Here is a 260,900-nt window from a genome sequence, read left to right on the forward strand (position 1 = left end):
CAGTACAAAAATATATTCAAGTTAACAGTACATTACACAGAAGTCTAGCGGAGAAGAGGGTAAGTACATTTAAAAAAAAAAACCAAACCCCAAAAAAACAATAAACAAAACAAACCAAGAGGAAGAAAATACATAGTCATGCCGAAACACAATAAAGATATTGCTTCCTTAACTGCAATTACGTGTTGAAGTAGAAATAAGGGGAAAATGCAGATACTCATGATAATCTACCCAGTAAAAATTTCCTGCATTGAATGTGTATAGCAGCATGTATTTATCAGTCTGTTGAGTTATTTGTAAAAATCAGAGGTAGTATTGAATAGTGGGGTAATATTGCATCTGGTGCTAAAAGTGCTGCTTTGAATGAAAAGATGGAGAAATGCCACTGGCACAGAGGGGCTCAGTGAACCATCCTATGTCAAAATATATCACTTAAAGTAATGCACGAGCTTAGCTGAGGTACGTGGTGCTGGTTCTTACATCATAACTGATGAGTAATGAGGAGAGATTCAATTCTTTTGAAGTACTGGTATGGGGCGAGTGGAATTGGTCGAAACTAAGCAAAACGTCTGGATTATTTTTGTTCTGATAAATTCATGATTAATTTTGAGGTACCTTTCTGTATGTTTTAAAACCGTTTTCTCTACAAAGAGTCATTAATGGCAATAAGTGTGTTTGAAGTCGGTCATTTTTGTTTCCATAGAAAACACCTGGCTCAACAGAAAGCCGACTCTCTGCCTGGCTTCCTGTTGTCCAGAAGATGTGGGCTGTTCATTTTGCTTACTACTACTTTGCTGATATGTTTGTATCTGTAACTATGCAACGTATCTTTGTCTTTCTTCCCTTTTGCAAATGAAAGTACCTTTTTCGTGTTGATTTCTTTCTTCCGATTACCAGCTGAATGAAGTGAAAAATCAGCTTTTTTTTTCCTGAAATAACAGTATGTCTTTAAAAAAAAAAATTAAAAAAAAATCAAGTACAAGTCTACAAGAAGGTTACAAAAAAAAAGAGTAGTATCTATCCCTTATCTTTGGTGTTCTAAAACAGGGAGTTCACTAAGTAGGGAGTGGGTTGTTGGAAGTGTTGCAAGGCTTTAGTGTTACACACCTAGCCTTTCCTATTTCAATGCCCATTATAATGACTATGTTACAAGTTCCTTGTTTATATGCAGTGCAGAGAATGACATAAACCTGATTTGGTGCTCTTCTTCACCCATTCCCCCTTACTTAGCAGCTCAAACAAACTATTAGTAGGTTAAGAAAAAAGAAAACAGTAATTAAAAGTTGCATCCTTAAATCTGTGTCCCCTTGTGTTACAGCAGTTTTTCACTAAACCTGGGACTGTGAAGGGATTACAAAGAAGATGATTAGTCAAAATCCTTTTTAAGGTTATGTGATTTTTTTTTTCCCCCAGGCAAAAGTGGAAAGACCATGGCAATAGAAAATAAGTGGTCAAGGCAGTGTCTTCTCCCTTCAAAAGACCCAACTGCTGATGAGGTAGAAATTGCATGGTGCGGTCTCCTAGTCTTCCTCTGCAGACTCTTGTGAGGATGTTTCTTCAGTCTCTTCCTAGAATACACAAACAGAAAAAATAAATACTGTGGCAACCATGTGTCTTAGATGCCAGTTCACTCTCACGCAGCTGACAGTTACCTCCTGAGCTAGCAAAATGCTCTTGACAGCTGCTGTGATGTCTCAAGAAGCCACTTTGGGGAGGAGGGGAGGGTCCCCTACTCTCTGATGCCCCCCCACTTTGCCTTGCCAGGCTTTCCTGGCAAAAAAAGTGCCAAGAAAAAGTAATCTGAGCCCTACTCCATCATGGGCCTATTATGGCCAGCAGCCAGGGGCGGCCAGAAAGCAGAAAGCATTTTCAGCAGGTATCAAACATTAAGCGGGTGCTCTGGGAAGCCTTCTACCACCTCATCAGCTGTTCTCCGCCCTGGTACTGCCTTCTTTGCCTTCAGAGCCTGGCCAAACATGATGCTCTTACGCTGCTTATTTACCAAACATGCAGAACCTTTCAGGACACGGGTGGTAAATCGGGGGCAATAAACATTTCTGATAAAAGGGGCTGTCAGTGAAAAGTTGTGTTTTTTTGTATGACGCTGCACATCATTGCCTAAGACAGCACGTGAAAAAGATCTAGGAAGATGAGGAATTTACCCCCTCAGCCAACAGAGACCTTTTAAGAATGACCAGCTTAAAACAGCTTATAACAGTCTTCATACTTTAATAGATTTGATTTTCCACATGGCTTCATTTTGTCTGGGTGGCTAACTGACACAATTTATAACTCTCTTCCTTTCCCAGGCCGCTACAGTACGCCATTCAGCAGAGCACGCCTGAAAGCTTGCCCGCACTAGGCCACCAAACCTCCATTCATTAGTGTTTGAAACACCTCAGCTGTGAAGGGCTCCTAAATGCTACCATGTGTGACACTGCTGTGGGAGGAGGAGGAGGAGCAGCAGCGGAGTCAGGGAGGAGAAACACTGGGCTTTAATCATAGGCCACTGCTCCCTGCAACCCCCTTTCAAAAGGTTTCAACCTCCCCCCACAGATCTCCCTGCAAGAAAAGGCTGGGGGGGGGCAAAAAAAAAAGCTGTAAATCCAGGGGATAAACATGAGTATAAATGAATGGATGACAGCTTAAAAAATACAACCGTAGCAGCATCAAGCCATGAGATTTCACACTGGTTTTGTTTAGTCTGCTTTGGGTTATGTGGGAAATGTGAAAAGCATGAAGTAAAGGCTCCTCCCCCCCCCCTTCATACCCCCGCCCCCTGCTAAAGCTCGGGCCTCAGATATTTAAGCCAGTAGGTTTATACCTCTTGACTAGGAAACAGGCCATGACCCCAGGGTACTCTCTCGAGCACCAGGCACAAAGAAAGATGTAGCATGATCAAAGCCGTGGACGGAGGAAAGAGAGCAAAGTCAAGTGTCAGCTGCCCCCTGACCTTGAATTTTCAATTAATATTTAAATTCCAGAGGACACCAATCTATCATGCAGATGAACAACTTCTTCCTCCCAACAACTCGTGTCCACTCGTAGCAGGGTTATATTCATGGTGCTGCTAAAAATATGATCCCCGGCACACAAAACGATTAAGCAAATTTTCATTCGTCCCTTGGCAGCACTGGGGGACCTGAGCTCAAGCTCCCATCGAGTCCCATTAACACATAATGCATTTTCCTTGCTTATCTTCCCTGCGGAACAGGACTGGGGCTGTTACAACGTTTCAGTCAAGAAGAAAAATGGCCAGTACAGATGCCTAACGAAGGGCTAAACTGTGCTGCATGTGGAGACAGGGTGCAAATTATGTCGGTGTGGTGATTCCGAACTCTGGATGATACTTGCAGATACCGGCTTTGCCTTCAAGCCCAGTATTTCAGTTAAAAATTGTGACTGTGGGTTCCATGCTCTTAGCGTAATACAGGTGGACATGTTTTGGTATTTGATGATGATCATTTGATGATGATTCCTTACAGCACTGCGGTCAGCCCTGAGCCTCACACCATCATTTCTCAGAAGACGGGAGCACAGGTCTCTTTGTTTTATGCTTGGCTTGTCAGGACACTACTTAAATCTCATGGCCTCATTTTCAATGAAGGTATAGACTTCCAATCACCGCATAAGAAGGATGGAAGAGATGCAAAATATGTGGAAGGACACCTTTCAGGGCCAAGCCAGGGTGGCCACAGGGAGATAAGCTATTTTTCGTTTAAGAGTTGCCCACCCTAGTGATTTTTCCTGTGAATCTATGGGGTTTTTTTCCATGCAGCCCCTGCTTGCAATGACCAAGAAAATCAATGAGAAGTTCTTCTTTCATGTGTATATATTTATGTTCATGTAACAAAGGAAGAGTTTCTCTCATCTGCAGACGTACATGCAAATATGTGTACCTACAGCACCCAGAAGGATGAAAAAACAAAAACCAAGCTAACACCCCACCCCCTCTCCAAATTCAAATTATTATTTCTTTTAAATGTGACACTTGCCAACTCCAAGTTCACATCAACCTTGGGAAATACTTTTATTTTCATTAAGCTGGCAAAGGGATCAGATTGCTGTGCAGCAAAAAGAAAACTTTCCTTCACACAAGTTCTTCCCTTGCAAAAGCCTATGGTAGCTCAGTTACAGATGGGTGGTTTTAAGCCAACCTATCATGCAAGTCTCTTGTCACGACACAGATAGAGACATGACTGCTGCTCTGAAGTGCTTACAAGTCCAACAAAGGGATAATACAAATCAGACCTATATGCATGGAGGGACCCAAAGGCAGAAGCGAGCAGAGGTTCTGAAAGAGAAAATTCAGATGTGTATGACGGACAGAGAGGGACTTTTCTGCACTTGTGAAAAACCAATTGCAAATATCAGATGGTTGGCTGTGATCAGCAATCCACCCTTTGCCTCTACAACACCCCCATAAACCCCTTGCCTCTACAGCACCCCACATGAATGCCATATTCTACCTAAAAATGGAGGGGTGCAGGAGTTCTGAAAACTGTGCCAACCATGAAGCTGAAAACTGGCTGTGTGCTGAGTAGTTTTAGCCGTTCACTGGAGCACACTGCTTGGCATCATGTCAGGGTAGTAGGCACCTCAGGGAAGGACAATTTGCCATCAGCACCCTCCAGGCTCTTACAAGGCCTCACAGACCCACCAACATTGATGACATGGTACCATAGGCTCAGTCCCCAAGTCCAAAGTCGAGAGAGGAGCGCAATACTTTGTGAACCCACATGTACTTCCAATCAAGTTGAAGAGAAGGGCAAAAATTATGAAGGAAAGCACAGTTGTTAGAGCAGGCATTAGAAATCCAAGTCACTCAGTCACAGCATGATAGCCATGCAGAGCATAAATTCAGCAACACCACCACAGGAAGCGCTCAGTCAGGAGCCAAGGGTTTCGAGTTACGTGGCAGCAACCTTAATTCAGGTCGTTCTCACTTTTTTGGTGGGTTCACTGTAGTTGCAGAGGCAGAATGGTGACATGTGTTAATTGAGCGTAAATGTTCATTCACCCCCTTTTGCCTTGAACAGCTTCCCTGGTTATTTGCTGATGCAGCAAGCTGGCAACAGGCTGTGCTACCAGCCTGCAAAGGGAAACACGAGAGAGCTTCAAACTAACCCAGTCGGATCCAAAGAACAGGGAAGCCACAGTCACACACAACTGAAGGGCAGGGTAAATACAGGCATAGCTCAGGCTTTCCTCCTTGCTGCTAAGACAATATCCCAGGTGGCTCCCCACGCAACTGTGTGCCCACAGGCATGTATCCTCAGAGGAGGATTGACACGGGGACGTGCCACAGAGGCAGTTTCACACAGCATGTCCTGTCCCTGGTTATCCCATGTATGGGTATGTCAATTCTGAGTTAGTAGAGGCCACAGCATGATATTGTAAGACAAACTTCAAGCCAGTACCCTGAGCTGCTTCAACCCCTAATTGCTCTAACTGCCCCACCAAGCTGGGAGTAATGTGGAGAAGCTGCCTCACCCAAGAAAGAACAGCAAGAGGGCTTTCTCCAAATCTCCCATGTGCACAGATGTTTAACAGGCCTTTTCTTCAGAGGTATCACCAGCAAAAGGCTGGTGGACTGGAACCTATCGGTGCAGCCCTCTCACCTCTCACTGGCACTGCGGAACAGCAGAAGCAAAAGGACAGATGTTTCCCAATGACTGACAGCAGGTATCTGCCCTGAGAAAAACTACTGTGTGGGGGGTTGACAGGGTTGTTGTTAGCCCTGATTTAACAGTGGTGAACGCAGTGAAAAGAACTAGGAGGCAGGACAGCAGGCTTCAGTTAGAAGTGCTATCTGCAGCCAGTATGCCTATCTCCTGTAAAGACAGGCCGAGAGAGTTGGGCTTGATCAGCCTGGAGAAGAGAAGGATCTGGGGAGACCTTACAGCAGCCTTCCAGTACCTGAAGAGGCCTACAGGAAAGATGGGGAGGGGCTGGTTACAAGGGCATGTAGTGATAGGACATGAGATGATGGCTTTATACTAAAAGGGGACATTTAACTTAGGTATTAGGAAAAAAATCATCACTGTGAGTGTGGTGAGGCCCTGGCACAAGCTGTCCAGAGAAGCTCTGGCTGCCCCATCCCTGGCAGTGTTCAAGGTCAGGTTGGATAGGGCTTGGGCAACCTGGTCTAGTGGAGGGTGTCCCTGTCCACAGCAGGTTTTTGGGACTAGATGATCTTTGAGGTCCCTTCCAACCTGTCCTGGTTTTGGTCAGGATGGAGTTAATTTCATTTGTAACAGCAGATGAATGCTGTGTTTGAGAGTAAAATGGGAGTAGTGCTGATAACACCCTGATATTAATTGCTGTCAGACAGTCAAGGACTTTCTCAGCTCTTCATGAGAAAGGAGGGGCGAAGCCAGGACAGGTGACCCAGCTGACCAAAGAGAGTATTCCACGCCAGTTATGTCCTGCCCGGGATATCGGGGGGCTGATGGGAGGAAGAGCAGGGGCGGCTCCGGGACGCGCGGTTCTTGGGGGACGGTCGGGTTCTGGGACGGCTCTGGGTGGCACGGCCTGAGCTGTGTGGTTTGGTGAGAAACTGCATTGTGTATCAACAGCTTCATATATTTTTGCTTTGAAGTCCTGTTAGCATTGCTATATTGTATCTTTCTGTTATCTTAGTAAACTATCCTTATCCCAACCCACGGGCCTCTTAATTTCTTGATTTTGGGGTTATTTGCCCCTTTCTCTTCCTTTTCCCTTCCCTTACTTCTCCCCCCCCCCCCCCTCCCCTTCCCTTTAACCTGCTCTTTTCCTTTAAGGAGCAGGCAGCTGCGTGGATCTTGGCCCTCAGCCGGGGTGAAACCACGACACAACCCAAACCAGTCTGTAATTCTATGATTTGGACTTGCCCAATGCGCTGTTTCAAAATATGATTTCCTTAGTGGGATCTGGTTGCCTGAAGAGACGAGCCCAGAGTTGTTCTAGATGTCTTGGGTATCTCATCTGGTATCTAACAGCCAGACCAGCAGGGTACAGGTCTGCTCTGTCATGCCTGTCTGCTCTGTGTGGATGTTTGTGATCCCCTGCAATACCTAAAAGGGCACATAGAAGTGTTGAGGTGCACGGACCCACTAACTCTCCAGAGCCACGCATCTCTGCCTTTGAAAGTTCTCCACTGCGGTAAAACAAACTGGTGTGTGCTGCAGGAATACACAGAGCGATACCCATTAGCATGTGCATGTCATTCCTAAAGCTCAGAGGTGGCACCATCCAGAATTTAAACCACAGTGTCTTTTCAGGTCAGAGTCATGCCGTGTTCCCAAGAGACTTGTTATCCACAACACTGTGCATGGGTGACATGTAGCTCTACCTGCTGCCCAAGACCTCCCTTTGGTGATCCACGATCGGTCGGTGTGGGCTATTTTCTTCTGTCAGTTTAAGCAGCTAGTGGCATCCTGGTGTCCTCAAAACCAGACAAGCTTAATTGGGTCATTTTATGTCCTCTGCGTTCTTTTTTTTGCTGGTCTCCCACAAAGTGGTCACAATAAAACCCAATCATGAGACAACTTTTGGAGTTTGAGAGGAGCTTTCCCCCTACTCGCAGAAGGGCAACTGTTTGGCATTTTTGTAAAAAGGTTTGTTCTGTTCTGATACCCTGGAGCAAAGCTCCTTTACAGCTACCTGTCTTTACCTCAAGGAACTCACTGGCAATTCTGCTGGCAATTCATTTTTCTCACCTTCCACTCACGAGTTTCTGAACCATGGATTAAAAAAACCTAGAACCAATTTTGAGAGATGAACTGCAGGATCACTGTAATGCTACACATGCAGCCTCTGAATTTGTCAGAGCTTTTATTTTATAACAAAGTATTAGCTATTGGCACAGATTTTGCTGGCTGCTTTCTAAGCCCAAGAGGCTATGCTTGAATAGATATGTCAAAAAGAACTGCTGACAAGAGCAACTTGCAAACTGTGGGCCATTGTCTGCTGTTAACTTGTCTGAAATCCCCTGGCATGCAAGCTAATATTTTCAGAGGAGTCCCTGAAGCCAGTGGCTCCTATTGCAGACGCAGGGGCACGGGCTGTGTCCAGCTAAGGCACACAGTGCCACCACGATGGCTCCACAACCAACGCACCAAACCACTTCAGCAACTCTTACAGCACTAACAGACACTCTGAGCAGGTTTGCTTTGCTTGATGTTAAAGGTGGGATCCGAGGCTCTGAGCAACTTCACCCCCTGAAAAGCACACAGGCGAGCTCAGCGACAGCTGTCATTCAACAGTAAGGTAAGGTTTAATTCCAGAAGCTGGATTCAGAGCTCAAATTGTTGCAGGTATTTACTTCACACATCACAACAAAAAGATTTATTAGGGCAGAAGAGATCACCACGACCATATACAGAAGGGCCACACAACTCTTCCTAGTGCTGGATTGAAGGCTGTTTTTAAGCAGGGCACCTAAGGAAATTGTTTCAGTACAGATACTCTGTATCCAAATACACTTAAGTTAATCAGACCACAAGCAAACAATTGCTGTGCAGTGTCACCCATAGCATGCAAGGAGTGCTATTTCTCTAGCCTGTTGGGTAAAAGCACAGCTAAAACCTCTGCTCACAGAGCAGTCCTGAGCACATGCCCCCAACACACACACCTTCTCCTGTTTCTGCAGTCATGGACTAAAGCATGGGCCAGCCCTGTGGGTAGTGAGCTGGCATGTCCCCCCAAGGCTCAAGGAAGCAAAACTCTCAGTGCTTAAATGACATTAAAGATAAACAGAGAGACAACCAGGTGGAAGCTGATAGGGTAATTCTGGGTTGAGATTTAAGGACTGAAAAACCAACATTCTTGCTTTAAATCTCTAAGTCCCTTTGGACTTAGCCTCCTGGTCACCCAAGGATCTTGGCCTTCAAAAGATTACAGATTTGGCCATAGTGTGAGTCCAATCTTTGGATACCAGCAATCAGCCTTGCTGAGCTACTGCTGAACTTTCCCAATGCCAAAGTTCATGCAGGCAGGCATATACAGAGCTGCCTACCGCTCTTGGGAGCAGTCTAAGGGCCCGGAGGCGTCTTAAAGATAATTTTGACTGTGATCCTGTGACTTGGAGGTGTCCTCAAAGATTTTTACGCTCAAGACAGCAAGGCAAAACAGCAAGAGTAAGACTTAATCCTTTGAGTGTGCAGTAACACTGATCTGGAAACTCACATGCAGCTTGTTTTGAAATACCCATGTTCTCTGGTGTGAAGCAGATACTCCAAGTTGGGTTTTCCACCCTCTTGGAAGGAGCCTGCCCACTAAGCTGTTGTGTTTGGAGGATCCATCATTCTTCTGTGGAAGTGACTCTGCTTTTATATAAAGAACCAAATATTCTGTGGGGGATTGAAAGGGAGCAGGGAATATAAAACGAAACACTGCTGCTGTCCTGCAGGTGACCAGCCTGTGGCTTTTGAGCTGCATAGTTAGTAAGCAAGTTAAGGGTGTCCTCTCACTGCTGGAACAACACTGATGACTAGCTAAAAGGCTGCTCATGGACATTACTGGATTATCCACATCCCCAGCTGCTGGAGGAAGGGAACTAGCCAAGGCAGCCAGAGGTAAGTGGCTGGGGCTGTGCTGGGACTTAGCTGCTACCACAACAGTGGTAGAAATCAGAGGGGAACTACCATCCTTGCACACCCATGAGCCACTCCTACAGATCCCCTTCCTTTGCAGCAGGATGTGCCTTGCAAGGCTTGGTAAAGTTCTGGTCCTTGAGTAACAGGTTCAGGTAACTAGAGGAGATCAGGATTAGTTCAGGAGGATCTCAGCAGGACAAGACAGGAGAGGACTGGACAAGACATTCCTCTTTGAATTAGAACAGCCTTCTTCAAATACAGATTCAAGTCTCTTCTTCCTTTTAGATTAAGGGGGATTCAAAAACATTTCTCCATCTCCTAGCTTACTTCCCACTTGGAGAACTGTTTGATATAATGAAGCAATAATTAGTCTCTCTGGTTACTTTGAGAGAAAGGGCTTCTCTGACACAGGATTTTTAAATCCAAGAGAGCTCACACTCACAACTTCCACAGAGAGGAATTAGGCTGGCCTATGTTTTGATACCCTAAAAAGTACTTGCCCTAGGCTTTGCCTCTGAACATCCCCTATAGTTGGGCTTAAACCAACCTCAGCTTCAGGTGACCAGACTTTGCCATGGATTTTAAAGCAGCCCCAAAGTTAACTCAGCAACAAGGTTTCTGCAAGGCAGCAGGTCGCTCAGAGCTGAAGCCTGCACTGCTGAAGCCTTTTGAAATTGAGATTCAGCTGTCTAAATTACGTCAGGCCAGATTTCTGAAACGCGTTTTGGCATCTGAGTATAGCAAGTGCCTTTTTGATCTAAGCAGGTCAAAACACTTTTGAAAAAAATCTGTTCCCCATGTGATTAAAAAGAGAGTGAAAATCTTCAGCAAAATCTCGGTACCAGTCAGAAGAATTTTAAGTCTGCATAGCACAGACCTAAAGCAAAAATGGTGCTTGAAGGAATAGTGGGTGCTGTGCTAACACGGAGGTGCATTTTGTTTTGGGAGAGCTTCAGCCTCACAGATGTAAACAGTTCTGGTGGGAAGGAAATGAAATATTAACAAAAAGAAGGCAGTGGTGCTGTTAGAAACATATATAACCACGCCAGACTAACCCAAACTCTGAGATGCTGCTCTTACAAACCTCTTGTGGAGGCTGTAAACTGTTGGATGGCAAACTGCTCTGCATTGACACAACACACCACACTCCAGAACCAAAATCCAGCCTGTAGCATAAGGCAAGCAGAGCCTCTAATAATAGACTCTAATCACTAATGTGGATGTCTATAATTAGAAGAAAGAGAAAAAAGAAAAATCCTTAGGCTTGTATAGTTCACTGAAAGGCTGGGAGTCACTGCATTAGCTCTGCTCTCGTGGCAGTAGAGATGGCAAAGCCCCAAAGGATACTTAAACCTGAGGGAGTCTGCCTTCCTCCTGAGCCCCTCTGGTACTCAAAACAGTGCTGACGTCTGTGCATATTTAATGCTGAGCGACAGAGGAAGGACTGCGGTGAAAGTTCTCCCAGAATGGAGTGGGGAAAGGAATGCTAGGACAGGCTTTGAAATGGAGGTCAAACCCATCGTTTACCTTTTGCCCCCCTCCTTAAAACATGAAAAGGAGAATAAAGTAAGTTCTGTTAGATTTTTATTCTCCTCCGACTCAAAAAAAGGACTGCTTGTTAGCAGACAGGAAGCAACTGCCAGAAGTTATTCACCTCCAATCCTTTATCACTTAAAAAAGTATTATGGCTTGGTCCACGGAGCCACTGGCAACAGCTATCTATCTGTAATGATAAATAATAAAATAAAGCGTCTTCCCTTCTGAATCCCAGCTGAGAGATTCTGCCAAGTGATCAAACTTGTCTGAACCTCGGAGCAGCGGCTTTGAAGTAGTAAGAAAGAAGTTGAAAACCTGCAGCCAAGAGCCGCACACACCTCATTAGGGCCCAGCCATGCGGGAAGGCCGAGCGGCAGCCGCCAGTCCCGGTCCCGCGTACCCGCTGGAAGGGGGCTGCGGGAAGGGGAGATAAAAGAGCCTTTCACAGTGGAAGTGCACTGGTGACATTTTTATGAGCGCCAGCCCCAAGGCCAAGCGGCTCGTGGCCGTGCACGAAGCCCGCACCATACTGCGCCGTGCAGGCACAGGAAGACAGGGGTGCAGGGGGCTCTGCTGCTGACACCCCTCTTCCTCAGCCTCTCTTGGATTTCCTCTTCCTTTATTTTTTTTGTTTCTGAAGGAGAGAGTTTAAAGTACAGGGCTCTACCTTCCCCAGGTTGTGCACAGAAAAGTCACCTCCTCCCAAAATGAGAAACATATTTCTGAGAGATAGCGGGCTGGGTTCTCTGATCTGGTTCAGCAGAGTTCATGTGGGATGTTGTGGTATAATTAAACTAAATTATTTTTTAGTTAAAAAAAGAAAAAACCCAAACGAAACAAAAACACTAAAGCTTAACAGACTTGTAAAACGCTTTTAAAAACGTCTGAAGAGTTTAATCATAGATCTTACCACACAGACACTGGTGAGGGCTGTGTGCTGGCAGTAAAGCAGAGTATTTAACTTTGAGAGCTGAGTTCTGGGTTTAATTTTCAGTTTCAGACTAAACAGCAGGTCTGCAGTGAAAGGCAGGGCAATGACTCCAGAGCAAAGCGGGGTAATGGAAATGCTTTTCTTGCAAACTTCACTGATTGTGTAACCATGGAGCACCTCTTTGTGCAGGCAAAAGCGCAAAATCATAGAAGTTTGTGTTGGTTTTAATAAGCTCCCCTCCCCATCCCCTCATTTATTTTTTTTTTAGTGCAAAGAATTCTGCTGCTATTTTATTATGTAATGCTGCAGGCTAAAAATATATCCCTAATTTAAGCCATCTTGCCAATAAATCTACAAATACCAGGTAATCCAAAAAAGGTAGTTACGGTTTAATGACATACTCTTCTTGTCATCTTAATATGTTCAACTCCTAAAGGATTTAGAGCGATGCATTCAAAGATTTTTTTCAACTTTTTTACTATCTATCTCCACATAATCTAGTGGAAATGGCGATAAAGTGTGGTCACAGAGCAGCAACCCAATTTTTCAGGCTCCATCTGCACTGTGATCCACACTACTACAGGGCCAAGGTTGTTTTTTTTTCTTCTCTAAGCAAGATAGTCTGATTCACAGTGAGTGGGGCTGTCCAACTTAATAGATAGTGATTACTTCCTTTTGATTATAGAACCTTTTATGGGAGTTTCTTTTCCAGTTGAACACAGCTATACTCTATAATCAAACCAGAAGAGGTATTCTGGTGGAAACGTGTGTTCGAAACATGTTTTCTTTTAGGACTGGACAGATTTACTGCAATTTATACCTCAATGTTAATCTATTCTCCTCTTCCTAAACATAAAAAATACTAATATAAATGACAGTTAATGCCTTCACAATATAACACAGTTCTCAGGAGACTATAAAAGCCATGGGCAAGCCGCCTAACGTACTGTAACTGTCTTTTTGCTGTTATGATTTCAGTTTCCAGATTTTGCGTCAAAATAAGCCTGAGAATCAGGGAATGGGAGGGGGTGGAAGCCATTCACTACCCCGAATCTGATATCTCTCGGGTCCTAGAGCTCACATGTCCCTTCCTTCCAGACTCAAGTCTGGTTTCAATGGAGCTCTCATTTTTCTTCCCACTAATCCTGCCGTGAGATCAACCATTGGTAACTTTGTGAGAAATTAAATACCAGGATGTGGGAAATCTGAGATCTGAATTCGGGCAGAATGTGGGTGATTCATTTTTTTATTTCTCTCCTCCTCTTTTCCCATGGTTGTTGTGTGGCAAATAACTCCCCAAACCTGAGATCTGAGATTGGTCCTGAACAATGTGACTACATTGAAGGAGGAGAGGCAAACTAAGAAGTACACTGGCAGTATTATATCCCTTTCTAATGTAAGCAACAATCATTTCTAAAGTGAGATTTCAGCCAGCACCTTCTGAAAACATTCTGGCATTTCCAGAAATGCCTTACCATGGATCAACAGCAGAACTTCATCATGGTGTTGCTCACCATCTGCTGGAGCAGACTTCATAAAAAAAATAACCTTTGTTGCATAGGGCTTCCAGTGAAACAAGATCCATGAGTGTTTGCTGTGTTGATGTGAGTGCTACAATGCCCACCAGTCAGGCAGTCATTCTGAATGGCTATTTTCCTTTCCTGGTGTGAAAAAGTACACTTATTTATTGCAGGACCTGTAAGGATGAACTCAAGATGTTTACAAACACTGGACTGCCCTGAGGTGCGGGTCCTTCATGCACTGCTCGGCAGTGTGTTCATGTCTGAAAACCATCAATGTACTCCTGCAGCTGTCAACACAAAGTACCCAGGAGTGTAACACTCACCACAGTCTACTGAGAGGTTGTGATGCTCCCAAACTCTCTGTCTATACACACAGCAGTACCATGCTCACAATATCCAATGAGCAATCAATGACCATGGGCTCTGAAAGGCCACCCAACATTAGCCTGCCTGTCACAGCCAGTGCTTGCAGGTTGGGTTGTTTCCCACCATCACAGCACTAAGGGACAGTGCAGCGAGAGCACCAACAGAAGTGATACAGGATGGAAGCTCCACTGGAGAAACTGGCTTTAGAGAGTCTATCATGATTTTATGTTCTGCTCGTTTTTATAAACCCTTTGCCTGAGTTGTCCTTTCTGAGCTGCAAGGGAGGAGGCACGTTCATAGGTCCAGCATATCCATCCCAGCCTTAATGTTTGGCACAGGAGTCACAAGCTGACAGGCTATCCAGGGAGGCCAGATTTCACCCCAGGGTAGTGTGGTGGCACTGGTTTCAAGGAACTAAATTCACTGAATTCCACAAATGCCCCATAGTGACTGACAGAGTAGCTGTGAAATGCTCCTTCTTCTGTTCCAAGATTGTTATTTTGGGCAACAAGAGGACCCTACAAAATTCCCCACATGTCATGGAAACCCCAGAATAAAATACTATATTGGCTTCTTATTGCTTCCTTCTGGAAGTTTAAAGATGTGTATCAGTTAATAAGGTCTGAGCATACTGCTCTTTTCCCTAGCCAAATCTCTTTTAATAGCGCTGGTAAGCAAATACTATAAGTGACCATCCTAGCAAATTATTTAAGAGATTAAAAATGTATTTTCATTTTTGATTTTCCTTTGATTTTCCTTGTGTTTACCTTATTACACATCCATTGCGGCATTTTTAACATACAATTTGCAACAGAATTTATATGGTCCTGAACTGGCATGGCGAAGCTGCAGCAATTTGTGGAAGTGGCTACATAGAAGGTGTATGTCCTGTGATCTCTGGCACAGCAGATGAGCTGGATTACAGCCCTGGAGTATATATTAGTAATATTTATGTCAGGAAATAGGGTATCTTTCAGTGACTTGAGCCAGGTGTGGAGGACTGTGAAAGATTGCAGAGCCTTTATGATCAACTCAGGAACCAAGCTCTCAGTGAAGAACTCTTTCTTCCTGTACAGCCTTCTGACACAGCTCATATTTGCTAATAAACATTTTGTTTGTTGCAATAAGTCCAGAGGTTGATAATTCTGGTAGTCTCAACTTTCTGGATATCATTCTGGAAGCATCTTTTAAAAAGTCCAAATTTTCAGGGGATAGCCAAGTACTGCCTAGAAACCTGTAAGTGAAGTAAGATACCCAAGTGTTGGCAGCACAGACTCCTGTTACTGTTGGAAATCTTGGCCAAAACACATAGCATGTGTATGCAAAGTAGCACTGTTTAATTTACTCTTGACTGACATTTTATTTAAACAGGGTTTCCTGCCCAGCCATCTTCCCTGATGGTGTTTCCCAAGCACACGTCACAGCTCCTTCTCTTCTGGCTACCATTAAAGAGATTTTGGTTCGTGTCAAGTTCTGAAGTGCATGGAGTACCTCCCTACAGATCTCTGCCCACAGCCATGGGGTCAAACACAAAGCCACCCTGGCCATGGGCATTGCCTGCCTGCCTTGGGCTTCTTCCCCCAGTAGGGAGGGAGAGGGAGGAGGTGTGGAGAGGGTGAAGAGGACCATTTCTCACTTAGGGAAATGTTTTAGTTTACTCCTTTGGCTTCCAGCCTTTGACCACCAACTGCTGATGTTTCTCAGAGTGCTATGCATGGAGCAGCTCAACAGCTGTAGTCCCTGTATGTGCCATTAGGGACAGGTCTTGCCCAGCACACGGAAAAAACAGCGACCTGAGTGCATGTCTGTACCGAATGGGCAAATGTGCGACCAGTGCTACAGTCACAAAGCTGCCTCCTGCTCCAGGGCTTATCTCATTTGAACAGTTATCTTCTTTTGGTCTTGTTCAGAGCTGAAGTCTCCTCCTGTGTTGGGCTATGCCATGGCACTCCTGCTCTTCCACTGACTCAGAAACCATCTGACAAGGACATGTCATATCCAAGTGGCACGCTGCAGCAGGCAAGACTCTGAATCCCCCATAGAGTTCCTGACAAGCCAGGAAGCAAAAATATCTTGCTAAATCATATTCCTTTTTAGTCACATCAAACATCAGCACCTCAGTTTTAGCAGAAGAGGAATCAAGGCACTGGGAGACTTGCCTAAAACAGGACTTGCATGCTGCACTGCTCAACACTAATGGCTTCAAGGGAAGCAAGAGGCTTACCTGGCACAATGCTGACAGGGGCACCTCTGCTCGTGCGGTGGCATAGGGGGACATGGGCCAGAGACCTCCGTCTGCCTTGTGGGTCCCTGGCATGCTAAGCAAGGGGATGCATAATTCAATCAGCATTTCCTGACTGAACTATGCACCTGAATTTAACAGACAGGACCCTCCAAAACCCTGTTTCTTCTTGTTTCTTTTCTGCACTGAGGCTGGTGATGCTGTGAAGCTGGGACTCCACCAAACTACCTTTCTCCTGGCTGTGTGCTCAGTGGCTCTTTCACCTCTGAATCATTAGCTGCACCGAGTCCCGGGTTCAGCGAGCAGCACAAAGAACACTTCTCCCTTGGCAGGCTGGAGTGCTGCTGGGACAAGAAATGGGGCCACTGCCCAGGTGACCTACCTCCACAGCAGCTCCTGTGGCCGCCATGGTCTTCCTAGAAGCAGGAACCTTCCTACTAGAAGCACCACCCCGAAATACTGGATCCAAGTGGAAGCCATTCAGGGTTCGTAACTCCCAAATAACATGAGAGAGGACCCTGCAGTAGGCAGCACTTTATGGCAGTGCAGCCCCAGGGCAAGTGCCCCTCGCTCCTGCGGGGAAGGCTCCAGTGCAAGGGAGCGCAAGGGGGAGAGGGCATCTTGTCTTTTTCTCTGTTAAACATTCCAAATGCTGCTGCAGGGAAACGGGGCTGTCTGTACACCCCAGGGTAGATCAGAAAGATTGAAGGCTGGATTACAAAGCGTATTTGCCTATCTGAAGTGAAGCAGGGCTGTAGGATGCACACTTAAACATTTAACTCCCTTTGTAAAAACCCCATGTCCTCTGCATTCCTCAGCGAAAACGCTGGGTGAGATCTTCCTGTACTTTCATTACTGGTGGGAAGGGTTCAGTTGAAGAAAATACTGAACAAGCTGTGAGCAAAAGCAGTTTTTATAAAAGTCATTTTTATAAAATTGATCTGCGGCAAGGACCCTGTGACTCCAGTGTCAGGTGTGTGGAACTGCCATCCCAGCACGGAGAGGCCAGTGTGAACCTACCATCCTTTAATAAAAGAAATTACAAAAATGTAAAAAAAAAAGAAAGAAAAAAAAGCACCTCACAGACCAGAAACCTCTTCAGATCCCTGTATGCATTTCTGATTTTTGACTTTCTGGAAGTAGCCACATCAAAAAAGTCACGTTATCACAGCTATCTATTAAATGACAATCATAAATGCCTAAAACCTCAGAAACCTGAATCTTACACTGACTTGGCTATTTAGGTGTACCCTCATCAGAAGGTATTATTTAGAGTCCATTCAGAAGTGATGTCATATAAATAACAATGTATTTCCTGTCAACTGTTACAGAACTGTTTTATCTGCTTCATTGGTTTGTAGAGCTAATAATTGCAACTTCTGTATTTTTTCCCCAGCTTTTTTATTTATTAAAAAAAAACTGTGGGATTTTTTTTGGTTTTTTAGTCATCACACAAACTGTTCAGTCTCCCTGTCACAATAAACCAATTATATATGATGGAAGAAGACTGAGTATGTCTCCTCTTAGAAACCGTTTTACCTTGGAAGGAGAAAGAAAGTGAGCCCAGTATCCTCCATGAAATTCCATCTCCTGCATCCAGCAAGAAAGTAAGATTTTCCTGATTTCCTTAAAATCAAATGTAAACCTTTCCCAGAGCAATGATAGGTCCATTCCTGCAGTTCAGGTATCCACCTAATTTCCTAATAATTTTGGCTCTAATCCATAAACCTGTTATTATTCTAATTTTGTTTTTTTCATTTTACATCAAGCAACCCTTGCATGTTGCTTGAAATAAAAACAGCAGAACTGGTAACAATGAAACATAATTTTCAAATTGGAGCCATTTTTCATAAGACTTCCCATGACAGTTTTATCCATTTGTTAAAATGATGTTTTCAAATCAGAAAAATGTTTCCAGAACACTCAGAAGCAAAATCTGGAAGGATTTTGCAGAGCAAAAGTGTTCAAAAACCAAAATCCAATCTTATTTTGATTTTAAAAAATTAGTCCCCAAGCAATCATAATATTGTCAAGCTTTGGAAAAACAAAAATTCCAAGGACATCTATGGGGAAAAGAGTCAATAAAAGCAGGTTATTTCACCATGAAGCTATTTGTGCAGAACCTCTGAGCAGTTCCAACAAGCATCACTCCCTGGTGGGAGGCAGGGCATCGAGCTGGAGGGCCCCACAGCAGGTCTGGTGCTCAGCGCCACTGAGAAAGCTTTGGGCAGCTCCACCAGGGCCATGCTCCACAAGGGGAGGTGGTGTGAGCCTGGGCTGATGGAGCTGTGATGTACACTTGCTCGGCATGTGTGCACATGGTACCAACAGCCCCAGCACATACACAGTGTCCCCTGCTGCTGTCTGTGGGAGAACATTTGGTTATTTGCTTTAAAAATAACTGTAATGAAAGAATGGCAGCTCAGCCTTTCAGAAGATGTTCTGGAGTGGTGTGTGTAACACACCAGCAGTTACCCTGCTCTGATCCCCCTCTGGCATCTGAAAACTTGCTGACTCTTCACACTAGGAAATACAAAAAAATACATAAGATGCAACAACAGCTTTTACATTGAGTGTGGTGGGGCCCTGGCACAGGCTGCACAGAGAGGCTGTGGCTGCCCCCTCCCTGGCAGTGTTCAAGGCCAGGTTGGATGGGGCTTTGGGAAACCTGGTTTAGTGGAAGGTGTCCTTGCCCATGGCAGGGGGTTGGAACTAGATGACCTTTGAGGTCACTTCCAACCCAAACCAGTCTGTGATTCTGTGACTCTAATATTCCTGGCCTGGTAGGACTCAGGGTAGGCTTGGACAGTGGCACACACTCTCTCAGATGTGTATGTCCACAAAGGAAGTCTGCTCAAGTGGATCTCTAGGGCACTTCTACCACATTTCCCTCTGGGATTGCCCAGAAGGGAAAAAGAAATAAATCTGTATGTGGTGGCTAGCACATACACAGAAAGCCTGAAGCTTGTGAAAGTGCAGATTTATTGCATGGCACAGAGAGGTGATGCAGCACATGCCCCATGGGCCCACTAGCCTGGGTTTCTCAGTGCATCAGAGGTGCCACAGAATAACCATTGATCCCAGGCTGAGCTCTGCTCACAAAGCCTGCTGCTTCTGGGCTGCATGTGAACGTGTGATTCATCGATGTAGCTCCTGGGCTGCAGAGCCTGTCTGATGCTTTTGGCATTTGCTGTGTGCTATGCTGAGTAGGCATATGTGATGGATGCTGCTGGGGAGCACATATAATATGAGGTTGTGAAGTGTGTGTATATATATTATGACCAATTAACATGTGTAACTTTATTGAAACCAAGACTAAGAACTGAGTAATGGGAAAAACACAGCGAATCTCCATTTTCTTTCCTATACAAAGTAATGCTTTTGGTTTTAGCTTTTATTCTTGAGGGGATTTGATTATATTTTTTTGATGTTGGTTTAAAAGCATCTAATGCACTTAGTTGTTAGTCAGAGACATATATTTTACGTGTACTTCTGGTATACTTCTATATGCCTTTTTGTGTACACTTGTCTATGTACACTTTACATGTACTTTTCCAATACACTGTCTTTCTGACTGATATGAGTCTTTCAGACTCATATGTCTTTCAGACTCATATACAAAGGATTAGCAAGGATTGCAATAGACCTCACAAAGAGATCATACGAAGATATTTCAAAAGGCTGTTCTACATTCATAGTGTTTCTTCTTTCCAGAAATGTTAAAAATAAAACATGTCCTGTTTCCAGAAAACTTTGAGAGCTTTCATGATGTTTTCCTAAAAATATCTATTTCCTTTGTATTACTTAAGAGTGTGACTCCCCCATATGGCTGAGCCTACAGCTGCTACAAATAGCTTAAAAATGAGGAAATAGAGAAATTTCCCTTTATATTCAGACTTCTTATTTGCATACCTTGGTAAGAAAATTACAATGTCATGATAGTAAGATCTAGCTGTCCACCATTCACTGGAGACAGTGGATTTCAAAGGATCACTTTGTTTTGGGGGTTCAGGCACATATTTACGTGAAGGCGCTAAACTTAGTGCTGTGTCACAATTTGAGGTGGGCCATCCTTCCCTCATTTTCCCAAGGAACTGTGAGAGTATGCATCTGGGTATGTAGGTTTCCAGTTGATTTTACTGCTGCATTTATCATCTGCAGGATGAGAAATCTCCAGAGCTCTGGAGATGTTTGAAGATATTACATAAGTTTGTACAGGCATCTGCGTGGCTCTTAGCTGGAGAGCAGATATTCACAGAGAGAACTAGAGCATGGTCCAGCCCGGTACGATGCTTAAAACCTGGGAAACTGTGATGGGAACAGAGCTGTCACTCATAAAATGATACAAACCCAAGAGGCGTGGCTACTAGCAGCAGGAACAAGAGTAACAGTGATGTAAACTAATGGTCGTGTAAATCTTTGACCGTACACCAAAATTCAAGGCACGGCCCTCAGGGTGAAACCTGACCAAGAGTTTCTGCCACTTTTACCAAGGCAGGCTGGGGGAACACGCTCACCATCACACAGCAGTTCTCGACTCTAACCTCTTACAGTCCCCACTGATGAAGAAAGGATACATTTCTAACTTAATCCAGACTGCCACATGGTAAAGCCATCTGGGAGGATATTTTGAAGGAAACAGATGGAAAAGGAAGAGATTCCTCTGAATGTAGTGTAAGATTTACATTATCCTCCATGAACTTCCATGTAGTCCCCATGTTTATATAATTTATCACTATTTCCTTAGACAGCTCAGATTAGGCAGCCTGCATGAGCTCATGTTCTTGTTGTTAATTCTGAGTCTGAACCTTCCTCCTTTAAAGGGAAATTCAGTAGTGTAAAAAGAAAACAGAGAAAGGCAACCGGACTCAAGTAAAACCCAGCAGCATAAAGTTCTTGATCATCCCAGGAATTACACCTCCTCCTTTCAGCCTCAGGAGCACACTGTTATGAGCACTTGCTCACAGAGATCACTTTTGTTCTCTGCCATACACCCACACCCAGCAAAACCACAATGTTGTGCTATCGTTAAGCATGGAAGCAGGGCCCATTAAAACCAGGAAGGGTTAAAAACAAGCCAGTGATTTCACTGAACATCCCTCAGGCCAAGGATTAAGAAAAAAAGAAATGTTCTCTGAGTGAAGACATGGCACACAAATAATTTAGAGAGTGTAATTTCACTAGTCGTTTTGTGATGACTGGGGATTTCGAAAAAGCCCTCTCTCTCCTTTCATGCATTCTTCCAGGCCTCCTCATTTTCTATACAAACATTTCCATTACTAATGGGAGTGTCAAAGGGCCTCCTTTTCTCTCTCTCTGACCACAGAGATGCTGTCGAAGCACCGTGCAGCAGCGGCTGCATCCGGCTGCTGAAACACCCTCTGGCATCCCCACCAGAGCCACTGCTTTGGGAAAGAAGGGACAGGAAGATCTATACAGGGAACCCTGGTGCTTCATTTCAAAAGCCTGCATCATTTCACCATCAGTTAAATCTGTTGTTACTTTGTTCCACTACCAAAAGATGGAGACCTGGGTCCCCTCTTTGCCCTCCCACACTCCAGCCATTTCCTCTCCTCTCGCACTAGGGCTGATACAAACAAACCACTTGCAGGAGTAAGTGTCCAGGGAGATCAGAGAGCTATAGCAGCACCACATGTGCCATCAGCAGCTACATCTTCTGCCAGGCCAGGCCATGGGCAGCCCCCAGCTCTAGGCCCTTTTCTCCCACTGATCCCATGGGGATGAGCTCAACGAGCAGCGTCCTGGCGTCTCTGACTCCCGGATTTGGCCTCCTCTGCTCAGCAGGGCTTAAGCCTCCCTGCCTCTCAAGTGCCACAGAGGAGATGGCTGGCTTTGTGCCCACTGGCAGATTTACTACCACGATATTGTAGGGACAGCCCTAATGCGGCTGTAACAGTTGAAGGATGTAAGCGAGACCAGGGAGAGGAATATCTTTTATTAGAGCAGCTTGGTGTGTTTTGAATTGTGTGGTGTAGTTAGAAGGTTATAGATGGTAAGTCCTTGGGGACTGATGTTGTGTTTCTTGCATAAGCTGACCTAATGAAAGACACTACTTCTCCTTGCAAAGTTTACCTCACCTGAAAATACCTCTATATTCATCCTCTATGTTTTATCCACCATTCAGAGGCATTAATATTATTGCCAGTGCCAGAGATTCACCATTGCTATGACTGTATTGATTCCTTTCATAGAAACCCAATTCCTGCACATACTTTTGAGAGTTACATCATTTCACCCCTTCAACTCACAGCTAGGATGTCTTCTGTTGCTTATGTAACAACTCCTAATTCAGATTACAGCAGACATCACAATAAGGTACACTGTGCAATGACATATTAAAACCAGAAGGTGGAAAAAGGAGTATTCCCTTCCAAAAGCAGGCCTCTTTCCAGAAAAGCAATGCTTTATGCTCTTGATTCAGCAATCATTTGTACTGACCGAGGTACAGCAGCACAGCCCGTGGACTCTGACGGGCAGGGCTGGACCTGCTCCCACTCCCACAGGCTCTTCTCTGTTGGTGTGTATCTAACAAAGTGGGAGTTTGGGTGTCTGGGTTTTTTTTACCCTGGGGTAGGCTGGGGAAAGAACATGGAGGTGATCATAAAAGCATCGTTTGTCCAGTTTCATGACACTTCAGCTTTGTCCAAGTTATTAAAGAATAATACTACTATCTGACAGAAGTAGTTTGGAGGTGTTAGTCTAGTTGCCAAATCCAGCCTCTCTTTTTCTTTTTTTCCCATTTTTTTTCATTTTCTTCCATGTATGTAGAGACTTTTTTAGACCAGAGGGGAGGAGGGTTCTATACCTTCCTTGCTCTAAGCAGTCCCCAGTTGCCCACGTTCAGGACACACAATCACATGCTGGACTTGGACCAGATGTACATGTACGTGTGCCTGCACTATCATCGCAAGGCGGCCGCGGCAGAAAGAGGACATTCCTGAGCAAGCCCCATCCACTGCTTCCTCCTCTCATTCGCAAGGGCCATGGTGCGAATTGTTCTGGTGGCTGTGCCTAGCAAGACAACAGCTGTCCCCCAGCTCATACAATCAATGTCCTTCCCTTCACTCTTTACAGCAAAGGAGACCAGTTTAAAGACTGAAGAATTATTTAATTTGAAGCAGTTTAGAGAGTTTAAATTTTCTTACCTGAGCAGGCTTCTTTTGAACCACTTGTTGAGGCTGAAAAGTAGAACAAAAGCACAGTGAGAAACAAAATTTGCTGAGGTCACGTAACAATGATTTCAGAGATGCCGAGTAAAAGGTTTTCAGCAACAGCAATAAAACAGGGGCAAAGCCTGCACTCAGGAACGGAGTGATGAACATACCCAGCTCTGACACCCAACCTCTCCTACACTTACCTAGGCGACCTAGCTTTGAAGTACTTTGGATTGCTGTGGATGCAGAGGGATATGTTACATTTGTGTAATTAAAACCAAGGTTAATTCTAATTTAGCATGTTACGTCTGGCCTAATTTTATAACTAGATTTTATTGGGTCCCCTAATGCTGTACAGTCTCTTTCCATGCCCCTTTCAACCATGAGTAGAGTGTCCTGCTGTGGGGAAGCCCAGCTCAGGCAGAGAGGTGAAGGACACACAACCCCATTCCCAAGCCAGGGATTCCCAACTGACCAAAGCCATCCATGCTGAAGCCAGGAGGTTGGGATGGGCAGCAGCTGCAGCCCTGGAAAGCTCTGGTTTGGGACCTCCAGCTGAAAGAAGGTGAAGCTGTGCTGACGGTCATGAGCCAGATGACATTATTTCACATCTACCCAACACCAGGCTCATTTGGCATGGGGCAGGCAGAACTGGAGGTCATGTTGACCTGACTTCACAGGACCTAATGACACAGCTTCTTAGCAGGTTGCCTTCCTGACTGCTCCCTCCTGGGAATGGCAAACAGTTACCACATGAGTCAGGAAACCCACCAAGATGCCAGTGCCCTTCACCCCCCACAGGGATGAGGAAGAGTACCAATTCAGGAACACAGGAGCACTTAAAACATACCAGCGCATCACCCAGGTGATGCGACGACCCTTGTGGGTGCTAGGACCAGTACAGAACAATAAAGCTACAGATAAATGATTAAATCCTGACACCGAGAGCACAAAAGGGCTTTTCTTACTTCACTGGGGCAAAGCTGCTGCCTTTCCCCCTTCAGGACTTGCTGTTTTCAAAGTATATGAATTGGACCCAATGATTTTCTTCCTGCCCTTCCTTCCTGTCTGTTCCTAATCCCAGCCATGATTTCAGTGCCTCGCTTGGGCAGAAGCCAACATGCTGTCCCTCTGCACGGCCAAAAACCTAATTTTCATGACAGTGTAGTAGGAAATAACTGGAATATTTCTGAATAAACAGTTTAGTGTAACTGGCCTTTCAGAGCAATATTTCAGTGGGAAGGATCAATGAAAATGTAAATTAAATGTAACTGATTCAATTCAGACTGCCCACCACAAGCGTCCCGGTTTAACAAGAGATGCTTTGTTTATTTTCAGTCTTTTTTCTAATTCAGCGGGATCCTGTTGCTGTTATATTTTTGTATCTGTGCCTCAGGCTCCAAGTTCTGCTCTCAAATAAATATGAGGGGGGAAAAAAAAAGTGATGACTGAGTCTACCTTTAAACTTCAGGGTGGACCCTTTTCTTTTCCATTCAATTCCCCCACAATGGAGAAGCTATTACCAAGGCACACATTTTACTGATGCCTTCTCCAGGTGGACTGCAAGCCCTGAACTCGTTAATGGACATTTTCTGCCCTAGGACAAAGGAATGATTTGTTTCAAAGGAATCCCTCGTAATTACAGAACTTATTGAGCTCTTCAGTAATCTGCCAGTAATGCTTTTCCACGGGGTTTTTTTTTGCCTGCTGATTACACCTGTACACGTGTTTACTCCCAAACCACATGAAACCCGCAGACATTCTTAGAGGCTGACTGGTTTCTCCTGCTCAGAAATCCCCATATATTTTTGGCCGCGCGCTCTGCATTCATGTGACTCTCACACACTGTAGCTCAATGAAATCTTCTGAAAGAGCTGCCAACTCACCAAATTTTCCATGAATTAGGTCCTGACACTTCAATGAGAGGAAAGACAATGTCTGAAACAAGGCCAGCCCTGGCTTTCTGCCTAGTATGTGTCACAGTAATTCTACCAGCTGCCCTTCTACACAGCACTTCATACTTTTCAGACCACCAAAAAGCCCCTTGAATACTTTCAGTGATAGCTGGGGCTCGAGCTGCCAGCATGTTTTCCCAGCCTCTGGCACCCAGTGGCTCCGGACTGGACCTGGAAAGTTTTGTGTGTGTGTGTTTGTTTTGGTTTGTTGTTATTTTTATGAATGGCTTTCACAGGGGACTGACTCCAGCACAATCCTATCCAGCCATTCATAAAAAGCAGAGGGAAAATATTGTACTTTGCCCAGTTGGAAACCGTCTCTGATACTGACCAAGGCTTTCAAGAATCTTAGTCATTCAGGACCTTTGCTATCGTAGTGCTTCATGTCGAGAGCTCCCTGGCAGTGCTTGCTTACTGCTGGCTAGGTTTCCACTGGATTTGGGAGCTGGAGTTCAGCATGTGTTATGCTTTCTCCCTTAAATGGAAGAAGCACAGCTATGAAAGCTCTAAAGCAGAGCTCAGCCCCTCAGCCGGTATTAATGGCACACACCACTAACACGCTGGGAGGCATGCCCACTCACGTCACACCAAGGGCTCCAGCGTGTGGTGGCTGAATCACTGCAAAGTGCTGGTTTTCAGGGGCACTGCTTTTCCAGATCCAGCCTGGCTGAATGGGAGAGCTGTCTGGATGCATGCGGGATGGATTGATCGAGGAAGGTCCAGTCCTGCGAGGACTGCAGTGTCCACTCACTTAGGTCCCCCCAGACCAGAAGAACTGAGACATACAGGAACAATGAGAAATTTTACCAAGCATCCCTTTTCATTCCAGTTTCCCAAGTGCCCCGTTTCATTCCTTTCACCGTGGTGGATGTGATGCCTTTGGAAACTTCTTGACACACAATACATACAAACACCTCAACTCGCTAAGCTTTGTGTTCGCCAAGAGATCTTTTCAAGGCCTCAAAGGAGACACCAAGCAGCTTCTTTGCCTTCTTCCCGAGAACAAAAAAGCAGCCTCATGTGACGAGTCCATATTCATCTTGCACCAGCGGGCAAAAGTTGCATCAAATTCAATTCGTCACACTTCTCATTTGTGGGAGTGCTTCTTACCCTGTGACTTTTCATAGGGTTATAAAAGTAAGGAAGGATAAGGGTAAGTCTATGTCAGCCAGTACAAGCAGTGCTGGAACACATTCTTAATGTTCAGCGATAAAAGCACTGGTTTGAATGCAAATCATTCCCTGATTGCTGTGCCTGAAGCTCCATGGGCAAGCTGCACGCTTGCATTGCTCCTGGCTTTTGTGTTCGTGTCTTCTTCTTCGAACTGAGTATTATGAAGATGTTTGACTGATGCTTCTTGGCAACAGTGACTCTCTGTTTTATTCCCACAGCTTGACACAGACAAGACATTCGCATGGAGGTAGCTCTGCTGGTGAGATTAAATGACCATGATGGAAACTAATACCCAGTTAGGATGACATTTATAGTGCTGACAGCTCAGTGTTGTGCGGAGATCATTAAAATAATTTCATAGGTCACCCAAACACTTGTAGTTCTAAATTAAAAGATGAGTAAAACCATATTTAGTCTTTTTGTCTACATATCCTCGAAAAATCAGGAAGTTCATATTATACCAGTTGAAACCAATATAATCCAAAATAAATCATGTCTTCCAAGCAGTTCCATATGACAGCAGAGTAACTACTGTTCTGCCCTACAGCTTTAATTGGTTCGAGTCCAGCCTTTCCCTCCCTCTCCCAGCACAGAGCGATACAAGGCTGGGACCGGGGGCCCACGCAGCCTGCCAGAGAGCCCTCGCCTTTGGGCAAAAGCTACTTCCAGCTTCGCAACCATCAGCAGGGATCCACCCCAGACTGCCCGGGACGGTGCGCCCACTACTCACTCCTCTGATCCAGGTATGCTCCCGGCTCGCCTCAGAAATTATCCTCCTTTCCAAGGGTTAGCAGAAATGCTTTCTGAAGTCATCAGTAGGGAGGGGGGATGCCCCCTCTGCCCAGGCGGGAAAGGGTCATGTTTTGGAAGCACAGGTGATGAATTCTCCTGCCTCCGTGGCATGTTTGCAGTCAACTGGCAACTGTGGTGTCCGTGTACGCACTCTGCTGTGGGTCATTAGGATCTAACAGCAAAACCATCTGGTCCTTAGAGTTCAAAGGAGATTTCACAGTCCTCTGTGCAGTCTCATAAAGGAGGCTAATAGTAATCTGTGGAGAATTTTGGCAAAATCTGTGGAACTTTTATTCTTTATTTTCTATCCTACTTGGCGCTCCTCTAAGTTTTTAGTACGAAATACAAAGTCGGGTCATTCAAAAAATATTTATTAGCTTATTAAACTGACCTCCCCTGACTGCTGCTGGAAAACCCTGCAACATCTCAGGAGCTGCACCAATAACTTTAGCTGACGACAAAGTAAATAGTGCTTCTACTCCACTTTAACAGAGCAGGGAGCATCAGAGTTTTCCAAGCACACAAAATTACTTTTAGTAGTTGTTTGACTGGCAACAAAATTTTATATTTTAATTGGCAAATCCAAAAAACACGGCTTCAAGTTACTCTTTTGGTATCCTGAAAGTTCAGGCACTGGCACATATATTCAGTCAGGTATGTATATATCCAATGGAAGTCAAAACAACTGACTTCAGTAGGGTGAGGATTTCACACATCTTGTTTAAAGAAAGCTACTTTCACTATAAAACCTCTGTAAGCTGCTACACTCGCAACGGTTTTACCTTCTGAGAAGACAAGAACCGTGAAAGAAATGTATTAAAAGTCAAATTATATTTTCTTTTACAGTCATAAAGCCCATTATTTTTCAGTTGCTTTGATCCACCCTTCCTCTCAATGGTAAGATTTCCCACCGTTACAGATCTTGGTAAGTACAAATTTAACGATTACAATGGGAAGGTAAAGCCCACAGTTTTTCTCCATCTGCTAACTGAACTGTTAGTTCAAGCACAATACCCCATCGAGTTTATCAAGGATATAATCAAAATGCAAAGCACAGCAGCTGTTAGTTCAGTGCTCCTGATAGATTCTATTAATTTTTATGTTTCAGCCAGTACTGGTTACATTTCCATAAAATACTTAGGGCAGTGCAGTGTATGAAATACCTATTAAATGGGCCTTGTATCTGTGGTTCAATACTATAAGCAAAGTTTAAATTGGTGCACTCAGGTGAAATCAATAGAGTCTGTCAGCAGGAGGATCTGCTGGTGCTGACTGCTCTTCCTTAGTCACAGTGGCTCTGTTGGGTTCCCCTGTTACTTCGTCATCATCCATCACGTATTTGGGAAGCTTTCCTGATGCATTCTGCTCAGGTTTAGGTCAGCACCCTGTGCATTTTTCTGCTAAAATATTAGGAAGCAATTTCTGCCTTTCAGAATAATTCCAGTACACAGGTCAGCATTGAGCCTTTCTTGATATGCACCTAAGGAAACATGAGCTGGCTCTTTTGTCTGGCAAACATCGTATGTGTCTGTTTATTTATAACTCCCTACACAGACAATCGGTAAAGCCAAATGGGAGGTTCCAGTTATTCTTAGTTATAGTGTAAGGAAAAAAAAAAAAACTCTACACTTTGGCAGACAGAAATAAATTACAAGGTATTTGCAAAGAAACCAAGCCCTCATGATTCAAGGATATAAACTGTTCAGAAACTACTTAACTTTATACCTTGCAGACTTCTCCAGACAAACAACTATTGTGCAACATTTTATCTCCAGACTATCTTGTCTGTTTGGATACAGCAACTCCTGTGTTCACCGTGAGTTTCTCTTGGCCCATGTGGAAATGATTTTTGGTCACTACTAAACAGGCTAAATTTGAATTGATGACCTAGAGGTGAAAAGCACTGTATCACATTACCATCCGGTTCTAGCTTTTGCTTGAGAGTCTTCCCTCTCTTGCTCAGGCACCTCCTGCCACACAGACCCACAGGGGCAGTTCCTATTGTCAGGCAATGCTTCTCTTTCTGGCCTTCTGCATTCGTTCTCCTCCTTTTAAGGTCACAAGACCTCAACTCATTCAGTAAGGCTGTCCTTAGGTTATTTAGAGGCTGGAAAACATGCACAGACCATTTTCTGCAATGTAGTACAACCAACCAAATTAATTTCTAGGCCTATGAAAGCTTCCTAACAATGGGCCAAGCCTAGAGGCAGGGATGGAGAAATTGCTGAGGTGACAGTGACAGAAAACAAGCTGCAAACTGCTCTGCAGGGCAGCCCAGGGACTCAGCAGTGTCCCAGCAATGTCTGGAGGCAGCTCTGGCCTGTATCTCCTCCACCAGACTGGTCCTGCAATGGCCACACCACAGCCCTGAGCTGCACATCTTCACAACAGCCTCTGACAGAGGATACTACTGAAAATACAGTAGGCACTTCCCTCAGTCCTTGGACATCTTCCCTACCCTGGGAAGGTAATCAAATTATCTTGAAGGTAATGATTTAAGCCAAGGAGTCTCAGCATCATCTCTTGGGTATTTCCCAGTGGCAGCCTGTCATGTATTTCTTCAATTTAGGGGCATGCCAGAAGTGCTGCTGCCCCCAGATATCAGAAAATTGTGGTTCAGCAAGGCACATCTCAAACAGAAAGCATGACAAATGGGCACTGTGTTAAGGCAGGTGCAAGAGACCATGAAACCTCGGAAACCTGCAGACTTCATGTACAGAAGAAAACAACCCAGACTGGGTCCACAGCCTGGTTTGCATCCATACCACCCTTCCTCCTCCCATACAGGGCCATCTTTTCCACACTGCCTAGAGAGAAGAGCCCTGGTCTGTGCTATGCCCTTACCACACTTGGGCACCATGTTAGGTGGCAGATGACAAGATGGCAAAGGACAGAAGGCTCCCAGACACAGAGCAGTGCTAGAGGCTGTACCCAGCCACTGTTCAGCTCTCTGAGCATGGGCACAACTCTAGATCCCACCAGGATGAGCTCTCTGTCCTGCCGTCTGCACACACTGAGGTAAGGATACGTGGGATCCAGACAGCTTCTTTTACACTGCCACTTCTGCCCCTTTAGAGATGTAAAGCATCTTGTACAGAGCTTATGTGGGCATCCCCAGGCCCGGCCCTAATCTCCTGCGGGAGCTTTCCCTTCCCATCCATCCCACTGCCTCCGTGACCTCCCGTTGCCCTGTGACGGCTGGGCAGGGTTTTCCTCAGAAGAAAAAGGCACAGAGCACAAGGAAGGGCTGGCTGATTTTCTGCAGCTGAGGATCTGGCCTGAGGCACTTCTCTTGAAATTCTTTGTCTGAGCAGACCCATTGGTAGCCACATGGTTGGCTGGGGATGTTTTTGTACGTCTGGGATATACAGATGTCTGATAGCTGTCTGTCTATCGAATAGATCTGACAATTATTACTGCCTCCAGGAAACTGATGCTGCTAAGAGCATCTGTCAGAGTCCGACCAGAGCCTGCTGACATCCTGGCACAGTTTCATAAAGAAGTCAGTGTCCAAAATAGAAATACATCTTCTACGTACTTGAACTTCACCAGGGGCTTGGTAGCAAGTGTTGTAATTAATCTACTTCCTGGCTTGATATATTTGGGGATTATTATGGTGCATGGTATGTTAACTACTGAACTCAGTTCACACTGCTATTTTTTTAAATGGAAATTACATCCATTATGTCCAAAGGCATGATTTGTAGGCTCTCCCCGCGAAGCAGAAAAAAGCCGCTGTGTTGTGTTTCTGGTGTGCTTTTACCAGTCACTCACTAACAGCGATTTCATCCTCTGCATCATTGTGAAATCCGTGTGACACAGTAACCATCTTCTAAAAGGCAGCAGCAAAACCATTTTCTCTTTTAAGCAGCTAGAACCCGTCTGCTAAAAGACTGCAAAGTCAAAGCCTACAATATCCTATCATCAGCCTCTCTACAGCAGCAGAAATATGAATAGTGTCTGTGTACACATACCTCCCCTGGTCTGAAAGAAGGGGAAAGATGGGGACGGAGAGAGAGATTCTGCTTTTGATAATCCTGGTGTAATTTTGGAGTTGTTCTATTTATGTCCCTGGACAGACTCTGAATTTAGCCCAGCCTGGGAAGAGAAGAATTTGCCTGTATTTTTTACAGCACAATTACCTGACTGTCTAGCTACAGTTATTCAATAGCCTTTTGGAAGCTACATCTGACCTGAAGATCCTATTTGTTGCTTGGAATTAAAAACGTGAACATCAAAGGTATGTGTGTTAGGTATGCACGCAAATCCCCTGCGGCTCTTTTCATAATAGTACTGAAACCCAATACCACATCAAGAATGCAGTGCCTGGAGCACCCTACTACAGCCCCACTCCCTCACACAGCTTAAAGTGGTTTCCTCACACCATCCACCACTTGGAAAGGAGCCTGCTTTTAAATATTAGGGCTGCTAGGGAGTGCTCATGAGCATTTCACCAAACGCAGGTCACTTCAGAGAACAGGACTGCCTGATACTTACTTTCAGTTCCTGAGAACTCTTCCATCTTTTGTTGTTTCTGTTGCTTAAGTGACAAAAACTAACCATCCATGCCACAAAAAACACAGCTATACCCTGTCCATGGCTAAATTTTGCCCTTGGTTCAAGCCAGTCAGAGAGTCTACCCAAAGAGGTAAATGCTTCAATTTCCCAACTAGTTATGTTTTATTGTGCTTGGAACCTATGAGGTTTGGGACATGCCAAGGCTGTTACCAGTAGGTAGAATCTGTGGCTGGGTGGTCCTGGCAGCAGAAGTGGAAGCAGCCTGCTGGGTGAAGGAGCAGGTTAGCTGGCCTCCAAATTCCATAGCTGACACAGAGATACATCCTTTCTGGGAAATGGGTACACTGGGCGGACAGAAGCTTGATTTGCAGTTGAACATAATCCACCTCTGTGAGATCAGGTGTTGTATCAGCACCAGGTTGCTTAACAGCAGCTGCAAGATCATTTCAGCATTGGCAGCAATGTGGCCAAGGACACGCTGATGCTCAGCATGGTAACAGGTATGATGGGATCTACTGATGGTGTGGAGCAAGGTCCTTCTGCTGGTGGTCAGTAGGTTGCTCCTAAGCACCTACGTGTCAGCACAAGCCATGCCTGTGATTAGCCCACCACCAAGCAAGACTTTTATCTTGAGGACAGCACCACAGACACCAGAGGTTGCTGAGAGCCCACTGCTCTTCCAGGCAAATGCTATGGCCAACAAAGAGGTCACCATCGAAAGAAGGACAACATTTGGTGGGAGGATGAGGAAACAAGGGTACAGCTATGGATAGCTCATGTACACCTAGGAACTTCTGGAAATATTTGCTGGTAGGGAACTCTGCTGGAAATTTTTGGTTGGGTTGCACAGTAGAAATGATCCAAAGGGATGGGGTGGAAGAATGAAAGTGACAAAGAGATGGTGGGGAAGATGGGGACCAAACGCATGCTACCTTCCCTGCTTGCACACAAATGGGAAGATCTCTGTGCTGCCCATTATGGGCAAGAAACTGAGAGGAAACACACAGAAATACCTTATTCACATTTCTTTCTGTTCACCAACACACACAAGATGTCTGTATTGCTGTCAGATTCTTGGCTTCTTTTACGGTCTTAGAAATGTGCGCGTTACTGACATATTTTGGGGTTTTTGTGGTGTTTTTAAAGGGAGCAATTGGGAAGCTTTGTTAGAAAGACTGTTTTTAGATACCAGTGGGTTTTTCAGATTTTAGGATCAGAAACATTTTGTAGGCTTTATGGGAGAGCCTCATCTTCTCAGATCCTAAAATGGACTTGGGACTGTACTGCCTTGGGGAGTGATGATTACACCCCTACCCGCAAGCAGAGAAACAACCTGCCATTCGAGGCTGATGACAGCAGGATCCGCACGGGCTCACGCTCTTCCTGAGGAAGAACTCAAGCCATCTCCCAGCACGGCAATCTGTGCAGAAGCAGGTCTGCTTCAGCTTTGTGGTGAGATGACGCTGGCAGTGGGACAGCCAGGACGTTCACTAACTTCTAAAGTTAGTTCAGCACTTCTAAAGGGTAGAGGACACTGATGGGATAAGGAGCTGCCCATGCCTCTTTGCTTTTCGTTACCTCCCAGGAATGTCTGCCTTTGGGACTAATTTACAAGCATTTATGTTAATATATGTGCGGCCTTTTCAGCCACGTTTTTTCACTTTAATTCCTGTCTGCCCTTGCTGGCACACACCCGGCAATTTGTGGTTATTTTGCTCATTTAGCATTGTATAATAATCTTCTATTATTGAATATAGGTTGGGGGTTTTTTTTGGTTAAGCGAATACGGAGCTCATGGAAGTGATGTAGTCTAGCTCCAGTTTACTTAGCAAATCTGGGCTTTTTTATTTTTCTTGATTTTTTCTTTTTCTCAGACAAGACGACAACATTTTGCTAACTCTAAGATGGCTCACCAGCCCAAAACTCATGATTTAGTGAGTTTTCCAGATGCATCATCACAGTTCCATAAAGATTCCTGACTGACAAGACAGCCAGGACTTCTGTGAGACCTCCGCATCAGGATATTATTAATAAACATTCTGTACCTCAGAGGGACCCGCCCCTCAACATCACGTAAGCTCCATATGGCTCCCTGCTCAGCACTGTGGATGTGTCCTTCCTCTCCTCCCTCCTAAAGTGTGATGGGGCCCCACCTTTTGGGCTGGGGTCAGTTGAGCGGTCCCTTACAGAGGTACTCAAGGTCTCTGTGCTCAGCTCCAATTGTGACTTAATACCTGAAGACGCTTCTTTTGCATCCACACTGGATACCACCTGGATACCAAAGATGTTTGTCTGTCTCCTCATTAGTATCACTTGATGTGGATTTTTTTTTTTCCTTCAAGTAAATTTTTCTTAACCCTAACTGAACCTTCAGAAATCAAAATCCAGGTCATTACTGGATGTCCTGGGGGAGGCCTGTAATGTTGTGTGATGGGTCATACCTGTACTACTCTGTTCAACACAGACTTTCTTACAAAAAGCTTAAGAATATACACCAGATAACTAAAACCAATCACAGTATCTAAATGCATAATTCCATCTCTGAATATCCTTTTCATCTCTGCAGATCCCTAAGTGATTTATACTCTGGAAGTGACATGGGGACCTTATAAAGGGATGTGTTTCACTCTCTACCTAGCTGCATTCATCTCTAGGATGTAGTCTGGCAGCTGTTTTAATGGCACAAGACAATGATACATACAGTTGAGGCATGAGGTGAAGAATAGCACATCCAGCATATACATGGGAAGGAAGGATGTTATTATTCAAATTGGAATTTGGCCAGGACATCAGGGTCAAAACCCCAACTCTTTTGAAAAGTGCCATGTGAACTCCTGATCATGAATGATCAGGGCCTTGATTTTACCTCTCATCTGAAAAATGCCACCACCAATGATAGTTTTTTTTGAGTACCACGCAAAGACATTCATTCTAAGTGAACCAGAAGGAACAGTGCATTCTAGCACAGCAACCATGTCTCCTTGGAGGTATTAATTTTATTTCCCAGTTAGCCTATAAAATGTGATAGCCCAAGGCACATACACAAACACCATTTTTTCAGCACTGGCACACAAAGAGAACAGGGTGCTGCTTGTGTCAGTTGGATTTATGAGAAACTCAGATCACAACCCCACTCTTTTCAAAATGGCAATACTCCTCCCATGACCACCTTGTGACCAGAATTCTGTTGTCTAAAATGGGAATCACACCGTGTATTTAATGTATGAACAGCTACTAACCAGCTACTACTAAGCAGCTCATGAGCTGTACCATGCTGGACTACATACCACAGTCAGCAGTGGGACCAGAAGGAATCAAACCCTGGGCTACAAGAGATAGGAAAACCCACCAAAGATGACATTTCCAGGCTTCACAGCAAATGCTCACCAAGCTCCTTGCTCCATCCCTGTCTTCCCATGGCACTGCACAACTCTGAGGCAACAAGCAATGAACCCAGCAAGTGAGACATAAAGACTCTTGGCAACAAGATTTCCATATACCACTGGGAGAGTCAGGGTAATTTACTGCCTGTGAATAAAAGGCCCAGAGAGACGCAACAGTTCTTCACAGAACATCTCAGTGTCAAAAATGTCACTGAATGCAGGTTTCTTGGAACTGGCCCAGACCTCTGTCATAGTCCCCATTTCTAAAATACAACTCAAAAGATTATGAAAGTTGGTCACCCACATTCAAATGCCATCCACAGTAAGGAATTCCAAAGCAATAATCCTAAGCAATCTATAGTATATCTTCACTTGTGATGGATTCTTAAAGCCCATCCTGCCCAGGAGGTCACATCAGATTATCACGTGGTCCCGCGTGGCTTTAGCATCTGTGAATCAGCGGTCGGATACTAACGTCACTATTCTAACCAGGGAGAGCTAGTCTGTCTCACTGAACTACTGCCACGATGGCTTATTTTTCACAAGCATTTTCCTTACATAGCGGGAGCATGCGGCCAGGTGCTGCAGAGAAATTAATGAATTAAGATCAAGGGAAATTAAAGTAGTCCACACAAAACCCACTAAGACCATAATTAGAAATCTCGAGTTTGTTTGAACAACTTCACAGAAGTGAACCCAACTCAAACCCATCGGGTTGGCTGCACGACTCACTGCCCACGGCAGAGCACAGGACTGCAGCACCGGAAGAAACAAATCCTGGAGGTTCTACAGGGTGAGCCAAGGTATTATATAGGACTTTCAGCTATGAAGTTATATATAATGTAGGAATATACAGCAATGCCTCTTCAGAAGAAATTTAAAATCAGTTACCAGGTTTTTGCTCTAGGTAGGTACTGGTTTTGAATACACTCGAGGAAACAGCGTTATATGCCTAAGATTACACTAGACAGCTTTCACTCAAGCGGCATCCAAGTGACACTACCTGAAGTGTAGACCAGTAAACCTAATAGTTCATCTCCTGTTTATGAAGTCAGAACTAAAATCGAGATTTCTTTTGCCCAGAGTAACCAAGCACAGATTGTCCTGTTTTCTGAGTACAGTCTAGTTAACAGAAACACAGGCATGCTTGCTCCTGATCTCAGGGTTAGATACTCCAGTGAATGTGCATCTGCTTTGCTGGACATACACAATTATTAATTAACCTTAATAAATTAATTAATTATACTAACACTACTTATTATTCCATGTTTTTTCCTTGTGGCCTTAAATGCAACTAGACCGAGTCTTAAACATGTTCTCTCATTCCCTTTCCACCACAGTCTTTTCTGTAAAGAAAATGTTGCATCTTAACCCCAGCGCTTGCAGCATTATTAAAAACCCCCAACAACAAACATACAAAACCCAAGCCTTCTCTTGCTTGTTGCTTTACTCAGCTTACTCTTCTTTCATTGTTTTACTTTAATTGCTGGAGCTTGATACCGTACTTATTTTCCTCAGTCGGTCCATAATATCAATTTCCCTGAAGGTCAAAAACAATACTGCAGGAAATACCACCTGCTATTCAGGGAGATCACAGGAAATTTGCATTTCCACTTTGTAAAGTGTTATTATTTTGGAATGACAACCTACATTTACTTCATTATCCCAAAGTGTTGCGTGCCCTGAAAGCTAGACAGAGAGAGAATGGGTGTCCTGGCTGGTCTCCCGCTAGTATGTCATGGTCATTAACAATCACAAGTGAGAAGACAAACAACTTGCCCCTGAAAGATGTGCGAGCTTCACATGCAGCTCTCCCTGCCACTTCCACACGAGGGATTCAGCCTCTTTGCTCATCTCCCCCCAGCTCGGCCAGCCCTCCTTTGGGGCTGAGTTGCTGCCCGATGGCGTTCTTCCACCCTCTGCAAACAGCACTGAGCAATGAGGTGGTGGATGCAAACAGAGCGTTTACTCCCCTGCAGTAATGCGAGAGGCTCGAGTGCGGTTTCCGCAGAGTTGGACAGATTACTTCCAGCCTTTTATTCATTGGGTGTGAGAACACAGAGATGTGGGACCATTGGCCAGGGAAGGAAACTTGCCCCCAGTTAGGTGCTCACAAGCCTTGCAACCTTCACAACAGCTGCAGCAAATATCCCAAAACCAAACTTCAGCCCTTCAGTGCTTTGTCCCTGGAGGGGCATTTTGAGGTGCTCACCGATATAGACTGCAGCAGCTTTAGTCCCTTGGCATTCCCAGCACAGCCCTGAGGGGGTGGGCAGGAAGAAGGAGACCTCTTAGAGGGATGCTGCAGCCATGCACATTTCTGATGCATTTTCTACACAACATGGAGTACGTTAAGCTTTAGTAGCCTTCTTCACAGCTCTTCAAGCTCAAACTTCTTTGTCTGTTTCGTTTTCTCTTCCCAAGCTTATGCTGGTGGGAAAGAGGCATGCCCTGCAGCACAGAGCAGAGCACTTGCTTTGAGCAGATGCAGCCAGGGCATGCGCTGCATGAAATGTTGGGAGGCAGAGGGCTATTTACAACGCCATATTACTTCTCCCAGCAAGTCTGCCCTGCAGCCCACAAACATTCCTGTTGATGAGCACGAGGCAACTCGACTGAAGGCAGAAACGTACATAAGAATGGTTTTATTTGTGGAGGTCTGTCGAATCCAGCTCAGGAGGAAGCGTGACTGTGGGAACTTTCTTGCACAGTTTCTTCTTGGCTGACTGAACACATCCCAGAGATTTCACTTCTGGGAGGAATGCCTTGAAGCAATTTTTCTTTATGATGAGGGTGTTTCAAGACGTATCCCTATTTCAGGCAGCGGCACTGGAGATTGCTTTGGGAGAGCCGCAAGCCTTACTGGCTGAATTAAAGGAAGCTTTCTTTCTGGCTGGCTGTGCGAAAGGGCACAACGGAGGTGGCCGTGGAGGAGCACACTGCATTCACTGACAGCTTCCCTGAATCATGCTCAGGGCAACGCAGGCTGTGCAGTTATGCCAACAGATCCAAGCTGCAGATGTGACACGGGCACAAGTGGCTCCAAAGCTGCCCAAAGTTATTTAAGTTCCATTTGCTCTTCTTGCCCAGGAAGAGGAAATGCAAAGAGGTAGGAAGTCGCCATGCCCTTTCCATTGTGGGGACTGATGCAAACCCCACCTTGGGGAGTCCTGCTGAGGAGTTAGGGTTTAGCAGTCCATGTTGATGGTCAAAGGAGAGGTCTTGCTGGCAGAAGAGAGTTTGAGCTGGCACTGGCTCAGGGGCTCTTTGCACAAGGGCTGTCTTTTAAAACATCAGACTGATAAAATTAATGACTGTGCTGAGAGATGTTCATAAAGCACTGAGTCAATTAAGGAAACTGTCACTGATCTTTCAAGGAGGCCTGAAAGGCTTATTCCCCCTCTATGCTGTCCTGAACTCAGCAATATCAATCTACATGACATTTTGGATGACCTGGGCTGGCAGTCAGAAAGTTCAAAAGGTGATGAACACTTCGCAACAGGAAGGAACAGCAATGCACGTTTGGAAATAACCCCTGTACTTACAATTAGCCATTTGGTATTCTCTCCTGCCTGGAAGCTTTTGTGCCACTAAAAAGTTACCTAGGAAGGATGGCAAGAAACAACTGTAAACCAGCCCCAGCCTCCTCCGGGGCCGATTTAAAAATCAGGAGGAGGAGGAGAAATGCCAATGTTTAATATTTAAACAAAAAAATGTTTAATTTTTAAACATTTATGTTCCTTTTATGATTGCTAAATCAATATTAATATAGAATGTAAACCATTTTATAGCCTCCACACAGGACTCTCCTGTCACTCCCTTCCCAAGAAGTCTGGCTTTTAGGCAGATGAGCAGTACCAGCGGGACGTTCAGAAACACAGGTCCTAATAAATAATTCCAGAGCGAGACCTGCCGCCCTGTTTCAGACACACTGCCTTCAGTGAGAGTTCTGCCTGAGTAAAAATACCGAGTTTTGGCCCATTACCTTCAAATGAACAGAATAGTTTATTTGTGGTTTGAGGTTCTTCCTCCTGTCTTTCAGTTTTCCAGGCTGAGCCAAAGAGGTACAAAAGGGGTTTCCTGCGATCCCCTGGGTTGTACGTGCACTCAAAAGGACCCCCAAATTACTCTCTTGAGTTTTGTGACTGCAACCCCTGCCTTCACAGAAGCAGCGGGTAGAGACGGGATGTCTTGACAATGAGCTTTGACTAAGTTGAAAAGTAGTATTTCTCCAGTGCTGGCCTCCAAAGACAAAAATCTTTCTCTAGCATTCCTCAGCTTTCAACCCCCCTACAAACTATACACGCTAAGACGTGCTGTGTTTATAAAAAGCTCTTACAACCTACAGATGAAAACCAGGGCGATGCAGAAAAGCCAGAGTAGAAACAACAGCCAACAGTCAAGCTTCCACCATTTATTTCCATGAGTTTGCTGTAACAAGGCGTCCAAAAAGCAATCAGTAAACACTCGTGGGCAAACCTCACACCAGTCCAGTGTCCTGCTAACGTCACGCAGCTGCTGGCCCCTTCCACTCACTTCCTCACATGTTTGAACTTCATTCATTCATTCATTCATTCATTCATTCATTCATTCATTCATTCATTCATTCGAAGGTGCTGTGGTCCTGCTCCCCCAGGCCGTTTCCTTTCCAGAGAGCACCCCAGCGCCAAAGGCTGCAAAGCAGCCTCCTGGCTCCCCTCCTTAACATCCCCCCACCATGGTCCTCGGGAAGTGTCTCTGACTTGTATTTTGCTGATGTTTTAATGCATGTGGTCTGACTGCCGTGGAAGATTACTGTCACATGTCCTAACCCACTGCCTATCTGTTGACACAGTATCACCTTTCATAAATTGCTGGATACCATTTTCCCATCAGCATTGCTCTAAATACAGGAATTACAGGCAGGACACAAATCCAAACAACCCTTATATGCCTAATAAAATAAATAACAATCAGCCCCTTAAACACCTCTCCTTTAAAGGAATTTTCCTTATTTTAGATCAAACATTCCTTGGGATTCATGCTAATTTGACGTTTCCAGTGCCATAAATAAGTAAAACAAAGGAAAAAAAAAAAAAAGACCCATTCAAAACCAACCTAATTTATATTATTAAATTCTAAAATATGTGCTCATGTCATGCTTTGGGTACTGGCAAGATTGCTGAATGAATGTAAACAAAGCAAGATCTGCTTGAATGCATCAGACCCCCTAATGCATACTTAGCATAGCTGCAGGTCAATGGAGCCAGAACAATTTACTCCAGCTCAACAGTTGGCCCACAAGGTTCACACAAGCCCTGTACATCTGTAAGTACCTCCTCCCTTCCCTCCTTCTCAAAGGTGTGAACGGGTTAATGCTGCATATCTTGGTAGGCCTCTGAACTCTACCAACTGTTTGGATTCGGTTCAGGTCACGCGAAAGCAGGCTGGAGAACGCACACACACCTCTGCCGCCTCCCCTGCTCTACAGACACTTCCGTATGCTGATGGAAGGGCAGCCTCTGCTTTTTGTAGGGAAACTCATTACTGATGAGCTGCTGCAGTGTGGGCTATAAAATGTTACATTTTCAATTTTCCCCAATCTTCTGAAGTGAGCGGGTACTTTCAATTCCAGATTTTGTTTTCACCCAAAATGCGATTTTCCAATTAAAATCCTTCAACAGAAAGCCTGGTCAGTAGCTAGCAAAGCTTTATATGCTGCTCTAACAGGGCACCGCTGTGTGCTTTTGCTCCCAAAACCTGTATCCTTCTCCATCCCTACACATTTCTGCTTTCAATATGGCCTGCAGATCCATGGATGAAGACTTCACTGCCCCGAGAGCCCTGTTTCTATCCATTTACCACCTACATGGAGAGGAGGCCAGGATATATCAAACCACTGGATCTCTCTGCTCCAAATGTACAAGTAAAGAATAGCGAACTGTTTGAGAGCCAAATGTTAAGCCATTTGGAGATGCACTGGACAAAATCAACACCTGGCAGCTTGCCATCAGCCAGGGTTCGCTCCAGGGATGCAGTACCGGTGAGAACTGGCTCGTGCCTTGCAAGGAGATGCACGAGAGGCACACAAGCACAGGGTCCCTCTGAGCAATCCACTCAGCATGGTAGAGTACTGGGATCTCCCTGGCTTGCAGTACCATAGGAGGCTTGTGTGAAGTACCAGACAATTTCCCATACACTAAAAGATATACATAAATAATGACGCTTTTCCCCTTTCCTGTTGGCTTATAGAAACAGCTTAATCACTGCATTAGGCTTCTCTCATGTTACAAGATGTTGTCATGCACCAAGTTCCAGCGTATCTGTGCAGCCAAGCTTACGCAACATAAAACTACTTCTGCCACTGAACCTTCCAAGATCTCCTTTGCTCAGTTCCTGTTCCCAAAGTCTGTGAGGTGCATATATATGCACTCTAATCCTTCTATCACATCTGCATGAGCCTGTCACATCTGACACAATAGCAGTCTGGGAATTGAAATGTTAAGCTGGCAGCCAATGTTTAACACAGGGACTTTCATTTAAAAAAACCCCAACAAACAAAACAAACTTGTGGAAAATGCCATGTCTGCCAAGTCATACTGTGTAGACCATAGGGCCATTAACCCCTTCCCTATGGGCTTAGAATCACAGAATGCGTTAGGTCGGAAGAGACCTTTAAAGGTCATCTACTCCATCCCCCCTGCAGTAAGCAGGGACACCGTTGATCAGGTTGCTCAGAGCTTCATCAAGCCTGACCTCAAATATCTCCAGGGATGGGGCCTCCACCACCTCTCAGCAACCTGTCCCAGTGTCTCACCACCCTCATGGTGAAGAACTTTTTCCTAATGTCTCAACTAAACATACCCTGCTCTAGTTTAAAGCCACTGCTCCTTGTCCTTCCCCAGCTTTCCTGTAGGCCCTTCAGGTACTGGAAGGCCGCTATAACTAGGTGTCCCTGGAGCCTTCTCTTCTCCAGGCTGAACAACCCCAACTCTCTCAGCCTGTCTTCATAGAACAGGTGCTCCAGTCCTCTGATCACCCCTGTGGCCCTCCTCTGCAGTGGCAGCACCATCACAGCTGCCAGCACTCCATGCAGCACTGGCCAGCGGGACAAACAGTGACACAGGCTCCAGGAGCACAGGAGCTCAGGCTTTGCCTTGTGTGCGTGATTACTGTACCAGTCAACGACACCACAGTCCTAGTGGTTCCTTTTGCGTGACGAGAGGCTTTTCCTAGCTTCTAACACAAAAGTTTAAAACCTGAATACAAGATACTGCATGTGTCACCCAAATTTGCAGCAAGTTTCTTGGTGCAAAGCATGGTGGTGGTGTCCTAGTCCCGTTGCAGCAACCACTCGCTCCATATGCAAGGATGCTGCTCCATATGCAAGGTTACTGCTCCTTAGAGCTCTCATTAGCAGTCACAGACCAAGGGCAAGCAACCACGCTTAAGACTCTTTCTTTGTTCCTCCCAATGAGGATTTCAACACATAACTGTTCACTGAAATTATGGGGCCGGTACCTTTTCCAGTCAGCTTCCACAGTAGTGATAGTAGTGTAAGAATGTAAGCTAGTTGAGGGATTATCAGATTATTTCCAGGACTATGTCCTGGTTTCAGCAGGGATAGAGTTAATTTTCTTCCTAGCACCTGGTACAGTTCTGTGATTTGGATTTCAGATGACAGCCATGTTGATAGCACATTGATGTTTTAGCTGTTGCTGAGCAGTCAAGGACTTTTCAGTTTCTCATACTGTCCTGACAATGAGAAGGGGGGTTGGGGGGGTGCATGCCCGAGAAGCTGGGAGGGGACAGAGCCAGGGCAGCTGACCCAGACTGGCCAAAGGGATATTCCATACTACATGATGTCATGCTCCCTATATAACTGGGTGCTGGCTAGGAGACAGTGTGGCTCAGAAACTAGCTAGGCACTGGCTTCAAGTGGTAAGCAATTGTGCCGTGCATCACTTGTTTTGCATTCTTACTAATACTACCACTACCCTCTATTACAATTACTACCTCCCTTTTCAATCCTATTAAACTGTATTTCTCTCAAGCCATGAATTCCATCTTTTCCTTTTCGATTCTCTCCCCCCCCATCCTACTGAGGAGGTGGGGCAGCGAGCAAATGGCTGTGTGGGTGTTTTAGCTACCTGCCATGTTAAACCACAACAACTGTCAGACTAACACCTTTATAGTTTTCAAAAGAAAGACCATATGTAGTGCTAGCTTCTGCAAAATAAGGTGGGAAGTACTGACAGGCATTACAGACTAACAATACCTACAAAAGCAGCACCTAAAAAGCTTTTCTCTCTCCTGCTTTCAAATATATCCCCCTGGAAACAGCAAGAAATGGGAGGAGTCCAACTCTGAGAAGATGGAGTTCTCTTCAGGTATCTTCCCTCTGGCACTGTGCCAAGCCTTGGGCCACTAGTTTTGGGGATGGCCTCCCTTTGGCGAGTGGGAGCAGCAAGGCAGATGGTGGTGAGCTGGGTGTCACCCAGCGCAACTGCGGGTGATCAGATGGCAGCTGATGGGAGCTGGGATCAGAGAGTGAATGACCCTTCTCCAGCATACCAGCCTGCAGACACAAAATGTCTGGGTACAAGAACATGGCTGCGCTCCCAGCGTTTAGACCATGACACCTCTGCAGTCCCCAAACTGCCCACAGCTAGAGTGCTCTGTAGGGGCTGCAGGAGGTGTCTGTGGGGCCAGCATCCTGCTTGTGGGTCACTCATTTACAACGAATTATCAAAAGTAGCTGTAGGAACTCCAGGAGAATGGAAAGAAATGAAAAAGGTGGATTAGTGCCATTTGGTATCTACATCCTCGTGTTTCAGGGCATCTAACAACCATTACAGGCCCCCTAAGCCAGACTGAATCTTCCCTCATGGGCTTCTTTCATTAACAACTGCCTACTAGGAGACTGTCTCTATCCAGTTCTGGTGCTGACTACAGAGTAGTGAACCCACGACCTAATCCTTTATTGTGGATGTATCTTGTTTAAAAGGAGGTGCCTACATGGCATGTGCAGAGCGTAACAACCCCTATTCCCTCACTGCCGACCTTAAAAGAGAATGCCCTTGCTGAGGAGATGGGGAATTATGCCATATTTTCAACATGTGGATAGCCAGTTAAATTGTATGCAAAATCTTTTTACTGTCTGGTTCCTTAATTTTGTTATATATAAAAACAGTAAAGAAAATTATTGCCTATAAAATGTTTATTTCTGTTTTAGTGAAAGAAATGTAAAGTATGTCCAAACGCAGCCAAAATCCTATTTTCGTCTTATTCTAACTAAACCATGGCCAAACCAATTTCCTTCGAATTTTAAGGAAAAAAAAAAATGTTCTTGGATCTCTGCTGAGAACTTGCGCACTACATTTCAATCTGGAGAGATTTTTTATGGCTGTGTTATTACTAATAAACAAAGTTTATAATGGAAACATTGACAGGACCTCCACCGAAGCGATACCAGCATGGGCCACTGTAATAAATTCAATTAACATCTAACAGAAACTCTGATCTCATCACCAGCCAACTAACATTATGCTCGGAATAAAATAAAACTAGCATGGACTGGCTGCTGTCTGTTCCTGAAGACTGCCTTCCTCAAATTCCTCCTACAGAGCAGCAGGTTTTAAAAACTGAGGCACCTTCTTCACATCAGCAGAAACTACCTATGTAAGACTAGATTTCCTCTTCGTTTGACTAGATTATGCACATTTAAATCTAGAATATCACTGCTGGATACACAAGCCCTCAGCCTCCTTGCTGAGGTTATGACTCCAGCGGACTTTGGCTCGGTAGCTGTTTAAAAGATTAAACAAAAATTAGCAGTTCCTGTATGACAAAATATTTGGATATTAACCAGAGTTAAAAATCAAGCCCCAGTTTGCTTCCTGCCTGTCGGACATGCTACACTGAACATCCTTTTTAAATTCCACAGGTAATAAAACTTGCACTAAATGAGGCCGGTCTCAGCACAAGTTTGTACTGATGCCAGGCACAGCAATCTCTTTCATGTGTGTAGCTTTGCAAGCACGGAGGCTGCAAGGCACAGGGGGTTCATGAAAAGATGCTGCTTTATAGGTTTGCTGATAACTTGATAGAGCTGATAATGCAATTATTGCTTGCCGGGAGCTGACAAGTTAAACAGATTTTCGCAGCAGCAGCAGAGCAGTGCCAGAAATGAGCAGGAAAAACAAGGCCAGTGCAACTCACAGGATATGAACTTCTGTTTCCTAGACGAGTAAATAAAACAAAGCCTTTTCGAAAGGATGTGCCTGTAAGCCGGACTTCTTTGAGGTGTAGCATGGCGGAGGTGTAGTCATGGTAGTTACAGTTGAATTCAGGTGGGGTTTGATCGCGTGCAAATATGGCAACAAAAAGCCTCACTCCACTGAATAATTAGGTAAGACAGTCTCCAAGGTGGGAACTGGGCAGTGGAGAGGGTCAGGGAAGGGAGAGCCAGCTCTGAACCTGAGGCCAGGAGAAGCCGGCACTGCTGCCAGTTGCTGCTCTGCCACTGGCACGTGCTGCGGCATGGCTTCCCATCCTCCTCAGACAAAATTGGCCAGGTTCGCTCAGATCAACCATTTAAATTGACTGAACTAATCTGGCTGATTTTCCTTGGAGCGGATTAGGAAGCACTTACAGACAGTGCTCAGCTGCAGCTGGGCAAGGTCAGCAACCTCTGCCCAGGAAGCTGTGACAAGCAGCCGAGGGCAGTGACCTTTTCCACCGCATCCTGAAGGGGACATCTTTCTACAGCTTAACTACGTGGAGTCCTCCACGGACAACAGGCAGCCAGGATAACCTGTCCTATTTCCCAGGGAAATTCCTTAACCAAGGAATAGTTCCCTGCTCACCAGCACGCAGCACTGGAAAGGATGAAATTTTGCTTTCAGATAATTTTTACTGCTACAGTAACATGAATAATCTTCACGGTAACAGCAAACCGAATAAAACACTGAACTGAGGCATGGTGTAGGGGTCACAGTCATTAATAAATCCCCAAACACCCCTAACAGACACCAAGAAGGTCAGAAGGTGCCACTGCTATTACCTACTCTAACGTCCTGTACACCACAAGTCACACATTTGCCCCGGCAAAGATGTATCAACATCTTAATTCCAGGTTTGAAGTCCTACATATCTTTTAGAAAAAACATCCAATTGTGATTTAAAGACTGCAAGTTTTGAAGAGTTCACCACATCCCCTAAGCAAGCTGTTGCCGGGATCAATTGCCTTCATTCTTCAAAATGTGTACCTCATGTGCATGTGGGAGCTGAAAATGCAAAGGGTGAGCAAGCCAAGTTCTGGTGATCTGGCACAACTGAACAATCAACCCTGTATCAGTTTTAAGAGGTTATTATAATTCCACATAAGAGACTATACTGTCTTTCTGGAAGATCTTGTGCAGAATTTAGCACCGACCAGGAAATATTTTCCCCACTTTTGTGAGATCTTTTCAGACTGTGCTTTCAGACTGTGCTTCCTTCTCAAAACTAAACCAGACTTCAAGTTGCCACTACAATGGCAATGGTACCATGGGTCTTCTCTGGCCCACACATTGGCTTGTTTGCTAAGCAGCTGGTGCTGAAAAGCTGGCTTCTAAAGTTAAAAGAGACCATGGTGCTATCAATTAAACAGCACAATTTTCTTTCCAGCTACAGCTCTGGTTCCTCCATATGAACCATGACAGAGGACGCGCGGCCGACATGCAACCGAGGGGGAGTGATGTTGCCTTGCAATCTGACAAATCCTGTGCTACCGGCAGAGAACTGAAGTTGCGTCACCTAGCAGATGGTTTTTCAAGGACTGAGGAAGAGAAGCCATTAAAAGCCCTTTAAAAATAAAACTATCAAAAATGGTAAATTAAAACACCAACAGAATGAATCAACTTCTCATTTCAGATATTTGTAGTCAGTTCTGAGCACTCATGTTTGTTTTATTCATAGACTGATTTATATTTCAAATGGAAAAGCTGACCTGTCCACTTAGAAAATGCCAGAAGAGGACAGGTAACCTTTTGTTTTTGTTGTTGTTTTAATTGAAATGGGAAATTTGCTGAAACGGGCCTTGCCTCTTAGGAATCTCTGATTAAACAATTTAGTGTTTCTGGATGGAAAAAAAAAAAATAGATAATCCTCCAAAAATTCCAAAGCAGTTCCAATCAACTTTACCTGGGCTAAATCACACGCCAGTGCGTCTCAAATTCTGCTGCAGTTGTATTCACAAGCCCTGCACGTAACAGAGAGAGACTGGATCTCCTCCCATTCAATTCGTATTGCGACAAGAACTACACCTCTGCAGCGGAGAGGGAGAAGAGAGCTGATGCTGTGAACTCACGGCAACGGTGGCACGTGGCAGCCCACAGCCCATCTGTGGGGCAGGAGGGAAGCAACACGCAGTAAGGGACATCTTTTTGGGGGAGTCAAGTGCTGTGTGTCTTTTGTTTTCTTAACTTAAATAAAGTCCATAACAAGCACTGATGTATTCTGTCATCTGTTCTTCTCTTGCAGACGTCAACCTGTTAGCATCACTGGGAATTCAACTGAGACTTTAATGGTCTCATATTGAGACTCCAATGGTGTCACATTGTGTCAGAGGAGCTTTAGATTGTGTATTAGGAAAAATTTCTTCACTGAAGGAGTGGTCAGGCATCGGAACAGGCTGCCCAGAGAGGTGATAAGAGTCACCGTCCCTGGAGGTGTTCAAAAAACATGTAGATGTGGCACTCCAGGAGATGGTTTAGTTGACATGGTGGTGTTAGACTTGTTCTTAGAGGTCTCTGACAACCTTAAAAGATTCTATGCTTTTATGAAGTAAGAAGACATTTGTCATCATGCTTTCTGTAATGCCAGAGGGTTTTCTCCAATGTAAATCTTATCTCCCACACAGAGCACGTATTCTCCTTCAAGTGGTTTTTCACCTGAAGGATTCAGATCACCCAAAAAGTATGTCTATGGAGAAGACCCTCAGCAGACCCTCATCTTCTGGCTGATTCCATCCAGCAGAGGCAGAGGTCTAATGTCCTTTTTCAGCAAGCTGGAAGAGGCCAATAGGCATGTGGAAGGACAGCCTTCTCCCTTCTCGTGTCAGCATTTCCTATTTGATGGGAAAGGCAGCATTCTGATTGAGTCCCCCAAATTTTCAAATGGTTATCTTACCCTTTTTCTGTCAAATACATAGGAAACAGTTCTGCAGAAAATCTGAGCTTGTGGCTGGAGACTGACCCTTGGGGTGACCCCTTCATGACTCGACTCCAGTCTCCAAGTGAACACCAGAACGACTTCACCTTCAATCACTGTTAAATGTGACCTCATGACTAGATTTTCCTGCATCAGTTTAGCTGCAGGCCTGTGTCTTAAAAGTTCAGCACTATAAAAAATGAGATTATTAGACACAATCAAGAATTAAGACTTCAAAGACATCTACTCTGTCATGTGTAATTAACATACTCAATCACAATTAAACTGTGATTGGCATTTTATAACGCCAGCTCTTTGAAGACAGCAAAGCTCATTTTTACCAACAGTCTTTGAGAAAAAGGCTCCATTATTCAAAGGTACCTCTGATTTCTATACCATTCCAGATATTCTCGAGAGGTATGAAAAATATGATTTTGAACACAGCGTTGCTTTCACATTATTTCCCTATCCCTGTGGTATTTTTGGCAATGAGTGTTTTGGAAGGTGGATTTAAAAAAAGAAGAAATACAAAATAATGCTGTCAGTGCACTGATTGGAGTTATGACTAGTCAACCTTTAATCATGTCTCCTACTCAAACCATGCAACTCTGAGTTCACATGGCCCAGGGCTGAATCTCCCACCGTGGGCATTAAATGCCGTAATATGTTTAATTAATTCACTAAAATGCACACAGGTCCTTGGACACCACTGTGATTGCTGCCAAGTAAGTGTTATAGCAATTGTTAATAACACATTGTGCACTCTGGGTTTGGAAGTTGATATGGAAGAGCTAAGGGGCTCTGGGGCCTTGAGGTCATTCATATCTTGTGTCTTCTTACAGTTAAGGATACTGACATTTTTGTCAAGCCAATGCCATGACTCCTTTCTGTACTCTCCTGACTCTCAGTAGCTGGCAAATTTCCACAAGCACACCCTATCAGGCATAGTTTCCTTGGAAGCAGAGCACTTGGAAGCTGGTGAAATATACCAAACAGGTCCTGGCCATGGCATGACCAAGGCAGGTGCCCCACCAGGGCATCCATTACATCCAGGCCAGCCAGCCTGGTTAGGTTACAGAGCACAGCAGCCATTCTCATCCCATTTTTCCGTTAATTTGTCAAGAGATACAACCTCTTACTCTCACTTGTTCACACTCATTTTACCCTCAGAGCTGGCAGCTGGATCTCTGAGGGCTTTCTGTTCCTGTGCTCAGGCAGCCTTTTCCATCCCCTGAGTACGTCAGAAAAGCCCTGCCTTCTCCAACAGCTTTGCAATGAGATGTAGATGTGTAGGTGTGTGGACACATCAGAAAGGAAGAAAGGAAGGTTAAACTGTATGGTATTTCAAGCCCTTATCATCTTTCCCCAAACAAGCTACAACTAAGCCAAATTACAGGAGATCTTATGTTTCTTCCAACCTAAACAACCCCATCAGGTGCTTAAGGTGAAGGGCTAGAAGGGTTCTCCAGGGCACCAAAAAAAGGAGCTATGGACTGCATTGCTTTCACATGTAGCCCGTTGATCTACTGTTTATGAATCTAAGAAGAGCTCTCTAACATACTAAAAGTGCATCCAACTTCCTCCTCGACAGTTTCCAAACGCAGTGTTGTTCAACAGAATGGAAGTGTGAGAAGTTACGACACATGGAAGACAATGTGCTTATCTCCCTTCTGTGTGATTCCTCCCTTGTAATTTTGTTTTTCCAACAAAAAGTCTTCGTGTTAAAAATAGCTGGCTTGTGGAAATTCTGAAATAAAAATGTCTGGTTTATCTTTATTTAATGGATTTATTATGACCTTTGAAAGCAGCTGAATGAACACTTTTAAGCGGTGAATGTGAAAATTAATCAGTTTCATAGAATCACAGAATCATAAGGTTGGAAAAGACCTTTAAGATCATTGAGTCCAACCATCCCTGTTCTATGCTAAATCATATCCCTAAGTACCTCATCTACCTTTCTTTTAAACACATCCAGGATTGGTGACTGAACCAGGTTTGAATCTGCTTCTTGGAAATGTAGTGGGTTTTGAGTGCAGAATTTTAAAATGAAGAGGTCTTTTTAGAGGAAACTCTTGCTTCTTTTTATTTTTAAAAGGAGCTGTACGGCTCACCCGAGCCATCGGTGTGATGTTTCATCAGAAGATGTGCATGGTGTTTAAATGAAAAGAGGGGTAGGTCTCATGGCTGGTGGTTTCTGCAGGGAACAGCCTGCTCCCTGGGATCCTGATGGAATTTGGATGCTCTGGGCTCTCTAGGACTTTAGCTGGGCCAGGGAGCTTTGGAGGCTAAGGTCCAGTTATGCTGTATACAAGAAGCCTGGCAGCTCAGCTGAAAATTTCCCTCAGACTGAGAAAAAGCTTCTGCATGTTAACCAACCTTGGGCTTATAGTGTTTATATGCGAATGGATCCCATCACCCCACAAAGAAACAGCTTCAAAGAAAAGATGTAGTTCTATTTTATCGCTGGTTGCTGAGCTTACTTGTTATAAATACAATTACTTTTCTATTACCTCTGTGATCTCAGAATATTACTTTTCAGGACATACCCATTACAGGGGCAGTATACCACTTCTTAAAAAGTACTGGAGAAAAAACAAAACTGCAAATGTGTTGTCTAAAACGCTACAAAGTTACATTACTAATGAAGTTCAAAAGCAGCAGCAGATTTGTCTTTTTATTTTGATATCAAGGTGAGTCCTTCCCTAACTTCTTTTCCTTCCCCTCCTTGCTTGAATGCCAGTTTTTGATGGGAATGAAACCCATGGGAAGGGAGACAGGAATCAGGATCTGTTTATGTCTCTGCTCTGATGGTGCCTGAGATGTCTGGGAGAAACCACTGAGCTACTAAAGCTGGGCAGTTTGTATGGGCTTACTGCATCTCCTGGGGCTGAGCATGGGCGATGAGCTAGTCATCTGCCTCTGGAGGTGAGCAGAGATCTGCCACTCAGAATGGTCCCACCCATGGACAAAAAAAAAAGTATGTTCATAAAAGCAAAAGAAGGTTGAGGAAAAAAATGAGCAGAAAATGGAGAAGGGAGGGAAACAGAGAGAGAATGGAGGGAGAAATAACAGCACTGCTCTACAAGAGCAGCTTTGTGATTCCTCCAGTAATGTTACTCTGTTTTGTTTATCGTGAAAAGATCCCATTAATGCTTCAGCCCCATCAAACAGCAGACCAAGTTCATGAATGGCACCTATCAGATCCCAGGGTAAATCCAATGATTAGAGGGAATTTGCCAAAGGGCCTTTGTAGCTGAGAAAAATGCCTACTCCAGAGAGGAATGCAGAAAATTCCTGGGAGGACAGGCCCTCCTTTGTTGGCAGTCCCGCGGCATTCTGGAGCAAATAAAGGCACACAAAAAATGGGATCTTAGATGCAATGAACATTTGAAGAAAACCTTCAAAGACCTCCTTGAAACATTCACACACACATATCCCCCTTTCCCAACTGTACTGATTCTGTTTAGGATGACTGAACGGGCTATACTCAAAACACTACAATTTTGGGATTACATAATAGAAACGTCTCCCAACAGCAACAGCTTTACTTACTTAGGTTTTTTCCTACTGCTTTTTCCCCAGTTAAAACTTCTTGTTGACACAAGCTTTTAGGGGCCAAATTCTCCGCCAGTGCAAATTGCTACAGATCCACTGAAGTAAAAGGATCTCCGCCGGCTTACAGCAGTACAGAATTTGACCTCACATTCAGCACAGAGAATAGAAGAAATGCACCCAAACACCAGCATGGACCTGCAACCGGTGGAGAATGAACATTGATGCCCCATCTCTGACTCACCCCACCTTGTAAATGTCTGTGCCGAATGAATATGCATCACCTCTGAGCTACACAGCAGCTAAGACTGCAGACTGCGCTGCAGACCCAAGGATTTGCCTGGATAAATTCATCTTGAGAGCATAAACACATCCAGCCAGGAATTAAATTTACAAGATCAGACGAGACAAGCTGTCACTTAGCAACTGAAAGGGACATGACATGTGGATGTTGATTCGTTTCAGACTCACATGATAGATGCTCTTTTGCTTCTTCAAAATTAAGAACTCATTCATAAGAAACACATTTAAACTACCAAATTATATGGAGACCCAAAGAACTCAGCCAACTATCTGCAAAATTGTATTAAATCTGCAAATTGTTCTATGAGGTTTGTCTGTATTTGCATACCACGACCTTGTCAACTACAGTACGGAAATATCAATGTATTTAAAATAGTTTCTGTATTAAAATAGCCCCAAACCACACTGAAGGTACAGAGGCGATGTTCTGCCTGCCACAGGCAAGGCTCTAATCTCGCTTACATCAGTGTAAATCCAGCGTATTTCCAACAATTTCACCAAACACCAGCAAAAGTGAGATCAGAATTTGGCCCTATGCCTCTTTCCCTCTGTTTTCCTCCAGAGAAAACAAAACCATTTTTTGTTATTTTTTTGGTGTGAAAAATCAGATACAGATTTTATGGCTGATTTAGAAGATCTTATCTGCTTCTGAAATCTTGAATTGCATAAACTGCGTGTAATCCTCACATAAACACATTCGACAAACACGATTTCCTCCTCCCCTCCTCACTTCCTATGCCCTGAACAATCTTAATGCCTTTTTTCCTTCACAATGTGTACTTAAACACAATATGCTTCCTCATAAACATTGTTAATGACTTCTATTTTATGTCCCGCATGAAAGACTTCGCTGTGATGATGAAGGAGTGAAGTAACAACCACACAGCTGGAAGCATCTCTGGGTGTGTCCTGCCTCTGTTTGTATGCGTGCACCCGGAACCCAATAAAACTATTATTTGCAACTTTGGAGACTGACACTCTAACATTTCATCGAAATGGGGGTGAATCATTTGCAAAGGTGTTTCATATATTGCTCTGCAAATTATGTTAATTTTATTATTTGCTTTAAATCCTCTGTCACCAGTCCGAGTGGATATACCTCCATACAGCAGCACAGCAGCAGAGAAGGAATAAAGAGCCAGGTCTACGAACAAAGCTGGGCTGTGAGGTGCATCGTGTTTTGCACTGATGTGTAAAAAGGCAGTACTGTTAAAAAACCTCTTTTCTTCTTTTTTGGTTTTGGTTGGGTTTTTAAGGAACAAAAGCAACCAAAGGTTTCTACTAACAACTAGATTCTGATTTCTCCTAAATATTCCCAGATGAGCAGGTTAGGGGATGCCCTAGATGCTGCTGTAATTGACTGCAAAACTTGGGACAGAATCTTCCTTCGGTAGGAAAGGGAGACCTGGGGTCTCTCACCTTAATTCATTTCGGTTCATTTTCTTCAATGGGATTCCTTTGAGGGTAAAGACAGAACTGCTCTGACAGGTGAGAGGCCCTGAGAATGGGGCCCTGAGAAAATAAAAAGAAAACAACTTTAAGGCAGGCAGGCTGGAAGGGTTGTGATCACGCTTCATGCGTATGCTCGGCTAAACAACAGGTCTCAAGAGGCATCATCTCTCCAGCAAAGGTACACAGCACCTATGGTGCCACTTACATACAAAGGGAAGCGCAGACACTCAGCAAGTTCCAAGGTCCGACAATCAAAGCAGTGTAGCTACAGTAAAAAAGCAATAGACTGAGAGATCAGAATTTAATTCCCTCCAAACGGGGCACCCTTCTCCCCAGCACAGTTCTCTAATTGCCATCAGCTGCATAGATCCTAGGAGCATCTTCTGCAAAATATGTAGCAACTCAGAAAGCAGGTCATTGCAGACGCACACAAAGCCTGCGAAACACACGCACACACGTGTGCACTAACCTTCTCCTGCGACCTTGATTTACTGGAGCCTCTGCCTGGCAGATGTTTGACATTTTAAAACAGGCTCCTAAAACTACAGATCTGTTTGTTTGTTTGCTTGTTTTCCACCAAACAGACCGTAACAACTCCAGCCATAACCCATTAAAATCCAGGCAAGCAGGGTAAATGACTGTCCCTGGAAGCCTGACTTGTCATGCTGCCACAGAGCAGTGTGAAAGCCCGGGCTCTCCCCCCGCCAAGCTGGGGTTACGTCATCCCACACATGCTCTTTTTACTAGCTGGTGTTTTGAGCTCCCTTCAAAAATGTCCACGAACAACGTACTGATTTACTCGCTATTCTGCACTGTCAGGGTCCCTCCCTCAGGGACAAGTTCCTGCTCTACCACAGATTTCCTCTGTGTCTTTGAGAAGACGTGTACACCCAGGCATTTAAAGATATTTTAGGAACCTAAAGGCACAGACAGATGTTTGCAATAATATGTCAGACCAAAAAAAACCCTGTGTTAATCCAGCAGCAGACACCTTGGCCAGCACAACCTCCCGCACGAGGGGTGACACAGAGGCTCAAGGCAGGAACAGCATGAAACCACCCTGCATGAGGTGGCCGGGTGGGTGAATCATTGCAAGTGCAGACAGGAACACCCCAGTGATTTCTGCTCTACAGGAAAAAATAAAGACTGGGTGTTTAAAGAGGGGATTCGGTTCAGAAGATTTTGAACTCTTCTTTCAATCAAAGGCAGAGTTATCTACCACTGCAAACAACCATTAAGCTAAGCCATTAAATCCTGTAGTGAAACAAGGATTGGAGCAAGATATGACTGACTGGCTTAGATTCAGACATGAAAAGTGGAAAGGCAGCTTGGAGGCATTGTTGCATCCTGTGATTTCTGGGGTTAGTTTGGTTTCTTTGATAGTTAGGTACTGCTTGTGTTCATAGTTCTGCTTCTCCTCTAGCCTCCTAACAAAATGACCAGACCCCACAACAGCAAGCTAAACAAAAATGATGTTTCTCCAACAAACATACAAAGACAGAACATTTACAGAGAACACAGGCTCTTTCTGTTTACCACTTCGTATTGCCTCTTCTCAATCTAGACTTACAATCAAGAAAGAATTATTCCACTTAAAACAGAGGTGCCAGATCAGTATGAGACCAGAGCAGCTTTGGGGGTTCTTCAAAGTCCCGAAGACCCTAGCACCACCCCTGACACATGCCAGGAACCTCTAAGGCCCTTACTGTAAACATCAGATTCTCCTTCATCTGCTGTCACAACGAAACAGAGAGAAAGTGTCTGGAAGGAGGATGGGATGAAGGAGTATCTGGCCCTAGAATACTCTGGTAGAGCTAAAGTAGACATTTGCTCAGCTTTCAGAGCTGTGGGCAGTGTTCACACCCCGGTTCAGCTGCTCATTCCCAGCGCAGGAGGGCAGGAGGAAGCAGTCACCGTCAAGGTCAGACGGAGGATGTGGTGACTGCCCCTCCGAGCCTCCCTGGAGTTCATCCGGATATGAATGTGTCTGTGCGGGAGTAGGCACTGCTTCCAAAATGAAATCTGGACCGTGTTAATTTATCATGTCTAAGCCTGAGGCCTGAAATAACAGTTACCAGCATTTGTGTTTTTGTATACACTTTGAAAGTTCTGGGTAGCTGAAAGTGGCTGTTTTTTTTCAAGAATGAAAGCACTTCTGACCTTCTTTTCAAATACCCTCTGTAAACATAACAAGAGATATAGGCACACATTTACTGGCTTTTCAGGGGGGAAAGTGAACTTAACATAAAGCAAACTGGTGAAGGGAGGGCAGAGGTAGTTCTGAACACAAAAGGTCTCGCTCTGTTTCTTAAAGGTTCTCCTGTACTAACAGCAATTAGAAAGTTCAGCTGTAATTTCACCCCTCATTCATATAGGACCTTCTCTCACCTTCAACAGGAAATAGGGACTGAGTTAGGAGGGCCTGAATATAATAGAAGTCTGTGGCTGTGGCGCACTGCTGCCATCAATATAAATCTGTCATAAACACACTCAGCAAGGAAGAGGAACTTCCATACACTATAGCCTCTACATTTTTGGATGCAGACACAGATTTATGGTGCATGGGAAGCAATAAGCCTTTGAGCTAACGTGGGCCTTGGGAGAGCGCAGGGCTGTGCAGACCAGTGTTCCTCGACTGAGCTGCACTTCCACAATTGCATCTGTGACCACCTCCTGCCAGACAAAAGAGCTGGGTGGAAATAAGGCTAAGGAGATGGTGTCATTACAGAACATTTTTGTGATCTTCCAGTTGCCACCCTGCAACTTCCATGCATATGAAATGCCATCTGCTTCCTTCACTCCTACGTGGGGTGGGACACACGTGCAACCCAGGGCTATGGGTTCCTCTACGAGGGAAGGTGGAAGAATCAGGCCCACAAAGCTATCATAATCCCAGCACAACTTTTTTCACCTTTCCAGCAAACTTCTAACCCCTGCTAAAAAAAAGAGTTCTATCTAGAAGGCAGTTACATCAAGTGACCGGATTAAGGTGTTTCTCAATTCAGAAGAGTCATGGTATCTTAAGAGTGTTTTTATGTAAAGGAACTACAAATGAAAACAGCTTTGAGCAAATTGAGAAACAGCTCAGTGTCACTATTAAATAATTAAAACCAATTTTTCCAAGTTGGCCTAATAGAAGGCTTCCTACATGCAACCAGTAACTGATTAAGTGAGTGACTCAAGCAGTAAAATCACAGTTGGGCCTATTTTCTTCATCCTGGAAGGCCAAGTTCAATATTTTCCCTATGAGGCATGCCTTACTATAAAAAGAATGTGATGTTTGAACGTGAGTGTCTCTGCTCTCATTGCTGGCACCCGAAGCCCTTCCTAGCCCTCCTGCCACATTTCAAGAGCGCAGGATGAATCACAATCATGTGGCTCACCTCCCTGCCAAATTCTTTTCTTCTGCTACCACTGCAAGTTCCTCCCAGACCGCTGCCAGCAGCAGCTGCTCCCCGGCCAAGACCATGGGGGTGAGTGTCAGCGGGGAGACGGGACTCCCTCCTCCCTCCTCCTCCTCCCAGGAAACAAGCAGGCACAGCTTTAAGAGGCCTGTAATCACAGGGCTAACCAAATAGGTGGTGGAGTAGGTTGAGAAGAGCAAAAAGGAGTAAGTAGGAGGCTGAAATGGAGGGAGGAGAAGGGGGATGCATGGGCTGGCTGGTCCCTGCAGCCTGCACAGCACTGTGAGAGCATTGCATCTTCTCTCCCACCCACCCATAGATACACTTTTCATCTTCACTCTTCCTGTCTGTCCCGTAGCGGCTGATCAGTACAATGCTGCTTTCAATCCAGCATGCTTCTTCAGCAACAGAGACCCATATACAGGAGAGCTGTGAGGCTGCCCAACTCTTATCATAAGCCATTTGAGTGCCAGTGTCTCTGTCTACAGTGGCCCAGAGATTGGGAAAAGAGGTATTAACTGAAAGAAGCTTGGGGAACATGAGTGCATGCTCAGTCTCTCTGATCATCCTCATGTCCCTCCTCTGGACCCACTCCAAGAGGTCCATGTCCTTCTTGTATTAAGGGCTCCCAAATTGGACACAGTACTCCAGGTGGGGTCTCACCAGAGTGAAGTAGAGAGGGAGAATCATCTCTCTCGATCTGCTGGCCACACTTCTTTTGATGCAGCCTATGATATGGTTGGCCTTCTGGGCTGTGAGTGCATGTTGGTGCTCTTTACCCATCAATACCACCAAGTCTTTTGCTGCAGGGCTGCTGTCTATCACATCACCCCCCAGCCTGTATTGATAACGAGGACTGTTCCTACCAAATTGCAGGACCTTGCACTTGTCCTTGTTGAACTTCATGAGGTTTGCATGGACCCACCTCTCTAGCATGTCCAGGTCCCTTTGGATGTCATCCCGTCCCTTTAGCATATTGACTACACCACTCAGCTTGGTGTCATCTGCAAACTTCCTGAGGGTGCACTTGATCCCACCGTCAGATATTAAGTAACATTGGTCCCAGTACTGATCCCTGAGGGACACCACCAGTCACCTCTCTGTGTGGACATCAAACCATTGACCACTACCCTCTGGATGCAACCATTCAGTCAAGTCACAGCATTTCTCTTTGCAAGCGAAGGCAATAAATGAGGATATCATGCATAATACTGTTCTGTGTGTCAAGTTCATGCTTGCAGCTGAGGCAAGAATAAATGCAATTTACGTGAGAATGCTGTAATTAAAGCACTGGATGTTTCAACAAGCAGTGGACACATACAAAAACATACAGAGCCACAAATGAGAGTTTTCCCTTTGTTTCTACAAGCTGCCCACCCTGTCCCTGAGGGCTGAGGTGAGGGCTGGAGGGATCTGACGGGACCAGCAGGCACCCTCACAGTCTCACTGCTGAGATGCCCGGCCAATAGCCCTCCTGCCAGCCAAGCTCACAAGCCCTGCCTCTGACGAAGAGGTTTTACTTCAGCCACAGGGAAGAACAAGACGCTCTGTGCCCTTCTCCAGAGTCTTTGCCACTGGTGTTGATTTTGTGCCAAAGGCACCCAGGAACTGTAGTAAGGAATGACAATATAAAATCCTGAAATAGGGCTTTAAGCAAAGGCTGGGGGGAGGGGAGTGCATAGCACATGCAAGTCCTCATCAACTGAATCCACCTGCTAGATGCTACCAAGTTACTACGGCATGAAGAATACAGTGACTGCCCCTGGTAAAAACAAACTAATGGAAAATCCATGAACTCTTTCATGTAGAGGTTTCAGACAAAAGAATCCTGCATTTCAAATGCTTTTCAAATAATGTGCTGATACTACTCACCTGTGCAAAAACCACTGCCTATTTAAAAGAGAGTATTTCCTTTTTCATAAGAAGAATAGCTGTGACAGCCCAGAACGCTAGACAAAAGAGCAAAATTGGAGATTCAGGATTGTAAAGGGTTCATTCTTTAAGGCGTAACTAAAAGCATCCCTACCTGGCCTTACAGATTACTGGTCCACTTCTAAATGATTGAAAAATGATCAAGATGAACGTTGGGCCACTGAAAAAGTTTTACTATTCCTGGACGTTTTTACTTTCTTCAGGGTGGTGACATGGTTTGAGCTGAATAATACAGAACTAGGCTTTTTTTTTTTTTCCAAATCATGCCCTGATTTTTATACACAAGCACTGTCCCAAACTCTTTGATGGCTCTACACTGATTTATACAGAGCTGAAACCTTTTACAGCTTACCTTGTGCCATAAAGAATATGAGACTTAAAACCCATACAGTAAATCTATACGTACATTATTCTCTCAGGTTTATTCATTGTCCATAAAGGCAAGGAAGGAAAAGCACCCCAAAGGATACTAAACTCTGGAATCTCAGAGCTCTGGTGCTTTGTTCTGTGAATACAAGGTTCCCATGTCCAGAGAGCCCAGGCTCAGGGACATCCCAGAAGTGAATGCCCTCCTTCCTGAGGCACTGCAGCTATGCTGAGAGTACCCCTGCTAATGCTAGGATGAAAAGTTTGGACTGACTTCTCCCAATTTACATTGAATTAATCCCCTTTGTACTCAGCCTATCCCCACATTGGTTATGTCTTAAACTTCCCCAGCAAAATGTCTCTCAGGTAGACTTTTACCAGTAACCGACTGCCTCTGGGTCACTTCCAAATAGGAATCACAGGCACACAGTCAACTTACTGACCACAGGCTCCCTCTCCGAGTTCAGTTTAAGTGATAGTTTTTACCTTCTATTTGCAGCGGGCTAATGACACACACGTGGCTGGCTACCACACATCAGCAAACAGGCAAAATGGATCCTGGGTTCCACTCCTTTTGTGAGCTTTCTCTACGACGTAACACACCATGGCTATCCCAGCTCTGACGGGCTTTGCGGGGAAGAGACACTGCGTATGAACACGTGAAACGCCCGGGGTCAATCCTTGCTCCTTTTCTGTAATGTGAGCAGCTCATTGACTAGATTTTCCATTTTCAGAGTATTCCTTTAGCAGGGAGCTGAGGCAGAAACTGCTGGCACGTTTCCATGTTAAGAGAAAATTCTAAAAAAAAGGTGCTGTCGGTTTCTGAAACACTTTCACAATACTCTTTTCTCCCAGCTGAAGGACAAAACTTTTCAAAATACATTAATTTTTCTTGCAACCAACAGAAAAATGTATTATGTACCTTATAAGTTAAACTCCTGAAACCTACTTATGGGTAACAGAAGCAGCAGAGTCTATCAGGCAGGGAATGAAGAGCTGAAAAAAGCCATCAATTCACTTTCTGCTGCCTCATTTCCTAAATAGGACAATGGCATTCTCCTTTATAGAATGCCCAAGAGATCTACATATCAGAAATGCAGTATATATAGAAGATAGTAAATTTTTCACTCTTTGTATAAATTACTTCCCCAATCAGAGGTCCAGAGGACTGAGAACAAAAATGCCAGTTAATTCAGAAGAAAAAGAGTCTGTTTACAATGTGGGTCACTCCATTTAAAATAAATTATTATTAACTTTCCCTAACTACATTATATTCTCTTAGTCTTGAATTTTCAGAAAGCTGAGTAAATCATTGTTACCTCCATCTTAATGGGAGCAAGCAGTATTTGTAGGCACCAATATATTCTAGCAAATAGAAGCATCTGACTACAAGACCATACTATTCATGTTAGAAATATTCCCATCATTCTTGACAGCAAGTTGCTTTAGAAAACAAGCTGATGTGAGTCTTTGAGCTAAAGCTAGCCAGTGGTTCCACTATGGTTAACACAGGACGCAGCCCTGGCTCCCATGGTAATCTCCTATGTAGGTGGTTCTGACAGAAAAGATTACTTTTCAGCAAGACACCAATAACAGAATTCAACCCCAGCATCAGTAGGTACTGTTCCCATGGGGGAAGGCTAGGAACTGCCTAGCAGATCTGTCTCTAGCAGAACATATCTTTTCAAATTAAGCAGTCCCAAAATGATGACTACCTCAACAAACAGCTTTTCATAAAAATGTATTCATATTGCCAGTTCACATTCAGAAACCCGAATGTCATTTGTGGGCTACTTCTCTGGAGGATGTTTTCAATTACTTGGCTGTTTTTCTTGCTTCCCTATCCCCTCTGTTTCCCCCAGCTATTATTCAGCCCCTTTAGAAGTACTGTTGTGGCTATGAGACATGTAACTGTATGCCCCATCTGCACATGCAAGTTAATGACTCGGATTCTCTCGTTATGGTCTGTGTTTATAAGCAGCTTTTACCACTTTCTGGTCAGAATAGATTTCTACTTTTCTGCTATACCAGAGCTCAATTAAACCATCTAATCAACTTGACCAATTCACAATAAGTTAATTCACCTCCACGTACGTCTGAGTAGTGAATGACCCAGGGTTTTCCTTCCTGTGTTTTTTTGTCACCACAGCTATTCAAGTTTGCAGAAACATATGCCCATTTCTGCTTTTGATATTCACTAAGCCTAATGCCTTTATTGCAACTGAAGCGGACGGAGGATGGGAAGCTCCGGGACGCTGCGCCACTACTATTCAGCGGGCCTATTCGTTCGCAAACACAGCTGATCTGATGGGGTTGTTTTTGTTTTGTTTGCTGGATCCACTACAAACACAAGGAATTGGCAGCTCAGCTCGCAACATATGAGAAGGGGCTTCCTCTCCTGCTGTAGTGTTCCTGGCTGCTTGAGCATGAACAGAAAAGGTGGATGGATGCCAACTGGCAAAATGGATAGAAATAGCAGCGCATGATTCTAATACAAGCAGCAAAAAGACCAATCACAAAACATCTCTCACTCTCCCATTGACTAAAGTTGCTTTTGGCAAACTTTTGCATGCTTATTTCCCTCTGGTCAGGCAAGATAGCTTTAATTACATAGCCATGCGAGGTAGTGCTGTATGGTCTCTGGCACTGTTGACACACTAGGGTAGTAAATAGAGGGCAAAAGGACCGATCCGTTAAGCAGCTCAGAGATACTCCCCACCTTGGCTTTCTAATGACATTCCACACCAGGGGCGTAGCTGGAAGACTCCTCAGACCAATTCACATGCGCTGCAGGAACGCATGGGAAAGGGTGTGCACCTACAGGGAAGGGAAATGTGTCAGCAGCAATGACGCCGCAATCCTGGCACATTTATGAAAGGCAGGTTCACTGGGATTCACATGCTTCCTTCATCAACAGATCTCTGTCAACAACTGCACGGAGCCTGCGCACGTTTTGGCGTGCACAGAGCGTGGCAGTGGGTGGATGATATTACAGCTTGCTTTCTTCCACTTTCTCAGTTTCCAGCAGGCCAAGGCTGATCTTTCTACCACTTTGCGATGAGTATGAGGACTTGCAGGGGAATTTTTTTCATAAACTGCTATGACTATGATTGTTATTATGAATATGACTAAGTATTACTGTTTTGCTTTTAAGGATTTCTCCCCCACCCAATCGACATTTACACTGTGACCAACCAAAGCAAGAAGGTTAGTTCAGGGACTCCACAGAACAAGGAAATATAATGCAAGATGGTTCACAGATCAGAGGTGACTTTTCTGCCATTTCTTTCTTTTTTCATAGAATCACAGAATGTGTGAGGTTGGAAGGGGCCTTTAAAGGTCATCTAGTCCAACTCCCTGCAGTGAGCTTCTGCCATTTTCCATTTCTTTTACAGACTCATTTGGTAAAAATCACAGTTGCTATTTCTTTGTAAAAAACTCTGGCAGATGTTTTCTTGCAGGAGAGATTGAACAGAAAGGGATGGTGATCAGTGAAGTGTTTCACACTGGGTAGTGACACCTAATACAGATCTTCTAGGAAGACATACACCCTCCTGAAGTACTAAATTTGGTGACTGCACATTGGGAGACCACTAAACATGTGAGGGCAGCACCAAAGGCTTGATCTAATCCTCAGTAAAGCCAGCTTTCCACTGACTTTGGTGGGCTCAGCATCAGCCTGATAAATGCACTTAAACTCAAGCCAGGATAAATGTGCTCAAGAGGAGTATGAGCTTATAATATGACACCTATTTTGATAGACAAACAGAAACAATTTGACGGTTAGATTCACTGAAGATATGACTATGGTCTCTGATGTTATCAAAAGATGGCAACTGTGAGGTGCATTTGAAGACGACAAGGTCAGCACTTAGCTCATGAGGATCCTTACCAAAGGATTTAAGACTGTCCTAGGATCGGTCCCCTATCCAGATTTCCAATGGAGTCCACATGGCACTTAAGATTGAGCCTTTAGTACCCTGTCATTGGAGGCTGATCCTGTATGGTGTCCATATAAGATGAACATAGAGAAAAGAATGTTCAACATAAGGTGTTCAGCATCTTCAAAAATTCATTCTTGCCTCAATTACTATTGTTAAGAGAGAAGGCAAGAGAAGCTACGTGCACTTAGAAGATGCCTCCACCATCAACCTCATGCTACATATACAGGAATGGTCCTACTAGGACAAAACAAATGTTGATCTATCCCAGTATTTTCTGTAAGCAGGTGCCTAGAAAAAGGATATGCAGAAAAAGGATAATCCCCTGATACTCTTCAAGCTCTTAGGAATTTTAAGTTGTGGGGGCATCTCAGTTAGATGTGGTCTGTGTGTGTTTAGTTACCTTCAAAGGATCTCCCCTCCACGAATTTCTCCAGCCTTCCCTTGAACCCTCATAAATTGTTAGCATCCAGCATGCTGTGGCAAGGAATTCTGCTGATCTACAATCTGCAGTGCAAAGAACCATCTCTCCTTGTTCTGAAATATGCTACTGCTTGTTTTAGTTGATTCCATCCACTACTGACTTAGAAAAGCTAGTCAACAAGCAATCTCTACCAAGCCTCTCCATGCCTCTCATGACTCAGTAGACTCTTCTTCTTTCCCAAGCTGACGAGTCCCAGCTTAGTCACTCATTCATCACGGGGTAGTCACTCATATTGCAGCCTCCCAGATCACCCTTTGAGCTGCCTTCTCTTCTGCTACCTTCTTTCTAGGATGAGCAGACCAGAACCTCATGCCGTATCTCCAAGATGTTGACAAACAGACCCCAACTGACCTTCAATTTGCATGGAACTATTTTGGTGGGGAGCTCAATATAAAGGGATCCTCATAGAGGAAACGGTACCCCTATAAAACCACAAATGGTACCACCTTAGTAAAAGTTTTCCCTGAAAGACAAGTCAAATTTAAATACACAGCCCTACAAGTTACACCTTGTCATAGCGGAAAACAGTTCAAAGAGACAGCTGGTTGAGTAGGTCTCACTACACATACAGAAATCCTGCACCTTTTGCTTGGCTATGTGGGTAGGTGAGGAAGAAGGATCAGGGTGAAGTGAGGGAGGAGAGAACAGCGTGTTTTGTTTATAACTAGAGTGATTGGGAGTGTGTGTATTTTCCTGTGGGAAGTGCCTAGCTCCATCTCTGTGATCTAAAGTCAGTGTCAAAGGTTTGTGAATGGGTTACAGAACGAGCAATGGCACCTCCCATCGTTAGCTGTCTACATTTTTTTATAACCACTTGCATACTTTTGGTCAACCACTGTAAAATAAACAGTCCTTCCCAAATGTTTTTGTTTTCTTTGACAGCACAGCAATAATTCACTTGGAATGCTGCAGAATATAATAGCACTTTAAAGCTGTTGTAAAGCTGCCTTTTTATGATTTATGTTTGTTTTCAAGCAAAAAAGATGCCAGAGCTACAAAAATATATGAAATTAGAAGATGTATCATGTGTGCATGTACATGTTATGTGTGTGTGTGGGGGGATCAAGTGGGAGAGACTATTTTAAATAATTTTCATTTTTCAGGCCAGATCTAATCATTGGCCTGTATCTCTGAAAAATTACTCAATGCAACAGCCAGATCGACTTCTGCAACTACCAAAATCCAATCGAGATCACCAGAACGAATCTCTTTTAACACGAAATCTTAGGCCCTCATGCTTGCTGCACCCCTTGAGTAGACAAACAGTATACTCACAACTGGACACGGTACCTAACGAGAAGAAACATTCTACAGATGCAACATTTGGTATGATCACAAATGCAACCAGGAAATCATACTCCAGGCTAGAGCAGAAACCTGTGACAATTACTCCAGTGTCTGTCATCCTGTGCTACCAGGATAACATGTGACCACAGATGTTTATGTACAGCCAGCATCACTGTATATATCTCTCTCATCTTATTTCTGATGATTCTTGTCTTCAGCCTGCACAACGACAACCCTAAATTGGGCCATATAGGGAACAGGAATAAACTAAGTTAAGTTTGCTCTTGAAGGCTCAGGGGTTATCGGTTTGGCCATCACACCTGCATTCCTGACAAACAGCTGGAGACACAGAGAGGCCTGGCCCAGCTCAGTGCTTCTCCAGCAGAGAGCAGTGATACACTGTCAGTGAGCTCAGCCCTGGAAAGCAGGGCAGCTTCCAAGCCTAAGAGGCAAAGCTCAAAGCTGGCAAGCTCACCCATGTGAATGTCAGAGGAACTGGAGTTGGAGAAACAGCTGACACTGTAGGGTCATCTGAAAAGAAAACCATTAAAAGTACCTGCAGAGGCAATGCCTGAGCCAGCAGCCTTCATTCAGGAGGAATACTTGTGAGCAAGAGCTCTCAGATCAGGTATCTGATCCTTGCAGCATTTTGCATTGTAAACCAAGAAGTGCAGGGGGCGTTTGTACCATAAACTCCACCTGCCTCCAAATGAGTCCTAATATTCTCTGGCAGCCTTTGCTAAAGATGCTTATACCAGGTTCAGGTGCTATCAGGGAGAAGATTCAGTGCTGTCAAGAGAAGAGCATCTTACAAACTGTGTTTGAAATAACACAGGCACTGTAAATGGGACCAGCTCAGGCTGTGAGCAAGGCAGGGTCTGCAGGTAGGCAGAGACTCCTTTATTAGACCAGCTAACACTGATTGAAAAAAGAATGACAAACTTGTCTCAAGCTTTGCCCTGCATATAAGCTGCTTCACTTATTGCAAAGATAAGCTTACTTGTATACACGTACACATCTACACACAGCTACTTCACCCTTATGTTCCTTGTACGTATTTTATCCAAGTACATATTCTCAGTAGCCACTATTAGTAGTAACACAGCCAAAATGTGAATCATCCTTAGGCAATAAAAGGTATTGAACCTGAATCTGTTAAACTACAAATTTCATCACCGTGGTCTAAGCAGCAGGTAGAGGCTTTACCTGTCCCGATCCCAAAGGAACTGATCTGAACCCTCAGAAGCAAGCCTTCCCAAGTGAAAATGACTGGGTTTTATCTAAAGATCTCAAAATGTTTCCCAAAGTGAAGTGTCAGGATTAATGTTCTATTTTACACATGATGAAAACTGAAGCACACAAAATACACTGACCAGACCGAGGACATGAAGCCAGGCAGGCAGGTTTTGTGTCATACACTGATGCTTCCCAACCTGCCTGTAGCTGGGACACCTTACCACCGGTTTTTTTGCCTGCCACATTGCCTCAGCTCTCTGCCACTAACTCCTCAACACCCCTCACCACTTCACTCATTCCCCTCTGTCCTGCTGACATCAGCCTGCTCTCTCCTCCCTGGCTGCTGCTTCACCCTCTCACTCACCCTCCTGTGACAGCAATCTGTGGGGATGCTCACACTCCCTGCAGAGCTTTAAAGCCTGTACTCCTCACAGCACCCTGGCTCAGTAAACGACCTGGTCTACTGAGAGCCACCTCCTTTGGTGACAGCAGCTGATTTACACTGTAACTGTCTTCCAGCTTCATTTCCCAAATGGAGACACAAGTCTGCTCTTACAGTAGAAAAAGACAGAGAGCATCCGTTATACCACACAAATTGTATTTTATGAAAAGCACTGTTAGACCAGCCTCAATATTTGAGCTATAAGGATATTTTGCACCTGCTACCACCAAAAGAAGGTTGCAATGTCAGCAGGCAGCTTCATGAATCAAGATTATGCATGCGTACACACACCCTCCACCACTCACCCTGGCCACTTCACCTTGCCTAGAGCAGCAAGAGTCTTTCTTGTCTTAATGAAACCCAGGCAGGAACTGCTCTTTACGCAATGACGGTTCAGTCAGAGCTGGCTCTGGGTTATATAGAGCTGAGAAACCTGGCCAGCCAGGCTCCCTTTCCACCCATGTGCAAGATGAAGAAACCTTGTGAAACCTGCTACACCTCCTGTTGCAGGAGATGGCTGGGGTGTAGGAGAAACAGTGGTGGTGAGAAACTTCCTGGTGCTGGTAGGAAGCAGACTGGATCCCCTTTTGCTGGAGCCTGCTTGGGTGGTGGCAGGGCTAGGGAGTTCAGGCAAGCTTGTGTCCTCTGCCGCAGCAACCCAGAGAGAGCCTGGCCACCGGCTTCAAATGAGGAGCTCATCATGATTCTTTCTACTTTCCTCCTCCTTGTTCCTAACTTGGTAGCCTCAAGATATTTTCATGTCAGCATCTACTATAAAACTTATCTGTAAAACTGTTGAGGCAACAGAAACATGCATGAATTATATCAGAACAGAACTTCACAGTCATAAACATGGGATTCTGCTGTTTTCTCTGCTCATTTCACCATATCCTGCCTGAAGTAACCCTACACTTCTTCGTCTCAAGTATGCAAGTATGGGCCCTATTCCTTTTTTCCTCAAATAGCCACATACTCTTTCTGCATCTTGCGGGCACATGACCCTGCAGGATAGAGCATGGATGAAAAGGGTCTGAGAGTGAGCTCTGTCTTCTGTAATGGTCCCCAGCCTTCCCCATGACTGGGCAATAGCAGTAAGGAGAGGGTAACCCTTGCTTTCTCTGTCAGCCTTGGCTGCAACACCCAGCAGCATTTTGTATCTATGGATCATGCTACATGGTCCTCTAGACACCTTTAATAGACCAGTAGCCTAAGGGGTAAGAAAAATAATAATGAAAACAGAAAGGAAAGACTCTTTTTGATCAGATCCTTTGCCGTACCCTGACCTTACACCCTTCCCTTGCAGCCAACATCCCCATTTCTGTTTGAATTTGAAAATGATACAAGCCTACGTATTTGTCATCAGCATTTTGGAACTGAAGCCTGAAATCACACGGAAAGGTAAAGAGCTGCTTTCTTTTAATTATTATTACTGCTAAGAGAGCTTATGTTGTTTTAAGGACAGCCTCTGTTAGGGCTTTCTGACATCCTCTAAATCAGAGAGGTTGCGGAAGCAGTGACCTCCTTTCTCCAGATACCTGGAAGGCATAAAAAGAGCAAAACATTCCCTCTGTGCACACAGCAGGTGCAAAACTTTGGAGCAGATGGTTGTCTTTCATATTCTCAGAGCAAAACTTCTGGCTTTAATTGGTATTTTTTTGTAGCTCTCTGCTCATCAGTATCAATATGGTTGATACTGGCACATCTTTGTAAGCCTCAAGCCCCTGTGGTGACATTTTGTACTTTCAGGAGGAGCAAGTAAACACACTTTTTTTGTAATGTTGATGAAATGTAGGAAAAAAACAGCTAGTTTTCATCCAGGATATCAACCCCTGAGATAACAATGAGATATCCAGTCTGCAACAGGGCTTGCTACCAAGCCTGTAAGGCAAAGCGATACTCTCAATATCCATTACACAATCCAGGATTCGGGTCTGGGCAGCCTGGTCTCATAGAGCGTGTCCCTGTTCATGGCAGGGAGGTTGGAACTAGATGGGCTTTGAGGTCCCTTCTAACCCAAGCCAGTCTGTGATCCACCTTTGAAGATGGATCATGTGTCAGCTGGAACCATGAGCTTTAGGCTGCGTTCCTGACTGGAGCATTCAAGGATGCAGCAAAGAAAGAAGGATCAGTATGGGACCTTTCCTAAAACACATGCAGTGAAATGAATTTTGAAGGGCTTCTTCAAATCAAAGCAACCCTCTGCGCCTCACATTCCTCTTGGTGATTGCAATCTCCTGCCACTATGTGAGACTGCCTTCCAAGCCATCCTAAACTGAGCCCCAAAAGCATCTGTCGCCCTGTTCCCTCCTTGCTCTGCCACCACCCTGCACCGTGCTTGCGGGTAGCAGCCAGTAAAGTGATGCTCAGCACACCTCAAGCCCAGGCTCCCCAGCTAGGGAAGAATGCGGGTTGCTGTGCCGGCTGAAAGGCTTGGGAAAGTGCAGCCCTGCTGTTTCATGTCAACATTCCTCCCCCTCTGCCTTTCCCAAGGTCTCCGGCAGAAAATCCTTTTTTGTTCTTATCAGTTCAAACAAGAACAATGAATTCCTCAAGCCCGCAAGAATGTGACAAGGTGCCAACAAAGCCAACCAGGAAGGTGATGTATGGTCTATAGGCTGCAGCTCAAATAAATCACTTCACAAACCAGTGCTGCAAGGAGGGAATTCAAACAGCTTAGAGCCTCTATTTCCAGTTCTCCCCTTCAGATTTTCACCTGCCAAGTATCCCGAATAAAAGCAGTATGTGTGATGCTAAAATGCTGCATACCCTTTGCTTTTGTTACCAGGAATAAGTGTGCAGAGTCTAATTAAATCAATATTACCAGGCTGTGCCTGCACAGCCTCGGTGAAGGCAGAGTTGCAGTTTCCATTATAAACCCCTAAATTCAAGAGTTTACAACTGGTTGTAAAACTGGTTCATGGAGCAGAACTTGGCAGAGACAGCTATCAGCCAGGGAGCACATGATTTTTACCGTATTTCAAAAATAACTGGTTTCATGCTTTTAAAATCATACTGATGGTTTTTTGTGAGTTTTTTTTTTAAATGAGGTTACCACGTCTGAATGCTTTTTAGTATCTCTCTTCCATTTCTACAAAGAAACGCTGATCTCCCAGTCAGCTAGTCTGATTGGGAAAATAAAAGAATAATGACCAACATATTCAGTCGTAAAAAGGCAGCTTAGCAGGTACACATGCAATGATTCAGACATCTCACTCTCTGCTTAGACAACACGCCTTCTAGACAGAATTCCTATGATGCTCGTTACTGAAGAAATTAGAAGAACTGTTTCCTGCTAAATTACAGACAGGATGATGAACATTCACAGGCCAGACAGAATGGCAAGCAGGTGTCTGAGATGCTCAGCCCACACATGGGCTCTTCACCCACCAGTGACTGAAATGGAGCACACCTAACTCTGCCACAGGTTAGGGGCTCCTTGATTTGGTTTTGCCCGTGCATCCCTCCCGGAGCAGCAGCAGCGCCCAGCCCCGTGCAGGCACACTGCACAGGGAGGAGGTGCTGGGCTGCGTGGGCAGGAACTGGGCAGCCCTCTGGAAGAGCCTGTATGCTGTTACTGGTACTCAGAGCACAGATCTGGCACTAGGGAACAAACTTTCCTGAACAACCATCTGTGACTCGCCAACAAACTTTCTCATCTATTGCTGATGCTGCCTCACTGAACTGGCCATTTGAAAAATGGCAGGTGTTTAAAATGGTTTACACTGGGGACCTTTTCCTTGGCCAGAGACTACATGGGCTTTGATGGGCCAGCTCTGTGTGGAATGAGCACAGAATGGCTGCAGAGGGGGAATCTGCTGGCCGGAGCCAAGGTGCTCCATGGCCCACAGCCCTGCGCTGCTGTTCTCATCCAAAGCAAGGAGCTGTAGGAAATAATGGCTTACAGCTCACCAGCATAGATTTGTCATACCTTCCCCAACCCTGTCCCTGTATTAGGGACAACGTATATTAGAATGAAAAACATTGTTGGCGCTACACCTGGGGCATCTAGTGCTCTGCCTGCAGCTCCTCAGCATAACCCTGATATGGTGCTTTGTTGGTGCAGAAAGTATCTTCGCCACAGATTAATTTTTCCTATTTTACACCAATTCAGCTCAGCTCAGGAGATGCACTACTCAGCAGGTGCCCGAGCACTGCTTCTTCATCATCTATCCTATCTACACCCTGCCCCACTGGTATACATACCACTGGGATGCCAGTTGCAACAGGTACACTACATCGTACATCCCCATATCGCCTACGGATCCTAAGAAAACACCACTGTATCTCCTGCTCTCAACCTGTGGCAACCATTGGCTCTATTTGCCATCTAGTGAGTAAGAAGCACAGCAAGATGAAGAAACAACACTCTTGACTGCTGGCACATGGTGCTTTTCAGGTCAACTTTTATTGCTTGTGTTAGTAACTGATAATGCACCAGCAAATGTGCTCCAGAGTACTGGAGAAAAAAAAAAAAAAACAACTATGACATCTCTGTAATGAGAAATCTTAGTATGGCTCTGGATTGCTACCTTCTTCCTAACAAATGGGAAGAGACAGAGTTGGTGGGGTTTGAGACCCCAGCCTACTGGCCAGCTGTTCAAATGGTTTTGCCTGAAGCAGGACTTGATTCTCTGTCTTTAACAGACAGACTTGAAGAAGCAGTTTTAACTACACACAGATACATTTCCATTAAAAAAAATTAATCCCTGCCTTAAATACATATTTTATACAACATACCAAGGCAAAGTTAAGTAATTCATATATTGGGTCGAAATGGGTTGTTGGAAACTGCTACAGTCTGCCGAGCATGTTGTACAGGTCAGGAAAAGCCCTCCTAAGAGATCCTATGTAAAAGTTACTCTAGCAAAACAGGAAGAGTTCCCTTCTAAGAGTCACCTTTCCACTTGTACTGACTGGAGAAGTACTTGTGGGATCTAAGCCTGGAAATACTCATGGACATGAGTACTCCTGTATTATGCCAGTCAAAACCATCATTCCAGAAATGCCGCATTCCTGATGGGTGAGGTGTGGCAACAACAAGGTGAGATATGGCATGGAGCCTAAGCTTATTCCCTGAGACAGCATCATCGGGCTGAGCTCTGTGCCACTTTGGTGGGACTGGGGGAGGGGCAGGAAACAGGAAGAAGAGAGGACAGCTGGGCTACTGGGGCAGCAAGGCAGGTTACAGAAGCAGCAGTCCAGACTGGGAGAGGACGGGATGCCAATGAGGTGAGAAGATGGCAATGAAGGCTGGCAGAACAGTCAGGAGCTACCACCTTGAAAGACTGGCACACTAAGTTCCATGATGTGTCCTGTGGTACTGGGTGTGCTGCTTAAACTCTCAGATGCTGGTGCCAAATGCATATATAAAAACATTAAAATACATCACCATTAAACTATTTTAAAAGTAAAAGCTCAAACATGAAAGCAGCTTCTCTTTTAAGTCTCTTATGATTCTCAGCCCATCTCATGAAGGCTGGTGTGCGTGGTCTCTTTTAGAAAACCTTCAGTATAGCTGCAGAAATTACATACAGAAGGCACTGAGGCACTTCTCAAAATCACACATACAGGTTTTTATCTGTAGAGCTTTTGATATTTTAAGAGGAATGACATCTAAGAGGCAAAGAAGAGGAACACCAAGGAACAGAAACTATTTTTACATTATCACTATACATTTATATTTAATGTTATTTATAAAGTGTTGGCTATGTCTATCTGCTCTACAGTCTGCTGGCCCAGCCAAGTAGAAACTACAAAAATATAAAGTACTTTCAACTAAAACATATTACTTTGTTGTACTCTTAGTTCACTTTTGCTTTTTAGTCGTAATTCAGACCTTACTAAATTATTCACCTGCACCACATAAAGATAAAAAAGCCTAAAAACCCCTGAAATCAGCTCCATTCTTCTATTAAGTATTTTTTTTATCAAGCTTGAAGAACACCAAGGGAATTTTAGCTAACAGAGATGGTACTTTAATCCATTTCACCTCAACGGCACAAGGTCTTAGCACATATGACAAGCAGAAATGCTCTTTAGCATCCTCTTACTCTCACCTCGTAAAACAAACAAGTGAACATGCAGTTTGGCACAAAACTCTGAGCTCCAGGAAGGCCCTGGATGACATAAAAGCAGATGCCACAGGCTGGGGCTGAGTTGCAATAAACAGCCTCCCATCATGAGTGAGATCTCCAGTGCCTAACACAATATATCCTGCTGCAGCATCTTACTCAAATAAATACATGTCTGCATAGCAAATGAATGGACATTTTTAATATAAACAAATGATGAAGTGTAATTAATTGCCGATTTCCACCTCTGAAATAGCGTCAAAAGTCAACTGACCACCTAGCAAAATTACATCTCAAAAGTAATTATTTAACAAAATCCTGCTTGAGGTTTGTCATGCACTAATTTTGTGGTGTCTGTTAAAGGAGAAACTCATTTTCCATGTGACCTAAATAAGTACTTTTCATCTGAGGGGGAAGAGGGATAAATGACCTAATCCTGCTTGTTGCCAATTTGAATTCAGCACGCTCTCTGAAGAACTCCACCGACAACCAACAGTACTCAGCACCTGGAGCTTGCAGACCTCACAGGCTTTCCAGTTAGAGCACGACTGCAAAGGTCTCTCCTAATGAAAATGAGTGACTGGTAATATGGTATGCTCGATCCTCCAGTGTTAATTACATTAATAGCTTCTTTGGTTACTAGTATCATGCTATTAGTAAAATCTCTGCATCGTTACTTGGATCACAGATGCTATCTTTTCTCCATTACCTCCTTCCTGAAAAGATGAGAACACGCATTCCAGTTAAGACTGTTGAGGCCAGGATCCTTTCTGAAATGGTTGCCAAAGCAGAACACTTAGGGAGGAGTGTGTGAGTCCAACAAGCACATAGGGGTTTCAATATGCCTTGTGTGAAAAAGCATCTTTTTTTGTTTTCATCAGACTTACTGCCATGGTTTAGGCTTGGGCAGCCATTAAGCACCGTGCAGCTGCTCACTCAGAGGGTCTTCCCCAACGTATTCTTCATCACACTATGGGGACTCGAGCTCCTTCTACAGTGTGAGGAAGTTTTGACTGGGCAGGGCCAGCTTGATAGGTAAACCCCTCCAGAGTTAACTAATGCAGTGGCCTTCATTAAACGTGTAGCCCAACATTTGGAGGTCCCAACTGAGTTACCAGTTTCATTTAATGACTCTTGGTTCTGCTACCAGTGAACATTTCCCCTCCTGTGTAGCACAACCGACTTTCAAGACACCCTGAACACAGTCACCTTCCCTCCTAGCCAAAAAGCTCTGTCACCTGAACTTCATTCTTCACCTCTAATTATCCATTTTACCTCTCCTGTGTGTCTTTTCCAGTCCTACTCTCCTTTTAATTCCTCCTCTACGCTCTCATTTTTGGCTGGCAGAGGAGAGCCTCCAGAACGGATGAGGAATGCTCAGCAGAGTCTGGAGGAGGCCTGAAGTTTCCTTTGGCTGTGTCTAGACTGAGTGGCGGCTGAATGCTCTGGTATGGCAGTTGTCCGAATCAGAGATGTGGCTCGAACATGCCATGGCTCCCTTCTGGCCTGTGCGTCCTGGTTTCCTTTGCAGAGAAAAGTGTGTGTGTTTTGGGGGAGGGAAGAATGAGAGGCTGGTTTGCTCCTGCGTCTTGCCTGGACACGGATTTGGATCATGATTGGGATGCACATCTGGAGTTAGGAGCTCACAAGCACTCTCAAGCCCGCTAATTTGCATGTAACCTTTTTATTCTTATAAAGCTGCTAATGACAGGCCTAGCTACTTGGGTAAGCAACAATTTCAGTTGCTCTGAGGATCAAGCAACACATGTGAAGTCACCCTGAGTTTGCCCTTTACAACTCCATGTAGAGTGGTGATGCTTTTCTGATGATAGCATGAACTCAGGCATCCTAAAAATCCCTCACGTCCTTTTAGCACACAGCTTGAAGAAGCAGACTGATGCTATCTCTTCGTCCCAGCATTAGCCACAGAACTTTACCCCAAATCCAGGGGATGAATTACTATACAGCAGTGTCTTCAAACACAGTGCCAGCTCATCCCTTTTGTCCCTTTCCTCCTCTGGCTTGTTGACAGCAAGCCTTTCCTGTGACTGTACAGACCATAGAACATTTTGGAAATACCAGCGCTGGAATCACCATACACCAAGTATCTGTCCCTCCCTGTGAAACATCAGCTCAGCTGCAATCTTTCCTCGGGACCTCTGGCTTCCTCAAAGGGTCATTCTGCAAAAGGCAGAGGAGATAAAAGTAAAACTGGGGACCGTCACACAGGTTTTACCTTGTTCTCTTTGTAGATACACAGAGATTAACCAGAAACAAAAATACAGCCTGTGGCTGGTTCCCCTAGTTCTCCAGGGTTTATTTTTGTTTACCATTTGTTTGCTTTTTTAAACTAAGCTGCTTAAATTCCCACTGAGGAATCACACATACCCAGGCCCAACTACATTAGTTTTGCAGCAACCCACCTCTGCCCTGAGCTGCTCTAAATTGCCCTCTGATGACATTCCAGCTGTTTCAGGAAACCCAGGATCTGTCAGGTGGTAACATGGTCTTCTTGCTGTTAAACTGTCCCCTTCAGCCAAGGAGACAGGAGCTCAAAGGATCTGGTTTCTCTTCTGATAGCTTCAGTAACTGGACCCAAATTGGAAGTGGAGCAGATTTTCATGGTGAAAACAGACACACTGTCATCACATTGTTTCTGCATTGAGTCCCAGACAGATTTGCACACTCAGTAGATTTTTATGTCCACTGTAACACCTGCTGCTCTCCAGAGAGTTAAAAAAAATGGGGAAATTAAAAGTACCATTGACCTACATTAACAGGAGTGAGGCAGGCACTGCACTATTCAGCAATGCTTTCATGGCTTGAATTAACCCGACCATAAACATATTTTTTAAAATGTGTAACTAGTCCCCCATCTTTGACTGGAATCTCCGTAAAATATTATATAAATCTACTTTAACATGTGTACAATTTCACAAATCACTGTTTAAAGGCTTTATGTCTAAAATGCAGTAGTTGATGGAGAAGGAACAGCCCTGTAGGGAACAAGACTGGTGTATGTCGATGCTGTTCCTGGTTATGCTGAAGACTTTCTACACTTCTCTGAGCAAGACAATGTCCCAAATTTTTCCTGACTGCAAAGGGGGATATTATTGCCTTGTATCTATTCCAGCTTAGGTCACACACCTTTATGCAAGTGTCTAGACATTGCTGCAGTAAATAAAACTGTGATTCAAATGTTATAGGGGCTAAAGAGTCCATTCTGGTTCAATGTATTAGAAAAAAATATTCATGCAATCTTCCACTGGCATAAACCAGAGAAAAGGAAAGAAAAAAAACTTCAAAAAAGGTGGAAACAGTAACTGTGCAGAACTGCAGAACATGCTTTAAGCCAACACTTCCCCACCATCCCTGATGCCAGCAGGACTTACCCTGTGCAAGGCAAAGCCACTGCTGCCCTCACTGTAAGCACTGTTGGGAGAGCTGTGACAGAGGCACCTCTGCTACCCCATCCGCTTGGAAATCTGCTTCCTTGCCTGGCAGCCCAGCAGAGCGGTGAAATTCACCTCCCAGCACCCACTGGGACTTTCATGTCGGAACCACATAATTTTGTGAACGACATAATTTTGTGCATGGTGTTCCTGCAAAACCACCTGTGCAGTAAGTTAAGTGACCCAACAGATTGCTACCACAGGCATATCTAACATGTTGCTTTGAAAGGATGCTTTTAAACAGTATCTTTGCCTTTTTGTTGTTGCTTTGGGGTTGGCTGGTTTAGTTCGTTGGGGTTTTTTTGGGGGGGGGAGGTGTCCTTGGTTGGTTGGCTTTTTTTAAGGAGGATGAATAGAGTCATATAGTTGTTTAAATTGTAAAAGACCTTTATGAACAACAAGTCCAATGATAAAGAAAAGCAGTGTGGCAGGCATTATTTCCTTGTTCTGCCTGGATTCATTATGTCTCATCTTATGATACTGGGTTGAAATCCAGTGAACCCAAATGTTATGTCTACCACAACACTACCTGAAATTCAGCACATTCGCAATCCTCACCTGACTACTAAGTATATTTAATTCTGTATAACTAACCTGAACATTTATAAATGTTTGTGTATTAATATGAAAATCTACAGAACTTAAGTGCAATGTGCTAAGGATTATTCTCTCCACAGACAAATATATATGGTTATGTGTATGTGCTGTAATGGAAATGGAGAGCTTGATATGGTGCTACAGAATTGGAGTTCTGTTACAAGAAAAATTGTCCTACACCCTTATTGATTAACAATGTATTTCTATTCAGTGTTCATAAAAGTTCTCCCATAGCATACTACCCACCCTATACTGGCATATCTGAAGCAGACAAAGAAGTGACAGAAAGCACACAGGAACAACTGCAACTTCTCTACACATAAGGTAAGTTACTATCTTGATTCGTGTCATGTAGAAGATAATTGAAGTGGGATAGACACTTCCAGTCCAGGGGTCCCAGATATTTTACATCCATCAAAATACACATTCCTTACTTGCAGGATATATTGGAACTGTTATTTCAGCTGAAGAGTCTTACTGTCAAAATAGTACCTATGATACAGAACCATACTGCACTAGAAATTAGGACCTGAAGAGCACTTGCACAGAGTCAGAACAAAAATCTGTATCTAGAGTAGTGCCAGATCAGACAGTGGCTAACAATGGATGCTGAGGAAAAACACACATGGCAGATATGGAATGGCACTTCCTGCGTTTCTGAAGCAGGAGATGGCATTCAGTCCACTGAGTTCAACATATCTTCTGTATAAGCTGCTTCTTGTTACCTTGACCAGAGCAACACAACGTCTTGCCTGCCACTGCACTGCTGAGCCACTCAGCACCATGTGCTCCTTCTTCCTGCTAATCACAATCCATTTGGGTATTAACTACCTGAATAAATTTTTATCACCACCAAACTGTAACTTCATTCAATTACAGAATGATGAATTTTGAGCAGCACAGGTCCCAGCACAACCTGTCCCCTCCACTGTCAAAGCAGCCTGGCAGAAGACCTTCTCTCATACCCCGACTGCTTAATTCCTTTAAATGCACTCAATGAATAACATGCCAGACACATCACATCGTTTGAACCATCCCTAGTCACACACTCAGCAGTTTTCTTTCAGAGAATTCCAACAGGTTTGTGATACACAAATCCTTTCTAAAATGCTTACTGCTTTTCTAACTCAATTTTCTTATCAATAATATACGTACTCATGTCTCTACAATTTTCTTCTTTTTCATACTTACATCTATTTGGCTGGTATGGTGATCAGACCTACTAGCCTGTAGTTCCAGGAGCTTTCTTGATGTCTGCTGCCTTCTTCTCCGGCCATGAACAATCTAGTCTGTGCCCTACAACTAGGGCTTTGCTGTAGGACATTTGGAAATTTCGTGTATCAGTTTGATCCGACCTCTTCAGAGAACAGTATTTGGTCCTGACAATTTGTTGCCACTAATTTATTGACCTGTTTGAGAACTCCTTCACCTGCATTTCAACATCAAGACAATTAACCAGAATCACTAACCATAAAGAAAGGTTCTGGTGTGGGAATCTTCTTAAATTCTTCTAAGGTACCTAGAATTTGTCTCTCTCTACTGCTGTGGCCTTGCCTTACTCGAGCTCTCCTTTTACTTGTTAAAGATTCACAGCCTTTACAGACGCTTCAACGTCTTTCTCTTTCCAGCACCTCTGAAAGGGGTTTTATCAGTGCTTCCAAGCCTTTAACAGGCACCTTTTTAGGTTTGCTTCATCAATGCTTCTTATTTAACACAAACACATCTTCCCTTTTCCTTCATTTGGACATGACTTCTACTTCTTGAAGACTATTTATTTAAAATTGTCTCTCTACTCATCTCCCTATAAATGGCAGCCTTTTCATAATCCTCCTAAAGTAATTTTGATAGCTGGTATATGCATACCTTGAACACTTAACACGCCTGTAAGTAGTCTTCTTGCCGAATGAAAGTCACTTCACCCTGTTGACTCTTCCTTTTAATTTCCTTTTAACCTCAGTGTTATGTTGTTCCTCCTTACGAGCTCTGACTGTGGAGAAATTACAGTGAAGTGGAAGAACAAGGATGATTCAGCAGGACTGAATGCCCTGTATGACTGTGTGGATTTTGTACACGCTATTGTTATGTAGGATGATCCAAGGTTCCTTTTCCCAAGGATTGATAAAAGACTTTTAGCTCTGGGGTGGCACATTCACGTACAGACCCAATGACAAGTGACTGGGTACTGCTGTGCTTTAAATGCTGGTTCCTTGGCTTAAATCAGATGAGTCTGTGGTATTTGCTTCACCTCCTCATGAGTCTTATTTCTTGCTTCAAATCTGCATCTGTATACTTGTATACATACATACAGGCTTTCAGAGTCTGTATTTAAATATAACCTTCAACTGCTTTAGGCAAGCTGGTGGAGCACTGTGAGGCAACCTGCAATTCTTCTGGCTACGATAGAATTTTTATTTGCATGCAGGATTCTATTTCAGAGGCCATTTATCCAACACCTCTAATTAATACCTTTAGTTTCATTAAGATATTTATATTCTACATATGTGTTGCTTTTGTCAATACTGTTAATCAACCCTTAGGTCATTGCTTTTCCAGATCAATCAAATACTTGTATCATCACTCACCTAACAAAAACTGTGGCAATAACCATTTTGTGAGAAAACTAATTTAGAGGCACTGGGCTTTTTGCTATTATTGAAAGGGCTTGACCTCATTAATTCTTTGGTTGGAATTCTGCTTCCAGAAATACCTGTGAGGATTATTTCACAGGTTCATTTTCTAGTCCTTAGATGTCTAATTGCATAATTTGTAGATGTGATCAGGTAGTTAGTGCTCTAAGTACCATAAATGACAACCACAATTATTTCCTGAAGCAAATTTGCAGGCAAAAAAAAAGGAAGGCTGTTTTTCAAAAACAGACTAAAAATGTGGTTTTAATTGTAGATAAAAGCATCTCCAGTAGCACTAAAATATAGCTAGAGGTGTCACGCCCAAGGTGGCAAAGGCTAGGTTCATAATTGTTAGATATTGGCTATGTTTAGTGAAGTTGTAAATGTTACATGGTGACAAGTATGACGTTATACTTGACCTTTTCAAACCTCCCCTTAATTATCATGAACCAATTATCAAACCTAAAAAAGAGCTGGGCATATAGACCTAAGATCTGTTTGCCCATTTGTACTTCTCTGCATTTCTCACAGGCACACCTGTGGAATCAAAAGTGGGGCCTCCCCCTCTTCTAACTGCTTGAGGTATGAAGCCAATGAGACTGGTACAAACGTTAACTCTCAGTTCCTCCCTTTCAACTTCTGGCGATTTAAGTAGCATCACAGGCTCTGGCCTACCATCCTCAAATGTCTTTATCTTCTACAGATGAAAAGAATAAAAGGCAAATAGCATGCAACATGAACATGTAAGAACGTAAGTTACCCGTCTACATGATATTTGGGCTGTACACAGCGTAATGCCTTGCACTGCCATCAAGACTCCTTAAAAAATGAATGGTTTGGTTATGGGAGCTGGCTAGTGACCCTGTTGGCAGCACCTACTACAAACCCTGATGGACCTCAGCGGTGCTGCTCTTTGTTTTTCTGATGATTTACTCCAACTCATAAAAAAATATTTTAAATAGTGAGTGCCACATGCAGGAATCCTCAGTATAAAAAGCAGTAACTCGGAGGGGGGGTTGCTGCAGCTTGGTGCAGCTCTGACATCTTGTGCAAACCCTTCTCTTGTTCCCTCGCTTAAAACCTGGCTTCTGCCCCCACATCTTAACACCCCTGTGTAAGAAAAGGTCGCAGTAACACAGACCCTTAGATTCTCTGAAAACACTCTAGACTGTGTCTGTAAAATCTTTCCATGGGAATAAAAATCCGCAACAGACAAAAGGCATTTTGCCTGTTTTTGCCTTGGATACTAATGAAGGAAAATTACAAAATCAACACTCTTGAGGCAAAGCCTTAAGTCCCACTTCTTTAACTGAAAGTCCCATCTGTGGAATGCTGGAACTGGGAAACTGAAAATCTGACTCAATGTAAAGCACTTAATTGTCATTAGATGTAGAAGTGAAAGGTATCTCTACTCTACTTCCTGTCCTGGAACTTTAAATGGAACATATGGCACAAGTGGGTGGAGAGCCTGGATGTGAAAATACAGATACAGTTCTCTTTCCAGAACGGCTATGAGGAGTAACTTACTGATCAAATGAAGTTGGAAACTCACAGCACACCAGATATGGTCAAGGAATGTCAGAGTTTTAGCAACTGCTGATTAGTTACAGAGACCTAAACTCACTCACAGTTGTTGGTTATCTGGTACCCATTAGGGTTAAACCCGTCATAAAGAATCAACCCATCTCTAGCGAAAGAGAAGCAAATACAAACTGGAAAATAGTCCCTGCACTCTTAGTGGCTGCTGCATTTCACGCTGGCATTATTAAGGGACAGAAGTACACTGCAGTGTTGAGTACCTAAGATAGGAATGCTATCTAAATACTCCTTGAGTGATACTAATGTGTGGAGCTTGCTGGGTGACGATGCTTGATCCAGTTCTGTGTTATTTCCTTTTCCTCTTAACCACGGAGACTAATGGCAGAAATATTCTGCCTCATTGCTCTTATATAAGAGTTTGCCTCCTACACCAACGTTTTAGTCAGAGGGCAGGTCAGTAGGCAAAACATGCTCACGACTATTTCCTTTGCTTCAGAAACACTTGCCAAATCGTAATGGCAAAAGTTCTGCATTTGCCTTTCAGGCTGAGTGGCCGGGAGGCTCTGGGAACAAGCCAGCGTAGAGTGGGACAGTTCTGCTGACCACATTGAGCCTCTCTGCTCAGCCTGTGAGCATTGTCTTCAGGGCTGCTCAGTACAGCTTCCCCAAATGAGTAACATCTTTAACAGCGGATAGCTTCACTGACTCTCCATTGAAATATGCAAGTATAAACTCAGAATTCTGTGAGTTTACACTCATAAAATCTGAGGTTTCCTCTGGAGTTCTGTCCTGTTTATCCCACTCAAAGTCTTATTTCTCTCTGTTCCTTCTTTGAGCTCTCCTCTCCCTCCTTTTGCTGCTGTAATGTCACAGAAACACAAAAGTCAGGACCGTGAAAGACTCCTCACCTTATCTAGTCCACTGACTGCAGGAAAGCCCACTGCCTAATACATTTATTTTTTTAAAAAATAATGCAATGTAATCTATTGCTTTTTCTTACCCTCTCTGGCTCTGCTCCACTTTTCCTTTCTTTTATGCTGTACAGCAGATTACAGCCTATCTTTCTTTCCACTTGCCCCCAGTGCCTGTTTCCTCTCTCCTTTTCATCCACCCTCTCTTTTTTCCTCTTTTTCTTTCTGCGATGCCATTTCTACACTACCCCGGCATTTTCTCTTTTCCTCACAGCACATCTCTGCCACTCATTCCTGTTTTATCATCCCATCTTCACATGAGAGCTTTTGCAAATAAGAATGTAAGGCAGACAGGAACAGTGCCCGTGTGAAGGGGAGGCTTTAGCAGGAAAGAGAAGCATGCTCTCCTAGGAGGGAAACATGTCTCGCTGCTGAACTAGCAGAAAAAGTTGGAAACTCACTGCCAAGAAGAAAGTGACTCCGTGGATCATAAGAGAATAAAAGCATCAGAAATGACATCACAGGCTTCTCACATGATTCTGCTCTTTCTCCATAAACCCACAAAGAAACTGAGGCAGTGAAACAGGACATTATTTTGCCTAGGTCTCTATAAGCTATGGCATCTCAAGACACCTTACGCGCCCATTTTCTTTCACAAAGCAGATGTCTCTAAGAGTGAATGAGAATATCATACTGCTGTCAGGATTGGTCCTCTGGGACAACATGAACCTGAGAAAGATTAAGGGCAGTTGGTGGCTGCAGAGGCCATCTGGCTTCACATCTGTGAAAAGTCACAGCTCTACAGAGGGAGAGACAAAGGCAGAGCTTGAGAAATACTGCAGTAGAAACGCTCCTAGGCTAAGAAATCATGGCACTGACTTTACCGGGGCATCAGTGCATCAATCTGGCATGCTTCTAGGCGAGCATCTGAGACCAGTGGGATGGATTCCACCAGAGCAGCAAGAGGCAGTGGGGAAATAAAGCAGCTAAATTAGCTGTGATCTCCACTGACCACAGCTCAGCTAGCAGTGAATCAGCAGACATGGCTGAGCTCAACTCCAACATCCTATCAGTTTGGTAGCACTCTTTCAGAGGTCTTAAAGCAATGGGTCTCCAGTAGGACCTTGTGGACTCTGCTCCCTCCATGGCCCTATACATTTTGCCTTTTAGAAAATATTCCTAATATTCAACTTAATTTTTCTTTTGTTCAGTTTTTTCTATTACATCCAATTCATCTTTTAGTTTTTATCAGCTCGTTGTTCATCTTTCTATTAAATGTGCTGTGAGTGCTGAGCCTCAGCTAACAGCCTTTATAGCATAAAGCTAGAAGCATTTCAGATACAGTTCTGCATATTGACTCTCAGATCCCTGATGGAAAAAAGCCCCACACTTTAATTACAAAAATCCTCGAATCATTAATTTCATGTTGTTAAAAAAAATAAAATCAATAGCAGCAAAAGGGAAAAAGAAAAAACAAATCCCAGTCTACTTAATAAATCATTGCATCTTTGCCACTGCATTATATAGGATACTTTAAAAACAATGTGGTTTTCTATCATTTTCAACCTCTTTCAGAAAAATAGTGAAAGAAATGAATCAAACTCTATAGGTACATAAAACTCTATAGATTACATTTCTACTGTAATCAGTCATTAATGCCTTTTCTATGAAGGTGAATTCTTAGCCCTGCTCATTTAAGGTGTGCAAAATCCCTTCCTGATGAACAGAATAGCAAAACTCATTGAAAAAAAAGAACTGACAACCAGCCCCATATCCACTGGGGATTTCTGCATTTATTTTACAATTCATTACTCTATCCATTACTGCTGTTATGATGTGTTTTAATACAGAAAATTTTCAAAAGCCATGAAGTTCAGTAACTGTTACGTGAAGGAGGTGAGTTAATCACAACAGGCAAAGATAACTCAGCAATACTTCTCCTGCCTGACCTACAAAAGGTGTTTACACATAGATGAGAGAAACACACTTGGAGGTCCAAGTGAAGGGAAATAGTTTTCATGTAAAAGAGCCTGTCATCTTCAATTTCAACACAAAAACATTCTGCAACCCCACCTAAGAGGCAAAGATATTAAACCCAAAGTTTGGGACTTTAGCTGAAGAAACAGCTTTCACTGTTTAGCTCTGTGAACTGCAGCCTCGTCCACAAGAGCTGTTTTGGTAGGAATAGCAAAGTGAGGATTTTACATCAACGCCTCATTGCTATTCACTACTCTGCACAGAAGGCTACCACAGAAGTGACCACCACAGAAGGCAGTGTCACTAAAGGTCAAAATATCTACACACTCTCCTGTAAGGACCCTACTGTAAAGGATCAACCAGTCTAATTGCTTGATGTAATTGTAAAAACCTGATTAACCCACACCGAAGTCATAGAAAACACTTCCACAGATTTTAAATACTTGAGTGGAGCCTGAAAGAGGAAGGTACAATAGGTTCTTTATCAAATGTTTTAGTTTGATATTAAATTATTTCCATTCCTTTAAAGAGTACATTAGCTGACTTATTAAATCGACTAGTTACTCATTTAATATTACTTCCTCGGTTTGTGGTACTAGGAAATGACTCTTTAACAAGTGTTCTTGAAAGTGTATCGTTGCTCATTTGCTCGGCAAGATAAGTTGATGCCTTTTAAAGCAGCGTATCAACTCGCAATTTTTAAAATCAAAACTGAGGCAGCAATTAGCACCATAAGCATGCAAACAAACAGAAGACAGAATGGTTCAATTCTGATTATCTACCTAACCTTAACTCCTCTCGCTAACCCCACCAAACATTTACCTTTCATATTTATTCTTTAAAGTGCTACATTCTTTTCCTGAAAGAGATTAGTTGCTGCAAAACTTCCTTTCCCTAAGCACTTCAAGAAAACCAGCGCACATGTCAGTGAACTTAATGGAAAAGTCACAGGGAGCTGAATGCCACATGTAGGACACGCCACATTAAATGCAGCCCAAGCTGCATGCACGGAGAGTCAGACTGTTTGCCAAATCATTAAACATTGCTCTTAGCGCATTCCATACATTATATATGTTCTGTACATAGCACTCCATATTATTTATGCCATACATGTTATTCCGTAATTGAAGGATTTGTATCACATCATTTTCTATTTAGAGATACAATATTTTTCTGACTAATGACACAGAAGCAGTTGTTGATCAGTCCTGTTGGGTTGTGAATGACTTTAGGAGCAAAAGGGACTCCTTTTTTTGGCAAATACCAAGTTAAGTAACTTTGCTATCACTGGCTTCAAACCAGCAATGCCCTCCACACCACTGCAAGTTGAACATGACCCACGCATAACTCAGTCTCCAAACCCAAGGACGTTCCCCACACAGATGGCCATAAACATGAGCAGCCACAGTGACTCCAAATAAAACTTGATCCATCGGCTGAAATGGAGTAAGGAAGGTTGGCCAGCTCTCTTCAAATGATAGCATGGTATGCATTTAGGATTCAAAGACAAGCTACGTGAGGGTGAAGTAAAAGTCACAATTAAAATGAGAGAAGAAACCAAGTAATTTCACCGTGGGGGTGTGTTAAAATTTTATCCCCACTAATGTCTGCCAGAGCTGTAATGAAAAGTAACATATTAAAAAATATGTTTTTAGCATTAGGTGTCACCAGTGCAGTCTCTCTACAGGAAAGGTTGTTACTAAAATTCTGGTTGCGAGGAAAGGGACATCAGGAGGAGATGAAGTTGACTGACCTTAAGTAAGCAATTGTGTATTTTCCAAGCTTTGGGAAATAGCACATGGTGGGGGGTTGTGTTGTTCAGTGAGGTTTTTTTTTCCCAAATATAACCTGAATTTTCAGTCTTTCAGCCTTGAAAACGTTAGGATTGAAAAGTTTTAACCGCAGTATTATTTTCTATACAACTAGGTATTTGCTATTTCTGTATAACTGAATGTACAATTTTATATTTCTACGTTAAACTAATACCTTCCATTTTTATTATCTATAATAAAAGGTTGTTGCCTTGGAATTTCTTTGGTTTGAAAATATGCCTGCCTGCCTGTATACATATGTAGAAGAACTGCTCTAACACAAGCGCTAGTGAGGAGCTCACAAGCCACATCCTGGTCTATCTATTCTCTCTGAGATGACATCCAATCCACACAAAGGCTATCTCTTTCTCACTTCTCATCCACCATTTCATCCTGATCAAATCAGACCTGACTGATCCTTATGTGACTCCTCACCACAGCCACTCACAGCCTCCTGACGTCTCCTTCAAACAACTGAAGGCATTGTTCGGGTGTTACAAAATGACCACAGGCTTTGAAGTATTTTTGTCACTTCCATAAATATACCATAATGCACACTCGTCGGCCAAGGAGATTTTATATATATAACATCTGAAGAATATTTAACTGAATTAACACTGAAAAGCATTCCCACTAGCCTCTGGAAGCGCTCTTCACCAAGGCTCGTGGAATAAAATATTTAAGAATGAGAAGCAGCTAAGGAGAGGCTGACAAAAAAATCAAACCCAGAACATGAGACTAATCTCAATATTTTACCATTTAAACCTCTTGGTGAATGTGTTTGTGTAGCAGAGTTGGTTACTTTTTTAGCAGAGATGTTAGGGTGCTCAACATGGAACAGAAACTACTCACTTGGAGCCTGTTAAGGCATTACAGACTCCCTGCTGGGGGGAGCCCTGACTTGCAGCAGGCTGGGGTGGAGGAGTGGGTACAGAGGGTCCCAGCCTATGCCCCTCATCGCTGTCGTTTGCCATGAAGACGTTTCACACTGCTGATGGTGTAATCATTCCAGGTACAGTTACTGTGAAACCGAAAGTAAAATAACCACCCACGTCACGGCCGGAGCACAGCTCTGTGTGTAGAAAGGTGAATGACTCTGCAACAACCGCAGCCAGGATTGCGGGGTGCTTCGGGTGCGCACGGACCAGAGGAAGAGCATGTACATTTGCATTCATCCATTCACAACCATGAAGTTTTTAGGTACCTAATAAAAGCTACAGGCTCTCTTTTGATCCTCTCTGTCCTTTCTGGCATACCACACCCCAAAGGATGCTACCTGCTGGTATCTGCACATTTCCTCACAAAGCTGAAGGATCTGCTCTTTTGCCCCCAAGGCCCAGGGGAAGCAGTGCCTGCTAGGGTCACTATTTCGAGAAGCACCATTCCCATACATCAGGTTTACTCAGGTGAAAGAGAACTGGAAAATAGTGCCTACCTACAGCAACCAGTGGCAGAAGAGAAGACCTGGCCCAGGGTGGAAAATAAATGAAAATGCGACAGGCTAAGAGGGGGAAGAGGAATCAGGACAAACACCTTATGACTGGTCATCTCATTTCTTTGTGGCTTGGCTTTATAGCTTTACATTCTGATCACACAGGCAACTCAAGGGACGGTGAATGGCGGATCACCTCTCATCTTGACTCATCAATGAGGAAAGTGATCGATCACCTCAATTATACCTCTACCCTAGTTCAGTAAGTGTTACCTAGCGGGCATGAAAATAATCCACATCCTGGAATTGATGTCAGTACCACTGCAGGACCACTAAAAACACCTTCTGCCAAGTACCTTTACCCTATACAACCTTAACTTTCAAGCACCATACTAGGGCCAGTGATGCCTAACATTCAAAAGGGGAAAGGTACCATCCCGACCCACAGTTATAAAGGTTACACAAGAAATCTGATTAAAATGGTCTGCGCAAAAGGTTCTGCTCCCCAGGACTGTTCTACCTCTTCTCCTCTCAGTTAATCAAAATGAAGAGCAAACTCAGACCGGCCGTTTCCTCAGGACAGATAAATCAAGAGTCAGCAACCTCTCCCAGCCAGTCCCGCTGCCCAGGAAAAGCCCTATTTGTTGTTTTTACTCTGATACCAGTTGTGAGAAACCTTTCTGCTGCCTCAGGAGCAGCAAACAGAAAATTCCTGCATGAAACCCTGTGCATATGACTCCATTAACAGCCCATGGCTGGGCACAGAGGATGTAATTATTAAAACTCCAGGAAGCAGAGAGTCCCTGTCCAAACTCTGAAATGCTAGGAAAAAAATTGAGACAAATCCTAGGGGAAATATTTCTGAGAAAAGAAGAAATAGCGCCCGTGGGAAAGTAAAGGGGAAAGGAAATTTGGAAAGCATTTAGGGCTAGAACGACTGGCCCACACAGAAACCCCTCCTGTCGTTATCAGGAGAGGGAAATGAGAGTAAAACAAAGATGCCTGAAGAACACAAATACAAGTAAATTAGGCAAAACCTACCAAAGCTCATCAACTTTATTAACTGACATATCCATAGCTATGAATCCTGTCTCAAGGTCTGACATGGGACAGGGCTGAAGATCCAATGTGGAAAAGCTCCGCCAGGATATGCTGCCCATCTAACAAAGTCTCCATGAACTTGTTACCCCTGTCCAAGTGCTTTTTGACAGAGGTGCTTGGGGAGAGGGGAGGGGAGAAGATTGCTACCACAGGGAAAGAAAGTGGGGAAAGTTCAGAGCCATAAACCCGGCAGTGAAGCTGGAAGTACGAAACATCATCAAAAAGATTTGGGAACTTTTGGCATCAAAGCTATAATCATTCCTGTCAGAATCTTTTCACTGTGTCACTCCAACAGTGAATGCAATGAAGTTCATCAGAAATGTCTGCCACTAACAATCACAGCTGCCAGCTACACGTGGATCATGACTCACAACAAAGTCCTTGAGCAACCAACAGTGTCTTTTTCAATCATAGTTACACCTCGGGGGCTTCTGTTGCTTTGAAACATGCAAGTCGGGAGGTAACTTGTTTCTGGCAAACACAGCAGCTTTAAATAGCAACTCCAGCATCTCTAATGGAGATGTGAAAAATACATTTCTCACAGACTCACGTATTTTTATTGCTTTCAAATAATGCCATAACCTTACAGGAAATTCTAACAACTGTTCAGCCTGACTCACCTCTGTTGGTGCTGTACATTGTGTGCTTGGGGGTTTTGTCCCTCCCCTCTCATTCTTTATTAATAAGGTCATTTGCCTGAAAACCTGTTTCTTAAGAGTCTGCACCTGAAGCCATAATCCTTTGCAACCTCACTGTTGCTGTGGAAATGATTATGATATCACATAAAAAAAGGATTAGTAAAACTGCAAGTAGGGAATAAACAGGTTGAGCAGATGAACTCTTAAAAAACAAAGTGCTTTCCTGCAACTATTCACAGGAATAAAAAAAAGGAAACAAAAACTTTCCCCCAAACCTGATCTATGACATACGTCCATACAGGCCAGGGATAGAAGAATTTCCTTCATGATTTTTGGTCCAGAGGCAATGTCCAGAAAAGCCTGATGGTAGTGAATATATGCATTGTGTCTTGAAGAAATGCTTCTAGAACACAGTGCCTTACGTTCAAACTACTGTCAACCCTGTGCTTCTCTTCCCTTCTCAACACAGCAGAAAGTATTCTGTGGTTCATATATGGATTATTTTTTCCCTCTGGAAATTATGCATTTGCCATAGTGAAAAAATTAATCTTCTCAATGGACTTCAGATCAGAATCATTAGAATTAACCCTTCATGGCTCCTACCTCTTGCTCTACCAATCAGAGTAACTGCTGCTCATGCACCTTTGCCATAAGATACTCGGACTTGCTCTGACAGGTGATGTGGGCGCCACAGGAATCACGGGATAGGGACGAGGCTGGTCAGCTATGGGGTGAGGCCAGCAGCACAGGCACTAACCCACAGCTGAAGCATTTGCCTGATGGGATCCATCTCGGAGCTTTCCAGAGCTCCTTCCCCAGCAGTTTGTTTACCGCTGCAACCTCTCTTCTACATGATGGGCAGCAGATGGGTGGCAAATCTGTCAGCCAGCTATCGCTGGCAGGTAAAGTCAGAGCGGGGAAGGAAGGCTGTGGCTCTGCACAGCCAGCATGTGACATGCAGCTCTCTGCAGGTGGGAGCACCTCCACACTACTGTCCAACTGGGATCTCAGAGACAACTGTGCCTTGAGTGCATCCCAGGTGGTACCTGGACCATCAAACTTGATGTCTGCCAATTCCCACTCCCCTGAAGCCATGGCTAGCTTCCCCTCCCTCACGTAACAAATGTAGGTGTGCAGCCTGTCTGCACAGACATGGGATACCTGAACAGCAAGTGCAGCAGAGAAACAAGAACAGTGTAAGTTATCCATTATCTTTATGGCTGGTCCTGTTTCAGGCAGAGATTCTTGCAGTCTATTTCTTCCCTCTTCCCCAGCCACGGGAACAAGCACGGTGTGCTTGGTTAGATTGTGGTTCCCCCAGCTCTGCTCTTCTAGATGACACGCAAGAAACACAGTTGAAATTGCCTTTCACTTTTGTTTCATGATTTAAGATAAAGAGTTGGAGCAGCTCTACTATTCATTCTGGGCTTGATCTGCCTCAAAAGAAAACCTATAAGCAGTCAGGACTCAACCTGTTGTTTCACTACTGTAAATCAGGAAGAATGCCAGGAAAGCTGGTCAGCACTGCAACAATGACTCTACCCAGCTGCTTAGCAAAAAGAGCTGCCCCCATTTGCCCTGGCCATTCCCAAATGCTTTTTCTCCTTCTCCTCCCATTTAGAACAGAGTGAAAGGTACACTGACAGCAAAGCCGACAGGCTTATGACAGGCCCATGCTTGACAGGGAGGAGCCCAGCACACACCTATTCTCCTTTTATGCACTAGAAGGGCTTTATGTTGACCAAGTCTAATATTTTACTCAGTAATTCCATAAAAATCTATCAGAAGATCCTTAAACAGGGGAAATGCCACACACTCAGAATACCCGTGAAAGTAGGGGAGAGCCAAGTTGTGCTTCTGTTGGGAATCTGGCTAGTGCACAAATGCACTTGCATCCTAAAAAGCCTCCACTTCCCATGGTCTAACTTTGTACCTAATCTGTGCCTCCCAGCAGGCTCAGAATGGGGAATGCTGATGCAGAAAAAGGGTGAGCAACTTGCACACAGGTACAGCATGTAATTGTTTATCCCAACTTTCCAAGTGTCGTAAAAATAATTACTTTTTCAAGGTTTTGACAAGCATAATGCATTGATGTTCTATTTATACTGTGGATCATTAATTTTAAGAGGTTACAAACACTCTGCATATAGAGTTGGAGACATAATTCTGTTGTAAAGAATTAAAAATTAGAGAAATATTTAACCCTGGACAATAGGTGCTAATAGCTTATGCAACAGGCATTTGCATCTTCTCACTGAAATGAATACTTTAGCAAGTATACTCAAGCAACAACCACAGATCTGGAATAAGGAGACGCTTTGCACTTGGTAGCTATGCAGCGCTCATGAAAGCTTTGTGACCTCCTCAATGGAAGATTGCTTTTACTTTCATTAAATATATATATGTTATATCCCTAGTAAAAACAACCCAAAAGACATCAAACACCAGAAAAAATACATTGAAATAACATTAAGGATCTAATATAAATCCACAAAAGCCAGGAAATTCAGAGATAAAGAAAGACTTTCAGGCGAGGGAAAACTTTCCAATATATTAAACTGGAGCATAAATTCACTTCCTCTTCACATGTTTGCCATCAAGTCATTCCAGACATGGGGGGTAGGTTCTTCCCTGGGTAACTCAAGTGCCTTCAGCAGTATTACACCAAGAATCAATTTGGCCCTACAGAACCATGTCTTAATACTTTCTCTATTTCTGATAATTACCAAAGATAGTTGAGTTTAAACAGCAACTTCCTCTCTTGCAGCTCATTTTCCCATCGTTCGGAGACTGTAATAAAACTGAATTTGTGAGATCGCAATAGTTTCCATGATTACAGCCTATGATGTCAATCGCAGGGTTATGACTTCATTGACAGACTAACTAGAAGGAGAACCTGTGTGAGAAGGAGAAAATCCTCACTCGGCTACAAATATATCGGAGATTAGCAAAGACAACACTGCACCTCACTGGGCACAGACATTTCCATCTGCATAAATAACATTCTCTACTTTTCACTTGAGCCAAGTATGAAAATGCCCCTTAAAAATTTCTGCTTCATTCATAAGTCATTCACGGTGCTGATGTGTTGCCACCCAAACTCAGCCTTCATGCTAGCGCTGCGTGGGCCAAGCTTGATGTCAGCAGCAGTTTAAATCATACGCTGTGGGTCCAATGCTTTGCTGCACTTTCTGGGAAGTGCAAAATCAAACATACAGCTTAAGACAGGATATGAAGGGAATGAATTAATTTTGAACTCCTTCAAACATCCCATGATCCTGCCCTCATCCTCAAGCTGGCATGGCTTTTGGCTCTGTGGTCTTGCTATTTCACCCCGATAGAGCAAAACAGCCATAACAAACCAGTCACTAGACTAGACCCAGGTGCCTGCCTAAGGAAGAGGATCCAAAAAAGGAATTTGATGAGGAAAATCAGATGTAGGGGGAGACAGGATGCAACCTCTTGCACTGTACCTTTCCAATGCTAACCCAAATACGTAAGACAACTCCTCAGAACCTTGAGATACAGAGCAGAACTGCTGTAAACAAAAGAACTTTCTGCATCACTTTTGTTTCTGAGAGAGGAAGAAAGACTGAGTTTTCCTTTCCCTAGACTGTGAAAAGCAGAAGGGCTCACACACCTGTGTAAAATATGAGATGGAGAACTTGGGCACTCTCACCCTACACTGAAAAGCCTAATGTCAGCTTACGGGACACAACTGAGCTGGCAGCTGGTGAGGTCAGATTCAAGCCAAAAACCTGGAAGTGATGATTCTCCATTGCTCAGAGCCTCAGGCTCTATGTTCATACTTTTTGCCTGTCTTGTACTCCTTATGGTAAAACCTTCCCAAAGGTTACCTGAAATTTCTCATATTTAGCCCTGGACCAGATGTTTACTTTGTTGGACAGCTTCCAAATAAATCCATTCAGACATTTTATAATTAAATAAATGCCCTTTTCAGTTTTTCAGCTGCCTTATCATGCTCAAATAACTTAAAATGAGAACTTTTTCAAAGCTTGTATACATGACATTCATGTAGCGCTGAATGAGAAGAGTGGCCAAGCTAAGTATTCAAATGTCAACCTGTAGAAGACAAACAGAATGGATGCAGCTACAGTTCACCCCTGCCTCTATACTTGTGCAAAGTCTCTGTAATGCTCACACTGCGCAAGTGCCAAGGAAGGACAGAATCCTTCCCCAGCCACTAAAACATTAACATACATAATACATTAACATACATAAATACATTAACAACAAGAGGGGGGCCAGAGAGAACATTGATCCATTACTCGATAAGAACAGTCACCTTACTGACAGGGACATGGACAAAGCAGAGACATTTAACACCTTCTTTGCCTCTGACTTCAACACAGTTGGTGGGCTCTGGGACTCCAGATGCCTCAGGTTGGAGAACCATGACTGCAGTAATGATAAACTCCTAGTGAACCCTGAACTTGTCGGTGATTTGCTGCTCCACCTGGATCCATGTAAGTCCATGGGACCCAATGGGATTCATCCCAGGGTACTCAGGAAGCTGGCTGATGTCATTGCAAGACCTCTCTCAATTAATTTTCAATGTGCTTGGGAATCTGGAGAGGTCCCAGTTGACTGGGAGCTGGCAAACATTGTCCAGTTTTCTAGATGGGTAAGAAATAAGACCCTGGTAGTTACAGGCCTGTCAGTCTCACCTCAGTGTCTGGTAAAATTATGGAGAAAATCATACTGGGAGTTACTGAAAAACACCTAAAGGACAATGCAGTCATTGGTCACAGCCAACACAGGTTCAGTAGAGGAAGGTCATGTCTATCCACTCTGATTTCTTTTTATGACTAGGTCACACAGCTGGTTGACCAAGAGAAACCACTGATGTTGGGTTTTTGGATTTCAGTAAGACTTTTGATACAGTGTCTCACAGTATCCTGCTCGACAAAATGTCCCTTATGAGGAGGGACTGATGACCCTTGGTTTGTTCATCCTGGAGAAAAGGAGTCTGAAGGGAGACCTCATTACAGTCTATGGCTTCCTGACAAGCGGGAGTGAAGGGAGGGACAGGCACTGATCTCCTCTCTTTGGTGACCAGTGATAGAACCCGAGGGAACGGTATGGAGCTGTGACAGGGGAGTTTTAGGTTGGGTTGGAAGAGGCTCTTAACCGAGAGGGTGGTGAGGCACTGGGACAGGCTCCCCAGGGAAGTGGTCACAGGACCAAGTTTGACTGAGCTCAAGAAGCATCTGGACGATGCGCTCAGTCACATGCTCTGACTTGGCTGGCCCTGTGTGGAGCCAGGAATTGGACTTGATGATCCTTATGGGTCCCTTCCAACTCAGGATATTCTATGATTCTATCATTAAAACTTTTATGAAAAGTAACTAGTCAACAAAAAACTGAGGAGACTAATAAAAGAGTTATGCCTCCCAGTAATTACACGCTCAAGATAATGGCTTTTGGGGGTGTAAAGAAGGGTGTGCAGAGCTTTGCCATGTACAAAGCTTGCTCTGGGATATTATTTAATTAACTATTTCAAATTTTAATCATGCAAAGTAAACCACAATGATTTATAATTATGCAAAAAGATCACGATGGCCCTAACTTCTCGCTTAAATAGCTTTATTAGTGATTTGGAAGGATAGGATTAGTAATTTCTTTCTTGGAAACCAATGGATTCTGGTTTGCCTGAAGAGGCTCTGAGACCTTCTACTTCCTGAAATGAGCACCAAGAGATGAAATAGCTTCTGCTTGGAGCGAAATTATTATTAAATACATAATTTTGAAATGGTTTTGTTTGTATGTGTGAACTTTAAATATAACATAATTTCTCTTTGTTGCTCTCTGTGCAATGGATATTGCATTTACCTAAGGAATTTTGATCTAGTTTAAACAAAAAGTACGATGCACAAAACCTTCTCCCTCAAGATATGCTGCAGATTAAAGGGCAAATTCTTTCCCTTACTCAAAACCATAATCACTGGCTTTTTGTTAGGGTTTGAAAAGGTTTCCAATTCACCATTCACAAGTATTTGGAGAGAAAAATCCTAGCTCCAAGTCAGTTGGATTCTCGCTATTTAATTCATTTCAGTAGTTACTACTTTACATGGACGTGCCTTAAAAAAAGAATTTGTTTCAGTGAGTAATAGACTCTCTGTATACCACAGCTGACCATATCCTTAATCAAAGTTATACACACAGAAAAAGCAAGATCATTCAGGCATTTTCAAAACCGTGTCTTTGTATATCCTAAAAAAAAAACTGCTGAAGATTTAAAGCACAGAGGTGTCCATATTCCAGTTTTCAAATAGTCCACTGAAAGGATCAAACAAGAAAAAAATCCTTCTCCTTTTAAGAAACAGTACTGTCTACATGGCATACAAGTTGCTTTATAATTAAAAAAAGGCATCAATAAAAACCTTCTGTCTGCACAAGTGTCGCGGTTTAGCCCCAGCTGGCAGCTGAGCACCACGCCACCCCAAGACAAGTCTAGCCCACCTGTTACTCATGCAGTGACTGCTCAAAACTTACTGACAGAAATAACAAATTTCTCATGTTCACAGATCAATTCAAATACTGCTCTTGCCAGGTGAGAGACGCTGTAGAGTTTCCGTTCATCTGGCACCTAATCTGAACACACGAAGACATCTTCTGCCTCCAATGACCTGAGTTTCGTGTGAACATGGCTATTTGCACAATACAGAGAGCTTCCAATCAGCCAGCAGACCTGATTATACATTCCATCAGTGGCAGAAGAAGGGCTGAAATCCAGGCAACTGATCTCAACAGGATTTTGGTCACTGACTTCAACAAGTCAAGATTTTATCATGCATCTCCTGGCTGCATATTCAATCTACTTGACCACAGACAGAATGGGTCCCAGACAGCCTATCTGTCCCTCTATGTATCTCATCACATTTACATATAAAGCTTGACTGAACAATGTTGCATATTCAAATGGCTGAATGGGAAGTTTGCCAAAAAGCATCTTAAAAATTGCATACACCCTACCCCCCCAATCCTTTGTGAAAGTTAATGCATGTTAATGAATGCAAGAGTGCATGCCATGGCAGAGATAGCCTTGTCTCCTCTACATTTTTAATACCACAATCCAAATACTGCATATACTTTGTCACTGTGTTGTGTGAGTTGCTTTTTTCAAGACCCAAAGGGCCAGCTGTCTGTGGAAGGAGAGTCCCCAAGCAGATTTCTCAAGGTGTTTAACAGGAAACAATGCAGGAGGAGCAGCCAGAGCGTGAATGGGTTCTGTGTGAATACTAAGGAAACCCCAAGAACATGTTAACACAATGCAACTTTGATAAGATCATAATAGCAAACCTCATGTATGTGTTTGAATTACGTCTCGTAAAAGGCCCCAATTGCTGTCCATTACAATAATTGCTATAACAGTCAAAATGGATTAGGAGAACATACTGGGGAAAGTAATGATTCCTGCTGCATACAGGAACTACTAGTCTGACTGTTTTTTAATCTCCCAGCAGTTACTCTGAGCAGACAGGATGTAAAAATCCTCAATCTTGCCAATTCACTGATAATCTTAAAGACTCCAAAATGGAGAATTGCCACTTCTGGGTAAACTACTTTTAATCAAAGGAAACCAACCTCTGTGGACCAGGCTCTGTTCTCATTAACACTGATAGACACACACGTGATGTATTAGTTCAAATGTAACTTATCAGTACTATCATTTAAATCATCATAAATGGCACCAAAGTCTAACCCTGCAGTCACACTGTTCAACAGTTCGGACAGACTGAAACAAAACAAACTGGAAACAGCAAGTTTATTTTTTGAAAGTAAAAAGCAGAATAAAGACATACATATGCACTACTAGGCTCCTAAAACTGGTATGGAAAGGGCACACACGCAGATACATAACTGAACTGTCAAAAAACCTCCAAAACTCTACAATACCTGCAGTAACAACAGGCATTACCATTTGAACTGGTAAGAGAATGAGTTAACATCACGTGCAAACAGGTATCAGCAAGCTGTTGCCTGCAAAATTCTTGCAACCACACTATGAAACACAGGAATAATGTCTTACATGCCTGAAGATTTCTCTAGGGTGGCATTTGATGCATCTACTCTCTGCACCCACCTATCAGTAAGTTCCTCAGCTGCCAGTATTTTCCTACTTAACCCTAAAGCTCTCTGCCCTTAGCTGAACATGCTAAAAAAAGTTAAGTCTAAGGTAGCCACCCTCACCCCCCAAGTACGGCTTCATCGCATTTCAAGTTTCAGCCCACTGCCACACAAAATCCAGCTCCACTCTCTGGAGAAACCATCACAGCTACATAAGCTCAGGACAGAGCACAGCTTCACTCACAACTCCTCTGTCAGCAACAGGGGGCTGCCCATTAGTAAACATGATGAAGGTTTGAACCTGCATCTCCCATACAAGTGTCCTCATCACCAGTTCCTATAATTTTCTGGATTGAAAGTTGAAATGCCATGCAGAGAAAAGGCTCCAAAAGAAAACAATGAAGAAAAGGGTTTCTTCTGAATATTAGTTAAGGCTCATTCTCAAACTGAGACACAAGTGGGGTTCCAGGCTACGTTCTCCAATGTCTGCATTTTAGGCGAGATAAAAAGCTGCCCTAGGGATGTTACCTCAGATCTTTACATGAACACCTAAAGCACCAGGCCAGGCTTTCTCCTGTTTTCTTATTCTCCCATGTGCCCCCACTACTTTTAAATACATCGTTGGATAGCTCTGGATTTGAACTGTCACCCAGACCAGCTTGTGGCACATTATTTCTCTTGGCACACAGAATTAGCCCTGCTCTGCCAGGTTTAGCCCTGGCTGAGCAGTAGCTAGGATGTCGAAAAGGACTAAAAATGGACTTGCAGCTCTCCACAAAGTGTCCATCTGTATGAGATGGCTAAGCAAATTGGTCCTGAGTAGCATGAGGGGAAACGCCACAATTCTGGTTCCCCACACTACTAAACACACAGAATCACAGAATTACAATGTTGGAAAATACCTTTAAGATCATCGAGTGCAACCATTCCTGTCCTAAGCTAAACCATATCCCTAAGTACCTCATCTACCCTTTTTTTAAACACATCCAGGGACGGTGACTCAACCACCTCCCTGGGCAGCCTGTTCCAGGTAAATACCACTGTAAACTATGCACCTTTTGTATCTTAAATTGGTAGCTAGCACGAAGTAAATTCAAGGTAGCAGAGCAGGAATGTACTAACTAAATTGCATCTGAAGTATGTTAGTGTTAATAGAGCAAGAAAAAACATTTTTTGTGAGTTATGCAACAAAATTAGAAGCTGCCTCCTGGTGAGGATACTTTGCAGATATTTAGTGAAAGCAGCCCACTTCCTTATCGAAAATCTATCCTCCTACCTATAGTGTAATACTGAACTGCAATTTAAGGCCAGGCTTAGTTGCAGGATTAAGGAAGAGGAAATAACAATACTTGCACCTAAAGCATGTCATGACTTCCATTCAAACACCTGAAAGCACTTTCCAAATATTAATTATCACAGTCTGTGCCTCCCCTCAACCCTTCCAGGAGAGGATCAACCTGGCATTCCTTCGGCACCATCTCCTGCTTGGGTCTGCAAAGAATGAGAACAAATCCAAAAGTATTACTCCTCTTTAATTTTTATCATAACCCTAAATTGAGAAGAGCAAATTCACCCACATAGGGACTGAGTGCCATTTTTAAGATGGCCCTTTTCTACCACCGACGGAGAGGGAATGATACTTTCTCATAAGGCTATTGCAACGCCAGGGCTCACAGTATAAAACACAATTGGCACAGATAGGTTGAATAAACAGTACAGTCAGTCAGAAATTATCAGAAAACCCCGAAGTCAAAAGTCTTGGCTCCAAATCTTCTGACCTGTATCACACTTTAACACACGGGTTTTCATTCCCTCTGCACCCCTACCTTTGAAGGGGACAGGGAATGGGAATACAATCTTCAGATGGGGTTGCCTGGGAATGGCCCCATCCCACAGCTATGATTCAGACTGGCTCATCCTGAAAAGCTGAATCACCACACCCAAAACATTCAAGGAACTAACTAGGCATCTTGGTTTCACGACTACATTGGTTGTTTCCTGGGTCAGTATTTTACTTCTGTACGTCATTAAGGCATAAGGAGAAGAAAATACCATCAATACGCATCAATTACCTTCCAGGCTTGTATTTGGGTTTGGTTCAAAGCCCTTTGGGTCCCAAATTTCTCCATTCTACCCTGTTTATAGAGAATATGCACATTTATCTAATACTTTACTCTTACTCCTCACTGCCCACCAGCTAGACATATGCTAGAGATAACATACTCACGTCTCAATTTACAGGAAAAAAAATCCCCAAACAGGTAAAAAACATATATTGGCTTAAGATACAGAATCAAAAAACATGTTTCCCTCCCTCATCCAACCTGTTCATAAGCAAGCTTTGCTGAAGGAAGATGGCCTTGAGCTGAAGGCACAGGGCTGGCTGCCAGGAAATCCGATTTCTATTCCTGGCTCTTCTACAGATTTCCTTGGGCAAGGCAATTAACCTTGTGGAGTACATTTTCAATGGAGGTGAGGCCCAGCTTCTTTTTCTGCATTCATAACATTTTCAACAGTGAAAATGGAATTGTAGGAGAAAGAACGGGTGCCTGCACTTTTCACTACACTTCTCTGGTGGGCCATCAGATGCACAATTGCTGATAACTAGCAATAAACCTGAGAATTCAAACACTGCAGGTGCAAAAAATGCCTCCTGATGCTGCCACAATCAGCCTCGGTGCTCTGTTCCTTGTCTGTAAAACAGGCATCGAGGCTTTTAAAATCAAAATACAGTTTTCCAAACAGAAAATTAATTTTTTTATGAAGTTCTTGAATAGCCATTATCTGAGATCATAAAAACAAAACAGCTGAGAATTTCAGGCTACCTTTCAGTACAGATGCTGTATTTTTACATTCTGCATTTTCTCCCATTTCAATTTTCTCTTTATACCTCAAGAGAGAATAAAAAGTTTTGCCTTTAAGAATTCTGAAAAGACATCTGAGGCCAAACTATTTCTTAGCTAAACTGGGTATCTTTTAATATCCCTTGAAAGAAGTGGAAGGGAATTGGAGAATGAGTGAAATACCCTTTTGGTAATATAAATTTACTTTAGAAAATAATATTTTGGCTGCATTTTGTGTCGTGGCCTCCAGGAGGACCTGCATTTGAAATAAACAGTGCCACATCTACTTTTACCAACAAGGAACAGGACTCTCAGACTCCAAGAAAGGACACCATTTGCTTAGACAAGTTTCCAGATAGATGAAGACACATACCTCCACCTCTCTGAACACAGGTAAGACAGAATATATTTTTAGTGAATTTTTATGCATTTGATACAAGAATGCAAGATTTTTTTTTTCATTCCCAGAATGTTGAATAGAAAAAAAGAAAAAAAATGGCAAAAAAATTCCCCAACCCATCATTGTCATTGGAGAAACAACAGTCACTGCTTTAGTAAAACTTTGCTGATTTTGAGATATGATTTCTTCTACAAATCATCTGAAGTGAAAATTAAATGTATAGGTACAAAGCTGTTAAGGATTTCAATTCACATCCTTCATCCACTTCTTAAGTTTGGGAATTTTGAAGGAGAGAGGTCAATAGTGCATTTTTGTAATTATAAAAGCCTCTTCAAGCTCTTTAGACAAATGGAACGATGACCCCTCTTAGGTGACAGTGTGGCTCACAGAGACGTAAAACATGTTAATGGAAGAAGGTATTTTATATTACCATGATACAGAATAGCATCAACAAGCTTCCTAAAGAAGGTAGTGAGTTAGGAAGATTAAAATAACAGCTGGCAACATAAGCAAATTTTCATGATGTGCTTCACATGAAGCAGTGACACCACAGTTATTGCAGTCAGAAGTTGGAAAGACATGAAGTAATTGAAATTACATTATTCTTCCAGGTATGAGAAAATGAATTTTTATCTGTCCTTTTATCTATAATTACATACACAGCAACTTCCTTTTTCATTCATCATCCAACACACGTGATTTAAGCTTTACCTCAAGCATGGTTTGCTCCAAAGGGACTGTGAATTAATTCATTCAAACAAATGTATGTTCTCCTAACAATGGAATCTCTAGACTGGCTTAGGAATGCATCAAAGCAGGAGATCAGTCACACACAGCTTTTGCTATCTACAAGTCAGGTAAGAGTCTTATTTTATCATTTAGATTGTCCTTCCCAATGGCTAAAGATTGCCATCTCCAGCCAGGAATTCACCACACCTGTAACAAAGCCTTATTCAGGCACGATGGACTATCATCTCAGAGCACCCTCCTCTCTCCACTGCCCTGAAAAAGCCTGTGTGACTTAAAGCACCTCTCAGACTATGACTTCACATGACACAAAAACAACTGCACCGCATGGGAAGTAAGTGAAATTGGTTAACAGGCTTTACATAACAGAACATGGCACTACCAGACACAACTTCTACTTAGATAATGGTTTCCAAAGACACATTATGGGCAAGAAATAGCCTCAAAACACCAATGGGTCTTCTGAGGCAACAAGGTTCTCTTGGTACATATTCCCTTGGTACACATTCAGAATATCATTTGCAAGATCTTCCAAGTGAACTAGGATTAGAAGACTTTGCCCTGACACAGGCCTTCTGAACTGCTGGCATAGAAACATCTCACAAATTCCATGCTTAGAGTTTGATATCTCAGCTATGTCAAAACTGCAGTGGGAAATGATCTGAGGAAGAAGTTACTAGGAAAAAAGCATTTTTGTAATTATTTTTTTTAACGTGGTTTGGCACCACTTAAACTGACCTTCAGAATAAAGTGAAATCCTGCCTTCATTACAAAGAGGAAAAACTGAGCTTCAGAAATGCTATAAAGTCTCACTAGTCATGATTGGATCAGATAAAGCTCCTGATTGAGGAAATTAAATTCATTTCTGATTATGTTTACCTCCCACCAACCTGAAATGTGCTCTCTAGACTATTCAGCAGGAAACAAAATTCTTGAAAGAGAGAGAGAGAGAGGTTTTCTGAACAAGCTGGCTGTTACCTGGGCAACAGCAACAAGATGTGTACATGGATGCTCCACATGTACCCTGCACTTGCAAATTCACTGATTCTCTTCTGCTGTTACAGTCACAAGGCCTGCAGAACTGCATCTTGCCATCCTTCAAAATGGTTTCATGGCATCAGTCATCAATCCTCCACATAAAAGTCCTGCTCAAAACTGTAAAAAGCTCTGGACTGTTCCTTGATGTTTTTGAGCAATTCTGCCATGCCATGCAGTTAATCTGTGGCTCAGGTTAAACAACGTGGAGGTGAAATTAGACAATGCCAAGAAACTACCTAAATGTGTAGTAAAACCAATGGAAATAAAACCCAAATATGCTTTTAAGCATCAACTTCAGAATTGGGTTTCATGATTCTCCACTCAGCTGATCCCTGAGAGCACCTGAAGTCTATGAACTTTTCAGGGGTTTTCAATGCACTTCTTTGGAACAAACAGCAGGATAATTGATTGTTCAGTCTCCTGCTGTACTCCTAACCCTTCAGTCCACTTCTTTCAGCCAACTTGGAGACATACAAATAAACAGAAAATAAAAAACTCTGACCATGAGCTCTTTACACAGGGGCTATGTGAAAGCACTGGTGACCCTGTTGCTGACTCCACAAGCAGCAGCACGAGGTGAAAACGTGGCACTGATGAACCATCCACTGACTTCTAGGAGCATCTATGTCCATGGTTGTGAATTTGACTTTATGTCTATGCTACATAAAATAATTCTGCTAATAAAAACCAGGTTGCTTCTCCTGCCTTTTCCAAGCATCAGAGGTTTTGTCTAAAATACACTGGCAATGCCAAACAGCAGGAGAAAAAAAAAAGCTGGTCTGAGGACCTAAGGTCCACACGATGCACCTTTCAAGAGGTTTGAATGCCTACTGGATCCAATTTTGTTCCCCTCAAAAGGAATCCAGTCCATGAGCTCTGGGACTGCTCCACAAAGCCCACTGTGAGTGGGGACAAGTGGGACATTCATTTCCAAGGTACACTCCTGATTTGACCTAGCACACTAGTGTAGATGCATACAGCTTAGAACATGTTCCTGCGTTAAAACCTTTAAAATTAAGAAGTACCAAGGTCATGAAGAGTTTACCTCCCTTCCAGTCAACTGGACTCACAGCCTCCAGTGCCCTTCACACATGTGCAGAAATCTACAGTGAAGACGAGTTCTAGAGCAACATTTCTGATTCCACGTATGTTCATTTCCCACCTGCATGATCCTTGTTATCTTCAGGATTTTCATTCAATTAGCTCTCCTCATTTGGAAAGTTTTCCTATGTAGCTGAATATTTTGTTTTCGGAAGAGTCTGTCAATCTCTACTGTCAGTTCTACTGATGAGGGTCTTCTCTTCCTTGGCAACTTTGCCAAGTACACATTACAGCATTAAAGATCACTGGATGTCTCATGTGCTCATGATAAACTTGGCTCCTTGCCCTCTTCACTTGGGGCCTCCCTCCCCCTTCCCAGTTTTATACTAGTCAAAAAGATTTACTTCTCATCTAAAAAATAATATATAAATAAATACATTGCGAGTCACAAACATTAAATACTTAATTTGAACCGGCAGAAAGACCAGCTACTGGAATTCTACAGTGGTCTGTTAGCTTGTATGTCTCCGTGTCTGCATATTGAAGGAAACAGCAGAAATAATACTTTACAATTTGATGAACAACATATGACACAGACCCTCGACTCGCAAAAAGGGGCTACAAACTTAGGAAAATACCTGCCATACAGAATTCTGCCCTCTCCAAGAAAAAAAACCCCAACACTACGCACTCTGTAATTTTCACTGGTACAGAACCTTCATTGTTTAGGTTTGATATATAAATAAATTGGGTCAAAGAAGAATATAATCACTAAGGACTTAACTGAAGTTTGGGTGATAAAAAGGGATGTTTTCTGAGTACATACTGGATGTCAAAGCAGCAAAGATGATACTTTGGTGCCTGCTTTCAGGCAGAACCCTCCCTTGCCTTCAACTATTACCTTTGCTTATCATTGGCACCATAACGGCTTAAAATAATTTAACCCCATTTCTTTCTGGAGCAAAACATAACATCACTCTCCATTTCATCATGCACAGAGGAGGAATCCATGAACCTAATTTAAACTGGAAGGAGAGAAGACAACAGGGAGAAAAAAATAGCACACTGGATTCTCACAGTCCACAGAAGTATCTCAATGAGAGCTGCAGATAGGAACGCTACCTCTGGAAATCGCAAGAAGCAATCATCAGAATATGCAAACAAGATTACTGAGCTTTCAACAGGCATAACTGCAAAGCAATACCAAGTCTGAAAAGATGTCTCAGTTACAAAAAAAATGAGTGCAACTGTTTTAACTATCTGCTTCACGATAAAAAGATGCATACACCTACTAGATAACCAGGAATTCCCATTTCTTTTCATCAGATTCTTCACCTGACAAACAGTCCATCTTGAATTAAACTTAATGCTCCACTTGTACCGCCCATTCTTTCTTCCCCAAAAAGATACAAAAGTAAAGGGGGAAGGCACTCTAGCCTAAAAGATGCCACAAGTGTTATATTCAGCCTTTTTCATGGAAAATTCATCTGAATTCCTGACCACGAGTGCTTGGGAGAGAAAAATCTTTTAACATTTCAGACCGATGCATTTTCCTTTTTCGCCAAGCTCTTCAATCATCCCTACTCAACTATCCCACATTCCTCATTCAGTGGGGATGTCCTGCCTGTTATAAATTACTCTCATAAACCAGCTATTTCTGCTGCTTCCCTTGGGATTGCACCAAAGGTGAGGATCAAGCAACACTCAGCATCCACATGCGCAAGCTCCCAGCCGTGCTGGAAGACACAGTCACCCACCCGTATTTTACCTGTATTTTACAGTACTTGGTGTCTGCCTTCTGCAAGCTGCCTTTGCAAAGATCACCAGCACAGGGAGGTTGGAATATGCCACCTTGTTTCCTAACGCCTATGAGCTGCTCTGTCTACTCAAAACCTGCCTGACTTTAATTAAAAAGCAGAGGTGTAAGCAACACATCTGATGTCTCACTGTCTGTTTTCTCTGCAGAAGTACCCTAAGTACTTTTATCAGTGGACAATGCTACAGACTTAGTTCTTAAAGTGACTGGTAAAGTCATCTCTATTATGTTTAGCTGCTGATGCTCTAGAGAACCTCAGCTCTAGTTTTAAGTACCTCCTGGTGATGTCTGAGCTTTGGCAAACATATACTTTTGCAGCTGTGTTAACATCTATGCAAAAGGAGGCAAAAAAGGATGGGACTACAGAGAAAAAAGACGAATTAGAAAAAGAAATGTAAAGAAAAATGTTGACCCACTAGATAGAGTGAACGGCAACTAGAGGAGGGAAATCAGAAATGTTAATTTGTGCTGGAACACATGGCCACACCGTTACATCTTCTAATCCCCAATTATGTTTTCCAAGCAACATACCCATCACTTTCCTTCTGAAAGAGTATACATAAGTGAAAGACTCTCAATAGCTGCAAACCTCAGTGAGAACACAGAATTCCAAGAACCTGAGAACAAAATCTTTCCATGGCCAAAGCATCAAAACACACGTATCTGATAGTCACATCTAGAGACTGAACAGCCAGGGAAGAGGAAACTTCTGATGAAACATATAACTAGTCACAACAATGACATGGGGCATGGAATGGCCCTGAATGGAAAAAAAATCCAAGGGCAAGTATCCAGCTGATCTTTTTTGTGCTTTCTCACTGGATTTCTGGGTTTCCAGGCAATGTAGGACAAAGACATTTAGGTTTTTAAACTTTATCTTGTGCACACTACATCTGAATGTTATCACTCCTCTTAATCACCTTCTGATGTCTAATAGTGCCCCTTTAACCTTTGTTACTCAATTACTGAACAAGTTTTCTCATTGTTACTCTCTTTTGAAGGAAGAGTTGTGCCTCTTTTCATGCTGATAAGAGACACATAAATATTCACTCCCAGCAAACATTTAGTAGTAAAGTGTCTTGAGCAAACTACCAGAGTCTAAAGGTGGGAAACTGTGGTTAACTTCTCTGCTATCTTGACCCTTTATAGCCAATCCACCAGAACAATCAGACAGAGAAGATGGATGCTCTTTTTTACAAATACAGCAGAAATAATTGTTCTCAAAAAGAATGGACTTCATAACATCCTTTATAACACATCAAATAAATCAAAGGATTGGAAGTGAAGTACCTACCCATTTTCTGGGCCGGCCTCTGGGTCGCTTTTCACCAGTGGCTTCTGCTTTCTGTAAAGGGAAAAGAAACACAACATATTTTATACCTCAGCATTATTTAACAGCCTCAGTAACTAGGACCTCCTTTCCTGTAACACTATCCATAATAATATCTCTTGGGTGGCAGCAAGCACCGCTCCCCCCCCTTTCCACTCTAGGGGTTTTCTGGCAGAACATGATGATGTTGGTTTTCCTGACACTGTGTGGCCAGAGGATGCCTCTCCTGCACCCAAAGGTACCTCAGCCCAGATCTACACTGTTTCCAGGGGTGCAGAGGAGTGTGCCCGCAGTAAAAGCTGGGGTGCCCCATCCAGCTATGAGGCATGCTGGTTGTAGATGGGGACAGAGGGCAGTATGGGGACACAAGAAACCCCAACAACATCAAATCTAGTCTTTCACAGGCTGTCAGAAATTACCTGAAGACAGTTAATTAAAAATACAGACTGTTCCAAGCCTGGACAAAGCAATTTTACAGCAGGCACAAGTCCTTTAGTCTCACAACGTTCATGCATGAAAAGCATTTGGACAGACTATCACCAGGTGTGTGTTTGTGTGTTCATATTGGAAACAACTTCTCTACTTCATGTGAAGTTTCCCAGGTAAATGCACATCCTTAATCTGTAAGTAAAGCTTTTCCTGTGCCAAAACACACCTTCCCTTTCCAGAGCTAAGGAAACATGGAAGGTGTCCTAGAAGTGACCACTATATAAGCCCAATAGTTGGTCTTAGAGCTGAACATAAAGGAAATATGGTTTCTCTTCCACTGTGACTTATCCGCTACACTAAAATACTCACAGGCTTTGAACTTAAAATTGCAGGTTATTTCCTCTAGATAGGCTCTGCCCATCCATACACCTCATCATGTAAATAATCCCGTCCCACTGAGGGTGTCGAGGATTGTGCCACAAATGAGGGCTTGACTTGCCCAAGTCCCTGAGAAGGAAAACTGTGATTCTGTAAACTTGCTTCCACATTTCCATGAATTGCTTTTCTTTTCCAGTTATCTGTATGTGTATTTGATTTGCCCTTAGACATCATCAGTGTTGTTAAATAAATCACATTCTGGTCAATCTCTGTAACGTATACTGTAACCTAATGCCGCATAAAGCGGATCCCTCTAAAAGAGAACTTGAGCTGAGGAAGCAGCAGAGGCATCTCTACAAAAACCTGCCCCATGAGTTCAATGCAATGACTTTGAAATGAATATCTCACCAAGAAGCAAGCTGTGAAAAAATAAAATTCACACTCCTAAAGGGCAAAATTATCACTCAGACTTGTTAAAAGAGTAAACCTGCTCTTTAATCATTTATACCAGTGTTATATGTAAGGTGAAACCCTCTTATGAGAATACTCATTAAAGAGCATTTACCATATACTGTAACTGTCTATTTTAAGAGTTTTGGTTCCTCTTAGAGTGTTTGTTTATTTATACCCTACGACCTGAAGGATGCAAAACAAGATGTGGTTTAGTTTTGACAAGCTGTAGCCCCCTGCGTTTATGTTTATTTCACAAAACACCGGGCATAAATCTAAAAAGAAAATACTGGTTAAAATTGTTCTTAACAAATCAACACCTGACATGTTATGAAAGCACAAATGCCATTTAATTTCTTCTGTATTTCACTCCATCTGAGGGAAATAACAGAATTCCCTTTTCCAGAACTCTGTTAAAAAAAAAAAAACAATTTAACTTTTTGAAAACACAAAACTACTTTGGTCTCACAATTAAAGTTCCTCCAAGCCTGACACAAATGGGAAATTTGACTACAGCGTATAATCTAGTTTGATGGGAAAGAGAACATGAGAGATTTCTTTGAATAACTAATCTTTGCTTCCTGCCATAAACTGTCACGCTTGCCACGAACAATGCGGCGCTTTACCCTGAGGAAGGTCCGTGTCAGAAGTGGCTGGTGTTCCTGCTGGTGAGTTTGGATATCAGTTTGTCAAGCGCTCGGGGACCTTTCAGATTGAAAGGCGCTATATTCCTGCTGTATATGATTTCCACCTCATGTTAGAAGAAAAACATTTCCATCGTTCTTATCAAAACCAAATCTTTCCCAGAGGTGAGCTGAGCAAACAGCAGGGCATGCCAGAGATGATGTTTTGGTACCAAGCGATTCTGTAAGTAAATAAGAAGGTTTCCACAGACTAAACTGCAGAAAATCAATGACAGGAACCTCCAAAGTGGACATTTTTATCTCCACCAAGGGAAGAGAAAGACAAAACACTTCTGGAACAACCAAAAAGGAGCAGTGGCAGCCCAGTGGTGGTAACAGAGACCCAAAGTTTAGGAAAATAGTCCACCCCTCCCTCCCTGGATTTTTTTTTTCAGGTTGTATTTTGCAAGCCCAGCCCGTATTTCTCCATCAGCACAAGCCTGCGTTTTAACTTAAGCTCTTGAAGAAATGTTTTCTTGCATGTAAGACAAATAATTCAATGTTTCTTCATATAATTTCCAGGTAGTTAATAGGAAGAGGAACACAATGCCAAAGCACTGCTCTTCCTCTGAAACAGGTATGTGCATAATCAGAACCATGCCAGCTGGCTCTTCACTGAAGAAGGTAGGAACAAATGCAGAAAGAGACCCAAACCACGCAGAGGTCCATGCAGAGCTAAGAGGGATTCTCACCTGGGCAACAAGATGCACCAGCGTTCCCAGCCGCCCTACGCACAGCAGTCGGTACCTGCTTAGTCCAAATTGAGGCTGCTGCCTTCATCCTCTAAAGTGCCTTTCGAAACTGGTATGAGTTTGGTCAGGATTTTCTTAACATTTGCTGCTACACTACAAGGCATGACCTTGTTGTATGGAGCTTACAGCGAATCGCCAAACTTAAAGGAGGGATGGGTGTGTTATCAAGCACTAATTTATCGTATTTCATGAAGAAATACAGAATTTCTTACAACCATAACATGAATACCTAACTTTTTCATGTCAGGTCTTAAGAACTGAAGTAGATTTACTCACTTTTAAGTGCATGATCTAAACAGGAATTTCTTTTTTTAGTCCAGGTGAGAAAGATGGAACATTCCCATTGCTGCCATCTGGAAGAGAGCTGACAGTCCCCAGGCAGATTTGTAACCCACCCAAGCCCTGTACCAACAAATCCTACTTTAAACCACATGCTGTCAAGGACCGTAGGGGCTTGACTGCCCATCATCTCTGCCTCCTTGCCACATAGATGTGCTGTGCCCAGACAGAAACTGGGGCTGTACTACTGAAGGCAATTAACAAGACAAGACTAGTATAAATAATTGAACAGCTATAAAGTGCTCTTTGGGCATCTATCTATTGTCAAGGAAGATCTCAAATGCAACAGAATCTAGATTTGAAGAACTCTATCCACTTTGCAAAATGATATGCTGGAGACTTCAGATAATATGTGTCAGATCTGTACAGCCAGGTGAAATAACTGAGAGTTCTGAGGAAGGAAGATCATTGGTGTCAAACCATGTCAAAAGACCTTGCCCAAGGCAGTGTCCCTCTCCTAAAAAAAAAAAAAAAAGCTACTTTGTTAAGAAAGGAAACTTAGGTATTGGCACTGGCAAGATTTAAAAAATTTTTCTTTCTTAAAAGCAACTTTGACACTGGCTAGATTAAAAAAATGTATTTAAAATCATGCTTGCCATATCCTATTTTTCCCATTTTAATTCTATACGGGAATGAAGTCTTCTCTCAATTTTTCTATCTGGCTCAAAACACCTGATTTTGTGGTCTCTTATTTCTTTTTTTTTTTAGCTATAATAACCACTTTATGATCAGTTGACAAATCTCACTGTGTTTTCACTTTAAGTTTGCAATCACTGGTGTGGGTAAGAATGAATGAAGAATGGAGAAGCCAAATAGATTTTCATGAACCAATTCCGGGCAGAGTCCTGGTCACATGCACTTTTATTTTCCTTTTTTTTTTTACCTTTGGACTGCTTAACTCAGGGACGTGCCTTTCTACATACTAAACTCTGGCCATGTAATGTAGAGACTGTGCTGAGGGTAGTCACACACAGTACCACAAGTTCTGGTTTTCAGCAGATGGTATTTCAAGATCTCGAGGTGTTTTCCATGAATTTCATCACATCAATAACTACAACAAAACTCCAAATATTTTAATTGAAGGTGAATTTTTCTAGATCACACTTACTTTTGGATATTCCTGGGAAATCCCTTGACATTTTCTTTTGAGACAAACACATAGTAGCCACTACTCCTTCTTTTTTTAACCTCACAATTGTGTTTCCTCCTTCCAAACAGAAGAGTATTTATGCCCATACAGTATTTTTGTCAAGCCCAACTACAGGAGCTAAACAAAGAGAAGCCCTTGAATGCTTAAGGGAAATGCTATGGGCTGGGAACACAGCTCAGTCTTACAAATAAAACTCAACCACAGAACACCCAGGAAACTGAAAAGGAACAACCCTACTAGGATCTTCCTACAAAACAAGCCGTTCTTTAGGAAAAAAAAAAAAAAAAAGAAAATCAAAATATTTGCATTTTGCAAATGAATAAGAGAATGACTTGTTTAAAGACGCAGCCTTCAGTACCAGCCTGTACATGGGGACACAAGGTGGTTCGTCTTTTTGTGCCTACCGCTTCTCATCTGCTAACAACTTATATGTTCCTTCTGCTTGTGAGAGTTGAACGATTGAGAAATGGTTTGCTTTTCAATAAAATGCAGTTTACCTTTTCTGACGGGTTTACAAGAAGTTAGGCGTGGGTGATATGCCAGGCTTTTAAAAAAAAAAAAGTGCATTACCTAAAATTAGAGTAATTGCCACATTATTAGCTGTCCAATTGGTCTTGCAACATTCTGTATGCATTGTCAAGTTTCAGGTTGCTAATTTCCTAACAAGCACAGTTTGTTTTCAGATGCCCCAAGGCCACTTTACTGAGACCAAACACAACCTCTGAAAGCTAAAAAAAAAATAAAATAAAATATTTTTTTTTTAAATAAAAAAGTAATCCCAGGAACCAGGAAATTTTTAGTGCACAACACAACCATGATTTCAGGGCAAACTGCCCCTCAACTTATTTAAGGGTATTTCCTTTCCAAAGCGTAACAAAACAAAGTCCCAGTACCGGGGTATTTTTAACTCCCTGCCAGTTTGTGCAATACATTTTTAATTGTGATGTGTAATGGTTTGCAAGAGAACACCCAATCAATTAATCATGAGTGCCTTCTCATGGCTGCTCGGTGGGTTCTCCTGGCCGACGTTTATCTTACATGTTGTGAACACTCTAATACATTTCAATGAGCTCCCTTTGAAAAACACAGGCCACACACTATTCTTTAGAAATTCCAGCAATTTCCAGTTGCGTGTATAGTACCCAAGTTCACATGTAGAGGGGCTTAAGCTAAGTTAGCCAGCTCTCTTTCTGAGAGCTGAGACAGGCTGTAGAAAGCCTTAAATAAATATATGTATGCAGATGTATGGGTAAATATGTTTGCCACAAAATCAAACATACAGCTCACTCTTTAAGAGGTGATACCCTCCCCACCAAATGCAGCTTTCTTACGCTGCCAAAACCTTCCTATTCCTAGTGCTGTTAGAAAAACTATCGGAATTAATATTACATAAAAAGATACTTTGAGATGCCTGGTGAGAAGCTGAACCATTTTAGAGAGGGTTAATTATCAATTTGGAAGATGAGCTAAAATATTTATTTGAAACGTGATCTTGGTGACTTTCTTCTAGCAAGGCTTTGTAAGTGCTTTATGTTTTAGAGGATTTAACCAGCATTTATATATTTTATCTACAAACTTAGAAACGAGTAAGATGCGTAATTACAAACCCCTCAAAGATTTATGATTTTTTTTTTAGTGATAAAAAAGACACGTTGCCCTTGGTCAATTTTTTTCTATTATTAACACCCAAAAGGGTTTGCTTTAATTAGAGCAGTAACTTGATGCATTCTGAAAATCAAAACATTACAATGAAATTGCTCAGTTCGTAAATTAGATTTAAAAACCCCACAACTATATGCACCGGAATCATCTGGAAAGCTCTTGACTTGATATACCTACGTATATAAAAATGTTTTAAAGTTATTTTCCATTTATACTTATTTTCAAATCACTCATATGAATGAAATAACGTTGACATTTCTTTTAGAAATATCTTTTTAAAACGTATTTCTATAAATTACTTAAAATGTAATCTTATTGCAAATATTTCTCCTAGGAAAGCCAACACTCCTAAGAGTAATATTTAAAATACTCAGGCTCATATTTGGACTTGCAAGACTAATAAAAAACTTCTCTCTCGCTTTTGAAGAGTGAAATTTAAACTATTTTAAGTGAATCTGAGGAACATTTTTACCATATAAAGAAAAAAAAATCAACATGTTAAGCTCGCTAGGTCACAGAGTGGCTTTGATATATTTTAAATACTTAATCTGTAAAGTATTTTTTACTAATTCATGAACTTATTGACAGAATATACTGCTCTTTTTTTTCCAGATCAGAAAGGTTAAAAAAATATTTTTAATTTAAAGAGTTGGAAAATGTCCCTCGAATATGGAAAACACTTATAACAAAACAGACATGAAACCATAGTCACCCCCTAATAATTTTATATTTATCAGTAGTTGCTATAGTAATTTATAACAGTGAAAACTATCAAACTTAATATGGTCAGTACCATAGGCATATTCAGAAGTGAACCATAATTAGATGGGGCCACAAAAATCTTCCTCACACATTTTGCCACAGACTTACTTAAAAGATACTGAGACACTTAAGCACCACAGTTCACCAGCAGATTTTGTAAGCTTTTGTTTCCAATTTAGTACCTGTAAATTGGTGCTAACTGCTGTGTAACCATCCACATAAACAAAACTCCCGTATTTATTTTCAAGCCCATACACAACTATTTGCCTTCACTAAAATAATTCATACAGACAGGTATTATTTGCCTTGACAGCAGAGTTTTCTAATGCTGAGCTTTCCCCAATTCAAATAAAATCAGGTCCCATATTCATGTTGTATTTGTGATGCAAAGCCCAGGCATTTAGTGCAGTGACTTCAGGAAGCTTCTCCTACAGCTGAATGAATTCAGAACCACCAGAATAAAAGTTTGCCCCCATCACCAAGCAGAAGCAGTGGTTCAGAAGACTCACAGCACTCCAAGTAAAAGTCTCTTTGAAACGGATTGCTAAACAAGACACAGTAAGCTTGTACTGGTAACTCGGAGTTTACTTTAGCATCGCATTTTAAAGCTGTAAATTTCAATATATGCACTTATTTCCTTCAACACATAATTGGATTTACTTCTAATTAACCTATGTTTGACAAAACACTTAAGATTTAATACACAGATTTGGTCTGTAGCACTAACGACTGTAAGTGGGCAAGAAATTTATCTTAGTCTTTCAGAAATCTTAATCGAGAAAATAATATCCCTTGCTAGATAGAGGACATCTCAGGAAATACACTACATACATTATGTTAATTCACTAATCTCTGTACTGTTAAATAAGCAAGCTGCCCTAAGAGATTCTGTACTTAGGGTCTTCACATGCAGCATGTTAATTCTAATCTTAAAAATGCAAAATACAGTTTCCATTACTAAAAAGGCTTCCAACCCCTCAGTTACCAGCCTAATCGACTGGATTTTTTTTGCTCCCAGTTGAAGAAAAAACAGCATTAGGAACGGACTCCCTTTAATAACCTCACCTTCTGAGCTGCTTTAGAGGGACTCTTGTTTTTGCTTCCTTTGGGTCTTCCTCTTGGTCTTTTAGGAGATGGCTCGCCAGTTGGTTCCTAAATACAGGAAAACATGCTGTTGTGGAAAGAGGCTACAACTAACCCAGTAGGATCTGAAGGATAAGTTCTAATCGAGAAGTTACTTAAAGGATGTGAATTAACAGTATAAATAAATAACACAATATTTAAAATGCAACATGAAAAATTAAACAACTCAAGGTTAAGGAAAAAAAATTCGCACAGTAAAAGGAGTTTAACTTGTCTTGTAATTGCATTTAAAACTTTGAAAAGTTTTCATACTCCAGCACGTAAGTTACAGCAGAAAACATACTTTTTAAAGGATGGCTATGATTTCAGTCATGTAAGAATGATCTTTCAAAAAAACCCAGCTACCCATTTAATTTCAATTGCATTTCATTATAGCAAGATACAATTATCATATGCAGTTTCTAACACTAACATTGAGGAGGGGAAAAGTTAACTGCTTGAAAACTGTAGAGTAAGGTTAAACTATTTTCTCTTTCGAGGGCACAAATATTTGGGGGTGAATTTTTTCTGTTGTTCTGCAATCGGCATTATATTCATGCCTATTCTAAACACAACTGATTTGTATTAAAATGCAAATGTGAAATTCTCTTCAAACAGAGCACCAGCAAGCCAAAAACCCTCACCAAAGAAAATAACCTGAACAAAACCCCAACTCTAAAATGACTCGACGGGAACACGAATTATTCTAGCAGTTTTCTTTACTAGCTCATCTGCCTGACAGTAAATAACCAGCCCTTAAAAATGGGTATGAATTACTAGGAGTTCAGATTCCAAATATTTATTCAGTGAATCATAAATACTATAAAACTCTTCTAGTCTTAAATATTATACATTTCGTTCCGATTACAGGATGTGGTAAAACTAATTAAATGCAGTTTGTTAACTTAAACCAGCTTAAAACCCTTCAGCTTTTTAATTCCCGCGTAGGTTGAGGGGAGGCTGGAGAGGGGACTCCCTCCCTCACTGCTCCAGCTCAGAGGCGAGCCTCGCAGGCTCCGCACATGTGGGCTGAACACGTTTAAGGAGACGCACTTTTCTTTCTCTTCCATACATTCAAACGCTGTAGTAGGAGGAGGGGGGCTGGGGGGCTGTAAGGGGGGGGGGGGGAGGGAAAGGGGGGAAAAAAGAGGGGGGGGGGGAGGAAAGAGGTGGGGGGAAGGAAGCCCCGGCGCAAACTGATGCCGGCTGCTGGGGCTGGGCGAGGGCAGCCCGGAGGTGCGGGGGTTAGAGCGGCATGGGGGGCAGAGCCCGGAGCCGCTCCGGCGAAGTGAGTGTCACCGCGGGCAGAGCGGGAAAGCCAGGGGCTCCCTTTCATGGCTCTCCAAAAGGAAAAAAAAAAAAAAAAAAGCGCTTTCTGGTCAATTTGCAGGAGCACATGGGTGGGGGGGGGGAAGCAGCCGTGTTTCCCCCGGCTCAGATCTCTGTTCAGCTCCCTCGGTGTTTTCGGAGCCCCTCGCAGGCTCTCGTGGCGGCGGGCTGATGCCAAATGAATGGTGTAAACATTTTTAAAGTCCGCGGACGGTCGCTTTAAAGTGAGCTCCGTAGGCAGTCCTAACTTCCCGGTCCTGACTTCCGAGGAAGGCATGGAAAGGGCTGCGAGCCGCTCCGCGCTGCCCCCGCCAAAACTTGGGGCTTAATTGGTTGCATCCGCGGGCAAAATCCCCCCTCGGCAGCGACCGCGGAGGGGCTGCCGAGTGCGGGGGCTCTCGGGCCGCCTGGCCCGGCGGCGGGGGCTGCGTGCAGCTCGGTTTTTACGGGCGATGCGACAATGGCACTTGGGGAGAGGAAGGGAAAGGGAGGGAGGGGGAATGGAAATAATGCACGCATCTAGCAACCTTAGCGCGGATTCAGGTCTCGCAAGTCAAAAAGAGGAGAGCCCGTCCCTTTCGGGGCCCGGGAGGAGGCTGTGGATGCGGATGGGAGGAAGCCGGGCTCAGCTCCCCGCGCCGAGACCCGGGAAGAGCCCCCCACTCGTCTCGACCTGCCTGGGAAAGCGCCGGAGCAAAGGCAAAAGGTGTTGCAAACGCAGGGCAAGCCCCCTCCGGCTACCTCCCCCACCTCCATCGGCAACGGGGGCACCTCTCTGCATACGATGACGGGAGTGAGGGAGGAGGTGGGGAAGGGGGGGACGCAGGGGAAAAAAAAAAAAAAAAAAAGCCGAAAAAACCTATGCGACTTTTTAGACACCCTCCTCTCCCCCAACCCCAGGATCTAGGGGCAGTCAGGGGTTGGGCTGGTCAAGATCGGAGGCGGCAGCAGCCCCCGGTGGGACCCGGCACACGCACGCACACGCACACACACACAGATTGAGACATTGCGAGGGCTGAGAGCGGAGCAGCCGGGAGAGCCCCGTTCCCCGCTCCTCGCTTTCGCAATTTCAAAATCAGCTCGAAATGACCCAGCGAGCGCTGGTTGGTCGGAGCCGCGCTGCTCCAAGTTCCCCATTTACATTGAAATGCCCCAGCTCGCTCCGTGCACAATAGTGAAAGTCCCGAGGAGGCTCCGCGGCTCAGCCACACGCAGGCAGCACCCCGCCGCTCCCGGGGTACCCCCGCCGGGGCGCCCAGCGAAGCCCCTCGCTACGCCTCTGCACCACCTCGCCGGGAAGCAGCACACAACAAAGCCCCCCGCCCCGTCTCCAGGACTCCTTCGCTTGCAGCATAATACGTACATGTACATGCCTATAACACTATAGATCTGCGGCTCTACGTATCTATACGGTACTGACTTGTGGTTGCTTCCTGGGTCTGCCTCGTCCTCTCTTCTGAGGCTCTGCGGTTGCAGGTTGCTCCTGGGCAGCAGTGGAAGGCTGACCGGGTCCCTCACCTTGTGCACTCATCGTGACTTCTGCTGCTCAGCCTTAAGCCAGTCTCTCCAAAGCACCTTGGAAGGGGGGGAATCAAAACGAGCTCTTGCTGCTTTTGCTGCTCGCTGCCACCACCACACCGGACGTCCTGGTGCTGCCAAAAAGGAGAAGAGAAGGGGAGGAGGAGGAGGAGGAGGTGATGGTGGTAGTGGTGCTGGTGGTGGTGGAAGAGGAGGGGGAATGAATCTCTCTTACAATTTAGGAATGGTTAGTAACATGAAGCAATTCAAAAGAGGGGAGGTTAAAAAAGAAAAAAAGAACAAGAAAAAGCAGAGTAAATTGCAACCCTGGAAATGCAAGGAGAGAGGGAAATACTCCAAGGGTAGTCGGAGCAAACCAAGAAGGGGGGAAAAAAAAATCCTACAAATTGAAAGCAAGTGGTGGCTATCGCGCTTAGATCGGATCAGGACAAATTAAGATAAGACACACTGAAAATGGACTGAGAACACTGCACAATCTTGCCAGAAGCATGCACCCTGGGAAGACGGGGATTTCGGCAGCAGCGGGAGCAGCGGGCAAAAAGAGCGATCATTTAAAAAATAATAATAGTAAAACGATTTGGGAGATTTGGAGGGGGGGGAAAAAAAGGGGGGGGGGCGGTCCTGGGTTCGTGTCTGTGATGCGAGCTGCTGGGACTGGAAATATTATTATGCGAGTCCTGCCCACGGACTAAACTAGGATGCGGGTTTATAAAAAAAAAGAAAAACCACCTTTACCCGGGGGTGGAAAAACCAGGAGGGGGCTGCGCAGAAAAGAGAGAAAAAAATAAAAAAGGAGAAGGCAGAGCGAAAAAAAAAAAAAAACCAAAACCAAAAAGCCCAGCGCTCGGGGGCTGGCGGCCGCCCAGATACAACATGAGCAGTACGGCAGCCGGGGCAGCGGCGGCAGAGCACGCCGCGGTCGCCTCACGTGTCCCGCACCGGCCCGGCCCCGCCGCCGCGGCAGGTTTAAAGGGCCAGGCCGAGGTCCCGGCGCCCCGACCCGCGCCCCTGGCTGCCCCCGCGCAGCGCCGCGACGGGAGGGGGGTCGGGGGCGGCTCGGCACCCCAACACAACCCTCCGTGCCCCCCGCCCCACGGCCGGGGGCGCGGGGCTGCGCGGGCGCGGTGCCGTCCCGTCCCGCCGCCGCTGCACGTGGGCGCTCCGCCGCCGAGCGGAACAAAGGCGGCGGGGCCGGGGCCGCCCCTGGGACGGGCCCGCCGGGCGCCACCCGCGCTCCGGCCGCGGGCAACCGCCGGGAGCGCGGCCCTTTCGCCCCCGGTGCGGCCGCCGGGGAGGCGCTGCCATTGCGACCGCGGGGCCGCGCCGGCGGCACACGCTGCGGCGGGCTCGGCGCCTCCAGGGACGGCAGCCGCCCGGGCAAAAGAGGTGGGTGGTGTAACCCGACGGCGGGTCGGAGCTTTCCTGCCGGGACGGTGACGGGCACGGGGAATGACCTCTTCTGAAAAGCCCTGCCCCGACATTGTTCCCGTGAGCGCGGCTGCGCTGCGGGGCACGGACCTCCCGAGCTCCTTCAGCAGCGTGTGGCGCATAGCCGTCTCCCTCCTTCGGCGTTCGGTCCTGCCGCGCCCGCGCTAACCGTGGCTGGGCGCCCCTCCACTGTGGCTTAAGGAGATGGCCGCGAAGGCCAGGGAGGGCCCCCATATTTGTGCGTCCCCCAAAGAAAACGCCCACACCTGGGCTCCACGTGCGACTTTGGCATTTTCCCCAGTCCTGCACCTCCCTCAAGGTCTCGGACCTGGGCTGAGAGCGAGCCAGCCCTATAGCTGTCTACTCGCATCGTTCCCCCCCCTGCTCGGGGGTGGACAAAACACAAGAGCTCTTATACAAGGGAATAAAAAGTTAAATTATCATCTATAAAGCTGAAAAGGGCAGAGACACTGCTGCAAGGCTTCTTGCCTTGGCTACCTAGATGCATCCAGTTGTCCTGATACTGTATCAATTCTTAGCTGTCTATAGATAAATAAAGAAACATCATCAGGCAAAAGCTCCCTCCAACCAAACACACGCGATCATCAACAAGCAAGGACTCTGCTGAGGAGGCAGCTGAATTACTTTCTGTAGAACAGGAAAAGTACACTGCAGACAGATGGGCTAAAGAAAGAGAAATCCTAGAACCCTTCTTAAGGCTGAAAATATTCCCAAAGTGTTCTTAATCCAATCACAAGCTTCCCAAAGCCTGCTTCCCTCCCATCCCCAAAAGCAACCAGCTATAGAAGATGGACACAGTCCACCTGTTAAATCTCATTGCTATCAGAAAAGTCTTGTAGTTGCAACTATGCTTTAAAATACTCTGCTCCCATCACACCACGAAGAAATCCGCTGGGCCCTACATCCATTCTGTACATCAAAAGGTTAAGCTGCTGTATGAGATCGAGGTTTCAATCGGAGATTGTAAAGTCTGTGGTTTAAAGCATAACAGCAAATAATTTTTATAACGTCCATTAATCTCCTTGAAGCACATTCATGCATCCGTTTCTCTGGAAGAAAGTAGTACATGGAATTGCTAAAACCCCAGATCGCTCCAAAACTGCCATCCCCACAGGTCCATCCTATATGGGCTATTAATAGTTCTGTCAGTCCTCCCTTGAGTAGCCCGAGTAACAATACTGTGGTCCGAATATTTTTTTACATATAGCCATAAGCAAATAATCTTCACATGAGGGCGATGTTCCTAAACTCACTGTTTTAAAACTGTTCTGGCCAAAAGAAAGGTCTTGGTGCTTGCGCTGTGCCCAGCACAACAGGGTTTGGATCTTGCTCAGGATGTCTGCTTGCAGATTCTCTATCATTTAGCATGAGGAATCTAAATGACCATCATTCCTTTGAAACTGGCTTGGTTCATTCCTTAATCAAAAGCTCTTGGATTATAAACCAGTGTGAGATTCTTGATGGCAGCTCTGCAAATACAAACCAATCAAGACTAATCCAACAACTTGTTCTTATGTTTCTCCAGAGTGCCTTAGAGCAGGTAAGTGTCACAACATCCAGGACCCCCAAAGCCTGGTGGAAGTGGCTGGTGGAAGCTGAGAAGCCAGAAACAGCTCTTGATTTTGTTCCAGGTTCATTCCCACAAGAGAGGTGATAACTGTTCCTTCCACTGTTCCGATCCATCCTCTGAAAGACTGGATTATTACATCCAGAGCAAACACCAGTGAATATAGCTGTATAATTCAGTGAAGAGAATACTGCAAAGTTACTGGAGTAGAGATAACATACTTTCCACCAGCTTTGGTTACAGATTTAAGCTTGGATTTATCAACAGAAGTATTAATTGTTGGTTTGCTGGGGGCATTGGGTTGGTTCTTTTTCCTGGATGCATTCATGACAGGGTAGGAAATTTATACACATAAAATAAGGCCCAGTTTCCTTAAAGCAAGGCCCAGTTTCAACTCTTTGTGAGCCTACAAACTCAGAAAATTTCCACAGAAATTAGAGGAACTTCCTACAAAATTAGGAAGAGAATCAAAACCAAGATGTAGATTTTGCTACCTAACCTGGAAAACATGTAGAGAGGCTGTTTCTTTGTTCATTTTCTGTAGTCAGTGTCATAGCTAGTAGGGAGTTAATTGGCCTCTGTGCCCTGCAGGGATCTTTTTTTTAATTGTGGAGTCTTAACCGCAATGATACTACCTCTCAGAACACAGAACTGCAGGTTGTAGCAAAGTATCTTTCAGAAAGACAGAAAATTATGGGTTAAATAGGCCTTGGAGATTGTAAGTAGCCACAAGGAACCCACTTCCATTGCTCACTTCTACTAACTTTTTCAAAAGCCCATGGATGCAGAAGAACCACACTCTGTAAGTCAACAGGCTGATAGTGTGCATTGTTCTGGGGACATGTCACCTATAGATAGCAACCTAGCATAACCCATATGTAACTCAAACTCCTACCTGTGGAAGTCTGGATGCTTGGATAGTGTCAACTGGTAATACATTGCATGAGGAGGGAACATTTTTTCCAGAGTTGCTGCGTTTCCCTGGAGGTCTGCAATGCAAACTGTGTGATAGGAACTTGTCACTGACTTCATAGTGCCCACACACCATGGATGTAAGAATGCAGAATCAGGCTACCCCTCATTCTGCTCAAGGGAAGTGGGGGGTATCCTGTTTTCTCCACCCTAGTTCTCCTGGAGTACAAAATACTACAAAGGAGTATAAGGCAGATCTAAGGTTCAGGGTTTGGAGCAGCAGTGATTTGACTTTGAAAGAGGTCTCTGTCCAGGGATGGGAGACCAGATGGCAAAATTCAGCATTTTTCTACCCGTTTCCTCAGTACTTCCAGGGGGTCACAGTTCTGCACTGCTTCAAAGAGCTCCTCAGAGGAACAGCTTCAGCCTACCAGTGTTAGAGGCTACCCTCTCTACATCTGACGGTTGGGTATTTCCCTTTTGTGGCCAACCCGAGCGGCCAAAGTTATTTATGTAGTCAAAGGCTACAATGGTACTCAAGGAGCTGGGAATCCCCATGCTCTCTTTCCAGAATACCACTCCTCCCAGAGAAGAACATTTTGCAAATACCCCCTATATTTGTGGGAAAAGCTAACTTTTGGGTTTGCTGGTTATTTTCTCTCTCTGGTTCTTAGGGATACAAGAGAGAGAATAATAGCTGGCACGGGAACCTGGAGCACACCTATCTGACAGGCCAGGGTGAATTGCCACTCATCCACTCCTTTCTTTTCATCCAACTGGTGGAACCAACAGTGGCTGCTGCTTCATAATCGGGAGTCTGCAGATGGCCAGGAGAATGCTTTAGGGAAGCATGACTGCGACTGACAAACAAGACACAGAAAAGAACATTAAGGCTCACTCTCAAGCCTTGTCTGCACTGGGGAATTTTCTTCCCTCCTCTAAATTCCCACCATTGCTAATATGAATGCAGCTGCACAATTGTTGGGGATGCTGGGAGTCATAATATATGAGTTTTCATCTCGTCAGCCATTTGCAGCGCTGTGTCAATTAACCTTCCTCAGAGCAGGGTTAACTGATACAGTGCTGAAAACGGCTGCTGGAGCCGAAAGCTGTCTATACTAAGGCTCCCATTGTTGCTAACCCTGGTGCAGCTGCAGTGGAATCGGCCCACGTGGGATTATTTTGGTAACCGTTCTCAAACCTAAAGACAGCCTAAAACTGCAACATGGCCACCTTATGGGCCAAAGACGTGCTTCCGCTGCACCTCAACAGCTACGAAACTAGGCTGTCACCCTTCATAATGAGATTTTTCTCAGTCCAGAAGGTACTTTCTGCATTTCTGTATGAAATACTCGTTAGACTTCATCTCAGCAAACTGGTGTTCTGTCACCTCTGTAGCCTCTGCTCATTAGTTCTCACTTGCTCTGTACTTGAAGGTGTTTGAGGAGGAAGAACCTCTTCTTGTAGCCTGGTAGTGTCTTATCATTGATTTGCTAGTTTGAAGCAAAATTTGCCCTTTCACTCATAGAAACTTTGCAATTTGATTTTAATTTCTTCATGCAGATCTAATTCTTCAGTTTATGGCTGGAGATTCCCATTCATCTGTGTTGTCCTGTTTGTTAGTGCTCACAAGCCTCATTTCTGCAGAGCAGCACCACGAAGACTCAAGCTGATTTCTGACGGAGTAAAGTTCTATTTCGAACGAGCTGAATTGGCAGAATCAATCCCACATGTTTCCATGTGCTTTGGGAAGCAGTTACAAAACAGGCCAGTGAAATGGGTGTTTCACCCCCCACCGCTGAGTAAGACTGATACTTCTAAAAAGCCTCTCTCTATCCGTCTCCCACATCCAAGTCCAACACAAAACTGAAGCAAGGAAGCGTTGTTTTGCGTGTGCTATACTTTGGAACACATATTTATGAGACAGATAGATGCAGGCAGACGGGGTTTTTTTAAGCACAGTTTGCAAGTGTGAAAATGTTGAAGCCTGGGCTCAGCAAAGCCCTCAGTGAAAAACTCTAGCTCACTAAAGCCCTTGATTAATGGCAGGCAGGTTTCAATTCATGCATGGCATTTTATGCAAATTCAGAACACGGCGATATGCAGAATGGTTGGCAACTGCATACGCCTAGAACTATTTACAGAGGCTCAGAAATGGCAAAGGGGGCAGACACAGCTGGGGAGGTGAGCTGTAGAGCTCAGCTCAGGGTGCCGGGGTGCCAAGCAAAAACTGATTCGGTAGAAACTTGGATACAGCTGGGTGTTTTGAGAAAGAGGGGAGGAACTGGATCACTCTTCCTTCATCTCTGATACTGCTCCAGTGGCTGTTTCTCTCTTCCAGCGATCCCTTTGAAGAAAGTGAGACAGTGGAGAGAGTCCTGGAGTGAAACAGGTGTGACATCAATCTGGGGAAGGATGGAGGAGCAATGTACTGACTACATATCCCTTTAGCTCAGATTGAGCTGTGGGGGTGCTTGACAGAGTTCTCAGATCGCAGTTGTCACCCAAGAAGCCTGCCTTTTGGTAAACACAGATACACACTTGCTTAAATGGTTTTCATTAATCTCTTGAAAGGTTCTTAGAAAAATGCTAAAAAACTACCATCCCAAATCCCAGTGGAACTGGATTTCTCCCTTAGTGTCTCTTCCCTTCAATGTTAGGTTCAGTATCTTGCATATGTTTTTGTCTGAAACTCTGTGATTAAAAGTACTTAAGACTGGCTCATTTTTCTCTGCAATGAGTTCAGTTATTTCCTTTTTATACCTTCCAGAATTTACTATACCATATCTAAATATTGGCTGCAGTCCACATGTTTTAGATCATTCTCTATAATGGTCCTGTTGTTACAGAATCCTTTGTGTGTGTGTGAGACAGAGAGAGAGGGAGAGAAAGAGAGAGAGGGAGAGAACATGCATATGTGTTGGAAGCGAGGCAGGGTGCATATAATTGTTTGGAAAGAGAAATCAGGGTATATTAATTCCATAAGTGATTTCTGAACTGATAACGTAAACGCGATAAAAATAGTGAGCAGTGAAATTATAGACCTCCAGTGCGTTACCTCGTATGTGTGGTAAATCATACTTCTGATCCCACCATATTACTCTACTAAATATATTCCGCTAATAAAATGACTCATTCACCTTTGGTTGTTATATGATTTTAAAGATCAGATTTATTGTTGTCACATTTCCTCAGTTTTACTTTCATTCTAATTGTAGATCCTTCGACCTGAGTCATACAAGGCGTTAGTCAGTTGTAACCTACATGAAGATGAAACTAAGGCAGCTGCTGAAATTCCTTACTCATTGCACGAGAAGCTCATTACCTGCTGAAGACCATACAGAGAACATCCGTGTGCAGGGTAAGTTAACCATCTAGGGGAAAAGCACGGATCGGTGCTTCATTGGACAAATCATAAGCTTTAACCAAAATAAGCAAAACCCCCCTGTATTCTCGGTGTCAGGATGTATGGAGAGAGCTCATGAGGATTTAACAGAGAAATGCCTCTCTGCTCCCAGGAGAAAATGAAGTAGCCCCATTGCAGTGGACACCTCTGACTGTTGCCTGCGACTCCACACACAGAGGATGCATCTAAGTGGCAAACTGACTGCATCAGCCTGCTGCGTGTTCATTCCCTGCACAGGCAGATGTTTTGCACAGTGAGTGTGACTTAGCTCACAGCACATCAGATAACTCAGCTCCTGCTCGCAGCAGGCTGAGCGTCCTTGCAGTTGCAGCTATGGAGTCACAAGCGCATGGCAAATTTGCTCACAAACTTCTCACTTCTCCTTGCGGACAAGTCCTGAGAAAGTCTGCTAGTGATGTAAATGCAGACCACTTTCCCACGTGGAGAAGTTCTCAGCCACCCAGAACAGGCCAGATGCAAAATCCCTGCACTAACTGTTGTTCCACTCGTCTCCCACCCTGTAGGGCCCTGAGTCAAGGATTAGGTGTTTCAGAGGGCTAAGTGGGTATCACTTTGTGGGGCAATGAATTGCACCCAAAGAAAGTATACTTAGTTTCTGTAATTTTTTTTTTCCCCCCACAAGCTAAGATAAATTTCTGCTTTGGTCCATTAACAATACTTGTATTTTTAATCAGAATTATTTTCTGCTATATTTTCTTTGGAAATAACAGTAATACAGTTTATGTGAAATACAAACAAATGAGGGAACGATTTTTACCTAAATGTATGAATAGCATTTTGCAATTTGTCATTGTGATATATTTATCTTTTGAACTTTAAGTGAGCTCAGCTGAAAAAAATGCTTCTCTTCAGCACATGACTGGAAAATATATTACACCAGAGAAGTATATTGCTGTTTCAGTTCAGAAATTAGTGGCTAAATATAATTTTCCACTATACTTACTTTCACAAAGTATGTAGTAAATTATTTACATTACAGTAAATTCTTAGTACATATTCCAAAAGGTGTTAAAATCAGCATTCTCACTCAAATTAATGGATATTTTGTGAATGTGCATTAAAACTTAAGATCCTTAAGATCTCTTCTTGCCTGCTGAAGCCTTAAAACCACTGTAACATGGCTGGATCAAAACAAGTTTGTCAACAAAATTAACCCAGGGGAAGGGAGAAGCGACTAGCATGAAGGAGAAAGATATAGACTGGCTGGTAGAGGACCAACAGTTTACAGCAGCAGCAGATTTGGGTCCACTGTCCACCTACACCCATCTCCTTCTAGTGGCAGGGTGAACGTTCGTTACTACGTGTATACTCTTCCAAATTGAAACTTCGCACAGGTCCATAGATGCCTGTGGGTTCGAGTCGGGCATGCCGCATCTCTGACCGCAGCAGCAGCAGGGGAGGCGGCCTCTCCCCAGCTGCAGGAGCAGGATGGTGTGGGAGCGCGGTGCCCAGGGCCCCTGCCAGCACTGGCTTTGCTGCATGCCTCTCCACAGGTAAATCGTAGCGTGCTTCTGAGCTGCCCCAGCAAACGGGGCCGCCAGGAGCAAGCTGCTGCCACAGCAGCTGAATCGTTCAGCCTGCACCTCACTACCTCCTTTCCCTGAACAGCTTGGGAACAGGGAGGAGAGCTGGCTGCAAGCTGGACAAACTCTTCCGGCAATGGCAGCTGCTCCCAGCCGCCATCTTGCCATGGGGTCATTTGCCTGTCACATCCCAGACACGTAACCCTCATGTGATGGGAAAGCAGCCAAGGAGCCATCAGGAAAGGCTGGGGCCGGGTGGGAGCCGTGGCTGCTGCCAGAGCGATTCATCTGACACGCAGCCTGTTCCTTAGACACTCCAGAGCTGTACCCAGGGAGGAATGCTGCCTGGGACAGGCTGTGGACCTGATAAATTGTCCCGTCTGCCACAAAATCCTGAACTCCATCATATGAGCACCTGTTTCCTATAGCATACAGCCATTACGTTTCCAAACTGCTCTGTTTCTTTGATAATTGGATTGCTTTTTGCCGGCTTTCCCTTTGTGCATGTATGTAATACAAAGGAGGATCCAGAGGTTACATAGCACCAGTTGTGAGCTCAGGGAACAGAGATCCCACCTTTCCCAGAGCCAGGCGTTTGTTCCTGCCTCACCTTGGGCAAACCACGTGTGCTTAGCTCCTCAGAGGTGTTCACATGCCCACCTCCCACCGAGTGGAGCAAGAGTGAAAGGTCTGTGCCCTACAATGAAAACACAGATGTGAGTATTCCCTGTCTTCCAGGGCCATTGTGAAGATGAAGACATTTCTGGCCTACAAAAACCAGGGTAATGGCAGTCATTCAAAAATCATTCATATATATATATATATATGATATATATGAGATAATAATGTGAACCGTGAGGAAAAGCTGTGTGGTTACCTAAGGCAAAGAAACATCTTTAAATGGTTTTAATTGTGACTCAGAATTGTTAAGGAAGAGGTTTAAATGAATCTTCTTACTTAAAGTTCTGTCTGAAAATACTTCTAGCCTTTTTTTTTTTTTTGAATAATGATATTAGTAAGAGTTCATTATATAATCACAAGAAAATTAAAACTCTCCAGGGCATGATCTTGGATGTGTAATTAACTGGGGTGGTTAAAAGTACAAAGTGAACCTGAAGCAAAATTTGTACCAGAACCACACCTCATTATGTTTTGCTGCCTAAGTCTGTCATAAATAGAGATGTTTATTACACATCTGCCATTTAAAGTACATATTACATGCAATGTTATATTTTATTTAGATTTAAAAATTTAAAAACACACGATGACAAGCTGTGTTACTATTAACACATGCCTCAGGGACCAGGGGTGCACATTCACATTGTGCCTTAGGTTATATTACAATTCAGCCTCTCCAGAGTTACAAATCCTTTACAGAAGTATATTGTGTAATTAGTGTGCCTGATGTCAGTCCATAAGACTTTCATTGGTGTGAAAGAACAATCAATCCCTGTATATCCATTCACATTTATTAGACCAAACTTTGTAGTCTGTCCTTAGAGCACCATTCCCTCCTCTGCATTCGACACAAAATGACACAAAAATCCCTAGAGCTTCCAAAAGTAAAATCTGTTCTTTTCTTTTCCCTTTTTTTTTTTCTTCACAGTAGAAGTGATTCAGAAGTGACTCAAATGTATGGGTGGAAAGGGCAAGAGATGATGGCTGTAGTTAGTTCTGTCTTCTTTGGGTTTGCTTTCCTGAACAGACTGCCCTCCTGGACTAGCTCCAGGGCTGGCTTTGAAGAAATTTTTCACAGAAAAACTTCTGCAGAAAAACACCTTGTCCAGGATCAGCACGGAATGAAGTCCATCTGAACGCATATGGGTTATTTCCAGCAGATCCAAAGCAGTTTGCTTGGCCAGGGAGGAAAAGCAAATACAGTTTCTTTGATGCAAGAGCTCTGATGGAGAAAAATGCCACTTGCTACTCAACTTTCCTTTGTAAGCTAGTTATCCAAAGTCAATCTCTATCACCATTTCCTAGTTACCACATCCTCTTAGTTGTGTGTTAAGGTAGGACAAGTGTAATATGTCTTATGTATCTTAAGAGATATATCAGCACAATGAGCACTTGGTGGTGTCATGTTGTGGACAGCGTTACTGGGATCACTGGCAAAGTTAACCTTTAATATCAACCCTATCTGACTTTTTTTTGTAGCATTTCATAGTATGGATCATCTAGCAGTCCTGTTTTTTACAAAGCTAAAGTAGCAAATATGAATGCTCCAAAATGAGTCAGGCCCATCCCTTCACACCACATCCACAGAACTATAAAGTCCAGTGATGCTTTCGGCACTCAGTGCTTACCTGAGGAGTCTTTTGAAGTTCAGTCTTTGCCTGATCCACAATCTGCAAGACCCAGCAAGTAGGAAGGAGCTGAAGCACCAGCAGGTCATAAAGCTGGTCCAAGCTCTATACTGCTCACCAGATCTAAAGAGTAGAATCTCCCAAATTCCTCAGCATTCCGCTATAATCCAGACCCGTTAACGGTCAAAACCTGAACCCAGCTGAACTGAACCGCTGTGGTGGGAGCTCCACCTGTTTTGTCCATCACAACCCTTTTGAGCATGCTCAGGCTACTCAAGCAATAAAGATAGATAGAGCTTGGAAACACACACAGCATATATATTCCCTTGTCCATTTGCTTGTCAGGGGCATGGAGGGAGCTGGATTAACCACACAGGCATCTTGAGCAACGGAAGATACCGAGGGAGGGGGGAAAAGAGTAGGGGAAAGAAGAGGGAATGGACTATGAGTGCAGACAGGGGTTACTGAAAAAGACATATCAACCATAACACAGAAAATCGTTTCATTTATCCTGCTTATGCTTGGATTTAGGGACAATATTTTTCATGCGCTTTTTTTATTGCACTTTTAAAACCTGGCTACCTTAGTACCACAGGTCTAACTACTAGACCTGATCCAAGGAAAAAACTCCACATATTAACACATTAGAGCCCTCTTAATATTATCCAGAATAGCTTTTCGATATACCAGTGTGATGCACAGCAGCCCAATGGCAGTTCTGGGATCTATTTCCACATGATTGAGGGTGTATAATATCTAATGCCTTAGTGATTCTCATCTCATGCGTGGAATAAAATTCTACATTACCTGATAGATTAAAACAGTTACCAGAAGTTGAACTTAGGTAGAGTATTGTTTATTCTACCCGTTAAAAGATGGTATTTCAGATGGATAGAGAGAAATGTTTAATTTTGGGAAGGGGGTGTTTGCAGGGTGTATTTAACTGCTTGAGCTTGGTCCACTTTCAGTACAAAATAGCCCAAAGCAAGCCAGTCCAAACAAGAACCAGTAAAATACACACAACACACACCACGTGTCTCTAGTGGTCTATAAAGATACTTACCTCAATGAAAATTTGAACTCTGAGTTTAAGAAACAGTCACTGACTTTCTTTGTCTTGAAAGTCAAATGTTTAAACTTCTGTGAGTTTTGTGTAATTATTTCATAACTGAGTAGTTGTAGTAGGTGCTACATCCATCCTAGACCTGAACAAGTAATAGCTTTATGTTATTTTCTGATGACACATAAGGTAACGTTTGCCCAATAAGATCAGTACAGATGCTTCTGTTGAACTGAGTAAGATTCTCTGAGTGTAAACTGTAAATAAATCCCCAGTATCCAGATGCCAGATGTTTGAACATTGGTTTAATTCAAGTGTGCATGTCCTTTAAAACAGAATATATTTATCTGGAATTCTTACTGTTTGAGAGACTGAACACTGTCCTAAATGCATGAACTTTGTGCAAAGTTAAAAAAAATTAGATGGAGCATTCATACATTAATTGGCATAACTAAATAATAGAATAACAGAGCTGCATGGAATATAATACTCTCCTATTTCCAAAAGTCTATCTCACTCAGAGCAAGACAGTTTATCTTTGCTGATAATTCAGTACTTCATAGGCTCAGCACTTTGGCCAGAACCCAGTTGAGAAGGTAGTTCTGTTCTCTTCAGTGGGGCTGGTCACATGCCTGAAATTAAGCAGGAGATTATGTGCTTTGCTGGACAGAATGAGGAGTACTTCAGATCTTTTCAGACCCTCCTCTGCAAGATGACTATATCAGGATTCAGGGTTGGTGGTTTTTGTGTTGTATAGGGCCACATAAGTTTGAGAAAGTGGAATCGAGAGGGAAACTGATGAAACTGGGAACAGATACTTGAAATTTATTTCAGTTGTAATCCAAAAGTGACTTCCAATCTGGTTTTGCAGGATTGTGCTGCTTCTGCAGTCAGCAGAAGATGAGTTGAAGTCATTTTAGTTTTGAAGTTAAGTTGTCATGGAAAGGTATTGGTATGGCATCAGTACCTCTATTAGGTTACATTTAGGGCACGCTGGAAGGCTTTACTAATTTTGTGGAGATGTGGGAGTGTCAGTACAGAGACAGCATGGGGAAGATTGAACAGCACTGGAAAATATAGGAAAGACAATTTGCTTTTGATGTCATTGATCATTTATTTTGTTCACCCCTAGTACGTTCTGCAAAATGGATGGCACACCCCTAGCAATCATCTTCAGCCTGATCTAAAGAAAATATCCATCAATTTCTATCATACTTAAAAGAACAGTCAAAGTCTCAAAAATAATTAGGCTCTCACAAGTAAATAAGAGGTATCTAAATGAGTGCTCCAATAGAGGGAAAGAATTTGTGTGTAATATGTTAAATCTGACAGCAGCCCTTTACCCAGTCAGTACAAATGATTGGCTGGCCACTCAGAACATGTACTGTTCCAGGCTTGCTATAAAATGCCTCTTTTTGTCTGGTAGGGAAAGTCTAATGTGGGATTGTTTGCACCAAAAAGGAGTAGGGGAATTAGAGGGTGCCCAACATCACAGAGAGTGTGTTCAGGCTTCCTTAGCTACTCACAGAACAGTGCATATGATTGCTCCAGATTAAGCTGTCATTTAAGACTTTAGATTGTGGAGAGATCTAGAATCCAGTAGTAGCAAGAGCGTGGGTGGAGCAAAAATGGATCCCAGTGGTCATTATTTATGGGTAAGAACTCCAGTTATAGAGAGTCTAATTTTTGTTCATACTGGAAACAACAGAACAACATACAAAGAAGAGACATTTATTTGATACAAGAAATATGATGTTGCAAAAAGTAATAAAAAAGGAGGCATAGAGAGTTATTAAAATGGAATAGTAGAGAAGCCAAACCACATTTGTATACCTATTTCCTCCAAGAAATTGTACAGTGTTTGAAACCTAAGATTTGTCTTTCACCAAAAAAAATAATTTTAAAGAAAAATCAAATGTTCTTATGGATTTCCACAGACCAACATCCAGGACATGATGGACAGGTACCACACAGCAAATGTGTAGCCAGACAGCGATGCAGGGTTACTGGCAGCTCTGATCTAAGAGTCCAGTGGGCTCTTCATGACCATTCTCATTGTGGGATTACTACTAACATGTACTTTCCAACTAGTTTTGCATTTCTATTTATTTCTGTCTGGAATGCTGCTTGTTTTCCTGAGATACTCCTTTGAAAGAAGATGCCTCAAACACAAGCAGGGAGGTGGTAGCCCAAAGGCGTATTGATGTTGTTCTCTGGGTCATGCTTTGCAGGGAGAGGCATCTGGATGAAGCACAGAGTCTCTTTCCTTCACTATAATGCCAAGGTTTTCAGTAACACAGTGAAACAAATCCCTTGGATCTAACAATACTATGTCTCTTGTGACAGTTTAGGAGAGGTTAATATCTTGGGAGCAAAACTTAAAGTTTTCACTTGGTTCTTAGTCATTCTTCAGGCAGAACTCCATGTCTTTCAACAGCTTTGCCTGAGAAATAACCTCAGAATTCATCTCTTAAAGGATACTAAATATCTCAAAGATTACCCTAAGTGCAACTAAGATCCTTCATGCCCAAATGTATTCTTATACTTACCAAATGAACCATTCCAGGCTCTACAGGAGAGATCATTGAAAGTCTTTAAGCAAAAAACTGAAACATCATTATTTAAGCCTGGGAACGCTGGTTAAGGGCACCACTCCTCTGCTTTGATGTTCTAGAAAAATGTAAACAAAAGCTGTAATTTGTGGGGTTGAGGATTGATCAAGTTTTCAGAGTGCAAAATAGCCCTACAGGAATCTGGTAGAAGTATCTGAAATTACTGTAGGGAAGAAATTTGATCTCATTTTCAACCTAATTAAAGCCTTCTGCATCTCCACAAAAACCTCCAAAACCCTGGAGATCTCTGATGGTTTACCCTCTAGGGAGAATACACAGATATGAATTTTAATAGTGTCTTTTGGTAATGTGGTGGATAAAGACAAATTGATTACAGCAGTCTGGAAGAAAGCAGGTGATGCATTACCAGGGCCACTGGGTTCATGTTTTTGCAGACATGGTGAAGGCCACCCAGATCGCAAAAGAAAGTTGATATCTTTAAAAACTTGAGTTCTATGATTTGGGGCTTGATATAGCTTTTTCGTTTCCGGATACACTGGATTATATCAAAAGAAAAATAAGATGTATGGTCCAAATTCTGTTCTCGTGTACACAAACCCAAATCTAGGCTAAAACTTCTGACATCAATGGATTTGCTCCAGATTTACACCCAACAGAAGAGCGGTATTGTCCCTCTGTTTCTAATGATGCCTATCATTATTCATTATCTGAGGGGCAACATGAAACCAGAAGAGAGTAAAAGCCTAAGAAATCTGAACTCTGAGATAAGTGTTTATACATTTTTGCATGAAATACCAAACAGAACACTCTAGAAGAAGTCCCTTATGAAGACACTTGTGCCTGATCTCAAAGGACATGGTTGTTGAAGACTTGTTTCCAAGAGAAAAGTAGGCATTCACCCTGGATGGGATATAAAGTGAGTGTACAGTGGTAACTGTAGGTTCCTGATACTCTCTTTCTAGCCCTTTTGGATTTATACTGGTACAAATGAACAGAAAAGACATTTCACTGACATGCATGAATATTTTAGCAGATGGCAAGCCAGATGACAATCCTATTTTAACTCTTCAGCTTCGCACATTGTCTAATTTTGTTGGTTAATACTTGGTACACGTGGATATACACACACACCAATGCAAATTTGCACATAGGGGTCAGATAGACATGTGATGTGCTTTCAGATCTAGCTGTTTTTCAGTGCCACAATGAGCCTGCCGCCTGCCACAGAGCCATGCGATGGCATGCTGAGGAGCCTCAATCACTCCAGCATTCAATAAATGACCCTATATTTGAAAAAGAACATGGATCTAATTCAAACAGAGACTTAACTCTCCACACAGAGCGGTAGCCCTGGAAAGCTCTCCTCAGCTGCCTCTAAAAGCCTCTATCTGTGCCATGGAAAAGCCTGAAACTTCTTCTATCCCAGATGTGCAGGATGGTCCTTTATCAGGGCCAGAAATGAAGTATGTATGGGAAACACTGATAAAATAAAATGTATTGGGAAATGCAGTACCAACCATCCTCTTCTTTTAGAACAAACACAGAGAAGCTCTGAGTCGTCATCCTGTCTGTCAGGACCATTCATATTTCTAAGCTAATGTTAAGTAAAATAGTCCTCACCTAAACCACAGAAACCACCCTGAAAAACGCAAGAACTTTCTTAACTATGAGAATGAAGTCATGCTTGGCCTTAAACTCTCACTCACATTTTGCAATGGCACAACCCTAACAGAAGGAATGGCTTTTTACGGTAGCCTTCAATCTGGTGTGTAAAGCATCCTGCTGGAAAGCAATTCTTTTTGATGTGGATCCCCACCAGCAGAGCTGGGGATTGACCCTGGTCTCTTGTGTCAGAGGTGTGTGCTCAAACTCTTCCACCAGAGGCAAGATGGTGAGGCTACCAGAACTGGAGCCTCATTTCTGAGGAGAAATGAGCTGTCTTGAATTCCAGATGGAAGGGATGTTTATAACCTTCTTCAAGAAAGGACAAGCTGTAGATGTAAAGTGAATGGAAACAGTTCCTCCAGCCTTGAATGTGATCCACTGGGGAGAAGGTTTACAGATTTATCTCTGTTCTTCAAATTTTGCAACTGGCCAATTCCAGACATTTAGAGCAGTTCAGCCAGTTGTTTTGGAACCCAGCTCAACCCCTACTGCAGAGGGAGCCCAGGCATCTAGCATAAAGCCCTGGGGAGCAGATGTTAGAAGGCTGGTGTTGCAAGAATTAACTTTTTGCGCCCAAGTCTTCACTTATCTGGTCTTCTGCATCTGTGAACCATTTTGAACACAAAACCAATAGTCTAAAATCTTTAGGTCTTGCTTGCCAGCACACCTGAAGGAAAATCTAGGTCATTTAGCTTGCATTTACCATGATGTGCTGCCTCAGCTGCCCTCGTCTGCAAGCTGTACATAGTCTGGGAATCTGGTCCCTTTCCTTTGTCCACCCAAGGAATCTGGGATACAAGTAGGCAGATATTTAATTTTATTTGGTTTGGATACTTCCATGAAAGGTTTGAAATTACACAGGTCTGCAATGAGGATTTTTCTTCTGAGCTACAAGCCAATGTCATGTTTTTATGTAAATCCTATTTCTGGGTCCAAATATGAGCTAAAAAGGCTTTGCTGATATACTGCAACTTCGTATTCACCTTCTGATCTAAAGGTCACATTGTTGTACGTTTTAAAATGATACTATATAATGAATTGCTAATTCTGCATCAACCTTTTTCCTCAATAATATAGCCACCCACTTCTAGAACAGCAGAAGGGTTGCACCTTGCAACAAGCATCAGCACATGGTAAACAAGGAGATAAGGATGTTCTACACAACAGAGTGAGTCTTCAACTTGACAAGCAAAACTGGAAAGGAGACTTCTAGGCACGCAGAAATTGGGTAAGAACAGAGAGCATTTACAATAGATTTACAAGACCAGTGCTTACTGGCTTTAGAGAGTGACTGAAGACACAATCAAGACCAATTTAAGTAGTACTGTGTAATATCTGTTTGTTATGTATGGTGTGATTTTACAACGAATTTGCAATCCAGCGAAGTTGATACAATTAATGCAGTTAATACAGTATGACAACAAAAAAACCAGCACAATAAAAATGCCCCCATAATTTAATGCTGAAAGAATACATGTTTCCCACAGAGTTGTGACAAACAGTCTGGGAATTAATTTTTTTCTTTTTTCATATTTTGCTTTTGAGATGAACCATTGACCAGTTTCTTCAATACCCATTCCAGCCCTGGATAGCTGAGCTTGTCACAGAGCTAACCATAACATGTAGCATCTAGGCTGCCACTGCTCAATGATGTTGCCACAAACACTGACCAAAAGCATCATACCACAGCGTTGAAAACAGCAGGAAGCACCCAAGGTACGTGCATATTGATATGAAACACAAAGATGAAGTCAATGTTGTGTTTAGTAGGATATACCACCACCAAGAATGTCAGCAATTGATGAAGGCTTGTGAAACCAAACAGAAAGAAGCTACAGGTCATTCTAGTGGCATATAATGCTGCCTGCGTTCCATTAACTGTTTGGACTAGTCACTAATAACTTCTGTTAGAATGAGTTCCACTTTGTGAGCTCAGGGTTTGTCCCTGTGGCTCTCATTCTTTGCTGTTTTGAACTGAATGTGTATGGTTACAACAGTCAGGTTGCTTGCTTTATGCTCACTAAGTTTGTGGTGTGAAATTTGCAGCCATCAGTTGCTCTGGCAACCTGTTTACCATCTAAGTCATAGTGTGCTCCCTTTGCAGTTGAGTGAATTTCAGTTACAAGAGAGTAAGCAGAAGCATCCTATTTGTCTTCCCTGCATTGTTTGCTGTTATGTGCAGCCTGTAAAAAGACACACAGTAAACAGTTCCTATCTTGTCACTTGCCTTGGTTGGATCCCCAATCTGACACATATTCTAATGTGTTACCGATCTATACCCAGATCTCTTTGCCTTTGCAGCCCAGACTTCAGATTTGATTGACAAATCTGCTGCTTTGACTGCCTACACTGAGGATAAAAAATGCCACACAGCTATAACTACCCGTTGCTGTTTTTAAAAATGTGACCAGCTTTCAAAAGCTATCCAGCACTGTGAGAAACTCACTGACGTAACGATACTGCTGCCAGAAAACTAACAAGAGCAAAACTAGCCAACTGAGGGTATTCATGAGCTACAAGAGAGAGAACCAGAGACCTGTCTTCGAAGACAGCAGCAGAAATAATACAATTCTGTAGTATGGTTTTCATGTGATGAACTAGCTGTTCCAAAAGCTGGTACTCTTTCATAGGCTGCCAAAGCTGACTGAAGGAAACATCCAGTCAAAGCTTGCAACTTAGGACCAGTTTTCCAGTTGCTTGGGCAGTTTCCGACTTGTACAGGTAGCAGTAAAGAGCATTGGATTCATATTTCACAGAGCTCAGGTTAAATCCAAACATTGATGAGAATCCCCAGAGAATTCTTTGTGGGGTTTGCATATACTCTTTTTTTTTTTCTTTTTTTTCCTTTTTTCTCATTTTCCTTTTGACAATCCTGGCAATAATCTGCCAGGAGTTCTTTGTTTGCTCTCTGTGGAAATTTTTGACTGGTTTATGTTTACAGAATCAAAATCAGAATCAGTGAAGAGAGACAGGGAAAGCATGAAAATTGATGTAGAGCAAAGAGCAAACAGGGACGTACCAACCTTTGTTGATACCAACAAAACCTTACCCATTAGCCTTTGTTTACTCTCCCCATGTAGCGTGTGCTCTGTCTTCTCTCATTTTTTACAATCTTAACAGATGAGTTAACTGAGAGGATCTATCTCTATAAAATAGAGAATCCATTTTAGTAGGTTGACTGAGTTAGTTGGCTGGTCCTCCCATTGGAGCAATTTACTAACAGCAGGAGTGTATCCAGCAAAATGTAGTTCTTCACACAGACCTCCCAAGTTGTCCCATCTCTCCATCAGAGAAACTTTTGTGGGGCCTGGGGAAGGGAGAGTCCTTCTGTGAAAATAAAAATAAAAATGCCATGTCTAGGTGGAACCCTGGAAAAATTCCACAGAAGAAAATCTCATTACGAACCCTTTCCTTACGCATTGTATGGCTAATCTGAAATATCAGAGAGGAAGACAAAATATTAGTGGGGAAGGAAGAAAGGCTTGGATTAAGGGGGAACTGAATTCTTTCTCTTGTTCAGGTTTTCTAGGAGATCTTGGGTGAGAGACACAGATACTGTACTTCACTTTCTCCTCAGAAAATAAAAATTGATTAATGCTACCAATGTCCGTCCCAGAACCATCTGGAGAGATTACTTCCTAGGGTTTATAAAAAAGGAGGAACTATGTATTTTTAAACAGAGTGTGGCACACACTTCACATGTCTAGTGCAACACATGGGACTAGAATTAACCTGCAAGATTAACTCTAAGAGATTTATTCTGTGTGATGTGCAGTGTTCCACTGCAAGATGCTGTCTTGCTGTCTGCATGGTTTCTTCCACATATATACACAGTAAAATCCATCGTAGATCAGCTGACTGAGCCATTCATTAGCAGGAGCTGAATGTTGTCCTGGCCATTGTTTTGAAGGTTTCTAAATTTTGGTAGTTGCCCCAGAGAATTGCACTCACTTTAGTCAATCCCTAATGCTACCAAGAGGAGAGGTAAACAAAGGCAGATCTGATGCTTTTTAAATGGTTGTATCTGGTTTTGCATCTGACTTGGCTTTTGGGAAAATAAAATGGCTTACATGGGCTGGGTGAGAAAGGATGACTTGAAAGTGCAAGTTATGCACCTGGACTATGAAGCTGTTTGTCTCTGTGTTCCGTAATACCTGTTTTCTGTTGCCAAAAATGCACACTGGAGTATTTTCAGAGTACAGATATGTTATAGTCTCTCATCAGTTATACAAGTGGGACTGAAAAATACCAGGTTCTCACTATTTCTTTGCTGTAATGCCTGTTTCAATAGAGATATGGGTTCTGGGAGCTCTGTATGACTTCATGCATTTTTTTTCCAGAAGTAATGATAAAGAAATAACATGAAAGACCAGCCCAAACAAAATCTTTGAACTGGAAGATGAACCAGATAACTTTTATATATATTCTTCCAATTTATTTCTATTTGTGCCTGCAAAATTTTGGCAGAGCAAGTGCTCCCTTGGGTTCCCAGATGCCCCATTCAATTGGAAGTCTTAAAGGCACAACTCAATGTATGGGCAATTTTTCAAGAACAAAGGAAACGGGAAAACAGCAGCCTGTTTGGATCTGAAGCTGTAGAGCATCTAAGGATCAACATTCCTGAATGCAACCGGCTTTTAAATTCATTTGGTTTTATATTTAGGAAAAAACATTTGCCTACAAACTTGCCAGGATGTATGTTAGTCAAAATGTATTGAACTCCCCTAGAAAGAGCCAAGGAGGGAGAATATGAACTGCAACATTCCCTGGGCTTCTGCAACATTGCAGCTGCTCTCAATTAAAGTGAGCAGTGGTTTCTAGGGACCGTATCTAAGGCCTTTATCTTCCAACCATTTTTTTTATTATTATTTTGCAATGATTTCATGAATTGCAATTGCAGCTTAATAAAGGGGTGTTACAGTAGTGATCATATTGTCTGCATATTTCTTCCGCTGAGAATCCCAGTAGACATTATGTTACTGTCAGAGATTTAAAGTACAGCTATCTATAAATACCAGAACATGAACAAGGCTTAAATAATTAAACCCACTGCATCCACAGAAAGCACCCTCTACTGAGGGACATGAGGAGAGAAAATGCACACGCTTTCAAGAATCTAGAGAAGGATACCTGGCAAGCCACTGCCACCAGGTTATGCACAGTGGAAAGCAGACACAGATGAGCCTTGTATTTAAAAGCATAACTAGCTGACAGTGTTTCCTCCTACTGCATAGGTTTTTCCATCCCCCTTCTTCTGAAGTTGGTGGGGGGACTTCCACGATGCGTAGTGACCAGCTGGAGCATTAATAGGCAAGGGTTAAAAAGAGACATTCTGTTTCTGCAGGATAAAGTCCACTAATCAGTTCTAATTCATTTCCAAGTAGCTCCTAAGAGTGGATCTGTTTGCATTTGACCACTTTCTATTTGTCAACTGAAATCACTGGTCGAGGCACATGGTGAGCTGTCAGAAGACATGTCATAGCAAGTCTCTGCTTTGCGCTTCTTCCCTGACTCGGGATGACTTTTTAACCTTTACCAGCTCCGTGTTAACAGGATGGCCACAGACGAAATTCCTTCATTCTTCCATTTATCTCCTCAGCACTGGCAAATCGTCACCCCTTCTGTCTGGATGCACGGTAGCTCTGTTAGCTGCTGGGTATGCCTATGATGCAGGGCAAAAAGGAGGCTCAAAACCAAGACTAAGTATTGATAGTTCTGCTGTCCTCACATCGTCAGCTCACATTGACTGGTATTATCCTCTCAGATATTACCCCGCAGCTCAGAACATTCATCAAGTGTCTACTGCCTAGCTGGGCTATGCCATCTGCCCAGAAACTAGATTATATGAACAGAAAGTAGACAGTAGCAGTGCCTGCAGACTCTGGGGGGCATGGGTACTTCTGCTTAAGTGACCTTTCTGGGCAGTCACAAAGGCTTAGAATGGTCATGGTTGGTGAGTCTGAATTTGACAGCCAGTTCACCTTTGGACAACACCACAGAAATGTCCCAAGAATCTAATCAGGATTATCCCCTGCCAGGACTATTATGTTAGTTACAGAATATAAAACATAAAAATCAAACCTCCAAAGCCTGGAGTAGGTGCAGTCACACAGGAAAAAAAAAACAAAACACAAAACCTTTCTGTTTTGAACTGCTTTTAAGGAATAAGCTGGCCAGCAAAACCACATAATTGTCATCAAGCCAGCATGATTTGATCAGCATGATCTCTGTGCACTAGTTGGGTTCATAGAGCTTTAAAGAAAAGGGTTAGTGAATAAATGTTTTCCCAGTATAAATATCAATAAATCCAGAATGCTTGGTCAGAAGGCAGTGCAGTAGACGTGCCCATATCATCACACATTCCCATTTCTGAATGGTTGAAAAAACCCCTTTTTGCATTGCAGCCACTAGAGGAAAAAAAAGGAGTGGTGACAGGTTATGAGTGGATAGGAGTGAGAGTACTCTTTCTAAACCTAACAGCCCAAGGTGACTATTGCTTAATTTGAAAAAGATCACTTTTTTAAACCTGCACGCTGCATTGTGTGGAGTAGTTGAAAAAAAAAATCCCTATTCCAGTGAAAGGACCATGCAGGAGAAACAGGGAAGCAGCAGTCTCTGGTTCTGGATGGCCCTGTCCATTTTTAAGTAGTTGACACGGTTGCAGCCAGCCCTTGTTAACATGAACATCAACCCTGGGAGTGCACTGGACTACTAAAATCATACTGCAGAAGAAAAGCATCGGAATCTCCAAAGCAGCTGAAGTAGTGAAAAAAAAGTAGAAGAAAACAAAAAGAAAACAACAACAACAAAAAAACAAACCCAGATAAATTTGTGTCAACAGATGTGTTTTACCACTAATGATCATGAAGCCATGATACAGTTTTAATTACCCAGACTTCCCTTTATTATAATGGCCCCATAAAATGCCGACTAAATAAAAAATAACATCAATATACATAAGATGGAAAGCAGATGGTTGAGATTTTTGAACTAGAAGCCACTGCTGGAAAAGAACAATTGCTTTTGAGACTCAGCCGCCTATTTGGCTAGATATATTCTTTTAAAAGTTTTTACTACATGATTAGAAGGTTTGAAGGAGTCAAACGCCTGAGGAGTGTGCTAACAGATACAGAAACATGAAAGAGTGACTTCCCTTTAAAAACACTGGCCCAGATGCTGTCCTCTACCAGAAGGCACAGGGGAGGACAAAGCAAGCTCTGACACAGCCTTGCATACTTTCTAGTACAACAGAACTGAATTTTATTCTGGTGAGTCCTGGTAACAACAGACTTATGAACATAAACTTCACAATAGCCACCACCAATATAGGCTTTTCTTGTCATATTTGTTACGGCTTTCTTCTTCAGACCTCCATCTCACATTGCTCTCCACGCTGTCTACCTCTCCAGCCTGACTTTCTGACTCCTGCAAGACAGTTCTGTGATTCCCAACTCCTTTGATCCACACTACAGCACCTGAAGCACTGTGAGAAAAGTTAAAGAAGGATAAAAGGCTGCCAAGAAATGCCAGTAGGATGAGACAAAAACTCCATCCTGGTTGTCTGGCTGCAGCCAAAGACTAAGTTACGTGGGGTTCTGAGAAAATGACAAGTTCCTCAGCTGCAGAGAGCTGTGGAGAAGATTAACATATCAGTTTACTTCTCTGAGTGCTATTTTTAGGGGCTACTTGCTGACTCAGGCAATCACTGCTGAATGTATGACACCTGCAGATACTGCAAACAAAAGGGTATAGGGATAGGAAATGAAAAAGATGAAATCCCAATTCTTTGGAACCTCCTCTGAAAGTGAGGTTGGAACTCCATGGATACCAAACTCCAAGAACCATTTTAATAAGTTCTCCAAGACAGGAGAAGTGTGGTGACTATCAAGCACTCAGTCTCTATGAAGTGTCTATACAAACATACTATGGGATTAGAGCTCCACTGGCTTTGAAGAAAGAAGCCCAGCAGAACAGTATCCCATGGAGTAGCCCATAGACTTCCTTGGGGATGCCAAGGAGTGAAGTATTGTTTCTACTTCATGATTGCATCTGAGTTGGAGGAGAAATTCAAGTAAGTATACATGAAATCCATGGTGTCCAGTGAAGAAGGGCTTGATTTGATTAAGGATTGTCATTTATAAATCTTGAGCTTATATATTTTCTACTTGTCGCCAGTGACAACCCATTCCTCCAGGAGTTGAACCTTTCAGGATTCTCTCTGTATGTTTTTCTAAAGACTGGTGAGCGTGGAACGTGGGAATTAACATTTTTGTCCCAATGTTGTAGGCTTATGCATCAACCACAGTGATGAATATTAAAGACTACCTCTTTAACATCAAGACTTAACATTAAGTGTTGATACCTACATTATGGAAGCTCAACCAATTTAATTGTTGAGATTGCATTATTAGTCAATGGAAAGAAAGAAGGCATAAAAATCCTGCTCTAAACAACACAAATGATGTTGAGGAATTGTGTCTAAACCTACTTATTTCTCTCCTTAAAAGGAGCCTGGGGTGACTCTCTCAGTTGTAGAGGGCTCCACTACAGGCATACTAAAGCAGGTGAGATGAATCCCAAACCTGTGCTTAATATAAGTGCCAAGTGCTGGCACAACAAACAGCAACAGGGAAGGCTCTAAATAATGCTGCCAAGTTTCCCTGCACAAACAGCATCCTTGTAAGGTGGTACTTTTGACACAATTACTAAAACAGAGCAAGGCTAGTGGTATTTTTTCACTCTGATATGGAAATTTAAAGCACTGGCATCAGATCTAAACTTCAAGCTGCTGCTGGCAGGTACTCAGTATACTCCCGTGGGGATGAGCGGCACGGAAGAACAAGTCTATCTCGGGAACGTGTTCAGGGCAGTGCCTGCACCAGGGTGAACGGAACAGAGAGAATAAATATTGCTGAGGTCTTGGAGCGAGCACAGCAACTTTTTATCGGCAGGGATCGTTTTCTACCATTCTCAAAATGGGGGCAAGATAAAAGCTTCCCTAAACAAACCATGTTTTGGCAAACCTGGCTCAAGAAGAAAAGAAATTAAGCCAGAGGAACTTTCATAGCATGAGGGTGACTAACTGAGGAGGACCTTTGCAAGGCAATAACAGAGGGTTTTTTTTAAAAAAGTCCCAGGAAACAGTTGGCAAGACTGACTTTTGCCTTGTGTACAGTACAGTGCAAGAACTGAACAAGAGGAGTGAAAAGGAGCAGAGAGGGAAAATGAGAGCAGTTCATTAGTCTACAGATTGAAAACAAAGAGAGGGGAGTCACACTGTGGAATTGTATGCCCTAGGATACTGTGGACAGTAAAAGTTTATTAGACAAATTAATAGGGTAAGCCCTCCCTCCACTGAGGCCTGAAACCTTTGTGTTGGAGTGAGGAAAGATAGAACGCCTGATGCAGGAAATCCATGAGCTGTAAGTTCCCAGAGGCCAGGAGACGTGTCTGCCCCCTTATATTGTTCCCTGTGCATCTGCTTTGCCTTCTGCTGGGGGCAGGATATCACCCCAGACAGACCTTTGGTCTGTGCTGGAATGGCTATTCTTGCAGTTCCTTGAAGTATTTTTATAGCAACCATTCCATTAGGGTAAGTGTGGTTCATGAGATTATTTTTTTAAGCAGAAACTGGATTTTGTCCTAGTTTTGGCTGCATGTGTATGAAGATATTAAAAAGCTTTATTTGTGGATGCAGCCATTTTTTTGTTAGAGGTTTAAAACCTCTAACATTTGATTTGTTAGATGTATTGAAGCACAAGATAATTTAAATATTTAAATCTCTGAATGACATTTAATGTTCTCTTCTATACTACTGCTACATATCCAGCAGAGGTGGTTTTAAATCTTATTTTTAGTTAGGCTGTTTAAAATCTTACGCTAATTTTCTACCTCCTTCTGATGGACAAGCTCACTTAAATCATCACTGGTATTCCTTTAAGTAAGACCAAAGATTCAGGCACAGCATAAAGTGAACAACGATGTTGCCTGCAGAGCAAGGTGGGAAGAGACTGGCAACTTAATGGCAAAGTAGCATCTACAGCTGCTGCCTAGGTTGTGCGTGTTCTATGGGTAAACAGGTTAGTTCAGTTGTGGTTATTTGTCAGTTTTGTACCTTTCCTATGTCTCTCTCCCTCATTGAGAATCATTTAAAGAAATTCCTTTTAAGAACTGAGATTCTTCCTGGAGTAAGAAGGGTTTCAAATATTTGGAAATTACAGTTTTTCCACAGGTGGATAAAATTTTTTATTCCAGCTCTGAAATGTTATTTAATACAGTTCAGCAAAGCTGGACAGAGGGTACTAACCATACAGAAAAGAGCAAACCCAGGCAATTCTCAAAGATTTCATTCCTTTTTTTAATTTTCTCTTAAGTTACCAAACTCATTTTTGCATACATATTAGAAAAATATGTCACTCAGGATGGAAAGGAGCCCAAGATAAAAACGTACAGGAGAAGATACAGGTACGGCTTGGGCCTTTCTCATCTTCTGAACTGCCACGTACCAGCTACCTGGTGTTACCTACTAAGCGAAGAACCCTGCGACAGCAAGCTTAGGAGTATAACCACTATCATTGCCATCAACTCCCCAGTTACCATGTCCCTCCTATAACCTGAGAAAAGCAACATGACAAAACTCCTGCTCCCTTTTTACTTGCCAAAAAAAATTTTAAAAATTATTTAAAAATCAAGAATTAAATACATGGGTCAGGCAACCAGACAATTTCTGTGGAGACTCTGAATGTGTTTCAACCAATCTGTACAGAGTGGTCCTACACAGTGACTGGCCATCAACTGAACGCAAAATGGGAGGCAATTCAGCAACTTCTAAACTAATTGAATAAATTTTCTCATAGGGCTTAGTCTCCCAAGAACCTAAGAGTAATCAATCCGTGGTGTCAGCAGAATTCAAGGAGGATAAGCAGCATGAAGGGCAGGTCCTTAAGACAAAAATTAAGTCAGGAGAAGTTCCTAAAATCCTTCATGAAGACCCGTGAAGATTTTATAAATATTTAGCAAAATGTGAAGCACTTGGGAAGATTTACAGGAGCAGTGTAAATGTTTCTTGTCACGCTGAAGGAGCCACCCATTCCCATTGAAAGTATTCAGTAATTTTGCTGCTTCTTTCCTCCGGTGAGGTTTTAGCTATCTCAAGTGGATGCACCAACTTACAGACTTCTAAAATTAGTGGATTTACTAAAATTATAGCCCCTTGATCTTTCCAGTTCCTACCTATTTTGTAAAAACTACAGCAGCCAGACAGTAACATGTTTCTATATGTTGTAGATTTACTGAATCTTAATCCCTCTTACATTCTTCTTCATACTCTAGTAATTAGTGTGAACTGGAATGTATCCCACTTTTCACAGAATCACAGAATCACAGAATCACAAGGCTAGAAAAGATCTTAAAGATCATCAAGTCCAACCATTCCTGTCCTATGCTAAACCATATCCCTAAGTACCTGATCTACCCTTTTTTTAAACACATAGTGACAAGAAACCCCTGTTTTCCACAGTGACAAGAAACTGATTAGACCAGACAAACTTTTTAAGGGCAATAAACCACACTGTATTAATTTAAGAAGTTCTCTTCCACCTGAGAGCTATATACAATTAAAGAAAACAAAAAATCAAGCCTCTCAGATCTACACACTTAATGTGTTCCACAAAAGCCACCAACAATAAACTTCTTTATAAACAATCCAAATTAGTGGCTTCACTGTAAGTAGTTAACATATCCTACTGGTATGGTAGAACCTCAAACAACAAGCATGCTTGCAAGACTTTTTCTCATGGATTATACAAGAATATCTAAATATGTACAGATGTCCTGGGGCACAGCAACAGCCTGTAGCTCACAGCCAGGATTAGAAAGAAAAAAATCACTCTACCTAGTCCTTTCTTCTTACAGAATGTATTGCATTAGTCATCTCTTCTTAGATTACTTTATGTTTACTTAAAAATTGCTAAGCTATTTTTAACAAGTTATTATCATTAGAAATGTGGTCGATCATGAGGCTCGTAGCTGCCAACTACCATCTGCATTTCTCTATACCTGCTTTCCAAAAGGGATCCAATGGAGAGCTCTAACTGACCTTTAAAACACAGGGGAGAAAAAAATACTGAGCCAGTAAGACCCAAGTTCCTGAATTCAGGACTCTATCTCACTTCTTGAGTCCAGAAGGAAAAGGTGGGATGACAGTCCCACTAAGTGGAAACATGTTCTGAGATCCCAGGTTACCCAATGCTCAGCAGTTGTTTATGAAAAGAAGATGTTTGGTTTGTGAAGTTTTGGGAAAATAACCACCATAGAGTATTGGCAGGAACGACACTCTCTTCAGTGTCTACACTTGGGTATTCGTGGAAAAGACTAAACCCACCAGCTTTTCCTAATACCACTCCTTCTTCACCCTTTCTTTATCTCCCTGTCTCCTTCTATCACAGCCATTCTCTCTAAACTATGAGCAACCAGGAGCCACCTGAGCATGCTGACTCTTTTATTTTCTGCTCAATTCTTCCAAAAGTGTGCCCTCCATTTATTTCCTCCACTTGTTTAGCAGTGAGCAGGAACAAGCAACTTTCTAATAGGACAGTTGCTGCAGCAAGAAGAAAAAGTAAACCATTGTGAGCATTCAGCTGGGCACAGGCTGCAGAGCAACGTTAAACTGCGCCATTTGGGGCTTTCGTGTGAGCATAGTTTCACAAGGGCCTGGGAAGGGGACTAGAATTACTAGTGAAAAGGCATAGCATGAAAAATGGGAATAACAGGTGCATGTTGTAGTACAGTGTACCCAGCAACACCTGTAACTGATAGACCAGAGTATGGGACTGCAAGAAATGGACACTGCCCCTCTATATAATTATATGCTGGAAAAATTCTTTCTAAAATCTGTAATAAATGACTGTAGTACAGAAGGCATGCTGGCACTTTTCCAGTCGCAGAGTTCTTACCCTCATTTCAGACTTTGCCCAAAGGACCTGCAAAGGATAAGCAAACGATTAGGGTGGGTGCATGTGGACAGAATCTGAATGGCAATGGAAAACAGACTGCTTGTGTATCTGGACCAACATCGCTGTGGGAGGAACTGTGGTTCCCACAGACCAGCAAAGAGTATCAAGGCTAAAAATGCGTTGAGAAAATGCAGGAGAGTGATCTTCTGAGGATGGAGGGTGGCTGAGAATCTGTGCAAAGGAGACAAAGTGAGTGCAGGATTAGAAAGATCGATCTAAAATGAGAAATATATGTGGCACAACACTCTTTTTTCCCCCCAGAGAGGTTTAACTGCCTGTCACATTGCATATGGGTCTCCATCAGGCATCCAGGTAAGTACAAATTCATCTCAGCCTATTTTCAAGAACAATGATGTGGTCATTTTAAAAGCTAGAAGCCAGTAGTGGCACAAGAACTATTCTGTAGCTGAAGCCTAACTGGTTTATGTTTTATAAAACCAGTTCACAATAATGATTAGCCTCTTCTGAAACCATTTTTATAATAAAGTTGGGAAGTTTAATATTTGCAAACTGGCTACTAAACACATGTAATACTTTTGCGTCTAAACCATGTTGTGGGTAACGTTGGTGCATAGAAAGGCAAAGGATAAACTGCTGGCTTGAGACAAGAACCGTGGACAGATACTGTTCCAATTCCACATACAGCTATCAGTACGTCCAGGTTCTTATCTGCAACATTTCCATGTGAAAATTAGCAAAAGCCCTTGCTAATGGTGACACCTCTGCATGGTTCTGACCTTGCCTCTTGCTCCCATGAGTATTCCCACTGCCATCAGTCAATCCAGTCAGGCTTCTCAGAGGCATAGGAGTCAAAAGAAGAAAGTTATTCCTTCCTCTAGAACATAATCCAAATATCTCAGCTACTAGAGCTGTGAAAAGCACAGGAACTAAGTGATGTCAGCTTATTTAATTTTTATTATCATTCTAAAAGATTTTTGCCTGCCATTCCTTCCCTCAGATATTTCACCCTCTCAGTTGTGGCAAACACCTCCCATACCATAGCGATGAAGCCACCAGTGGGCAGACAATCACTGGGACTGAGTTTTAATTGAATGCAATTAAAACTGATACTTGAGATGGCAAAATCTCCATTGACTATTACCCATGTGCCCTACCCTTCCCAGCATTTTGCATTATCTTTCTGGCATGCCACAATATGCTCTGAACCAGACTGTATATGAGACTCCTCTGTGCTAGAATCATAGATTGTGCTCTTGTGCCATCTAGAATTGAGTTTTCAAGACCAAACAAGTATGTTTATTTGAGATCAGATCCTCCAGACAACACATGGCATGTAGTATCCTGACCACGGCACAAGCCAATACAGTCACTGATGGCCACCTTGGCACTCATCTGACATGGGGAGGCCCCTTTGTGGCCAGCATCGTAGCCTCTTTGGGGCTTCTCAGGGACGGCTAAGAGATCACAACACTTACCTCAAAATGTATGAACTCAGGTTTCTGCCCCTACAACATCAGAATTGTATCCATTTGTCTGATATACTGTATGACTAAATTGTCTGCAGGGGTGTGTGATTTCCAGTAGAACAAGACCTTGCTGCAAATTTGACATACTGGACCGAGATAGCTCAGCACAGATGTCAGGAAACATTACTAACTTAAGATTTCCCCAAAGCACAACAGAATTATTTCAGTATTTGAAAGTGCCATCACATGATTATTTAAGCTATCTGTGGAAAAATAGAAGCCATTCAAGTCTTTCTTAGTGCTTTTATTGGTCAGTGGCAGCAATAAGTTCAGAAAGCCTCTGTTGACACTGTAACATGCCACCTGAGTGCTACCAGTGCTTCACAAATTGCCCTATAAAAGAGGGCAATTTTAGTAGGTGTGATTTTGCTAAACTTTCAGCATGTGCATGTGCTAGGGTAGCTTGTCAGGCCAATAAAACCTCACTGAATTGAATTAAAGCTGAACACTGACTGACCTGCAAGAAGTCTGCACACCAGCTATCTGGTGCTGCCCGTAGTTTAATAGCTGAACAAACGATCCACCATGCAAGAAAGTATTTTTCCAGTTTCCAAAAGCTGACAATGTGAAACAAAATAAAATGCAATGTGGCCTGAGGCCACAAGACCACTCCTGGAGACTGAAACAAAGGACAAATTGGTTCTGCGGATGTGATCTGCCTCTTATTTCTTCAAAAGTCGTCTGATGCCTTGTGACAGTAACACCCCTTTAAGAGTCTGGTCATACAGTCCCCATTCTGCACTATCCAACAGTTCTGGAGGCTCAAGAAACGAGATCTCTGGTAGTTGGTAGGAAAAAAAAAAAAAAATCTTTTATTTCTCAGTTGATCTGAGTCATTTGTCCTGAGCAAATAAATATAGGAAAGGATCCCTTCAGCGGACAAGTCTTCCTCTCCTTGCTCAAAAGGAGATAGCTGTCTGCCATCTTTATAAAACAAATAGTTTCAGGAAAACACTAACCCCTAAAAAGTTGTCTTAAACTACAAGCCATAATGAACTATGAAGCACCATGTTTCCTTCCCTTGTGCAAACTGTGCCTCTTTTAAAGCATTAACTGTAACAGGGGACGTTCTTGTTATCACATTTGCCTCACTTGGAGCATTTGGCTATATTCTTCAGTGCGAGACGTTGGTGAAGTCTCAAGTGCCACAGTCAAGTGCCTCCTTGTATGAGAAAATATTTTCTTGGGCTGGTTTTCAGTTTGCTGTCCTTTAGAAATGCCTTTTCTAAAAGATGGCGCTCACTCAAATCAAGACTATATTTAGTTATTTTTTATTATAACCTCTCTTACTTGTCTTCTGAGTGGGTCACTTCCAATCCTTTCAGTCTTCCCATGCTCTAGCCCTTCTGTCACATCTCCCTAATGAGAGTCACCTTCCAGAAACAGCGTGACTAGAACCACATGCAATATTCTCATCAAAGGGAAAAGAAAAAAAATAAAACCTACCAAATTTTTTTTCGCGGTATAAACCATTTTCTGTGTTGTTCTCCAGACCATTCTTCACCCAACCTACACAGCCCCCACCTTGAAGTCTTTACAGCCTAATTAAAAACGAGCCTTTTCCCTGTCAAAGGCACATGGAAGGTAGGAAGGAAAAATGTGATGTTCAAGCAAAGTCATTAAAATGACAAATTCTAATGTTATGTTAGTTCTGTAATTTTCTTTAACAGAATTGCTTTATTTATACTGGAAATGCTTAGGGAATGATTCTCCATCACCTTTGTACCGTAATAGGGCAGCTGGGCATTCCCTGATGTAGGAAATCCCCACACAAAGTAAGGCAGTGTAGGAGGCCTTCATAGGTGGCCAAGGCGGAAAGGAGCAAGTGGCATAGGATAGGCCCTTGGGAACTGTTCTAACTAGTGTAATTTAGAGCATTCCTGCTCTCAGTTATGCCAGGGGCCACTTTGGCATCAAGTCAACCTAGAATCCAGGGAGATGAAAAATGGCTTAGAGCCACTTTCCCCCTCCCTACACCCTGGACCTGCACCATGTGTGGTTTGGCTGACTCCGAGGATCTGGCCCCTACATTTTTAAATAGAGCATTTTAAGTTGAAGTTGAAAAGTGAAAGAAAGCTGAATATGAAGAGTAAAAGGAGTAGAAAAGTGCTAAAGGGAGGGATTTAAAAAAAAAAAGGGAGGGGAAGAGAATAGGTGGTACTGGTAAGTGTGAAGCACAGCTCATGTTTAGCAAACTGAAGGAGCACTGGGGAGGTCTGGGTTTGCTTCCCAGCTATGCCAGAGACTTCTGAATGCAAAGACTAGTCTATTAGGGTCACTTCCAAAGTTGCCATTGAGCTTCTTTGACTACCTATGCTAAATATGCTTAACTTATTCCCTGAGAACTAACCAGCTTTGCCCACAAGCACCATCTTAAGAGGTCAGAGGTGCCTTTTAGCCCTAGTTACCTATAACAGGACATGTCTGGAGAGACACTACTGTCTTGAGAAGATCCACAAGACACATGTATGCGACAGCTTTGGTGCAAGGCTGCATACATGGCCCTGAGGAAAATATGCTCTGCACTGTTGCTTCTCCTCTACTGTGTGGCATAAGAGACTGTGCTGTATCAGACCATGGTAATGCAGAGCTCAGGCCCCACTGTAAATCTGTATTCATTGTAGACAGGGGGACCCTGAGGTTTTACTTCAAAATGTGCACGGTCATCAAGATTTACTTGGAGTGTCTCTTCGCCTTGGTTTCTCATCTGCAAAATGGGACTACTGGTACTTCTCAGTTCAGTAAGGATGCACTGAGACAGAAAATGAGGTCTGTGCAAACTCAACAGCAATAAGAAAAGGGGGGGGGGGGGAACTTTAAAGCGATGGAACTTCAGCCTCAGATTTACGTGTATCTTCACAAATAGACAAAGTGCTGGTGTCACTAGCATTATAATTCAGAATGTATCCAAATATTAAAATGTTGGTAAAACTTCAAAATTCTTAGCCTAAAAAGGTGGATTCTTACAATATCCATGATATTCCACTCGTGCCACCCCATGTACTACCCCATGCCAACCAGCCCTGCTGTGTCCCTTCCTCTCCTTTCTTTAAAGCCTTCTTGATATTACTTGTGTACTTTTTCCACCTCAGTGATGGGGCAGAGGACATGCCCTTTCTCTTCCCTATGTCAGCTAATGTGTTTCTCCTTACCCTCTGCAAACTGTTAGAGCAGGAATGCTGGGCATATGGATGGAGGTAAGGGAGATTCATTCCCAGCACCTTCAGCATACCTTGTCCTGAAGCCTTCACCACAGGGTGAAGCTTTCCAGGGATAAATTCTTCTCTTCCAGCAAGATTAACTGGTAAGCAAAGGTCTAACAAAGGAGGAATGGAAGGAGGGAAGGTAGAAAGAGACCTAGAATGGGAGTATAGTTCCCATTTACAGCCCACCAAACCTTACTAACCATGTCTAAAAGGTTTAATAGTATCACAGTAGGGGTAGGCATTGTGATCTGTTTCTGCAGCAGGTTTGTAGAGGATGCATATGGCATGCCCACCACTGCTGCCTGTCCTATATTATGGTGGGAGATGATGTTCAGCAACCCTGTATGTGTTACTTACTACAAGTTGATGTCCTTCTTAGAAGTGCCCAGGGAGGAAATGCTAATTTTTCCTGACTCAGAGATCCTCAAACCCCAAGTTCAAGGGAGCTCTCAACCCCCAACTTCTTGTACCTTTCCCTAAACACTTCCCAGCTTGGTGGAACACCACTCCAAACTTCCCCTGTGCCCAAAGCTCCTTCAAACACTAGTACTATTCTTCTTATCAACCCAACCTAGGGCATTCTTTCTCCTAAGTATGGTCCTCCAAACCATCTTCTGCAGTTTGGGACTGCACCAAGCTGTTCCACTTAGTGTCTGCCACTGCATCACTTGCCTCTCTCCTCTGCTCTGTTCCTGCTCTCTCATTAGATACCACACAGGACCAAGCCCACCCCTTGTCTAGTTCTCCCTGTAGCAAAACAAAGCAGAAAGAAGGGGAAATAAAAAAAAATTTTAAAAAAAGAGAGAGAGAGAGAAAACAAAACAAAAAGCCCCAGTTCCCACTCTGGCAGAAATTTTAAAACACAGAGTGCAATTATGAAAAGGTTACCCAGATGGGACCCAGCGGGCGGGTGAGGGGAAGGAGAGCTGTCATCCAAGGGGAAAAAAATCAGATGTATGTTACCCCTATTCCTATAATACGATTCCTATTCCATGTGCAAATGTACAATGCAACGATAGTTCTCTTAGCCAGCATGGGCTGGGTTAATTGGATGTAAGGAATTTTTTTTAAAAATAACCCATTCATTTGATAAAAATCCAGCCCCAGTGATCACACCAAGTACCAGCATTTCACTAAATGGCTTGTTCCTAATTGACTGAGGTTCCTGCCTACTTTTAACTCTCTACACCACAACACTGAAAAACCAACCCTGTTGAGAATATGGTTACACTGTAAAACGATAAGCAAGTGCTTTTAGCATTTCAGATTTTATTTTGTATTTAAACAGAGCTGAATATATATATGTATGTGTATATATAAATATTATTTTCAGAAATAACTCCTGAATAATTAACTCTGGGAAAGAAATCAGACAGAAAATAGCAATGTAAAGGATAAATAACTGGAAGGCTACAATCAACTGAATGGAAATGGGCTTTATAATATCCCAACACAAGCATAGGGTGTTGCCATAAACTCCACCTGTGCTATGTAGTCGCACATAATAAGTAACCGTTTTACTACTGCAAACACTTGAAGCTGACCACTGCTGACTGTACAAGTGGAAAGATATTTGGAGGGTTATTATGTGATGTGGAGAATGCTAAAATATTATTACTTGTTAAAAAAATACTATTATCTCAAAAACTCTTGGGAATGACTAAACCCCTGTGCGTAGGATAACACAGCTGATACTTAAGGTACCTGAGATGCCAAACCAACTTGCAGTTATCTTTTCACCTCTCCTCCATCTGAGGCTAGTCGAGTTCCTTTTACAAGTTACAGCAGCCACAGGACTACCCTAAAATTATACTTACTGGCACAACTTGGCATTCAAAGTAGCTTGCTCCAGCTGCATGCCTGCTGTGTGCTACCAGGGGTTATTTTATGGCTAGGGAATGCCAAGATAGGCTCAGAGGTGGGCCTGGGTAGCAGCTGCTTTATATGTTTTTCTGCTGCAAGGTGAGCATGGTTTACGGTGGGAGCAGGAACCTAAACTCTACTAAGCAGTTACTCACCAAATTCAGTGATTTCCAGCTTTGCACATTTAGCTAAGGGAAGGAAAAAAATTAGTATAATACAGTCAAATTGCATTTAAAGGTTTAATGAAGGCATACCAGTAAGCAGAATAAAGCAACAAAATCATTGATCACGTGAGATCAAATTCAACTTTCTCACAGTGCTAAAAAGTTCATGATACCATGATAGACAGGTTGGAGGTGTGGGGTGGATCTAGAGCTGACTGCGTGCAGTTTTCTGACACTTCATCCCAAGTATTTTATTTAGAAAATGCCTTGAACCACACAAACAGTGACACGGCTTCTTCTACCCTCACCTAGCAAAATGGTGTTCAGTGCAAGAGCACGTTTCCATGGCTTCAGATGCCCTTTCCTAGATGTAGTTTTCAGCGCTGGCAGACAGGACCGAAGTCCCAACCGCAGCTGGCTCTGAATGGCAGATGTCCACCGCCTGGTTATGTATTGTCTTGGCATCATTCGTGCTCCCCCCTCCCTCCAGCGCTAAGACTGCATGCCATAGCAGGCTGCTTTGTACGACACACTATGAAGGACAAACCCTCGCTGGTGCCAAGCAGGTTTTTTTTCCTTCTTCTTACTCTGTAAACTCTACAGTCCTAAAATTGACCTAGAAAGGCGGGGGGGCGGGGGAGCGGGGGGGGGGGGGGGAGCGAACCACTATTCTATATATAACTAGAATGCAGCTATTTACACAAGGCAGGGAGTCAGAAAAAGTGCAGTCGGGGAGCCCGTGTGACTGACTCGGGTGCGTTAACGCCCCCAACTCTTTTCCCTCCGTCTGTCCCTCTTTCCACAAAGTCTACATTTTATTTATCGATTGGATGTACTTTAGAGATCGGAGGGCTCTTCCCCTCAGCCCCCAACTCCATCCAACCCCCTCCGCTCCCGAAGGAGGAGGAGTAAGAGGGGGAGGAGGCAAAGTGGGTGCATTTCGAGCTGATTGTGCTCTTGCCCCGACCTCCAACAGCCTGATCTGCCTTTGAAGTTTTCCACCCCTCGACTTGAAGTGAGATCGATTACAGAAGAACAACAGGGACAAAGAATCTGCTGCTTTACGTGCAGCCACTTTCCCACGATCGGGGCAGCCAGCTCGACAGCAGCAAGAGATCACCGCTTTCCCTACGCTCCTCCTTGCCACCATTCAGAAAACATGCAGCCCCCGCCCCAAGCCCTCCGCTTCGCCTAGGAAAGCCGGGGACGGGGGACGGGGGGGGGGGGCGGGGGTGAGGTTACAAAAATGAGTCATGTTGTTTCAGCACGAAGGGGCTAAGGGTGGGGCGCGGTGGTGGTGGTGCTGCTGGCTCGATGTCGAACTCGAAAAGGGGGAATATCGGTGCAGACTGTTGGGGTGGGGGGAACCCCGGGAAAGTGGGGAAGTTTAAAGCACTTGCGAAGCAAGCGCTCCCTCCCCGGCTCGCTGCGCCGCTGGGTCTCCGCGCACGCCCGCGGGCGGGCGGACAGGCGGACAGGCGGACGGGCGGTGTCGCAGCCCGGCTGCACGCCCGGCCGATGCCATCCGCGCTGGGGACAGGGCAGTGGCCAGAGCCGCCCTCGGGCGCGAGACACACCATTTACCTTTGTGTCTGGTAAACATATCTGTGTGTATGAGTGTGCGTGTGTGTCACTACCGCTGGGACCGTCTATAAACCGGGAGGGGAAGGAGGGCGGGGGCGCCGGGGGAGTTAAAAGGGCAGTTACAGATCGTAAATGCCTTACCAAGGCGAGCAGAGCCGGCTCCTTCCAGCCCAGGGCTAGGGGGTCCTAGACCTTGCCTCAGCTCGCGGGGATGCCCCCCTACCCGGGAGCCGTGAGGGAGACCCGTTTCCGAACCTCCTCCAGCTGGCCTTGTGTCCGGTCCCCCACACCCCCTTTTGCCCACCGGGGCAGGAGCGCCCTGGCCACGGAGACCCGCAGCCTCGGGAAGCACTCCCCCCCTCACTCCCCCTCCTCAGGGGAAAGCGGGACCTGCCGGCCTGGCCCGCGGGGAAGGGGGAGGGGGGACAGAGGAGGCCGTCGGTGCCGCGGGGAAGGGGGGTGGGGGGGCAGCTCTTCCATCCCCGACCCACGCTGAACGGGGGGAGCTGTTGCTGAAACTCGGGTTGAACCCATGGCACGCCGGCTGCCTTTCTCCAAGAACGAGAAAGAGCGGTTAATGTGTCACCGGGCATCCAGTCCATTCATAAAATAAACGGGAAAAAAAAAAAAAAAAGAAAAAAAAAAAGGGAAGCGGCGGCCCGGCACAGGGACCCCCAAAGAAGGCGGCTGCGGAGGGGGATTTCCTCCCCCTCCCCGCCCGGCCGGGCTCCTCCTCCCCAGACTGCGCGGCGTCGGGGCGGCGAGCGAACGGGACGAGGACAATCAATAGCCATGGTCACAAATTACTGCAGGAAGTGTTAGCTGCGCACCAGCTCCTAAACAAGATCGATTGCCTTCCACCGCCGCAGACCCAGAGGGGGCTCCCTCCCGTCCCTCCCCCGCCCGACCAGGGCGGGGGGATTCCGCCCCGCCGAAGGGACGGAATGGGGGGCGGCGGGGGCTGGGCGGCCGCTGTGTCACACACAAATCCGCCCGGGGGAGGACCGGGTCCGCGCCCGGGAGGCGAGGGTGAGGCTGCCGGGTCCCCGTCCGGGGCGCGGGTCTGGGTCGGAAGCGACCCGCGCCCCCGGCTTCGTGGACAGTGACTAAGGCCCGGTCCGCCCCGCCGCTAGTTCCGCGGGGGCGGACCGCCGCCCCCCCACCCCTCTCACCCCGGGCCGCACCCGCGGTGCCGGCGCTGACCGACACAGGAAGCACTGACTCAGCGCCCCGCCGGCCGCGGCTGCCCCGGGACCGGCGCCCCCCGCCCCGGCCGGGCGGAGAAGCGGCGGGCTGCCCCGGCCGTGCGGAGCGCTGCGGACCCGGGCTCCCCACCGCCCCCTCTCCGGCGCTGAGCGCGTCGGACCGAGCGTCCGGCACCAGAAACGCGGCAGCGCCTGAGGTGTTCCGCGGAGGGACCCGGGGTGGGGGCGGCGGGGAAGTAAATAACCACATAACCAGCCGTGTTGGTGCCGCGGGAGGGAGGACGGCGGTTTCTAGGGATGCGGAACGCCCCGGGTGCTTCTTTCAGCTATTTTAACAGGAGACCGAGCCTCGGACCGCCGCGTCCCCACCGCGCTGCGCTCCGCGGGCGGCTCCTGCTGCCGCTCCCCAGGCGCTTCAGGGAAAGGCGGCGGTTTAAAAGGAAACTCTTAAACTCTGGCCCTTCTGGTTGTAAAAACACTGTCCTTACACGGCGGGAAAGCCTCTCTTCGCTTTTAGGCTTGGGTTTTGTTGTTGTTGTTGTTGTCTCTTTCACCATTTGAAATGTGTAAGGCAGGTTAAATTTGATAATGTCTCCAGGAATTACTAAAGCTGCTTTCGTGCTGATAGTTACATTAGCGAGGTAAATAAGAGCCCAACTTTAAACGTGTGCGCTTATGTAAGCATAGCTATACCTCCGTGCGTAGTTGTATGCCTGCGTTTATGTCACAGCAGGTCACACACCAGATTTACTCGGTTATGTTGGCTTCCACGGGAGATCTGTTCTCCCTGCTGTGGTTTCATTGTCAGTAATGTGTGATGTGCAGTGTGTATTTTATACCTGTATTATACTGAAGGTGGAAATACCATAATTTTAAGTAATCAAGTCATAAAGTCAGGCGTGCAGTTTGGAAAATACCTAAATTTAAGGATGCCAGCCTAATCAAAATGCGTCTTCCATCTTGGTGGTGGTCGTTAATTAAACATTAACATTTTGGGGTTTTCTCCTGCATCTTCTCTCAATGCATGGGGGTTGTTTTGTTGAGCTCTTCAATAGCTTTTCTATCCTTCAGCCTGTGATTTCCTGCATTGACAACTACACTAATGAGATTTCTCCATTATTATAATAATATCCCATTGCTAAGTGCATATTAATAAAATTATGTAACATCCTTATGGAGTGAGATTTCTGATCGATAATTGAACCATCCCAAGACCCAAAGTGCAACTAATTCACCTCCATGCTCAAAAATTAACATCCTTCTCCTTCAAGAGGTTCTTCAATCTCTCCAAAAGAAGACTCAGAATTTGCCCTGGATGCCTTTGTGCTGCAGACATGTGAGGTGTACATCGCTTCAGCTTGGGAACTGGTACAAAATTAGCAGCTCAAGTGTTGCTGGCAGATTAACCACCCAAGGTAGCACCTTAGCCAGTCTGAAGGAAGTTTTACAGCCCATGCTGAGCTGCTTTCTGCTGCACGCCTCCTGCCAGGAGAACTCACACTACCTCCCTTAAGGTAGCTCACTACAAGAGCTGTGCTCATGATGTAAACATATGTTTTGCCTTCATTCTCAATTCCTTTCACACATTATTCCTCTTTGCTTTAGCCAGTGCAGCTGTTTCACTTGACCAACTGTCCTATTACTTCCTCTTCTGCAGCTATTTTTTTTCAAAATCACACATGCACAAAAGATAACACACCGTCCCTCCCATATTTCTCATTTGGGGTAAATGCAAAGGGATAATTTTAAATCTAGGAAGAAAGCTTGGACCAAAAAATGTTAATACACCTCTTACCTGTTTTGCATCATTACATGTCTGACATTCCTGACCCCTGACAATTGTTTCTACGCACAGAGATAAATGTACACATGGTAATATATACAGTATTCAGGAAAATCAAAGCTGATAAAGCCTACTTTAAAACAAAAAGTGATATTAAAGACATTCAATGTACAGAACATTACTACAAGTCTTGAACTTGCTGTCACCACAGCACCATTAGTCTACATCCTTAATGTATGTCCCTTAACATACATCTGTACTCAATGTACCTTGTAATTACCTCATTATGGTTAACTACTGCTGACCCCTGTGTGGAACATGTTAGCATAGAGAGCAACTGTGAAATAGCTAGGGAAAACTAAGGGGGGATTTTTCAGAACTAGCTTACAACTCCTTTTACATGGTCTGTGCCACAGAGTAACCATTATCATAGACTTTCCTTCCATATTTGATTCACTGCCATTCCATAAATTATTTCTTTAATCAGCAAATCAAAGAAACAGTTATAACATAACAGATGAAGCAAGTTGGAAGAACTTCTCATAATACAAGTACCAGGTGGGGATCAGGCCCGATATCTACAACTAAAAATTAGGTCCCTGGAATAATACATCAGAACTGTGCTTACTTGCTTCAACAGAACTCTTCACAGCACTGATACAAGAAATAGTTAGCAAACTGTGCTGCCGCACACAGTCCAGCATCCTTGGGGAAGGATAACCCATTTCTGCCCTAAGTTTCTGTAGCCACAGTTCCAAGTCCCAACTTTACCCATGGCTCTGACAGAGGGAGCTGGAAACTCAGGCACTGTTACCATGAACAGTGTTGTTCATGATACATCCCAAGGAACTCCTCCAGCCCCTACAGAAAAACGTAATTATGTGCTCCTTTCTTGGATAAGTAGGGGTTAATTTTCATGCACAAGATTCCTTCATCCCCACAGCCTCCAAAATTAATTATCCACCTCTCCTTCCCCCAAACACAATGTCACTGGCTGCATTCATTAACGCAGTGGCTATCTTAGCTGCCACTCTTTCACTCTTCTTATCATACACCTCCTAGTACTGCACCCCCTCTCTTGCAAGTGGAGAGCAGGAGAAGAGAGCAGCTGGAAAGCAAAGCCCTGGGCATTTGATTCTTTGAAAAGATGCAGCAGGAGCACCTCTGGGTGACTCTTTCCCCAGGAGGCAGGTGGGAGAAAGGGAGCAACCAGCCAGGGGAGGATAAACCCTCCAAAAGCTTAAGAGGGTCTGAAATCCTCCAGCCTGTAAGGGAAACCGCTAGAGCTGGCCACGCTGCTAATGGTTCTCAGTTGCTCAGCTTTCACTCTCTTGGCTCTTGTAATGTCATTGTTTCCCTTTGCTGCCTGGTTGCCAGGGAGATTTCCAAGCCAGACAACACCTGAATTTCTAATGCCAAAAGAAAAATATCATTTCGGGGTTTCTTTACGCATCATAAAGAAGCACCAAAGGCCACACGCCTCTCAGACAAGCTGCAGTGTTGGCAGCTGGCAGGCCAAGGCGACTCTGGCTCCAATTAGCGGCAGTCTGCCCATGGGAGGCTTCCCAGGATGCTCACGAGCTCCTGCCAGTGCTCAGGGCCCAAGCCCTGCTCTTACAGAGAGTGGTTTTGCTTCTCCTGTGAAAATGGGTTCTCTCTCTGGGTCCCTTTTTCTTCACTGGTACTCACCCAGATTTGATCCTGGTAATGCCCTGGAAGACAGCAGACTAAAGGTTTCTGCACGTATAACACATGGTTGGCTGTTTGTAAAGATGTAGGAAATAAACCTGTCCCAAGTTTAGGATCTGGGAGCCAGGGCAGACACCTTTCCAGCCCCACACTCCCTTCCTAGCAGTTTCTGGGAGCAGGGACCCTGACAAAGCCTCCTGGCAAAGAAGGGAGTCACTGCAGGTTCAGCTGGAGGAAGGGGAAGGTGTGGGCTGGGCTGGACTGGCATCCATCACCAGGAATTTCTACATTAAGGAAAAGCTGTGAGTTCTCAACAGTATCAGGTAGCACGTGGTTTCTGTGCTGGGTTTCTTTTTTTACAAGAGCTTTTCCAGAGAAGGTCACCGTTACTTTGCTGACTATAAATTTGGGGAGGGTGGTAGGGCTGCAGTTGTCGCGCAGACCCCTGCAGAAGGGGAGGATGGGTTGAAAGAGTAAGGTAGGCTCAAAGAAGAGGCCTTAAATAACCATATCTAAAAAGTTGCCCTCTCACAACTGCCTCAGAGTCTGATTCCTGATGTTTTCATTTGTTGGTGGGGGGAGGGTCAGCAGTTCTGAGCATAGTGTTTGAAGTAAACATTTTGGTATCTCCAGCAGCAGTTCCAGAACTAAAAGTCATGACCAGAAGGGGGGTCACGAGCTTGACAGAAATGAAATTGTTTACAGCAGCATCTGGGGTTGTCAGCCCATCACCACTGAAACTGTGATGTTTAGTATTTGCCCGTCTCCCATACTTGTGTGGTTTTTGGAGCTCCAGCTTCTGGAGCCTAATGGTGATCTATTTATACACAGAGATCGAGGAGCACAAGATCCTTTTCTGTGTTGTGGGAAGACAGGATGAAAAGGTGAGAGAAATGTGTCCTAATGGCTTAAAAAGAAATCACCCACGGTAGAAAGGTTGTGTTTGGTTTAGTTTGGTTTAATTTTTAATAAATTAAGACATTCAGTACTGGCAGCCAGTGCTAAGTGGAAGAGTGTTTCCACCTACATCAGTGTGGGAAAGCTCCTCCCAGGACAGATACCACCTTACACTTGATAACCTATACAAGTTTAGCATCTCTAATGCATTACTCCATCCACTTTTGAGATGAAAGTTCCAATGTTCTAGGGCAACAATACATCTATTTTGGTTATGGTCAATCATTCACTGCAGAGACAATTGCCCTGAGTACAGTAGTCTCAAAGGTGATTTATTGAAGCACATTCCTAAATCACAATGAAAATTCTAAATTACAATGAAAATAAAAAGATTTAAAAAAAAATTTTTTTTTTAATGCTGCTAAGGCAAGGAGACACATTTCTGTACCTGAAGAAAGAGGTGATGTTAGAAGAAAGAACAGAATCGGTGGCGCTGGGACTCATAATAGAATCACAGAACCACAGAATATTAGAGGTTGGAAGGGACCTCAAAAGATCATCTAGTCCAACCCCCCCATCAGAACAGGATCACTTAGATTAGGTGCCACAGGTTCCTTTATCAAGCTGATCCTCTTTGGTTTCCTCATGTGTCAGATGGAGACCATTTATGTTTTGTCTGACAGCAATACTGAAATAATGTTTGCAAACATCTTCCAAATCCCATGTGAGAGGTGGACTATCAAGAGCCCAGTATACTGATGGTCTCAGATTCACAAAGCAGTCCTGTCACTCTGTCACTAACCATTTTTTTTTTTGTTAGAATTTTTATTAATACTATATTTGCATCAAATTAGGGTTTGGGTAGTAGGTCTTTCACAACTCTCTTCCCACTTTTCAAGGGATAATGTGTGCCTAGTTTTGTCCCAGAGTAAGTGCTTAGGGGTGAATAATGAAATCCTTGAAAACAGAACTTTTTAATGGAAACTATGAGACACTATGAGCTATCAGAGCATCTGCATATGTGTAACATTTTGTGCTCTGTGTGTATGTGGGTATTTCCTTGCTGTCCAGAATGACTGGCTATTATGCCCAAAATAGCCTTTGTACTTTACTCGATTATTTTTTTTTTCTCACCAGTCACACTGAGTCTCTGTGGTCAAAATTTCCCAGCCAGTCATGCAATCAAGAACAGATCAGCTGTGTTCACACTGCCAAAGACAGCTTGTATCACAAAGGCTCTTCAGCTCAGCTACTTCTCACAGCTTCCTCGGAACAGCTTCATAAAGGAGGCTTGAGGTAGATGTTTTGGGCATTACGGAGCCCAACATTTTTCAGTAATCTGACCTGCCCTTTCCTGGAAAGCCGGCTGGGGAGGGGTTATCTGATTGCCTTTGGGGTTGAAGGAGGAGACCTCCAGAAGCTGAGATTTCCCCATCAACCCATCTGTACTTTCCCAGGTGGGCTGCGCAAATCTCTCTCCATCCAAAACAAGCAACCTACCAAAACTTCAGAGTGACAACTCCTGCTTCTCCATGATGCTCTGGCTAAAAGTGATGCTTCGTCCCCCCCACCCTTTTATTTTTTTTCTGTTGCTGGGGCTTGGTTCCCTCATCTGCAAAGCTGAGAACACTGCTAGTAAGCCTGCTTCAGAGACATGGGGCATGGCTCCAGCCTCTGGAAAACTATTGGTTTCCTTCAGGGAGCCGTGGAGGAAACCGGTGTGTGCCCTGCGAGTGCTGGGCAAGCAGCACGATGCCCACCCGCATCTAGGGGGTGCCTCTTGGCAGAGTGAAGGGGGACCGGAGCTGCTCCCAAAACCAACCTTGTTTCTCTGTGCCTTTCTTTTGGTGGTCCTAGATGGGTAGGAATTAGTCAGCTGGCCAGCGACAGGCCAGCTCTGCTCGGCTTCGCTGGAGGGAATTCGCACCCCAATCAATACAGCCCCCTGAACAAGAAAAGAGTGGTTTGCTAATTATTAGACTTTCCACAAACAACATTTATTTGCCTGGAAACAAAACACATTCCGTTCAAAATCCCCAACAGCTTAGATTATTTTGTAAAGAAAATAATAATAAGAAGAAACCCCCAAATGGGTATTATTCCTACTTGGAAGCCAGAGGTTCTAGAAGTCACCTTTCAAACAAAGAAAACACTGACTTGTTATACAGAATTAACTGGAAAAAGTTACTGATAGTCCAGGCGGCCGTTCAGGGGTGTGGGTGGGTGGGTGGGTGGTGGGGGATGTTTAAATATAGCAATGGCCATAACTATCGCAACTTCTAAAATTAAAAAGAAAAATGAGCACAAACAAAAATTTACAGTGTCAGTGAAATTAATTCACTGGAAAGTGAGGATAATCCACGCCCATAAAAAGCAGAAAATAACTTCACGTGGTTGACAGTTTTATTATAGGAACATAGGAAAATGGTGACAGAAAAATGATATTTTGATGCCGATTGTTTTATTTGTGCCTCTTTCTGCGTGTTTTCTTTTCACAGGTCTGAGCTTTTAATACACCCTGACTGTCAAGTAATAAGCAAATGGAATGGTGTGAATTAATTATCTCTTTCATTTAAATGTACATTTTAATTAAGTTTATTGGTGAGAGAATTGACATCTTGAAAAGTTCTTTACGTTTAAGAGATGTTAAAATAACAAAATCACTGAAGCTTAAAGAACATCAAGTAGGAATGGCATTTGTTTTCCTTAACTGGCTGGGAGACGTAAAAGACTTATCCCATTGACTTTTAAAAGACCTAAAAAATAAACCAAATTAAAATAATTTAAAATCTCAACTAATTTAAAATACAATTTTGTTAAGTACTGAATCTAATTGAGACAAACGAAGAAAAAAAAAGGGAGGGGTGTAGCTATAATTAGAAGTGTATTTCCCAGGGGAATTTACAGTTTCCTATACCTAAAAGAAGAAAAGTTTTAAAGAAGAGTTAATGGAAGGCATGGTTTATTATTTTTTGAGGGTGAAGGGAGACATGGTCACTGATTTTTATTTTATTTTTATTTAGTTTTAAATAGAAGCCTGTAAATATTTTTCACACCTGTAGCTAAATTGGTCACACGGAGGTATTTGCGGGCTTTGCAGAAGATCAAAAAGATTGACTTTTCCTCTGGCACAGCTTCATCATTAGTAAAAACAAAACAAAACAAAAAAAAAAGGGGGGGGGGAAAAAGACTGTTATTTCACCAGCTTGGGTTTGGTAAGCGCCTGTTGTGTATCACAGCAGAGAGAGGGAAAAGGTCAAAGTTTAAATTGAGCTGGCTGCTTTGAGAGGTCCCCGTTTGAGTTCTGCACACAGGGCTGGATCCGTCCTTTCCCTGCACGCCCCTCACCCCCCCTGCCTTGCTCCCTGCTAGCCTCAGCCCGGAGAGGGGAGGAGGTTTGGGCCCCGGGGTGAGCAGCGCTGCATTGCCACAGTGGGAATTTGCCTGAGGAGAAAATGTGGTGCTGGGGGATGGGGTGGGTTGAGGGAAACAAAATGGGGGGTGGGAGGGGCAGTGAGTTCTTGCAAAGTGAAAGTTAAGTGTCTTAAGTTGTAATAAATAAAATACCGTTTCTCCAGTGAAAGAAACACATCAGGGCAGTGAATAGCAGAGGAGCTATAGAAATAAGGATTAGATCTTTGAAAAGAGAGGAGGAGAAAGAAAGGGGAATATAGCCTCCAAAGATTCCCTCTTTTTGGAGGAGAGCAAAAGGCAGTGGCAGACACGAGCACAGCATCTTTCCCCCATCTGCTTTGTATTCATTCTACTCCCAGGATCTGGGTTTCCTGAGTTTCTCATTTTGAGCCATTGCGGGCTAATGAGGGGTCCTGCTCCCACAGGCTTCCCACCCAGCTCCTGGTCCTGGCTGTGGTGACATCCCTCCACACCAACATCCGTGGGAGCGTGCGGTGTCCCAGCCACATGGCCAAAAGGTAAATTAAAGGAGCTGCTCCTCAGGAGGGCTCTGCCTGGCCAGCACACACCTGACAGACCAAGCTTCTTACCAAAAGCATTTGCATCCACAGCAGAGGAAGGGGAAGGTATAAACATCTCATGGGCCAGAGACAGGAGAGCAGTGTATTCTGGTCCCCATCTCTAGAAGCATTTACTTATTTTCAGTTGACTGAGTAGGTTGACAGAGCTGATCCTGGTTGGTAACTGGGACTCTGCCCACACCACAGTGAGGAAGCCAAAGTCTTTCTCTGACGGCTCCTGGCTAGGCTGGAGGTTGGGTCGTAGGCCATGGGTGTCAGGCCCATCATGGTAAGGAAGGCACCGAACCTAACTCCCCCAGCTTGGGTAAAGGATCTAACCTCCACCACATGACCAGTAACATGGGAGCATATTGGCACCACATTTTAGTCACAAGCCTCCTGGAGAGACAGCTGGGGCTGCCAGGTGAAGGGAAGACCTCCTTGTGTTTCTGGAGAGCAGCCTCCCCTGCAGTTAGGCAGCGCTGGGCTGGCACCAGGCAGCTCCTGCTGGGCTAAGGGGCTGCCCGTGGTCCCAAGGAGGCTCTAGGAAGCAGAGGCGGCAGTGAGTGATGGAGCTGAGACCTATATTGTGTTGCAGTGTGGAGTCAGGGGCTTAAAAACAAAACACGGCATCAGGTGCCGGTTGTGGGGGGTTTTTTTGATCTGTACCCATGTTTGCAATTTTGAAACAGCTTTTGGAGTGGGGTCACTCCTGTTTTAATCAACACATTTTGAAAGAAACCTTTGTACTTTGTGTCCATGGTGAAAACCAATTAAAATCACGCTGCTCAGTTGTAGGTACGTATAGGACTGACCACAGTTACCTAAATTAAGCATGACCCAGGGCTGCTAGAAGTTGGCCCTGCAACTAAAACTTCAGCTTCTCATTTAATCGGTTGCTGTTTATCGTGGTGATAATGATGCCTTGGTATCAGCAGAAAGAGTGCAACTCTTGTTTCTATTTTTGTCAGACAGATGCCTTGCTTCAGCTGAGCTACAGGGTAGCAAAGCAGCTCGGTTAGCAACCCACTGGACAGCACAGACAATGTCTTTTGTGTTCAGCATTGTTTAAACAATGACAGGTTTTCAGTCATTTATATTTGTGGCAAGGTGAGTTGGAGACTCAGTGCCTTGGGTGTAGGGTGGAGCAAAGTAGAGAGTAGGCAGAGGTTCTTCCCTCCTCCTCCTGAGCTTTGCAGGTGTTCACCTGCTCCCTAACTAGGGTTGGGACCTCAGGCCTGTTTTCTTGTCCCTGAAACCAATCCTGCCTGTGTAGACATCTTTAGATCGCATTGCCAGTGTTATTATATGCTTATACATTAATTAAATCAGGTTTTCATTACTCAGCATGTAGCTGTTGTGTACAGATAAGTAATGAACTTGTACCTGACACCTTTAACATCACCATGTGTTAGGATCTGGATTTGTAACGGCTCAAATGGCTCCTGTTTCAGTAAAAGCAGAGGCGGCTGTAATGCTTTCACCTTGAGGGGATGCCCCAATAAAATCTTGTTGCAGATAAGCTTGCACCTGGGCACGTGCACAATTACAAAGCCAAGTCACATTAGCATGACATCCTCTTCTTGGGGGAAACCAACAGACTGCATTTTAATGGCAGTCATTCCTGTTGCTAGAGGTGGAAAGGGCGAAGAAGATGTGAGCTCTTGCAGGGACGCTTTAGAAACCTGCAAAAATTGTACACTGGAGTCTCACGCTTCTTGATTGTAAGATGTTAAATCCACTTCAGTGACCTTAATCTAGACCTGAAGTTAAATCAAATGAATCCCCAAAATTTCAGTACTATGTCTAAGGAGCTAAGACCTCTGGCTTTTCCTTATTTTCAAATGTTTTGTATAGATATGTGTTACGGTCCCCAGCTTGGACAGGAAAACAGCTGATGTTCAGGGAGAGGCCATGTGGAACCTGAAGTCACTTTACAAAGCAGTGGCAGCACCAGGGAGCAGGGTCTCAGCCCTTCTGAAGCCTGGCCTGGACCATGTGAGTACAGCTAATGAAACACCTCACCTTCTGAAGCATATTCATTCCTCAGGTTTGCCAGCACCACCATGCAACATCCCCAAGTCATCTGTCTTCATTGAGACTATCTTTCATTTTTAACTCTTTTGCAGTCTTGTTGGGTGACGTATGGCAAATAGTTTAACCTCTTCCTGCTCCATTTTCCTTATCTACCAAGCAAGAATAACACTCACCTCTGAGGACTGTAGGAGACTAAATTCATTAGCCACGGCAGGGTGCTCTAAGATGTGTGGGTGGCAGTCCCATCTCAGTCCAGAGGATCCTTAAAATTGAAGAAATGTTCGATTCCATCTCCAGCTGTTTGCTATGGCTTCTCTCTGACTCATAAAAAATGTTGCCATTAAAAGCTGCTGCCCCCCTTGCTTTTTTCACTGCTCTCCTTTCTTCTTGCATGGCTCACGGTTATGCTTTTTCCTTAAGCAGCTTTCCTCTAGCAAAACACAGCTCTCTCTTCCACTTCTCTACACATGAAGAAAGAGTGCCTTTCACTGGCTTGCATGTGAGCTTTCTGCATTTTGGTTTCAGCTTTGATGTAACAGTTTTAAACTGAATAGATGCTGTTTATGAAGCCGCTGTTACATTTTTGTATTTTAGCACAATCCTGAAGTGGCTACAAAAGACATTTCAAGTACAATAAAAATCTAGGAGGATTCAACAGTTTCATTCACTTTCCCCAAAAAATCCAGTGGCATATGACATTCATGTTATTTTCCTCAGTGTTTGTTAGTTAAAAAACCCCAAACAAAACCCAACAAAAAAACCCCAATTAATTTTTAAGAAGATAAAGTAAAAAAAAAAAAAAAACCAAACCCCACATTTATAGGGCATGAGCTTTCCTTTTGTTTTTGTAAATGCACTTTCCAACAGAGCTCAATCTATTTGTAATTACTCAACACTACAGAATCTCTCCTTGGGCAGCAGATTAGATAATAAAGTGTCTACGACAGCCACCAATCTTTAAAAGGGCCAGAGAAACAGCACCTAAGATATCAGCCAGGGTAAAAATTCTCCTTGAAAGAATACACTGGTGTTTCTATTTACTAACTTATCAGCTTTGCTTAAATTAACTATGACTGAAGTATGCTCTCCTCTTTTCCTCAATTAACTTTTCATTCATTCACAAATTCGTCGGGCCTCACCCTGGAATGAGACCCTTCATTCTTCAAAGAGCCGGGGTGACCTGCTACAGTTTCCAACTAATCAGAGAAACAAAAAAAGGCTGAGATTAAACCCCAAGGAAGCCAGGCTATCTTGGAATTCACTTGCAAGAATAAACATTGTCACTTACAACAAGCAGATCTGCAGATATTTAACAAACCCCAGGGTGCTCTATACAGTGAAGATTTCCACGTCTGATTGCCATCTTCTCCACCAAAGGAGTTTTCTTAGGTCTTTATCTAATCAAGAAGTTAGCTGGTGTGATAGACAAAAGAAACTTTTAGCACACTTCCTCCCTATCATTGCAGTCAGTTTTGATGCTGTGATCCATAAAAATCACATCAAAATCCTAATTCAAACAAATTTGGGAATCATAATCTGCATGTGGGATAGGGGATCAATTTATATGTGACCTTTGTTTTTTGCAAGAAAAAACCCGAATCACACTTAAAATTCATTGTGGTTTAATGCTCCCATTTCTGAAAATGCCTTGTAATAATTTAGCATTAATTGTCCTTCTGCAGAAAACATTTCAGATGACTTTTCACCAGCAAGAGCAGAGTTTGTGCACTCATTGAATGCTTGGATCTAAATTGGTATCAGTGTTACAGATATCCTTAAAAAATAAAACTGTGGATCTGGAGTCAGAAAGTTGGTAACATTTATGAAAGAAATTCTTTGGTTTGCTGGGCTGTTCAGATGTCCCAGCAGTTGGTTGTGGCTTTTGTTTTATGCAGGAGAACGTTCAGTTTGGTTTAGATGCTGCAGAGCTGTCTGGAAGGTGCCTGTCAAAAACAGTCTGTAAAAGGAAGATCTCAAAAGAGTAAAACTTACCAACAAACAATTTTGAGTAAACTTTCTAATAGCATGTTTCATGTTGCACGCCTTTGAGAGTCGTTCCTGATGTGTTCTCCTTGGAGGTGCAAAGTATGTATGGATGGTAAATATCTTCTCGTAACTACTGAGTTCATACAAGGAAGGAGATAAAGCAAAGGAGCAGAAAACTTGAAACAAAATGTGCTAACCATGCACGACATATGTTGTGAAGAATGAAAAGAGGACAAAAGGAATGGTGAGACCCATGGGTTTCATGTCAGAATCGTCACAACACACCTAAACTGTGCATCTCCAGTGATATATTTGACCCTCTTTAATGGTAAGACATTTCTCAGAACTGCTTTTGTTGTATTCTGGAGAAGTAATGGAAAATTGATTATTCAGTAACTTGATAGAGAGAGATGGAGAACAGGGACAAGCTTCCTTAGACAGAAAGGCTCATGCAGCCTAACCTGTTCTGGGATGGTTAGATACAGATTAAAAGAAAAGTCTGCAATATGAGAAAATGTGCTTGTCTAAGTGTGCAGCAGCTTTTGTCTTAAGAATGTGCCTTTACAGGACAAAACCCCCTCCACATTCCATCCTTCTGTCTGTCTGTCTATCTATCTATCTATCTATCTATCTATCTATCTATCTATCTATCTATCTATCTTATGCCTACCTACCCACTTAACTACCTACATATGTACAATATTGCTACAGCAGCAGTAAGAACATAGGCAATGTTCTTCCAAGTTCTGTAGGGTGAGGTGGTGTCTTTTCTGTCGGTTTGGTTTTTCTTTTTGATGACCAACCATCATGGCTTAAAAAACAAAAAAAAAAAGAAGAGATAAGCAGTGGGATACAAAGAGTCTCCTTCAAGTCAGATGGCTGCTGGAAGTGGATCGAGCCCTCCCAGCAGCCGCTGTATGCAGTGGGTTGCCTAAAATCTCCCGCAAGTCCTTCCGCTGGCAGAACTGGGGAGTGCTAAACAGATGGTGGGAAGTGTGAAGCAGCCAGAGATGGTGGATTCTTTGGTCAGCACAATTGGATCTGAAAGCAGATGTCTGTCTTCCACCTTCACTGCACTGACAAAATGAAAAATACACCAGCGCCAGGCCTGAGGCCGATTACTTACCTTCCATTTCAGCACAGCTTGGGTAGGCTCAATGAAATTTTAAATGGCTGTTTGAGAGTGAGTCTTGTTCCTTAAAACACAATTTGGCTGTGAAGGGAAAGTAAAAGAGCTTCTTGTACCCTCTTGCTCCCCGGAACAGCAGCGTAGGGCTGGATCTCGTGTGAGGGTCTAACTCTGCTAATCCAATAGTGTACAGACTGTAGTGGCAGCAGTAAAAAGCCCCGGGGGAACAAATAAGGACTACTGTGCTGAGTAAGAGTTTGCACAGGCTGTGTGCTTTTTACAGGGTATGTCTACATTTGGGATGAAGATTAGCAGGCTGGTTGCTTCAGTGCAAGCAGAAAACATGTTTCAGGCTGCACATTTTCACAGCTGACTTGCAAACTGGTTTCAAGAGTGCGCTAGCGCAGACATATTAAAGCCACTATTGTTTGAGCCCTTTATCCTTTCTTGTTTAAAATTTTATGGAAGACTTAAAATTGCTCTCTTTTGATTTCGGTTAACCTAGTTTCTCTCTGTTTCTCCATACAGGTTGCGGAAAACAGGATTTTATGAGCAATTCAAACTACGCATGAAGAGTCTGTTAACAAATATGTAGTGCCAAATTCTTAGGTACACAGGACCACTGCAGTAAAAACAAAGGGATTGTATGGGTGGGAATAGGAATAGACTTTGCAAGGAATGTGGATTCCCAAAGGAAGTGGTAACTTTCATAAACTCTTGAAAACCCATTTTCCATACCCGCCACTCTCACCAGCTTCTTCTTATAAACGTGGTTGTTCAGTAAAACCTGTAGTTCTCTGGCCCGCTGTGCTGTGCTATTATGGCTGAACAAGTGGGGTGAAAAAGAGGCATGTGAAATTTTCACAGCGCAGCACACACCAACACAAAGCCCTGCCTTGGTTTCAAATTTCTTTACCAATCCAAAACCCAGACAAGCTTCATTGAAAGGTTTGTTAAGGTTCACGAACCGCAGGATGAGTTTGGGGGTGTGCCAAAAAAAAGAAAGGTCTGGAAGAGCGAGCAGAAACTGGGAGCAGGTCTGCTTTGGGCTCTGCCGGAGGCTGGCTGCGGGTCTTGGGCAGATCGTCCTCCTCCTCCTCGCCCGCCTCTCAAATGGCACTGCTTGAGTAATGCTGCTGAACTCCCCGTGTCTCAGGAGCGTTGAGAGGATGAATGGCTGAGAAGCCCTTTAAATGAGTGGAGTGTTACACTAGGACTGGAGTGGGCTATTGAGACTTCCCAGAAGAATCATAGCAGCAGAGTTCCAGCAGAGACCCAGCTGGAGCATCCTTTTCCTGGTTTGCAGAAGTCATCCTGTGCACAATGTGTGTCATTTTCCTGCAGACAACTTCTTTTACTTCTCATGTACACACCTTCTCATAGATTTTGCCGGGATACCTGTGGATACTTGCCATTCCGCTTCCCTTAAAATGCCATTTACTGAGTGGGGCATTGGAAGGAGAGAGCTTTGGGCTGACCAGGAAGAAGCAGGCAGAGGGGGTAGCTCCGCTCCATGTTCATAGGCAGACCATCAGTCCTGGTACAGCTCTTTACAAATTACCATGAAGCTGCAAACTGGGATGAGTCTGTTAGGGAAGTTCTGATCCAGGGTTCAGTCTTCTCAGGGTCATTTAACTTTTTAGCAGTTGCTTTACCAAGGATATAGAAAAAATGCTGAGAAAGAAAGAAAAACAAAAGGGCAAACACAAAACCCACAGTTAATACTTTCAGAAAACAATTGGTCCAAATACCAGTGTTTTATTTCCGGTAAAATTCTGCTGTTCTCAATCACAGCTCTACAATTTTGTGAAAAACAGGGTAGCATAAAAGGAGACAGACATCACTCCATTGGCTTCAGAGAATGCTTTGTTTTGAAGCTGAGTAAATACACTAATCTGTTTGCTAATCTATACTGTTGTTTGGAGAAATGCAATTATTAAACATTATCAGATTGGGTATTAAAAGTATTCAGGTGTGTTGCAAGTAATTATATATAATAAGGTATCCTCCTATGACTCGATATTAATTGAGCACCTTATTTTGATGTTTAAATTCCATGATTACCTTTAAGAGGAGCCATGTGGTTTCTGACCATGTTATTGGAAGTGTTTAACATATCTTGTTTTGTCTATAAGCTTCATTTAAATATTGCAAGTCTGCAAAGCCCTACCCACAAATTCCTCAATACCAGGGGGAAGGGAGCTTTTTCATGTCTGCAAAATAATTTTATTGGGTATTAAGATTACTTACTGCAACCACATTCATTGTAAGGGTGATGAAATCAGAGGCTTTATGACAGTCCCGTAACGTACACAGTAGAGTGTCAAGATACTGATTACACTGAGCAATTTGGGGCAAATTTCATTTTGCAGCAGCTACACCAAGAGGTGTCCAATAAATTCAAAAAGGGATTTTCTGCTGTGTGTGTCTAGACACACGGTCTAGAGAAGGTAGAGGAACACTGGATGTAGTATTTGCTGCCATGCAGTAGGAAACGGAGGTTTCTGTTGTCTTCATATGGCATGAGGTGAGTCTGTTGCAAGTTAAGGCGGTTGAATTACAATAGGTATTGTTCTGATATAGGGCTACATAACATAAAAAACTATATTTTAAAAAAGGGGTGCCGAAATCAAGACTATCAGCTATGTGTAGGGTCATGAAGGTATCAAATGGCTGGAGCACCTCTTCTATGAAGAAAGGCTGAGAGATGGGGTTCTTCAGTCTGGAGAAGAGAAGGACAACTTATTGTGGCCTTTCAATACTTAAAGGAGATATCTAAGAAAAATTGAGACAGTTTTTAGTAGGACCTGTTGCAATAGGACAAGCAGTAGTGGTTTTAAACTAAAAGAGGGTAGATTTAGAATAGATCTAAGGAAGTTTTTTACAGTGAGTGTGGTGAGACACTAGCGCTGGTTGCCTAGAGAGGTGGTAGATGCCCTGTCCCTGGAAGAATTCAAAGTAAGGTTGGATGGGGCTTTGGGCAACCTGATCTAGTTGTCCTGGCTCATTGCAGGAGGGTTGGACTAGATGACTCTAAAGGTCCCTTCCTACCCAAACCATTCTGTGATTCTGTATTGTTCCAAATGGGGGTACCTCCAGCTTTTTGATAAATTCATGTGATTCTCAACAGTTCCGTGGGGAAGAATTCATTCCAAAAATGCGTGAGCAGAAGCCAGAAGGTGTACACAAAAGGACTTATTTTCATGGAAACTAGCCATGGCCTAGGCCAATGAATTTCTTCTGCCTAAGGTAAGAAAGATCAGAGGCTACATGACAATCATAGGAAAATGTAAAACTCATCTATTGAAATTCTCCTCCTCACCAGAAGCTTCAGACACCATCTATGTCTATGTCACTGGGTCACGTACAGCTACACATCTGCATACGCATGTTCAAATACACCCCTAATTAGCCCACAGAAAAAAAAAAAAAAGAACATAAGACACTGTTGTTGCAATTCTCAGGTCTCAATACCTGGACGCAAGCAACAATTAAGGCTGCAATGTGTATGCAGGATAGTTTCCAAACCTGAAAGGTTTGCTATGAACAGATCCTTCAGACACTCCAGCTTTACCCTACAACTTTATCATTTATTTGTTCTTATCACCACTAAAGGCCTTGTAAAGCCAATGAAATCTCAACATATTATTACTTCCAATATCTATATTGTACCAGTTAGGAATAAGTTGCTGTTTATGCCACTTTACATTTCAGAATAGTCGATATACGCTGATTAAATATGACAACCTATGCAAAACTTGTCAGCTCAGATTAGGGACATCAAGTATATTGTTTTACAGAAGATTTTTTAGAGTACATTACATCATATTTCTCTCTTGCTTTCTGAAAACACAAATGCACAATACGAATACAGAAAACCTAAATTTTGTCTCACAGTAAGTCAGTTTGGAAGATGAGTATTGTGTATTTATCCCCTATACAAGCCTACATCTTTACTGTTGTGATTCTTCACTTAAAATCTAACTAAATCCTATGCATGGAACAATAAATGTCATCCATTTATTTGCTGCACTGTTTTAAACAACATATTTAACAAATTAACTGTCCCATTATTATGACAAATAGCCGCTGTGTATTATTGGAAGGATGGGGCATCAGATTCCTCTCTTGTATCCAGTATCTTAAACACTGTAGTCTTGTCTAGGAATGTACTGGTTCTGGAAGATGCTTGAAGTGTCTCCTAAGGTTCCCATGAAAAAGATGATCATGGATGAATCTTATTAATTGCTGATTACTTATAAACTTAATACTTATTAATTGTGATCTCTTAATAGCTGTAGAAACCTTCTAGGACTGTGGCATAACTGTGACTCATAGAAGCCATAAACCCTCATCCTCTGTCTTGTGCCACAGGTGATAATCGCATGTTAAATACACCCTTAACCTCCCAACAGCATCCTCTGCACAGTTGAGGTCCTCTCCCTAGCAGAGCTCGGGAGGAGGGGACCGGCAGAAAGGCAGGATTACATGACCGCCAAGGCTAACTTATCGCTTTCCAAGTAAGCCTGTGGTCATTGACTGGGCAAGGCTGGAAAATGTCCAGCACAGTTGTTTAGACTGCTTGACTGGGTGATATATAGGGACTTCTTTTTACAGCGCTGTTCGTGTCCTCCGACTGATGTGGAACGGGATTCAATAAAATACTATTCGGGGGGTGGGGTGTGTGTGTGTGTGGGGGGGTGGTGGGGGGGGTAGAAGTTAGTATTTCATTTTACCTGGAAGAAACGTTAAAGCGTTCCAATCTGGAACATACTGGTGACTAAAACTCGGGGTCGCCGGGCGGGGGGTGGGCTGAGCGGCCGGGCCCGACCCCCGGGGGTGCGGGAGGCTCCCGCGGGAGGCGTGGGGGGAGCCCGCGGCCCGCGCCCACCTTCTCCGGGTCTCGAGTATGTTTCCGGGGGCCTCCCACACCGCAGCCCCCTCCCCGGGGGTTGGCGGCTGAGATCGTGAAGGGGCAGCCAGGGCCGGCTTCGGGAACGAGGTGTGAACGCGGTACTGGCGGGGCGTGCGCAGCCCTCCGGGGCCAGCCCCGGCCTGAGGGCAGGCAGCTCCTCACCGCCAGCACAACCGGGAGCCGGCGGGGCCGGGGCGCTGGGGAGGGCTCAGCCCGGCACGGCACCTAACCCCAGGGCAGGATTTGGCTGGCGTGCCCCCCCCGCCCCCCCACCGACCCCGCCCCAACACCCCCCTCCCGGCCCACCCCGGCGCTGCCGCCGCGCCGAAGCCGGGGCCCGGTCCCCCCCTAGCGGCCCGCCCGCCCGGCCGCCACCGACTCCCGCCGCGGGGGGAGCGGCCGGGCCGCGTTGCCGGGGTGCCGCGGTTCTCTGCAAGGTCAGGGCCTGAAGTCGGCGTGTGCATCCGAGAAGCAGAAAGGCCGCTCGCTGCGCCGCCTCTCAGCCCCGGAGGGCTGCCCGAGCCACTCCCGGGGCTCAGCGGAGACAAACTGGTGCCGTGGCAATCGCAGGACGTTTGGGTGGAAACTGAAGAAGCTCGTTTTACAAACCAGGCTTCCAGTGCCCCCTCCATCGCGGGTTTGGACCTGCGGGCGCTACCCACAGAGGCTCGGGTTTTGCTTAAGGCTGCAGTGAGGCAGAAGTGACTCGAGAGGAAACATCGTACTTCGGAGCATGGGAGTGTGTGTGTATGTGCTGGGAAGAGGAGATGTTACATTGGACCCTGTGCACATGTATATGCACACAGATACGGCATGCTGGTGGCATACAGATTCCCCATATGTTCCCTGCGTAAACATAAACATGTGCTAAGTGCACAGAAACGCCGGCACACAGAAACGGGTGTATGGAGAGACCCTGATACGCTGGGCAGCTGAGGCACCCGTTGTAACACAGATATGAAATGTGCCCATAGCCTCCTCTTCCCTTTAATAAACAGAACAGGTTTAAGCAAAGAGTTGTCAGGGCCTGGAACAGGCTGCCCAGGGAGGTGGTTGAGTCACCATGCCTGGATGTGTTTAAAAAAAGGGTAGATGAGGTACTTAGGCATGTGGTTTAGCATGGGATAGGAACGGTTGGACTTGATGATCTTAAAGGTCTTTTCCAACCTTGTAATTCTGTGATTCTGTGAAATACATAAACCGAGAAGCCTATAAAATAGACAATAAAAATTAGCAGGAAAAAACCCCACATTTTTGGAAGTTGTCAGTGGCATAGCAAATTGCCCACACGTACTGAAAGGTTTGCAAGACCTTGAATGTCATAAAGTTGCACCATATCCTAATTTGCTTGGTTCTATCTCAGTCTTAAAGCTGTTTTACAAGGACTGTTAAAACTCATGATAACAGTTTGGGTTTTGGGGTTGGTTTTTTTTTGGTTTGTAGACACCAAAAACAATTTCTGGAGAAGCCCACCGTGCTTTGCAAACAGGCAAATATAGTAGCAGCAAACTTAAACATACATATCTTCCAGTAGAAAGAATGCTTCCCTCTCCATCAAATCTTTGCTGGAGGAGTTGAGTTCACTGTGTCAAGAGATTTGTAGAATTTGTAGAATTCTGGATTAATCTTATCTGGAGAGTACACTCATTCTCCCCCTTCTTTCTTTGTACTCACAACTCAACTTCTTTGCCTCACAGCTGCAGCGCTAGTAATTTATCGTCCCAGCCACCTCCCTCATACTGGTTGGGCTGAGTCTTCTTCAAAGCCGAAGGAGTGAGCTGTTGGACAGCATGCGATACCGGCGGCCCACTAACAAGGGGGATGTGAGTGAGCTTCAACTTCTCTTTGGTTTGTGAGCTCATGAGCCTCGTAAAGCTGCTGGGTAGGGTATCCAGATAAAGAAGAGATTAAAAAAAAACAACCTTAGAGATGAGGCGAGATCGTATTTGATCTAAGGCAAATTTGCATTGGTCTGTTGCTCTTAAGCTTGCACTAAAGCAGACCTAGCTGGCGGCAGGAGAACGGATTGGAGGGGCTGCCTGTGCAGCATTGGGATGTAGGGGTATGTTGCTTGCTGCCATCTCAGTGCAAGTATCACGATAAAAGGAACAAGCCTGAAGGCATTTTGCCGTCTCTGTGATCCAGGTACAGTAGCATGTACCCCTCTTGGACATACGATGCATTGGCACAAATGACAGCAGCCTCTAAGCTGCTCCAGTGAGAACCAGAAAAGTCTGTGTACATGGATCAGCAGCTGAGGCAACAGAAAGGTGGTTGGGTTGTACTCTGGGCTTGTAAGTGAAAGCAAAGACTGAGGCCAAGCTGTGTTATCAGACAATATACAAACTGGATTTACTCACATCTGGAAGTGGCAACCAGCCAAATAAATTCAGTATCAAGCATTTGGAGTGGGATAGTTTCCTCTGAGTCTCTGTGACCCAGGCTACTAGTGATAAAAGGAAATTCACTGTATGTGAGCTAAAAGTTATTTCAGTGCCAAATTCCACCTTCCCCCCTTCCCCCTCCCCTTCTGCACTACTGCCTGGCTTCATTCGAAGGGCATTCAGTGCTGAGCCAAGTTTCCCTGCTCCCATTTGTTTTGCTGTTCACCTTAATGCTTTCCTTTCCTTTTTCTTTGTCTATCTCTCTCAAAGGCTGAACAATATCATTTATGCAAACACACTCAATCTCCCAGGCACTGGTGAGAAGACCTCGACACCTTTCTACATTGCTCTCTAGCCAGGCAAGATCCAAGCTAGTAAACTTAGCATAGGGGAACAAGTGGTTGTGAGCATAAACACAGTGTCTGGTGCCTACTTAGACCAACTGTGGTATCCACGTATCAGCACAAGTCTTGCAGCTAAGGCAGAGAACGTAAACCAGACCCGTTTTTTTCCAGTCTCAGCTAGAGACTCAGGGAGACACTTTAGGGATCTAAAGCAGCATCAGATGCAAGCTCCCAGCTTGTCAGTTTACCCCTGTGATGGTGTAAATTGGAGTAACTTCTTTCATGGAAGATTTGGGCCCCTGTCAGTTTTGTTATTTTCAAATTATTTTCCCAAATTAAATGAGACCCAAGCTCAGAGCCAAATCAGCTGGTCCCATCATACCTTTCCAGCTGAAGCTGTGATTCTGGAAAGCACAGTTTTCGATTAGACAATGGCCATTCTTGCAAGCATTTTCCAATAGCCATTTAGAAATAGCATCAATATAGCACAAGTGTGGCCGTATCAAACACGGTGCTTCTCTTTGAAGAGAAATTTTAAGACACGCGGTTTTACTTTGATCTGAAGAGTGGCCTTTCTCTTTTGCAATTTCCAAACCAAAACATTGGTCAGGATTTGTCCTGTGTGTAAAAATGTCCAGTGTTATGATGTTTGTTTGCTTTCTAAGAGAAAAAAAAAAAATCTCTTCTGTAGCAGTATGAGTACTCAAACCCAGTGGCTCCCCAGGGACCTCCTCACATTGTGGTTTCTTGGTGATGTGCAAGCCGCTTTGAAGCCAGCTCTGCGGACAGCTTCCAGCAGTGTAGGTGGAGATAATTATCTAAGTTATGGTGTCAGTGTGTCACACTCTGGTTGTCGTGCATCCAGCAGTGGATCAACAATACGTTATTGCCTCAGTGGTTGCAGCAAACCCCACTCCAGAGCCAGCATCCACGTTTCCTGGTAGGACATAAACAGAAGGCAGAGCAGTAAAGAGAAGGGAGTGCAAGGTGGGAGGTGGTGGAAAGATGCAGACTCGGGTGTCTGACTGGGTGAACAGCAAGTATACAAGGTGGAGTATGGGGGGCTAGCATATATTTTCAGGTTGGTTCCTGGGCTGAATCTAGTGATGGAGCAGAGAAGAAGCCATGTCTCCTCAAGCCCGTATGGGTGAGCTGCCACAGGACAAAGAGCTGCCCTGCAGTTGTTGGTTTGTAGGTAAACTACGTTTGGTAACAGAGGTTGGACAATCCCTAAGTCTTTTTAATTCATCATTGTAGAAGAGAAACAAACTGCACTGCATTTCTCAAGGAGCAAAGGAGATGATTCGTTCATCTGCTTGTACCTAGTGAATAACATGTGTTGGTAAAGAACATATTTATGCAATGACTATAATTTCCTTAATAAAGAAAATGAGAATAGTTTTGTAAACCTTGTCCCTGTGCTGATGTGGGCAAGCTGAGTTGCAGAACTGCGGAGGCATAAGGTTTCCCAAGAGATGGAAAGGAGTCAGACACCCAGCTTTGCCTGGTTTTCCCTGGGACCTGTGCATCTCAGCCCCCTTGGAAATACCAGCCTAAGCAATTTGCCCCAGGGTCAGGCAATGAGTCAGTATGTGAAGTGGGAACAGAGCCAGGCTGTCCTGACTCTCTGTTTCCTATCCTAACTACTGGACTACTCACAGGATATTTGGTCATGCGAATCTGATTGCACAATATCTTGTCAGCAATGTTTTGCCATGAAAAACTTCTCATCCCTAACAGCACACGGGATGCCTTGAAGATAGGAATAGTAAACTCGGGGAATTCTATGCATTCAGTACTACAGATGACACATCCCACAGTCAGATCTTATTACAATCAAATACTTGTGGTGAAAGGACGGAGATGAAATGATGCAGTCCTGATAAAATGGCCATTAAAGACCAGATGTATGCACCTGGAAAATGAGACACACTGCATTAAGTATCAGGCCATGAGTATTCCATTTCCTATTTGCAATCAGATCTTAAGTCTAATGAGATTGCTTCTCATCCTGAGCAGACTCTTCTCAGTCTTAAAAGCTCATGTAAAAAAGTAAATAATGCAAGTCAGGTTTTCACATGGGTTAACCTAACCCAAAGAAAAGAATTCTACATTTGTATATATAAACTCAGTTAGTCAGTGCTGTAAATATATATATATATATTAGTGTAGCCAGAAGGTGTGTTTGGCACTATAGATTACATGGTCCACAGTATTCTGAAATTGGTGAGTTACAGTCAGCTATCTGCTCAGTTACACGCATACATTTAAAATGTATTCTTTCAGCACTTGCCCACTCAAATATGGCACTGAAATGAGGAACTGTTTTGGGTACCCTGAAACTGCAGGTTCAGATTTATAAATTATTTTAAAGTTAAAATAAACAATATAAATAAAACATGTCATTTTCATTCTGTGGGAAAATAAGAACCCAGAGAATTAGTTAATGATACAATATAGTTCTCTTCTTGATCCAGCAGTAAATAAATACAACTGGAATTTAGAAAACATTTCCCTTGGTAGTCTATACAAAGACTGAACTTGCTGGAAGCTTTGCAGTGGGATGTCCATTAACTGAGTATATAATCTATCACCTTTCCATTACAGTGTCTTTAGCTGGAACACAAGACCAAGAAAAACACCATTCTGTCTTAAAAATAGCCTCAGTCTCCCTCAGAAGCAGATTACACTGAGCTACAGCAGAGTCTATGGATGGGGAAAATGTTCCTCATTTCCGCGTGCCCGTAGCCTGCTAGCATTATTTACACCATGGGACTTCCTAGATACTCAGAGGAGTGGAGCTCATTCTGCTAAATGCTGTGGAAATGTGTCATGAGAAAATAGTACCTGCCTTCAGATACGAGCTTTATGCTTACACCACGCTCCTTTGTGCTGCTTTGACAGTGCAAATCTGTTCCAGCTGCCATTTTCCTATACATTTGTAATGGCACAGTTTGCTCCAGGGTACATGAAAAACTCCTAACGGGCCTTTTAATCACCAGGTACCACCAAAGATGGGGAAAGTGGAGCTGCCAGCCAGCCTAATCTTTGCGTGCAAGTGGGTGGAGGATGCTTCTGGATAATACCTCTACATGTGTTTGTGCCTACTGGAGTGTTTAACAACTTTGTTACCAGGTGAGTCCAACTACAAGATCCATCTTTCCATACAGCAAACTCTGTTCACAATGACGGCTAAACACCCTGCTTGTGTAGCTGAAGCCCAGTGATAGAGAAGGGCAAGGAGTCACTTAACATGCTGGGAATGTGAGCAGCCAGCTCAGAAGAAAAATGATTAAGGCAAGCGCTGACATCCCAGTGCTGATTTCTTTGTTACTAGAACTAAAACTCAGGATTTGAGCATATTTGGGCACCAATGTGGATGAAAAATGCTTCTAGGCATTTCACCATTTCTTGGTGAAGAGAAATCCCAGGCTGCCAGCTCTGTCTGGAACATGTGCTGCTTCTCCTCTCGCCTTCTCACCTCCCTGGGTGCAAAGTTCCAGCTAGTGGTGGCACAAACCTAAGCAAAAATGGGCTGTTAAAAGGAAACAGTAAAGCATTCAGGTGCAGATGCCCCTGAGCAGTACTGCTGAGTATGGTTGTGCTGGCTTTCTGTGGCCACAGTGAGCTTTACACCACCCCCCCCCCCACCCCCCGCCCCAACTTACTTCTCATTCCCACTGCATTTGGATTTGAATTGTGAAAATCATTGGAAAAAACTTTCTACCAAGGCTCTTCTACTAAGACTTTTCTACCTAGCTCCTACCAAGGAGAGGAGAGTTTGTGAACTGACCATCAACCATCTCCAGAGTTGAAGATTTGAAGCCTGTGAATGCCTTTCCTTCTGCAAGCACCCTGAACTGGGGATCTGCAATGTGGACACACCTCCCTGTCTTCCAGCTTTGACAGAAGACCTGAAGGTCAGACTACTGTTCAGAGTAATTGCTGGCCCAGACCTACAGCAGGAGAACCTCACTTGGGAGACTTCACTTCCTCTTAAATGGGAGCTGACAAAAGCTCATGAGCAAGACCAAAACCTTAAGCTGTGTGAGACTCTGAGTACTTGGATGTTTGTGTCTATCCTGTCCAGGATGGGTTATTGTAGTTACTATCTGTGTCTCAATCCAGATGCAGATAAACACATTCCCTTCAGTGGAGCAGGTTAGCATAAACCCTCATTTTTCTACCCTCTATCCCTGCACTGGTTTGTTGCTCACTTCATTCTCTGCTTCCAGCTTTTACTTTGAATTTTCAAGGCTCTACGGTTGACTTAGGACCCACTTGAGTCATACCACTGTGATATCACCACCCTGACTCACTCGGTTCAACTGTATTCTACAAAGATAACAGCTTACAAAGCCTCGGATGAATCAAGCAAACAGAAAACATTTTGTGAAAGGAGATTCTAATAAGATTTTAAAGATAGATTTAATGCTGTATGACTGGTGCTTGGGCATGTGACAACATCTTCCTTTTCACAAAGCATTTTTTCTCAGAAATAGCATGACGATGATACAGGTGATTAAAATGTTCCCCTCTGCCTTGACCAGACACAGAAAATCTCTCCTGGTAGTCCCTGCAAAATATATACATCTCGCTTACCTCAGTAGCTATTCAACATCCTAGAAAGAAAGTCTATAAAACCCTGAAGAAAATCTTTGCCTGCAGTAGGAAATGCAGTAATTTCATTTAAACTCAGCCAGTGCTGGCTCTGGGTTCCCTGAAGGTGTGAACAAAAATAAATACCCAAAACTTGATTTACATGGCTAAAACCCCCTTGAAGGCAAGTAGTTAAAAAAAAAGTTGGCCTGCTTTCTTCTGACAGGTTGGGGCAAATCTCACCTGTGTATGCACGTATGGTTTGTAATCCAGTTCCTTACTTTGGCTGCTTCGTTGAGAATGACCTGTTTTGTCTTAATTTTATCCCTCCCCGAAACCAGGGGTTTGTGTAACAGCTACACAGAACAGCTGCTTGGACTATGCATAGGCCAGTTTACATTAGCCTGGTTTTTCTTGAGAAAGTCATAGTTTAAACAAATGGTTATGTCTATTTTAATCATTTTTGTCTTCTTTTGAAGTGTTTTTTCAAACATTAGCTTTTTTCCCTTCAAAATCAAGTTTAGCTTTACAAATTAGTCTGCTCTGTCATGTCCCCTTTAAACACAGCTGTTACTACAATGTAAACAGAGGTTTAAAAATGTAGATAAACAGTCACAAGAAAGAGGGCTTCAAGTGTTTTTAACACATGGTCAGTTCTTGCTTACTTGGTTTCCCTCGGTTTAAAATTAGAATTCAAAATACACGCTGGGTTTCACAGATGTCAGCCCTTCAATAATAACACAACGTGCTTTACATTCTCGAAGCAATGAAGACACCAACTAATAATCCTCCCAACGCCCCCGGAGAAAGGAGCCTACATTATTTTCTAGGTGGCGTAAGGGAGTTGTGTTGGTTAAGAGTAGGAGATGCTTGTAAACATTTTCCTGCCCTTGCAAACAGGTCCAGTCCTGACAGTGGTAAGAGTTGCTTGGGTCCCACTAGCGCTGCAGCTCATGTGTAGTAGTTCTGTATGGAGCAGCAGCCTCTCGGAGCACAGCGCAGGGTATCAGGGCTCACTCGGCGGAACTGCACAGTCGGTCTCCGTTCCAAAAAACGTGGAAAATCAAAAGGGACCAGTGAAAACACCCAATGTCATTATATCAGCAGACCCCACGTTATTACAAGAGTCACAACCAACAACATTTTAGAAATGGAATGACCAAGGGACGCGAGCCCAAAGTTGGGTGTAAAAGCTTCTCCGCTGAGAGCATAGGCACCCATCCTTTCTCGGCAACACCTCCTCTCCTTAACGAGGCTGTTCTCTTGTCTTTTTTGAAGATTTTGCTGTTGTGTTCAGCAGCTGGCCTCACCGGGACTTCACCACCCTGTTAAAAGACTGTTAGTCACGTAACGACGGAGTGCGCGTGATTTCAACTTCTGTGAATGAGAGAAAGGGCATGGGGATCATAAATCTGAAGCGAATGTTTTGCTTCTAATGAATTGAGAATGACTTCAAACTTAGGAAGTACTAAAATAGAGTGAAATTATGAATGAGCTTTCCCTTCATGGTTATCTCTAACAACCAAAAGTGAAGTGTATGGTATTTGTGCTGCATTTATATCAGGCAAATGGGAATGCCAACGGAGCCATTAAAAGTCTAGCATAAAATATTATCCCACTTGGTTTTTCTACGAGACTGCATACTTGTTCCCCCAGATGAAGTTACACGTGTGCTTTCATCCCAAAAGCTCATTTTCAGATACTTAGAACTATGTTAAAACATCATCTTTTTGGAATGCGTGTTTCCAGTGTTGGACTGAACTGATTCAAGCAAAATTGGATAGGCCTTTTGAGAAAATGGGGAGTGAAATAGCATGTTTGGGGCACTATAAAAACGACTTGTTTTGCTTTTTTAAAAATTGAGAACAGTTGTTTTCTTAGGAAACAAGGACTTCTAATTTGCCCTGAGTGGTAGCACTCAACATCAGACTTTAGGTACCAAGATGCCTCTTGAGACCATGGTCCTCAAGTTGTAGCTTAGGTCCTCCAAGAAGATCAGTTGGCAGAATTCAGTCCAATATGTTTATGGGTGCACAGTATATGTTGTCACATAATGGACTATTGGTGTAAAAAGAAGGATTTTTTTGTGGTTAAGCCACTGAAAATGGGAAACACACAGAGTATTAAGACTCATTTCACTTTAGCCATCAAGAAACATTTGGCACCTAAGTTCAGACCGTCTGTGGTCAATGGCAAGAGACAGGGCACTACTAAAGGAAGCAGTGTTTCTCAGCTGAAACTGCTGAGGTAAAACCAACTCTCATATCAAATGCTTTTCAGCAAAATAAAAATAAATCTGATTTCTTCACACACCGTGCAGTACATCCTTTGTTGTGAATAATATGTGTGTGTAATATGGAAGGAGGGAAAAGGAGGTCACTCTTTTGTATAATCGAAGCATAAATAATACCAGTTTTCTGTATTCCATGCCAATACATGAACCAAAGGGAAATTTCAATCCAGTAGTTGCTCTGCTATTTATAGTTGAATGCAAGAGTAAGCAAAGGAATTGGACTTTCATTTTTAATTAGTTGATACTTTAAAAAAAAAAACAAACTTGCAACTCCTCTCCTTCTGTATGATCTGGAAAGGGGAGGGGAAAGGAACGAAGGGAAGGGAGGGGAAGGGAAGGGAAGGGAAGGGAAGGGAAGGGAAGGGAAGGGAAGGGAAGGGAAGGGAAGGGAAGGGAAGGGAAGGGAAGGGAAGGGAAGGGAAGGGAAGGGAAGGGAAGGGAAGGGAAGGGAAGGGAAGGGAAGGGAAGGGAAGGGAAGGGAAGGGAAGGGAAGGGAAGGGAAGGGAAGGGAAGGGAAGGGAAGGGAAGGGAAGGGAAGGGAAGGGAAGGGAAGGGAAGGGAAGGGAAGGGAAGGGAAGGGCTGAGTTCATTCTTGTCATAGCAGGTAGCCACCTGCCTACCAAGAAATTTCAAAAGCAAGCTTCCCATTCATCTCTATCTTTGCCCTATAATGACAAAGGCTATTATTGGAAGGCCATGTGTTCTCCAATCCTCACCCACAACATGCCTTTTCTTTATATAGTTCATGGTTGGGGGTGGACAAGGTTGAGATTGTTCTGGTGGTGTCCTTTTTCCTTCAGGGATCTGAATATGAGATACAGAGAGAAGAACTTGGTGAAGAAAAGATGAGGAGTCAAAAAGCATTTCATCAGTAGCCTGCTTTCAAGGATAAATTTTGTTAGCTCATTCAGAGAAGGGTTCTGCATAAAGAAGAGAGGCTCAGTATGCTTGGCACCTTTGCTGGTGCAGCCACAGAGCCAAACCTGAAGTGACCCTTGCCACTTTGGACTAATGGACACGTGTCATATAGGTGGCCATGACCTGACCAAGGCCCCTTCTTTCCAGCTGTGATAGAAACAGACATGTCACAGATCTGCTGCTGCACTGTCCTGAAGGCAGCTTCTCCGTGCAGCAGGCTACACAGGCTCGTTGGGAAAGAATAAGGCAAGAAATTTCATGTGTTAAGTTATACACCAGAGGGAGTCCCATGAATGTAGTACAAACATCCTGATATTGCCAAAGAAAAGTGATTTTTAAAATGACAGGACTTGAGCACTGTGGCCCATAGTTCACACCGCGGCTCCTGCCCACAAAAACTCACAGCCACCCAGCTTCGCTGACACCCTGCTTCCTATAAGTAGCCAAACTCAGGGGCTGCTCAACGTGAAATTGTTCCTTGCATCTTTTCTTTTCCAGGATGGATCCTCATCTATTTCTTGCTGAGAAAACCACATCAAACTAGTTGCATGTAGGTAATAGTAGGTTCCATCTAGGTCTGCATGAAACAAACACAGTTCCCACATTTGGAACTGCTTTAAAGCAGCATCCAAGGTTTCCCAGTGCCTTGGCCCTACATGATGCATATAATGAGGAAGAGCCTCATCTTTTTCCCTGTTCACCCCCTACATGAACATGCAGTTTTAACATCAGCCTGTTTGCCAAAATGAATCGATTTAATAATTTGTCTCCTGTTTTCATCTGTTGTAATTCCTTTTCCCCCACCTCCCTGGAAATGTTATACATTTCCTACCAGAAGACCAGCCCAGCCTTTTCACCTGTGCTCGAGTCAGCAACGTTCAGCTTCAACCTACAGAAATGACATCCAGAAACTCATTTACTTGCTTAATGACTTCAGGAGCTACTTCAAGTCTAGGCTTTGAACTGTGGAGGAGGTGCAAGAGCATTTTTGTCAGGTCTTCTTGCCTACTTTTTCCTTATTTGTTTATTAGAGCAAGTGAATGGACTGTTTTGTCTTTTCAATTTAATCAGGCTATTTATAGAATAGGTCCCACCACACAGTTGAATTTTTTTTCCTTTTTTCTTCCAGTAACACAATGCAAAATAAAAGGTATTGCCCTCATTGAAGGCAACTCTGTTAATTAGAGGAAAGGCTTGTATTGTGTGAACATTTGATAACTCTGACTGTGGGCTGAGTCGCTGCTGCTCTTTGTCTGAGAAACTCAGAATCCATTAGGCTGATAGCCACTGTTCTTCGGAGGAAACTACAGCCCTTGTGGCCCTTCCTGTTTCCTTTCAACATTCTTAATGTGATAGTGGAAGAGGATATCCTAAGGTCAGACATTAAAATGTAAAGTTGTGAGGTGATGATTAAATGGGAACACAGTGAAAACTTCACTCTTCATTATTTTAATATAGTCCAGCCTGTGCTGATATAATCATTTCCAGCAGATATTTAAGGTAGTTATAGAAATGATGAAAAGAAAGCCCTTTCATTTATTATCTTAATTATATTTTGCATGTGTTGGGTTTTTTCCTCTTCTTTTCCCAGAGACTAACATTAAATGTTCAGGTTTAAGTCTAACAAGCCCATTTAAAAAGACAGTAATATATTTTCAGCTCTGTATTGCTCTTTGATCTTTTGAAGTATAATGCCTCACAAAGTGTTATAGCAGTGGCCACTTCAGTCGAGATTCATAAACATTTTCCATCATAACTCCATTGTTCCACGGTCTTATAACCTTCTGAAAAATCCCTTTTGGGCTAGTGCTGCCTGTTCTCACTCACTGCTTGACGGCAATTAGTCTAAAAATCGGGGAACAATATGTTCAGCTTTTTTACTTATGGGAACAGTAGAGAAAAAAGAAACAACACTTTCCCCATGGTAAGTGGTTTTCTGAACACTGCTGCAGCAAAAACAGCTGAAATACTAATCTGGAACTTCTTCCCATAGACTGACTGCAATTAGTTTCTTTACAGAGCGTTATTCCTCTGTATCAAACCATACAGGTATGACAAGTGACAGCCTCCAGGCCCATGGTGCCAGGAGATGCAATCTTCCAGCCCGAAGGGTAGGATTCCTAAATGAGGAAAGGTTTATATTAGGTATTAGGAGAAAGTTTTTTACAGAGAGAGTGGTGAGGTGCTGGAACAGGCTGCCCAGAGAGGTGGTGGATGCCCCGTCCCTGGGGGTATTCAAGGCCAGGTTGGATGGGGCAACCTTGTGTAGATCCAGGCCTGGAGGTTGTTGGCCCTGCCTGTGGCAAGGGGTTGGAACTCTGTGATCCATGGGGTCCCTTCCAACCCAGACCATTCTATGATTGTATGATTCAGCAACGGGAAAGTCCAGTGAGTCTGCTCATGGGCCTGAAGAGAGGCACACACTCTTGTACCTCCTGAAAATGGGTTGTAGTTAAAGGGCAAACCCAAAGTAACCAAGGCAAAAGTCATACGCACCCCACACTAGCTTTAGGCTTTCCAGAAGACTGTTGACTCAGCCACACAGGGACAGCTTTCAGTTCCCGTTTTCATTATTTAAATGCCCCAAGTATTATTTACATTTTCTTAAACAGAGACTCCAAAATACAGAGGATGAGCGGCTAAATTAGCCTGCTGTTGGAACCTTACTTCTGCATTTCCCAACATTTTGTGATTGTAACCATCCATCTGTAGCAAAGCATCCATCCAGGCTTTTTCCCTCCATTTAATTTTAAACCGAGTACAGAGTGAGTACAATAACCTTGGTAAATTGAAATGTCACATGATTTCCTTTCTGCAAGCCCTGCAGATGTGTCTGCAGAGCCCTAATGAAGGGGAGTTAGTACAAGATCGGGGAGCTCGCGCTCCAGGCACATCAAAGCCTTTCAGTGCTTGTAGAGTTAATGTGCAAGAAAAGCAAATGCCGTGTGACATTCCAGCTGGAGTGATGCGTTTGGATGAGTTGTGTTCCTCCCCTATCTGTGATTAGGTCTTCATCTGGAAAGCAAGTACAGTGGAAGTGGACGGAAAAATTTTGGACAGTAAAGATGTGCTAAGATTAGGCACATCAGTAAAAGCTTTGAGACTGGTCTCTTAAGTTGTTACACCTGGCTGGGATTGCAGTCCTTTGCCAATTCATGTCCAGCACTTACTTGGAGCCTGAGCTAACTGTGGGCTTGTGCAAGAGGTCATGAATTCGTTCAGTTCTAACTTCAAGTCTGGTATTTTCGCTTTTCCTTTTCCTTTCAAATCTTTAGGGCTGTCACTACATCACCTCGAGGAAAGGGAACAGACTCATGGCGTTTTGAAGAGACGTGAGGGACAGTTGTTGGCTGGGGCTGACCTCTTTCAAGTCCCATTACACAGAGTCAAAAGCTCGCGGCACTTCCCAGGAAGCATTCAGCAATTTGCAGGAATGGGTTCTCAGGATTTAGGTCACCTAATGAATTTTAACAAGCGGAATCACATTATGAATGGAAAGCACCAAATAGCAGATACTTTTCTTTATTTAAACTGGCTGCCTGTAATTTCTGAAGTACAATTGACTTCTTTCAGTCCCAGCCCTGTTGCAGAATTGTGTGGGGATGACAGAAGGATTTGGATAGTCGAATGTACAATTCTGCTCCAAAAACTGACTTCAAAATGGCATTATGTATTAATGATTACCAGAACAAATTTACTCAGTTCACAAGTGAAAAGCTGAGTGGTTTTATATCTGCCAGCTCTGCAAATTCCCCCTGGGACATGAAGGTCAAGCTTGCGCTATTTCCTTCTCACACATCATCATCACCATCATCATCAGTAATAAAGATTATGAGGACCAAACTGTGCCTAAGTTACACCTATGTAAGCTCCAATGTGTTTCATGGGGTTACACAGATGTAATGAATTCTTGTCCTGTGGTTGCAGAGCTGTGCTGCATGGCCAGCATCACCCAGGCTCCAGCCCACTCTCCCATGCCTCACAGCATGGGGTGGGGAGGTCTGCCTGCATGGGACAGGTCTGACCCTGCAGCATTACCTCCTGGTCACCCAAGCTGCTGCCCCAGGAGAACCCTGAAGGGATTTGTGGATGGAGTTAAACACCATACAGGCAACTTTACTTGGACAAAAGGTGAACATCTGCTTGTAAATGCTATGGCCCGATCCAGCATGGCATTCAGTCCCTCAGCGCAGGTGCTTAGGACCCAGGCATCAGCTACGGAAAGATTTGAGACCCCATGTTTGCTGTCCCAATGCCTGGGTATGCCTTCTGGACCACAGGGCTCAGAGCATAGACTGTCTTGGAACCTGGACTCATGCCCATGTTGGAAAGCAGCTCCTATAGCTTTAGTGAGCTGAATATGTAAAGGTCCTAAATGACTCCCCATAACTTTCTGTAAAGAAAGGCAATATTGCAATGAGATTTAACCCAGTTCATAAAATAATGCCTAATAGGGAGCAGAGTTCCTGGGTAAAGAAGTGTCATTTTTCCCGAGAAGTGTTATTTTTGCCATTCCTCAGAAGAAGTCTGCCCTTCAAACCCATCTCAGTGTGACGGGAACCGCTGGAACTAAAAGCTGGCCTGAGACACATCATCCCTTTTCCGTTGAAAGAACCAGGGTGTGCTCCAACGTTTCATAAGAGACTCCCAGCTGACACTTCTCTATGGAGATACAGCTTTGGACAGGGCTGAGCAGCTAAGCTTCCTGTATAGGATTTCAGGATCAGACTCTACACAGAGTTCAAAGGCTTTCCCTAACGCGAGTGCAATGATGCAAGTGAGAAAGCAGGTGGCTTTGAGCACTTAGAGAGTAAGTTCAGGAGCATTTTCAACTATGTAATGACTTTGCGCTTTATGTTGCTTCGTATTTGCTGTCTACCTGATGCGGGCTGTGCTTGGGAGTAACTCCAAGGGCCGCGCTGCAGCCACACAGGAAGCGGTAAAAGAGGAGAACTAGACCATATATTTGTTAAACCCTGGGCTTTGGGGGGATATTTTAAATGTATTGCTTCCCTAGATTATTTTTTGAATATTGCAGGTGCTTGGATAGTAAGACCCATCTTCTAAACAGCACAATGCACAGCTGACAAAAGCTTTTCCGACACGCTGGCTCTGCACACTTTCGCTGCTGGGCTGCCCTGGGGACAGCAGAGTTAAGTTGGCATAGTTTCCATGGCACCAGGTGTGTTCGTGAAAAGCGGCACCGGCTTTCCCAGGGGATGTGAGGGGTTGATGGTGAAATCCTCGCAGCTGTGGGCCCCTTCTCTTTACACTTCCCCATCACCTCCTCTGTCTCCAATACGCCCCTGGCACTGACGCTCCCACAGGGTTGTCTCCGTGTTTCCTGACCCAGAACAACTCTTTCCCAAGCCAGTCAACCCCCCTTTGCTATATGTGCCACCCTTTTTGTATGAAGGGACTGGACTGGAGGTGAGAATTTTGGTTTTGTACTAAGAAATAATCTCATCCTGAACTTTCCTTTCATGTGTCAAGCTTCTACCTATGTGAACTACACAGGCACTTGTGAACAGGCACCCAGCTGAGCTACTCTGGATCAGATTACTCTGTTTGTATCACAAAATTCCAACAGGATCACCATGAATTGTACAATACAGTGGGAGTACAGAACCTCTGCTGGGAAAAGCTTGTATTTTACAGGCAAATTAAAGGTTGTGGGAGAAAACAGACACAAAAAGGTGAGGGGACATACTGTGTGGCTTACCCAAGACTGCTCAGTAAACTACTATGAAAGCCAAGAGTAGAGTCCCATTTTACTCATGTACTGGTATCCCACTCACTAACGATAAGAATCTTTCTAGGTTACAGCATTTTTGTATATGGATATCCTTTTGCTTTGGAATGAAGTAAAAACCTAAACATTATTTAGGCTTCATCATGACCATTTCACGCACTGCTTGATCTCAGAGAAGTACACAGATTTGCTTGTACTGCATGTGTGTTTTTATCATTATTTGTGTGTATAGGCACAGCACATGTGTGAGTTACAGCTTGTAGAAGCCCGTCTCTTCCTCCTAACGTGTACACTGCAGACAAGAAGTCCCTGGAAGTGTAATAAATGTGGGGGGTTTTTGTTTGTTTTTGTAGCTTTTGGCCAACAAAAAGCATTTTGAGTTCCCTGCAGTCTGCAGCTGGGGACTTGGGAAGTGTTGTACAACTTCTTCATGCACATTTTCCACATATCTTTTGGTTGCTATGAAGTAGCCATCCAGCCTTCCCAGGTAGCCAGGCTCAGGGGCAGTGTAACTTAGTTACACATGGATGATAGGAGTTACCATGAATGAAGAATTTAAGGAAAGGTACCTGCCATGTGCTCCTCACAACCTCATTAGTAGTTTCCCCTGCAAAAAACTTGTCCCTGGCTCTTAAGAGGTCCCACTTCCAGCAGTTTACACTTAGGCAACTTATAGCACCATGTATAAATACAATGCTTCTTGTATGAAGCGATGCACTAAGCAGGGACCTTATAACATTATAGAAAACCCCTATAAACTAAGTGACCTTAATCCAGCCACTTGCTCCTGATGTGACAACAGCCTTTTTTTAGCAGTATTTAAAAATTAAAAAGAGGCAAAAAAAATCCTTCATAAAGAGTCTGCATTAGTCTCATTTCCTTGTTTAACTCTCTAATTTTGCTTGCAGACTTTAGTCTTATGCCCAGGTAAAACATTGCTCGTATTACTCATACAGTAGATTTCACTCTTACATTGTTTGCTGAAAGCATTGAGTAATTGTTAGCATCAAACATCTAATAACTGTTAGGAAACAATTTTGGGCTAAGATTCACTTGACTCTAGGAACTGCTCTAACAGAGCAGTTGATGACCTGCTGGAGAAGAGCTCTGTGGAGAAGGACCTGGCTGATGACAGGTTGGCCATGAGCCAGCAGTGTGCCCTGGTGGCTAAGAGAGCCAATGGGATCCTGGGGTGTATCAGGAGGAGTGTGGCCAGAAGGTCGAAGGAGGTGATCCTCCCCCTCTACTCTGCCCTGGTCAGGCCCCACCTGGAGTATTGTGTCCAGTTCTGGGCTCCCTGATATAAAAAGGACAGGGATCTCCTGGAGAGAGTCCAGAGAATGGCTACAAAGATGATTAAGGGCCTGGAGCATCTACCCTATAAGGAAAGGCTGAGTGAGCTGGGACTGTTCAGCCTAGAGAAGACTAAGGGGGGACCTTATTAATGTTTATAAATATCTTAAGTATGGGATGCAGGAGGAAATGGCCAGCCCCTTTTCAGTGGTCTGTGGAGGCAGGACAAGGGGCAATGGCTGCAAGTTGGAGCACAGGAAGTTCCGCACCAACATGCAGAAGAACTTTTTCACAGTGAGGGTGACAGAGCCCTGGGACAGGCTGCCCAGGGAGGTGGTGGAGTCTCCTGCTCTGGAGACATTCAAGACCCGTCTGGACGCCTATCTGTGCAATATGAGCTAGGGAGCTGCTCTGGCAGGGGGGTTGGACCCAATGATCTCTCGAGGTCCCTTCCAACCCCTATGATTCTATGATTCTGTGATTCTATGGTTCTGGGATTAGTAGAAGCGAAAACAAAATCACAGCAGTCCTGGGTTCCTCTGTGTGTGTGTTTTAGGAAATCACCTACCTTGGCAATGTTTCTAAGACACTGGTAGCACAGGTACCTATGGTGTAAGCATTAACATATTGAGACAGATATTTATACTCTCTTGTTGTCCCCACTTACTCCTAGCAATGCTAGATAATGATAACAAGGTTTGTGTCCTCTTCGCACCATTGCGTCTATCTACAGCAATCCCTCCCAGTGGCATTCTCCTAGTTCTAACTCATGTCATCTTGAGTGATTTACTGTAAATCTGGAGAATTATAGGGCTTGCATGGACCTCAAAGAATCCTATACCCCAATGGTGGCCAGCCAGATCCAGCCCAGGTTATATCATTACTCACTTCCACCCATAATCCATCCTGCTCCTGAAGGACTTCTAAGAGATAATCAAGGTCTGAGGCTCTGGATGAGCTGTCACACCATCCACGCTCACTTCCTTGCTATGTGACCAGATATACATCTCTCAGCTCACCTAGAAAAAAGGTCCATGCATCATGTATCCTCCTCAGGTTTTCACCTATAGATGGTGAATGACTGGACTACGTCTTGAATGACCGTGTTCTTCAGATCCTTTTCTTCATCTCATTCATTCCCTTACTGGTGAAAGGGAACACAAATTTCTCTGGGTTTTCTGTCAGTTGTTTCATTGACCACACGCTGCTACATTCTGCAAGTCTTGTGGTCTACAACCAAGCTGGTCTCTAGTGACACAGTCTAGAAGTGCACATAGGCAAGGCTTTATTCAGTTATTGTGTTCATCTACACTGTAATTGGAATCCTGTTCAGTACAGAATAAAGTCTCATATTTAAGCAGAAGACCGAACCATCTTTTACACTCCATTTTGTGGACATCACATTTCTGTAGTTACAGTTCTGGATAAGCCAAGAGTTTACTCAGCTTTTTTTGTTTGCTGGTTTTGAGGAGATTGGAATTAACCAACATACACACATTTATTTCTATGTAGATGTACATATGTATAGTTTTATATAACTATGTGTATATATTTTATACTCAATAATATAACAGGATCGGTTCACTGTTTGTCCTCTTCAGCATCAGATTAACATCCCCTTCCAATGGTTGTGTCTATCTGGACATTACCTAGTTCTTGTTAGACAAGGTTGCATCCAGCACCTCTTTGTATGATGAGTACCAATGCCTTTATTCTCTGGGAAAGAAATGCCTCTGCAAGCAGGAACTGCTTTAGTGTGAGAGCAGACTGTGTGGCAGCTTGAGACTAAGCTCCTGATGCTCCTCCAGCAGCCCACTTCTCTGAAAAGCTATCAGCCACCTTTCTTGTTTGCTGCTTGAGGACTTCTCAACCCTTTTTTTATGTGGGTGTGGCACAATGCATGTGCAGAGGCACTGGGCTCCAGTGGGAAGGAAGGATGGAGATGGACAAGCAAAGGACTGACCTGGTCTCATCAGCTGTAGATCTACAGGGCACATCATGTGACTCATGTCAGACAGATCAGCGGGTCCTGGCTCCTCTTTGGCATGGTCTCAGCATTTCTAGGCAAAGGGATGCTGTTGTTTGGAGGAGCTTGGTGTGCTCCATGTGTTGTGGACAAGTTCCTGCATGTGACAGAGAAGTGACCTTGCCTTCCTGGGTACCTGAGGTGGATGCAGATCCCAGATGCTCATGTTTTGGGATGGTTTCCAGAGCTTCCTTCATAGTTCCACTCCCGGTTTTGTTGGTTTTCCATGAGTTCCTTGCAAAGAAGTTGGGGAAAGGCCAGACATCATGGAGTGTCTGATCCCAGTGCAATCAACCCTGGGGTCAAGGGGCCACCAACTCCCATTTTATTTGTCTTGTTTTCCTTGTCAGGCTCTCTGGTTAAGGCAGGAAAGCAGGGACTATATAAGCAAAGCACAGAAGGGATTGTTTTCTGGGCAGTGAGCAGATCAGGTAAAGGCTGTTTCCTTTCTCCCATTTGCTGTATTGTAGACCTTTTGGGAATGAACAAGAGGCTACACAAAAGCCAGGGGCCAGCTACCTATTTCGGTATTGTGTGGATCTAATTCTTTAATCCCATGCCATTCTTACTAAACGACCAGTGACTGACTGAAATGAAAAATCCCAAAGATTAGATTTTAAAAGTGCAAAAATGGAATCACTTGAACCATGGATGATTAAAAAGCAGAAGACTAGACCTTCAACAACAAGCGGATCAAATTTAGCTGGTTGTAGGATTGACGTGTCTCCGGTGTCATCTGCAACAAGAACCAAACACTAATTGCCTGACACTGTTAAACACCTCGTCGACTACTACTTACGACTCTCCCTGTGCATGACTTTGGAAAAACAAGCCAGCCTTTATGCTTACCCCAGTTTTGTGATTTTCAGCAGACCTGTATTTCCCATGCTAACAGGGGTAACGTACTTTGTTGCTACCGTTTCTTCAAACTTCTTTGGATGAAGTGCTCAGAGGAAGCTTTCACACAGTCTGGATTTACTAATTGGAAAAAGACTTGACACAAATCTGAACGGCACCATGTTTCCCCATGTCATCATGGAGCCGTTGATACTCTTCAAAAGACCACAAGGAATGGTGGTGACATGCTTCATTTTCAGAACTCTCAGAAGAAGGGAGAAAACAGGAAGATTCTAATAAAAATGCTAAGTACAATATATTATCTTGCCAACAAGAACTTGTCCTATGAAGCCATTATTCAGAACAAGATGAAAATATGAAGAATTTGACCACAGCTTTTTTCAACTGCTTTTCCTGAAGTCAAAATATGGTCCCATGACTTTTAAATGGTTGAGAAAGAGTCAAGTCAAATTCACAGATTCTGCTGTGCTGCTTGAGTAGTAAAGGGTATTTCTAGGAAGTTTCTAGCAATGTTGCATGCTGCTGTGGTAAATAAAAATCTGACTTATTCAAGGAAAGGAGTTGTATCTGAAGCATGTAGGTGACATAAATGCTTGTGATGGGTTTACTAAAAGACAGCCTGTACACTGGACAGACATAATTGCATCTGCAATTAGAGTCATCTCCAAATCTGAATATTGACTACTACTGTGGATCATGTTATGCTGGTTTTGTTTGGCAATCTGAAATCAGTAAGAAGAACCACAACTCATGAATACATGTTATCATGGGCGAGCCATGACCTTGCAAACCATGAAGTATGTAATGTGATGTGAAACTAGAGCTTAATGAGGGTTGATACAGAAACTCAGATGGGAAAAGGCAAAGGAACTGATACTGGTAGAATTTACATAACTGGTAATTTTACGTAACTATTGAGTAGAAAATTAATGGATCCTGTATTGCAGTCACAGAAGCTCTATAGCCTGGAAAATAACTTTTACTTCGGTCCATGCATCAGGCACTATTTATTCTAGAAAAAAATCTATAAAAAAGGTGGGGGTGAAATGATTGGTTGAATTCTAAAGGTGACTAAAATTTCCAGAAAGATATTGAAAATGAAGGGGACCCCAAACACCCCCATTAAGAAAAGAAACTTTACAGGCTCAGCAACTCAGAAATAATGAACTGTAATCAATATTCAACCAAGATGTGTCCATAAAGCTTATATACTTATTTAAAATGTTGGGGTCCTCAAAATAACTTGAACTTTAAAATAAATATGTGTTCAACAAGTTATGTTTCATATTTCAATCAAGATGAATTTATTTTCTTTTGCTTCCCCTCTTGCAAAATGGCTAGAGACTTCCCAAAAGATAAATGGAGATATTACAGATACAGTCCAAAGTTTGTGCCCTTGAGACACTAAGTTCCAGAGACACTGAAGCAGGATGAAATAAAGATAAGAAGTTAAAACTTAATTCCTAGATTACAATAAATCCCTGCATCAGCACAATTGTTTAGAAGAGACTCTACCATTAATTAATACAATTTAAATATTTTTCCCTATTTATTTTAACTTTACTTTATATAGATATGTTCTACATTTAGCCAAAATGTATACCATCTGTTTTCTGAAATGACACAGTTGATAAAAATTAGTTTGGTGGGACCCACGCTGCAAAGGACAATTGTAGTGCTCAGCATGGAAGGAAAAGGTGGTTTCAGTTTAGAGTAGGACAGTCATGGCTCAATTACTCCATGATTTTTTAAGTCTACCCGGACAAAACTGATGACCTACAGCTTACAGCTGCTGTGGGAGAATTGTTTTCAAGAAATGACACTATCAATCATGTGCTAGAACTTTTTTTTTATATTTACAACTCATGGGTTTTATTAATACTGAAAAGAGTAGTTTCAAATGTTTTTTTAATATGAATATATATGAAAAAGTAAATAATCTTATTCTGTGTCATGCTCCATCTTTCCTTTATAAATAGAATCCCTAAATATTGATGAAGAGACTAAACGTGTTACCCCAGTCCTGGTGTCCTGCAGTTGTGTGTGGAAATGCAACGTGAAACTAAAGAGATGAAAAAGGTTTTCTCCTTTGTGTGGCTCTCATTCAGATCTTCTTAGTCAAGATTATTGGGCCATACTGTTAAATGTACATTTCATGAGAAACAAGTGTTTTAAATGTTTATACTCGACTATTTCTTGGTTTCACAGGCGAATTGAAAAAAAATATTTGGAACAATATGAATATGGCCCTATGAGCCCCAAGCAGTAGGACCTCTCACAAGGCTATTGGTAAAAAGGGAAGCTGATTTTGATTTTTGCTATTCAAATAAAATTAGAAATGTTTTGGGGAAAAATAAAGATAAAAAGAAAGCCACAATAGATAATGGCATGTGCACTGGGTTTGTAAAGTGCTTTCTTTTTACCAGGATGTTATCTGCCACATGAGTAAAGAGTTGTGAGTACAAACTTTACTTTTATGTGCAATAAGTCAATTGATTTGTACCATTTCTTCAGCTTGCACAATTGTTCCACATCAGAGAAAATACATCCGTCTCCAGTTGGGCAGTAACTGCAGCCAGCACCTCTCTCATTCCAATCACATACCTTTTTTTAGGCAATATATTACATACAAAGAAACCATTGTACTTTCAGTCCTGCCAAATGTGATACAGCTTACAGGAGACAAAAGAGCAGAATGGTTCCTTTTAATAGATCTTGAACCTCCAAGTAAATATATTGAGGTTGCTCAAGCGCTAACCTCTGAAAACTGAACCCTGCAGCTTTGATTGTAGTAGCTCAAACAAACCAAACTCTGCAGGGCTTGCCCAGTGGTAATTGCAATAAACAACATACAAGAGCTCCCAAATATTGCTCAACCGATCACAGCGTTGGCCACCCGCCAGACATCTGATGGCCACTTCTGATCTGCATACGACACACGGCGCGGAACCACCCCGCGGCCAGTGGGGAGGGATGGCGGTGGCCCAAGGGAACAGGGTGGTTTTCCTCAGCAAAGGGAAGGCGCTGAGGGAATTGTGGACATCTGTGGATCACATTTGGCCTCTGTTTCTTCCCTGGTGCTTACACATCATAAGTCAAGGAATAATACGTACACAAGTTGTGGAGAGTAGTAATACAACAGAGCTCAACCCTTGTAGCCAAAATAAGGAAGACTAACAGCACTTTGCATTGAGTGGTGCTACGTGTAGCAACAGGGAGCCTTATATTTAGAGCAAAATAGTGTGAGGAGAAGGTGGTACTTGGAGAAGAAACCCATTTGTGTAGGTAAAGGCCTGGACAACAAAGCTGGTGAAGGGTCTGGATCATAAGTCTTATGAGGACTGGCTGAGGGAACTGGGACTGTTTAGCCTGGAGAAGAGGAGGCTCAGAGGAGACTTTATTGCTCTCTACAACTACCTGAAAGGAGGGTGTGGTGAGCTGGGGGTCAGCCTCTTCTCGCAGATTAGTAGTGATGGGACAAGAGGGTATGGCTGCAAGTTGCACCAGGGGAGGTTCAGGTTAGAACTTAGGAGAAATTTCTTCTTAGAAAGAGTGGTTGGGCATTGGAATGGACTGCCCAGGGAGGTGATGGTGTCACTGTCCCTCGGGGTGTTCAGGAAAAGGCTGGACTAAGTCCTTAGGGACATTGTTTAGTTAGTAATATAGGTGGTAGAGGGACAGTTGAACTAGATGATCTTAGGGATCTTGTCCAGTGTTAATGATTCTGTGACTGGAGTCACTGACAAAACTACCCCTGCTCCATCTTAGAAGGATGGTTTCACCAGTTGTGAACGGAGGTTTTTGCAGGTAGTAAGCCTGTGCGTTATCACGGCAGAGCCCTGGTTAAAGCACTGGGTGGTGAAGGGGGTAACTCTCAGCAGAGGGATCAATGTGCCACTTCCCAGGTACCTGGAAGCAATTGCCCTGATTCCTCTGCTCCATGCTGCGCTCCACTGCCTTCCCTATAAAATGTATTTGAGCACATAAAGCTGACCTCCACATGTGGAGAAAGGTTCTGAGGAGAAAAAAAAAGCTGAGTTTTCTTTCAGAATTGCCAATATGGGCAATATCACTTATTTGTAGTTATTACTCTGGTTGACAGGAGGCATGGGGGAAATAACACCAGCAGAAATACCGTACCTGATGAGAGAATCCTGGCTAGAAGGCAGTAACGAAGAGACCAGGCAATGACAGTATATAAATTAATCACGGGTGCATGACAGGATGCTTTGTGCAAAAAAGCAAATTGCTATTTTTGGACACGTTCCGAGGGAACCTGAGTAAATCAGTGACATAAAGCATTCCCCTTTTCACAGCTCAGGACTCAGACATGAGACCCTGGCTCGTGTTGGTGAGCACTTAGTCACACCAGCAGTCCCACTGACTCCGAGAACATAACTCATGTCTGTTTTGTTCTGGGCCCCTTGGTTCAGAAGAGCTAGTGATAAACCAGGGCAGCCTAAAATTCAGCAACACAATTGATAAAAAGGTCAGGGGCCATGACCTACAGGGAAAAAGCAGGTAGACTTTGCTCAGGCTGGAGAAGACGTGACAATGGGCATATGCCTTTTGTCAGGAGATGACGCAGGTGTTAGTGAATGATTAAAAAAAAAGCCTCTAGGAAAAAAAAATCCATGAAAGGGAGAAAAGAAGGTGCAATAATACCATTATAGTAAAACTCACGAGTGCAACTGTATGAAAAGGTCTTTAAAGATGTGTTCAGTCAGGCAAGAATAAGTATACCCTGAGAAATCACCAAGGTATATAGAGCTCCCCGTCCCCTGCCCCCCCCCCCCCCCCCCAAATAGGTGCTAAACAAAGCCAGACTTAATACTTAGATGTGAATATTAAACAAATAAAGCATTGAAGTAACAGTATTAAAAAGTGCTGCAAACTTATCCCCTCCAAAACCCAGGAGGTCACGCTGGAATGGTTCCCACACCAATTTTGCCATAATTAAAGGACACTCCAATCTCAAAAAAATGCCAAAGTAGATGTATAAATAAAACCCAGTAGAAATAAATGATTAAATGGCAACAGTGATCATAACATTTTAATCACAGAGAAAGAAAAAAACCCACCCCCCACATTTTAAGTGTTTCTTGCTATGAGAGGGAGACAAAACAAGCTAAATTACAGAAAGAGGTAATCAGACAATATTGAGCTCTTGGAAGATTACCAATATGCCACAGGGCTTGTGAGTGCAAAGCCTAAATGGTGGACAGGTTGATTCACAGGCCTGAATATAATCAGGTTACTTTCAAGCTGGACATGTACACTCACTGTGTCTTTAAAAGGTGCCCAGTATAAAAAAGGCACTGTTAGACTGAATCTTGTCACAGGACAGGAAAACCGTGAGTACTGTAAATAAGTTATAAGCCAGCAGGAGAAAGAGGTAGAAAAATCCAGTCTCAGGGTCATGCTTCTCCAGGCTGTCACGAGATAAATGGGGAAATTACTTATGCAAGGCACATAGCTGGAAATCACGTTTTAACTCCATAGCCAACTCAAGGCCTTCCAAGTGCAAGAAGATATTAAAAATGATGCCAGTGTTATTAACCTGATTCAGAGTCTCCAGATAAGTCTTTTCTAGCCAAGAAGACAGTATACCCAGCAGCAACATTTCTGTCTTTCCAAGACCGAGGACAAGACACCCCTAATGCAGCCAAAAAGCAGTAACATTCAGACATTCCTCCACAGCTTAGACTGAACTTGCAGTATCCACATGAAATACAAGACGAGCATTGTCAATATACTCTGCCTTGTATTTTATAATGATCTCCCCAGCTGACTGTACTTTGAAGAACACAGACAGCAGAGCTGACCTGTATTCGAGAGCCCTCAGTGACGAGTCCAAGCAACCATCACCAAGGAGTACATTCCGGCGCTCTGAAAGGACAGGAACCACCAGAGAGCAGCTTCAATTAAAACAGCAATATCCCTGGCTGCTGAAGCTACCATCCATGATCAGATACACCACTAGCAGCCAAGATGCCCAACACAAACAAGGTAGCTTGGAGATTTTCATAAGCAGTAAACAGTTACAGCTTCTCATGCATGGCATTGACTTTGAACCAACACCCCCTGAGGTGGAAGCATCACTACCCCTCTCAAAACAATTTGGTTTAAGTTGGGCTGCAGCTAGCAAGTACTCCACAAGAAGAGGTGATTTCTTAAGGACTGGGTGAAATGTCCATGTGTTTGAAAATAACTGGTGTTTTACCTTCAGCAAATAACATGCTAATAATGACCATATCTTTGCACTTGCCTTAAGTAGTTGTGATAGCGAGGAGAGGGTTACAGATGATTGTTCTGAGGGTATGAGAGTGTGAGAGCTGGCCCCAGCAAAAGCTGACCTGAGCTGAATATATAACAATATCCAGGGAAACCCCAAGCTCCTGGTCAAAAGAAAAAAAAACTTGCTAAAAGCCATATCACCTTTTCCAAAATGCACATTAACAAAGTATTCACAATACTTTATGGAAGGCAGATATAGAAGGTGATACACCGTGTAATACTATGGCCACTTTTTTTGTCCCAGCTTCAGTCACGTCTCCCAGCTTCAGTCACAGGTTCTCCCCCCCCCCCAACATATACCTGCAAAATCCAACAAATGATCAAATTCCAACATGCTCTTCAGCCATTTTCTCTCCAGGCTGCAATCCAAATGCTCCATATTCCCCCCTAAATGCTAATTGGTTCCCAGAAACTGAGAGGGAATGGGATATGGCATAGAGTTGATGAGTGAATAGTTTCCCTTACGAATGGATCACAGTTATTGATGAGCCACTTTCTTGGCTAGATGAATAAATTACATCCATTTGTTAGTAGATTTGTCAGCACTGGAAGAGGTTGTCCAGAGAAGCTGCAAAATGTTTGTAGTTAGAGGTTTTCAAGACCTAATGGGACAAAGCCCTGAGAAACCAGCATTGACCCAGCTTGGAGCAGGAGTTTGGACTAAATCACCTGCTGAGGTCCCTTCCAGTCTGACTTACTCAGTTCTGTGACTTGCACTAGTTACTAAAATAAATGGATCTGTTAGTCTGTAAGGCCATACTGAAAGATCCTGACCACAGCATTAAGAGGAATGGAGAGTATTTCCCTTGTAATGAATGAAGTGGCATTTCAGGGAAGATCTCAGAACCAGCAGCCTCCATACCACGAGTCAAAGCCTGATGGGCAGCCCCACAAATGCTCTCAAATAACATGGGTACAAAGCTTGCATTAAATCCACAGAAGACACCAGTTGCCACGCAGAGAATCTAAGTTATGCTGAAATTCCCTAAGGACTACACTCCAAAACCTCCAGCTCCCTGGGATGATCCAGGGAATTTTACAGTGGATCTTACAATCATTTCAACAGTAAAACTGTTGGGTTTTGCCTATCCCTCATCACAAAAATAAAAATAAAAATAAAAATCAAACACTGCTTGCCTTGAAGGATTGCAACCCCAAATGGCATGAGTCTACTTGCCTTTCCCATCCTCTGTGAGACCTCTAAACTGCCAGTGTGGTAAATGGGGAATTCTGAGACATTGTGAAGTGAGATGTGAGACATATGCAAATCAAAAAAAAATGTGGGTACACTGCAGTGCTATTTGTATAATACCATTAATTGTTTTTTACTTCAGCAAGCTTACAGACTTGATGAGATAATTGGAAAAAGTCAATTGATACAAGAAAATAATTGAATATTTTGATTGATTTTAACATTCCTTGCAAGAAATTTGAGAAAGAATACTGAACACTGCTCAGTTTCTTAAACAGATTTTTCTTTAATTTTTTGGCTTATAGACAAAATTCAAATTTCAAAATATTTTACCATAAGCATGAAACATTTTTAAACAAATGCATTTTCCATTAAAAATAATATGAAATGGGTGAAAACTCTGAGCAAAAAAAGAAGACTTAAATTTGACAAAAAACATTTTTTCATACCAACATATCAACACTTCCTTGGTGAGAATTCTTTGTGTCTGGAAGTTACTTCTGATATACACGGTGTAGGAGAGGGAAGAATGAAGCTCTGGTGTGTATAGCACTGTCAGACGTATTGGAATAACCTCAAAGGTCTATGAATGAAAATCCCAGTCAGACTGTCTCTCCAGGAAACAGTCCATTCAAGGTCTGGATTCCTTTCAGAGAATTTGCTAGCCATATATATTAACATTTATCAGTAAGCATTAAACAAGTCTTACAGGTATGTTACTGGCTGTTTGTTAATGACCAGTGCGAGACTTTTTCCAGGGTCACTGGCTCCCTGTTTGACTTTCATGAGAGCAGAGCCAGTCAATCTCTGGGGCATTATCATGCTTCATCTCTTGCAAAAGATGCAGATTTATCACTCGGCTCTCCAAGGGAGTTGCAGCACACTTGGATTGTAATGGTTACTTACTGACATCTAGGATTTTATGTGTGATAAGTTGCTGTTTGCATGTATGATTGGAAGCGATTTTTTGGGGGTTTTGTACCTAAGTTAATCTTTGATTTGTCACCTGAAGGCTGGTTTATTTTCCAGGTCCATTTGGAAATACATTTGGAGTCCAAAAATATTAAAGAATTCCTGAGTCTGGGTTCATTCCCCTAGGAATGAGCATTTCTAAGAGAAAGCAAACAAGCAGGAGACTGGAACGCTGTCCTGTCCCACATGCAGGGCTAGAGGCCAGGAATACCTCAGCTCCAGCTCTCCTATCCAGGTACTCGAACAAACCCCATCAGTACAAAGGAGTGCTGCCTACATATGCAGACGGGAGAGTAAGTGGGCAGAGACCCTTCTGACTCCTGATCACTGCGGACAGCAATCTAATTGCTTTCCTCGCTCTTCAGGGTGAGCAGGATGTATCTGTGCACTGATAGCATCTTCCCTTCAGTCTCCCTAAATAAACACGTTTCAGATTTGTTTGGTATAATGCTAATGCCAGCAAGTTTTTTTCAGTGCACCCTTTCCTCAGCGTCCTCCGCTGCAGCCGAGAGCTGGGATTAATCAGAGAAAATACTTTGTCAATGTCCAAAAGTCCACAGTATCCACTAGATCTTTTTCTTTTCTTAATCTATGCAAAAGAATAATTAGGGTTTCCATGATTTGAAATGAATTATTTATTGATTTCAATGTCTCACTGGTATCAGTTATTACAATGCTATGATAATCTAAAGAAAAGTCTGTATATTCAGCTGTGACAATTACAGAAGGGACCTTTCAAGGTCATCTAGTCCAACATCCCCTGCAGTAAGCAGGGACACCTTTAACTAGGTCAGGTTGCTCATAGTTTCATTAAGCTTGACCTCAAATGTGTCCAGGGATGGGGCCTCCACCTCCTCTCTGGGAAACATGTTCCAGTATCTCACCATCCTCAGAGTAAAGAACTTCTTTCTAATGATTAATATAAACATACTTTGCTCTAGTTTAAAACCATTGCCCTATGTCCTATCGCTACATGCCCGTAACCAGCCCCTCCCCAGCTTTTCTGCAGGCTGCTGTAAGGTCTCCCCGGAGCCTTCTCTTCTCCAGGCAGAACAAGCCCAACTCTCAGCCTGGCTTTGTAGGAAAGAGGCTCCAGCCCTCTGATCATCCTCATGGCTCTCCTCTGGACCCACTCCAAGAGGTCCATTCTTCCATCCCTGCCCTGCATTTGTTGGTAAAGAGCAGGAGAACTGCTGCAGTGCACCACACTGCCGAACATCTTCCCTAGCAATGGCCAAAAAAGGGTATTCCATGGCGTCATAAGAAATAAAACCTCTGCAGTTCCCGGCAGTGGCTAAAGGACGTCTTTATCTGCAAGTTTCATAGAACGGTTTGGGTTGGAAGGGACCTTTAAGGGTCATCTAGTCCAACCTCCCTACAATAAGCAGGAACATCTTAAACTAGATTGGGTTGCTCAGGTCCCCAACCAACCTGCCCTTGAATGTCCTTCTGGACAGTCAATAGGCTTCCATGGATTTGTTCTAACGTTATTTTTGACCAATGTGTACGTTCAGCCACCACAACAACCTTGCAGCAACAAGCTTCACATTTGTGTGAAGAGATTTACTTGGTTTAAATCTTGTTCTGTCCAGTCAGTTCATTGAAGGCTTCCTGGTTTTGTCTGTGGGGAGAAGCAATAAAACTTTCCCATCCTTCCCAACCCCACTCCCCCCTCCCCCCTTCTTTGTTTTTTCAGCCTGTCATATCTACCTTCCGCTGCATTTTTTCTAGTTAAAGACTCTCCATTTGTTTAGTCTTTTTTTGTATGTTTGCCATTCCATGCCTGCTTATCTGACATAATTTCTTTCTTGCAGTGCTTCTGTTTCTCACACACTGCTGTTGAGATGGGTGCACTGTCCTGCCAGTGCCTTCAGCATGGCACAGTGGCACAGCTCCTTAGCATCTCCTCTTGAGCAGTTCTCACCAACCCGCTTGTTCTCCTGACCACCAGCCAGTGAGGCTTGTTCCTTGTTTTCTTTGCAGATCAAGAAAAACTCAATATTTAGTGGCCCAGAAATGCACTTGATTTCGCTCCAGAATGCGTCTATCTGCCTCTTCTCCAATCACTAGAACCACCCAACAGGAAGCCACGTGCCTGTCAAGACAAGCAAGCCCAGAGCACACTTCATTAAACATATCAGAGCTAACCTGTGGATTTTTGCTTTATGGTTTCTACAACATTAACAAAATGAGCTGAAGGAACAGAACAGAACGGCCTGTGCAGGGTGAATCTCTGGCGGCAAGCGGCCTTTGCTTTTGCCGCGGTGCAAACAACGCAGGGCGGGCGGTGAAGCTTCAGAGAAGGCTGAGTTGCACGCAGTCACCTTTGGGCCAAACCTGGCCTCTGTGGCGCTCGCTACTGTATCTCATTTGTCTCTTGTCCTTGGAAATTCTATTAATCCTTGAAGCACCACAGAAAGTACAAAAGGTTTTCATTACACATTGGGAAGTGTATTTCCTTAAGAAGGTTTTTGGCATCCCGTGTAAGTAAATGAATCACTGGCTCCTCTGGCTGCTGCATAACTACTTATTGTTTTATTGAACAAGAGAGTAAAAAGTCACATAAAACCTTGCATACTATAAATGGCCAGGGTATAATTCAGACCTGTCCATGTGCACATTAATTTACGCATTGGTCTTTTTGGAAAAAATGTCAACTGAATAAATATAGCTTAGGCTGAGCACTTGAACCACGAATGACTTTTATTATTTTTTTGGTTAAATTCCACTCACCTTTCCCCCCATCCCCCTTTTTGGCTTGTGAGTTTTTCGAGTGTAGAATGAAACCATTTGCTAACAAGGGGAAAGAGAGCTAGGACTACAGAAAAAGCACATACCTTTTCCAAAGTCATTAAGAGCAACTTTTGGCACTTTCCATATATAGAACATAAAGCTTTATTAACCTAATCCTTAATCTCTAGGTTCTCTAACTGATTTATATGTTTACTTATGGCATTGTGTGTTTTCTCCTTCTGAAGAGCACAGTCAGGTCTCTTAAAATTTTTACGCGGGAGACCCTTTTTACATCAACAGAATGGTGTGAATTTCAAGCAAGTACTACAAGCTCCTTAATGCTTCAACATCCCTGGAGTCTTGGTTACACATGTATTTTTTGGAAAAGCCCAATTTCAGTTTCTTTCAAAGAAGTATATGTGTCCTACAGTTTGTCATGGACTTTCCCGGAGCCTCTCTGAGGGTCTGATCCCCTGTGCACCAGCTGTGAGGTGCTAAGTGCCTCCAGTGCCAGTGGATGTCCATGAGTCACTGTGAGAGGTGTTGAGTACCTGCAACTCCCTCTGAAGTTAATGGAAAGAACAGGTGCTCAGCATTTCTCCAGAGGGTGGCCAAGAGAGACGGGGAGTACGCTGACACTGGAAAAAAACTGCAAGCGGAGGCCCTGAAGGAAGGAAAATTAGCTCAGGTCCCCCCACATCCCATTTCTTCACAAGTCCTCCTGTTGAAGCAACAGGGAGTCTTTGTGCTATGGGAGGCTGCACTTCTGAAAACCAGGCTACCCTCAGGACTAGCATTTAAAGTGAGAGGGATTGAAAAGGTAGAGAGGTGCCTGCTGGGAGTCACCTCAGCGGGCAGGAGCATTGCCTGCATTGCGTCTCTGCACAGTGTGCCTCCAGGCTCCCCACAGAACAGCTTCCAGCAAGATATTCAGGAAGTTTAGAAGATATTTCAAATTAGAGGCTTATCTACAGATTTCTAATTGGCCAGAAAGCAAGGGAGAAGCTGACCGCAGTCTTCAGAAAGCCAACTCCCTCATACCGCCAGCCCAGCGCTGGTGGTTCAGGTGGCCCAGAGCACCTTGGAAGCACCAGCTCTCTCACTATGACCTGTTTCATGAAGAAGATACCTGTGGTTCCTTGTGTGGTGACCCACCAGTACTCTCTGCAAGGGATACGGACCCATTGCCTCTGTATAAAAGTGCTGACTCCCAAGAAATAACAAATGGAAAGAGCTAGGAGAAACAGAGCACACATTAAGTGTATTTACCAGCTGGTTGGAAATGAGGGAGAAATGGCAGCAGCCAAAATGAAAACGGTCACTTCAGGACCACAGCTGCACATCTGTGTCAAATTTGAAGGGCCAGCTTTGCAAAGCATGACCAAAGCATAGTGGGAAAAGCTCTTTATAGGATGGCTTCCTATAAAGATGCAGTAAGAACCAGGCAGTAGTTGTGTGCCAGGCCGTTTCTGGGTGGTGAAGTGGTGGTATACATACATATATTGCAGAGGCAATATATAAAAGCTGAACAGCCTATATAGCTTACTTGCTGCTCGTGTCCCATTAAAGGGAAGGAAGCACAGCCATCCATGCACTGTGCCGTTCCACATGTGTGCCATAGGCAGTTCTGCAATAGCGTTAAATTGGAGATGTAAATATGTGGAGAATGGATGCAAGGACTCCACATAAAAGGAGCCATACATCCCAAAATTTACTGTAGGAACTGAACTGTAAAAGGACTTTCTTTCCCCTTTTCCTCGACAAACTCAGTTGTGGCTGGGTAAAGCATAAACATCAACTTTTTTTTCAACTGATTACCAGGCCTAGAGTGTTTGGGAAGGTGCCTTTTGCCATATCTATATTTTAAAGATTTAAAGAATAAATAAGTACATTACATTGCAACCTCTGATGTGACACTTTGTAATTTTGAAAGATGCATGTAGTTACTTTACAAAAAAAAACCCAAACAAAACCCACAGCAACTTTTTATAGCTGCACAATTATGTTTATTGGCATTACAGTTATTTCTGTAGCTGTATTTTCTCAGATGTAGAATGCATTTACAATAACAATTTAAACTGCCTTTCATCTTATCTCCAATTTATCTTCTCTTTCCTGTATGTGGATGTACTAGAAAGGGAATAACAAAGCAGGAATGACTGAGGCTATGCTGATATGAAGCTTGGCTTATGTCACAAATGTAAAGACGTGCTCTCAATCTTTTATCTTTGCCACTAATATTTCTTGGATTTCTTTGCAACTGGTTTCAAATAAGCAGGAGAAACTTCTTTCCAGTGGCTAATCAGGAGAAATTGATTCACACCGTGCCCATTTGAGCTAAAGAAATCACCTTCCCAGAGGAATCTTGTTTTGAGGATGGGGGAAAGCCTACCTTAGAAGTGTCTCCTTCCAGCTGTGGGCTCTGGAAGGGATCTCCATGAAATAAAGTTTTCTTCCCTTTCTATTGCAGATCTCAAGCTAATTAATATGTTGATTTACAGTATCTTCCCTTCTGGGCTCTTTGATGAATTTGTAACTCTGTGTGTGAAAACTAAGTGCATGGCATCAACTACACCGGTGGCAAGTCTCCTTGTACTTGCAGCCATATTCAGATGTTGCAGGTGATGGTATTGTTTGCTTCTACCAAAAGAAATTCTTCAACAGAAGGTTTGCCTCTCCTCATAAAGGTTTGCATCAGCTTTTTTCACCTTCTTTTGTTCCCCCCCCTATACTTTCTATGTCTCTTTATTTCTGAGGTGCTGCATATCCTGAGATATTTTAAGTCTTTTATGACTCTTAGGTCAGTGAGGCACTTGTAGCTCCAGTGAGTGTCAATCACAATATTCCCCATGCCTTGCTCGTGACACATACACAAAGCTCTGGGGAGTCAGGTTCCACAGTTTACCAACACAAAGGCTAAGATTATACACCAAAACCCTTTCTGCCTTTAATCCAGGTCTGAGACAGGAAACTTTTCTGCCTGTTAAGAAGTACATATTCCATTTTTCCAGTGCTATACCTGACACGCTCCCACTTCCATGATGATACTGCAGTATTGTGAGCAATGGCAGTATCCGTGAAGGGGACAGTATTCCCCGTGGGCATTTCAAGTTCTTTCTCTGGTTTTACTTCAGCAAACAGAGTTTTCCCTCCATGCATCTCTGGAGCAACAAAACAGTCATCTTCCCCCCATATTTATTTATAAAAATGTTGGCTTCATTCAATCTAACCTTCTCCTTGCCTCTGCAAATAGCTGTAATGCTTTTCACCAGTTTTGAGTGTCAGCTGGAGTCCTGAACTACTCAGCGCCCTCCCCGGGTATCACGAGTGCTCTGGGCACTAAGTGCTGAAGCTGATAGCTCAGCTTGGCTTTAGGCAGCTACAAGGACAAAGGGAGAAGAAGGGAAAGATCATGTTTATTCTGTGTAACATTTGGCTAAATCAGCCTTGTGGAGGGGATGGAACTGGGAGGGAGAGCTGCTGGAGACATTTCTCATTTTTGTGCAGGTTAAGCCTAGAAAGATGCATCTGAGGGTAGGACATGATTGGAAGGAGTTACTATAATTTTTATTGATAATACAATGGTTTTGTTTCCCTTCTTGTAGAACAGAAAGAATGCCTCATCTTCATCAAGAATAATCCACTCACCTCACTGAGAAAAATGACTTAGATCTCTTCTTCGTGGTTTATTCCCTTGCAAACCCGATTATTGCCTTGCAAATCAGAGTATCTCCTCCCATTATCCCTTTAGTGACAGGCTAACAGTTACTACAAGTAGAGAAAACTCATCTTAGTCCAGCAGAGTTCAGTTGGAGAACAACTGGCTTAGATCTGCTCCTACTATTAAGGAAGGAATGCCTTTATTTGTATTAGCCATGATGATTAGTTCCGATTATCTCTGCAGAGTTTTAAATAAACAGGGACTTTAGTGTCTGATTAAAGAAATAATGAGCTCTGAGTTATGTGTTTCATGTGAGTGGAATTTAGGGAAATTCCAGATATGAACCAAACCCCAAGAAGACACAGTACTCCCCCTTTAGAAGGCACATAGGCAGTTTCTCCAGGACCTACCTAATCTTTCTCAGGTGGTGTAAACCAACACAGCTTTGGTGGCATCAGTGGAGCAATGCCAGTTTCCACCAAATGAAGCTCTGGCTCTGTTTTCCCTGCCTGCCCATAAGAATTTTGTGTACAAATGGGCTGTTGCCATAACTGTGCTTCCCAAAAAGGACACAGCAACGTGTCCACATGCGTTTTACTGCCACACTGTGAAGTATTTTACCTTCATGAGGAAAAGACTCTTTGACAAAGCTTCGCTGTTCTGTGATACTGAAGAGTTGATTCCATGCCCTTCCAGTTTTTTACTACCACCTGACTTTCCTTGCAGTCAACAGGAGACATGCAAGGCCAAACTTCAAGCCATAAAGAATTGGCAGCAGCCTTTCTGAACTTCCAAGAGCTTTGGATAAACAGAGGCAGATAGAGATTTCCTTTACTGCTAGCAGTCTACAGCAGAAAGGAGATTTTTGGGGATGATTGGAAGGACAGTGGCACAGCAAAGGAGTAGCTGCACTATGGCTGCTATCAAGATAGACTCAACCATGAAACTAAAGTTTTATTATTGACCACTAGAGATACTAAACCAACAGTACAAGGAGCTAAAGAAGTATGATAGTTATTTCCCCAAAGATTAGCTACCCATGTTGCTGTTGTAAGGGAGAAAAGGAAGCTTCAGGCTCTCTAAGAAAACCAGAAATGAATCATTAGAAGCAAGCAAACCTCAGGAATCTTGATCTAGAATTTGATATCTAATTTTTTTTCCTTTTTGTTGGAGTGTGCATTTGTGTGAGTGAAGCTAAGGAGATGTAGCTGCTAAGGTTCTTCTATTCCAAATTTATTGCAACAAAAGACCTATGAAATGTTTTAGTTAGTATATAATTTTAAATTTTAAATTGATTTTTCTTCATGTCAGAGTTGACAGACTGCAGAAAGTGTCTTCTCAGGAATGCAAATACAATTACATTTTGACATCCTGAGGAGCAGATTGGACCCTTTCTACTATGAGAAATGGAGGAGAAGGTAGGGGACCATGTGGGATGGTGAAGGGCCCAGAGGGTCAGAATTATTGCTGCTATGGTAGATGAAAAAGTTTTGGCAAGTTTTGTGGATATTTTCACCTAATAATATCAGGTCATAGAATCACAGAACATCCTGAGTTGGAAGAGACCCATAAGAATCATCAAGTCTATCTCTTGGCTCCAGACAAGGCCAGACAAGTCAGAGTGCATGACTGAGTGCATCATCCAGACACTTCTTGAACTCAACAGTGGTGCTGTGACCACTTCCCTGGGGAGCCTGTTCCAGTGCCTGACCACCCTGTCAGTAAAGAACCTCTTCCTAATACCCAACCTAAACCTCCCCTGTCACAGCCTCATACCCTTCCCTCAGGTTCTATCACTGGTCAGTAGAGCACCTGCCCCTTCACTCCCCCTCATCAGGAAGCCATTGACCTCAATGAAGTCTCCCCTCAGTCTCCTTTTTTTTTGCCTCATAGGGCAAATCCTATGAGGAGCAGCTGAGGGAGCTGGGGCTGTTTAGCTTCGAGAAGAGGAGGCTGAGGGGAGACCTCATCACCACCTACAACTACCTGAAGGGAGGTTGTAAAGAGGTGGGCAATGGTCTCTTCAGCCAGGTGTCAGGAGATAGAACAAGGGGAAATGGCACAAAGCTGTGCCAGGGCAGGTTTAGATTGGACATTAGAAAAAAAAAATACTGAAAGAGTTGTCAGGGCCTGGAACAGGCTTCCCAGGGAGGTGGTTGAGTCACCTTACCTGGATTTGTTCAAGAAAAGGGTAGAGTAGGTACTTAAGGATATGGTTTAGCTTAGTATGGGAATGATTGGACTTGATGATCTTCAAAGGTCTTTTCCAACCTTGTGATTCTGTGATTCTGTGATTCCTTTTCTCCAGGCTAAACAGACCAAGGGACTTCAGCGTCTCCACATAAGACTTTCCCTCCAGACCCTAGGTGATGGCCATTTTTACTTCCTCTCCACTTCAGTGCTACAAGCAGCTTCCCCATTTGTGCTGGGCTAACACAAGAGAAGCAGCACTCAAAACAAGGCACAGTGGGCTAGGAAGGAACACAATCAAAGATAATGTTCTTCTCATGAGAAGAAGAGGAAGTGTGATTATCTAAGATGAGGTGCATAGGACAGCCCTTGCAACATTCACCTTGCTTCCTGATTTCCTTAACCTAGGAGCAATGGTCCATCAGGGCAAGTAAGAGCAGTGAAAGCTCTTATTGCAGGATGTGAAGTGAAAAAATGTCACATCAACTCCTGTGGAGGATCACGCTATCTATTCCATACCTGTACAGCGAACTGTCCCCATGTGCTCCTGACTTCAGAAAGAAATCCATGACTTTCCCCTGCATTTAATCTTCAGAATGAAAACTCACACTCCTGGTAGCCCTTTAGGGGAGAGGGAAGCCATTTCACCCTTCATGCAGTGACCCCTTTCATGCTCAGGAGAAGTAGTTTGCTCTCCCAGTAGTGCCACAGTTCTTGTCAGAGATTACAGGCCTGTATCTCAACACCTCCTTTACTCTCTGTTGATGAAAGCCAACAGCAACCCATTATTTCTGCCTATTATCTGATGGGGCAGATAGATGCACTTATCATTTGTACAGTGGCATAGCTCCGCCCCTTCTGAAATACAATGTGGTTACTCGCTGGTAACTTATGTACTGCTCACACGAGCTGGAGCCTGGAAATCTAAGCACATCTAATAGGTCTTCTTCTAGGTGGGGACACAGGTCTCTTCTTTGTGTTTTGCTGTGGAACACAACCATTTGACATTCATAATGTGGATTTTGAAAGACAAATGAAAAGCCACAGTTTAGGATTAGCTTTCTCTTACTTTCCCAGGAGTAAGGAAGTCACTTTTCTTTAGCGCTGCAGAGTCGGCAACTACTGTCCTGGGTGGTGATAGAGTATGACAGCATCGAGATGCTGCTCCTTCCCTCCACTCCCTATCCTGTAGCCAAAGTCTGGCAGTCCTACTGCCTAGAGATTTGGAGAAAACCTGTGTTACGTGGGTGGAAGGACCAGTACGGTGAAGGCTGATCAAGGAATGGCTTGGGGCAGGAATCAGGGCATCTTTTTCTCCATGCCTCCCTCCTTCCCTGAGAAGAAAGCATGAGGCCAGAGTAGGGGTGAGAGGCTGAAGTGAGGACAGGCAGTCAGGGAGGGGGAGAGCAGAGGAAAAGGGGCCTGGCAGAAGGAGTGGGGTGAAGACCAGACAGAAACCAGAGAAAGCGAGGATTTCCATGTCGCCCTCTGACACACCAGTGCAGTTCATGAGAAAGGCAAGCTTTTGATAAGGAAAATATTTTATTTTCATTGTTAACTTAAACATTTGCAGACCTCTGAGATCAGAGAAATGCTTTAGGATGCAATCACATGCACAGACAGCCTTCACATTAAAGGCAGGAATAAGCACAGCAATATTACCCCAGTATTATTTTAGCCATGAGCGAACACAGCAGTCACCATACTGAGGGCTGGGGGATTACAGATGGGATCAAGAGGTAGCTCATAAGACAATCTTGTCCTTAAGAACAGTTTCACACCCTGTGAGAGCTTGAGCGCATCTGCAGGAGAGCAGCCCCCGCAGACCTCGCCGCTATACCTCCACCAGATGTCAGGGCCCATGGGCAGCATCTGGTGCTGCACAACTCCAAAACCAAGTCTACCAATATTATATGAAAATCCACATCACACACTGCACACAGTAAGTGAAAGCAGAGTGCCACAGGGGAGGTGCAACATCAAAAAGTGAGCTGCCAAAAAGTGTAATCTTCTTCAGGAAATTTATTGCCTGGAGGCCTCTGTGCTATTCCCACATGAAGATGTTTGCTGCTGATGGAGCCATGGTCCTGTTCCAGCTCACCCTGGGTGCAGCAAGCAGGGTCAGGGTGCTGGGACTCCCCATGAGTGGGCAGGGGTGCAGCAGACGATCTGTTGACTGGCCCAAGCATGTCTCAATGCACAAAGCACTTCTTATACCCAGCTCCAAGCAGCCCAGCCTTGTGCTAACAAGGGCTGAGAGCTCATTTAGCTCATTGAAATCTGTAGATCCCTAAACATTTTCCAGCAGGTGTGCAAACCCCTTCAGAAACGTCACACAGGTAGATAGCTGTGTGGTGCCTGTGAACTTGCTTTGCTTCATTGCTTTCTTCGCACTTCTCAGAAACCCTTGGCTTCCATGCTGAAAAACTACAGATTTCAGTTCCATGCAGCATTTAAGCTTTTAAATGTCTCCTCTTTGCTTCACTGACCATAATCAACCTGAGGAAATGCGGCTTGTACATAGAGGCAGGGGAGAGTTTCTTTGCTTCCCCTTCCAATTTCACGTGACAGAGGACATGCTCACTGTGCCACAGGGCCCGCTGTGGTGTTTTTAAGATGGGATTACCCTGCCAGATGGATAGACCTTGGCAGCAAGTGTGTGTCCATCGTCACGGCCAAACCACCCAGGTTGCTGGCCTCAGGGTAGTCTGTTGGGCTGTGCTTGCAGTGACGTGAAGGCTACAGGCTGGACTGGTCCTTGTACCACTGGGAGTGTAGGACCATGGCTGGGAGCAACCGTGAATAATCCTTTTGTCCCTTTTCCACCCTCTGCAACTCCTTCCCTGCCTCACACCAGCACACATACACACACACACACACATATATATATATCCTCAGGTGGCCAAGGACCAGGGTATAAATTTGCTTCCCCTCAGTCAAAACTTCCACTAATTTGATCATGGTTTTGCCAAGGAAGGAGTAAATATGGAGCAGGGACTTTGGGGATTTGAGCTACAACAGTGAGAGCTGGAGAAGCTGAGACTGAAGCAAATTTTTGAAGCAAGCAGTCCAGGCATCCTGGCTCCCTCCTATATGTACTTCGGGCCAAGCTTCCACCCCCTGCCTCAACGCCCCCACCCGCACAGAGCACAAATTATCAAGTGCCGGTGGGGGGCCGGGATGCTCACAACATCCTGAGTTTGACGAGGGCCAAGTCAGCTCTAGGTCAGGCCAAGCCGCAAGGGTTGAGAGCCAACTTTCTACTTACGACCCCGTACACCGTGCTGTGCACAGCTCTTGGTCCCAAACCTTGGCAATACACTTACAGAGCATACTCTTATTGAGGCAAGCTGGAAATTTCACACTTCTGAATGCAAAATAGGTCACTCCACACAATTCCCCCATTTGTGCAGGCGTATTTAGTGTTGGTGCCAGCATACACATATTTCCAGGTACAACCTATATCCCTATCTAGTGGAAATTCAGACGCTTCTTGTCTACTGCCTGAAAACTTGAGATTTGTCTTTTCCATATATAAGGTTTAATGTCCAGTCTAGGAGCAGTTTAAATACCCAGGGGACTGGGGTTAAAACCAGCTGAATGATCCCCAATGAAGTCTTAAAAATGAATTTCCTGTTCCCTCAGGTGGGGGAGTCCTTTCCCTGCAGCTGGTCCAATGAATCGGGCACCTTATTTCTCTCTCTCTCCTCATTTCCCCATTAGCTGGCGTGTAATAAGGCACCGCAGGCATCAAGCGTGATTTAAATCACCACTTCTACCCCTGCTTGATATGCATGTCTGTGTAAGGTTAGGGTTTTTTTCCCTTGGTCTCTTTTCTGTTTCAATTTATCTCTCTCACTTAGGAGTTTGCTGGTGAATACAATGACTTCAGACAGAGAGAGCTAAAGCTAATTTTCTTGTTCTATTTGAATGAATGGTTGCCAGCTCTTACAGGAGTTGGTTAGCCTTCTCATGTGGTTGTAATCTCTTAAACTCCCAGCCACAGAGCTCCTAATGCCTGTTGTATAAAATATCCACCTTTCATACATGGTTGTGTTTGTCCTTATTTAATTCTTTGTCTGTCTGTCTGTCTGTCTGTCTGTCTATCTAACTAAAATCATAGAATCATAGAATCATAGGGGTTGGAAGGGATCTCGAGAGATCATCGGGTCCAACTCCCCTGCCAAAGCAGCTCCCTAGCACATATTGCACAGATAGGTGTCTAGACGAGTCTTGAATGTCTCCAGAGCAGGAGACTCCACCACCTCCCTGGGCAGCCTGTCCCAGGGCTCTGTCACCCTCACTGTGGAAAAGTTCTTCTGCATGTTGGTGCGGAACTTCCTGTGCTGCAACTTGCAGCCATTGCCCCTTGTCCTGTCCCCACAGACCACTGAAAAGGGGCTGGCCGATTCCCCCTGCATCCCATACTTAAGATATTTATAAACATTAATAAGGTCCCCCCTTAGTCTTCTCTAGGCTGAACAGTCCCAGCTCACTCAGCCTTTCCTTATAGGGTAGATGCTCCAGGCCCTTAATCACCTTTGTAGCCATTCTCTGGACTCTCTCCAGGAGATCCCTGTCTTTTTTATATCAGGGAGCCCGGAACTGGACACAATACTCCAGGTGGGGCCTAACCAGGGCAAAGTAGAGGAGGAGGATCACCTCCTTCGACCTTCTGGCCACACTCCTCTGGATGCACCCCAGGATCCCATTGGCTCTCTTAGCCACCGAGGCACACTGCTGGCTCATGGCCAACCTGTCATCAACCAGGACCTCCAGGTCTTTCTTCACAGAGCTCTTCTCCAGCAGGTCACCCCTCAGCCTGTACTGATACGAACAGTTATTCCTTCCCAGGTGGGAACTCTACACTTGCTTTTGTTGAATCTCATCTGGTTTCTCCCTGCCCAGCTCTCCAGCCTGTCCAGGTCTTGCTGACTGGCAGCACAGTGTGTCAGCCACAAATGTGTTTTTCTGAGCATTCTAGTTCTCTGTGAAGGTAGTTTTTACTGTTCCCTTATGTCCTACCACCAAAGAGGAAGGGAAGGCTCCAATGCTGTGGGAGAAAAGTGAATCTCCTGCTGTAGGAAGCAGGCTTGATGTGGCCATGAGTTCATCTTGCCACATGCCCTGTGTTGGCCAAGGGAGCAATTGGAGAATGAGATCCTATTTTGATGCTAGCCTTCCTTCTCTGATGACATCTCCTAAGGATGGATGGCCATCAAGGAAGGACAGATGGTTAAATATGAGGCCAACACAATGTACAGCCTGTCTTTCCATCCCAGTAAGCTGTGCACCATTGTTATTCACAATAAACCTGGTGTCATCCAAAGCATTTTTGGCTTTGGTCATGACTAGTGTCTTTTGCGGCCCAGGAATGATTCAAGCCTGTTGCTGAATTTCATACATTTCCATAATGTAGAGTGGCTGATTTCTCTGCCTGCATACAGTTTCTGGAAAGTAAAGTGTTGAGTCCCAAGGATGGAAGTTCACAGTGCCCTTAAATCAGTGTGAGGCCATGCCGCTGTCAGAGTTGCACCCTGAGTCCCCACACCAGGGCCAGCCCTCTGCCAGCACCAGCCAGGCAGCTCAGCAGCTTAGGCTGGCCCGAAACGACAGTGAAACCACACACTGGGGTTTAAGTGCTGCTCTTACAGTCTCTCTGTAGGCAATTCTGACAGTCTGTCAGGGGGTTTCACACGAGATGTAGATCATTTGTTTATAGCCACATACTGCCTGTGGATCTGAGCCAGCCAGCGGGGTTTGCATTCACATTCAGTAAGGCATTTTCAGGTGAGGCATCAGCATTTCTCAGTGTGACTCCCTGTACGTGGTACACAGCTAGAGTGATCTAAAGGTCTTCCCAAATGCCTAAGACAATAGCCTCTGTAGAAAAGCCTGGCTCTATTTGGAGAAGCCAAATAATACCCTGATGCATAAAATGAAGCTGTCCCAATATTTATTTCTTATCAGCCATGATACAGATATTAAGAAAACATGATGTACAAATGTTCTGCCTGTGAAACACAGATGATTGCTGCCTCTCAGCTATGCCAGCTTTTGATTCACGGAGTGACAGCCACCTAATTTCACCGAGTCATCTGCGTGGTACTGGTATTGATACTGGTATCAGGAAGGACAGAGTTTCCATCATCACAGACTCTGTCATCTTTAGGTTTAGGTGACAGCTGAGAGATGGGCTTTGTGAATGTTTGAGATGTAAATGTTCAGTGGACTTAGGGTAAGAATTTCATATTCAAGTACTTCTGTGGATGTAACACCTAGAGCTATGAAGTTGTAAATCCAGCACAATTGACAACTGCACTTGGCACCTAGTTATAGTGTTGCAAATCAGATATGTACAATAAAGTAGCTATCATATCCCATGTATGATAGGGGGTTTATGCATCTTTTATGTATCTTAGAGTTTTAGCAACAGGGATCAAAAATCACCAGCATGAGGAAAAGCAATGGCTATCCACCACACCCTGTTTTCTGCACGATTCTGTCAAGCATAAATTGGCAAGACATTTCAATTTACTTACTGCCATTTCTCAGACATAAACATTCTGAATGGCTTCAAACAATCAAACCTTGCCATGGCACTGCAAATCTAAGCCACGGTAATGAAAAGCGCAAGGATTTTGCAAGCTGAACAGCATTTACATTGTTCAATGGGTAGAAGATACAGAGCAGGAATTAAAATTTGGTAAAGTAAAATTTGAAGGACAGCATGCTCCTCCTTTTAATATTTTATTGTTAACTTGAAGGCTTCAGGTTAATTTAATTTCCTTCCAGCATATGAATCAACAGATTGACTTTGCTAGATGCACAGTTCTGTTCCTCTGAATCCTAAAAGCATATTGTTTACACGACATAATCAGCAAATGAAAATGATCTTGTTCACGGAGGGTCCAGTTCCCACAAAATATCCACACCCTTCCTTGCTCATGAATTATGGATGTCTGGGGTCTGCGCTCTACCAGAAACTTGGCTGGGCTATGTAAAACCATTTTCTGGAGAGTGTGTTTTATTTTGAATGAGGCAAGCAGGCAAGAGGCCAGTAGGGTTTAAATGGATTCTTTATTTAAAACAAGTCACAAAACACAGCAGCTCCTACCATTTTGTTAGTCTCCCCTATTTCTCTCAGGATCCCTTTTCCAGGGTTCGGCTGGTGCAAGATCTTGAGTACGCTCTGGGTCTCTTAGGGTGCATCAGAGGGTGGCTGCTACCCTGGGCTGGTCACCACCTGAGAGCTGGTGGACAGGAGAACAAGGAGACTCTTGTGGCAGCCCCAGCCACCGAGTCACTGGATCCATTATCCTAACCCTAGCATGAGGAAGGGACATCCATCTTTCTGCTCCCTCTGCTTATGGGAATAATTCCTCCAGGTATAATTCGGAAATACTGTGAAGCTTTAATTCTCTGAAATCATAACAAAGAGCTCTCAGATTCCCTGATGAAAAAGGGAATGTTCTCTATCTATCGAATATTATGTTGCGTCCAAAGCTCCCTGAATTTATTTGGACAGTACTAACAGAAGTTTATTGAAAACAAGCAAAATAGTGAATGAGCCACTTCCACGAGAGCTGAGATACCGTGAGGGGTTCTGGCAGTGCTGGGAACTGTCCTGGTTGACCCAGCAGTCTCCTCTGATCTCAGCAAAATTTATGTGCGTGATCTCATTTAAGTCACCACAACATTTTTCTCCTGGCTGACTTTCTCTGATGCAAAATAGAGACAACAGCCAAACCTGAAACAAGGAGTATGGACCTCCTTTGTTGAAGAAAGGAGTAACCTGATGGTAAAAAACAAGCAAGCAAACAAACAAGTGTCATGAAAGATATTGAACCGAGTGAGCATTGTACAAAACACTTCTTGAAATTGCTATGAAATTAAATGCTGCCAAATCATTTATTAATGGCCTCTGAAAAGCGAAACAAAGTTTGTGTCTTGGAGTCCCATCTCAGTTGGTGTTTAAATGTCAGCTGTCTTACCTGCTGCCATCCCTGGTGAGCGCTAGATCCAGCCCTATGCACATGTCACTGAGCTCAATCAACAGACATCCCTAAATGTCTGTGAAGGTGCCTTCTCTTACCCACTGCCTATGAGTCCTCACTGCACAAGACCCCTTCCAAAGCTGCTGCCCTGAAAGAAGAGCCTGTCCTTTTGCTATCTGCGCTTCCGAGAGCCAAGAAATGACCTCTTCCAGACCAAAACCTCTTTCCCTCCTTGTGACACCCTCATTACAAAAGCAGCCTTTCCACTTCTTTAATCACTGCTCCTTCCTTACTTCATCTCGCCATGTTCACTGCTTATCGGTCTGCTCAGCTCAAGGACTTTGAGTTTTACAAGTTGTCAACACCGTAGGCGCTACCCCTCGCAGAGCACCCCGAGCCGTGGGAACCGCCTTTGCCGTCACCCCGCCGCAGTTCCCGCCCCAACACCAGCTCTTCCCCGTGCCACAGCACAGAACCAGGGCTGGGACGGGCAGAGGCAGGACCTTCTGGGCTGGAACAAATGGTACTTAAAATGAGAGGAGGGACAGGGGAGGGAAGGGAAAAGGGAAAGAAAGAGCAAGAGCCCTGTTAGCTGCAGTAACAGTGTAGTTAGAAGGACCTAGAGGGCTCCAGAAAGAAAGCATTTCTCTGTGCACTTTCCAAGATTTGTTTTGAAAAGATGCCAGGCAGAGCTCTGCAGAGCTAAGTGGAAGTAGCAAGCATGATGGTGACATCTTTAAACCTGGCCTGCTACCAATGGGCTTTTACAGGGCCAGAGCAATGAGACTGGTGGAAGATTATTTTCTTTGTTGTTGTGAAATCATGTAGTCCTTCTTTTTGATAGCTGTGCAGTTATTTATCCAAGAATCCATGTTAAAGAAATACCTGTGTCACAGAGACAAGAGCAACTGCTGTAATTTATACAAGAGGGATGACATTCCAGCGTGGAGTCAAAAAAAAAATTACATTTGCCATTTTAAAATCATCTCTGGGCAGGATATCAAGTCAGATGTTACCATAGCCCAATTAACCTGATAAGAGGAGGGACAACAGTTAACAATCAAAAATATATAACCCTCTCCCCTTCCCTTGCCCGTAAAGACAAATAATGAGAGTGAGATTATAAATTTGTTATTGTGCCTATTAATCAGCCCAAGGGCATGTAGAAAAGACATTTTGACAAAGCAGAAATTAATAAGGAATAGTTTAGGGACATCTGCTTAGAGTAGATTAGAATTGTCTTTGGGAAGTTCCCCCCCTCCCCGTAAGATGCTTGGAGCTGCAGTATCATCTGAGGGGAAAATACTGCAAAGGCTGCCAAAAAAGCATCAGAAGAAAACTAATATAGAGAGGAAAGGCTGGGATGAGATGGTGATCCAAAGGTTACGGGCTTAATGTTCAGAATTTTTCTAGTCCAGCCTTTGTCCTACCAGTGAAAGGTGATGAGTTAAAATAAAACATATATCTTCTATTTCTACTTGCAGATATTACTGAATGTTATGCAGTAATTTATTTCCTACATTACGTACTTTTTTGGCTAATAAGGGAACTATCATTGAGAGATCTAGCGTGTTGATAAAAAACTCTATTTTAGTGTCCAAAAGAGTCAGGTCTCTGATTTCTGCTATTTCTGCTCTGAGTGACAAAGGAAACTCTCGATGTACAGGACAGAAGGGCCAGCTTGAGGCTAATGGGAGTTAATGATGCTTCAAATGAGAGGAAAAAAAGAAAGAAAGGAGTATTTCTGAAAAGGAGCAAATGCAAAAAATACAAATGCACTCGAAGTCACCACCAGCACATACAGTGAGAATTGGGAGTGAAGGGTGTTGAGAAATAGAACCAGGGAGGGAAAGGAAGAGCAAGGAAATACTTCTTTTGGTGGCAAATTCCATCCTAGAAAGAAATAAATATGCCTAGACAGAGCCAGTCAAGAAAAGGCAGCAGAGAAAAAGAAGACATACCCAACAAGACAAGCAGTAAAACATGCTAATCTGATGAAATTATGGGTTTTCCTGGTTATTGCTACTGCTGTGTATCCTGTTTCCTTCTGGTCAGTTAGGTATGTAAAAACCAAATAAACCAGCAAAATTCACTAGTGCCTTTTGTACTTCAAAGTGAAAAGAGAGGAAACAGAGAAAGACATGCTGGTTCCAAGGGCACACACTACATCAACTTCTCTAGGGCAACAGAGGCTTATAAGGCTCTATTACTGAAAGAAATGCCCTGTGCATGACAAAGCTTCCTAGCCTAACATTCTCACTGATAGAAGGTACCTTCTCCCATGTGCATTAAAGCCCATCAGAAGCAGTCTTGGTATCACACCACTTAACTTATTGCTTCCTTTCCAAGCATGGTGTAATCAGCAGAGTGAAGTGCTCCTGTCCTTAATCTCCTAGCAGCAAAGGTGGCCTTATGCAAGAGAATGGCTTTCAGATGGTCTGTGGAAAACATGTTCATGCGAACATACCTGACAGCTAAACACAAGTATCAGCTTGCTTTTTCTTTGGGCATAGCATCAGATGGGGTAAGACACCCTGGAAAAGTGGAAATCAAGACTTTTAAGGAACCTGGCAGGCATCCCCTAGTGACTGCACAGTGGCTTAAGACATAGGAGTCCTTGTTGTTGCTGCCTCTCCTCTCCCCTGGAGAAGACCATACTCACAGCAGGCACTGTGTGCCTGTTCTAGAGTAAACTCCTGGTGAAGGAAGCTGCTCTGCAAGCCTTAGTGCCTGTGGTTCACCAAGCACAGAGCCAACAGCTGGGCTGCTAGCTGTGGGCCAGGGCTGAAGTGCACCGAGCCAGGCTACCCTTCCTGGTAGCCTCTTGCAGCAGCGTCAAGGCTGCAGGACTCTTCCCCGAGAGACTGCTGGCTACAAGGGCACACAGGGTGCATAGGCAGACTGAGCCCATCCAGCATGGATGACCACTGCTGGTGGATGCTGGGGGTCCAGAGGCAGCTATATGCACACACCAGGCTAAAACCTGCTCCTTGGTCAGTACCTCGAGGTCAGCAGAGACGTAATTTAACGCAGGAATGGCAGCAGCTTTCTAAGATTTAGCTTACACCATGGGTTATCACGTCTACTGGTTAAAATGTGTTTCACACATGCTTCAGTGTACACAATTATAGACAAGACCCTAGTGTGAAGGAGCAGCAGAGTGGGGGGTTTCCCCCTTAAAACAAGGACTGAAAGCAGAACTATTTTCCTGTGCTATTTGATGACATAATACTAACGTGAAGTGAAATCGTTGCTGTACGACAAGACCTGTAGTAGTTACATTTGTGTCCAATTGCATAAGATCATTCTTGAAAAAAAGAAGGCTTAAGTGAATCATTAACATGAAGAAGGAAAGGCAGGTCACCTTCAGTGTCTGCAGTGTGAAATTCTGCCTTTTCCTGTGTCTGTGGAATTTAACACGTATTATCACTCAAACTGTGACAGATATGTTTTAGCAGAGCAGTCGAGAAAGTCTTCCCCTTTCTATCTGCTCTCCAAGATACCGTGGTAACACAAACCATTCCTTTCTCCATCTGTCTGCACAGCTCCTCATTATTAATTGTATTTCTCAAGGTTCAGGAGTGTCGTCAGTAACCTTGGGAAATCTTGTTTTCAAACTCAAAATGTGGTTTCTTCCCTGATCCTTCTTACATCCCCCTCTTTAAAATGAAAGGCTCCCATTCATAGTTAGCCTTTCTTTCCTCCTCTTTTGCCAGTTTTCAGTCCAATATGCTCATTGTCCTTCTATTCCATGACTTCAGACCTTAGACATTTTAACCAACAGTGGAGAATGTTGTCAAATGCTTTCTGAAAAACGGAGTCTATAATATCCTTTCCCCTTCCTTACCAGGGCAGTAATTTCCTCAAAGAATTCCAACAAATTAGTTAGGCATGATCTCCTTTCCCTGAATTGATGTTAGCTGTCTTTAATCAAGCTCTGCTTTTCCAAGTGTTCCCTATTTGATTCCTTAAAGGAGTTTCATAGTCTTTCCCCTTCAGTGAAGGCAAACTGACAAGTCTGATTTTTCCCAGTGTCTGGTGAGGCAGTCTTCTTTTTTCGTCTAAGAAAAAATCATGAGAAATAGATTTCAAGTAATTTCAGCAGCCTCCCACCTAGAGACACATTCCCTCAGATTTTCAAGCACAGCTTTTGCTGTCAGGGGAGGGTGGGAATGGAGAGATACAGAGTTACAGATGACAAGTTTGTGTAATTGGATTGTATATTTTGAAAGCTGGGAACCAAATAATAACAGGCATTTCTGATGAAGTCAGAGATTTGCATGGATTAAACTCACATCCAGTTCCTCCTGCAGGATTGTAACACCGGGATCTGTACCACCCTACAGCGCTTCCCCACGGACCTTGCTGGGGAACATCTGTTGGGATGTGATGTGCTCTGTGTTCAAGTCCTTGGTGTGTTTATGCGCTATGAGGCTTTGCAGGCTGCCCCCATGATAGGCTTTCACTTCAGGCGTGAGTAAATTGGGGAGGGGCGATGTCAAGACTAGCCCCTCTGCTGGCATCAGCATTGCCAGTCTGCCTGTGCCTCTGCCCACACATATGATGTAGTGTATGATGTGGCTTCATGATGATACAAGCCTCCCCTCACGCACCTCTAAGAGCATCTGCATCTGTGTTAATGCCATTTATTTGTCAGGCAGTGCTACAGCGCATCTCTTGCTCTTGGTGGACATTTGCTGGCCATAACCAGTGACCTCTGACTGCACTCTGCACTCGCCCTGTGGGTTAGGCTGCAGTGAGGGAGGAGGAGGCAGCACCTTCCACATTGGGTCCTCCTCTGCCCAGCCTTGCCTGCAGTGTTCAGGGCAGCACAGGTAGCCTGGCACAGGGCATTTATCATATCCTGCTGCTCCCAGACCTGTGTTTGGCCTTTTTTCTTTGTGGGTTCCACCACAATTTCTCCATAAATTGCCCTTTTTTACTAGAGGCAGGCTTCATTCCCACTGACCTCCAGGGACAGAGATGGTCCCAACGCAGTGGGAGAGATGCCCTAGGGAAGGGGACAAAAGCATGACTGTGCAGGATGGCATTGCATCTGGCCACTGTACCTGGTCTCATGAAGAAATAAAATGCCCAAAATATGTAATTGTATCTGAGAAAAGGAAAAAAAAAAAAAAAGGACGTTTTACTACCATCATTAGTAGTAAAAAGGAAAAGAGCATCAAAGAAAAAGAGGTTTTGTCTCTTGTGAAGAGATCTGCTCAAAGTCACAGCAGTAAGCACATCCCATGATACTTCACATTTTGAAGCAAATTTGAATCATATGCTCTATGCATTCCTTGGATTACTGTCTCTGCAGGTGATACTGTATTGATCCAGGATTAGCAATAAGAAATTCCCGTTTCGACAGGTTTGTGTCCAGAGCAAAGATGGCTGCAGGCACACACACCACACCCACCCCCCTTCCCATTTCTAAAACAGATTGTTAACATGGGCTGTTCTGGAAACACATCATCTACTGCCCAAACCGAAAAGAGATTCTGGTGGCCCCTCCTTTCACAGGTAAAGAAATACACACTTGAAAAGAGAATAGAAATTGGTCATTAGCAGTTTGAGTCATTGTGTTTTAAAGACAAGATAGCCCTCAATACACCCAAATGTTGTTTCTTTGTGTTTGAGAGAACAATATCCACTGTGGACTTCTGACTTTTTCTCCTCTAATTTCACTCTTGCCATTAACCACCACTCATAAAGCATCACACTCCTGAAAGGGGACTCCTGGATCGCAGGTCTAGTCTTCCAGTATCATAGGCAAGCACACTAACTAATACCTTTCACAAATTCCCTCTTAAAAGCCTCTCCCTCTGAAAAAATATAAAAGGAAAAAAAACCCTCCCTCATTAAAAAAAAGAAAAAAAGAAAAAAAGGTAAGTTATTTGCTCCTGTTATTCCTACAAAAGACTATTCAGAACCTCATCAAACTGCTCATCTTCCTTCTTATTTCCAGACTACATTTTTCATGACCTATTACTGTCCACTTTTCCTTGTGCCAAAATTTTTCTTTGACTTACATATATCTTGTTTTCTCAAAGGTCTCCTTTCCTTCTTATGCCATCTTTCTCTTTTTTCCATCCTCCTTCCTTTCTTGCTTCTGCTCTCTACTTCTCAAATTGTTATCTCACTCGTGACAGATTGTCTAGAAAAAAAATGTGGGTGGGTCAGGAACCACATCTGTTCCACTCAGCTGGAAGACTTTGTGATTCTGAGTTTGGATACATCAGAAGGGACATGACTGAGATACCACAAGTAACTGACCTTAGCTTGTGGCGCATGTCAGGTAAATCACATCACTTCAAAATTGAGTGGAATGGATCAGGATTAATATTTGAGATGTGTTAGAAGCCTAAGTATGGTCAGTAGAAAGTGAGTTTCATAGCCAAATCATATTAATCTTATTAATTCCTGCAATGCTAATGAAGGACACCCCTGCATGGCTGATGATAGGACAGAACAGAGACACCTTTAAAAAATATTTATAAACTAGTTGGAAGGTATATTGTGTGTGTTCCTGGTTGCACGCAGCTGTCAGATAACCTTCACCTTTTATAAACAGCAGCTTTTCACTGCAGCGGGCATGTTGTGCTCCAAGCTCACCCAGTGTGGTGTAGCTATTGTGGATTTACCCCAGCTGGCAGCTAAACACTGCACAGCTGCTCACTCCCTCTTCGCTTCCCCCCACTCAGTAGGCTGGGAAAGAGAATGAAAAAAACCTTGTGGGTTGAGATAAAGATAGTCTTATAGAATAACAAAGGAAGAGATCGATAACAATAATACAAGTGATGCACAAATGCAATTGCTCACCACATGTGAAAGGAGAACAAAATTACCCAATGCCCAGTCTGTTTCTCAGCAGGGATCCTGCCTCCCAGCTCACTTCCCCAGCTACATCCGGACCATGATGTGCTGTGGCTAGGAGCATCCCTCTGGACAGTCCGGGTCAGTTGTCCTGGCTGTGCTCTCCCAGCTTCTTGGGCACCTGGCAGGGTGTGGGAAGTTCAAAAGTCTTTGATTTGGTGTAGAACTACAGCTACCTAGTGACAACTAAACATCAGTGTGTAACCAGCATTATTGTCATACAACATCCAACACACAGCACTATGCCCCCTGCTAGAAAGAAATTAAATCTAAGCTGGAACCAGGACAGTAGGGAACCCAACAGAGAAGCAGAAAGAGCAGACCTGCTTAATTTATGACACTTCAGCCCCATGACAGCCCAAACATGCAACATTAACTCCATTATTAAATCTCAGCCCAACTCAGAGAGGACTTCCAGGTCTTCTCCGGAAACAATAGAACAAATGTTTTCAAAAAGCCAGGAGATGGTGGTGTCTTGATGGGCCATTAAAAGACACATTGTACTGCTGCAGTTTTATTATTTGCCTTTGTTACCAAGACCTACAGCAGCTTCTTCCCTTTATCAGGTTTGACATTTTTAGATAGATTTCCGATTAACCTCACACTACTGCACCTGGAAAACGTATTCTTGATACATATCTGGTGTCTTATTAAGATCCACATTGGCTCTCTGTTAAACACAGTGATTCAGCTGATTTAAACCAGTTCGAGTTTGCCTTGAAAACAGGCCTTCAGTTAACGATGTGCCTCCTTTTCCAACTGCTTTTCATGGCCGGCTTTTTTTTGCTAGCTTTCTGATGCTGACTGCTAGGCTGGCCCTCAGTAGGCCACCCAACACCACCCACCCTTAGCCCTTATGGGGGTTCCACATGAGTATGAATGTGAGGAGAAGGACCTGGTTATGTCTTTTTGATTCTTGCTCTGGACCTTGTCCTGGCTCAGAATCTTGGTGACAGCAACCTGCTATCACTGTCATTCACCCAGCTGGCAAGTTTCCTCCCCATAGCTGTTTGTCTTTGGTAGCTTCAAAGAGCACCAACACCACATCCTTGGGGTCTACCAGATGCAGGTTAGTGCTTGCCTGCTTTGTACTATGTGCCCATCGCAATGGGATTTTTGGAATAAAAACCATGGAGAAATGAACACTATGGTGAGCTCAGAAGTCGCAGCGGTGTAAGCCTGCCTCAATGAAGTGATTTCTTAGCTGACAGTTGGGTATGTGGGAGGCTAATAGGTGCTCACACTGCTTTTCAGACAGCTAATAGAAATCAGTTGCAGTTTATATCTAGCCTTTACCTCCACAGGCACTGAGGAGAAATTCACTGGTACTGTTCACTGAAGTCATCTGCATCTTTTCCATGTCCAGTCGACTCTCAAAGTTATTCTCAATAGACTAATACAGAACATATGTAAATTGGACTGTAAGTACATATTTAGTATATTTAGCTTTGAAAAATGAAGTTATGATGAAGAATGCACCTCAAGGGCGGGGCAGGGCAGGGGATGATGGCTGGGAATATTTTATCAGGGCACAGCTAATCCACAACCTGGATGTGCTGCTCCCAGGTGATCTCGAACTGACAGGATTTCAATCACAAATGTGTCTCCTTTCATTTCTGCTTTAAACCAAAGTGAGCTTGAATTCTCTGGGCTAATCTACATCTTTTTCTCATTGCAGAACTTGGCACTATTCAGTACAAATAGCATGCCTTGCTTGAGGAACTGCAAGAGTAATGAAGGCCGGGGTGTTTTGAACCATGCCTGAGATGCATTAGCAAAGCTGTGGGGCACTTCCTGCAGCACCTGCCAGGGCTGTTCCTGGCAGTGCTGGGAGCTGTTGGGTTTTCCCTTTCCTGATCCCCATATGAAAACAACTTTTAAAGAGGCAGTTCCCATCGCATGCCAGATTTCGGCAAGTATTGGGCGATGCTTAGGTGGAAAGAGAAATCATTCTTCCCTTCTCATCGTGACTTTACCTTCATTGTACATCTGGTCCTCTTTCTCCATACCTCTGATACACCTTTTCTTCTCTTTGTTTTTCTCTCTTTATAACTTATCCCACTCTTATGTTACTACTTTTCAAAACCATAATAGCCTAACACAATGTTTCCTGCTATCATTCCCTCCTCACCTCCTCACCTGTGGTCCTGGCTGCAGCCATAAGCTCTTTGGGAAATGAACTTCCCACCACCATCTTTCTGCGTCTGCTGGAGGGGAGCCCCACTCCTGGTTGGTCTCTAGGCTAATAAATGAGACTAAAAGTAGTGATAGCAAGTAACAAATTTGCTCCTCAAGTAATTAGCTCCTACATATGTCAAGTCTTTTGCTTCTTTAGAAATTGCATATTCAATAGAAGAAAATGTGAGTTAGTCTATAATTTCTGTATGTTGTAAAGTCAAGGGACAAAAGTCACCTCTCCTGAGTTATGCTGCTGACCTAACACAAAATGAATTTGAATTTACGTAATGGGAAAGATTTTTTTCCTGAAGCATTTGAAAATGGAATTAGGGAAGAAATTTGTGGCAAATTTTGCATAGCAATCAGTAAGAAGGAAGTCCTGAACCACTCCTGAAGAGTTCACAAATCAAAAAAGTGCTGAACTTCATCCAATAAATTATTCATTGTGAATTGTTCGCACAGCTGTGCTGTGCTTACAAGGGAAGTTCAGGGGGTCTAATAATAATCCCTCTTCACGCAGAATATTTTGTTACACAGGGAAAATAGTAATTCAGAGGATGCTCAATTTTATGCTCTTGTCATAAATTAAGAAACTGTTTGATTCTGGCATTTGTGAGAAAAATATAGTTTTGGGGCTTTTTTTCATCATTGCAGTGACTATCTCAGAGTAGTTTTTTTATGGCAATTGTTAGCATGGTTGCCACCAAAACCCAGTGTTGGACCAGCAATTGCCACACAATCCCAAATGATGTAGTACAGGAAAATATATTTATCCCAGAGACAGTGTGTGGTAACTTATGGTAAAAGTTGCTTCTTTAGGAGCAGCCACCACAACTCCATCTGTTTTAGCTAAAATAACTGTACAAGTGACCCCAATTTCAACTTTATGAGGCTCATATTAATAGGGAATCTGAAGAAAATGAGCCAGAGTTTAGCTTCATGTCACTACTCACATTTTCAAGCTCTTTATCAAGTATCTCTTAAAAGTGTCCTGTATGCTAGAGCTCTGAATGCCTGTCTGCAAGTGATGGACTCGTCTTTAAAGAAACAGATCCACTTAATGTGTTCAGCTACAAACATGAGCCTATTGGTGCATACGAACTAACATGTCACCCTGTGATTGATGTTTCCCTATTACTCTGCCAAAGTACATTAAGTTAAGCTCCTTTTCATCTCCACAAATAGCAGGGACTACAGATGGCCCTCATTTGTAATCCTCGGGAACTAGCACAACGGAGCAATGGGAGAGGGTGTTGGTACCCATTGCCCGCCTGAAATGGATTAGGGACATTTCTGTGTGGAGCAGCATTACAAGAATAAAATAACGTAGCAAGTAATAATGGAAAGGAAGGGGTGCTGACAGTGGCTGTATTAACAAACTGTGCAGATGACAATAGTTTCTGAGCAGACACTTGTGTTTGGTGGTGAGTACCTTAGCAGTATGCACAGCTCAAACCTGCGTATTTTTTCCTGCTCATCTTCCATGTGCTGCCAGAAATGTGCAGCATGAGAAGCCACACCCACTGCTTTGGTGGCTTCCTGGTCCCACTGAAGCCCATGGCTAACCCACTGACTTCAGTTGCAGTCAGGGTTTCATCATGCCCTAGAGCTTGTTGAGGCCTTGGGTGAGTGGCAGCAAAAGGGGCTTGCTGGATAAGTCTCAGAGTGTTTTTTTTTTCTTGGCGGTGTTTGTATAGGGAGCCTGGGTGAGTTGGAACAGGTTAGGGATCTACTTTTTAAAGTTTTACAAAAGAAATTCCCTCAGGCTTTGTGCTCAGGCTGCTTCCTGGAGGCTGCTGGCATTGGTGCCATAGCTGCAGTCTGTTGAGGGACCTATGGTCTGGCAGCTCTGGGAAGAGGAGCTCTGGCTGCCCACATTCTGCCTGGAGCTGCAGCAGCCTTGCAGCCTGCCTTAAGCAACGCAAAAAAGGCCAGGAAGCCAAATATTTGGGAAGCTGGGTGCTGAAAATACTTTCCTCAGGTGGAGCTAATATCAGCTCTTACAAGACACTTCCAAGGCATATTTTTTCCAAAGACTATATAGTGGGAGCAAAGGAGAAAGGCCCTGTGCCGCCTTCACCAGGAGGGAGAGCCAGGGGAAGGCAGGGCCCAGGCTGCCGGACTGTTCGCTCAGGGCCGTACACACCACACCAATGGAAGCCATTTTTGTACATTGCATATGTATGACTGCTCGTCAATAAACATGTCCTCTCTCTGTCTTCAGAGCACAAATATGCAGGGTCCACATGAGCCAGCCCTCAGCTCCGGAGCCTGCCAGTGTTTTTGTGGGAAGAGCGAGGGGCTGGGAGGCGGACGCGGATCTCCCTCTCCCATGGGTATCGTTTTACCTCATGTCAAAGCTATTTCCATCTCATCATGTAAAGGGAGTGTGTTGTAACGCAGATGGTCTTCACTTGATGCATATTACGAGAGTGAATTTATGTTACTTCACTTTTTAAAAGAAGAGAAAAAAAGTGAAGAAAGCAAATGTGAGGGTAGTTTTGAGTGAGGGATTTGCAAGGCAGGAGATGAGGTCCCGACCCGCTAGTGGCGGCCATGGCTGTGAGCAGACAGTGTCGAGCGCAGTTTGGAGGCCAGACAGGAAGGAAGCCCTGGCCTCCAGACGGCATGAGAGATAACGATGGTCTTTCAGACACTGTTATCTGCTTCAGCGAAGCGCTGGGCCCGGCCGATGGACCTTCTCCAGGGAAAGCCACACGAAACTCCTTGGAGGCCTGTGCTTAGCTGAGGGAATGAAGCTGGTCTGGGCTCCAAAACTACAGAGATATCTGCCTTTTCCACAGGGCTGCCGCCTCACTGGCCTGCCGCTCACAGCCACCCAGAAGTCTGGCTGGGCTAGATCCTGGCTGTGTGACAGATGAGCAGATACCATTTTTCCACGTTTTCACATGATGTACTTAGTCCCAACTGACTGAGGGTGAGAACAGAAAAGCTCTTCTGGAACTGGCACCGACCTCTGTTGCTGCCTCAGTTTCCCTTTAGCACCACTTGCTGCTGCCTCCATCAGTGAGAGGTCTAGTTGCAGCTGGCTCCTAACACCTGACATTTCTGCCATGAAAGTCACGACCTGATACGTACTCCAAATCTGGCTGTTCATCCCAGGTCTTGCCATGGTAGCGTGCCTCCCAACATCCCTCCTTTTCAGCACATTGATGGCCATCACCTTACTGGCTCCTCACTCTTTTCTTGCCTCTGCATGCAGGGAAAGAGGCACCAATGCAAGGGATAACACAGGAAGTCCCCAGCCTTCCCTTCCTGACATGTCTCACCTCAAACAGACACACACAGGCTGCCTGTGTGTCCCCAAGGACGGGAAACAAATTTGTGGAATCTTGAGCCCTGGGCACACTTCTCCTCATCCTGAACCCTTCCCCCTCAATTCCTAAGGCCCTCAGCATTCATGGCCATGATTGAAGACTTCCCTCCACCACATTTTTCCTCCTCTTGCCCCCATCACACAGAGCTCAAGACTAACCTTCAAGAGAGACAGGGATGTTTGGAAGGTCCCTCTGGCCCCCAGGTGGAGAGACAGGGGGGGAAGAGGGAAAGGTCGGCAGGGAAAGGGGAGGAGATGCAGCGATGGGAGGATCTGTAGGCTGGGAACGGTCTGGGCAGAGAGTGACTCTGAGGTAAAGGGCTCTTCCCCCTTCATGCTAAATTGCAAATAGCTTTTCCTTTCCATTAAATAGCAAACTTTATAAAATTGCTTAAATTTTCTTGTCAGAGATCCAGTGTTGGGTGTTGTATTCAATTTACTGACATATCTTTATCTTAATCCAGCTGAATTTAGATAAGACTCTTTTCATTATCTTTGCAGACCCAAGTGTCTCATCCCAGAGCCAACTGCATTTTCCTCTAGAGTAGAGCAGTTTGTTTAATAAAAGACATTTTTTTAACAATTGTATTTATAGGATTCCAATTAGAATGAGCTTGAAAATAATGATACAGTGCAAAGATAAATGCACTTGGGTGGTAACTAAGTACTGAACATCCAACATCAAAATATACCAGTGATGACACGGGCATGTAATTATGCACACAAAGTATCCATATGCAAATTATTGATACATAAAAGAATGCTTTCTTCTCTTATCTGGAAAGGTTATAGGTTGAACTTCTGCATCTGCTCTTTCAAACAAAAAAAGACTCCTGAAATGGAACTCATTAGTGCAGGATGGTCTATATTTCCAGGACAGCTGAAAAGGTAGTAAAACCAGAATTATTCACTTCTCTTAAAATTTAAGTTTTGCAAATACTTGGATGTTTCATATCTACAGAAAGAATGTTCCCTTTTGGATACAAATAGCTTGATCCTGCAGCCACTCCATAACCATATGGAATAAAATTGAAAACAAAAGCCATTTTCATATCTGCTGTCAGTCTTCATTTAAAAGGTGAAGCTGAGTGAACCTTCTTGTTCACTTTCTCATGAATGTTCCTGTGAATAAGATTTGGTTTGCAATGGAGTCAAACAATTGTGGGCTTTCACATGGGGCACAGTTGGTACTAATGTGGCCATGTTCACACTCTGGATTTTAAAGGCTTGTGTGGAGAATCAAGTGTTTTAAGCAAATCAAGTTTTAAACTCTCCTTCAGTAAAGGCATATGTAGGTACCTTACTGAAGAGAAGGACAAGAGCCTTGGAGAGGAACCACACAATATATTCCCAGTAAAAAAATAAAACCTGTGGTCTGTGTGGATATTAATGTGCAGTACTGAAGGACCCATGTGTGATAATGTTTATGAATATTTTTTAATCTTCTTTGGACATTTCATTTATTGCATCTGATAGAAAAAAAAAAGGTGGAACTTCCCACCAGTATTTCTCTGTGTTACACAGAAGAAGCAAGCCTGCTTTTCTAAAGTGAAAGAATACCACAAAAAAAAACCCCAACCAAAACAGTTTAGTCTTGGTTAGTCTCCTCAGAGGGATTAGCTCCCATGCTGTAGCACAGCCATTTGATCCTACAAGATCCAAGGTCTCCCTGGAAGGTGGCTGGACCAAGGAGTCCAACCATGGTTAATTCTGGAGACAAAGGGACAAAAACTCTTGTAAAGCACCAGGGGCATGTAGAGGCTAATGTTACTGGACAGTAAGTGGTTTGCCATTAACTGAGTGAAACTTTCCTCATCACAATTTTTGTTCTGCTAAAAGAACCTAAAAAAAAAAAAAAAAAAAAGGTAAAAATATGTCGTTTCCAATGGCAGATAACTTCCACTATTTATCAGTCGGTAGGTAACCTTTGGAGTGTCATATGTTCACTCTGTGTCACTGCAGAAAAACAAACTTAACTTTGCAAACAGTGTTTTATAAAATGTGGAGATGAGCAGTTCACTACAAAGATACTGTGGCTCTACAAAAGAGTTCAACTTTTCCCCTTATTTCTCTCTCTCTCTCTCTCTGTCTCCCCAGAAATCTGGTCTAGTTCAATGCATTTAAGTGGAGTCTGAATTGTTCTCTCCCAAATCTCTGTTTATAAATCTCAAATGCTGACATGAGCCTGCAGTTTCTTCTCTTAACAAACGTGCCCTTTCCATGGGACGCAGGGGGTCTTTCCAGGCTTTCACACAAACGAGCCAGCCTTCTGCATCCCAGTGCTTTATTCAATTTCTGGATCATCTGCTCCGCAGCAGCATTTCAGCTGTTCATGGAGTTTTCTAGCATCCCGCAACCTCCGTTGGGTGCGCCGAGGCTTTTATTTCATTGTTGGTTTCCCCACCATGCTGCCAATGACTGACGGCACACATATTCCCCCTGAGAATGCGATGGGCTGTCTATAGTTCACCAGGGACATCCTGGCGGTTTGTGAACTGATGCAGGAAATATTGTCAACTATGTGTTAGTGATATATCCCAGCTCTTCTCATGACTCATATCTTTAAAGGTTTGATGGATTTTTTTTCTATTCCAGCAATTGGTGATGACTGGAGCAAACCAAATCTGGTCATTAACCAATAAGGATTTATTTTAGAATAATCTAAATTAACTAATTAACTTTCGGACGGCCAGCTGAGAAGTCATTTATTTACTCACTATGTCCATATCCTAACAGGGTGCATAATTTACAGCTGATTCATCATCGTGCATCTCTTTATTTAAAGGTGACTCCCAGCAGTCTAGCTGCACAACACAAGATGAAAATCAGGGTGGAGGCTGCCCCACAGCCTCCTCCACCACTGCGCTACACTCACCCTCACATGCATCTTGTAGACAAATGTATCTTGCTTGCTCATGCATACATGCCTTGCACTCTCACACATGCGCATCTTGCACACTCACATCCCACACTCATGCACACATCTGTCCCCAGCCTCCCTCCTGGCATGGTACCAGGCTTTTCTTCAACGCCACCAAGAGAAAAACCCGACAGTAAAATGAAGGACTTTTGTTTCCTGCAAATCTTTCATTGGCATGTCAGGAGACTGCACAGTGGGACAAAGAAAACTGATTAATTTCTTCTAATCAATCAACCTTTGCTAATAAAACTTGGGCTGCTTTCTCTCTCCATGACACCAAGATAAAATCTTATGTAATCGTGGCTAATTTTACTGTTGCTTTGCCAGTCACAACAAAGCAAATCAGGAAAGTTGATGTGATTTCCTCACCCAGTGGGTGAGAAAACAGAAGCAGAACCCCTGGCTTTGGTCTGGGCCAGCGTCACTTTACCAACAGCACTTGGGTGTAGTGGGGAGCTACCTGGTATGATTTTCATTAATTGTTGTACTTTGTTGATCCCAAATGTCTGCCTGGAGCAGGAAAGAGCAGCTGCCTACATAGCCTGGACATCTCTGGGGAGAGGAATGAAGCTACTTCTGAAGGATCCCAGGTCCCCAAGCCCAGACTGCTAAGGACATTTTAATTGGCACTGACTTCAGAGCGGCTAAGCAGCCAGCTATCTAGAGTAACTTGGTTCAGCTCATCCTGGATATAAGACATTCTCCCACTTTTCCACTCCCAGGTTGCAGCACTGTGGGGCAGGATTGCATCTGCCTGCACGGACAATGCAAAACCTCAAGCTTGGCTGGGGACTCCGACTGTGCCTACAGCACAGAGAAAAGAGGGTGTATCAACATTACACTGCTTTCAAACCAGGCAGCTGCTCACTGTTACCTGCAGCCAGCTACCAGCTCTTCAGTGTCAAGTTGATGTATTTCTGATGGTTTAATCCGAATTATTGTTGAGTCAGGGTGAACAATCCATGAGAAGATATGCCATAAACTTGGTGGTGCGCTAAAGAGAGAAAGCTCTGATATTTAGGTGACTGACCGCCTTCCCACTCTTCCTAGCTCCTGGTTAACTCCTGTTCTTTGGACAGAGAGGGCGAATTTGGACTTTTGATTGATACGATACCCTCCTTTATGAGCACAGATATTCTGTAAAAGGAGTCGTTTACCATAAATCTGGTACCATTTGTTTGCTGGAATTCAAACTGACAAGTACTGTAGCTAGCTGCAACTTCCCAGCTACGTGTACAGTATCCTAGATCAGAGGAAAATCCACAAACCGTGGAGAAGTGGTTAAAGCTATGATAATTGCTACAGTCCTGTATTTTCTACCGGCAATGAAATCAGCCTATAACTCCTGTATGGAAAGAATTATTCCATACCACTGTCCATTGTTCTGCATCATTACCAGGAAACAGGGTTATTACAAGATCGGGTCTCTTATGTTAACCCTGGAAAAGAAGAGAGATACATTTTGTTTTTAAAATATATTAAAGAAAGAAGAGAGTAAATCCTTTCTGATCTGGTAAATTGCTACTGTACACATTCATTGAAAAAGAAAAAGACTTCTTAACGAACATCACAGGCATAGCACAGACCAAGCAAACCCAAGAAAAATCAAAGTTAAGGCAGGCACTGTGTGCTCAGCTAAACCAGGGATAGCACACCAAATCTTTTCAAGCACACCAGAGCTGAGCTGCTCTCTGTAGCTCTGCTGTGGAACAGCCACATCCCTCACAGGCTGACAGCAACCAACAAGGATAACCCCAGCCATGGCTCAGTGAGCTCCTACTCTGCCCTGCTGTGGGTGTTCCCTCACTATATCACCTGCTCCAGTCTTGGTGGTGGCTCCCAACCTGCAACAGTTTGGTGCCATGAAGATACCAGCTCAGCACCCGCACCAACACCTCTCCATAGCTCAGGAACCAGATGGCTGTCCTGCAGGACATAACTGCAGCCGGAGCTGGTGTCTGTGCGGCTTTCCCAACATTGGGTCAGGACCTCTGAAATGTGCCACACACCAAAATTTGGGGAGTTTGATTCATTTTTTTAATTCTTAGATGAGTTGTACCAGTAAACACATACTGTAAATTTTGCTATAGTATGCACTCATAATTACACACCATTTATTGTATTACAAAAAATAAGTCAGTAGAGGTGAAAGTCGTTTACATGATTTATTCTATAGAAGTGAAAGAATGACATTAGAAGAACACAGCATCATTACCTCCCAGTGTGACATTCTCACTGGGGCAGGGGAGGAGATGGAGCTGTTTCCAGGCTGTTCTGTGTAATGCATTTTTTTATCTTCTCAAGTCATCATTTTCAGGTGCTTTTCTGTCAATCTTTACTGCACAGGAAGCGGACTTCCCTTCTCCTGCCACAAAGCCATAAAGAGGAAAGACTGCAAGATGAGTAGACAAAAGCTTCCAGCCCATCTCACCTATGTGGCTGCTTGCTCACATGCCTTGGGTCTTCCTGGCATCTGCCAAATCTTTCTTATTGCCTGGAGAGGAACTGTGGAGCAAGAAGGAGAGATGTTTCCACCAGATGATGTGAAATCTAGTCCTTTTTCACTGCCAAGGCCCAAACCAGTCCCCACGTAGGGGAGGAATGGGAAGCCAAATCATTGCAGTGTGGACAAAACTCCCCTGGCCTGTGTTGGGGCAGGAGGAGGTGCAGCAGGTCCAAGAGTTGTCCACCACATACAAGTGCCACAGGTGGGCTTTGAAGACAGTGTGCTCAATCGCCATTTCCCTGGAGCCTGGCTGATGCCCAGCCAGGTGACATGGGCTCTTCTGCATGCAGCACGGGGCATCCTGCCCAGGTCTGTTGCTCGGCCCCAGGGCTCAGAGAGAGAAAAGAGGGTTAGTTTGGGCAGTGGGAACACCCTTCTGGGTGCAGTACCCAAAAAGTGTGTGTCACATTCAGCAGGCTCACACAGCCAGCCAAATTTGTACATGTACACCCAGCAAACATGCTCTTTTAATACCTCCTTTTCTCTCACCAACATCCCTGCTGCCCCCATTGCCAGTGACTGCCTGCAGTTACTTGGATGTTGAATTAGAAGCATTTAAATATACTCTTTGATCCTTCACTAGAAATGGTAGCCCAACACATTTGGCTGTTGGCAGATTGTGGGGACTGTATGTACCGGCCTGTAAAGCAAATATCTTTGGTTTTGTATAGAAACCCAGCTGTGCTCACACACGTGCCATGGCACATACTGCATTGAAGTGTGATGACAATCGCAACTGAAAACACAAGATGCTTTGAAGGCCCTGTAATTGAAGCAAAAGAAGAAAAGCCTGGGCTTAGAGCCCATAGTGATCAGTACCAGGCCATGCACTCAGCAGAAAACTCCCTTGTAACCGGCGGCATTTTACAGACTTTCTAATTGGCTTCCAGGGCTGGTGGCTGTTGCTTGTGCAGAATTGGAAATCAGAGCCATGTGGGGCCAACCCAGTGGCTGAGGTCTGTGCTGCCTGAGTTTGGCTGCAGCCGAGCAGCAGCAGAAGCGTTCCCCAAGGGAGGTGAAGCAGGGGAAGGAGGGCTGGAAAGGACAGGCCGCCATCGGCAGCTGCTTGGGAAGGTGCTTTGCCACATCAGTGCCTTGCATCTCATCCAAGGGAAGGGTGTTCTCTGCTGGTAGCAATGATTTCATTACATGCCTGTGCCTTTTTGGAGGGGTGACTTTTAACGAGAAGTTAACAGGCTGGTCCTGCTGCTGAAGCTGCCCGTGAGCTCCCCGCGGCCTTGGCTGGGATGTAATTGCTGTGCCACCGGCCAGCACAGGCCTGTGGAATGGGGCTTTTGCATTTCTTATCTTGCCTTATTTGGCTTTCCACAGATGAGTTTACTCTTGCCCTCTCCCTGTCTCTCTCTCTCTAAATACATGCCCGTACATACCCTATAAGTATATGCAGACCAAAACATACTCATTTATGTAGCGTACTTGTGGTGGCGTTGGCTTATTTCCCTGGATTAGAGGACTATGTGTTAAAGATGCCCATATATGCTTGAATATTCATGCAGTGTTTTAGCAATTATTTACTGGCAGTCTGATGGGCTGGTGTTGATTTCCTGTTGGCAAAACTCAGCATCGCCAACTTAAACTCGCTGTCCAGAGACCTAGGAAACTAAATGCCCTGAGTCAAGGAGTAGGAAGGACTAACCTCTGTACTTACCAGAGTTTAGCATGGCTTAAATAAAAGAGCTTTACAAGAGAAGGGAAAAAAGAATAAAGCATCAGCTTGGAAAATATGGTGAATCTGCCCAGACTCAGAGAAAACTGTGGGGAAAGTTGGTCTCCTCCACCTGAAATATCTGTGGATTCAAGGAAGATTGCAGCATATTCCAAGCAAAGTAATCCCAGCCCTATGGCTTGGCAGAAAGGCCAGTTATCTCTGCTGCTATTTTTACTAGATTCAGCCTAACACTATCTTGCCAGATACTTCTTGACATCAGTCTTTGTCTTCTCCCCCATCTCCTCTACCACTCACTCACTGCCCAAAAAAGCCCCAAAGTAATCCAGCTCTTTTAAATAAGGAGCAGAAATATGTCAGTGTCTCTTATAGACATTTCTAGGTTGTTAGAGATTCCTTCCCAGAAACTTGCCTTGTTACCTCACGCTCATGGAGTCCAAACCTTGATTTTCCTCCTACCTCTGGTGGTCCCTGGGCCTTCTGTGACACAGGCCCTCCATTTATCTCAACTTTTCAATGAAAAATTTTTGTAAAAAAAAAAGCCAAATTTGGTTGTAACTGGCAAAGAAATCCCAGCTGGTGCAATCAGATCCTTGTGCTCTTCTGCCACTGTCAGGGGTCTGTCTGAGCTCTTCTGACTCAGCTGTCCTTCCTCCTGTCCTGTCAACAGCCACCAGCACTGAGCTCTTGACCTTTTAAGGCTCCCAACCCCCAGTTGTGCATATGCTTCTGAATATATACATACACTCACACACATACACGCATGCTGAGATCCCATGGGAGAAGGAAAGGAAACAGAATCCTCCCACACACACCCCATTTTGTGGGTGCATTGAATTCAGGAAACAGAATCACCATGTGAAGGACCCTACTAATAATTTTAAAAGACTAAATGAGGGACACTGCACAGAGCCTATGTGATCATCTGAGCTCACATGAACTGTATGCTAAAGGCTCCCATGCTGTGGAGAATCTCTGGGCAATCTCCACATTGGGATGGGTCTCATTCTGAAGGTATGTCCAAGCTGTGTCACCTCTGAGGTTCAAGACCTGTCCAGAGAAACCCTGGCTGGCCTGAAGTATGAAAACAACTCTGCTAGCTGGAGGTCTACTGAGCTATTCCCTTGTTAGCTGGCCTACAGCCAAAATCACGAGGCTACGACGATTCTGACTGTGCAGTCACTGGAAAACAATAGAGGACCTATTTTTTTCCTAGTATGCGTCCTACTCACTTTTAAGAATAGTTTGAGGTCATGTGCCCGGTTTCATTGTTTCCCTTAATAATACTAGTTCTATAAAACAATATCAGTCTTAACTTGTCTCCATTTTCATAGAGCTTTTTTTAAATAATTAACAAGAACATTAAATCAAGAAAGCACTTGTTTAACATTTCAACACATTTTTGTCTGAAGTGATTCACTCAGCTCATTTTCCTGGAAAAGGTGTTTTCTGGGCCTGTAATCCCCTAGGTATGTGTTTCATCTTCCAATATTGAGCTGGTATGGACACATGGAAAGAAAATCTTATCTTGTTGAATAATACCTAATACCCTTTCCAGAAAAAACAATAATGATTTGGCATCTCTCCAGCTACTAATGCTTTATGAGTAACTAACTCCTCAAGTTTTCATCCTTCTTCAGTACAGGAACAAAAAGTCCCAGGCTCACTAACCCATTTGCCAAGTTTCTCAAGCATCACATCATCATGACTACCATGGGTGCTCATTGTCATAACAAAAATCACGGTGTACTCCTTGGTATTTATGTGGATAGCTCATGTAATTTCACGAGCTTTCTTGCTCTTTCCTTCTGTCTTTGGATTTTTACTTCTATGACAGGTATGAACTCTATGCACAATACAGGAAACGTATTTAATACACAACAGTTGTACTCTCACATGCAAGTGGTTTCTATAAAGAAACCATCCATCACTGCTATATAATAAGCCACATCTTTTTCTGAATGGTCTGCCTCATGAACTGACATATGGGGGGATAAATAATATCCACTGTAAAACATGGAATGTGCAAATACTGAAGTTACTCCTTGAAGAGTTATTAATTTGAAATAAAACTATTAAAAATGCCCAGATAACTTATGAGTCCAAATCCCACTTTCAAAAGGAGGTGAGGTATAGAACAGTGAAAAGATGTCGGTGTCTAACCAACACAAATAACCTAAATGCTAATGTGTTTGCCCCAGACCATGTTTTAGATCTGCAGCCCTTCTCCTATCACATACGAGCTGCACACTTACACTTCCATCAGTGACATTCCCTGGGCTCATATATATATCCATAGGATCACCTCAGAGCTGTTGAAGCTCATTCTCTCTTCCAGCACCGGTTAATCTCTTTGATATATCTCCCTTCTCCCACTGGTGACTGTGTTGAGAACCACTGCGGGTGTCCAAGACCCATAACGTACTTCGATGCCCACAAAACAAGGTTCCTAACTAGTCAGGAATTGTTCACTGATTAATGGTGATATGTCAAAAACAATATGCTTCATGAAAATATTTTTTGGTTCTGGAACTCTTGCCATCCCCAGGCTGAAGCTTTCTTGCCAATCTGCAGGCTCACTGTCCTCTGGCAGCACCTGATCGCCAGCACAGCTCTGGGTCAAGAGCCGCAGCTCCCAGGCTCTCTACTGCACATCTGGGCACGTGGCACATCTGGAGGCCCAAGAATGCTTGGGATGGAGGTGTTCCTGTGCACCAAACTTCACAGGAACAGTCGAGGGGATGCTGCATAGTCACTTGACACCATTGCACTTCAGACTTGGCAGCCATCTGAGAAGACAACCAGTGAGCATCTGTCTGCTGCATTTGGTTTCAAAAAAAGCAAAAAACATGATTTGAGCTTCCCAGAACAAAATACTTTCAGAATTTCATTTCCACAGGAAAGGTAAAACTTTTTCAGGCTTTGCTCCTATACAGAACAAAAATTCTCTGGAAATGTCAGGATTTCCCACAGAAAGAAAATGAGAAGTTTTGACCCACACTAGCTTTAAGTCACTTTTTCTAAAAAAACAACAACAAAAAAATTCATTTAGTAATTCAGTCCCAGAGCACAGAGTTCTAAATATTCTGTGGAAATCGTAGCTTCAAAGTCCTTGTTCCTTAAAAGGATATTTCAAATTTCTGCACCCACATACTTCACCTGGAAGTCATCTTGTTCATGTGTGCCTTCCCCCTGCCCCCCATGCCTACTGTGTTTTGGGGTGTCTCTGTCCAAGTGTGGAACTGTGACAGGAGACAGAATGCCAGCCTCTCTGTTTAAACTAGAATTAAATGAAATTCTAATGAGTAATGTGTGACACAAACATAATAATGACCAAACAGAAAGGGCCTAACTGTGTTTCTCCAGACACCAGAGGGAATTGGCTACACCTTTCCTGATAATATGGAAGGATGATGTATGGTCATGTCCCTTTATATGCATGGGTCTCTCCATTTTCCCTAGCATGGAGACTGGCTCCCTAGCTACGGGTGTGGGACCTGATCCTCTCCTGCTTGCTCAGGGGCTCCCACTTGCTCCTGTGTAACGCGGCCACATGATGCCACTTCAGCTGCCTGGCAACATACTCACTGGCTACCACCATGTGCAAGAGAGCCTGCTGGTCTGCTTGGAGCAGGGTGGCTGATAGGAAGCTAAAGAGCTGCCAGAAAGCTAGAATTATTAATTTCTAATGCTCTGAAAAAGCATCGATTCTCAAAAACATAGCAGGCTAGAAATAACCAAGACAGTTCAAGCAAGCAAAATCCTTTCCCTTTCAAATGTTTTGCCTGATATTTTGCACATTGTCCTTCAAGATGGCACAAGGCCCTGATGTCCCCTGCCTTCCTAGAGGAATGAACTTGTCCCAGCAGTGGACTACCTCCTCCACAGAGATCTAGCAGTCAGTGAGCCCCCATTCCCAGACTTCTTTCCACTTCAGCTACATTCTCCATGCCCCTTGTTCTGAACCCCTGTGTTGTGGTCGGCACAGATAAGACTCTGGATATATACATGCAGAAAAGCTTCACCCCAGCTGACGCTACAAATTTCCTCTTTCTCATTAATTCAGGAAACTGGGTATTGCAGTGGAGGACATGAGTCTCACCTATTCATCATTGCTGTCTGGGCACAATCAGATGCTTTTAGTAAAGAAGATCCAGATTCTTTTGTGGACCTTCCTAACATGCCTCAACTCCCAGTTTCTTGATACCTGCAAGTGAACAATTCTGCTTGCAGTAAAAAATAATCTCCCAAGAGGACCTCTGATCTTAAAACAAATGCTGTTTAATTCGCCACTCATTAGGAGTGTATCGGGATTGATTTATTGAGCACTTCTGACCCCAAATCTTTTGAACAGCATTCCTTCACGATTAAATAGGGAATGGATTTGGGCAACACTTCTGGCGGGCAGACTGGATGAACACAAGTGATTCTTAAAAACACTCATATCGTGTAACCTAATGAAAATATACTACATGTTGGCATGCATTTGGCCCAAACCAGGATGGATATGTTTTCCAGCCAAGGCTCAGGTAACTTCTGTAGTAAATATGGCCAGAACAATTCATTAGTTATACATTTGTGGTCATCCCACCTTTGTGTATTTTGGAAATATGCAGCCACATTCAATCAATCAGAAAAATGGCAATATCTTTGGGTCCAAAGGAAATCAATGTTTCTGCTAAGTACACAACAGTCTGTGGCAGCAGAATCTATTATATCCTCTGGGGGATCAGTTTTTCTACTTGCCGCTTAACATCCAAAGATCAGAGAAATGGAAAAAACTATCCTGAAAGTCTTTTATAAGTGACTGTCTACAGACAAATGCTTTCTAGATGAGAAAAACAAACTTTCTTGCTAGTTGTACCCAAGTAATTACAGGCATAAAGAGACTTGGCCTCTGTTCTTTGAGCATGTAAACAAAAAAACTTTGAACCTTGTCATAGGAATAAAGAGAGCAAAATATAACCTCCTGCCATATGCCTCACCGTTCTCATCTGGCTGCCAAAGCAAGATGAAGCCATGGTTGCTGCATGGAATAGGCTGTTGGCTGCCTGCCTTGTTTGGCCAACGAAGGTATATGCAGTAAATCTGGTATGTGCCTTCTCTTCTGGCTTCTGGTTAACTGTAGAGTGCAGTATCTGGCTTGTCTCTCCCTGCAGAGATCCAAGAGCAGAGAATTTGCCAGAATATTTGCATCTACATAAATCATTAAGAACACATGTTGCTTTAGGTGGCACATAAATGCTAAGCAATTTCATCAGCTCCCATGACTTTATCAGAACATTCCCAAAAATGTGTGCTACTATTTTTTAATCAGATCTCGTGTTTTCAGGAGACTACAAAGTTGATTAAAGGCTTGATTAGTAATTTCTGAGGGTGTAGACTGGGTCTTTCCCAACTGACTTCAGGCCCTTAACTGCCCATATCGGATCCCTATTTCTGGTGGGCTCCCCCTATGCTTAGCAGAGAGCAGTGGCTCCTTCGGACAGTGAACCAGATGACAGAAGGAGCTTACGGTGATTAAAGTCTTGAATTAGTTGCCTGTTGCCTGAAGTTAGTAAGGATCAAGCAGGAAAGACCTACAACATTCAATGTGTGGCATTAGTAAGGATCTAATAGCAGAATAGAGAGGAATTTGAAGTTTCTCTTGGGAGACGTGACCCCTACCACAGGCAGCTCCTCGGAGCACGTCCCATATGATGAAGTTGGGCATGGTTCCAGCAGCTTGCAGAGAGGTGGGCGCCATGAAAGGCAGCCCATGTTTTTGGAGTGGCTGTGGTGGGCAGCCATGAAGCTGTCTGTTCTTCTCATGCCACCATGGCAAGTCCTGCTTCAGTTGGCAGGCTCTCTCCTGAGACAGAGAGGAGTAGAAGCTGCCCATCTCCATGCACTGTCCTACACAGGGAACAGGACTTCTCTGTAGGGCAGACAGGGGAGGAATCCTTCACTCAGTAGGACCTACACACCCAAGAGCAGCACAAAGCCATTAATTACCTTGCACTCCTAACAACAGGTGACAGAAAAAGCTTTATATCTTACACCTGCTCACTGAAAGTGCACGGAAAGTTTGTTCACTCTTCTGAGACCTTTCCAAGGGGGCCACACAAGTGGCGAGCCGAATAAAGCCAGTTTCAACCAGATCTGTCTTTCACTTGGGCGTTCTGGATAAAAAAATATGTGGTACATGAAAGAGCTCTTTGAAGTGACTGATGTTGATGCTGCAGCACATTTGGGTGAGTGCAGAGAATACCACGGCTGACGGTGTCGGGAGTCAGGGGGGCTCTTCCTCCTCACGCAGGGAGATGCCGAGGATATCTGAGAGCTCTTTCTAACGTACTATATATATCTGTATTTAAAGGCCTGGGTAAATTTAGATTTGGCTGAAAAAGCAGAAGGGTTCATGACACCAGGGTGAGCAAAGAACAGCATCTGCCGCTCTGCGGTGGTGCCGCGTCCTGTCACGCAACGTGGCTGCGGCGTCGCGCCCACCTTTCCCTGGGTGGCTGCTACAAATTAGTGCGATGGCGGGGTAGTTTTTTGGCATTGGAAAATGTTCTCTGTGGATTTATTTTTAACTTCAAGGAAATTTGTGATCTAGGGTCTCCAGAATAAAACATACGAGCACCTACGGTAGGTGGTAATTTTAACAGCAATTCAAAGAGCTGCCGAATGACCTTTCTTGTCTGGGTGGTGAAATAATTCTGTGTGCTAGGGATGGAGTCCTCCACGTAGATTTGTTGTCAGGTAATTAGAAAGAAAGGGAAAAAGAGCATCATGAAAAAACAATGAAGAGAAAAACATCAGCTTTGTGTCACACTCAGAACCACTGGAAAATCTGCATCATAAAACAAACTGAGGGTGTGTGTAATTGGTGGAACTTTCCTTGTGTCAGGGTGTATTTTAAGCATTATTAACAAAACAAATGTTTGGTGTCTTGGGCCAAAGGTGTAACAAAGAAGAAAATACAGTCTTCCTCCTCCCATCAGACCAGGAAACCACACCACCACCCTGCCCCAGCTGAATCTCTCCTGGGGCTGCTCTGCTCACTCCAGGACAAGCAGGTAGAGGAGACCCATGGCACTTTCTTTTGAGAGAGCAAATGGATGCGAGGTGGGGTGACCTGGCAATGTACCGGCAAAGGAGAGGATGGTGCTTGTGTGGGAAGATGGAACAGGAAAGGCAAAGAGTGAAGGAGTTGCATGAGGTCATCTCTGAGTGTCTCACCCCTGTCATCTTCCTATTTTAAAAAGGAAAAGCTCTAGAGCACAAGACAACCCAAAGATGAATCCAATCTGTTCAGCTGGAAGCATTTCCACCTTCATAAAGTCATGACTACTTCTGAAATATTCTTGTGTGATTAAGAAGAGGAAATGCAAAAACTTTATAAGCTTTGGGTTATGGCATTAGGCCCATAATAGTTTTATTTGGCCTTTTTTTAACGGACCCAATCCTGTCCAAGTGAACACGATGGGAGGTCAGTTATCAAGCCACAGGGGGCAAGACAAAGCTCTATTTGAGTTGCTATTTTTTACTCTTAAAGTTACTCTTATTGGGCCCAGCCCAACTTCAGCTGAAGTCAATGAAAAGACTCCTGCTGACTTTAATGGGAGTTGGATTGGCCCTATTGTCCTTTGTTGAGTAAAGTAATTTTAAAAGGTCAGGGGGTGAATTAAAAGAAAAAGAAACAACTACCTCGATAAGCTTTATTCAGTGTGCTCACCTTATAGAGAAGTGGTGTTGTCTTAGCTGGTGGGAGTAGTTCAAACTAGTCCTTGTAGACTCTAGCAAGGATAACAAAGTACGGTTTTACTAAAAAAGAAAACCCCAAAACCCAACAAATGGAAATGAAAAATGCTGAGTTCCAATTTAATGATCTCCCAGTGGCTTTTATCTGCTCAATTTACAAATAAAACAGACACCAATGTTAGAGCCTAATCTCAGGGAAACCAACCTTGTGCTGGTGCAATTCCACTGACTTTAATGGATTTCTTCTTGATTGACACTGATGTGAGACCTAAAATAAGATGCTGTTCTGCTAATGGCTGTGGCCATGGTTCAACTTCACCAATGGGCATCTTGCTTGGCTTTCAGTACGGCCACTCCTCCACCTGCAGCTGAAGCAGCTTGGTAGCCAAAGTGCCAGCAGAAAAATGAGGAAGAGAAGGAAGGTTAGTTAACAAATCTGTTGATGGTGTAAAACTGAGCGCAGGCACAGCTGGTTTTCCAAATGCCTCCTTGGCGCTGAAGGACTAAGAAGATAAAGAGGAGAGAGACCAATAGCGCGTTTTCCAGTTGTGCTGTGTGAACCTTCTGGGTTTCGACTTGCACTCTGGGCCCTCTCCAGCTCTAAAAAAGCAGACCACAGGTTTTATCACCACGTACAGCAGATAAAACTATCAAACGAAAGGTTGCTATTTTTACACAATACCTTTTCAGAGTCCAGTTGCGTTGTAAATTACGGGCGCGCCTCTCTCGGAGCGGCTCTCCTGCGCGAACCGTCGGAAGATGCCGCTGGCAATCAGCTTCGCAAATTTTTTCTTTTCCAGATTATCCTTCTTCCAGGATGTGTTTTAGGGTCCAAAGAGCATAAAACATGGTGAATTTCTTGGGAAATGGCTGGAGGAGTTTGGTTTTGATTTCTTTGCATTGTCTTTTGCTAAACATTTCATGCTGTGAAATTCGGACAGCTTTCTCTGATACAGGCAGTAGCAATCAGAAAATTAAAGTGTATCTCCCCCCCAATTTATTGCCATTCTATATACTTTAAAAAAATAAAAAGTCTCTAGCAAGCTGAGATGAATCAGCGCCATCTTTCTAGCAGATGGTTAAAAATGAAGGGAGAGAAGGATGGCTTCATTGGGCTAATCCAAGCCAGGGAAAAGCCTTGCTCTGAGCCGTTCCCTTTCCAGGCAGGTTAACAGCCCTGCGCTCAGCAGGTTCTGACCATCAATGAACTAACCCTTTCCTCCAACCTCCCCTCCCGCTGGGCAGGAATTCAATGCATGAGCAGAGGTCAGTGTTAATGCCATCTTGCTAAAGGCATCCAGCTTTCATTCACAAAACAAACCACTTTACTGGCTTCAGAGGGAAAAGGAAGTAACCCAGGAGGAAAAAATAAAAAAAAAAAAAAAAGATTTTCTCTTAAGTGAGAATCAGTTTACGGTGTAATACCAGTCACAAAAGGGTGGAATCAAACAGGGCTATAATATATCTTTAAAGCAGCTTCTTAAGTGAGAATCAAGGAAAGATTATTTTGCCCATGTCTGAGCTTAATGGCACACTTACACAAATAAGATGAGAAACTACAGCTGCAGCGAACACTTGTGCTGCCTGCTGCAGTTTACAGAGCAAACATTTGGGATCTATCTTGCTAATCATGATATATTTTTCATGTGATCATCTGTTTATGCTGCTTTGGTTTATATTTCTTGGGACTGGGCTGCATGCCAAGGGGCTGGGGGCTGGAGTCAGCAAACACCCCTCCAGCCCCGCAGGACCCTCGGCGGGACCCTCAGCCACAGCTGCTCCAGTCCCACATGGGAACAGGCCCCCCCACTCCTCCTGCCCCCCAGCAGCCCATCCCTGAGGATGCAGCGTGCTCACAGCTACACAGCTTAACCTCTCCCTTTCTTCCCACAGCCCCTCTCGCGCTGGAGCCACAGACCAGGCGCATATGTAGGGACATCCGCATGTGCCGCTCAGTGCACATTCTAACCAAAAGACCACATGGTGCCCTGCGGTAGCTCGGGTAGGAGGCAGGGCCAGTGGTGGGGGCACATGTTTCTGCACTTGCTTCCAAGAAATCCTTTTTTTCCTGAGTGGTCTGTGTCCAATGAACCCCCGTGGCCAGGGGCTGCCCGTTGAGCCAGAGGCCCCACGGTGGCCATTGCCACCGTGTCTGCAGAGGTTTTGCACTGGATCCCCTGCACCAGACCATCCTCTTCCCATGTGTGACTCCTACAGCCATTTCTCCAGGCAGAAACCTTAATCTTTCAGCAGTGTGCATCCTCAGAGGCTGTGCTTTTCTTTCCAACTACCTCCCTTGTGCCTCCCTGTCCACAGCCCCACAAGCTCCAAGGCTGATTCCTGCCCTCCCAAACTATATCCAGCAGGACTGGGCTGTCCCAGTCAGGGCCTGACCCGGATCAAGTCATTCATGGTGCTGCTCATACCAATCACAGCCCCCATGAGCTCCATATGCTAAATTCGTGGATGCTGGTCTCAGAAGCATGGAAAAAGTAACAACCTACTGCTACTTTGTCGATCAGATCACCAAAGCTGAAGAAGCGAATTCAGGGTGAAATTTGGGCTGAGCAGCTTTTGAGATGTTGGAAAGAGGCCAGCTGCATGCGAGATCTCCTGTTTCTCTCCCACAGTGGGAGCACAGCTTTTCCAGGACACACTGAAGCAGATACACTTCTGTAGCCGCTGCAAAATTAGAGGGTAAAGGAATTGGAAAATAGGTAAATTATGGCCTCTGCATCCAGCTCAAGGAAAAGGGGATTTTTAGAAGTGCCGTTGCTGCTTGTCTGGCCTCCACCTGGGATGCTGAAAAAGTGGGGTCATCTCAACATCACTGCACTCCTGCCAGGTATTGCCATCAGGCAGAAGGCTTTGGTGCAGCACCTTTAGGACAGTTCTAGTTTTGGCAAAAGAGTAAGCAGCGTTGAGCCACTGCCAAGAGTGTCTGGGATCGCTCTGTACCCTTGCAGGTCACAGTGTTTCCATGAAGCAAACAAAACTACACCAAGGTGAAGAACAGACAAAATGAACCTGGGTAAGGTCAGTGGACACATAGCTCCAGAATGGTGACCGACACTGTACCTGGTTATGCTGCTGATGGTCACTGAAGCTACCTACCCACTTTCCTGACTGTCAGGCAAATAAACAATATCATTTTGCTTCTTTCTTCTCCGTTGGTTGCCACACAACAGCCATACAGCCCCAGGCTTGATAGTTACTACGACAGATCCAATGACCCAGGTCTAGTCCCAGTAGAAGCATAGCTGGCTTTAACTCCAGGCACTTCAGCTCCAAGCCACCTCAGGCTCCTCACAGATCTTTCACATTTGGAAATCCAGGGTCCCACCTGTATCAGCTCCATTTCCCGGCCATGTCTGTGTTTGTGCTATGGCCCTAAAAGGCTGCTGTTGCCTGGAGTGGGTGGATGGGGTGACAGGATGCTGAGAGGACCTTGAAGGCATGCATAGGTACCCCTGCCCTCTTAACATTTTCAGCCTGCAGCCATATAATCTGTAGCTGCAATTGCAGCGGCTCTCCCAGCAGAAGCAGAGGACCACAGACTGGTTGCACAGGCAACATTCCCTGGGCAAGACACCAGGGCAGGGGCATGAGAGCCGTGCCATGCATCCCCTGGAGATGCTTGCCCCCCCTTGGCCAGGCTGGGGGCGTGTGGAGTTGACAGCTGTCCCAGATGAAACTTCAGCTGGGACCTCGTGTTTTGCAGTGACAGTGGCTGGAGACCCTGTGGGTCCTTCTGCGACATCGGTCCTTCCAATACACAGCAGCCTGTTCATCTGGAGAGAAATGCATCTGTACCTTCCAAATGCCTCAAAGCTGAAAGCAAGTCCCACGTGTCCAGGCATAGTGATGGACAGGTGCCTGGGAGCCTGACTCATGGACCCCCCAGGCTCCCCAAAGGGCAGCGCTGCGCACGGGACTGTCACGCAAAGCAGAAGGACCTTAAATTCCTGGTTCAAAAGGCCAAGTGAGGGTTTCTCTGTGCGGTCTCTACCTCCCTGAAGATGTTTACTTTTCTCCTTGTGCTTCCCCTCTATTTCCTTCCTCTCCATTTCACACCACTAATACGTTACGCACAGGCTAGCAAGGGGAGCGAAGAAAGGAAAATGCAGTCTTGGCAGCAATAGCTCTCAAACCACACTAGGAGCAGAAGAGCAAGTTAAGATGGGTGGTAAGAAGGGACCAGTCTGCTTGGTGGGTCCCCAATGGGAAGTTCAAGTGTGGCAGCTTGTCCTTCCCTATGTCCCCATGGCAGAGCACTTAGTACTGTAAGAATACTTTGCAGATGCAGTGGATCAAAGCCATGCAATAAACCCTTTGCAATCAGCTGCCACCCAAACTACTGGATGTGTCCTCACTACTACACTTAGTGTGCCCAAGGAGTAAGAGGAGGACGTGCAGTGAGGGGTATGCTGGCTCTCAGGAGAAAGTCCCCTCTCAGGCTTGGGTGTCCCAGCTCATACCCTGTTGTAGGGAGATTGTATTTCATCATGTTTAAAGTTGGTTTTACACAGCCCAAATCCTCCTCCCCATTCACTGTTCACTAGCATCATCGAGTCTTTCAGACAGAGCCTGGAGGCCTTCTCCCCACGTTGAACACGCTAAGCCCCATGAAGGCAGCAGGAATGGTTGAGTGAGAATGCAGTTGGCTGCCAGAGAGTCTGGTGTTGCTGCGTGTGCACTTTTCTCCTTCAGCAATCATTTCTAAGGCAAGCCAGAACGTTCCCATCCCTCGAATCTCTATCTAAAAGCACGAGCCCCAGATTGCTTAATATTCTGGGTGTCAAGGGAATTTTGGATCCCCACGGTGGGAAACAATTTGTAGGATTTGAGAGTCTCTGTAATATTTGAGCGGACTCAAATTTTCTCTGTCTTTTTACAATAGCAACATGAGAAAGCGCAAAGCCTCGCGTATCTGATGGCTGCACGAGTGGGACTGGGGCAGGGAGGGGAGGGGAGGGAAGTTATTTCAGTATGATCTTTCCCCATTATTTTTTATTTAACTCTACATTCCTCAGTTTAGCCCTACTCAAGCACAAAGTAGGAACGAAACGAAATGGCCCTTGAGTGAGGGACAGCACTTGGAAAGAGACAGTTCCTGGGAGACCGCAGGTGCCGGTGGCCTCGCTTTATAAGACGGCGACTGACATCCACCCGTGTCTGGAAATGCCGAGTCTATTCATAGAAGAAATAAATCTCGTGTGAAAAACAGGCTTTCATGGATCATCTACTAAAGGTGAACGTTTTTTTATATCGTATTGCACACTAGGAAATAAAAAGCAAACTGCACTGACAGGATGCATTGACAGTGCCCTTTCTACAGAAGATTTTTATGTGTTTTCCAGAGTCTTTAATGCTCTTATTTCAGAGTCCCTCTCGCTGTGGATTTATGACATGTTTCCTGCCTCCCTCCTCCTCATCTGTTCCCCCATCTTTCTTACTTGAACTACTTTAAAGTGACACGTTGACGCATATCCATGTGATGAAAGCGAGCGCATAGCTCTGGGCCCGACCGGGTGTGTTTCTTTGCAGCTTGGTGACCCCAGACCAGGCAACACACCCTGCCAATGCCTGAGCACAAACACAGTGGACAGACAGAGGGACACCCGCCCGCTGGGGAAAGGCCACGAACCGAGGCAGAAAGGTTTGGCACACATGGAGCACTTCAGATTACTGTGCTCTTTTTTCAACCCCTTGGGTGCCTACCTGGGGCTTCCAGGTGAGAAGTAAAACTCTTACTGCTATTAAGGCACAGCTGATGATGGAAGCACTTTGACCGTCCTCTCTGGAATAGTTACCATCCAGTAATTTCTGCTACCCACCACAGATGTACTCACAAAAAAACAAAGGCACCCCACTGCCCACCAGTGCTGTCACCAGTGACACACATCCCCTCCACAGCCTCCCTCCTTGCCCTTCCTCTAAGCCCAGGCAGCACCCACTTGCCTAAGCTTGAGTAGAGGGGCAGCAAGGCCAGCATCCAGAGCCAGGAGCAGAGGGTCTCCCATGCATGTCTGAGGACTAACACAAAGACAGCAAGTAAAAGGTTCCCCCCCTCAGCATTCCTCACCTCACATGGTTCATAACCACATTTGTGCCTTAGTTTCCTCCTACATAAATGGGATGAGTCTACTTGTTCCCATGGCTTCTCATTTTTTTCCTTTCTCCCTGTGTTCCTCCCCTGTTCTCACAGATTTAGCTCAATGCCTGGAGCATCTCCCGTACGAGGAAAGGCTGAATGAACTGAGGCTGTTCAGCCTTAAGGAAAGAAGACGGAGATGGGATCTCATTAATGTTTATAAATATCTCAAGTGTGGGACACAGGGGGAATTGGCCAGCCTCTTTTCAGTGGTCTGTGGAGACAGGACAAGGGGCAATGGCTGCAAGTTGGAGCACAGGAAGTTCCGCACCAACATGCGGAAGAACTTTTTCGCAGTGAGGGTGACAGAGCCCTGGGACAGGCTGCCCAGGGAGGTGGTGGAGTCTCCTGCTCTGGAGATATTCAAGACCCGTCTGGACACCTACCTGTGTGACCTGTCCTAGGGAACCTGCTCTGGCAGGGGGGTTGGACTCGATGATCTCTGGAGGTCCCTTCCAACCCCTACGGTTCTGTGATTCTGTGAATATGTGAAAAGTTTAATGGTGTCAAAGACCAGAGTTTCCGTCTCCCATGTGCAGGGTGCCAATGCTATGTAATGTTACAGCTACTAATTAACCATTATCATTAGTTACCCTGCTGCTAGAGTAAAAGAAGAGTATTTTCACCATAAGCCTTTTCAAAAGTTTATGTGAAAATACGAGCTCAGCTTCTGATCTACTTGTACATTTATTAACTCAGCGGGACAAATTTTCTGAGGATTTTTTCTCATGTAGGCAGCAGACTTTGTCTTTCCTGTGAGCACAGGATGGAGGCAAATGCTCACAAGGTGGCTGCTGACACACCACACACATACGCACCCTCTGGTTCATAACTACAGGCTATGCAAGGAGTGGGCTGGACCATAGGGAGCTCATAGTGCAAACTTTTGCCCAGCTATGGCATTTGGGAGTCCTTTTGTGACACAGCCCCTGCAAGGCAGCACCATCTGGGTATGGGTGGCTGAAGCCATAAGAACATTGAAGAGTTTTCACATATTACCCTGGTACTACAGGGCCAGAGTAAGTCTTAAGTGCACAGGTCTTGCTCTGACTCACAGAAGGGATGCTCAGCTTTGTGGTCAACATCAGCCTTTCACTCACTGGAGGCTTTCAAGATACCTTTCCACATATTTTGCAGGCACTAGAAGGGTTTTTCTAGTTATTTCTATAGATGGGGAAAGGGCAGCAGAACAGTGAAATCACACGCTACAGCAGAGCAAGTTGTCACTCCCATTAGAGGGTGACATGATGTCCCCACCATTTCCTCCTCCAGTTCTCCCAGTCCCTGTTCCTCCTTCACTCTGTGCCTGGCTACCAGATTGAGTGCTCATCTCGTCCCGCTGTCAGTCAGTTCACTGCAGCAGTCCAAGCTGCCACCGCCTTTTTGCTGAGTTAGTCCTCTGTGACTTCAGAAAGGTAAATGAAGGAGTGGCAGGAGTGTGGAGAAGGGGCAGAAAGAGGGGGCCAGGGCCAGCACCACCCAGCAAAGGCAACCAGTGATGGGCGAGGGCCACACTTGTTTTACCCACCACCATTCCATGTCCCTGTCCCTTCTCCTTCCTTTCTTCTTCCCTTCTCCCTCTCCTCTCCTCTCCTCTCCTCTCCTCTCCTCTCCTCTCCTCTCCTCTCCTCTCCTCTCCTCTCCTCTCCTCTCCTCTCCTCTCCTCTCCTCTCCTCTCCTCTCCTCTCCTCTCCTCTCCTCTCCTCTCCTCTCCTCTCCTCTCCTCTCCTCTCCTCTCCTCTCCTCTCCTCTCCTCTCCTCTCCTCTCCTCTCCTCTCCTCTCCTCTCCTCTCCTCTCCTCTCCCTCTCCTCCCCTTCCCCCTCTCCCTCTCCTCATGCACCTCACCCCCAGGACAGCAAGAAGAGCAAGGCACAGGGTCACAGAGCACACACACAGAGCACCAACGACGCAGGGCTGCAGGATAAGTCCCTCCGGCCACAAGAAGGGACCTTTTAGCCACCGGCAGCTGTGCAGCCTCAAACAAACGTGCTCTGCAGCATCGCTCGCTCCTCCAAACGGCACAGGGCTGCGGAGGGGCCGTTTCGGCGCTGCGACGCTGTCAGCCGGTGAGAAACTGGGCAGCGGGGAAGCGCACAGCAGCTCCCAGCTGCCCCGGGCTACAGGCATCCAGCTGCCCCGGGCTACAGGCATCCAGCCTCGGCGCAGCCTTGCTGACACTATAAACGGCCGCGAGCAGGGCAGTCTGAATGGCACCCTTTGAATCACGGGCTTTCATGCCTCCGGCGAATGGAAAAGCAGACATCGATAGATGATGGATATGGTGAGAATCGTATTCTAATTGGAAATAAGACGTATATTACCTTGTACTGGATCAAATAACACGAAGGATTAAAATGGCTGCGCCGAATAATTGAGATCCCAGTCGTATAATTTTTCCTATCATTTTAAAGTCATGCCACAGAACCAGCAATATTCCACTAATAAAAAAAAAAGGGTTGCTCATAAAAAGGAAAAGTATCAGAGCCATTGGTGAAAAGGACCATTAGAGAGAGAGAGAAACAGAATTTTCCCACTCCTCACCTTTTTGTGTGTGCAAGTACTGCTTTGCAGGCTCTGATTCTTCCATAAAATGACAAAGAAATTCATGACAAGCAGCTAGGGACTTCCACAGGTACAGCAAATGTACTGGAACTGAAGACCTTCTCTTTATCCCTCCAGCCCCATGATGCCACGTGCACTTGCGGTGCTGTGCTGTAGTAGAGAATTAGCAAGAATTGGCAAGACTTGACTTGATAACCAGAAAAACAGCTACATCCAGTCATAAATCTGGGGGTTCAAACCAGAAATACTTGTGGGGTTTAGGCCAACTCCATCTGAAGGAATTGCTTGCTAAATCCAGGCGTGAGTAAACAGATCCCTTCCTCCTGGGGCTGTCTCATAGAATCATAGACTCACAGAATGGGTAAGGTTGTAAGGGATCTTTAAAGGTCATGTTGTGCAACCCCCCTGCAGTAAGCAGGGACATCTTCACTAGATCAGGTTGCTCAGAACCCCATTGAGCCTGACCTTGAATATCTCCAGGGATGGGGCCTCCACTCTCTCTCTGGGCAACCTGTTCCAGTGATCTACCACTCTCATACTGAAGAATTTTTTCCTAATATTGAACCTAAATCTCTCCTTTTCGAGTTTAAAACCATTGCTCCCATCCTATTACTACATGTCGTCGTGAACAGTTCTTCCCCAGCTTTCTTACAGGCACCTTCCAGGTACTGGAAGGCTACTATGGGCCCCCCCCGAGCCTTCTCTTCTCCAAGTTGAACAACCCCAACTCTCTCAGCCTGTCTTCACAGGAGAGGTGCTCCAGCCCTCTGATCTTTTTTGTGTCCCTCCTCCGGACCTGTTCCAACAGGCCCTTGTCCTTGTGCTGCGGGTTCCAAAGCTGGGCACAATACTCCAGGTGGGGTCTCACCAGAGCAGAGTAGAAGGGTAGAACCACCTCTCTCTCTCTGCTGGCCACGCTTCTGATGCAGCCCCAGCACCACACAGAGTGAGGGGCTGTAACCATAGGCACATTCGCAGCCCCCGCACTGTATTACTAGTAGCTCGAAATTCAGCCTACGGCCTCTTTTAAAAGATAGCGTTTTTCCAGAAATGTTTATTTTAAGTTTAGAGCTGTTATTGTTATTTCTTCTCAGTGGTGTAAAAGTCCAGTTGGAAGAGTTTTCTTTCCTCTGCATTGAGGTTGAAAATTCCTGGAAAGCCATGACAATATTCAGCATTCATGATTACGCACAGACAGACATATTTCATGAAAATTGCATAGGCTTTTAATACAGGATTATGAATGAGCTCTAATGTTGAAATTATATTAGATTGAATTTCAGAAGGTATTTAACATATTTCCATACAGCAACCTTGGGATGTCTTTTCAGTAACAGTGATTATTACGGGCAGGGTGTTTTTTATGAAAACATTTGTTCAGGGTGGACAAGGCTTCCTGAAAAATGTTGTACATCTTTACGGCTGACGTCTTAGTTGTTTTGAATTAACTTTTTTCACAGCCAGAATGAAACGTTTCACCATATAATTCTTCACTCATGTCTTCAAAAAAAAAAAAAAAAAAAAAGAAAGAAAACCCAGAGATTTTGCCATGAATTTTCTAAACTGTAACACAATCTCGGGCATGAGAATGCTTTGTGAGCTGGAGGTGAGCATTTCATCCCAAGTTATCCTGTTACTCTCAAAACACAAATATTCTTAGCTAACGTCTGGCTTCTAAAAGCAGTGGTTGCCTCAGCTGTTTCGAAGGCATCACCAAGTATCATCTCATAAACAATCCCAGGCTTGCTCTTTTACAGGCCTCCTACAGCTGACTGCCCGCCCCACGGATCTTGATAAGGACAAGCTGCTTGATCGAGGGGAATGGAGTTCAGATTTTGCTTTGCATAATGGCAAACACATTGAGATGATGCATTGCCCAGGACAGCATATGTGTTTGGAAAACAGAAGTCACCTGGAGAAAAGAAGGCCCTGGGGCGGCCTTATAGTGGCCTTCCAGTACCTGAAGGTACTATGGGAAGGCTAGGGAAGGACTGTTTTTTATAAGGCCATGTAGCAATAGGACAAGGGGCAATGGTTTTAAACTAGAGCAGGGTAGGTTTAGATCAGACATTAGGAAGAAGTTCCTCACTATGAGGATGGCAAGACACTGGAATTGGTTGCTGAGAGGTGGTGGAGGCCCCATCCCTGGAGACATTCAAGGTTAGTCTTGATGAAGCTCTGAGCAACCTGATCTAGTAAGGATGTCCCTGCTTACCGCAGGGGGGTAGGAGTAGATGATCTTTAAACGTCCCTTCCAACCTAACGCATTTGGTGATTCTATGACAACCCTTTGGGATCTGCCTGTGAGAGCAATTTTCCTCTCTATCCTCATGGCATGACTCAAGGATGTTCCCCTGGACCAGTGGCTCAGCTCAGACTTGCTTCTCCAGGTTCCCTCACTGTTAGTAAGAGCACCTGAACTACTGCATTACGTTGGTGCTGCATCCTATTTGCCTAATGTTCACACTGGTGTCGACTGGAAGTAACTCTACAGAAAGCACTTAGGTTTTACCAGTGCGAGGCACTGAAAGGCTTCCCCTCGGTCATTAGCAAGTTTGATAGCTCTCATTAATCTAGTGTAGTCACTGGAGACAAGAGATGTGTGTTTCCTACACTGGTGGCATAAACGCTCCCCTCACTTTTATACTGCTGGAAGAAATGTGTATTTTCAGGGCTAAAACAGTAATCCATTCACAGTACGCTTCTGAAACCGACCCTATTTTATTCACCTCTCTTAAACGGTCAGAACTGTGTAACTGGATGCCACAGGCTCTATACTCCTAACACCTAATAGAGATTCTTTGAAGGGATGTTTTGAAGACATTTGAAATAGGAAGCTCTGTGCCCTATCCTCACTGCTGTTGTGAAACTCTAGGTGAGTCCACATAGATGTGGATTTTTATTGCAGTTTAACATTTCTAAACACTGTTTTGCTGGTTAAGAATGGGCTGAATCATCTAAAATTCACTTTTATTTTTGCCCTCTAACTTGAGCCACAGGATGTATCTATTAATTAAATGTCAACAGGAAACAAATGTCTTCACAGGGGGAAAGTAGTTATCTATGGCAATTTTGGTTTGTGGTGAAAAAGCCTAGGATGAGAAAAAAAACCAACACAATCCCCATACAGCAAGTCACATACATTTTAAAACCATGTCATAAACTCATGTGTGGCCACCCAGCTAGGCACAGAAAGGGCTGGAGACATACACTTCCTCCAGCGTGGTTTCGGTAAGGTCTGGGGACCGTGCCTTGTCCTCAGCTACAAGTCCTGCAGAAAGAACTAGCTTGGCCAGTTAGGAAGGAGAAGCAGAGTTGTGCATCACACTCGGTCAGCATCAGCCCTGCCATGCCATTCAGAAGGGGAGCAAAACCATATACAAAAGAGCTGCCATTTGCACTCATAGTAGGAACCTTTCACACTTCTTTTTTTGCCACTCTGTATCACAAACTTCTCAATGATTCACTTCTTCTGGTTTTCCACTAATGACCTAGAAGGAAACCTGGCTTGCAGAAATCTCCATAGCCTGAATAGTTGACCCAACTGAAAGATGAAATTGAATACCCAAAGGGAAGAGGAAAACCTACCATCCCATTTGGCATCTGAGTGTAGGAAAAATGCTGCTCCACTATGACCAAAAGGCTTTTAGATGCAACCCACTACTGGGCACTGTCTCAGCCTTTCAAGAAATCAGTTTCCACTGTAAATACTGACTGCAGCCAATGCAAAATATTTATTCCTCTCATCTGAGGATCTCCCACAGGCTTTAAGGTATTCCAGTTCATAAGTGAGAATACCAAATATTATTCCTGTTGCATGTACATCAGTCAGCTCTTGCACGTTCTTCCCCTATGTCATGGTGTCAGTAAGGATGAGTGAAGCTGCCCTTTGGCCAGACTGCTGTTTGGTTAAAACACGCTAGATTTGGGTGTTCCTAAAAGCACCTCCCACCACTGCTGTCCTTGTTTTCCAAAGTAAACAGCCTCTGGCGTCTTGTGACCTGAACAGCCCCAAGTGTCTGACCTTGAAAAACAAAAAATATTTTATTTGAGAAGAAAAATCTGCAGTCTAAATGATTTGGGGCACTGCTTTCCTTCCTCAGCAGGATGCTGGAATGCCCAGGCTTCAGTAGGAGCTGCTTACACACCACAGTCATACACAGGAACATATTTGCCCTCTAATGATATATTAGGCAATGGTTTTGAGTTGGCAGGCTACTAAAAGTCCTAGCCAAACACAGATAAAATTATAATCTATCAACAGAGAATACTGAATTCACAGTTACTGGTGATTGCTGGGACTGGTGGTAGCCCACCAAGCTGATGGTGAGAACATGGAGACAGCAAATTCTAGAGCTTGCTTAGAATTTCCTCAACTTTGAGGGGAAAAAAACCCCAAACAGATCTACAACTCTTCAGATTTATTTTTTCCCTAGAAATTGTTCAAGCTAGGAATGAGGTAAAATCATCACCTTTCTCAAAATCCCTGTAGAGAGGTGCTGAACCTGCCAGGGTGTGTGAATGAAGTTGGGTGAAGTACCTTCGGCAGTGAGTAGTGGAAGGTAAGGATGACCATGGGACAGGCTGGGGGCTCCCTCACTGAGGTTGTGCTGAGCTTTAGCTGGTTACAGACCTTTCTTTTGAAAACTTGGCCCGTGGTTTTCAGGACTCCTATTAGTTATCTGGAAGATTGGGAATTTTCCAAAGGCATCCTATTCCTACAAAAGATTTTAATGAGTCTTGGAAGTATTTTATCTCAAGTATGTTGAGGAATCTTTCTCCGTTGACGTTAGTTAGTCCTTCCCATCCCCTCAGATCTTTTGGAGCTCTGTTTCACTGCAGTCAGTGCAGACAGACACCGGAATGAAGTTAAGAATTATGACCTATTTTTACAGGGCTTCACAAGCCTGTATTATTTTAATTGTCCTGAGTTAAGCATGATCTCACAGTGCCACGGTGGAAATCCACCTAATTTAAGATGAAAAAGAGAGGCAACCAACAAGGGGCGAAATGCAAATGCCTCTTTAATATTCCCCACCTTCCACTTACCCCTCCATCTCCGGCCTGCTCTCTGGATAGAAACTGGCTGCTCTTAACAGCAAGGAATTCAATCTCCTCACCGGTTGCAGCATCACTGAGGCTCTCGGGGATGCCCCTGCAGTGATTTCCGTGAACCGGTACCAGCACTAACTAATTTCACGAAAGAAAA

The 260,900-nt window shown here is 43.9% G+C and overlaps 1 protein-coding gene across 1 annotated transcript; it reads right to left on the bottom strand.

The window, feature by feature from the left end:
- Positions 1 to 1,520: 1,520 nt before the first annotated feature.
- Positions 1,521 to 116,793, bottom strand: HMGA2 (high mobility group AT-hook 2; the record flags this gene model as incomplete). The annotated part of the gene is made up of 5 exons (XM_084263844.1): positions 1,521 to 1,568; positions 23,343 to 23,375; positions 106,171 to 106,221; positions 113,877 to 113,963; positions 116,683 to 116,793. 5 exons carry the CDS (start codon positions 116,791 to 116,793, stop codon positions 1,521 to 1,523), a joined length of 330 nt encoding a protein of 109 aa, XP_084119970.1.
- Positions 116,794 to 260,900: the final 144,107 nt, after the last annotated feature.

The sequence above is a fragment of the Gallinula chloropus genome, assembly GCF_964237585.1.
Source record: "Gallinula chloropus genome assembly, chromosome: 1".
Taxonomy (NCBI): domain Eukaryota; kingdom Metazoa; phylum Chordata; class Aves; order Gruiformes; family Rallidae; genus Gallinula; species Gallinula chloropus.